Source organism: Carcharhinus amblyrhynchos, chromosome 1 (assembly GCF_965287045.1).
Source record: "Carcharhinus amblyrhynchos chromosome 1, sCarAmb.v2.hapA, whole genome shotgun sequence".
NCBI classification, from domain to species: domain Eukaryota; kingdom Metazoa; phylum Chordata; class Chondrichthyes; order Carcharhiniformes; family Carcharhinidae; genus Carcharhinus; species Carcharhinus amblyrhynchos.
In genome coordinates this window covers 96791851-97045467 of record NC_137324.1, presented here as the reverse complement: position 1 = coordinate 97045467, position 253617 = coordinate 96791851, and the positions used below count along the sequence as shown (strand labels likewise).

At 41.6% G+C, this 253617-nt stretch overlaps 4 protein-coding genes and 1 long non-coding RNA gene across 6 annotated transcripts; 2 read left to right on the top strand and 3 right to left on the bottom strand.

Annotated features, from left to right (window-relative positions):
* The first annotated feature begins 7269 nt into the window (after nucleotides 1-7269).
* Nucleotides 7270-25993, top strand: LOC145343252 (uncharacterized). The gene is made up of 3 exons (XR_013886694.1): nucleotides 7270-7358; nucleotides 8633-8883; nucleotides 24874-25993. It is a non-coding gene; the product is annotated as an uncharacterized LOC145343252 (long non-coding RNA).
* Nucleotides 12439-93361, bottom strand: lgi2a (leucine-rich repeat LGI family, member 2a). 2 transcript variants are annotated; one of them, XM_080189332.1, is made up of 9 exons: nucleotides 93270-93361; nucleotides 62259-62387; nucleotides 61224-61295; nucleotides 32143-32214; nucleotides 31983-32054; nucleotides 31757-31828; nucleotides 26269-26438; nucleotides 15933-16097; nucleotides 12439-13771 (listed from the first exon to the last, which is right to left on the bottom strand). In XM_080189332.1, exons 1-9 carry the CDS (start codon nucleotides 93278-93280, stop codon nucleotides 12954-12956), a joined length of 1581 nt encoding a protein of 526 aa, XP_080045458.1. In that variant the 5' UTR covers nucleotides 93281-93361; the 3' UTR covers nucleotides 12439-12953. The 2 variants fall into 2 exon arrangements, with proteins under 2 accessions (XP_080045458.1, XP_080045448.1); XM_080189322.1 differs by lacking the exon at nucleotides 93270-93361 and having other exon boundaries at nucleotides 62259-62509.
* An 8824-nt stretch (nucleotides 93362-102185) lies between these two features.
* sepsecs (Sep (O-phosphoserine) tRNA:Sec (selenocysteine) tRNA synthase) lies at nucleotides 102186-172266 on the bottom strand. Its single transcript, XM_080189344.1, has 12 exons — nucleotides 172194-172266; nucleotides 170727-170845; nucleotides 162873-163027; nucleotides 158575-158693; nucleotides 139731-139889; nucleotides 133777-133930; nucleotides 132018-132120; nucleotides 123998-124127; nucleotides 120630-120721; nucleotides 109999-110092; nucleotides 103313-103403; nucleotides 102186-102976 (listed from the first exon to the last, which is right to left on the bottom strand). Exons 1-12 carry the CDS (start codon nucleotides 172240-172242, stop codon nucleotides 102688-102690), a joined length of 1554 nt encoding a protein of 517 aa, XP_080045470.1. The 5' UTR covers nucleotides 172243-172266; the 3' UTR covers nucleotides 102186-102687.
* Nucleotides 172267-191087: 18821 nt separating this feature from the next.
* On the top strand, nucleotides 191088-235946 carry pi4k2b (phosphatidylinositol 4-kinase type 2 beta). Its single transcript, XM_080189309.1, has 9 exons — nucleotides 191088-191536; nucleotides 202141-202341; nucleotides 202903-203034; nucleotides 205214-205367; nucleotides 208273-208340; nucleotides 212261-212360; nucleotides 217332-217465; nucleotides 230444-230503; nucleotides 232066-235946. The coding sequence occupies exons 1-9, from the start codon at nucleotides 191093-191095 to the stop codon at nucleotides 232237-232239; spliced, it is 1467 nt and encodes a 488-aa protein (XP_080045435.1). The 5' UTR covers nucleotides 191088-191092; the 3' UTR covers nucleotides 232240-235946.
* Nucleotides 235947-244036: 8090 nt separating this feature from the next.
* On the bottom strand, nucleotides 244037-253452 carry LOC145349892 (transmembrane protease serine 6-like). Its single transcript, XM_080198519.1, has 6 exons — nucleotides 253145-253452; nucleotides 248831-248896; nucleotides 248189-248357; nucleotides 246847-247115; nucleotides 245775-245908; nucleotides 244037-244641 (listed from the first exon to the last, which is right to left on the bottom strand). Exons 1-6 carry the CDS (start codon nucleotides 253284-253286, stop codon nucleotides 244477-244479), a joined length of 945 nt encoding a protein of 314 aa, XP_080054645.1. The 5' UTR covers nucleotides 253287-253452; the 3' UTR covers nucleotides 244037-244476.
* Between the last annotated feature and the right edge of the window lie 165 nt (nucleotides 253453-253617).

Here is a 253617-nt window from a genome sequence, read left to right as displayed (position 1 = left end):
CTCATTCGGCCATGGCAGTCTCAGCTCCATTTGATGCACAGGAAGACAGTGCACAATTTGCTGATCCATCTTGGGCGTTGTCAGCCAGCTGAACTTTTTGCTTCTGTTCATATCACCCAATGAAAGTGTTAAATTAAAAGCGGAGGAATTTAGAGTAGCTAAGAGTAGTGGGCGAGAAGAGGATTGGGAGAGGTTTAAATGTCAACAAAGATTGACAAAGAAGTTGATAAAGAAGGGTAGGAGAAACTATGAAGCTGGGCTAGCGCTTAATATAAAAAAGGATAGCAAGAGTTTTTATAAATATATAAAAAGAAAGAGGCTGGCTAGAGTGAATGTTGGTCCTTTAGAGGATGAGAAAGGGGACCTAGTGGTAGGGGATGAGGATATGGCTAAGGTATTGAATAACTTTTTTGTTTCGGTCTTCACGGAGGAGGACGTGAATAATTTGCCGGGTGTTAGCGATGGAAAGGTGGTAGGACTGGAGGGTCTTAATGACATTACTGTTACTAGAGAGGCGGTGCTCGACAGACTGGAGGGGCTGATTGTAGACAAGTCCCCAGGACCGGATGGAATGCATCCGAGGGTTCTGAAAGAAATGGCGGAGGTGATAGTGGATGCCTTGGTGGTTATTTTCCAGACATTGCTGGATTCCGGGGAAGTGCCAGATGATTGGAAAACGGCTAATGTTACGCCGTTGTTTAAGAAGGGTGCCAGGCAAAAGGCGGGGAATTATAGGCCGGTTAGTTTAACGTCTGTGGTAGGTAAAATGTTAGAATCTGTCATTAAGGAGGAAACTGCGAGGCATCTTGAAGGGAATTGCTTGATAGAGCAGACGCAGCACGGTTTCATTAAAGGGAAGTCGTGTCAGACAAATTTACTGGAGTTCTATGAGGATGTGTCTAGGGCGGTGGATAGAGGAGAGCCGGTGGATGTGGTCTTTCTAGATTTTCAGAAGGCGTTTGACAAAGTACCTCACAAGAGGTTATTGCAGAAGGTCGAGGGACATGGAGTTGGGGGTAGGGTGTTAGCGTGGATAGAGGATTGGTTGTCAAATAGGAGGCAGAGAGTGGGGGTCAACGGGTGCTATTCGGATTGGCGGATGGTGACTAGTGGAGTGCCCCAGGGGTCGGTGCTGGGGCCTCAGCTTTTTACCATTTATATAGATGATCTGGAGGAGGGAACCGAGTGTAGGGTGTCGAAATTTGCTGATGACACCAAGATTGGGGGAACGGCAAATTGTGCGGAGGGTGTGGAGAGTCTGCAGAAGGATCTAGATAGGCTGGGCGAATGGGCCAGGAAATGGCAAATGGAATTTAATGTTGGCAAGTGTGAGGTGGTCCACTTTGGTAGGAAGAATGGTAGGAAGGACTATTACTTACGGGGCGAAAAACTGCAGCAGGCGACGGTGCAGAGGGACCTCGGGGTCCTTGTGCATGAGTCGCGAAAACCCAGCTTGCAGGTGCAGCAGGTGGTCAGGAAGGCGAATGTGATGCTGGCCTTCATAGCGAGGGGGATTGAATATAAAAGTAGGGAGGTCTTGCTGCAGCTGTATAGGGCATTGGTGAGGCCGCAGCTGGAGTACTGTGTGCAGTTTTGGGCGCCGCACCTGCGCAAAGATATTTTGGCCTTGGAGGGAGTGCAGAGGAGGTTTACTAGGCTGATACCGGAGTTGAGGGGGTTGAGCTATGAGGAGAGGCTGAATAAACTAGGCTTGTACTCGTTAGAGTTTAGAAGAATGAGGGGAGATCTCATTGAGACGTATAAGATGATGAATGGGATGGACAGGATAGAGGTGGAGAGACTCTTCCCGCTCAAAAAAGACAGTAGGACTAGGGGGCACAGCCTCAAGATAAAAGGGGGGCGGTTTAGAACGGAGTTGAGGAGGAACTTCTTCACTCAAAGGGTGGTGAATCTCTGGAATTCTCTGCCCGTTGAAGTGGTGGAGGCTGCCTTGCTAAATATTTTTAAGACGCGGGTTGATGGGTTTTTGATAAGAGAGGGGATTAAGGGTTATGGGGAGAAAGCGGGAAAGTGGAACTGAGCAGCGACAGATCAGCCATGATCTTATTGAATGGCGGGGCAGGCTCGAAGGGCTAGATGGCCTACTCCTGCTCCTATTTCTTATGTTCTTATGTTCAATGCACTTCTAAACAATCAGCCTCCAGAGGTCACAGCCATCAGTGACTGTCTCCCAGTTGTTTGTGTCATTATCTTCATTTTCATTTCTCACTTACAAGTGTCCTTGTATTGGAGTCATGGATATCCAGGAAGTTATGACCCAGTGACCAATTCAACATACCGTGGTCTTTGGCTGTCATGCATTTGATGAATTTGTAAAAGCCAGTGCATTACTTGTTTAGCAACGAATGTACGTTGATGGAATTAGTATAGTCCAGGACCTCAGAGATTGGTGACCTTGTCCTGCAAAGAGATGCCAAGGAAATGTCTAAGACAGCAAAGTTCAGCCTTTTCTCCTTTCTAGCATTTGTTGTGTATTAAGAAGTCTCACAACACTAGGTTAAAGTCCAACAGGTTTATTTGGAATCATGAGTTTTCGGAGCATTGCTTTTTCATCAGGTGAGTGGCAGTACTGTACTGACAGTACTCACCTGATGAAGGAGCAATGCTCTGAAAGCTTGTGATTCCAAATAAACTTGTTGGACTTTAACCTGTGTTATGAGACTTCTTACTGTGCCCACCCCAGTCCAACACTGGCATCTCCACATCTTTGTCTCACCAGTAGAAGAGTGTGCTGAGTACGCAGGTTTGATAGACTCACAGTTTGGTGTTCTCAATCAGATTGCTGCTGTTTCACACTCTCATACTCAACATGGACATAATGGCTGCAGCTTTTGTAATGCATGTGTTGATTGCAGCATGAAGTGACAGATTGCTGATGATCATAGTTCTTAGATATGTGAAGCTATCATTTATTGCCAATGCTGATAGATGGTGGTATAGCAATATCTTGGACCATGACATTTGTCTTTCATATTGATGGTCAAAGCAAACTCTTTACTGGCATTAACAATCGAACAAAGAACAACACAGCCCGGGAAACAGGCTCTTTGGCCCAACGAGCCCGCGCCACCATTTTAACATTATGAGTCCCCCCTCCACCCATGACCCTTGTCTATACTTACGGCATCTGTCTATTTTCCGCTTTAACTGTGGAACAGGTTTACAGGCAATATTTTCTGGTATGTAATCTTTATTTCCTATGTACAACAACACAAAATGTCAGAGAATGGATTCAGAATTTTACTGATAGTTTCAGAGAATCAGAGAATCCCTACAGTGCAGAAGGAGGCCATTCAGCCCATTGATTCTGCACCAGCCACAATCCCACCCAGGCCCAATTCCCATATCCCTACACAATTACCCTGCTAATCCCCTGACACCAGGGTCAATTCAGCACGGCCATTCAACCTAACCCACACATCTTTGGGAGGAAACCAGAGCACCCAAAGGAAATCCACACAGACACCGGGAGAATGTGCAAACTTTACGCAGTCACCCGAGTGTGGAATTGAACCCAGATCCCTGGCACTGTGAGGCAGCAGTGCTGCCCGTTTGTTTGGTGTAAAACAAGTGTATAAGTGACCAATGCAACTCAAAAGATTTCTCTAGGATCTAAAAACAGCATGAACTGAGATCTGTTTTCAGACAAGTGTGTCAATTGCACAGTCCAGTTGCAGTGGCAGCAGGACTGCTGCTTCTCAAGCAGCACATCGCTAGTGCGCTCATCTGAGACATGAGCTCAAGTCAGTTACTTAATTAGAAAATGTTCCCTATGCACATTGGCACAGGTGTTAAGGAGCCCAGAATGACACCAGCAGCACTTCTGAGCTTTGAGCTGCCAGGATAATTTAACTGGATGCATTCAATTAAAAGTAAGTGTCTGAATAAAGCTGCGTGTAATTTCCAAGCCTCAGAATGGCAGTGTGAAGCATTAGTCCAAAACCAAAGTAGATCCAAACCTGAAGCGCAAGATAAGATCTGTGGTTAAGTGCCAGAGTAGCAGAGTTTCCAAAACCCTGAAGGCTGTCAAAATGGATGTACTGTAGCAGTGGTGAGTGTAAAGATGATTGCATTTTAATTATAAAAAGCTAAGTATCAAGTCTTCATTTAGCTTTACTTATATGTGTCAGTCAGCAAACAGAATGTTTGAGATATGAAGGAGTTAAGCATCCAAGCTCCCATTAGTGATTTCACCACACAAAAGGTGGACTCTTTCCATTCTGACCTTTAAAATTTTTCACATTAGTTAATTAGTATAATTTTACCCAACTTAGTTTTGAGCCACTGAAGTTACCTTCACTTTTATAACTCACTTGCAGGTTGTAGTGGAGGAAAGGATACCTCAGAAGTTGTGACCCAGTGACCAATTCACAATCCAGAAGGTCTTTGGCCACCATGCAAATTGTCATCCACAAGTGCCAACCATGATTTATATAGGGATCACAAGTAAATATATAAATAAATATTTATATACTTTTACTGTTAAAAGTGTTTCATACTCAATTAGGCAATTTCCTCTGATATGTTAGGAATATGTCATGATTTAGCAAAATGGCTACAATTTAATTCTATTTTTGCTTCCTGTTTCTCACCTGGTAAATTATGAATCTGCTGCTGTTATGAAGTTTGACACAAGTTCATTTTTGTGTAACTAAGCAACCAGTAATTGCCGCCTGTTTTAATTTGGTTAAATGGTGCATAACAGGTGCATGAAAAGTGAAGGTGTCATTTTCAAATATGAAGATCAAAGGGCGGATAGTTTAAGCAAAACCCGGCAGTATATGTCAGCTCCAGTCTTAGCTACGTAGTGACTTTTCGAACACAAAACAGATGGAAGTGGTTCATGTCATGGTTATTTTCAATTTGGCAGCTCAACAATTGATATTTATACAAAGCCGTTAACTTAATGAAAGATCCCAAGGCGCTCTACAAGAACATTATAAAACAGACTATGATGCTGAGCCACACATAGAGATATTAGGTCAGCTGACCAAAAGTATAGGTTTTAAGAAGTGCCTTTAAGGAGAAAAGCAAGGTAGGGAAATTGAGAAGTATATGGAGGGAATTCAAGAGCACCGGGTCCATGTTAAAGAAAGCATTATAACTAGTTGCGCAGCGATTAAATTTGGGAAGGGACAAGAGACCAGAATCACAGGAGTGCAAATATCTCAGATGGGTTGTGGGGCTGGGGCAGTATCACTAACTTAGATATTAATGATAATATGGATTAAAATTTTGTATGTAACCTCAAGGCTCCATTCGAGGCACTTATATGGCCCACAAAGACAAAAGCTTGGACATTCCTAATTTATATTTTTGCTGAGCTTGTACATACATTGTTGAATAGTCCAGATTTTCCCCAATTTCCCTTTCCTGGCCTGTAGACACCAACTCTTACAGAATTATATTTTCTAAAGGAAGCATCAGCCTTTTAGAGCTACACTCTATAAGAAATTATTTCTTGAATGAACAGATATTTTCTGCATGATATAGAAACATTATGGGATTTTCTATCCAGCTTTAGTTCAGGCTACTATGTTGACATTCCTAAGATGCTGGTCTCTGCTCTCTGACACTGTTCTCTGTAGCCGGGATCAAGAATCTTACAGGTTATGTTGCCTGCCCAATACCAGGGTTGAGGATTGAGCTGGAGAGGGAGATGGGAGGCGTTTATCCCAAAAGTGCTGAATTGGCAGGAAAACTGTTCTAGATCGTGACAGTTCTGAGAATTCAGCTTCTCGCCTGAATCTCCGCACTGTGTGCAATGCAGAGGGCCCAATCGTGAATCTCATAAAACGCTCGGCGAGGCGGGATAGAGCAGGAAGCCATGTATGCGCACATTGCTGGGAGATCACAGAAAAGACCTCCCAGCATCCAAATCACTGCCATCAAAACCCCTGACACATCGCTGGCCTCATTGCTGGCCCCCATAACCCCCCTCCCTACACACATCGCTGGCTCCCACAATCCCCCCACAGAGACATCACTGGCCTCACTGCTGCTTCCCACCACCCACCCCATCTCCCCCACACACAGACATGGCTGCCTGCTCACCTCATGCCTCCATGGATCTGGATAATGCAGGTACCCAATCCCTCCACCCCTTGAACGTATTGTCCTCACTGCTGCCCTACAGAGAACTAACGCTGTGCTGACATGCACAACCCCAGCTTGTGATCATTTCCTCTCTTGAATGGGAGCCCTGAGTATTGCCCCCCCCCCGCCGGACACAGAAGCCTATTGAATGGCAGCCAATCAGCACCCTGAGGGATGAATGACACTCAACTGAATGCAGTCTTCAAAATCTCTCACAAGTATTTGTTGCCAACGGGCCCTTGACTGGCCACACTCACTGCACCTGCACTCCCTTAATAAGCCACAGCTGTATATAAGCTGCAGGGATGGACACACAGCCAGTCATGCCACAAAGATGGCTGCACGGAAACCAGCTCCCAGATTTTCGGAGGCAGACCAGGAGCATCTTCTTGATGCCGTGGTGGAGAGGCGTGATTGTCTATTCCCTGGCCAGGGCCCCAAACCAAGGGGTGCATCTGCCACGGCATTGTGGGAGGGGGGTGGCAGAAGGGGTGAATGCCAGGAGCCTGACACCACACTCTGGCAGGCAGTGTCATAAAAAAAAGTACGATCTTCAGCCAGCAGCAAGGGTCATTGAGCATCCCACTGGGATCCCCGCACACGCTTGGCACGGATCTCCAACCCTCCTTAGATACCTGAAGGCCATGCATAAATAACCCTTCTCCCAGGAACAGAATCTAACCCCTTCCCATCACCCCACAATGAGCACCATTCAGTGGTGACCACTTTCCCCGAAACTGTCAGCACAATGCGAGACACAGGCATGCATTGCGCACCATGCACTGCAATGTATTAATGCTTTCAATCCACCTTATGGAAAAGATAAGGTGGATAGGCACCACAGGAAAAGAACATCCACAATGCATGGAGTCGACACAGACTGGTGGGAGTGTGCCTGACCTGCAGCAGCTGACCAGCATGGGGGAGCGTGTCATGGAGCAGGCAGGGGTTGATGGGACATCCCGATTGGTCACTGACAGCCATGTCGGCATTCAGCACGCAAGTGAACAGAAGCACACCCTCAAACTTGGTCCTCCTCTCAGTAAGTGCAATGCTGCATGGAATGTTTTACCTCCCTCCCCCTAATGAGTGTGTTCTTTTCCCAGCTCTGGACCCAGAGGAACTTTGGGTGTTGCCGCTGCCCCCACTGCTCTGGAGCAAACTGCCCAAGACCCCCTGGATACACCTTGGAGGGAGGCATTGAGGAATCCTCTGAGGGCAGCACCACTAAAGTGTCACTGGTATGTACCACACAACTCACCAACACAGAGATGAGCACCACGGTGGGTACCTTTAGTGTTGAAGCTTCTGGGTCATAATCCAGTGAGCCCATCACAGCCGCTGATGCACATCGGGTGGAGGCGGGAACATCCGAGGGCTCGGGCACACAGAGGTTTGCCGGAGGCTGGGATTCAGCTTCCCCAAGCCAGTTGCTGGGCCTCTGGGTTAGTTCCTCCCAAGGCTGGTGAAGATGCACCAGGAAACCCGGGGAGTTGTTGAAGGGTTGTCAGCAATGATGCTGATTAGGGAAGTCAGACAGAGTGCTGTTGCAGGAGGTGGTGCCGATACTGCAAGAGTGGCAACTGCAGTGGAAAGTCTGGCTCAGGGGTCTGTCCTCATGGGCGACAGGGTCCAGGCCACCCTGGATTCACTACAGGCCACAGAGTGTGTTTCCAGCAACCACGAGGCACAGCGTTTGATGGCCATGGGTGTCAGGGACATGTGGGAGACACTGCTGGCCATAGCTTGGATTCTCACTGGTATTCTGAAGACACAGCAGGCCGTGGCTGTGAGTCTCGACAACTTAACCCAGGCTCAGAGGATGACTGTTGAGGGCCTCCAGAGCCTGGCTTGCTCACAGAATGCTTTAGTGGAGGGGCTCCGGAGCTTGGCTGAGTCTCAGAGGGTCAGGGCTGAAGGATCACACATCATGGGGCAGATGCATCTAGCCCTCCAGGACTGGCAGAGCCAAGTGATGCCAGAGCTTCTGGAGCTCAGTCCAGCTACCCTGGAATCCCATGGATTGTTCCCAGATCTCTCGGCATCCCAAGGGAGGAGGAAGGGCCTGAGCCCATGCCGGGGTTTTCCACCCAGGAGATCCCAGACGTCCAAAGACCTACTAATTCCCCCCTTCCTCACACGAGGGCATCTCAGGTCAGCGTGATGAACAGGGTGGCACCGAAACAGTACCATCCGCAGATCAGCTGGGGCCCTTCAGATCCCAGCCACCCAGGGGATATGCGCCAAGGACATCACAGGCAATGGGGCGTGCATCACAGCTGGACATCTCCACATCCAATGTGCATCCTGGGGTAGCACCAAGAAGGAGCAATAGACAACACAAAGTTAGAAAGTTATAGTTCACTAGAGGGCAATGGGTGAAGATCAGCATTAGTCAGGGTTTGGTAATCATTTATGTTAAGAGCACAATAAATCATTAATTGCACATCACGCAGTGATTAATGTGTCTCTGATTCTCTTTCCCCCACCCCCGCCCCCTCCCTCCTACCCACAGATGTCATTCGTCGGTGGGCCAAAACTTGAAGGCAGCAGGAGGAAGGCCACCAGGCATCTCCAGGGCCTGCCTGCAATGTTCCCCACGCTCCACTAGCAGCAACATCCTCTCGCCAGTTCAAGGCTGCCATGCCAGGTTGCGACTTTTAAATACCTATTCTGATTCACGCCAAAATTACATCACGCCAAAGAGGTGGGAGATACAGAGGTGGGCGGAGATTGTCTTGTGGATTCTGATAATGGCATGTAAAGGTATGTAAACTTGTGTTAATTAGCAGCCCGCCCGATTTTCAGCAGGTTCCCGGCGGTGCCATTTTTCTCCTACTGGGCGATGCGCGCAGGTAGAAAAAACTGTCAGGGAACCCACAAAATGGCCGACACATGCATCTCCCGCCAGACCCGCCAGAAGAGGGGTGGGTACAGATGGGAAAATCGTGACTATGCAGTGGGAGGGGTGGACCCTGTGACTGTGGTCCACGTTGGTAGAACAAGGAAGCAGGTTCTGTGTTAGTATTTTGAGGAGTTAGGCACTAAATAAAAGAACAGAGCCTCCAAGGCTAATATCTCCAGATTATTACCTGAGCCACATGCAAATTAGCAAACATGCATGACATTCGAGACATGAATACGTGGTTCCAAGACTGGTGTGGGAGAATGGGGTTTCTGTTCATGGGACATTGGCATCAGTACTGGGGAAAGTGGAGGCTGTACTGCTGGGAAGGCTTATATCTGAACTGTGCTGGGACCAGTATTCTTGTGGACTGCATAACTAGGGAAGTAGCAATGGCTTTCAACTAAATAGTGGGGGTGAGTGTTCAGTTGCATGAAAAATTACAAAATCAAAGTTAAGCAAGGCAGGTTAGTGATGAGTCTGATTGTCAACGGAATGCAAAAAATCGGGATGGATCATATGAAGGTCATATTGCGCCAAGAACCTGTACAAGATTGATTGAAAAAAACTGCAAATCCCATGGATGTTACGCTTGCAATCAGCAACTGATCAGCGTACCATTTTTAAAGGTCACTCTAATACAAAAAAATTAAAATAGAATAATGTGCTCCATGCAACACCTACCCCCTGGCAATGCCTCCTGGTACTACCCTCTGTTTCCTGTTAGCCAGCTAATCCTTTATATGTGCCAATATGTTATCCTGTACATCTGGCACCTCACTGAATGCCTTCTGGAAATCTACATGTAGCACACTCACCAGTTCCCCTTTATTCTATTCAAACTTCTGGCTTACCACCCGTCTCTGCACAGTTATATCCTGTTTCTTTAGATCTGGATGCAATTCCTGCGTTGGGTAAATGTCTGTGGAGTTTGCACATTCTCCCCATGTCTGAGTGGGTTTCCTTCAGGAGCTCTGGTTACTTCCCACAGTCCAAAGATGTGCAGATTAGGTTGATTGACCATGCTAAAATTGCCCAAGATGTGTAGATGAGGAAGCATAAGAGGGGCAAATATGTGGGCTTACAGGGATACGGATCAGGTAGGATGTTCCATTGGAAAGTCCATGCAGGCTTGATTGGCCGAATGGCCTTCTTCTACACTGTAGGGTTTCTATGATTCTGTCTCCTCTCGGGTACCAATCCAGCAAACCTTTGCTGTATCACTTCCAAGGCAGATATATCTTTCCTTAGATGTGGAGACTAAAACTGTGCATAGCTTTCTAGCACTGGTCTTACTAAAACTCTGTATAGCTTTTTCATTCTTGCATCAGAGCAAAATACTGCAGATGATGGACAACTGAAACAAAAACAGAAACTGCCAGAAAAACTCAACAGGTTTGTCAGCATCTGTGGAGGAAGAAACAGAGTCTCGTATGACTCTTCTTCAGAACCCAGAGAATATCTTCTGAAGAAGAGTCATATTGGACAGCTGTCCTCTCAAACAGCTACAGTAAAACTGGCTGGAGACACACAGCAGCTCATGCAGCCACTGTAGAGTGAATCTTTCAGCTCAATGATCCTTCAACAGATTCAGTGAAGTTAGAAGTGTAGTAAGTTTTAGCAAATGAAAGCAGGGACAGAGGAAAACTAAAAAAAAAGCAGGAAGGGCTATGTTAGGATGAAAATCAGCAGAGATTAAATGAATCAAGCATTTGTGGTGCGTAATCAAAGGCAGTGGTAAACATAGGATCACAGAATGGTCACAGCTCAGAATGAAATCATTGGGACTATTGTGTGTGTTCTTTCCAGCCTTAAGAATGAGTTAGATAAATTATTGACTGATAAGGGAGTCCAATGTATAGTGGGTAGAAAGGAAAGTGGAGTTGAGGCTATAATTGAATCAGTGATGATTTATCAAATTGCAGAGCTGGCTCAAAGGGCCGAATGGCCCATTCCTGCTCCAAATTTGTATGTTTATAGATTTAAAGAGCTCCATTAGATCAAACTTTTACTCCAAGAAGCTGGAGGCAGGATTTTCTTGGGCCAGTCAACCCCAGAGGTAGATCGAAAGTGGCCATGGAAAAGGCACGTATTGAGGCAAGCTGGTTAAAAGGCCCACCTCAATTTTGTGATACTTTGTCCCAGTTGTTTTAGAAGTTGTTGGGCCCTCTAGCTCTCACCCCTCTCACCTCCTATCATCCATCCACCCACCTCCCCATACCCTCCATGCCAATTTGCCCCAGCCCAGGTCCCCATGCCCCCTCAGACCTCCATGAGAACTCAACTTCCATGCCCTCTCATACAACTCGCCAACTCATTCCCTTACTACTCATCGTATCTCTTCACTGCCTCCAAGCCACTTCCAACCCACTCACACAGTAACAACAATGGGAAGACCACAGGTCCCATGTGGAAGTGAAAGATCTTTTAATAATCAAATCCAGTTTTCACTCATACACACTTAAAAGTGAAAAATCTTCCATTCATAAAACCAAGTTAAAGCTGTTAAACCTCTTCAAGTGGTTAATCTCTTATAAAAACAAACTTCTATTCTGACTCCACATCAGAGACACTTGTCCTTTAGACTGTCATTCCAAATCTGATCACAGAATATTGTGCTGAGGTAATTGTAGCTTTTGAAATTCTGCCAAGCATAATAGCCTTGGGAAATGTCCACAAAGACTTCTATTAAAACAACATGAAGAGTTAATAACTTCAGTTTTCAAATTACACCAGATTACATGTCAATCAAAGCAGTCCTGCAGAACATTATTTTAAAAACATCCAGCAGAGCATCTTTTTCATGTTTAACAAGAAGGGGATTTTAAAAAATAAGTTCAGATCATGACACTTAAACAACACTTATCTGCTCTTCAATAGCATTAATCACAACTCTCACACCGCTGTTAAGACCCTCATACTAGCCAAAGTACGGTTAGTTTGAGTTTCCTGCTAGTGTGAATGGCACGCCATCCCCTTCTGTCAAAGTTTGGATCTGTGGGAAATGGAACGGAACCTCCGCATTCATGTCCCCCTGGCCATTTTTAGAGGTGTGAGGAGTCTTCTCTGTGAAAACCTGGTCCTGACTCTGCATCTGCACGTTTGTAGCAAGTGCACCCCCTAGTGTTGCAGCACAAATAAACACACTTGTTCTGATGCTGAAAGCTAGCAAATGGACATACCTTCGGAATCACAACTGTCATTCTGCTCCTCAGTAAATTTCACCCTTGTCCAACTTCTTCTACTGAGTTAAATTAGAAGGTAAAATGTATTGCACATATGTTGTGAGTATTTCAACAGTAGAAATTACCCAAATTAAAAAATATAGCCAATGCAACCAGCAAAAGCTGCCTGAGTAAGTTATGCGAATGGTGCTTAATTGTGCTAGGAATATATAATCACAACTAACACAGTGCTAATTCAGGAAGAGTATTTTATTTTGCTGTGTACTATAAGATTACATACAACTTTGACATATTTATTGCTTTACTAACATTACATGTTAGAATCCTAAACATAGAACATGTGTTAATAATGAACAGCTCATTTCATAAATACTGTTGGAACTGCAGGTAATGTACTGACAGTAAAAGAATTGCACATTTTCAAATCATTTTGTTATAGCCAATAAATATCTTTTGGATTCTGAGTTTGGCAATTGAAAGGAAGTTAGTCAATGGAACTGCATTTTTGCCAAAAATCAGGGGAAATAATGACCTATCTTGTGCTTCTGCTTCTCCTAGAAAGAAAATCATCAGACACAAAGAAAAAGACTATCTGATTATTCCGTTTTTATAGTTATGCTTTTCTTCTAATTGTATATCTGCAATTTAATACTTTATATTTACTCCAGATTCCTCTGCTTACAGTTCTGAAGATTCAATAGCATTCTAACTCAGCTTTTCTTTTGATTCAGTACCTTGTCATCAAGTTACAGACTCAAATCAACAATTGCATGCTTAAAAATTTGAGTGCTGCCTTTAAAACTTGCAGCAAATAAAAAGTCCATTCGATCTGTGGACACAGGAGTAAATGACCGAGGAGTCTGCACATACATTTCCTCAAATTTTGCAAAAGCTTTCTTTTGATTATCCCAAATATAAATTTGAGAGAAAGTGTAGTCACTTCCTACAACTAAATAGTGGCGATCCTTGAATGAAAATGGCTGCAGTATCATTGATCCTCGTGAAGGAAGGTCTTGCACTTCGATAAACTGTGTGGTATTCCATTTCATTATTTTAGAATCTCCAATAAATCTTGTTAGGCAGATGAACAGGTCATTTTTAATTCTAAAACTTTTCACAGTGATCACATCCTCCATTTGTTTCATTATACTTTGTTGCACAAACTGCTTTGTTTTCCGATTCCATTCAAAGATGGCTGGATCTTGTGACCGACTTGTTAATATTAAACATGACTTCCCATCAATATTGACATACTCTGCGTCTATATCTCTGAACCATTCATGCAGAGTCTGATAGGAATAGAATCCTTTGCCACTCCATTTATATATTGTTGATAACCCAGCTTTTGAACTGTCCACTATAATAAAGAACCACTCGTTATCAATCTGAAATGCCTCAATATCATTTGGCTTTGAAATTTTTGAAACTTTGATCTCCTGAAATTTCACAAATTTGGTCCAGCTGTCATCGTATTTGTAAATGGAAGAATCACCAAAGAGCTGTGCAACTATAACAAAGATTTGCTCTCCAATTGTTACTGCTTTACATCCAATTATCGACTGACCTGTAAAAGTATAACAATGCTGTTATTCCACATTATATTCATGTGGTAAAGCCTTACACTCACAAATCTAAACACGTGCACGACTGTGCAAGTCATGCATAGATGAACACTTCTAATGAAAAGGACATTTTTAAATAAAGAGGCTGTAAGATCATACAAGAGAGGAAAAGAAAGGGAAAGGAGACTGCTCATTACAATAATAAATTGCATTTATGTATGCTTTCAATGTAGTAAAACATCCCAAGTCCCTTCCAGGAACAAATTTGACACCAAGTCATTTAAAGGGGGAAATTCTGTAGCAGGCAGGGGATTGCCGGGGGTGGGGGGATGGGGTGGGGGGAGGTTGGGGGGGTGTTGGTGCGTGGTGGGCGGTGGGGCCCAAGGTGTTGGGGCAGACCATGCAACTGTCTGTTGACCTCAGGCATGATTTTCCAATTTTGGGATGAGCTCAGCCAGAAGATTCTACCCCGAATCAATAGGACATGTAAACATACGTTCAAAGGGGTAAAATTTAAAGATCAATTTAAAGGAGAAGTAGAGAGACAAAGTGGTTTAGGGAGGGAGTTCCAGAGATTGGTAATTAGAGACCAGTTGAAAGCACAACCACCGGGGCGGGGGGAGAACGAAAATTGGGAATGCTCAAACCCAAATTGGAGGAACATGGTGATCTTTGAGGGTTGCTGAGCTGAAAGAGGAGGAGGTGACAGGGATAGGAAGGGATGGGAATATGTTTACAGCTCAGAGAGTAACAATGAGGTTCATCATATTTAACTTCAATTTTTTAAAGTTAGCTGGATGTTGAAGCAAATAATCTCTAATTACATTACCTGATCAGCTCCTATTGACAATGTGATTACTCTGTGACTCTCAGAGAGTCACATATTCACTCTCAGAGGTACAGAACAGTATGTAATGCAATAATCTCCAAAAGATGAGAAATGTACTAAGAATGGGTGCAAAATGTAAATAAAGCAGCGGAAAGTGAATGTTTGTTGAAATCAATGAGTCTACGTTACTCTATAATTATTTGCCACTAATATATACTTCAAAGACTGGAAGTAGAAAGGTTAAAATTAGTTGGAATTGCTCAGAGTGGAAGTTGTCACAATTTTTAGGAGTCATTGTACTTGTGTTACCAGCTGTTTACATCAGAGGTTAAAGCTTCCAACCTGAAATATCTTCCTGTCACTAATGGTAATAAAGTAAGTTGTTCTACTAATCACAAGCCTTCAGCATTCTTCCCCGCTGATACTACACTTAGCAAAGTCCTTTCATTAGAAACACTGAAATCTCCCTCACCGTGTCAGAGAAATCATTGATTTTCCCTTGTATATTTTCTTGCACATTTAGAGATTTGGAAAGCCCTTCTTTAATAATTAATAGAAGCATTGATTTCTTGTTTGTTTGATGTGACTCCTTTAAGCCTTTATTTAGAAGGCACGATGGCTCTGATATTAACTCTGAGTTGGGAAGAGCGGCCAGTTTAGCAGTCAGGAAACCCGGGAGAACGAGTTTTCCTCAGACCTTGTGGAATTTAGCAGTAGGACTTGATTACCACCTTTGGAATAAATATTCAACAGTCCTAGCAATGTCTACAGAGAAAGAATTCAAGTCAATCAGGCCTGTACCTTTCAGTGGTATTTCCAGCATAGTCTAACATTCCCTCACATTTCCAACACCTTTTGCTTCTATATTACTTTGGAATCTGTTTCCCCATTGCAGCCAACCAGGTGCAATCCTGTCCCCAGTTGACTTTCATGTAAATAGATTTTCTAAGGATAGATAGAGATCAGGACTTGAGACACTGGCTGTCTTTTTTCCCTTTCTGGGGCAACTAGCATCAGTTGTGTGGTTTTCATTGATGTCTCAGCTAAGGTCAATAACTTAGCACACAAAAGGGATCAACTCTGAGCCTACCTATTAAAACTAAAAAGTATTCATTGCACATGAAGTGTTTTGGTATAGTTCCAAGAGATGTGTCACAAGGCAATATATAAATGCACCTTCGTTCCTTTCTTACTTCCTGTTTGTATGGTTGAATGCCAGATAACGTCATGCGGTGCATGTAGGGTGTGACCAAAATAACAGGGATTTATCTTTTTTAAACAATGAGAATACTGCACAAATATATTTAGTAACAATTAGTTAGATTCATACATACCTGTTATATTGTCGTAATTTCGAAAATTCTTCTCAATATAGTTCCATTCCATCACTCTGCAGTTTCCCAGATTAGGTTGGGCAATTGCTACATATACATCATTCTTATAAGAGAATGTGTTCACAGATACCGATTCATATGGTAAAATCTGGTGCAGCACAAATTCTGTAAATAAAACAGTATTGTTTAACTGATCATTAATGTGTACATATCGCCTTAATTAACTTAACATATCTTCTGAATGATCTATAGTGAGCATATTATTCACCATTTCAAAGTTAAGTTCACTCTTCTTACGAATCCTGTGGCAAGGTCATAAAAGAAAAACATAGAAACTAAAAGCAGGAGTAGGCCATTTGGCCCATCGAGCCTGCTCTGCCATTAATTTTGATCATGGCTGATCACCGAATTCAATATCTTATCCCCTTCCCCACATATTCCTTGATCCCTTTCGTCCCTAGAACTATATCTAATTTCTTCTTGAAATCAGACGATGTTTTAGCCTCAATTACATTTTGTGGTAGTGAATTCCACACATTCATCATCTTTTGGGTGAAGAAATTTCTCCTCATCTCAGTTCCAAAAAGTTTACCCCTTATCCTCAAACTATGACCCCTAGTTCTGGACTTCCTCACTATTGGAAACATTCTTCCTGAAACTACCTTGTCTAACCCTGTTAAAATTCTATAAGTTTCTATGCAATCCCCTCTCACTCTTCTAAACTCCAGTGAATATAACATGCGCACTTACTTTCAGCAACTGATGCACAAGGACACCAAGGTCTCCCTGAGTATCCACCTCTCTCGATTTACATCCATTCAAGTAATACTCTGTCTTCCTATTATTGCTACCAAAGTGAATAACTTCATATTTATCCACATTATTTATACTGCATCTGCCATGCATATGCGCACACACTCAGCCTGTCCAAATCACACTGAAACATTTCTGCATCCTCCTCACAGTTCACCTTCCCACCCAACTTTGTATCATCTGCAAATTTGGAGATAATACATTTTGTTCCCACTTCCAAATAGGAAGTTTTGCTTAATGGAAGATCAACTTGTTTAGAAACTGTAGTTATCTCATGTTGGTTGTCTGATTTCAGGTTGCCACCTTTTTGCCTGTCACCTCCTCAGTTATGGCCCAGCAATGTTATTGCCATCATTCTTTGTTATATAAAGAACAAGATTTCCACTTGTATTTTCCCCTTCAGTATTGCGAGTAACAAAGTTTGTTACGTACTCAAATATGAGAATCAAATAATAAGAAAGAATTAAATTAATTTTACAACCTTTGGCTAACTATTCATAATGTAAATAAATTTTACGGGTGGCATGGAGGCACAGTGGTTAGCACTGCTGCCTCACAGCACCAGGAACCCAGGTCCAATTCTGGTCTTGGGTGACTGATGGTGCAGCGTTTATATGTTCTGAGTGGGTTTCCTCTGGCTGTTTTGGTTTCCTCCCACAGTCCAAAGGTGTACCAGTTAAGTGGATTGACCATGATCATTGTGTGGGCTTAGAGGGATGGAGTGGGCCTTGGTAGAGTGCTCTTTCAGAGGATTGGTGCAGACCTGATGGGCCAAATGGTCTCTTTCTGCTCTGGAGGAGTTTTATGAAAAAGAATAAATAAAACGAGAGGACCTTACAATTTAATTCAGAGGTAGAACTGTAAAATTCAATCACTTTTATCTTAAAGATTTGATCAGGACGCTAACTGTTTCTGACATTACAAGCTTTGTTCAGTCAGATAAAAGGAAAAGCAGGCAATAATAAGATGTGGACTTTTATCTCATGCAGAATTAAAATTATGCCTTTAGAATTAAGGTCAAACTTTTCTTAACAATCTTTTTAAATTTGTTTTTGGTAACATAACTTCAAGCATTGATTGTTGAGAACTACATGAAAGAGAATGATCAGAGTACACAAATCGACATTAACAACCACAAAGCACAACAGAAATATTTGTGGAGTGATGATTATGTTTACGGGCATCCAAAGAAATTTGATTTACAATCTCAGTACTTTATGTCAATAGTGTCATTTATTTAATTTCATCATTTATTGGAGAACTGATTGGATCATTGGATCCATGATTGGATCATGGGTGCTATTCTGATTGGCGGTTGTTGACTAGTGGAGTGCCGCAGGGATCGGTGCTGGGGCCTCAGCTATTTACCATTTATATAGATGATCTGGAGGAGGGGGCTGAGTGTAGGGTGACGAAATTTGCTGATGATACAAAGATGAGTGGAAAAGCAAATTGTGCGGAGGGTGTGGAAAGTCTGCAGGGGGATCTGGATAGGCTGAGCGAGTGGGCGAGGACCTGGCAGATGGAGTACAATGTTAGCAAGTGTGAGGTTATCCACTTTGGCAGAAATAATAGTAGGAGGGATTACTATTTAAAGGGCGAAAAGCTGCAGCATGCTACGGTGCAGAGGGACCTGGGGGTCCTTGTGCATGAGTCACTAAAACCCAGTCTGCAGGTGCAGCAGGCGATCAAGAAGGCAAATGGAATGTTGGCCTTCATAGCGAGGGGGATAGAATATAAAAGCAGGGAGATCTTGCTGCAACTGTACAGGGCACTGGTGAGGCCACAGCTGGAGTACTGTGTGCAGTTTTGGTCGCCGCACTTGCGCAAGGATATTTTGGCCTTGGAGGGAGTGCAGAGGAGGTTCACTAGGCTGATACCGGAGATGAGGGGGTTGGACTATGAAGAGACACTAACTAGACTGTGTCTGTACTCGTTGGAGTTTAGAAGGATGAGGAGGGATCTTATAGAGACGTATAAGATAATGAAAGGGATGGATAGGGTAGAGGTAGAGAGATTCTTCCCGCTCAGAAAGGACAGCAGGACTAAAGGGCACAGCCTCAAGATAAGGGGGGGTCAGTTTAGAACGGAGTTGACGAGGAACTTCTTCACTCAAATGGTGGAGAATCTCTGGAATTCTCTGCCCGTTGAAGTGGTGGAGGCTACCTCACTAAATATATTTAAGTCACAGGTAGATAGGTTTTTGACAGACAAGGGAATTAAGGGTTATGGGGAGAAAGTGGGTAAGTGGAACTGATCCACTTCAGATCAACCATGATCTTATTGAATGGCGGGGCAGGCTCGAAGGGCTAGATGGCCTACTCCTGCTCCTATTTCTTATGTTCTTATGTTCATTGCAAAATTAGAATACATTGTCTAGCAGTACACATTATATTATGCAATGTTTTATAGTGCACACATCTTTTATCTTACAATTTTCAAAAAATGCAAGAGTTTTATTTTCACATAATTCTAATAGTTAAGATATAACTTTATAAGACCCTTGTCAGGCCTCATTTGGAGTACTGTACGCAGTTCTGGTCGCCTCACTATAGGAAAGACGTAGAAGCTATTGAAAGGGTACAGAGGAGATTTACAAGGATGTTGCCTGGACTGGGAGGCATGCCTTATGAAGTTAGGTTGAGGGAGCTGGGTCTCTTTTCCCTGGAGAGACGAAGGTTGAGAGGCGACCCGATAGAAGTTTATAAAATGTTGAGAGGAATAGATAGGGTGGATTCTCGGAGGCTATTTCCCCGGGTTGAAATGGTCGCTACGAGAGGACACAGATTTAAGGTGCGGGGAGGAAAGTACAGAAGTGATGTTAGGGGTAAGTTTTTCACTCAGAGGGTGGTGAGTGAATGGAATCGGCTGCCGTCAGTGGTGGTGGAGGCGAACTCGCTGGGGTCTTTTAAAAGACTTCTGGATGAGTATATGGGGTTTAATGGGATTGGGGGTTATAGATAGGTCTATAGATTGGTAGGTGTTGATGTGATCGGCGCAACTTGTGGGCCGAAGGGCCTGTTTGTGCTGTAGTGTTCTATGCTCTATGTTCTATGTTCTATATGTTAAATAAGATTAATATTGAGGATAAAAATAAAGTAAGGAATATAATAGTCTGAGGTCTGTCCTTAGTCCCTTTCTCTTCATTATTATTCCCTTTGATCATATCAGCTTGGAAGCATAGGTTCAGGTTCCTTATATATTTCCTATATTCACAGATCAACTACTCCTATCATTGCAATACAGTCCATTCATCCCCCACCTTTCACTATTGCTGCTTAGATTCTATGCCAAGTCAATATTACCTCATGGCTTGTTTGCTTGCTTGTTTCCCCAGTCCAAAAATCGTGGCCCATTCAGAATTACACTGGCCACACAAAGACACGTGTTCTTCACCTTGGTCCTTGCTAGGCTCCACTGGTTCATTAGCCAGAAAGAACAGGCATTCACATTCGTTGTACTGGCTGGATTCCAAGAATAATTGGATACTATTTAATGCACCATTAGAAAGCAACTCTCAACTCAAGATATCTGTGAGATCCCCACCAATGAAGCACAAGAATGTAACAATAAGAACCATATGATCAGTAGGTCAAGCTATTGAGTTGTTGAAGACGCTCTTCAGGTTGGCTACATAGGCCAAGCGTCCTTCAGTACTCAGAGGCAAAGATTCCCAGAATAATAGTAGTCTGTTGCATCTGCAACATTGCATAACTGAGAGAATCAGAAATCCTTACAGTGCAGAAGAAGGCCGTTTGGCCCATCAAGTCTGCACCAACAACAATCACACCCCTGGCGCTATCCCCACAATCCCACACATTTACCCCACTAATCCCTCTAACCTATACATCAGCAGGACACTAAGAGGCAATTTAACATGGCCAATCAACCTAACCCACACATATTTGGAGTGTGGGAGGAAACCCATGCAGACATGGGGTGAATGTGCAAATTCCACACAGACAGTGATCCAAGCCGAGAATTGAACCCAGCTGTGTGGATATTTGTGAGGCAGCAATGCTAACCACTGTGCCACCATGCTACCCCATGGAGGGTAGTTGAAGGGCAGTAGTTGAAGAAGGACTCACTTGACAGCTACACTTAAAGTTGCATGGAGTAAGCCAGTTTTGCCATGGGAGCATTCCCACAATTCCCTGTGCCACAAATCCACTAGATATCAAGTGGAACTCTTCCATCCTTTCTGCTTTGTGGAGAGAGTACGTGACATGTCTGTCAATAACTAGTTAAGTTGCTGGTGAACCTCCAGAATTCTCCTTCTCAACAATGTACAAGAACCAGTCTCCTATGTCGAGTTAAACTTGGAGAGAAATGCAGCCCTGTGCAGAACCGCCACAGCTAGCCTGCCATCAGTGTCTGCTCTTGTTTGCTTATGAAGTAAGAGTCACTCGATGAAAACTCAAGTCACTATCTAAGTGGATCCACTTAAGTGCAAATATCTGTGGGCACACATTACATTATTTATGACAATGTATCCTCAGAAAGAATGAGTCTGTCTGAAGAATTGTCTTCTTTGATGTCCAACAACACTCATTATCTGCATATAGTCCAGCATACAGGAGGAAGCCCTGGAGGTGAATGATGAATCTTGGTTCTCTCAGCTGGAGATGGAGATGGAGAGACAAGAAATTCACAAATAGCTAGTGACAGAATTACAAATATCTGGCACACATCTTTCATCAATGATTGAACTATGAAAAGACTGGGTATGATGACTGTCACATGATTAAATCATCTTCCTGTATTTTGTCTTATTTGGTCACATGTAGGCTAGGCCTGGAATATCAAAGAAAAGAATATCTGCTGATGGAGCGAAAGTCAATGCTGAAGCAGCTGAAAATGGGTTAGATAATAACCTAAGAAACTTACATAGAAATGTCCTGGAACTGAATTGAGATGATTGGCCTGTGTCAACTACAACCATCTTCCTTTGGGATAAGTAGGTCTCCAATCATTGAAGACATTTCACCTGATTCCCACTGGCTTTAATTTTGCTTGGCCTTCTTGGTGCTGCACTCAGTCACAAGCTGCTTTGATGTCAAAGGCAGTCATTCTTACCTCCCTCTTGATTTCAGCTTTTTTGTCTGTAATGAGATCAGGAGCGGTTTGGCTTTGGTGGAACCCAAATTGATCATCGGTGAGACAGTTTTGCTGAGTAAAGTTGTTTAATAGCTGTCGATGACACTTTCAACCAACCTGCTCAGAGATTGAGAGGATGCTGATGAGGTGATAATTGACTGGATAGGACTTTTCCTATATTTTTGGGCAGGACTTTCCAAAACAATTTGTCAAATGTTTACCGCATGGAAAAAGGGCCTTCGGACTAAATTATCCATGCCGCCCTTTCTTTTTTAAAACCCCTAAGCTTATCCCAATTGTTCGCATTTGGCCCATATCCCTCTATACCCATCATATCCTTGTAACTATCTGAAAGCTTTTTAAAAGACAAAATTGTACCCACCTCTATTGCTACATCTGGAAGATTGTTCCAGACATTCACCGCCCTCTGTGTGAAAAAAATTACCCTTCTGGACACTTTTGTATCTCTCCCGCTCACCTTAAACCTATGCCCTCTAGTTTTAGACTCCTCTACCTTTGGGAAAAGATATTGACTATCTAACTGATCTATGCTCCTCATTATTTTATAGACATCTATAAGTTCACCTCTCAACCTGCTACACTCCAGAGAAAAAAGTACCATTCTTTTCTGCCTCTCCTTATAACTCAATCCATCAAGTCCCAGTAGCATCCTAGTAAATCTTTTCTGCACTCATTCTAATTTAATAATATCCTTTTTATAATAGGGTGACCAGAATTGCACACAGTATTCCAAGTGTGGCCTTACCAATGTCTTGTACAACTTCAACAAGACATTCCAACTCCTGTATTCAATGTTCTAACCAATGAAGCCAAGCATGGTGAATGTCTTCTTCATCACTCACTCCACCTGTGACTCCACTTTCAAGGAGCTATAAACATGTACCCCTAGATCTCTTTGTTCTGTAACTCTCCCCAGTGCCCTACCATTAACTGAGTAGGTCCTGCCCTCAATCTACCAAGTTCATTACCTTGCATTTGTCTAAATTAAAGATGCCAGAGTTTGAGTTGTACAGAAAGTCTGGCTAGTTCTGGAGTATAGAAGTATTGCTGGAATATTGTCAGGTCCAGCAACTTTGCCATATCCAGTGCCTTCAATTGTTTCTTAATATCATTTGGTGTGAATCAAATTGATTGAAGACTGGCATCTGTGATGCTTGGGATCTCTGGAGGAGGCTGAGGTGGATCATCCATTCAGCACTTTTAGCTGAGGTTTGTTGCTAATGCTTTCGCCTTATCTTTTACACCGATGTGCTGGGCTCTCCCATCATTGAGGATGTTGGGGATGTTTGTGGAGCCTGTTCCTTTGGTTAATTGGTTAATTGTCCACCATCATTTATGACTGGATGTGACATAACTGGAGAGCTTAGATCTGATCCATTTAACTTGGCATACAAGTGGTCAAGTGTTTGAGCTTCGTTAGGTTGACACCTCATTTTGTTATGCCTGTAGCTGTTCCTTCTCCTGCACTCCTCATTGAACCAAAGTCGATCCCTGCTTGGTGGTAGTAGCTTGAGGAATATGCCAGACCATGGTGCTGCAGACTATTGTTGAATACTGCAGCTGTTGATGGTCTACAGTGCTTCTTGGATGCTCAGTTTTGAGTTGCTAGATCTGTTAGAAATGTATCCCATTTAGCACTGTGACAGTGTCACACAACACAGTGGAAGAGTGTGAGGACAGGAGATTGTGGCACTCCTACCAATACTATCACAGACAGATGCATCTGCAACAGGTAGATTGGTGAGGATAAGGTCAAGTAGGTTTTTATCTTGTTGCTTCCCTTACCAATTTCTGAAGGCCCACTCTAGCAACCATGGCACAGTGGCTTAGGGAACATGAGGCCTCTGTGGAATGTGATCAGCATTCCACAAGCGTACTTCCTTTGGCAACTATACATAATGTAGATCTTTCAACCAGGGTGTCAAGTCAGAGAACATGGCAGCTTTCAAATGACTCACACACAATTACTTAGCAAGTCAATGCCTACAAGAAAAACAATTGTCAGTGGTTATAGCTAGACCATTTGAACAGGGAGCTACATGTGGACAGCACCATCTCTCCAAGCGCTAGCTCTTATTCATGAATTTTGCATCTTGATAGTGAGACCAAGATGCAATCGGATATCAGGGCACAGTGATCTATTACTCAACAGCGTGCACCCAAAGCTCAGGTTACGTTTACATTGTCCTCACAAAGAGTGGCTCAGCAGGATCCTAGTTTGATTACTTACAAACAGTCATGGCCATGCATTTGTCGGAAGCCTGCCAAATGACGATCCTGCTTTGGCTTGATGTACTGACCCAGTCAATATTGACGCAGCAGTCAATGACAACTTCTTTCCTTCATAAATCCTGCTGAGCACTCAGGAGATTTCCTGAAACATCACTTCCATAGTATTACAGTCTTCAACATTGTCCATCTCACAAAAGCCAATCCTTTCTATCTATCCAACGTCAATGAACACAGACATTCAATGAATTTCATACTGTGTACTGTGCTTTTATAGAAAGATTCCATGTTGTACCACCAGGCAGCTCTTTAGGAGCAAAGAAAAATCCTCACAGATAAATCAATGGCTTCATCAGGAGGAGCACACACCTCTGATATCACATATTCATTCTCCTCCGGCAGACAGTTTAGATGTCACCAAGTGGAACCGATTCCCATTTCTCAGTGTCAAACATAGAGAGAGTGAACTAAGAAAGGAATAATGTTCAGCCTTAAATGCAGAGACAAAAAGACACTACAGGGAGGCACAAAAATCTCTGGTGCTCGAGCTCAATGAAGAATTTTACCCAAAACTCACAGTCATAAAATAGTGCCCTTGGGGGGAAAGACTAGTCCTGACAAATACTTGTTAAATCCACAACAGAGTTCAGTATTACAGCATCAGGACAATCACCAACTTTGGTGACCAATTCTCATGAAGTCAAATTGTGTCTACCTGAGATATAACAGTCACATATGTATCATCCAGCCATTATTTCATATATACTTTACCTTTGTTCAGGTCCCAGATGTGGAAGTAAAATAAAGTCACTGTGATGAGATTGAGTGAGACTGAATGGAACTGAGAAACCAGATGGGAGATAATTGGAGAGTGCTTTTTCTGCCACTGAATGAATGCGGGACCTTGCATCCCATTGAACAGCTATTGAAGACCTGAGACTCGGAGAAGGCTAAATGCAAAATATAGTGAAGACAATACGTAATGAAAGAATACCCACGCTACATTAGGCATTCAAACTTTCTTAATTTGCTAACACTACCATTACATCTAGGTGCTGAGTTGGCTTTGATAGATGTTTTCCAATGGTCTGTGGCTTGGAGGGCCCTGGCCCGATGAGGATCCCCTGACTTGGGGAAGATGCCTGATCAACTGGAGTTGAAGCAGTCATAGACAGAGGGACTTTGGAGTGACAGGACACCCTTGGAGTTTCCTATGTTGATGTCCCCAAGGTGTCTGGCTGGCACTCCTCCTCTCTTTGGGTGCCATAGACTCCCTGATTCCTTGAGGATGGGGCACGTGGACCACGGTCAAAGTGTCCAAACCCTTCTTGCCTAGCCAATGCTGGAACTCACCCATAGCTAGAGCAATGATGTTAAGGTCTCAGCCATGTCTTTTATCTCAACCAATCGTTCTCCGTGTGGTCCCCAATTGATTCAGACAACCGTTATATTGTTGATATGCCTACAGAACTTAGCTTTCTCTTTTAGACACTAACTCACTTCAATTTCCAGTACTCATTGTTTTTCACCTGTCATTACTGAATCATGTATTATTTACTTCAGTTATGTTTACCACCCAGGCGACCTCAGGCTAATCGACCTTCAGGAAAGGCATTAGGTAAGCAGCTCTTTCCCAACATCTATTCACATGCAGATTCTGGCAGGAGTTACTAGATAGTGATCAGGAACGGGAACCTTGGTTCCCTTAAGCATACCCCCCTCCCCTGTTCTTTCACCTGTCGAGGAACATTGAGGCCAATTATAAAACTTGTACTGCCAACCAGCTCAGAACAAACATGTCAGAGTTCAAAGCTAAATGGTGTGTTTTAGCCATTGAACAATTTATTGATGGTCCAAAAGTTATGTTTAACTTGAGACAGGTTTCAGAATCAAGGAACATTCAACAAATCACATTCAGAAAATAATCATTATTCTTTTTTTCTCTATTACTCAGTTTATTTACATATATAGATTTGACTAGTTGGGATAATGAAGGTTTGGATCAGTGGGAAACAATAGATAAAACTGTGAATTTGGTAGGCTAAGTCATGTGCTAATTATTATTTTTGTTACATAGTTTTTATAGATATTTGCATAGTTCATTGTGACAAAAATAACTGAGAATGATACATTTCTGCTTTCAATTTGCTTGTGTATAATATGGAAGACAACATACCTGCTGACATGCAGTCAAAGTCAAAAGTTGCCATTTCTGTTAATTTCTTTCCCTCATGTTCGGGTGGGCCAGCACAGAAAACATCAGACACAGTGGCATTTATGGTCTTCAGCCAAGTGGTCATCCATTTTGTTTTACAGTCACATTGGAACTCATTTCCACGTAAATCTCTAAGCAGTTAAAGAAAATATTGATTGAATATTTGCAACGGGAAGTCACTGCATTTGATTGCCCATAAAGCATGGCTATACCATTCGGGTTGGACTTAAGGAAGCCCTCTATCTCCACAGCATAGAAAGTTCTGTGACTGCTGCCACGTTGGGGGCAGAGAGAGAAGAAAAGGAATATTATTCTCCTACCCCCACATCCTGATTACTCTGCTCCTCATGACCTCCTTTGTGAGAGAGGAAAAATTTTTCTCTTGAACTGTTAGAATTGGAGATTTTTGGCAGGACAGTGCTGCTGTACCTCACCTCACAGGCCATCCAGGCCTAGTGTGCTTTGCCAGGCCTCTACGAGGAGGTATTCACATGGATTTGCAATATAAGGCATATTGGGTCCCAGCTTACATTCCAATCCATTCATCACATTTACGTCTAGTCACAGTGGGTGCTGGCTGAAAAAGCCAAGGATTTTCAGCCCCAACTGGATCATGTCTGGTCGCTAGGTTTTCAAAATAATCACATATTTTGTCATGTGGTACGTCACAAGCTCATTTTATGTAAAGCATTATAACATCAAAAGGCAAAGGAAGCTAAATGACACACAAAATACTTCACAACAGTCAATGAATTAAGGAAATCAAGGGACAATTTTCAATGAATGTTCAGTACAGGTGCAAAGTCAGTTTGTGCTGACATGAGGACAAGGCCAGGCCTCAGCAGGTTAATGCTGGCAAACTGTAGGTGTCCAACTGCAACTCACCTGTTCTGAGACAGTGAGAAATTATCTAGCAGCTGCACCAACTACCAAACCAGGCCAGGTGATGGCTGGGAGGGGCATGAGCAGGCAAGCAGCTGGCTGCACTATTTTCTAGGCACACCAAAGGAAAATTGAAAGTTTTCTGAGTAACCTCTGCTCAACACTTGGCACAACTGGACAGCGAATGTAGAAGGCAGAATTTAATGAGGGCAGTGAGGAGCCTGAATGCCCATCACCAGAACTGGCAATACCCCTGCTGACACCATCTCTAGGAGCCCCAAGGGAAATAAGTCTCTAATTGGCAGCCAATTGGCACCCTGCCACCAAGGCTCCCACCTGTACAGGGAACATGTAATTACACAGCTCCCCCAGTCAGGTGGAAATCCTGCCCCTGGTGAACTTTCAGTCATTGACAGGCCAGTAGCTCTTCTTACTGATGATGCCACTATGTTGGGCCTTCACCATCATTCATCCTGGAGAAAGGTGACACCAGAATGGGCTTGCTGGGAGAGGAACGGGAAAAAGGGTGTGGGGTGGCTGTCAGTGGGTACTGCCCACTGGTCCCTCAATTAGGCACTGATCTGCCTTTGAACAAGAGACTCCCCCACCCTGCTAGACTACAAGCAAACCCAATTGGTAACTCCCTGCCCAGTGCTGGTTTAATACCAATGGCCTTGGCCTGACACCTTGAAGTAACCACTAATTTCACACTTAAGGGCCTCAATTGGCATCCAGGCTCGAAAGCCAATCACAAGCCTTCCCACCCCAGACTTCCACTGCCCCATCAATGGCCACCCTCCACCTTGGAAGTCGCCTTGGAGAAGGGGTTTGGGCAGTAAATTCCATCCACAGCTTGAACTTGAAATATCAATTTTGGTTCAGATATGGCAGCCCCATTAAATAACTCGAGGTTAGACCTCTTCTAACTGAGTACAGAAACATCTCTGAAGGATTTGCTTCAGAGACAATGACATAGGCTTTGTAATCTTGAGTATACTGACAGGAAGTCTTTATTAACAGCTCATAACTATATACATGTACACAGTAGAGGGCACAGGTATAGAGCAGACTCCATTCTCAATCTTTACACATCTCATCCATCTCTAGACTGATCCTGGCTCTGGGCCATGTGCTCTCTCTGTGTGGGCAATAGTGTGTATTGTCTCCAACATCTCACTGATCTGTCCGGAGACAATACACATCTCTTTAACCTATGCTTAATGCTATCTCCACTCACATTGTCTGCAACTTTAAGACTTGAATAGCAGATTAGCTATAAAGACTCACATTCTAATCAGTATTCTGTAAACTGTGTGTGTTTTTATATGCCCTGTTTCTGATCTAAACTCTCCACTCACCTGATGAAGGAACAGCATTCTGAAAGCTTACTATCAAATAAACCTGTTGGACTTTAACCTGGTGTTGTGAGATTTCTTACTGTGTTTACCCCAGTCCAACGCCGGCATCTCCACATCATGGACAATAGTGTACTCAGTCCTATATTAACCTTGGATGTACCAAACCCTACTGCTACAATTTTTGACCGCAACTATCCGAATCCCTCCCCTCTGTGATCTTTCTGCTTTACTCTGACAGTTGAAAATGGTCTAGGTCCAGTTTGTAAACAAGATTGCTCACAAAATTAGTTACAAATAGCAAACTGTTAATGCTGAGTCAGGGGATGTTCTAAACTGTAACATTTGAAGTCTTTTTTTCATTCATTCGTGGGACATGGGCATTGCAGGCTGGCCAGCATTTATTGCCCACCCCTAGTTGCCCTTGAGAAGGTGGTGGTGAGCTGCGTTCTTGAATTGCTGCAGTCCATGTTCTATGGGTTGACCCACAATGCCATTAGGGAAGGAATTCCAGGATTTTGACCCAGCGACTATGAAGGAACGGCGATATATTTCCAAGTCAGGATGGTGAATGGCTTGGAGGGGAACTTGCAGATAGTGGTGTTCCCATTTATCTGCTGCCCTTGTCCTTCTAGATGGAAATGGTCATGGGTTTGGAAGGTGCTACCTAAGGACCTTTGGTGAATTGCTGCAGTGCATCTTGTAGATTGTAAACACTGCTGCTACTGAGTGTCAATGGTGGAGAGATTGAATGTTTGTTGATGTGGTTCTTTGGTGTGCAAGAAGATTCCAGTCCCAGGAACACCAAAAAACGTAGCAAGACTGATGGATTTCTGATCCAAACTGTTGCCCATAACCATCCCCTGCCTTTTTACTCATTCAATATCATCATTGTGCAATAGTGTTTCCTGTGTCACCTCCCACATTCTTAATCCCAAGGTGCTGTATGTGGGAAGTGATAGTGGTGCTGCCGGGTGTACTGATCTGCTCTGAGTTCCAGTGCGCACCATTGGTTCCAGCATATCATCTGTGCGTCTATTAATACACTTTGCTTAAAGCCTCATCTTTGACAGCAATAATGTGGAAAATTTCTCACCATGTGAGAGCAGTAAGCCAAAAACTCAGCAGGAATAATGAAATTGGAACACTTCAGCTGCTTCTCCTTTTATTCTGTCCATGTCAAATGCAGGCCAGCTTCCTTTGTTCAAAGGTTAGTCCAGGCTGTATTTTATTGCTGACATTATTGATATCACTGCAGACTATCTTGTGCACACCATCTCTTCCAGCAAAAATGACATAACCAGACCTTATTGGTAGGGTACATTCGCCAAGACTCTGATACACTGTGTGCAATACCATCGGACTGAAATTTCTACCTGCGTTGCATTGTAAAGGCTATAACATTATGGTGCCTGTAATAACTCAGGAGTCAGCTGTAAAGGAACAGTGCTCTTTTGCCCAAAGAAAAAGTAAAGCAAAACCACAAGCCTGTAGTGAACACAGACAGGTCCCAACCAGGACATTACAATAATGGGCCCACTCAGAGATCTGCTTTATAAAGAGCTCAGGATATGAGTTCTGTCTGGTAAAGTAATTCCGTGAGCTCGTATTCTATGACTGCCACTGGAAGGTCAATCAGGGATTCCTCATGAAAGACCTGGGGCTTATCATAGGCCCGCCCTCTTGTTCTGAAATGGGGATAATTAATCAGCTCTTTAACCACTTCAGTAAAATCAACTTTGGTGGAGATGTCTGCAGTGTGATCAATTTTGCTCTGTGAGATTAATGAATTTGTGAGGCACAAATAGGACCTGAAGAAACCAAGGTATATGTGCCAGTTTGACTGACAGTGGTACTAACAGAAACAAGTAAACTTTAATAGGTTTGGACTTTTCCTGAAATCATAGTCTTCTGATATTCACAGTTCAATTTTTCCTATTAACCTTTAGTCTGCAGCAGAAATCTGAATGCAGAAGCTCAGATTAATCTAACACATTGCTGAATTTCACTGTCGTAGCCAATATAACAGTCTCTTACTTGACTCTATTTCAGGATTAGCATAGTGGTGAAATTTCTTTTTTTTACATTTTTGATGTGGAAATATTACTGGAATCATCAAGAATCAAATCATTGTTGTTTCTATCATGTGTTTTCCAGTAAAGTTCGATGATTTCTTGTCTCTTGTTATCGAGTCATGAAGACCCGATTTCATGTTCCCACTCTAGGTTCCTCAACACTGTACAAATTTGCTGATTTTCCTCAAACATCTTTAACTTTAAATTAGCTCACTTACAAATTCAGATATGTCAGATTCTTTGTAAATATCCCAATGCGTATACTATAAAGAACAGAGGACATAAGGTAAACAGTCATATTAGCAGCACATTAATCTCATCCCACTGCACACTTCCAAGGGGCAGAGTAACAGAATGTTCTGTCTCTGGGTATGTTTGCCTAACATTCTGAAATATATGGTTCTTGTTTGATTATTTGGGAGTTAACTGTGTCACAACAAATTTGTTCTCTGCCAAGACAACACGCTGAGTAAATTTTTCTGGTGCTTTACTAAGTGTACTGATTTACTGTAGCGAAGTAGACATTTTAAGGAAAAGAGAAAACAAAAATAAACATGAACTGCCTACACGTAGCAGGTAATATGAGTGGCACTGCTGACAACACTCTTCTACCTGAAGGAGAGCAACCAAAAAAAAGGAAGAATAAAGGCCTTATTTATTCTTTCATGGGATGTTGACATCACTAGCAAGGCCAGCATTTGTTGCTCATACTTCATTGCCCTTGAACACAGTAGCCTGCTAAGCCATTTCTGAGGGCAGTTAAGAGTTAAAAATATTACCATGGATCTGGAATTACAGGTAAGTCTGACCAGTTAAGGACTACAGATTTTCTTTCTTAAAGGGGATAAGTGAACCTGATGGGAGTTCTGAATGATAGATTCATGGTCACCATTACTGAAGTTAGCTTTCAGTGCCAGACTTTATTAATTCAATTTAATTTAAATTCCACCAGCTATCATGATGGGATTTGATGCCCACATCCCCAGCACATTAGCCTTTGTCTCTGGACTTCGAGCCCAATTACATTACCACTATGCCCTCATTTCCCTACTAGGATAATAATACATCTGAAACGCGTGCTAATGAATAATATTTTAAGTTCAATTAATTTATTACAGAAAAGCGCTGGAATCTTACACTTCAATCAGGGAATCCAAGTCACTGAAGACGCCTCTCGGTAAGGATCTGATGCCGCTGTTAGCCAAAGAACTGAAAATGAAATAATTAACTTTAAGGCACCACCTTATTAGTTTAAGTGTCTTCTGAGAAATTACTTGTTCTTATAGTTGGTTTATTTCTATAGAAATAAGAATTTAAAAAATTACACTGTGTTTTGACAGATGACAATAATACAGAAACTTACAGGTGGATCAAACCTCGGAGCCCTCGAAAAGCATGTTTTGAAATAGACTCAATGTTGTTGCTTTCAATGAATCTGTGAAAATGAGGACAACTGGTTAGTTCAAATCATTAGTGAGTAATATGATGAAGGAATTATAAAATGCAAAACGAAAAGAACTTACAAATATTCTAGATGTGGAAGCCCAGCAAAAGCATCATCGTTTATTGACGTAACTGAATTTGAATTCAGTAGTCTGAAAAAAAAAATCAACCCTTTTGAGGATCTTGGGTTTTCACTTTATATTACCAAAAATTAGCAAACAAGCTAGAATTATTAGTGTAAACTTGATACGAGCTGTAAATCTTAACAAATGCATGAGAGCTTTCTTTCTTTCAAATTTGTATAGTTTTGAGATCAAAGCAGCCTCAGGCCCAGGGTGCGAGGGGGAATGTGAGGGATTTTGTTTGCAGGACAGGAGAACAAGAACAGAAGCAGAGGCAGCTGGACATAGTCTTCATCATGATGATGAAGAAATCCACAAGATCCATGTGGCTGGTCTGAGAGGTAAGAGTGGATTGGACAAGGGGGGAGGTGGGTTAATGAGAGGTTGTTATTAAAGGAAAGGGTATCTTTAAGTAGGCAAGAAGATCACCAATCACCCATACCAAAACCCACACAGAAAGTCATGAGAACTTCAATGTGGTGGATAATTTCAGAGTTATGGGCAGTTTCCATAACTTCAGAAAGTGTCATTAGAACTATCATAATTCAAATAATTTAGACTGATCACCTTCCTTTAGAATAGAGTGAACACGAACAAATACTCAAGCAAAAGACAAGTAGATTGGACGTTGAAGAGATAATGCTACATGGAGTCGTAATTAATGCTTTTGAAAACAGTGGGAGGGCTGCCAACAGGACCGAGTCAGCCAGAAGTCTAGAGTGGAATGTTTACAACATGTCCTGGAACTTGATGTGGGGTTGCATAAAAGAGCAGAATGGAGTGATACAGAGAGTTTCTTTGCCCATACCATTAATTTTAATAATGGAAGAAAAAGATGATCCAAAGGGATCAGCTTTCTTTTAGAAGGGTGGAAGAAAAGATGGAAGAGAAGCGGGAAGGAAATTTTCTAAAAATGCAGAGAATTTTTTTTATTCATTCGTGGGACATAGGTGTCGCTGACTGGCCAGTATTTATTGCCCATCCCTAGATGCCCTTGAGAAGGTGGTGGTGAACTGCCTTCTTGAATCGCTGCAGTCCATGTTCTGTGGGTTGAATCTGTTAAGGAGGGAATTCCAGGATTTTGACCCAGCGACTGTGAAGGAAAGGCGATATATTTCTGAGTCTGGATGGTGAGTGGCTTGGAGGGGAACTTATCTGCTGCCCTTATCCCTCTAGATGGAAGTGCTTGTGGGTTTGGAAGGTACTGTCTAAGGATCTTTGGCGAATTGCTGCAATGCATCTTGTAGATAGTACACACTGCTGCTACTGAGTGTCGGTGGTGGAGGGAGTAGATGTTTGTGGATGTGGTACCAATCAAGCAGGCTGCTTTGTCCTGGACGGTGTCAAGCTTCTTGAGTGTTGTTGGAACTGCATCATCCACACAAGAAGGGAGTATTCCATCACACTCCTGACTTGTGTCTTGTAGATGGTGGATAGGCTTTGAGGAGTCACGAGGTGCAGTATTTCTAGCTTCTGACCTGCTCTTGTAGCCACATTTCGCATGGAATAAGTGGGAAAGTTGAAGAAGGCCAAGAGTTGGCAATTCCTCCAAGAACAATTGTGTGCTTAGCAAATTTTTAAAAAAGCTATAAAAAGAATCAGTGCCTAGTGTAAACTGTTTAATATTAGTATAAAACACATATGCTGGAGTTTTACCACCCTACCTGCCCAAGGCTCTTAGAAACCCTCCTGAGGCCAATAGAAAATACCATTCCACGAGCCTCGGGGCAGGCAAGGTGGTAAAATTACGGCAATAGGGTGTAATTTTCTGACCTCTTTGTGCCTGGCATGAATCACACTAATCTGGGTAAACGGTGTGAGCATCCAAAGTCAGGATTTGTGCCAGCACCAAATAGTTTGCTAGCTTCCCAGTCCCTTTTTGCTGGCACAAATTAAATCTCACCCAGAAAAGGTGCGAGGCTGATTAGCATGAGATTGACTTGATTTCAATCTTTGGCATGCGATCATTCCTCCTCCCAGAATGTTTCCACCTGCCCAGCAGGAAGTCACTGCTGGTCCCTTGAAGTGTAGTCCAGGCACCATGGATTACGAGAGCAAGCGAGGAGGCAAGTGCCACTTAACACTAACCTCCAGGGTACAAAAGGGCAATTCAGCCGCTACCATGGGGTGAGATGGGGGCCTTCAAGAGTGCAGATGCTTGGGGGCGTTGGGAGCTTGGTGGGGCTGGAGATCTGCAAGTCGGGGCCCACTGCTGGGTTGGGGCTCTTGTAGTGAGTAGTCTCACTGGCTGCTGAGAGGTCTGTGAGGGACTGTTTATGATGACAATTGCAAAGTCCACTAATGTTGTTGGTTACTGTTTGAAGGGCTCTGTGGTTTATTTTCGTCATTCCATCCCAGACGCCACTGACAGTTACAAACACCAGGTCTGGTAACTGTTGCCACAATCAAGGAATTTGTCAGCACAGCTCTTCACACTTTGTAAACTCTGAAGTGCTTCCTACAATGAACATAGTAAGGTCTGATTACATGGAAGCTAGGAGGGTGCTTTCTTCTGTCTGAACTGCACGCCATTCCTGAAGGCTAATTTGCACCAGACATCCAGGTGACTATACCCTGAAATCATACTGAAAGCATTGCTCAATGACAGTCTTCTCACAATCACCCTGATTGTCTACATGAGCAGCACAGAGCTCAGCCCAAACATCTACATGCTGCTACCAAGAGCCGGGGTGCCAGGATTCTGTATCTGGGTGGCAGCGACTCCCTTCACTGAAACCTGCCAGCACAAGCGGCTGGCAGTATGTCACTGAGAGAGAGAAGTCAGGACAGGCAGCTTGAGGATGAGGGAGGGGATTTAACGTCTGACTCTCCATCAGGCTACAAGTCATAGCTCATGCACCGACTGTCCAGGTGCATTGAGTATGGTAGCAGGAAAGCTACAGCTTCATCCTGGGTCACTTTCAGGGTCTCTGAGGACCATCCCAGATTGTCAGAATGGCTCGTGAAGAACAAGAGATCCCCATTGAGGTCTTGGCTGATGATGCCAGTGCAGAGGCCTGAGATTGGAGTGGAGGCCTGCTGCAAAGAAACTCACACTGCCACCCAGTCTGTCATTGAGTGGAGCATTGGTATAGCAAGTAGTTCCACTCACTGCCTGGACTCAGCGACTAGCTGTGCCTCGGACTGCCCCCCATGGCTACAAATACTTGCCCCAGACTTTCCACTGCGGTCACCAACCTTGCAGTGTTGGCCTGGGTGCCACGCAATGCTGGCACCATCTCTTGTCCCTGAAGGCAGTGGGACTCCTTCAAATAGCCTTGCAGTTGCAGGAGTATTGCTGGTACATCCTTCTGCTGTTCTCAGCACTGCCTCTGCATTTCCAGCAACTTTGGGAGAACCAACAACTCATCATCTGGCTGGGGCCAGCTGTTTCCCCTTGGGATCCTGCAGAGCCCCCTCCTCCTGTCCAATCCCTTGGATGTTTGCACTCTTCCACCTGATGTGCATCAGCAGCTGTGGAGTGTTCACCAGATAGTGACCCTGAAGCCTGTTTGCGAATTCGAAGTGTATGTCTCTGCGCTGGTGGATGGTGTGGCTGATGCCTGTGACCCTGGCCAGTGCTTTCCTCAGAGTTTTCCACCAAGGTGCTAATGAGGGTCACGGGGAGGTGCCAATTCCAATTGGCACTGACTGTCACAGCCACCACATCCCAGGCCATACTTGCTTGCCTGCTTTGGGTCATCTATCCACTTGGGGGTACAGGCAAGCCTGCCCCTTCTCCACTGCATCCAGAAGCCTAACAAGATCTGTCTCCATGAAGTGTGGAGCTGATCTCCACCCTGCCATCCTCCTGGCATGACTGGCAGTGAGTGCACAGGGTTCATTTAAATGCAGCTCCCCAATGTTAACAGTACATAGTTGTGAGCCAGTTCGGGTGACTCACATACCTGGGGAATCCATACTGACATGTTTCACGTGGGGGTTCTTTCAATGCACTAAGTGTGGGACAACTGCAATCAGATTCATACCAATAATCACGTTGGTTTCCTTGCCCAAAATCCTTTGGAAAAATTCCACCCGTAATCATTTCTGAGGGGGATATTTCACAGGATTGCACTTCTTAAAAACTGAAATGTCTAGCAAAGTTCAGAAAGTAATCCCACAGTCTTATTCTCAACATGTGTTGCTGGTAACAAAGTAATGAAGTGAGAGTAAAATGTAGTCCATTACTCCCAGACTAATAATGTTTTCAGGCTTTTTCAACTTGCAAGTATAGAGGTCATTTTATAATGTTTAATGGAGCACTGACCCCTTTCAAGCTGAGTCTGTTCACAGTAGTATTCTAGTAAATAAGGCGGTTTATTGTCAGGAATGGATTTACGGAAATTACAAGAAATAAAGCTACTCATGATTTGTCATCAGTCAAGAGACTTGCCCCAAACTGTCCTTTGCTCCCAGTGTGAATGCTCAGAATTGCCCATTTAGAATGTCTACCTCTGACTGTTTTGCAGCACTTGGAGCCAGCAGCAGACAAAATGATTTGATAGATTTGATTTTACTTGATTAGAATCTGAAAAGTTCTAGAGATATATATTTTGGGCAACATGGAGTTGTGTCAGATGTTTTAAGAAAAGGCAATTGAGCTGCAAGATGCCAGAATTAACATAATCACACTTATCTTCTTTATCTGGAATCTGGAGCGGAAAATAAAACAGAGATTGGAAAGAAAACTGAATTGTTGAGTTACAACTGAAAATGATAGTTGAGCACAGCATGATTAGAGCTGAAAATGGAGAGAAATAGACGCGCGTTTATTGCCAGAGACAGGGCTCTCATAAGATAAACGTAAGCATAAGAAATATGGAGAGTCTGCAGAAGGATCTAGATAGGCTGGGCGAATGGGCCAGGAAATGGCAAATGGAATTTAATGTTGGCAAGTGTGAGGTGGTCCACTTTGGTAGGAAGAATGGTAGGAAGGACTATTACTTACGTGGCGAAAAACTGCAGCAGGCGACGGTGCAGAGGGACCTCGGGGTCCTTGTGCATGAGTCGCAAAAACCCAGCTTGCAGGTGCAGCAGGTGGTCAGGAAGGCGAATGGGATGCTGGCCTTCATAGCGAGGGGGATTGAATATAAAAGTAGGGAGGTCTTGCTGCAGCTGTATAGGGCATTGGTGAGGCCGCAGCTGGAGTACTGTGTGCAGTTTTGGGCGCCGCACCTGCGCAAGGATATTTTGGCCCTGGAGGGAGTGCAGAGGAGGTTTACTAGGCTGATACCGGAGTTGAGGGGATTGAGCTATGAGGAGAGGCTGAATAAACTAGGCTTGTACTCGTTAGAGTTTAGAAGAATGAGGGGAGATCTCATTGAGACGTATAAGATGATGAATGGGATGGATAGGATAGAGGTGGAGAGACTCTTCCCGCTCAAAAAAGACAGTAGGACTAGAGGGCACAGCCTCAAGATAAAGGGGGGGCGGTTTAGAACGGAGTTGAGGAGGAACTTCTTCACTCAAAGGGTGGTGAATCTCTGGAATTCTCTGCCCGTTGAAGTGGTGGAGGTTACCTCGCTAAATATTTTTAAGAAGCGGGTTGATGGGTTCTTGATAAGAGAGGGGATTAAGGGTTATGGGGAGAGGGCGGGAAAGTGGAACTGAGCCACGACAGATCAGCCATGATCTTATTGAATGGCGGGGCAGGCTCGAAGGGCTAGATGGCCTACTCCTGCTCCTATTTCTTATGTTCTTATGTTAAATAGGAGCAGGAGTAGGCCATCTGGCCCCTCGAGCCTGCCCCACCATTCAATAAGATCATGGCTGATCTGATAGTGGTTCAGTTCCACTTACCCGCCTGCTCCCCATAACCCTTAATTCCCTTATTGATCAAAAATCTATCTATCTGTGACTTAAACACATTTAACGAGGTAGCCTCCACTGCTTCAATGGGCAGAGAATTCCAGAGATTCATTACCCTCTGGGAGAAGAAGTTCCTCCTCAACTCTGTTCTAAATTGACTCCCCCTTATTTTGAGGCTGTGCCCTCTAGTTCTTGTTTCCATTCTAAGTGGAAATAATCTCTCTGCTTCTACCCTGTCCAGCTCCTTCATTATCTTGTATGTCCCTATAAGATCGCCCCTCAGCCTTCTAAACTTCAGTGAGTACAGACCCAGTCAACTCAATCTCTCTCCTCAGAAGCTAACCCCCTCATCTCCGGAATCAACCCAGTGAACCTTCTTTGCACTCCCTCCAAAGCTAATATATCCTTTCTTAAATAAGGGGACCAAAATTGCACACAATACTCTAGGTGCAGCCTCACCAGTATCTTGTACAATTGCAGCAAGACCTCCCTGCTTTTATACGCCATCCCTCTCACGATAAAGGCCAACATTCCATTTGCCTTCTTGATCACCTGCTGCACCTGCACAAGGACCCCCAGGTCCCTCTGCACAGTAGCATGTTATAATTTTTCACCATTTAAATAATAGTCCATTTTACTATTATTCCTTCCAAAGTGGATAACCTCACACCTGCCAATGTTATACTCCATCTGCCAGATCCTTGCCCACTCACTTAGCCTATCCAAATCTCTCTGCAGACTTTCTGTGTCCTCCACGCAATTTGCTTTTCCACTCATCTTTGTGTCATCTGCAAACTTTGTTACCCTGCACTCAGCCCCCTCTTCCAGATCGTCTGTGTAAATGACAAACAGTTGAGGCCCCAGCACTGATCCCTGCAGCATGCCACTAGTCACCAACTGCCAACCAGAAAAGCACCCATTTATTCCAACTCTCTGCTTTCTGTTAGCCAATCCTCAATCCACATTAACACTTCACCCCCAACTCCATGTATCTTTATCTTGTCTTTATCTAAATCTCTCACCACCAGTTGGAGGGTTGGCTAGAGTCCTGTATCACCTCCTTTCAGGAAGCCCCATAGAATTAATTGCCAACCAAGGATTTAACTAGGTAAGATTGGGTCTTCCCCACAATCACGTACCCCAGGGAAGAAATCTGCCTGCTGAGTGTTGCTGAGCAATCACAGCAGGATTAGCAATCGGGGCAGAGGGGTGGCCCTGCCATCAGAATGGGTCCCCCACCTTTTCCCATGTCAGGTCCTTCACTGAATGTCTTGGAACAAGGGATCGCACCGCTGAAAGCCCACAAGCAATCCCAACAGGGTTTTGGAATTCGTGCTTGGGTAGTCTCCCAAAATGAGGTCCTTCAGTGGGTACTAATTGCTTCAATTAGTTCTCCATGAGCCTTCCCACTGTGGACTTAAGTGGAGCAGAGATCGGAAGGAGGTGGGGTCCTTCCCTTATTCTCCTGCCCAATTAATGACTTCCCTGCTTCCAAAGTCATCACGGGTGAGGGCATTTAATTCTGCCCAGTGTTTGAGGAGAAGTTAAAGTATCCCAAAAATTTAAACTAAAACAAGAAGAGGAAATAGTATCTATGTGAGTGGGGTATGGGATGACACAGAGATTGTAATGTGCTATGAATCTTCAGATATAATAACTTATAATGTTACCAGCGAGAACAAAAACATAAACTATGGTGGCTGTGGCAACATGAAAAGGTTCTGAAAGATTCCAGATGGGATGGTATTGAAATCTTTTGGCAGCTTTGGTGTGTCAGGGAGTGTCAGGCCTTGGAACATATCACATCAAGCTATACTCTGTTGTTGGAGGCACTTTGTTTCTCTACTTGGCATCTCAGATGGACATTGAAAGAATATTCCAACCAGATGTCACAGCATAAGCTTCTTCCATCTCATGAAAGTAGCTGTATTAGTGTATTTTCTGGACATAGTTGTGGAGTCATCAATAAATGCAGTTATGCTGGGAATTGAATCCACTGATGAAGGCAGTTTGCCAAAGCACTATCCATTAGTTCAAGTAGCTAACAACCAAAAGGGTGAGCTGTAATGTCTGTCCATGATACCCAGGCACAGAAGTTGATTTCTCAACATCTTCAGTTAAGAAGGAAGACGATTAAAGAAAATTAAATGGAGAGATACTAAACAATTTATTATATTTCATTTACTTAGTGTTCTTTTCCTTGGGTATGAGCATGTTTAGATATAACTGTAATAACTACAGCACTTTTACTGCATTGGATGTTTTAATTAATTAATATCAAAGAGGTAAGGGAAAACATTTAACATTTGTATGGGATTACTCAATGTTAAATCAAATACTGAGTGAGATAACTATGCTTCAGGGCTATGAAATTATGCCAGGAATTATTCTGGATGTTTAAGATAATCACATGAAGTTATTATCTGCTATTTTAACATTTTTAATCCATTAATGTTAAAGAAAATGAATGATGCTATTTAATTAGCAGGAAATTCATATGAAATTCATATGAATGTATTAAGTATCCTTATGTTAATATTGGACAATATTATCTTAATGCTGTTGTATCTATGACTGCAGATCTTTCACAGGAAAGAATGGATATGAGCATTAATTATATAAACTTATTGTTATGGTGCAGAAGGATACCATTTGGCCCACTGTAACTGCACTAGCTCTCCCAATGAGCATTCTGACTTAAAGTCATTCCCCTGCCTTTACCCTGCACATCATTTTGATTCAAGGAATCATCTAATCTCCTTTTACATTACTTGATTGAATCTGCCTCCATCACACTTCCAGGCAGTGCATTCCAGACCTGAACCACTCACTGTGTAAAACAAATCTCACATCACATTTATTTCTTTTGCAAATCCCTTTAAATCTGTGCCCTCTCATCTTGATCCTTTTAGGACTGGGGACAGTTTCACCCTATCTGTCCATTCCCCTCATGATTTTGAACATCTCTATCAAATCTCCTCTTGGACTTCTGTCTAAAGAGACCAATCCCAACTTCTCCAATCTAACCTCATAATTAAAATATCTCATTCCTGGAATCATTCTTGTAAACCTCTTTACCACTTTCTCAAATGTTTCATATCCTCTCTATAGTGCGGCACCCAGAACTGTACACAACACCCCAACTGAGGTCTAACCAGTGTCTATTATAGGTTCAGCATAACCTCCTTGTTCTTACACTTTATGCAAAAATGAATAAAGCCCAGGATGCTGTATACTTTATTAAATATTCTCTCCACCTATCCTGCCACCTTTGATGATCTATGCAAATACACACCCAGGATCCTCTCCTCCTGCACCCCTTTAAGAATTTTGCCCCTTATTTTCTAATTTTCTCTCCATGTTCTTCCTATGAAAATACATTGCCTCATACTTCATTAACAAAATATTAATTATTCACCAGTGGTTCTCAAGCCCCCTTCCCATTTTGTCATATTGATTTAAGATTTTGAATGCAAATCAAACCTAAAATAATTATTGTGACTTAAAAATATGGCGAAGTTTGGAAACATTTAAACATTTTCTGCGCAATTACATTTTCTCTGTGGCAATATTTTACAATTCACAAGTATTTATAAATTCAGTTATTATAAGAGTTACTTGTCTTGCTGATTTCTTCATTTCACTAATTTGTACATTATTTATAAATGACACTATGCTCATTTTGCTCAATTTGATTTACTGCTTTCAATAGCGAATAAAGTTTAAATTAAAAATTCACAGCACTCCAGTCGGGTATTCAATGCAGATCATCAACATACTAGACTTTGCCAACAGTACATCGCAATTAATGAGAAAATGTAAAGCTTTTCAGTCAATTATCCTTGAGAAAGATTGAGTCACTGGCATGCATACATCAAGGCTTCTACTAAGGACCCCTCTCTAAGTTTTTACTCGTATTGATTGCATTAATGATCTATAGTCATAAACTTGCTCCAATGTGTGTTTTGATGTCCCAAATTACTTGTATAAACTGCATGGGAATAAAGTGCCATTTGTTGAGGTGGCAATAAACATTTACTGTGCATCTATGAGCAAAATGTGTTTACTTTCAAATTACAGCTTGTGTTGCTGATTTGAATAGTTAGATGATTCATTGCATATCATTCAGTAAAATCATTGTTGCTACAATATCCATCAGTAAGTAATGATGAAAACTAGTTGCCCCATGTAACAGTTCTTCCTCTTTAGTACTTTGGTATAAGGACTATGTCTTTTAGACTCCTAAGACTTGACTCTCTGCAAATAAATATAACCTATTCAAAATAATAAGTAGCACTTTTTTTCTCCAAAGTATCAGTCACAATAATGAAATAAAAACTGAACAGGAAATAAGACCTGGTTACTAAATAAAATAAATCTTATGATTAAAGTGTTGGTTTTGATGTGGAATATTTAACAATGAAGAACAATAAAGCAAAATGCAAAAACAATGAAAAAAATAACAATTTGCTGTTTCAGAAAGTTTAACTGTCAAATGATGCCCAGTTAGATTATACTGTCACTTCTGAAAGATGAAACTATAAAATTTCTATGAAATAAACTTACCTGGATGGGTGCAGCTCCAACAATACTCAAGAAGCTTGACATCACCTAGGACAATGCAGATAACTAGACTGGCACCTTAAATATCCACTCCCTCTACTACCTGGCATGTCAGGAACAGCACCAAGCATACCTATAAATGAGGTGTTAATCCAGTGAAGCTACAGAAAAAAAGGACAACTTGCGTGCCAAACAGCATAAACAACAAGTAATCGACAGAGATCAGTGATCCCACAACCAATGGATCAGATCTAAGCTCTGCAGTCCTGGCACATCCAGCCCTGAATAGCTCTGGTTCATAAAACAATGCACTGGAGAAGGAGGCTCCACAAATATCCCCATCCTAAGCCTAGCACATCATTGCAAAGATAAGGCTGAAGCATTTGCAATAATCTTCGGCCAGAATGCCAAGTGGATGATCCATCTCAGTCTCCTCTGAAGGTCCCTAGCATCACAGATGTCAGTTTTCAGCCAATTCAATTCACTCCACGTGATATCAAGAAATGGCTGAAGACACTGAATGTTACAAAGGACAGTGACAATATTCTGGCAGTAATACTGAAGACTTATAGTTCAGAACTTGCCATGACCCTAGCCAAGCTGTTCCAAAATAGCTACAACACTAGCATCTGCCTTGTAATGTTCAAAATTATGCAGGTATGTACTATACACAAGAAACAGAACAATATCAATTCAACCAATTACCACCCCATCAGTCTATTCTTGATCATTAGTAAAGTGATGGAAAATGTCATCAATAGTGCTATCAAGCAGGACTTACTCAGCAATAACATGCTCAAGAATTCTCAATTTGGCTTCCATCAGGGGCACTCATCTCCTGACCTCATTATAGCCTTGGTTCAAACATGGACTAAAGAGCTGAATGCCAGAGATAACGTTGATATCAAGGCAGCATTTGACTGAATATAGCACCAAGGGGCCCTAGCAAAACTGTAATCAATGGGAATTAGGAGAAAAACCGCATTCAGAAGAAAACCCACCACTGATTGGAGTCATGACATGGTACAAAGGGAGATGTCTGCGGTGATTGGAGGTCAATCAGCTCAGCTCCAGGACGTTACTGCAAGAGTTCCTCCGGGTTGTTTCTTAGCACCAACCATCTTCAACTGCTTCAGCAATGACCTTTCTTCCATCATAAGGTCAGAAGTGGGGATGTTCACTGATGATTGCACAACATTCAGCACCATTTGTGACTCCTCAGATACTGAAGCAGTCCTTGTCCAAATGCAGCAAGACCTGGACAATATCTAGGCTTGAGCTGACAAATGACAGGAAACAAGTGCCAGATAATGATAATCTCCAACAAACAAGGATCTAACCATCACCCCTTGACATTCAATATCATTACCATCGCTGAATCCCCCATTATCAACATCTTGGGAGTTATCATTAACCAGAAACTGAACCATATAAATACTTTGGCTACCAGAGCGAGTCAAAGATTAGGAATTCTGCAGTGAGTAACTCATCTCTTAACTCACCAAAGTCTATCCACCATCTACAAGGCACAGTCAGGACTGTAATGGATTATCTCCACTTGCCTGGATATGTGCAGGCTATGTTAGTATGTTGATAGGCCAACTAGAGGTGAGGCTATATTGGATTTGGTGCTGGGAAATGAGCCAGACCAGGTGCTAGACTTGGAAGTTGGGGTGCATTTTGGTGATAGTGACCACAATTCGGTTACGTTCACCTTAGTGATGGAAAGCGATAGGCATGAACCTCAGGTCAGTAGTTTTAGCTGGGGGAAGGGTAACTATGAGGCTATTAGGAGAGAATTGGGAAGCATAGGTTGGACTAGGAGACTACAGGGTCTTGGAACGTCCGAAATGTGGAGTTTTTTTCAAGGAGCAGCTACTGCGAGTCCTTGATGTGTATGTCCCTGTCAGGCAGGGAGGAATTGGTCGAGCTAGGGAACCGTGGTGCACTAGGAAAGTTGATTCGCTGGTTAAAAAGGAAAAAGGAGGCTTATGTCCGGATGAGACTTGAGGGCTCGGGTAGTGCACTAGAAAGCTTTAGATTGGCTAGGAGGGAGTTAAAGAGAGAGTCAAGAAGGGCTAAAAGAGGACATGAGAAGACCTTGGCTGATAGGATTAAGGAGAATCCTAAGGCATTCTATAGATATGTTAAGAACAAAAGGTTGGTTAGGGCAAGATTAGGGCCAGTTAGAGACAGCAGTGGGAATTTATGTGTGGAACCGGAAGAGATTGGAGAGGCATTGAACCAATATTTCTCTTTGGTGTTCACGCAGGGGGACATAAATGTAGCTGTGGAGAACACTGGGTTACAGGGTTGTAAACTGGACAGTATTGCAGTTGATAAGGAGGATGTGCTAGATATTCTTGAGGGTTTGAAAATAGATAAGTCCCCTGGGCCGGACGGGATTTACCCTAGGATTCTCTGGGAGGCAAGGGAGGCGATTGCAGAGCCTCTAGCTCTGATCTTCAGGTCGTCGTTGGTCACCGGTATAGTGCCAGAAGATTGGAGGTTAGCGAATGTTGTCCCATTGTTTAAGAAGGGGAACAGAGACTTCCCCGGGAATTATAGACCGGTGAGTCTTACTTCTGTTGTGGGCAAGGTTTTAGAAAAAATTATTAGGGATAGGATTTATAGTTATTTGGAGAGTAATGAAATGATTAGAGATAGTCAGCATGGTTTTGTGGAGGGTAGGTCGTGCCTTACTAACCTTATTGAGTTTTTTGAGAAAGTGACCAAAGAGGTGGATGGGGGTAAGGCAGTTGACGTGGTATATATGGACTTTAGTAAGGCGTTTGATAAGGTTCACCATGGAAGCCTTCTGCAGAAATTGCAGATGTATGGGATTGAGGGTGATTTAGGAAATTGGATTAGGAATTGGCTGGCGGATAGGAGACAGAGGGTGGTGGTTGATGGTAAGTATTCGACATGGAGTTCAGTTACGAGTGGTGTGCCTCAGGGGTCTGTTTTGGGGCCACTGCTGTTTGTAATTTTTATAAATGATCTGGATGAGGGTATAGTTGGGTGGATTAGTAAATTTGCTGATGACACCAAAGTTGGAGGTGTGGTAGATAGTGTCTTGGCATTTATTGGTAGGGGGATTGAATTTAGGAGCCACAGCGTCATGTTGCAACTGTACAAAACTCTGGTGCGGCCGCACTTGGAGTATTGTGTGCAGTTCTGGTCCCCACATTATAGGAAGGATGTGGAGGCTTTGGAGAGGGTGCAGAGGAGGTTTACCAGGATGTTGCCTGGTATGGAGGGGAGGTCCTATGAGGAGAGACTGAGGGATTTGAGGTTGTTTTCGTTAGAAAGAAGGCGGCTACGAGGGGACCTTATTGAAACATATAAGATGATTAGAGGTTTAGATAGGGTGGACAGTGATAGCCTTTTTCCTCGGATGGAGAAAGCTAGCACGAGGGGGCATAGCTTTAAATTAAGGGGTGGCAGTTATAGGACGGATGTCAGGGGTAGGTTCTTTACCCAGAGGGTGGTGAGGGATTGGAATGCCCTGCCTGCTGCAGTTGTAAATGCGCCTAGTTTGGGGGCGTTTAAGAGATCCGTGGATAGGTTTATGGATGGAAAGGGTTTGGTTTAGGTTAGAGGATCTTTTTTTTAACTGGTCGGCACAACATCGTGGGCCGAAGGGTCTGTTCTGCGCTGTAGTGTTCTATGTTCTATGTGCAGCTCCAACACTCAAGAAGCTTGACACCATTCAGGACAAGGCAGCCCACTTGATTGTTATCCCTTCCACAAACATTCAATCTCTCCACTACCATGTGTACTATCTACAAGACGCACTGCAGTAAAACTATCTCCAATTGCAACAGGATCTTCATCAATTGGGCCAGTGGGCTGACAAATGGTAGACGGAGTTTAATTTAGACAAATGTGAGGTGATGCACTTTGGTAGATTGAACCAGGGCAGGATCTACTCAGTTAATGTTAGGGCACTGGGGAGAGTTACAGAACAAAGAGATCTTGGGGTACATGTTTATAGCTCCTTGAAAGTGGAGTCACAGATGGACAGAGTAGTGAAAAGGTATTCGGCATGCTTGGTTTCATCAGTCAGAAGACTGAATACAGGAGTTGGGACGTCTTGACAAAGTTGTACAAGACATTGGTACAGCCACACTTGGAATACTGTTTATAGTTATGATCACCCTATTACAGAAAGAATATTATTAAAGTAGAAAGAGTGAAGAAAAGATTTATTAGGATGCTACCGGACTTGATGGTTTGAGTTATAAGGGGAGGCTGGATAGACTGGAATTTTTTTCTCTGGAGTGTAGGAGGCTGAGGGATGATCTTATAGAGGTCTACAAAATAATGAGGGGCAGAGATCAGCTAGATAGTCAATATCTTTCCCCAAAGGTAGGGGAGTCTAAAACTAGACAGCATAGATTTAAGGTGAGAGGGAAGAAATACAGAAGTGTCCAGAGGGACAATTTTTTCACACAGAGGGTGCTGAGTATCTAGAACAAGCTGTCAGAGATAGTCGTAGAAGCGGGTACAATTTTGTCTTTTAAAAAGCATTTAGAAAGTTACATGGGTTTAGAGGGATCTGGGCCAAATGCGGGTAATTGGGATTAGTTTAGGGGTTTTAAAAAAAGGGCAGCATGGACAAGTTGGGCCAAAGGGCCTGTTTCCCTGCTGTGAACCTCAATGACTCTATAACCCACCAAAGTACCTTAGGCAGCACCTTCCAAAACCTTGACCACTGCTATCTAAAAGGACAAGAGCAGCAAGTACCTGGGAACATCACAAACTGAGGATGGGGTCCCCCCAGGTCACATATCATCCTGACTTGGATATAGATCGCTGTCCCTTCATTGTCACTGGATCAAAATGCTGGAAATCCCTCCCTAACAGCACTGTGGGTGTGTCTACACCTCAGGGACTGCAGCAGTTCAAGGAGGCACTTCCTGAAGGGCAACGAGGGATGGACAATAAATGCTGGTCCAGCCATCTCTTCAATGAACTTTTAAAAAGCACAATGGTAGCAGTGTGTTCCATTGCAAGATGCACAGCACCAACTCTTCAAGGCTCCTTCAACAACACCTTCTAAACCAGCAATCTCTACCAACTTGAACAACAAAGAAATACTGACACCTGCAAGTTCCTCTAGAAGCCATACACCATCCTGACTTGGAACGCAGTTGTCATTCCTTCATTATTGTTGAGTCATAATCCTGGCACTCCCTCCCTAACTGCACAGTAGGTGTACATACTCTAAATGGATTGCAGAAGTTCAGAAGGCACCTATTAGAAATGGACAATAAATGCTGACCTAGCCAGTGACAACCATACCCCGTGAAAGAGTTTTTTAAAAATTAAAATTCAAATTCCCTTACCCAATCTTTATCAAAGAATACCCTGGGTGGAACACAGGTGCAATCTTTTCATTATCGGGTCAAGTTTTAAATCCAACTTGACGGATGGAATGTTGTAATAATCAAGAGCAACTTGATAAGAGTTCAGAACAGGAAGGGTTTATTGCCAACACGCTGATTAACTATATATACAAATAGGGTCAGTCAGAATAACTATGCGACTGTACACTACTCTTCCCTGGCTCCAACTGGTGATCCTTACCAACCTGGGATACACGCCCTTGCACTTGATTGGCTAAGCTTCCAACCTCAACACTCCATAGGGTCCAGCCCGACCACGTGGCCCTCAGGAAATGTCCCCTTAATGGAGCCATTCCACTACACTCCTTCCCCCCTGACTCCTGAAGTCACCTAAGGAGAAAGCAAAAAAAATCATTAACATAATCAGCAATTTGCAGAAAAATATTAGGGAAAACCCCATGACAACTTGTCATTAAGTTTAGTCGGTTTGGTGACTTCTCAACTCTTGTAGATTGCCTCAACACCAAGCTATGTTTCTCTGGATATGAAAAATCAGGTCAGGCTGAGGCGAATGGCAAACTTAGAAACTCAGGTTAGCCGTGGCGTACATCAGCTCCGGCCTCCCAGGTTGCCTGGTTCCACTACAGTTCACCTATCACCACAATAGGTCCACAGCAGATGCCATCTCCCTGGTCCTGCACTCAACCCTGGAACACCTGGATAACAAGGACACTTATGTCAGATTCCTATTTATTGACTACAGCTCAGCTTTCAACACCATTATCCCAACAAAACTCATCTCCAAACTCCGTGGTTGAAAGCTTGGCTCCTCCCTCTGCAAATGGATCCTATACTTCCTAACCCACAGACTGCAATCAGTAAGGATATGGAAGGATGTCATGTGGCAACCTTATAAAACTTAGGTTAGGCCGCACTTAGAGTATTGCACTCAATTCTGGTCGCCACATTACAAGCAGGATGGGGAGGCTTTGGAGAGATGCAGAAGATGTTTACCAGGATGTTGCCTGGATTGGACAGTATGAACTATAAGGAGGGGCCGGACAAACTAGGGTTGTTTTCTCTGGAGCACCAGAAGTTGAGGGGAGATCTGATAAAAGTCTTTAAAATTGTGAGAGGCATGAATAGAGTTGACAGTCAGAATCTTTTCCAGAGTTGAAATGTCTAATACTAGGGGGCATACACTTAAGGTGAGAGAGACAAAGTTCAAAGGAGATGTGAGGGGCAAGTTCTTTTACACAGAGTGGAAGGTGTCTGGAATGCAAGGAATAGAGAAATATGGACCAGGAGCAGGCAGAAGGCATTGATTTAATTTAGCATCATGTTTCGCATAACATCATAGGCTGACGGATCTTTTCCTGTGCTGTTCTGTGTCATGACACCTACTCCACGATTATCCTCAACATCAGTGTCCCGCAAGGCTGTGACCTCAGCCTCTTACCATACTCATAATGCACATGTGATTATGTGGCCAAATTCCGCTCCAACTCCATTTTCAAGTTTGCTGATGACGCCACTGCAATGAATCAGACCTCAAACAATATTGTGACAGAATACAGGAAACAGATAGAGAACCTGATGAAATGGTGCAATGACAATAATCTCTCCCTCAATGTCAATAAAACGAAGGAGATAGTCATCGATTTCAGGAAGTATAGATGAAAGCATGCCCCTGTCTGCATCAACAGTGAAGTGGAAATGATCGAAAACGTCACGTTCATAGAATCATGGAATCATTCAGCGCAGAAGAGTCCTTTAGCCCATCAAGTCCACACCCACACATTAGAAGCATCTGAAATCCCATCTAATCCTGTCTGACAGCACTTGGCCCATAGCCTTGAATGTTATGATGTGCCAAGTGATCATCCAGATATTTTTTAAAGGATGTGAGGCAACCCATCTCTACCACCCTCCCAGGCAGTGCATTCTAGACTGTCACCACTCTCTGCATAAAAAGATTTTTCCTCACATCCCCCCTAAACCTCCTGCCCCTCATCTTGAACCTATCTCCTCTTGTGACTAGCCCTTCAACTAAGGGGAACAGCTGCTCCTTATCCACTCTGTCCATGTCTCTCATAATCTTGTACACCTCAATCAGGTCACCCTCCTCAGTCTTTTCTGCTCCAATGAAAACAACCTAAGCCTATATAACCTCTCTTTATAACTTAAATGTTCCATCCCAGGCAGCATCCTGGTGAATCTCCTCTGCACCCCCTCCAGTGCAATCACATTCTTCCAATAATGTGGCGACCAGAACTGCACACAGTAATCTAGCTGTAGCTTCACTACAATGTGATATGATTCCAACATGACTTCTTTGATTTTGTAATCTATGCCTCAACTGATAAAGGCAAGTGTCCCATTTGGCTTTTTCATCATCCTACTAACATGCCCTTCCGCTTTCAGAGATCTGTGGACAAACATGCCAAAGTCTCTTTGTCCCACAGAACTTCCTTGTGTCCTACTATTCATTGAGTACTTTCCTGTCAAATTACTGTTTCCAAAGTGTATCACCTCACCCTTTTCAGGATTAAATTCCATCTGCTACTTATCTGCCCATCTGACCATTCCGTCTACTTGAAGCCCAGAGACATTCTGCTTTACTGTTAACCACCCAGCCAATCTTTGTGCCATCTGCAAACTCACTAATCCTACCCCTCACATTGTCATCAAAGTCATTTATATAAATGCAAATAATAGGGGACCCAACACAGATCCCTGTGGTACACCACTGGACTCTGGTTTCCAGTCACTAAAGCAGCCTTCTGTCATCATCCTCTGCCTCCTACAACTGAGCCAGTTTTCAATCCACTTTATCAAATTACCCTGTATCCCATGTGAATTTACTTTCTTTCTAAATCCCCCACATGGAAACTTGTCAAAGACTTAGCTGAAATCCATATGAAAAGCATCAACTACACTGCCCTTGTCTGCACACTTCATCACCTCTTCAAAGGTTTTTAGATGTTCAGATCACCAACAACTTGCTCTGGTCAAAGGGTGCAAACCTTTTGTGTCCACCCTAAAATCTAAACAGGTAAATTCATCTGCTTGAAAAGTATATTTCTCCCATTTAAGCCTAACCACTGCTTCTTTAAATCACTTCAAAACTTTCTTCAAGTTTGATCTGTGTTCTTCAGGTAAGGCTCCTGTAATTAGAATGCCGTTGAGATAAATCACAACATTCAGGGTGCCTTCCATCATATGTTGAAATTTGGCACAAGCTAATGAGACTCCAAAAGGTAGGTGTTTATATTGTGAGTGCTGACGATACCAATCTCTGTGAGTCTTTGTCCAATTCCAACTGCTGGCAGACATGACTGAGATCTAACTTGGTGTACATTATACCTCCTGCTAGTTTGGCATAGGGGTCCTCAATTTTACGAATAGCATATCTGTCTGTTTGAGCTCCTCTAATGATCGTCAATTTATAGTCCCCACAAATTCTTACAGTTCGATCTGGTTTTAGGACAGGGTCTATGGGTGCTGCTCATTCTGAAAATTGGACAGGCTTCATGTACATCCTTCAGAACTGATTGGTTAAATTCAAAAGCCTGTTCTAGTTCAAATTGATTGGCTTAATTCAAAAAAAGTCAAAAAACCTAAAAGCCTATTACCAAGGCAACCCTTCTGCTTGGCCTTCTGAAACAGATATTTCATTTTGGGCTCTTGTGTCCATGCATTTTTTTTTAACTTTCTAAGCACAGAAAAAACACCACCTTTTTAAAAGAACCATGCAATAAACAAACAAAGAACAACCCAGCACGGGAAACAGGCCCTTCGGCCCAACGAGCCCACGCCGCCGCATCACCCTACACCTATTCTACCCTGCGTATCTACGAATGGAACCCCTAACTTAGCCAGATTCAGGGGAGAATAGTGTCAATTTGGTACACCAATCAGCCTAAGAGCACTACTTTGGGGTGTGGGAGGAAACCGGAGCGCCCGGAGGAAACCCACGCAACCACAGGGAGAATGCACAAACTCCCACAGACACAGGCCCAAATCCATGTATCTGCACAGCCAGTAGTGCTAGTCACCGAGCTGTTGCGGCGCCCGTCTACCGGTCCACGATCAAGCACACACACTGACACGAAGTACTAGGCCACTCCCGGAACCTCCAAGAGCAGCCCACGCACGACCCACCGTGTGCATGCCCCTCGTTTGACACAAGGTGGACCTCCACCTGCGGAATAAAAAGACAAAAACGTTAACTTACAAGTCTGCATTTCCGGTGCCTCCCGAGGTTCTGACCTTATTTAATAGCCCCTACCATAACCCTCCATCCTCGTTTCACTCATGTGTCTAACTGAACCTTAAACGAGTCCAACGTTCCTGCCTCCACCACCCTCCTCGGTAGCGCGTTCCATACCCCCACAACTCTCTGCGTAAAGAACCTTCCTCTCACATCCAAATTATACCTCTCCCCCCTCACCCTTAAATCATGACCTCTCGTATTTGTACCCAGTCTAGGGAGCAGTCTCTCACTATTAACTCTATCTATTCCCTTCAGTATCTTATATACCTCTATCATGTCCCCCCTCAACCTCCGTCTTTCCAAGGAGAAAAGTCCCAGTTTCTCCAACCTTTCCTCGTAACCCAGCCCCTCCATACCAGGCAACATCCTGGTAAACCTCCTCTGCACCCTCTCCAGAGCCTCCACGTCCTTCCGGTAGTAAGGTGACCAGAACTGGACGCAGTACTCCAAATGCAGTCTAACCAACGTTCTATACAACTGAAGCATTAGACGGCAGCTTTTATACTGTATACCCCTACCTATAAAGGCTAGCATTCCATAAGCCTTCCTAACAACCTTCTCCACTTGTGTTGCAACCTTCATGGATTTGTGAACCTGCACTCCCAGGTCCCTCTGTATGTCTATACTCCTAATCGGTCTACCTTTTATCACATAGCTCCTCTCTGCATTATTCCTTCCAAAATGCATCACCTCGCATTTGTCAGGATTAAATTCCATCTGCCACCTATCTGCCCAATGTACCAACCTATCTATATCCTGTTGTATCACCTGACATTCCACTTCAGTACCCGCCAACCCTGCCATCTTGGTGTCATCTGCAAACTTGCTGATCACACCACCTACGCTCTCTTCCAAGTCATTTATGTATACATAATGCTTCCACATCTTAGCATTTCACAATTTTTAAATAATTTTATAAACAACAAATTCTAACATCCTTCTCAACTTTGCAGTGGTAGGCAATATAGCGCAATTTTGAGCTCTCAATCACCATCTGGAGGAATGGCGGTATGTGCTCAAAATCCAGAGAGGGTGATTCATGCTGGCAAGATTTCAAGTTCCGATCTTATCGGCCCCTCACCGGAGGAGTGGTGTAAAACATGTCACGGACCGGAGAAAGGCATTACCATCACTGAATCTCCCACTATCAACATCCTGGTGGATACCATTGACTAGAAACTGAACTAGATTCACTATATAAATACTGTGGCTACCAGAGCAGGTCAAAGGCTCAGAATACTGTGGTGAGTAACTAATCTCCTGACTCCCAAAGCATGTCCAACATCTACAATGCTCAAGTCAAGACTGTACTGGAATACTCCCCACTTGTCCGGATGAGTGCAGCTCCAACAACACTCAAGAAGCTCAGCACCATCCAGGACAAAGCAGTCCGCTTAATAGAGACCCCATCCACAAACTTCACTTGCTCAACTACTAACGCACAGTGGCAGAAGTGTGTATCATCTACAAGATGCACTGCAGTAATCCACTAAGGCTCATGAAGCAGCATCTCCCAATGGCCACTTCTATCTGGAAGGACAAGGGCAGCTGACACATGAGAACAACACCACCTGTAAGTTCCTCTTAAAGCCACTCACCATCCTGACCTGGAAATATATTGCTCTTCCTTCACTGTCAGTGGGTCATAATCCTGGGCCTCCCTCCCTAACAATACTTGGACTACAATTGCTTTAAGAAGAAGCTTGCAATCACCTTCTTAACGGCAATTAGGGATGCACAATAAATGCTGACCTAGCCAGTGACAGCCACAACAACCCTTGAATGGATAGAGAAAGACAGGTGAAACATTCATAAGGAACACTGGAATAGAAGTAGGTCATTCAACCCTTTGAGCCTATCCCATTATTAAATTAATCATGGCTGGTCCATGCTTCAATTCCGTTTACCTGTCTTTACTCCATTTCCCTTAATAGCTAACACAAGCCTTAAAAATTCAAATAGACATATGCCTATCCTACCACCCTGCCCACCATAGAATTGGAGCAGGGAATGGGTGGACAACAGCAATGCCTGTTGACCTCGGGCAGAAATTTCCAGTCTCACCTGAGCGAAGTCATAAAATTTCACCCATACAGTCCACAGCACTTTAGGCAAGAGTTCTATATTTCTGCAATAGTGTGTGTGACAAATTTCTCCTAATTTCATTACTATGTGACCAAGCTCTGTAAAATTATGCCCTTTTATTCTGGATTCCTCCACTAACGGAGTTGATTCTCTATATCTACTCTTTCAAATCCCTTTAGGATTTTAAATAATTCAATTAGACCGCCCCTTGACTTCCTAAACTCTTAAGAATGTAAAAAAAGTAATACAATCTGTTCTCATAACTTAATTTTTTAAGTCCTGGTAACATTCTGGTGAATCTACACTACATCCTTCCTCCCACCACCATTATACTGCATCCCTTGATTTTTTAAGGTCTAATACCCAAAACTGAACACAATAGTCCAGATAGTATTCGCTGAAGCACATGTTATCTCTGTTGTAGTGGTCGTGGCGTATCATAGTTCACCCAGTAAGTCTAAGTTGCTGTGGCAACATGCACTTTTTACATACATATTCTAGTCTGGAGTTATGGGTTATAATGGTAGAGCATCCATAGGCATCATTAGTGACTGCCCCAAAAATTCAACTACATCAGTGAGATATGATTTACCTTTTACAAATCCATGCTGAGGCAACTGTGATCTTAGAATCAGCAAAAATTTATAGTCCTTGAATGTAGCACTCAGTTTGGAAGCAAATTACTAGGGCATAGTAAATTGGGAATTGAAAATTAAGCAATCTACATTTCTGTGTTGGGATTAGCAACTGAATAAACAAAAAAAATTGATAAATTAACTTCCCTTCCTCATGAATAAATTACCTACATAGTTAATTCCATTCTGTAGGATATTCTGTAATATTTAATGACAATTTTATATGAAAACTTTGTTAGAGATAATCTGTAATTAAAAATATGCTTACATCAAAGTAATTTCAGTATACAAGCAATGCATATTTTTAATGACTGATGTCTTTCTTATTTAAAGAATGTGCTGACTAAAATAAATGAATGTTAGTACTGGGCAATGAAACACTCCCATCCCAGCAACCTAGTGTAAGATTCAATCACTCCCAGATCAGATAGTTTGCCACAGAGTAAAACTCTCTGTAGTTAGTGACAGTAACTTCTGCCTCAGTAAAGGAACCGCCCCCCCTGCAACCCCCATCCCCTCCCCCCACACCCCCACACCCCCACCACCACCACCACCACCACCACCACCACCACCATTCCCATCCCTTCTGCACCAGAATTACATCTTCCCCTTTTCCACATCATTTATCCTGAGATATCTTTTAGGGACATAGGTTTGTGACATAGGTCCATGCCCATTAGGGCTGAAGTCCAATGGTCCAAACTTATTTCACAAGGAGGCCTTGAAGTCAGAGTCGACTTTTGTGGTAGCGTAGACCCTTTAAGGAGGCATTGCCTGAGGGCCACATTGTTGGGCCAGACTCTCTGGAGTGTTGAAGCGGAAAGTTTATCAATTGACTGCAAGGATGTGTACCTTGGGTCAGGAAGAATCAGCAGTTGGAAGAAGTAGTGTACGATTACATTGTTATTCCGTCTGACCACATTAGTGTCTATAGTTAACCAGTGTGTTGGCAATAAAGTCTTTTTCTGATGTTTCATTGAGTCACCTTTGTTATACCGGTGACGAGGGAAATCTTTCCAAGTTTCTTGGGGATTGCAGTGCACAAATAGAGGAAAAGAGATTGGAGTGTTGAAGATAAGAAAAAGTAAAATACAAGGGCAGTGTTAAAATGCCTTTGATCAGGAAATTAGAATATTTCACCCTCGAAGTAGAAAAGTGGGGCCTGTATACTGACGTACTACATTACTTTTTTGTAGCTAATGAGATAACAACTGAAGAAAAGTGGAAGCTTATTTTGCTCCCAGTTTATGGCCCACAGACTTACAGTTTGATCAGAAGTCTAACACTGCCTGATGCTCCTGACACCCAATCTTTTGACCAAATAGTTGAGTTGGTTAAGAATAATTTTAACCCCCAACCCTCAATCATTATATTGAAATGCAAATTTCGCTCAGCAGTCCAAGAACCAGGGGAAACAATCTCAGGTTTCATGGCCAGGTTGGGAGGATTAGCAGAGCATTCCAAGTATGGCCCACCTTTCAGAGAAATGTTGGGGGACCATTTGATCTGTGGTATAAACAGCCTAATTATACAAAAAAGTTATTGGCTGAGACCAAAATTTCTCTGGAGAAAGCAGCTGACCCCAGCAACTGAATATGCAGAACAATGTGGAAGCAAATTGCAAGATGTGCCAAACAAAGAAAAGCACTTATGGCATGAAACAGCTGTGGTGAGTGCAGGTACTGAAGAGTCCAATAAAAGGGATACAGCATCAAGGGCAGAAGCTTGTTATCGGTGTGGGGGAGCGCTCTCCCAAGAAGCCTGCTGGTGTAGAAATTACGTGTGTTTCAGGTGCAACAAAAAGAATTATTTACAAATGTGGTGCAGAGCAAAACTGTCAGGACAAAATGTACAAAAAACTCCACAATGATCAGTTTAACTCTTGTGAAGAAGCTGGCTTAGGAGCCTGACAAGGGCCCGAATCATTTACCCTAATCCAGATCCAAGTGCCCCGTATAGACATAGCCTCAATGGTAAATGGCAGTCCTCTTAAAATAGAAGTAGAAAAGGGGCAGCAGCTACAGTCATTGGGGAGCAGACATTTTGTTGCCTTCATAAATGCCTCACACCATTGAGATTAAACGAGTCATATAATTGTCCATCACTAGACTGGATATGGCAGAACTGCAGAGCTTAGATCTGATCATCACTGAATGGTGAGACAGACTTTTGGGCCAAATGGCCTACTTCTGCTCCGACATCATAAGTCTTATGGTTACTGGTAGTGGAATTGCTTAGTTCCGTCAATCACTTGCTGTTTAGCATGCAAGTAGTCCAATGCTGTTGCTTCACCAGGTTGACACTCATTTTTAGGTATGCCAGCTGCTGTTCCTGTCATGCCTTCCTCCACCCTTCATTGAACACCAGGATTGATCCCTGGCTTAGTGGTAATGGTGATGTGGAGTTGCTGGCGTTGGACAGGGGTAAACACAGTAAGAAGTCTCATAACACCAGGTTTGAGTCCAACCAGTTTATTTGATAGTAATTTGATAGTTAATTTGATAGTAATTATTAGATATTTACTATCAAATAAACTGGTTGCACTCAAACCTGCTGTTGTGAGACTTCTTACTTGGTGGTAATGGCACAGTGGAGGATATGCTGCACCATGAGATTACACATTGTGGATGTGTACAGCTCTACTACTGTTGATGGTCCACAATGCCTCGTGGTTGCCCAGACTTGATTTGCTGGAGCTATTTGACATCTATCCCATTTAGGCACAGTGGTCGTGCCAACATGATGATGTATACCCTCAGTGCCAAGATGGACCTTTGTCTCCACAAGATTATGTGATTGTTGCTCCTACCAATACTGTAAATGACAGATGCATCTGCAGCAGGCGGGTTAGTGAGAATTGTCTACAATGTAGACTAAGGGTAAGGAACACTTAAGAAATTAAAAATATTGGGCTTTCTATGACAAAACTTCCTTTGATATTTCTGTTTTTAGTTTCTGTCTTCTTCTTTTAGAAAAGAGAAGATAGACCATTTCCATCTGTTACTGATGGGGCTACTCAGCCAAATTCTTGCTTTCCATTTATCACAATATACTTGCCTTCAGCAAGATAGCCTTTATTGGTTAATCAATTCTTGCTCCATTCTGAACATGAAAACTATTTCCTGCAATAGTTTAAAACTTGAACAGTGCTCTCCACTGTTTGTCATAAAAACAATTCATACTTTGGTGAACTTCATTCCTTATTCATAGAGTGTTGCTTTTACATTCTGTTCTTGTCTTTTTCTTTAAAATTATTTTACTTTATTCTGATGAAGGTTTCAAAATTTTCTGTTCTCAATTTTTTAAAATGACTTTACCTTTCAAAGATTACCATTGTGGATAAATTAGTTGCAAATATTGCCGAGAAGAAAGCTCTTTCTCATCCTGCTCAAGAGCAATTCGGAATGGGCAATAAATGCTGGTCTCACCAGAGATATTCACATGCCAAGGACAAATAAAATCAAAGATTGGTTGAACACCTACTCAAGATTTTAAAAAGCATATGATTATATCCTAAAGTACTTAAGTCTCGTGTGTGGTTTTAACCTGTTAATTCAGTGTGTTCTACATTTGTAAGTTTATTTTCTTTACCTGCCTTTTCTCTCTGTTTTCTAGTTTTCCTTCCTGTGTCAACTATTTACCCTTGGCTCTAGATTTTTCCTTTTAAATGTAATTTATTTCTCTACAAATTACTTAGACAAGGCACATGGTCACATTCATTGTTCTAACAAAGAGTCATCCAAACTTGAAAAGTTAGCTCTGTTTTCTCTCCACAGATGCTGTCAGACTTGCTGAGATTTTCCAGCATTTTCTATTTTCGTTAATTCTGTTGCGTTCTGTTTGGCTTTCTTGGTATCACCTTCACTTTATCTTCTTTTATTGAAAGATTCTGACCTTTAAGTAAAAGATTCCTCCATTTGTACAACTCATAATCTACTAATGATTATTTGAGATTTTCAGTTGTAGCCTGTACTCTGTCACTCAATCTTTTTCTTCTACAGTTGTTTGCCACCCTGCATCCATTGAAGCTTGTCAGTTCCTCATGTGACTACATGTCTACCATCATCACAAGGCTTTAACTGCATCTTTAACATAAGAACATAAGAAATAGGAGCAGGAGTAGGCCATCTAGCCCTTCAACCCTGCCCCACCATTCAATAAGATCGTGGCTGATCAGATAGTGGTTCAGTTCCACTTACTCACCTGCTCCCAATAACCCTTAATTCCCTTATCGATCAGAAATCTATCTACCTGTGACTTAAACATATTCAGCGAGGTTGCCTCCACCACTTCAATGGGCAGAGAATTCCAGAGATTCACCACCCTCTGAGAGAAGAAGTTCCTCCTCAACTCTGTTCTAAACTGCGCACCCCCCTCTTATTTTGAGGCTGTGCCCTCTAGTTCTGGTTTCCTTTCTAAGTGGAAAGAATCTCTCTACCTCTACCCTATCTAGCCTCTTCATTATCTTATATGTCTCTATAAGATCCCCCCTCAGCCTTCTAAATTCCAATGAGTACAGGCCCAATCTACTCAATCTCTCCTCATAAGCTAACCCCCTCATCTCCGGTATCAGCCTGGTGAACCTTCTCTGTACTCCCTCCAAGGCCAATATATCCTTCCGCAAATAAGGGGACCAAAACAGCACACAGTACTCCAGTTGTGGCCTCACCAGTGCCCTGTACAGTTGCAGCAAGACCACCCTGCTTTTATACTCCATCCCCCTCGCAATAAAGGCCAACATTCCATTCGCCTTCTTGGTCACCTGCTGCACCTGCAGACTGAGTTTTTGCGATTTGTGCACAAGGACCCCCAGGTCCCTCTGCACCGTCGCATGCTGCAGCTTTTCACCCTTTAAATAATATTCCATCCTACTATTATTTCTTCCAAAGTGGATATCCTCATATTTGCCAACGTTATACTCCATCTGCCAGGTCCTCACCCACTCACTCAGCCTTTCCAAATCTCTCTGCAGACTTTCCGTGTCCTCCATGCAATTCGTTTTTCCACTCATCTTCGTGTCATCAGCAAACTTTGTTACTCTACACTCAGCCCCCTCCTCCAGATCGTCTTTACTGTATATTGTATACTGTATATTGATCATCCTTACTGTATATTGGGCTTGTACTTATAATAAATTTCACCCTATTTACAATCCCTAATGACAGATATGGGGAGTCTCAACCAGATTGTCTTTATTTTTGACAGAGAAGTGCTATATTATTTCCCCAAAGTTCTAGAGTAAGAATTCAGTTTTGTTTGGTTCATTGTTTTCTGCATGAATCTTGTATGTATATTCAATGTGGCACAATCCAGAGCTTCCTGCAATGACTAATTCTCTCCCATTTTGTCTTTACTTATTTTCTGAATTATAGTAACTCATGCAGAATTCTGTGGGAAGTGAACTTTATTCAATTGTTCATTTTTTTTAATTTTTAAATTGTGGGACATGGGCAGCGCTGGCTGGCCAACATTTATTGCTCATCCCTAGTTGCCCGAGGGCAGTTGAGAGTCAACCGCATTGCTATAACTCTGGAGTCACATGTAGGCCAGACCAGGTAAGGACGGCAGATTTCCTTTCCTGAAGGACATTAGTGAACTAGATGGGTTCTCCTGACAATCGACAATGGTTTCACGGTCATCAGCAGATTCTTAATTCCAAGTTTTTTTTATTGAATTCAAATTCTACCATCTGCCGTGGTGGGATTGGAACCCTGTTCTTCATTTGTGAATGTGGGCAACCATTTGGCAGCTGTTATCTGCAGATTAACATAATAGTAATATTGCAAAGCATCACTATCAATGACGCTTCCAGAACTAGCGAGGACAACTGCCCATTCACTTGAGATTGGTTAATTCAACACGGATACCTTGGGATTTTTCTGTGTGAACTAGCAGTAACCAGTGAGACATTTGAGGAAGAGAGGGTGCTCCGTTGTTTTATATTTGAAATACACTTATCCTCTGGTTCTCCTTATCCTTTATTAAACTCCATTAGCCACACATAACCTGGAGTCACGCTTACAGGAGCGGGTAATAGTGAAAATATCCACGGCTTATTAAAATTGACTTCACACCTATTCACCCCAATGTCGCAAGTATTTTATGGATAAAATCAATGGTAAGGTTCTCAGTTTGAACTCTACATGTATCTATCACTGGAAAATGAATACTTTATATTCACAACATCTATGAAGTCAGCAGGTTTGATAACTTGGCAAAACTTTTGCTTTTTTCTAATATAATTTTGCAGCAGAATCTAACTGGCCTCTCCAGACACAGTGAATCCGCCCATCCCAACACAAGCAAAGCCATACTCACAGAAGTTGCAAAAATGGCAAATTTGAAAACATCTCTTCCGTTATTTCGTGGTAACTTCCGTTTACCAAACTCCTGGGGACGGAATGCAAACAACAACATTAAGAGGATGCAATTGTTTGTAATGACCTTGATATGACTGAAATGATGGGAAAGTCTAACAGTGAGGTCTTTATTTTTCAAACACTTCAATACAGAACTCCTGACTTTTCATATATGTAATTTATAACGTGACTTCCTTCCTTTAAAAAAGGGATTGATTTGACGTGGTGGACTTATTTATTCATTGGTTGCAATGGTGTACTTTATCCAGTTTTGATCAAAAGTCTCTTTCGAAATTATTTTCTTTACACTTTTTCATTGGACATAGATCCCTTGCAACACAAATTACTCTGTAAATGTGTAGTATGGCTACAGGGAATGAAAAAAACTGTTGGAAGCGAATGCAATATTCTATTCTCTTACACATGGCCAAATCTATTTTAAAAAGACGTGTGAGTGAAAATAGAAAACTACCGGCTAAAGATTGAATTGAAATGAAATAGTGAGAAGACTAGATATACAGCAGTTCCCAGAGGAGCCAGAGCATCTGCTGAACACTCCCTGTTTTATGATGTTACTGAAGGAGTAAAAATTAAAGTAAAATTAAAGTTGAAAACAAAAGTCTCCTAAGTCGTATCCCGCTACCGCCTTACAAAACCACTGTTAAATGTCAAATTGGCAAAATGTTCAATATTCTGCATTGCCAACGCTGCAAAGTCCTGCCTGGAGCTGACAATCAGAATGGGTATACCGCTTCCATTTATTTGTTAGCATTGTTCTTATGTTGCACAATGCAGTAAGATAGAGTTACAGAATAAGATAAACAATCTCACATCTCCTACAACCTAAACTTCATTTCCCTGCGTGCGTTTTGGTTGTATTTTAAAGCGGTGCCGACTGTCCACTGATGTAAATAAGAATTGTCACTTTGTTAGGGAACAGATGAAGAAAAAAAAATAGACAAGAGATATATCGCAGTCGGTTCTGGTTACTTACAGGGAAATTATATCATTGGGGGGGATCCTTGGGACAGATGAAGTTCCAACACACATGACCGCGTCCCTTGTACAACTGCAGCGACGTGGGCATTTCGTTGGTTTTCTGATTTCAGCGCCGGATAACAAGCTGATTCCAATTGCAAGAGAAAGAAAGGCAAAACTCTTATTCAAACTGCACATTTTTGCTCCTTGACATGCCCGTACAAACGGCCATTAAAAAAGAACCCACCCCCTTTGCACAGTCCTGCGGCTCCCACTTTCTGCACCGTGCGCCGTTTCCACAAAGTGCTGACATCAGCGAGGAACCGCAGCCCTGGCTCCCATGAATTATTTATTGGATATTCCGACTCCAGAGAGTTTAAAAATATCCACTTCTCCCACAACACGCTTCGGCGTGCCCTTGCCCGCTGTCTTACCTCTTCTCCCCGTGTGAGAGAGGCCGCGGAGGGTAGGACACAAGCGCTGAAACATCGGATGGTAGAAGCATTTAAAAATGAACGCTGATTGATTATTGTAATTTAGGAAGGCAAATATGAATGGCCTCCCCCAGGGATTTAGAACTAAAACCACAGGAAACACTTCCTGTCCCCTTCACCTGAGTACTTTGCAAATATCCCCACAATTTTCAAATCGATAAGCATAAAACTTCATCAACTTCAATTTCTGCTTTTCCTCGTATTTACATTTATATGTACACAACTTCCCCCACCCACCTCTCTTCTTAATATTCCTTTGGAGAAAAGACAGTAATTAGAAGTAGTCCCAAAGTGGATCACAAATCTTTAATTCATTGATAATTGACATGTGTATTCCATTTAAGGAGGGGTTGGTGAACTTCTAACGTGGAGAATTTAAAAGGCGATATATTGTCTAGCAAGTTGGGTGCTAGTGAAAAGGCACCGATTTCAATCAGCACCTTGGACAAGGACACTGAACAACAGTCAGCATCTTTGGAAGGAGGCCTGTAGCCGTGTAAAAAAAACACGCAAAGAGACAGTAGTCCAGGGACAGAAAATCAGGAGATAATAATCAGACCTGTTCATACTGGGTGGCTACTGACACTTTCAGGATCTGTGTTTGTTCTAAAAATAGCTTGCGTGTCACCTCGGTAGCCCTGGAGGGCTGGACAGGCATTGCAAGCCTACGCAGACGATTGAAATAGGCACTCAGAGGGATAGAAAAATAGTAACATACTGGCAAGACGTCTCACGACAAAATCCCACCACAAACATGACAATCATTTAATACAGTAGCAGTACATGAAATATTCAATAAACTAGATAACAGCGTCTAGATGTGTGAGTTTTACACGAGGGTGATTTTCTTTCTGTATGTACTGTAAGCTTTGTCTGTATAACGCGCAAGAAACACTATACTAATACAATAATAAATCAGATCAAATGTTGTCCACTGTAACTAAGACGGACCACGATTTGAGAGAAAGTGAATAATAATTGCAATCAGAAGCACAAGCAAACTGATGTAACTTAATATACCTGTAGTATAGATTTTAAAGTGGTCATTAATGGGACACAGTGGGGAGGAAAAGCTGGAATCTTTGTTGCCTGTCCATTTATGACATTAGCTGGTGATCATTTTCTCTATAGTGCTGCACCCAGAGACATGTGAGTAAGTCTGAGGGGATGCGAATGTGGCTATATTCAAAACTGATAGGATTCTCATCCAGACTCGAAACGTTAACTCTATGCTCTCTCCACAGATGCTGTAAGACTTGCTGAGATTTTCCAGCATTTTCTGCCGAAATTAACAGTCAGAATTACAGTATTTCTGTTCCTGAGTTTTGGAGGTGGTGGAGGGCAATTTTAAGCTTTAATGGCCTAAATGCTTGCATGGAACTAAACCGTTGGAACCTAATCTGGGTAATCATTTAATTTAAAATGAACAATAATTCACTTGTTAGTTAGCTGATAAACTGATGTGGAAAATTCAATAGCAATATGTGGTGAAGGGAGAAAGTGATATTTTCACTGTTGAAGTGGAATATCAAGCACTCCAGAGTTGTGTTCACAAGTCTACAATGTTGCTCTTCATATTTAAGTTTTGTAAACTTGTTTTGAGCAGCACAACCAAAATATAAGGGGCATTGATAATGGATTGCCCTATCAGAGTGAGGATTTTGCATTCAACTTTCTGTATTGGATTAGCCCCTTCTTTCATATTATAAAATGGCAGTGACAGACTATATGTGAAGGACAAAGTTGGATGGAACTGGTTAATGTTATGGGTTGTTCTCTTTTCATGGATTCAAGTCCTGGCAGAATGATAGGATAAGAAGCCTTGCTCCTTTATCAATGGCTGGGCTATTCAGATCTTAATTCAGCTCCTGCAGTCCCCTCTTGACACCTTCAGCTTCACGATTCATGGCTTCTGTGGTTATCTAGGATCCATGATTGGGATTATCAGGCTTTAATTGACAAAAGTAATCACTGAAGATACAAATCTTATTTCATTTTCTTCCTAGTTGCCATTTTGATTAGCTCGATCAGGAACATTGCCTTTGGTGATTCTAGTTTATTTTGAAGCTCTTGATCAAAGGCTACTTAACTTTTATAAGCTTCTGAGGAAATTACTGTCTTTTCAAAAGGAATAATGATTGCTGTCGTTAGGAGCTTGATGCCTGTGAGTGCTGGATAATTGATAAAGCAACCCACTTCAATGGATTTACTTTCACAATTACTATAATGCTGTTACTGCTGTATTTCTGAATTCTTCTGGAGGAAAGGCACCAAGGCAGGTTAGACCATCAAGGCACAAATCAATTGCAGTTTATTTGCCAAAATGAATTTGATTTCAAGATCTGATTTTGATTTCTGTTTATTCTTCTTTAACAAATCTGAACAATCATTTAATGATGCACAATGTTAAAAACATTGCTGAAAATAACTAAATGATAACAGGAAATGTGGATCATACCTTGCTTACTGATTGAATAAAATGCACTGTGATGTATTTATTGTCATTGCAGATATAGCAACATGCATCAATGCTTTGACTCCAAATGTAGTGGTTGAGAATGAACACAAACATTAATTAACTAAATAAAAGTTCTTAAAAAGGTGGCATTGACTGCAAAATGCTTCCAGTTTATTCCATTTATGGTTTATGACTGCAATGGACACTGTCACATCTTAAACAAGATAATAAAGTGAACTCTGAAATGCTGAGTATCAGCTAAATACAAGCAAGCTAACAGTTGGGGGTGGCAGTGGCTTACTGATATTGTCCCTGGGTTCATGGTCTAGAGATTCAGGATAATGCTCTCGGAGTCTTAGCACACCATGGCAGGTGGTGACGTTTGATTTGTTTTGGAAATCTGGAATTAAAAGTCTAATGATCACCATGGAATCATTGTTAATTGTCATTACAACTCACCTGATTCACTAATACCTTTTAGGGAAGGAAATCTGCCATCCTTACTTGATCTAGCCTATATGTGACTCCGGATCCATAGCAATATAGCAAGCCACATTTTTGTGTCATACCACTAAAAATTTGAAAAGGAGTTAATTCAGACGGATCACCCAGCATTGACTTAGGCCCTGTCAACTCTGCAAAATCCTCTTTAGTAACATCTTGGCTAGTGCCAAAAGTGGGAGAGCAGTCTCACTGACTAGTCAAGCAACAGCCTGACATAATAATACTCACAGAATCATTCCCTACAGGTAGTGTCCCACCAGCACTATTCCTGAGCATGCCGTACCCAACAGAGGTGGTGGCACAATGATATACAGTTGGTGGGGAGAGTGGGGGATGAGTTTCCCTGGGAGTCCTCAACATGGTCCCTGAATCCCATGAAGCCTCATGGTATCAGGTCAAACATGATCAAGGAAACATCACACTGATTACCTTGAACATCCTCTCCCCTAACCCCTTTGCTCTCTTCCATCCCCCCACCCCTCCACCGCCATTATCGACTGAATTAGAAATCCTCCATGTTGAGCATGTTGGAAGAAGAACTGAGCATGGCAAGGTATTCTGGGTAGGGGATCACCAAGAGTGGCTCAGTAGCACTATTAAAGACTAAGCTGGCTGGATCCTAAAGGACATAACTGCTAGACTGGGTCTGTAGGCGGTGTTGAGAGAACCAGCAAGAGGTTAAAAAACATACTTGGCCTCATCCTCATAAACCTGTCTGTCACAGATGCATCTGTTCATGACAGTATCGTAAGGAATGGTATAGGAGTAAATACAGTGTCCAAACTGAAAAAAGTACAAGTAAATTGCCACTTCATTGGGAGGGTGAATTGTGTCATTCAGTCATTAGGTCTGTTTCTTTCAGCAGGCTATGAGCATTTTGCAGGATTGTGGTTTGTGTCCAAGTTACTTAATGTATGAGTCACTTAAAGGAGGTGAGTAAGCTGACAGTACTTGAGAGTGAAAATGCAAGATATCAATCAGTCCTGATTGTTCCTGAGATGAGTTTTTCTTGGACTCAATAAAATTGGACCTATCGTGTTCTCTAAAGTATTGAATCATCTTAACCTATACCTATTCTTCCAAACTTCAATCTTTTTCATCCGTTCCCTGCTAAAAGCAATTAACTAATTATATCAATGATATCATGGCATGTTGAAAAGTGATTAATATGATTATGAGTTAGGTTTTGAATTACTGGGTCAAAAAAGCACACCTTAACAGGAAAGTTTCAATTAAAGACATATGCCCTACAGTGCAAGCTTCACATGAAGGAAAAATGACTAAAGCAACATCAATGCATTGTCTCCAGTCTTAAACAAAGGATGGCCAAATGGCACTATTCCAAACAGAACACAATGTCCTCCAGTGTTTAGACCAACATTCCTGCCTCAACCCACACCAATAAAAATAAATTGCTGCATCTGTCATGCAGCTCATTTGGTGTCTATGGGATCTTCTTGTGTGCAAATTGTTGCTCTTTTTGATGAAGTGACAGCAATAATTCACTGGCTGTGGATGACATGATGAGGGGTTTAATATAAATTTTTTTTTCTATTATCTATTCAGCAAATAATAGTTTTCCACCATTCAGTCAGCCCGAAACATGAATTCTGTTATCAAACAAATTCATTCTTTCACGATATAAAACTGTTTTGCATTAAAATTACATTTGTAACAGATTTCCTATCAGTCTGGATAACATTTGGAATGAAACTATGCAGAAATCATTTTGTAGTGAGGGAACATGGAGGACAATAAGGGACAACATGCTTATTGAAGAAATCTTAATATAATTAATACTACAGATCTTAATTATTTAAGCAGTAAACGTTTCCTCAAAGAATTTAAGCTACATGGTAGATTAAATCAGATGAATAATAACATCTTGGCATTTCAAAATGCCACAGCATTTCATTTATAAACTAATGGGCCCAATGATTGATAATTAAATCCAATTATCCATTAAGCAACAGGGAAGATTTGCTAGCACTGTCGTGCTTTATTTCACAAGATCAGACTCATCACAAAAATGAAAAAAATTAGGTTTGTTAGGTTTATACTTTATGCACCAAACAAGTAACTGATAGTCAATATTTAAAATATTGCCCAGGAATAGGAACAATAATCCAGTTAGCATTCAATATATTTGAAAAGCTCACTTACTTAAGAAACCATATGCATGCACCATCAATAATAGAACACATTAGGAGATTACACAGTTACCGAGATGTGGGAGGAGGGGAAGTGGTGAGTTGTAGGGAATGCAGGGGGTTACATAAGAACATGTTCAATCATGATACTCTAACGTACATGGCGGGGGGCAGCTATGAAGGTCCGGCTGCTCTTTTTCTGAGCGTCAATTTTGTGCATTCACACCTCTTTTTGTCATGCAGACTCAGGAATTAGGCATACAAACTATTTTATGATGTTGCTGTGCTGGCTCAGATGAATAACTCTGCATAGGGACAACTCGTCCATTAATAATCCATAGTTCTATGTGCAGAAGCATGTGGACTTTGCTTATGATTTCTCCAGAATGATGCAGCTGAGATTTGGGATTTCAGATTGGCCACTTGCATTAATATTTAAACATGCTAGGCCACAACACTGCCCACAATAAGATGGCAGCTAGATACTGACAAATGAAATGTTTTTGTTATTACCTCACTGGGATAGTTTAACAATTATGACATTCAGGGTTGGAAATAACACTGCTCTACCTAGCATTTCTATATAGTCACCAATCTTGAGTTCAGGCAGCTTATTTTAAAGCTTCAGAACTGGCATTTTTCTGATCTATATGACTGAAATCACACAGTGCATCTGTTAATTGAGCTCTCGTGGCAGTGCATATGGAGGGTTTAAAAATAATTCTAACTTTCTGATTTGAGTAGGTAATCAATAGATTAATACTGAGGATAATGAGATCATAATTACTCACAAAAACAACAACAACCTGCATTTATATAGCATGTTTAACGAAGTAAAATGGTCCAAGGGGACAAATAAGATGCTTGAGGAGTATAAAAAGTGCAAGAAACTACTTAAGGAAGAAATCAGGAGGGTTGAAAGAGGACATGAGGTTGCTTTGGCAGTCAAGGTGAAGGATAATCCTAAGAGCTTCTACAGGTATATTAAGAGCAAAAGGATAGGAAGGGATAAAATTGGTCCTCTTGAAGATCAGAGTGGTCGGCTATGTATGGAACCAAAAGAAATGGGGGAGATATTAAATGGGTTTTTGCATCCATATTTACTAAGGAAACTGGCATGGAGTCTATGGAAATAAGGCAAACAAGTAGGGAGATCATGGAACTGTACAGATTAAAGGAGAGGAGGTGCTTGCTATCTTGAGGCAAATCAGAGTAGATAAATCCCCAGGACCAGACAGGGAATTCCCTTGGACCTTGAAGGAGACTTGTGTTGAAATTGCAGGGGCCCTGGCAGATATATTTAAAATGTCGGTATCCGTGGGTGAGGTGCCGGATGATTGGAGGATAGCTCATGTTGTTCTGTTGTTTAAAAAAGGCTCAAAAAGTAATCCGGGAAGTTACAGGCTGGTAAGTTTGATGTCAGTAGTAGGTAAATTATTGGAAGGAGTACTAAGACATAGGATCTACAAATATTTGGATGAACAGGGACTTATTAGGGAGAGACAACATGGCTTTGTGCATGGTAGATCATGTTTAACCAATCTATTAGAGTTTTTCGAGGAGGTTACTAGAAAAGAGGATGAAGGGAAGGAGGTGCATGTTGTCTACATGGACTTCAGTAAGGCCTTTGACAAGGTCCCACATGGGTGGTTAGTTAGGAAGGTTCAGTTGCTAGGTATACGTGGAGAGATAGTAAATTGGATTAGACATTGGCTCAATGGAAGAAGCCAGAGAGTGGTAGTGGAGGATTACTTCTCTGAGTGGAGGCCTGTGACTAGCGGTGTGACACAGGGATCAGTGTTGGGTCTGTTGTTTGTCATCTATATCAATGATCTGGATGATAATGTAGTTAATTGGATCAGCAAATTTGCTGATGAAACAAAAATTGGAGGCTAGTGGACAGTGAGGAAGGTTTTCAAAGCTTGCAGAGGGATTTGGACCAGCTAGAAAAATAGGCTGAAAAATGGCAGATGGCGTTTAATACAGACAAGTGTGAGGTATTGCACTTTGGAAGGACAAACCAAGCTAGAACATATAAGGTAAATAGTAGGACACTGAAGAATGCAGTAGAACAGAGGGATCTGGGAATACAGATACATAATTCCCTAAAAGTGGGTGTCACAAGTAGATAGGGTTGTAAAGACTGCTTTTGGAATATTGGCCTTTATAAATCAAAGTATTGAGTATAAGAGTTGGAATGTTATGAAGAGGTTGTATAAGACATTGGTGAGGCTGAATTTAGGGTATTGTGTGCAGTTTTGGTCACCTAATTACAGGAAGGATATTAATAACATTGAAAGATTGCAGACAAGGTTTACAAGGATGTTGCCGGGATTTGAGAAACTGAGTTACAGAGAAAGATTGAATAGGTTAGGACTTTATTCCCTGGAGCCTAGAAGAATGAGGGGAGATTTGATAGACATGTATAAAATAATGATAGATGTAGATAGAATGAACGCGAGCAGGCTTTTTCCACTGAGGCTAGGGGAAAAAAAAAGTAGAGGACATGGGTTAAGGGTGACGGGGAAAAAGTTTAAAGGGAATATTGGGGGGTTCTTCACACACAGAGTGATGGGAGTGTGGAATGAGCTACCAGATGAAGTGGTAAAGCTGGGCTCACTTATAACACTTGGACAGGTACATGGATGAAGGGGGTGTGGAGGGATGTAGTCCAGGTGCAGGTCAGTGGGACTAGGCAGAAAAATGGTTCGGCACAGCCACAAAGGGACAAAAGGCTGTAATGTTTAATGGTTTTATGGTTCTAAGGATCTTAATAGGAACAATATGAAACAAAACTAGATACTCAGCCACTTAAGAAGATATTAGGTTGGATGACCAAAGCTTTGTTTAAATTGGTAGGTTTGAATGAGTATCTTAGAAGAGAATAGAGAAGAAGAGAGATTGAGAGCTTTATAGTAGGAATTCCAAAACTTAGGGCTTTGAAAATTGAAGGGATGGCTGCCATTGGTGGAGTGATTAAGAGGTCAAAATTGGAGGAGAGCAGATATCCATAAGGATCGGAGGAGGTTATAGAGATTTCAAGATTGAGAAAATGGAGGAGTGTAAAAATAAGGATAAAAAACTTAAAATGGTGTTCCTGCTGTATTAGGAGCTGATGTAAGTGAGTGAGGACAATGGGTGAAAGGGGCTTGATGCAAGTTAGGACATGTGCAGCAGAGTTTTGCACAACATCAAATTTACAATGGGTAGAATGTGGGTGGTCAAAGGCATGAATGAGGATTTCAGCAGCAGAGAAGCTGAGACAGGGATGGAATTGGGCAGTGTTAACAGAGGTAGGTGGTCTTAATGATATTGCAGATATGTGGTTGGAAGCTCATTTCAGGGTCAAATTTGACATTGCAGTGGTCTATAATCTGCTTCCACATTAAACAGTAATGGCAGGAGTTGGGGGGTGTCAGGTTGGGAGGGGGAGTTAGTAGCCAGGATAAAAGAAGAAGCATATTTACTAATTTCATGCTCGATCTCCATTATACTGCACTCATACTCCTCATAATTTTTTAAAATTTCCTTCAATTGCCCCTGAGGTTGCCATGAAATCACATAGATCCACCATTCAGCAGCCTGTTTCTCTGAAATACAGGAATCCTTTGAGAATTGCAGTAAAAATATCAAATATTTCAAAAATGTACTCTATAAATAATACAAATTAATGAATGTTTTGAAAGCAGGAGTCTGGAACAAGGAAAGGTTGTTTAATTGTTCACTTCTATTATTCTGCTGACTAAGGAGAGAGATTAATAGACATCTCTTACACGAGGGGTTCCTGGAGCACAGAATGTTTTGCCATAGGGAGAGGCTGGAGTAGGCACATGTTTTAAGGGAAGACTGGTTAAATGATGAAGCAAAGCAAGATACTGAGCCATGGGGAGGGGGAAAAAAACTGCAGGTTTAGTTTTGCATTGTTCTAACAAAGACTAGCAGGCATGATAGGACAAATAATCTTTCTATGTGCTATTAACTGACAAATGAATCAGAAGTTTCAGTGATAGCACCTCCCAGAGAGAAGATTCAATCTGGATTTGAACACAAAATCCTGGGCTGGCACTGCAATGCAGTACCAAGGGAGAGCTGCATCTGTGGAGATCATAGTGAAGAAAATCGATGTTCCTTCTATTATGCTTCTGTGCAGTAAGAGTGCTGCAACATAGGGGCTGTGGAGCATAGAATAATTGCAGAACTTCATGCTTCATTAACAGAGTGTTCAATTTGGTTATTTACTGCAAGTGAGGATTTGGTGCAGAGAAAGAAGGAGTTTTCTTTTACCTTTAGTAGCTGGTGAGTGTTGTTCTTTCATTTCCAAACTAGGAAATTAACTCACTCTTACTTTACTTTCTCAAATTAGTAACCAACAAACTATTAAATAAATAAATACAGTTAGATAGACATGGTTGGGTAGCTGGTGTGCTACTACAGCATGTGAAACTTGGTGTAAAGCGTCTGAATCCCAAATAACCATACCTGAGGTAAGTTTCTGCAGCTGGAGAAACTGCCGCTCAGAGTTGTTGAGATGGAGTCGGAGTTGCAGATGCTGTGGGAGGGGAGTTAACTGGAGAGTTTGCCCCAGGAGGCAGTTACATCCCTCAGGTTAAGCAGAACTTTGATTAATGGTCAGGGATAGGTCAGTGTGACTGTGAGTCAGACAGTGAGATCTGAGATGTAGTGATGGAGGAGCATCAGCCCTTGCCTTTGGCCAACAGGTACAAGATACTTGCTAACTGTATAGAAGAAAACAAGGATAACTGGGTGGATAGCAAAACTGTCCATATTACTATGGTGTAGTGTCTATATTCTCTGGTGTTTAAAGAATGAGAAGTGATCTGACTGAAACATACAAGTCTCTGAAAGGGCTTGATAGGATGGACACTGAGTGGTTGCTTCCCTTGACTAGGGAATTTGGAACATGTGGCACCGTATCTGGGATACATGGGATAAAGAACCGATTATTTAGGACTTAGATAAGGAGAAATGCCTTCACTCAAAGTAAGCAGTCTCACAACACCAGGTTTAAGTCCAACAGATTTATTTGGTATTACAAGCTTTTGGAGCATTGCTCTTTCATGAGGTGAGTATGTGAGTATGACTCATCTGATGAAGGAGCAGCGCCCAAAAGCTCATGATACCAAATAAACCTGTTGGACTTCAACTGGTGTTGTGAGATTTCTTACTGTGCCTCCTGCAGTCCAATGCTGGCATCTCCACTCAAAGGTTGTGAGTTTTTGGAATTTTCTACCCCAGAGGGGTAGAAAGCTGATTTAAACATATATTTGAATCAAGGGATATGGGCAGAGGAGTTGGCACACAAGATCAGCTTTGATTGTATAGGATTGCAGAGCAGGCCAGATGAGCTGTATTGTCTACTTCAGCTCCTATTTCTTTTTTTATCTTCTTGGGAGGCCATTCAAGTGGAGTGAGTGAAGGGGATGTGATAGTGGTCAGGGACAGCATAGTGAGGAGAATAGATACTGTTCTCTCCAGCCATAGCAGGAGTTCTGAAGTTTAACGACATAGGTAGAACTAGCATTGATGTTCCACTGAGGGTGTTTGAAGAACTACTATTTAAATTGAAAAGTAGAACCTCAGAAGTTATAATTTCTGGATTGTTGTTTGGCCATACAGAACCTGAGCATTGTTAAAAAATAGATGTATTGTCAATGTTTTTTGCCCTGTATTCAGCAGGATAATATTGAGAAGAATATTGAATGTAAAGAGGACAACAATTTATGTTGCATGAGAAGGGAGTGCTGATTGGTTGGCAAGTGGATTCTGATTTGTAAAGGTATTGCCACGGGGAATGCACTAGGAAACAGTTAACTGCCAAACTTTTGTTTAAATTCATACCAGAGAGGTTGACTTTGATTGGTCAAAATATTGCCATGGGAAATGAACCAGGGAATGGCTGTCGCCCTAGCTTTTGTTTAGTTGAAAAAGGCACAATGTTTGGACATGCTCAATCTGTCAGCAAAGGACAGGGCCCCGTGTCTGAATATATGTAGCTTCTAGAATATCTAAGTGAGCCACACGGCGACCCCAACTGATAATCTTAAATTGTTTGTCAGTATAATTCTTAGCACAATCAGGATGTTTAACAAGTATTGTCCAATCACAGAATCACATCTAATTTTGGATATTATGTTTTGAGTTTTCAACCGCAAACTGTTTGAGTCTGTACTTTGCCTGTTTCAGACAAGTAAAGAGGTATATTGTTTGATACTATCCACCAATGTTTTTACCAGTGCTTGCAGGACAGTCCAGAGTAAACTGCGTAAAATGCAGGATGCCTAGCTGTGCGCCAAGGCAGATGAAATACAGAGATATGCTGACAGAAATGATTTGAAACGGTTCTATGAAGCCCTCAACACTCTCTACGGACCTCAATCTCTTGGGAGTCCCCCCCCCCCGGTATACATGGTACAACTCTCATTACAGAGAAGGGTCAGATCCTGCAGAGATGGGCTGAACACTTTGAAGCCATCCTCAACCGACCGTCATCTATTAATGATGAGGCAATAAACAGGATTCCCCAGGTTGATATCAACAGCGCCATGGATGACCCACCGGTAGTAGCAGAAGTCACGAAAGTTGTCAGCCAGCTATCCAGTGGCAAAGCCCCAGGGGCAGATGCCATACCCACAGAGATCTATAAAGCTGCTGGTCCTGCACTTATCGAGAAGCTCACTGAGTTGTTCCAGTCCTTTTGGAAGCAAGGATCCATTCCTCAGGATCCTGAAGATGCTTCCATCGTACACCTCTACAAGAGGAAGGGCCATCGGCAAGTATGTGACAACCACCAAGGAATCTCACTGCTCTCCATCACAGGAAAGACCCCTGCAAGAGTCCTGCTAAATCATCTGGTCACTCATCTGGAGCTGGGCTTGCTTCCAGAGTCACAGTGTGGCTTCCGCAAAGATCGTGGGACTACTGACATGATTTTTGCTGCATGCCAACTTCAGGAGAAGTGTCAGGAGCAGAATCGCGAGCTCCACACAACCTTTGTTGACCTCACGAAAGCCTTCGACACTATAAGCCGACAAGTCCTGTGAAGGATCATGTCAAAGTTCGGCTGTCCTCTCAAATTCATTCAGATGGTACACCATTTCCATGATGGCATGATGGTCAGAGTACTGGATGGCAGAGAATCCTCTGAGGCATTCCCAGTCACCAACAGTGTCAAACAGGGCTGTGTGCTCGCACCCACACTCTTCAGCATGATGTTTACTGCCATGCCAGTGTTGCTGGAATCAGCCTCAAGTACAGAGTGGATGGGAAGCTCTTCAACCTGAGGAGACTTCACGCTATTACCAAAGTGAAAGAGACTGTTCTGAGAGATTTCCTCTTTGCTGATGACTGCACCCTGTATGCTGGCTCAGAGCCAGAGATGCAAGTCAGTATGGACAAATTTTCCACTGCTTGTGACAACTTTGGACTCACCACCAACATTAAAAAGACTGAAGTCGTGTGCCAGGTTGCTCCTCATGCACTGTACACAAAATCCATAATCACAATCAAGGGGCAGAAACTACAGGCTGTGGATGAATTCACTTATCTTGGCAGCACCCTCTCCCAAGCAGTGACTATTGATATAGAAGTTAACTGCAGAATAGCAAAGGCAAGTTCTGCTTTTGGTAGACTGCACTCCAGCGTATGGGATCATCAAGGAATCAGCCCAGCAACAAAACTGAAGGTCTACAGCGCCGTGGTACTCACTACCCTCCCATATGCCTGTGAAATGTGGACTGTGTATCCAAGGCACGCAAGACAGCTCAATCATTTCCACATGAGTTGTCTTTGCAGAATATTACGCATCCGTTGGCAAGACAAAGTACCAGGCATTGAAGTTCTCTCTACAGCAAGTCTACCATCAGTCTACACACTGCTGATGAGAGCGCAGACTCGGTGGGCAGGTCATGTCATCCATATGTCAAACGAGCACATACTCAAGCAGCTCCTTTTTGGGGAACTCTCTGCTGGAAGACGCTCGCATGGAGGGCAGAAGAAATGTTTCAAGGACACATTCAACACCTCCCTGAAGTTGCTTGACATTGATATGACCACCTGGGAGGCACTGGCACAAAACCGTCCTACCTGGCGCTGCCTCATCCATAAAGGCTGTCAAGCTCACAAAGCATGGTGTATTCCTGAAGCACAACTTAAGCGTGAGCTGCGCAAGTCCAGAGCCACCAGTGCAACAACTACAGTGTCTACGCAAGTCTGTCCAATATGTGCCATGACATTCCGTGCCCGAATTGGCCTGATCAGTCATCTTCGGACACACTGCAACCAGCCTCAAAATAATGTCAAGGTCCTCATTGATGACGATGGATGAATAACATCCACCAATTATTGGGATGTACAGCCACATACTTGGCATCACACTGCCACTGAAATTCATATACCGCATTATTCATTTGTGTGATCAGCAGACGTCTTTCTGGCTTGATGGTAGCATCCTGTTAGTGCAAATACCACTTGCGTTGCTATTGTATAATAGCACCATGAAAGAGCAAGCTTTACCCGTTGCTCAAATTTCTGAGACACTCTCAGGGTAATCTGAGGTAGGCTGAGCAGTTTTCAAGATTGAAAGTTGTGGCCTTCAGCCCATTCATGAGTTGTACGATGTATAGAGATCAATGATCTGTTCAGGGTTACTGTTATCCTATAGGATATCTTTGAGGTGGCTTGTTTCAGCATCAAGTTTATACCATGAACAAGTAGCTTAGGCCCTATATATGACGTTGACGATAAGGCCAATCTGAAAGTGCATGGAATTATAGAAATCCCAATGCGTACATTGACCGGTGAAGGTAGACTTGTGGTAGTAAAGATTAGTAGATGATCCACTAGCGGGTTTCTCAAATAGCACATTGAGGAAAAGGAGCTCAGTTGACTGCCCCATTTCAAAGGCGAATTTGAAGTCCATGAAGGTGTGTAAGGAAATTCTTACATGCAACTGCGTTTTTAAATATAGCAAGTACCTATTAAAAATATGAAAAGAAGGTTAGGTGTCATTCCATCAAAGATATGTTTCTCTTGGAAACTGGTGACGATGTTTGTGAGAGCTGGGCCTAGGACTTCAGTACTCATATGATTGATGCTAGGTATGCAGACCATATGTCCCAACTGCTGGAATTGTATCAAACAGCAGGTCCCTTCAGCAATTTGCAACAGGTAAAGTACTGGTCATACCCAAGCAACCTGTGCTTGCAAAACTCAAAACATAATGTCCAACATAAGATGAGATTCCATGTTTGGACAACACTTCCTAAACCATCTTGATTGTGCGAAGAACTAGATTATGTGCGCTGGAAGATAGATATATTCACACACAGGGCCCTGTCCTTTACAGAGAGATGAAAAATATCCATAATTTGTCTTTTCCTTCAGGGACAGTGATTTCCTGGTTTGTTCCCATGGCAACACCTTGACCAATCAGATTCAACCTGCCTAGTCTGAATTGAAACTAAAGCTTGACAGTTAACTGCTCCCTAATTCATTCTTCATGGCAATATTTCTACCAATCAGAATCCGCTTGCCAACTAATCAACATTCTCTTCTATGTCAGTATAAATTGTTATTTTCTTTAAAATTGGTATTTTTGTTAATTCTGTCCTGATAAGTACAAATGAAATGCTTCAACTGCACCTCTTTTTTAATCTCTGGATTATTATGACATGCGAACCAGGATATGTATACACAGATTGGAACATTAAATTAATGACCGAAAGATAAGTGTGGGAGGCAGGAATTTGGCATCCTGGGTCACTGATATGAATACTAAGGAAAGGGGGAAAATGAGATGGAATCTACTTGGAATCGTTGTCCTGGTGAACTGAATAATTCAGGCAATAGGCAGATCTTTAAACTAATAAAAAAGGGGAGGGGAGGTTACAGGAAAGGGTAAATTCAAAAGCAGTGAGGGAAATGTCAAGCCCTAGAGCAGAGTAGCATTTTAGGTAAAAATAAGCAGAGTGGGTCAGGCACAAACAACAAGGGTAGTGGGGCTTTAGTGACTGAGGTGACATCAGGAAAAATCAAAAAACGTTAAGTCTAAATGCATTATATCTGTGTGTGTGAAGCACTCAACACAAAGTAGATGAATTAATAGCACAAATAGAAATGAATAGGTTTCATCTGATTAAGAACATAAGAACATAAGAAATAGGAGCAGGAGTAGGCCATCTAGCCCTTCGAGCCTGCCCCGCCATTCAATAAGATCATGGCTGATCTGTCGTGGCTCAGTTCCACTTTCCCGCCCTCTCCCCATAACCCTTAATCCCTTCTCTTATCAAAAACCCATCAACCCGCTTCTTAAAAATATTTAGCGAGGCAGCCTCCACCACTTCAACGGGCAGAGAATTCCAGAGATTCACCACCCTTTGAGTGAAGAAGTTCCTCCTCAACTCCGTTCTAAACCGCCTCCCCTTTATCTTGAGGCTGTGCCCCCTAGTCCTACTGTCTTTTTTGAGCGGGAAGAGTCTCTCCACCTCTATCCTATCCATCCCATTCATCATCTTATACGTCTCAATGAGATCTCCCCTCATTCTTCTAAACTCTAACGAGTACAAGCCTAGTTTATTCAGCCTCTCCTCATAGCTCAATCCCCTCAACTCCGGTATCAGCCTAGTAAACCTCCTCTGCACTCCCTCCAGGGCCAAAATATCCTTGCGCAGGTGCGGCGCCCAAAACTGCACACAGTACTCCAGCTGCGGCCTCACCAATGCCCTATACAGCTGCAGCAAGACCTCCCTACTTTTATATTCAATCCCCCTCGCTATGAAGGCCAGCATCCCATTCGCCTTCCTGACCACCTGCTGCACCTGCAAGCTGGGTTTTTGCGACTCATGCACAAGGACCCCGAGGTCCCTCTGCACCGTCGCCTGCTGCAGTTTTTCGCCACGTAAGTAATAGTCCTTCCTACCATTCTTCCTACCAAAGTGGACCACCTCACACTTGCCAACATTAAATTCCATTTGCCATTTCCTGGCCCATTCGCCCAGCCTATCTAGATCCTTCTGCAGACTCTCCACACCCTCTGCACAATTTGCCGTTCCCCCAATCTTGGTGTCATCAGCAAATTTCGACACCCTGCACTCGGTTCCCTCCTCCAGATCATCTATATAAATGGTAAATAGCTGAGGCCCCAGCACCGACCCCTGGGGCACCCCACTAGTCACCATCCGCCAATCCGAATAGCACCCATTGACCCCCACTCTCTGCCTCCTATTTGACAACCAATCCTCTATCCACGCTAACACCCTACCCCCAACTCCATGTCCCCTGACCTTTTGCAATAACCTCTTGTGAGGTACCTTGTCAAACGCCTTCTGAAAATCCAGAAAGACCACATCCACCGGCTCTCCTCTATCCACTGCCCTAGACACATCCTCATAGAACTCCAGTAAATTTGTCAGACACGACTTCCCTTTAATGAAACCGTGTTGCGTCCGCCCTATCAAGCAATTCCCTTCAAGATGCCTCGCAATTTCCTGCTTAATGATGGATTCTAACATTTTACCTACCACAGACGTTAAACTAACCGGCCTATAATTCCCCGCCTTTTGCCTGGCACCCTTCTTAAACAACGGCGTAACATTAGCCGTTTTCCAATCTTCCGGCACTTCCCCAGAATCCAGCGACGTCTGGAAAATAACCACCAAGGCATCCACTATCACCTCCGCCATTTCTTTCAGAACCCTCGGATGCATTCCATCCGGTCCTGGGGACTTGTCCACAATCAGCCCCTCCAGTCTGTCGAGCACCACCTCTCTAGTAACAGTAATGTCATTAAGACCCTCCATTCCTACCACCTTTCCATCGCTAACACCCGGCAAATTATTCACGTCCTCCTCCGTGAAGACAGAAACAAAAAAGTTATTCAAGACCTTCGCCATATCCCCATCCCCTACCACTAGCTCCCCTTTCTCATCCTCTAAAGGACCAACGTTCACCCTAGCCAGCCTCTTCCTTTTTATATATTTATAAAAACTCTTGCTATCCTTTTTTATATTAAGTGCTAGCCCAGCCTCATAGCTTCTCCTACCCTCCTTTATCAACTTCTTTGTCAATCTTTGTTGACATTTAAACCTTTCCCAATCCTCTTCTCGCCCACTGCTCTTAGCTACTCTAAATTCCTCCGCTTTTAATTTAACACTTTCCTTCACCTCCTTCGTTATCCACGGCTTATTACCTCTCTTCCTACTGTCCTTTTTAACCATCGGAATAAATTTCTGCTGAGCACCAAGAAAGATCTCCTTAAAGATCCTCCACTGCTCCTCAGCAGACCTACCTTCCAACACATTCCCCCAGTCCACATTCGCCAATTCTTCTCTCATCCTACCATACTCCCCTCTATTCAAACAAAGGACGCGCGTCCGGGAACCCACTTTCTCCTCCTCCATCTGCACCAGAAACTCCACCATACAATGATCACTCTCTCCAAGAGGATCCTTCACCGCAAGGTCCCTAATTCTACCCGCCTCATTACATAGCACCAGATCCAAGATAGCTTGCTCCCTCGTCGGCTCCAACACACACTGTTCAAGGAAATTATCCCGGCAGCATTCCAAGAACTCCTCCTCGAGCCCACTGCGTCCAACATGGGTCGACCAATCAATATGCAGATTGAAATCTCCCATAACTACTGCCGTCCCATTCCTGCACGCCGCACTTATTTGCGTGTTAACAGCCCGCCCCACCTCCAGATCATTATTCGGGGGCCTATAGACGACACCCATCAGCGTCTTCCTCCCTTTGCTGTTCCTAATCTCCACCCACAACGATTCCACGTTCTGCTCTTTGGCTCCGATATCATCCCTTGCTACCACCTTGATACTATCCTTAATCAGCAGAGCTACGCCACCCCCTCTTTCCTCCTGCCTATCCTTCCTAAACACTTGATAGCCCTGTACATTCATCTCCCAGTCCCTGTCACCTTGCAGCCACGTCTCTGTAATGGCCACCAGATCGTATCCATTTGTGTCGATCTGCGCCACCAGCTCATCCACTTTATTCCGAATGCTTCGTGCATTCAGATAAAGCGCTTTCATCCCAGCCTTCACCTGTACCCTATTTGCCGTTACCATGATGGAAATCTGGTTGAAAAACGATTGAGGTTGGGAATAAAATACTCCAGGATGGTTAACTTTTAAAAGAGATTGGCAAAATACAAAAGGAGGGGTATCCCTGATAATAATGGAATTGGCTGAAGACAGTAGGAAAAAAGTTCGTAGGTCAGAAAACAAAAAGTAGAATGAATTTGGATGGAACTAAGAAACAGAACGAGACCAAAAAATTGGTAAGTTGCTTACAGGTTGTCAAACAGTTGTTATAATGTAGGACCGATTTTAAATCAGTGGTGTAACAAAGCTGAATATAACCTTCTCCCCTTGACATTTAATAGCATTATCATTGCTGAATCCTCCACTATCAAAATGCTGCGGGTTGCCACTGACCAAAAACTGAACTGGATCAGTCATATAAATACTGTGGCTACAAGAGCAGTTCAGAGGCTGGGAATTCTACAGAAACTCACTCAGCTCCAGATACCCCAAAAGCTATCCATCATTTACAAGGCACACGTCAGGACTGTGAGTGCCTGCCTTCCCACCGGTTTCCAGTGTAGTCTGACCAGCGACTGTTCGCCGGCTCTGGGAGATTCGCATGTGTTTCCGGTGCATGCACAAATCCTGGAACAAGGTTGGCGACACGCATCTCCCACCATGACTTGCCAGAAAAGTTGCGGGTTGCGATGGGAGAATCGCAGCCAGAGTTACCAACTATAGCTAATAAGTGTCAAAAATAATATTAGGGGTTTATAGTGCTACCAAAATGGGGATCAAACCAGGGGATTGAGTCAAATTTAGAATTCAAGTGAGGATCAAAAAAAAGTAAGAGAAAATAAGAGTAATTTATTGTAATTTTTTATAAATATGTAAATAGGAAGAGATTAGTGGAAGTAAACATAGGCCCATTCGATCGGAGACACATGAAATTCTGATAAGGAATAAGCAAATGAAAGGTATTAACAAGTACCCTGGGTGGGATCTTCCCAAATATTTGGAGTTCGAGAACTGCATGGAAAGGAGAGATTTTCTGGAGATGGGCTCTCTGCAGCAGTGCTTCTGTCTAAGGTACACAAAAGGACAATATGCTTTCAATTGCGCACAGCAATGCAATCTTACAGGAAGCGTGCTGACCCCACGCTGTGTCAGGAGTTTGGCAGACTCTGGATGTGGTCTCACAGCAGGATACTACAAAGATCAGCTACACACAATCTTTATTAATGATTTCAATGAGCAGACTCAGTGTGATATATCCACATTTGCTGACAATACAGAATTAGGTAGAAAATTAAGCAGTGAGGTGGGTGCAAAGAAACTTCAGAAGGATTTAGACAAGTTGTGTAAGTGGGCAAGAACATGGCAGATAGAATACAAGGTAGCAAATTGTGAAATTATCCACTTGGTTAGGAAAATACAAAAAAAGCAAAATTTTTTTGAATGATGATGTTTGCTTTCAGAGGGAACCTGGGTGTCTTGTACAGGTATCACAGTAAGTTAACATGAAAGATGGACAAATGGAAAGCAAATAGTACACAAGCTTTTGCTACAAAGGGTTTAGAGTACAAGAGTAAAGAAGTCTTACTGCAATTACATAAGACATTGATGAGCCACAGCTGGAACATTACATAGAACCCCTACAGTGTGGAAAAAGGCCATTCAGCCCATCGAGTCTGCAATGACCACAATCCCACCCAGGCCCTATTCCCATAACTCCACATATTTACCCTGCTAATCCTTGACACTAGGGTCAATTTAGCATGGTTAATCAACTTAATCCGCACATTATTTGACTGTGGGACGAAACCGGAGGAATCCCATGCAAACACATGGAGAATGTGAAAACTTCACACAGATAGTGACCCAAGGCCAGAATTGAACCCAGGTCCCTGGTGCTGCGAGGCAACAATGCTAACCACTGTGCCACCATGCCACCCTCACCTTACCTTAAATAGGATATAGTAAGATTGGAGGCAATGCAAGACTCACCAGGATAATTCCTAGGATGAGAAGGTTGCCCTATCAAGAGAGACTAAATAGTCTGGGTCTATATTCTTTGGAGTTTAGAAGAATGAGGGGTGATCTCATTCAAACAAATAAGATCCTGAGGGGGCTTGACAGAGTAGATGGTGAGATGGCTTCACTAGTGAGAGAGTCTCAAGCAAGAGGACATAGCTACAAGATAAAGTGCCAATCATTTAAAACTTAGGTGTGTAGAAATTTCTTCTTGTAAAGGGTGGTGAATCTCTGAAATTCTCTACCTAGAAGGTAGCGAAGACTGGATCATTAGAAGTATGTAAAGTGGAGGTGGATAAATATTTGAAAGATCAAGGAATAGGAGGTGATGGGGAAACGGCACAGAAAAGAAGCTGAGATTGGCTTAGATCATCCATGGTCATATTGAATGGCAGGGCAGGCTTGAAAGGCCTGGTGGCTGACTCGTCCATTTCTCAAAAAGCAAACTACTGCGGATGCTGGAGTCTGAAACCAAAAGTGAAATGCTGGAAAATCTCAGCAGATCTGGCAGCATCTGTAAGGAGAGAAAAGAGCTGACATTTCAAGACCAGAAAGTCCTTTGTCAAAGCTTTGTCAAAGGGTCATCTGGACTTGAAACATCAGCTCTTTTCTCTCCTTACAGATGTTGCCAGACCTGCTGAGATTTTCAAGCATTTTCTCCTCCATTTCTTCTGTTCTTCTGTTTCCTTAAATAAGAAAGGATATATTTTCCCTCAAGGGCAAAAGTTCAGTAGGCTGGTTCCTGAGATGAATGAATTGTTCTGTAAGGGGAAATTGAATTGATGAAGTCCAAATTTCCTGGAGTTTAGAAGAATGAGAGGGATTTAATTGAAACATAAAATATTTAAAGGCCTTGACAAATGACATGCTGCGAAAATGTTTCCCCTTGTTTGGAAATCTAGAACACAGGGACTGGAATTAAATTCCCTCTTGGAAGGGAGACATTTAGTTGGTTGGGAGGATGCAATTGCGGATCCTATCATTTTCCTGTCTCTGTCCAGAGTAAGTCCAGGCAGGAAGTCCCATGGATGGTTTCCAGTCCCACCATGAATTCAGCCACTTCAGTAGATATTTACCTAGAAGTGGGCACAAGACTTGAGATGCTAAGGGGAAGATTGACATAAGTGAAGTTTCACATTAGAGTGCTGTCAGCCCATCAGATGACTGGTAACTTGGTAGTCCCAGCAGCGTCAGATTCTACTAGTGGCCACTGCTGGGACTACAGTTAGTAAAAAGAAAATGATCTACTGGAAGGCCTTTGGGGCATGTTCAAGAGGCTGTGAGATAAGGGGCATATGCATTTGGGGATGTGACTCTGATTGGCATAGGGATCCCCCAAAAGAGTTTTCTTCCTCCCTACTCCCACCCCTTCTTACCCAACTCCAGCCCATCTAGCTAGAACTGCTGGGCTGCCCACGTGGCATAAACCTCCCCCTGCAGTCAAAATGGCGACTGTGGCAAGATGAGGCACTTAAGTGACCATTCATTGGTTACAATGGCCTCAATAGGCCCAAGGATAGGTGGACCACCTAACACTCACTGCACCCCTTAAAATGGGAGACTGGTTGAGGTGTGTGGGCCACACGTTGCATTTTACACATCCTGTGCTGTCAAACATGCCAGCAGGGGCTTCATAAAATTCTACCCATTAACACGCCCACCACCTCACCCACCAACCACCTCACTCATTTACCCATTTGCCACCTCACCTGCCATCTATTTGCTCACTTACCTCACCTACATACCATTTAACCCACCTGCCATCCACCCACCTACCACCTCACTTATCCTACTCATCCACCCACTTATCACATCCAAATTACCACCTATCTATTTATTAATTCATCCATCCACTCAGATTCACCCATCCATTAACATCCATTTACTGACACTAAAACTGGACCTGTAAATTTATCATAAGTTACCTAGTGCCACAAGAAGGGTATGTGTCCTGTCGACACCAGCAACCCTACTCCACTGCATGATAGAATTCTCTGAGGTTCACTGCATTCCACATCTGTGATAAAGTTGGACTTGCAAGGTCCAGCAAGAAATGCAGAGCAGCACTGAATGGGAGGAAAGTTCAAGGGGAGCAGCAAACCAGCGACAATAAACACTCCTCCGAAGACTCAAGCTAATTACACTAAACGGTTTACAGATGTTTCATGTGCCAATGTTTCAAAAATGTACATTTCTTTGGAATTTGTGTGGCTTATTTAAATCACAAAGGGACATGTCTGCTTTGTGATTTGAGGAAGGCCAATTTTGTTTTTAGGCGATGGCCTTGTGGTATTATCGCTAGACTATTAAGACAGAAATTAGCTAATGTTCTGGGGACCCAGTTTCAAATCCCACCATGGCAGATGGTGGAATTTGAATTCAATAGAAAATATCTGGAATTAAGAATCTACTGATGACCATGAAACTGTTGTTATCAGAAAAACTCATCTGGTTCACTAATGTCCTTTAGGGAGGGAAATCTGCTGTCCTTATTTGGTCTGGCCTACATGTGACTCCAGAGCCACAGCAATGTGGTTGACTCTCAACGGCCCTCAGGCAACTAGGAATGGACAATAAATACTTTGAGAAGTCTCACAACACCAGGTTAAAGTCCAACAGGTTTATTTGGCAGCACAAGTTTTCGGAGTCTCAAGCTCCTTCTTCAGGTGAGTGAGGACTTGTGTTGACAAACAGGGCATATAAAGACACAAACGCAATTTACAAGATAATGGTTGGAACGTGAGTCTTCACAGGTAATCAAGTCTTAAAGGTACAGATAATGTGAGTGGAGAGAGGGTTGAGCACATTTTCTCCAGCCAGGACAGTTAGTGAGATTTTGCAAACCCAAGCAAGTCATGGCGGTTACAGATAGTGCGACATGAACCCAAGATCCCGGTGGAGGCCATCCTCATGTGTGCGGAACTTGGCTACCTGTTTCTGCTCAGTGATTCTGCGTTGTCGTGCATTGAGAGGGCCGCCTTGGAGAACACTTACCCGAAGATCAGAGGCTGAATGCCCGTGCATGCTGAAGTGTTCCCCAACTGGAAGGGAATACTTCTGCCTGATGATTGTTGCGCGGTGTTCATTCATTCATTATCGTAGCTTCTGCATGGCCTCCCCAATGTACCATACCTCAGGACGTCCTTTCCTGCAGCGTATCAGGTAGACAATGTTGACCAGGTTGCAAGAGTATGTGCCGTGTATCTGGTGGATGGTGTTCTCACGTGAAATGATGGCATCTGTGTTGATGATCCGGCATGTCTTGCAGAGGTTGCTATGGCAGGGTTGTGTGGTGTTGTGATCACTATCCTCCTGAAGACTGGGTAGTTTGCTGCGGACAATGGTCTGTTTGAGGTTGTGTGGTTGTTTGAAGGCAAGAAGTGGAGGCGTGGAGATGGCCTTGGCGAGATGTTTGTCTTCATTGATGACATGTGGAAGGCTCCAGGGAAGATGTCGTAGCTGTTCTGTTCCAGAGAAGTACTGGATGACGAAGACTACTCTGTCTGCCGTGTCCCGTGTTTGTCTTCTGAGGAGGTCAGTGCGGTTTTTCACTGTGGCATGTCAGAACTGTCCATAGGGGATGACTTCTTTAGGGTGGAAGCTGGAGAAGTAGAGCATTGTGAGGTTATCCATGGGCTTGCGGTAAAGTTAAGCACTGAGGTGACCATCCTTGATGGAGGTGCGTGTGTCCAAGAATGCAACTGATTCCGGAGAGTAGTCCATGGGGAGTCGGATGGTGGGATGGAACTTGTTGATGTCATCATATAGTTGTTTCAGTCATTGTTCACCATGTGTCCAAAGGAAGAAAATGTCATCAATCTATCTAGCATATAGCATCGGTTGAAGGTCCTGTGCAGTGGAGAGGTCTTGTTTGAACCTGTGCATGAAGATGTTGGCATATTGAGGTGCGAATTTGGTCCCCATGGCTGTTATGTCACACTGTCTGTAACACCCACGACTTGCCTGGGCTTGCAAAATCTCACGAACTGTCCTGGCTGGAGACAATACACATCTCTTTAACCTGTGCTTAATCCTTTCTCCACTCACATTGTCTGTACCTTTAAGACTTGATTACCTGTAAAGACTCGCATTCCAACCATTATCTTGTAAATTGAGTTTGTGTCCTATTTGTGAACATGACTCCCACTCACCTGAAGAAGGCACTTGAGGCTCCAAAAGCTAGTGCTGCCAAGTAAACCTGTTGGACTTTAACCTGGTGTTGTAAGACTTCTTACTGTGCTTACCCCAGTCCAATGCCAGCATCTCCACATCAATAAATACTGACCAGCCAATGACAACTATGTCCCACAAATGAATTTAAAAAAAGATGCATTGCAATGAAATACTCCATTAAAGAGACTCGAAATCCAGCTGAACAAAAACTGTTGAGTTGTTATAATTTGACAGTGTGAGAAAGGATGTTTAGTAGTAATGGAATATAGTGTGTTTCTGCCTTAAAGAGTCCTCAAATATAAAGCTGGAGAAAATGTTAAGCCAATTTCTCTTAAGTCTTTGCATTCTAACAGCAACATTAGCTTGACTATGATGAAAGTTGTCCAAATGGCCTCCTGCAATACTGAAAGTAAGATTTTGAGATTGTATATAACAATTCCATCCACCAGAATCATGATATTCTGCCACCACTTCAGAATATGGAAATATGTCCATTTTGAACAGTCAGTAAGTCAATATCATCCTTAACACACACACCTTTACATTCATGTTAGCCCTGAAGCTGTTTGGAAAGTACAGGATGCCAATTCGCAAAGGAATAAACAAAAAAAGAAGCATCTCCTACTTCAATCACATGTGGATAGAGCTCATAAAGATGCATACTAAAATAAAAATACTTCTGCAAATGTCAAACTGATCGTTAAGCTGAGAATCCAGTTTTAATAATCCCTGTATAATTTGCTGCACTGTAAAACTGCACGCTTAACAATTTATTAACACAGTAGCTTTACAGCTGATTCATTAAAAGTTGACACCGCCATATGTCAGACAATAACATTGCTGTATCAGCTGGCACAGATGATCTTAGCTCTTTTATGTGTCCAGCTGCAACTTTGTAATAAATTGTTAGATGTTCAGTTGAATGTGGTAACTTGCATTTCCTTCTTTCATTAAAATATAGTTCCTGATTCATGCAGGACTACAGGGGTAGCATGGTGGCACAGTGGTTTAGTACTGCTGCCTCACAATGCCAGGAACTCAGGTTCAATACATGGCTTGGGTCACCGTCTGTGTGGATTTTCTCCAGCTGCTCCAGTTTCCTCCCATTGTCCAAAAGATGTGCTGGTCAGATGCACTGGTCAGTGTACCTGAACAGGTGCCAGAGAGTGGTGATGAGGGGATTTTCACAGTAACTTCATTGTAGTGTTAATGTAAGCCTAACTGTGATATTAATAAATAAGGAAGGTTTTATCTCAAGAGTCTGAATGAAGGCACTTGACTTACTGCCCCTCTGGCTGCCTCCAAACTTTTTCCAGGGGCAACTAGTCCGACTCCTGTTAACACCAACACCTTCCCCCCACAGAATGGAAATGTAACCATCTGGGTCACTCTCTCCTGAGTCAGATTTGCAGTGTAGGGAATTTTCTCACCTTGGGAGCAAAACTTCAGGCTAATATATCTGATAAAGATAAAGGATGATTCATATAGTCACATTACAAGAGGCTGCTGAATATAAAAATAATCACAATCCTTAATGGGAGGAGAAAAAAATTAACACCATACATTTCCAAAGATGAAATGAGCCCAAATTTGTCCTGAAAAATATTGGCATCTTCTGTCTAACATGTAATTTTTGAAAGTACAGTTGCAGAATAAATACAATAATTAAAAACTTGAGTAAGCAGAGAATTTGCTTCAACAAATCTATAAGCTATTATTGTAAAATAATCATGATAGTCAAAAGCACAGCAATTGAATAACAGAAACAGATCTCTGCGTATCTTTCAAAATGGACATTGCATTGGGGGACACAGTCAAACATGACAATGGGATATCAATAGTAGCACTATTGACACTACTATGCTACTGAGTTGCTGATTCAATCTATATCATTACAAGTGAGGAGTTAGATGTGAACCAAGGGCCTCTGTCATGATCCTTGGCCAGACTCCCAAGTTGTTGATAAGATTGGTTAAGGACCAATAACATTTTGTTTAAAGTAGACAAAGTTTGAAATTTAGGACACTTGCTCAGTGAAGAAAGCTACAGATTCCATGGGCTTTGAACAATCAAAAATAAACTTCGCTATACACGCAAATGTGACACCACTGTTTAAAAAAGGCAGTAGACAAAAGGCAGGTGACTATTGGCCAGTTAGCTTAACTTCTATAATAGGGAAAATGCTTGAATCTACCTTCAAGGATGAAATAGTGAGACTCTGGATATAATTGGTACGACACAGCACGAGTTCATGAAGGGAAAGTCATGTTTGACTAATTCGGTGGAATTCTTTGAGAGCATTACATGTGCAGTGGACAATGGGGAACCTGTAAGTGTGGTGTATCTGGATTTCCAGAAGGCATTTCACAAGGTGCTGCACTAAAGACTGCTACATAAGATAAAGGTGCATGATGTTACGGGTAATGTATTAGCATGGATTGAGGATTGGTTAACTAACAGAAAGCAGAGAGTGGGAGTAAATGGGTGTTTTTCTGGTTGGTGATCAGTGACTAGTGGTATACATCAGGGATCAGTGTTGGGACCGCAATTGTTTACGATTTACAAAGATGATTTGGAGTTGGGGACCAAGTGTAGTGTGCCGAAATTCACAAACGATACTAAGATGGGTGGCAGAGCAAAGTGTATAGACGACGCTGAAAGTCTGCAAAGGGATATAGATAGTTAACGTGAGTGGGCAAGGGTCTGGCAGATGGAATATAATGTTAGTAAATCAGAGGTCATCCATTTTGGTAGGTATAACAGCAAAATGGACTATTATTTAAATGGTAAAAAATTGCAGCATGCTGCTATGCAGAGGGACTTGGGTGACTTTGTGCAGGAATCTCAAGGAGTTGGTTTGCAGGTGCAGCAGGTAATTAAGAAGGCAAATGGAATTTTGTCCTTCATTGCTAAAGGAGTGGAGTTTAAAGACAGCGAGGTTATGTTGCAGCTGTATAAGTGCTGGTGAGGCCACACCTGGAGTACTGTGTACAGTTTTGATCTCCTTACTTGAGAAAGGATATATTGGCATTGGAGGTGGTGTAGAGGAAATTCACTAGGTTGATTCCAGAGTTGGCTTATGAGGAGAGACTGTGTAGACTGGGGCTATACTCATTGGAATTCAGAAGAGGGGAAATCTTATAGAAATGTATAAGATAATGAAGGGATTAGATAAGATAGGAGCAGAGAAGTTGTGTCCACTGGTGGGTGAAATGAGAACTATGGAGCATAGCCTCAAAATAAGGAAAAGTGGATGTAGGATTGAGTTGAGGAGGAACTTTTCACACAAAGGGTTGTGAATCTGTGGAATTCCCTGCCCGGTGAAGCAGTTGAGGCTACCTCATCGAATGTTTTTAGGGCAAGGCACGGATAGGTAAATTTTTGAACAGTAAAAGAATTAAGGGTTATGGTGAGTGGGTGGCTAATTGGAGCTGAGTCCACAAAAAGACCAGCCATGATCTTATTGAATGGCGGAGCAGTCTCAAGGGGCTAGCTGGCCTATTCCTGCTCCTAGTCCTTACGTTCTTACAATTAGAAAGATAAAGCAATTTACAATATCTATCCTATACTCTAACATTCAGTGTTAATATGAGGTATGGGTGAATCAGCAGACAAACACACCACACCGCACAATAATGCAACCAAAGCAGATTTCACAGACAACCCACCTGCATGACCAAAATGCTGTGAGTCAACAAGTCTGACTGAACTTTTTCTCTCTCATGGGGATTTCCAATCTTCACCTTTGAAGATCTTGCTTTGGAATTCTCAGCGAAAGACACTCCAGTGATGGACGACATCACTGATGAGCCACCTCACAGAGTTTCAGTCCATTCCCCTGGATTCCACACTTAAGTACCAATTCACAAGCACAGTTTCTTCTCTTTGGCTGTGCCAACCTGAACGGACCTGCTCCAAAGGGCACGCGTGCACCAACAGCCCACAGCACCAGCTTCTTTTACATTCTTGGATCTGCAGGGCTTCTCTTGAGCCATTTTCAATTGGCAGACTCGAGTAGCATCAACAATGGCCCACCTCTCAGGGTTTCAATCTCATCTCCTGAGATTCCTTTCTCCTGAATCCCCAAGTATACAAGCAAACACAAACATTAGGCACGAGTTATATCTTTGATGGTGCTGAGCTGATCCCAAAGAAGTACCTTTGTTCCAGTGGCCTGAAACAGAGTCACCCACTCTTGGCTGCATTATTTACTTGAGTCTGCTCCCTGCAGCCTTTTTCTTGTTAGGAATCTATTTCTCTGCTCTTCTCTTAACTGGGATCTGTCTCTGGACTCTATCTCTGTCCCTTACTTGGGAGTTTCTTTTGGGACGTCCTTCTATCACCTAGCCCCTTTTCGGGATCTCTTCCTGTCCTCTCTCCCTTTTTTGGGATCTTTCCCTATCTGCTGTTCTCATAGAAATCATAGAAACCCTACAGTTCAGAAAGAGGCCATTCAGCCCATCACGTCTGCACCGACCACAATCCCACCCAGGCCCTACCCCCATATCTCTACATATTTTACCCACTAATCCCTCTAACCTACCCATCTCAGGGCACTCAGGGCCAATCAACCTAACCCGCACATCTTTGGACTGTGGGAGGAAACTGGAGCACCCAGAGGAAACCCACGCAGACACGAGGAGAATGTGCAAACTCCACACAGACAGTGACCCAAGCTGGGAATCGAACCCAGGTTCCTGGAGCTGTGAAGCAGCAATGCTAACCATGGCGCTACTGTGCCGCCCACTCTCTGCCAGGTTAGTTATGGTACTCTGCACCCAATTGCCTGACCTGATGTATCTGTACCTTTTCTTTTCTGTCTCTAAGCACAGGGCTATACTGTCCTGAAGAACTTAAAGATGCAGCTGTGCTGAATCCCTGGTCTGCCCTTGCATGAAAAATCTGAGGTTTGTTAGTACATGGAGTTCCCAACCTCTGCACTCAACATTCAGAGATGTTTACGTTTCATAACACTCAAGGAAAGACAGAGTTGCATCCATGAGCCTTCCCAGCATGGACTTAATTGGGGCAGCGGTGGGAATATGATGGATCCCCACCACCACCCTCCCGCCCAGCTGTATGTTCACCTGCCACAGAGGAGGGCACAAGATTGATTTGCTTGGCCCTGCAAGAAGATCATATTTGATCATGGATCACAGAACATGTACAACCAGGAAGAAAACAAGGATTTCCAGCCTCTCCAAAACAAATCCAACTGGTCTTGAGCACTTAAGGATTTCTTGTCATGTGAATAATTATCACATCAGTCTCTAAACATTAAGTGACTTAATTCTCACTGTACGAAGAGGTTTATGGCTGCAAACTGAGAAAGGTAATAATAATGCTGTTTGCCTGCATTAAGAAATGATGAGTGAAACAATATAATTTGGGTCTGTCTCAGCAAAAGCAACACAACATTCTCTCCATCTGATGTCATTTGTCTAGTTCATAAAGATGAGACTAGCTCAATTTCAATCAGGCAAGCTGCAAACTTTAAACTTGACAGAATCAAACTGCTGCAGATGCAAATCATCCGTGCTTCAAAACCTCAGAGCAATTTCTTTTGCTTTCTTAAATATGATTTCTATGTGAGTGGTGCTCATTGAACAGGACAAGTTCCATCACTGCAAAGTCAAACACATTTCCAATTTAAGAGTCCTTTTACCATCAAGCAGCCCAGAATTAGGAATAGCAGTCGTCGAGCAACATAATACTTGGCAAAAAAATTTTTGTATCATTTTAACATTTACTTCAACTATTTTAAGATCTTTTTGAGTGGAATTGGCAGTACAATTTTAAGTGGAATTGTCAATTAATTTTGTGCTGTTGCCCGAAGCCCACTACGAATCAGGCTGAGACTTTCCAAACTAATTTCATATAGGTTTCTAATGATTCCATCAATTTTGCCTGAATTGGAATCTATTTCCCAGAGATTAAGGCAGAACAGCAACCTGATATAACAGCCTGGATCCTAACTCCAATCCAACCACTCCAGGATCCATTCCAGCTGACTGTTCTTTCCATTCAGAATTCCATATATTCTTTTAGCCTTTTATATGAAGAAATTTTTGACAAAGGTAATTAAGTCACATCACCATGGTTACCATGAAGATTGAAATCTCCTAAACCAACACTTTACAACATAATCGTAAATACCTGTCATCCATCAATGAAAATTTTACACCGTGTCAGATATTCCATCTCCTGCTTGGGTGCTTCACTAGTCACCTATGCATCATCAAAGTTATACTGCCGCTGTATTTTTACTTCTTTGACTCTGCAACTAAGAGAAGTATTTCTCATTTACAAATAAAATTATTTTAAGGGGTATATAAGAAATAATTTTGGCCCAGAATTTTCTGGAAAATGAAATGAGTTAAAGACACATGCTATCATTCGTGTGTAAATATTAAAGCAATTTGTGGGTAAGGAAGGCTGTTTCATGAATTATGATTCACCGTGAATTGGTCAACAATTTGCCATTAACCTCCTGAAAATGGGACCTGGCTGTCAACCTCTCTGTGTTTGAAGAAATTGCTGCATTTGTACATTAATCATCAATTGAATGCAGAAAGTTAGTGTTAGTTCTTAACAGATTAAGGATCCTTTTGTTGATAGGATATAGATTCCTGAAATGTTGCTCAATCACTCCAGTCCTAAAGCAAACAACTGAACCTGCAGAGTCTCATTATTTCAGCAGTAAATTGTTCATAGAGGTCTTTAAATGGCAAAACCAAATTTTAAAACAACTTTTTTTAAAGACTTACTTTTTCTTTCTGCCTTTTATCCCTTCCCTTCCCGATTTTGACAGTAATTCATTCCCCATCATTCCTTTGCTTGCCTATCCTTAAATCTGATTAATTAAGGATTTCGACTATTGGTTCTGTCATTTATCTAGACACCCCATTAACCTCCCATTATCAGCTGACATTTCCAGCAATTCCAGCAAAAAATAGTTTGAGCTGAAGGGCAAGGGAAAGAAAGTTGCCCTACTCCAAATTTCATCATAAAACCAACCAATATGTGCAAAACACATCCTTTCATGATTCATACAAAACACAGCAAAAGTATAATTTTAGTGCAATATAATGAACTCAGAGCATCAATTTATAAATTACAAACTTTTTCCTAAGCATTCACTTAAAAAAGGGGCTCCTGGGGCCAGAAATCCAGAGTCGGGAAGATTCTGCAGATCTTTAAAAATGAAGACCAGTGCATGGATGCTGAAGTCCTGCCTCCATTTCAGATCCCATTTGTGCCAGTAGGAGAAAGGGGGCACATGATTCACACATGAGGGAAACCAGAACTCAGCAGAGCATCTGAACACAGTGCTAAGTTCAAACAGAGCTTATCTGGCAGTTGCAAGGATCTTAACCAGCAGTGTGGGCGTCACAATTGTCAGAGTAGACAGAAAAATCTTAGGGGGTGGGTAAGGTCTATTTATCTGCTATAGTCTGAAGATTTTTAAAATTTCCCTCTCCTTAGACTGTAGAAAAAACTGAGTGCTGCTGTCAGTGATTGTTTAAAAAAAAACCTCTGTTGGATTTTTTTAATTGACAGTTCAGCTGGTGTGCATCTTTTGATGAAGTATTTGTTGACATTTCCCTAAACACTTATTACTAATATATTATTATGCAAGTTTGACTGAGTTTTAAAACCTAAAATTATCTCAGCAGGGGGCTCTGTATTCAGTTTGATTGACAGTTTAAAGAGTATTATTGGATTAGCTGCTTTTGAAGTGGGATATGTTTGTTTTTATAAGAAATTAACCATTTGAGATTTAAAAGGTTTGAATTGATTTAATGAGAGGAAGCTTTATCCCTATCAAGTGTGTGGATGAAGTTCTCAGATTTTAAAAATGTTATCTTATTTCATCTCCACATGGCTCCTAAGGGGTTCTTCATGATAGATACTGGGTGTACATGCATTGAGGACATGAGAGGCCATGGGAGTGGGTGAAGAGCACGAATTGGCATTGGAGGCCATAGAGAAGGCAAAGGGAATGATTCAGGAGAGTATGGACACGAGATCACTGAGGTCTGCAGGAATGAACAACTGTTATTACTTGGACAAAATCCTAGTGAACCAAGGTAGGCTTTCTAACTAGCCCGTCTCAACACTCACCAGCATCCATCATCACTGAGAATCTGCTTCTGGAGAGTCTCCACACAACCAAAGGGAAAATTGTGTGTGACCAGTTACTTTAAACTGAAGTGGACCTGCCAAGATGGAAAGTTCCCAACTCAAGCTACTCACCTTGGTAGCCAAGATCTTGTCCTCATTTTCTGTTGGTCTAATATTGAGTAAAAAGCTGTTGCATTTATGCTGTAGCACTATCATTGGCAACAATTCCAAATTTGAGACAAATTAGTTTTAGGCTAAACAAACTGGTTTTACTCCCTCCAGAGTAACGAACAACCACTTCAAGCTGCAAAGCTGGAACAGATGCTTAATTCCCAGCTGCTAGCAGCTTGCTGTGGTAATTTATAAGGTTGCAGATGAATATTCAACCTAATCATACAGGTTAGAAATATATCTTTACACTTGGTGGTCGTGTGGCCTGCAAGAAACCTTCCCAAGCCACTGGGGACAATCCATGGCCAGAATGAAAATTGCAGTAGTTTTGTTACTGATGTTGTGAAATGGAGTCCGAAAAAGAAAACAGGGCTAGCTCTGGGCAGCAATGCACTGTAAAATAAACTCAATAATTGATGTTAGCAGAACGCTGCTTTAAAAGGAGAACATAAGAACGTAAGAAATAGGAGCAGGAGTAGGCCATCTAGCCCTTCGAGCCTGCCCCGCCATTCAATAAGATCATGGCTGATCTGTCGTGGCTCAGTTCCACATTCCCGCCCTCTCCCCATAACCCTTAATCCCCTCTCTTATCAAGAACCCATCAACCCGCTTCTTAAAAATATTTAGCGAGGCAGCCTCCACCACTTCAACGGGCAGAGAATTCCAGAGATTCACCACCCTTTGAGTGAAGAAGTTCCTCCTCAACTCCGTTCTAAACCGCCCCCCCTTTATCTTGAGGCTGTGCCCCCTAGTCCTACTATCCTTTCTGAGCGGGAAGAGTCTCTCCACCTCTATCCTATCCATCCCATTCATCATCTTATACGTCTCAATGAGATCTCCCCTCATTCTTCTAAACTCTAACGAGTACAAGCCTAATTTATTCAGCCTCTCCTCATAGCTCAACCCCCTCAACTCCAGCATCAGCCTAGTAAACCTCCTCTGCACTCCCTCCAAGGCCAAAATATCCTTGCGTAAGTACGGTGTCCAAAACTGCACACAGTACTCCAGCTGCAGCCTCACCAATGCCCTATACAGCTGCAGCAAGACCTCCCTATTTTTATATTCAAATTGAACATTCATATGCTGGTATCCATGGAGTAATTTTAAAGCTAATTCTGTTTAGTGAGTAAATTGGGTTAACTGTGGAACTTTTTGATACTATAATCATATAGATCTCCACATTATTGTCCTCATTATTCCTGGAATGTTGAGGATCACCAACTAAGCACAACACCTAAAGCTTCACTTAAGTGTAAATGTTGCTGTGCTTTGATACAAGGGGGAGAATAGAGCAACAAGCAAAAAAAGTAACAAAGTTATCAGGGATCAGAACATATTAATTCTTTCATCTAAATGAATAGCAGGAGAGAGCCAAACTAATAAATAACTGCATTGGCAACAATGATCTTATATTATATTTCTATGGCTATGTTGGGGGAAAATATATAGTTCTAGCTTCTCTAAAGCCCAGGATTATCCCTGCTGTCTCCGACTCTTTATATGCGATTGCTTTCTTGACTTATTAACAGCCTGCAACAACATAAGCAGAAATATCATTATGCTTGCTATTGCTTTTGTGATAACAGTATATAGAAAAATGTTCCAAGGTGCTTTGCAGGAACATAATCAGACAAAAATTGACACTGAGCTAAAGAACATATTCTGACAAACTGCCAAACACTTAGTTGAAGAGACAGGTTTGAAGAAGAGCTTTACAGAAGCAGAGAGAGAAATAGTAAGGTGAAAAGATTTGGGAGAGATCTTTGAGAATGCAAGGCCTAGACAACTGAAAGCACAGCCAGTAACGGTGGGGTGAAGGAATTGAAGAATGCGCAAGATACTGGAGATGGAAGAATGCAAAGTTCTCAAAGATAATAGGGCTGGGTGATGTTACAGAGATCATAGAGTCATAGAAACCTTACAGTGCAGATCGAGTCTGCAGCAACCACAATCCCACCCAGGCCCTATCCCCCTATCCCTACATATTTACCCACTAATCCCTCTAACCTCGCATCTCATGACACTAAGGGCAATTTTAGCATGGCCAATCAACCTAACCTGCACATCTTTGTCTGTGGGAGGAAACCCACGCAGACACAAGGAGAACATGCAAACGCCACACAGATAGGGAGAAGTGAGACTGTGCAGGTATCTATGAGAATGAGAAGGCACAATGTAGGTCACCAAGCACAAGGGTGATGGGTGAATAACGTTCAGTGAGAGTTAGGATGTGGGCAGCACAGTTTCAGATGAGCTCAAATGTATGGCAGATGGAAAGTGGAATGCTGGTCAGAACAGCACTGGAATAATGGAGCGCTGGCAAAGTTGCAAACGCAGTGCAACCACAAGGGGAAGATTTTCAGCCACTAATATTAAGGGCAAGAAAAATTAGTGAACTATTTATGCCACAAACAAGCAATAAAGCAGAATAACAAACATCACCTTTTAGGGGAAGTCTGCTTGCCCAGATTCTTCCATGGTAACACATCAATCCAACATCACCACTAATATCATGGGCAGAAATGGATTGTGACATTGATACCAATTAACAACAATACCAATTAAAACATTTTATTTCATAATGGTGTGCATTTGAAAGAATGAGACATCTCAGTCACACATGCGTAGTCGGTTGGTCCACTATGTCACGCAACTTTATTGTGCTAAGCACAAGGATGTGAGGAATGTTTACCAAAGATTCGAGGGAATCATTGCTCTTTTGTCAATTTCTTTTCAGGCATTCCATTTTGAGGTAAGGTAATGGAAGAAACACAAAGAGCAGAGCCTGAGGGTTTTAATGATGTTTTTATAAGTCAAGAGTCAGAGCAAGGCTGATCCCAAGGGAGCACCAGCTCCCAAAGGATAAGACCACAGCAGCCAGCTCCAATGCATCAGGTGGAACTAATATCAAAGCAACTGGATGCAAGAAGTCCATGAGACAGAAAGGTACTATTGACTCTCACACGGAATGTTTGGAAGCGATGTTCCTGGAGTCCATAAGATCAAGGTATAGGAGCCGAATTAGGTGATTTGACCCATCAAGTGTGCTATGCCATTCAATCATGGCTGACATGATCTTCATCCCCATTCTCCTGCCTTCTCCCCATAACCCTTGATCCCCTTATTGATCAAGAATCTATCTGTCTCTCTCTAAACGACACTCAATGACCTGGCCTCCACAGTCCTCTGTGGCAATGAGTTCACAGATTCACCATGCTCTGGCTAAAGAAATTTCTCTCATCTCAGTTTTATCAAGAAGCAAAAGGAAGCAGCTGAAAACCACGCTTGAAGCTCTGTGCACAAAGAACACTGCCAGAAATGGCAGCTGTGGCAGTGCCAGTAGGCTAATTGGTCACATCAGAACAAATCACCATACTTGAGCAGATCAACATAAAGATTTGAATGATTATGTGCAATACTCAATCTCCTGTGATGTCCGTGCTGAACAGGAACATGGGTGTGCATTATGAATATAATGAGTATGATTATATCATAGTGGAAAGGTTACTGGAGCAGTAGCTCCAGATACAATTCTGATGAACTACTTATACTGATGAGTCTATATCTAATGCTCCTCTGGTCAAAGATGGACCAGCCTTGAGTAAGCAATGTTAGTGACAAAACAACAGAACAGCATGAAAAATAACCAATTGATTTTGCATCCAGATTTGCATCTCCTCAGAGGAGAGACACTTGCTGAGTGATAAACATGTGGGGAGTCTGATTCTTATCCAACAAGTTTCATTAGGAAGAGTACATTGTCAGAAATATGCTGGAATTTCTTCAAGCCAGGCAATGGCAATCTCATTTTCCCAAAAGTGAATCCCTTGATTTGGGAAATTTTGAATCAGTGTGTCCACAATTTGGACATTGTGATGATAATGTGATATTTCTACAGATATATATTTTAATAGGTGGCACAGTGGTTAGTACTGCTGCCTCAGAGCGTAAGGTACCCAGGTTCAAGTGATTGTGTGGAGTTTGCTCGTTCTCCTTGTGGCTGCATAGGTTTTCTCCAGGTGCTCTGATTTCTTCCTACACTCCAAAGATATGCAAGTTAGGTGGATTGGCAATGCTATATAGACCTTTAGTGTCAGGACTACCAGGGTATGTAGGGTTACAGGGGATAGGTCTGGGTGGGGTTGTCGTCAGTGCAGATTCAATGGGCCAAATGGCCTCCTTCTGCACTGTAAGGATTCTATGATGATATTTTAATGTATAAGGGGATTGTTCACAGATTAAGCTCTATTCTGCAGGCAGCTGGTGTGTCTGAAAAACCTTTAGTTCAGATGCTGGGAGAGCAAGATATTTGCTTATTTTAGTCATGTGGGGTTAACTAGGGATAGAGCTAATGGATTTTTGTTTATAGATGGAGATTTCCCAGGAATTTTGATTAAAGGAATGGAAGACAACAAATTAATCTACTGCAAACTTCTGTGTGAGATAACTTCCATTATTTTACAGTGCCGTGACAAAGTCAGCTTTTCTTCATTTGTTGTATAACAATAGGAGCACACTTTGGGCTCACATCCACTGGTCTCTCATTTTATGACAGTTGTGTATAAGCTTAAATCACTAATGTCAAGATATAATGCCATGTGAAGCCTATGCCAGGTTACCTCCAAGAGCTTTCACCTGTTCATCACTTACTCTTCAAGAATTATCAATGAAAACATGTATGTTAATTGTGTTGTTGTTTGCACAGTGTCAACCTTGGTCTATACATTTACTCAGCATAAACAATATCCTAACTGTCTTTTATTTTCATGCGAAGATCTTTTGAATCAAGTCCAGGAAAATTTGTTGCAAACCTCTGCTGGGAGCATATGCAGCAGATCCATGTTTATGCATCTACGAACATTTGCAAGAGTATTTGTTTTGTACCACACACCTTTGAAATTGTGAGAACTACCTATTTTTATGTGGTCCTCAGAAAAGTGACCACAGGCACTATAACCAGATTGTTATGTCAGATTATGAGCAAAACTAGAATCGATAGCAATGTGTTCACATCCATTCTATAAGAGCTGCAGCCACATTTGAAGCCAATTTAGCCATGATTCTGGTAGTGGACATTATGTAACACATAGGCTACATAATATCTACTAAAGAATAAAAATATCAAAACATTCGACAACACAATCAAAGACAATGCGAAACATTTGAAATGGTACTTTTACAGGAGAAGAAAGTGTTCTAGTGCCCAGTTCAATTAAGGGACATGCATGTGAGAATAGTGTTGTTTCAGAATTAAAGACTTGAACAGTTCTTTTAGTTTTGAATTGGAAATAACTTGATCTCTAGGAAGGGGACAATGCTCAAAGGTATGTTTTTCTTTTCTACATTTACTTGATTTACAACACATAAACCGGTGAAACACTACCTCTGGCATTATTTCCTGTTTTTCTTAAACATACAACTGTCTATGGTTTGCATTAAAAGTGTTGCGGAAACTGTGAATTTGGCTCGATCTGTTATTCATCAAACTGGCAATTCAAGGTGAGAGTTTTGTTTTGAAAACTTCTCATTATTTTGAGTGAACACCATCCCAAAATAAAATGCAAGGATGTTCTCTGTTTGATCCTCATAATGAGCCCTCCATCCCTCCAATGACTTTTTCATACAGTCTTTAAAATTTGCTAGAAATTGTATTGAACTACGTAACAGGTCTCCAGCCCCCTAGCCATGTGTTTCCTGCCAGTGGGAGCTGGTGCATTGTTTGCTAGCAGCAGGGTTCTCGGGTCCCATCACTGTCGACAGGAATTCCCACTGATGTCACCCCACATCGGTGGGAAATGTGCAGCCGGCGGGACCAGAGAACTCTGCTGGCGTGAACGGCTAGAGAATTCTGGCCTATATGTTTTCACATATGTCATGTTACTGATTATACGTGCCACTCTTAACTGCCAAGTATAAATAGGAATTTCAATAGTTGTTGCTGATGGATGTTCAGGGACTCTGCTCTCATTTTTAAAGCATGCAGAAACAGGATCCCACATTATCAAGATCAAACTTTGAACAGAAGTTCTTATTTCACCTTTTAAGTTTACTCTGGATTTCTTTGCTATCTCTTTTCAGATTACAATTCTTCATACATACACAGGTTTCAAATGGTCGAGTGAAATGAAGTGATGGGCTTTGGCACAGCTTTAGTTGTGACAGAGGTATTTCTCCTACAATCTCATACAAGTGCTTTATAAGTTTTTTTTTAGTTTAGGGTTTTGAACATCTATACAATATAACAGTCACCACTTGCTTTGCTGGTTCCATCAGTTTTGTCCCATCAGTTTTTTTTAACTTGTCCTAGTAGTAAAGAGCTTTTCAGACTAAGTAGATTTCTGCAATGCAATTTAAAAATATATATTAAGTCTTTATTTTTTAAACTATAAAAGACATCTGTAGGCTAAAAATTGGCAAACTTAGCCTGTGTGCATTTCAGCCCCAAATAGATTCAAGTCTTTGGTTTATAATCCAGCTGGGGAATGATAATTTACTCTGAGGATGTTAACTGTGCCAGTATTGCCTGTTAAGGGTCTCAAGTAATACGGTATCTGTTTTCCAAGTACTCTGTACTGGATTTGATTTGACAAACATCCGAAGGGCAGTGGCCTCTGCTGCCAAGTGTGAAGAAGAGAAGTCATTTGTTAAGTTAATGTTGGGCTACTGAGTAAATCCTCAGATATAAGGCAATGCATGACATCCAACCCTCAGCATAAAAAATGCAAAAAATGGGTAATTCCCACTCACGAAGGTACAAATGTCATTCATACTTACAAGTTTTATTTTGACATACATTTATTGTAACAGCTTATAATTACAAAGAAAACAGTGCAATGTCAACTAGAATACACACCATCAAAAATATTTAAGACAGGTCAGAACAGTTAGAAGACAATTTTGCAATGCAAGAGCAAATTTAAAATAATGTCCGAAGTCACATTCTAATTCTTATTTCCAATAAGTCCAATCTAAACTTCATCTGCATACAAAGTAAATATTTATAGACTAACATATCCCATTTGCAACTGATTCTGAATTGTAGATGATGGTGAAATTATTGCTTTCATCATTCTCTGATAATCACCTGAGCATCAGCTCCTCAGAGTCAGAACATCATTTCCTGTTAAGAGTTTCCGGATGATCATCAATCATCCTTACCAAAGAAAATTAAAACTAAGAGATTGAGAATAATTGAAGTTTTTAAAACATTTTCCTGTTGTGCATTTCTGCAAGTTTACCTCTGAATTGAGCAAGTCGGGTTTGCATAATTTAAGGAGTGTCAAATAGCGTGATTAACTGCATCTGCCCCAACATTTGGTTTATTTTGGACATCTGACAATTCTGCTGTCTCAACATCTTCAGATTTTGCTTCAATATCAGCTCCTTTCTCTTTCAGTAAGGTCTTGAGACACTTGTCCAGTTTTTTGATAAAAAGATCCACATCTTGCTTTTTTATTCCAATAGCGGATGCAGCATTCAGATAAGGACACGGATAGTGATTCGTGTGCGACATAAATCCTTGGAAAATATATCCATTTATAATTTGTTGTGAGTGGACAGGGACAACTCTGAGACAAGAGAAAGGAACAATGTGGATCAAGCAATATTTACATACATTTCCTGTTCGGCTGAAAAAAAACTGCACTGCAGACTGACTCCAAAAGCATAAGTAATCCAATTCAAAATTTAAATGATATAGCAAAGTACAAAAGAAACACCGTGGAATAAACTTTCAAAAAGCCTTTTGCGTATAGGCAAGGAGTGGAGGGTTTTTAAAATGACAAGTCTCAATGTATGCAGCTCACATATACACAACTGATATTCATCATTCTCATATGAAAAGGAAAACAAAGCACAAGTCAATCAATAAGTGCATTAAGGGTGCCAATTACTTAGCAACTCACCTGGCTCCAGATACCAGTCTGGTGAAAAGCATAGATCCAAGCTGAGTGACAGTCTTATCATCGTGCTCATGAAATCCTTTCAAGGACATTGCTGAAATAAGAAGAAAAGCAGGGCACAATATGAGGTGGTTGCATTGTATGAGGTTCACATAAAGTAGACAATTTGCCTTTCAATACAAAACATAAAATTGCTACAATGAGGGAGACGGCAACAAAAGAACAGAGAGTGAAACTACATCCTGCACACATCAAACATTCAATCACAGACTCTGGGAGGAACGGAATGAATGTAACGCAACTTTCTCCAAAAAATTTGCAAAATCAAATACTAAATAAGGGAGAGCATAATTCCCATGGACCTGCTGGCTACCTTGCCACAAGAAACAATAGCTTGATTGCCAAGGAATTAAAATTTAAAGTTTATCAGTGTCACAACTAGGCTTACATTAACACTGCAATGAAGTTACTGTGAAAATTCCCTAGTTGCCACACTCTGACGCCTGTTTGGTTACACTGAGGGAGAATTTAGCATGGCCAATGCACCTAACCAGCACGTCTTTCAAACTGTGGGAGGAAACCGGAGCACCTGGAAGAAACCCATGCAAGGATGGGAACAACATACAGGCTCCATAGTTATCCAAGCTAGGAATCAAACCCGGGTCCGTAGCGCTGTGAAACAGCAGTGCTAACCACTGTGCCGCCATGCCTGAACAAAGGAAATTACAGCACAGGAGCTGGCCCTTTGGCTCTCCAAGCCTGTACTGACCATGCTGCCCAACTGAACTAAAAGCCTGTACCCTTCCAGGGACCATATCGCTCCATTACCATCCTATTCATGTATTTGTCAAGACACCCCTTAAAAGTTACTATCGTATCTGCTTCCACTACCTCCCCTGGCCACGAGTTCCAGGAACCCACCTCCCTCTATGTAAAAAACTTGCCTTGTACATTTCCTTTAAACCTTGCCCCTTGCACCTTAAACCTATGCCCCCTAGTAACTGACTCTGACTAGTAATGCTTCTGACTATCCATGCCCCTGATATTCTTGTAGGCATCTATCACATAACCTCTCAACCTCCGTCGTTCCAGTGAGGGCAAACCAAGTTTCTCCAACCTCTCCTCATAGCTAATGCCCTCCATGCCAGGCAACATCCTAACAAATCTTTTCTGTACCCTCTCCAAAATCTCTACATCCTTCTGGGAGTGTGGCGACCAGAAGTGAAAACTATATTCCAAGTGCAGCCTAACTAAGGTTTCCTGATCTGTGGTAAAGAGATCAAGAAATCTTCTGAATAAGTTAAAGCAATGAAAATCAGTGACCCAACAATGGTATGTGCACCAATGCTTTTGAACTATTCGTTGCCTATTCCCCTGAAAAATAAGTAAATGAAGATAGGTGTGGAAGAGGCACTTTGGCAGGCTCAATATTGCCGAAGGGCCTGATGCAATTTTCAATGGACCGACACATTGGTGAGTCGCTTTTAAATCTGAATTAGATGGGAAGCTGCTTAAATATGCAAACTACTTCCACAAAGATCCATGACACCCCAGCTGCAATTTTCAGATCCAAATGAGTGGAGTATGTGCCACCTCTGCATATCTTAGAAAACCAAAACAGTCCATAAAAAGTACCCTGGATTCTGCGCACACAACAAGCCAGGAACTCTCATTTGGTGTTGTGTCAATAGCCAAAGGCAGAAAATGTTGAAAATAAACAACAGATCTGGCAGCATCTATGGAAACAAGTACAGAGTTAACTTTCAGGTTCTGATCTTTCATCAACCCTGAAACTTTGAAAAGGTAGCTCACACCATCAACCCATAATTACAAGCAATATGAAGTCTGTTTATTTTGAAACTCCTTTCCAGTAATATCTTTGTTTATATAGTGGTTCTTCTCATTGAAAGTGCTTTGAACAATGATTCAAGTAGTAAAATTTAGGGAATGTTGTTTTGTAGGCAAATGTCTTTGGAGTCACCTTTGAAGTAACATTAAATTAGTCTGTCATGTGTGTGCAGAGTTCTACCTTCTCCATATCTGCGTGTAGTTGGCAGATAGCTTACAGCAATATTTAATATGGATGATGGCAGTCTCTTAGGCTGGCTTAAGAACCATCCCAAAGGGTGTGCCGATCAGGCACTTAATTGAGCAGTGTAGCGCCTTCACTAATCAAGGACCCTGGGTGCAAAATCCTGCCTAAGAGCTGTCAGCTGTCAGAGGCTGGGAGCAGCACATTCTTGGCAGCCATGCCAGGGAGGTAGTGGCTATTGCCAATAATGGACCCACCCTAGTCCAGGGTTGCCAATAGACCCAGACTGCAGGTGAGTGATGGCAGGATGAGGCTCACGGGGTCTAATCCACAGGAAGGGGAGTCATTTTGAAAGAGTGAGTGGGGCGGGGGGAGCTGGTGAGGGCAGTGGCTTTTAGCAGCATCCACCTTCCCAATGTCGGGACCTTCTTTAGGCAACAAGGGACGTCCCCGTCAAAAGAAACCTGCAAGCAACCCTGACAGGGTTTGCTTTTCAGGCTTCCTGCCTAACAAGTGTCCAGTCTGTAAGTGACTGAGTATCAATGACATCTGGATGAGGTCCTTAAGTAGGCATTAATCCCCCACCTAAGGACCTCATTTGGCGACAGTGAGTTAAAGCTGTCCACAAGCTATCCCATCGCAATTTAATCTGAGCAAAGGTGGGAAGATGACAGGTCTCGACTCTGCCACACGATTAAGCGCTCCCTTGCCAAATGTGCCATGGGGGACTGTGTTTAATTCCAGTCTTAGTGCTGTCAGCACGTACTTCTCATAACCTTCCCACTCTAAAGCTGGTAGGCATATTGCTAGCACACCAGTTAAGAATAACAAATGCCATTCAGTATTCCAAGAGGCTTAATCAAATTAGTCATTAAATTAAATTGAGAAAACTAATCATGGTTAAGTTATAAATACCAAAGCTATGTACTGTAATATCATGCTACAATGAATGTTTATATGGCAATTAAACCGGTATCTTGATGTCATAAAATTATAATTACTTTGGGATAATGTTTACACAATCCAAAGTGAAAACAGCATAGATGGAGCTTTTGCTTTATTACTGCTGTGTTTGGAAAAAAAATAAATTAAATCACTTTCTAGATATGAATACTTGAAATAATAAAAATCAATGAAGGACAAGCAGCTGCAAAGCATCTCAAGTGTCTTCATAAAAAGCACTATTAGACCAGCATTGCCCACTTCACGGGCAATACTCCTGGTAACAGATTGAAATGCAAGGCTATATGGCAAGATGTGATAGGATACCAATTACATACTAAAACTGAAGAAAAAAGTTTTAGCCAGCATCTTGAGTGGGGAACAATGCAATAGACTTTGTTCATTATGTTAATTCCAATCATACCACATCTTAGATAATGTTCTAAATTGAGAATGTTTTCTATTGCAGACAACATCTTCATCAAATATGGGCATGTTTCATTTGGTTGGTGGCATCACAACTCTTCAAAATGTTGCAGCAAGTTTTGTGATCAATTTTTAGAACAAGGAAATCTATGGCTGAAAGTCTTCCTTAAACAAAAGGCAAGAGCGAATGAAAAAAACCTGCTCTCTGTGGTGGTGCTCTCACTCTCTTAGTAAAATGACCAAGGAGGAAATGGGTTCAAAAAACACATTTTCATGCAACATACTGTTAAAAATAACCTGCAGACACAGTCACATGATGCAATATATCTTTAGCTCAGTAATAGCGTTTTCCTGCTTTAGGTTAGCACCACTTCACCTTCAGAAGCAGGAATTTGTGTCTTTATTTTGAATAACTGGGTTACATGCATCATAACACCAAGAACACGCAGGTTCAAAACAAGTTCACTAATTTTATATTTATCACAGACAATGCTTCGTTCGTTCAAGGTGTAAATGTAGTCTTGGGGTTCCAGCAACATTCACAACTATTACTCAAATCCTTCAACTGGATTGCAATTATCTTGTAAAAATCACAATGAATAAATGAATGAAGGTCAATGACAGAATGAAGAATGTCCTCAACCAGACTCCTGGGACTAGAATTTTAGCCAGCCTGATTCGAGAAAAGCGCTATGTAAAAAGAAGTCTTCCTTTTTATAATCAAAGCTGCAAGTAAACTGTGGGAAAATACTAACTGTTGTGTTATAGTGACCTCTAGTGCTAAAAGAAAAACAGGAAATGCTGAAAAACACCCAGCAGATCAGACTTAGAATCATAGAATCATGAAATCCCTGCAGTGTAGAAGGCAGCCATTTGGTTCATCGTATCTGCACCGACAACAATCCCACCCAATCCCTATCCCTGTAACCGCACATATTTACAGTACTAATCCCCCCTAACACTAAGGGCCAATTTAGCATGGTCAATTAATCTGAGCCACACACCTTTGGAGTGTGGGAGGAAACTGGAGAACTCAGAGGAAACCCATGTACATGAGACAATATGCAAACCCCACACAGACAGTGACCCAAGGCTGTGAGGCAGCAGTGCTAATGCTCTGCTTAGGTCTCAAACATTAGAGTAAGGTCACAGTTTACCAGGCTGCAGTGATCCCTGTGCTTCTATTTGCTTTGGCGATTTGAACAACTTCCAGTAGGCACCTGAAAGCCCTGGAGAAATACTGGTGCCTTCATAAGATCCTTCAAATCTGGTGACAAGCAAGGCAGTCTAACAGCAATGTCCTCTCCCAAACCAATTTGCCTAGTGTCAAGGTGCCAATCACTCAAAACCAGCTCTGAAGGGACATGTCGTTGTATGCCTGACACCAGACTCCCAATAAATTGCTCTACTCTGAAGTCAGTCATGGCAGGAGGCTTCCAGATGGACAGCAGAAATGCTGGGATGTCCTCAAAGCATCCTTGAAGAAGTCAAACATACCCAACAATTTATGAGAGACCCTGGCTTGTGACTAAATAAAATGGAGAAAGCTCATTCAGGAAGGCACTGAACACATCACGAGACTCTGTTGGGAACATGCAGTGGCAAATTCAAAACATCGGAAGGTGTGCATAAATCTCCGAACAGCCCTTCTATCCAAGCCTTCCAGTACCACCTGCGCAACATGTGGCAGCGTCTGAAGATCGGAATCAGCCATTTCAGAGTCCATCGAATGGAAAGAAAGCAAGTCATCCTTGATCCCGAGGCACTGTCTGAGGGGGAAGATTCTGCTGAAAAATTATTGACCTGAAATGTTAGCTCTCTTCATCTCTCCTAAGATGCTGCCCGATCTGCTCAATACCCACCAGCATTTTCTGAGTTATTTTAGATTAAGAAGTCTCACAACACCAGGTTAAAGTCCAACAGTTGAACATGTCGTCAAGGCCATCCCCACACCCCCACTTCTTGTCTTCAAACAACTGCACAATCTCAAAGAGACCATTGTCCACAGCCAACTACCCAGCCTTCAGGAGAACAGTGATCACAACACCACACAATCCTGCCACAGCAACCTCTGCAAGACATGGCGGATCATTGACATAGATGCCATCATCTCACGTGAGAACACCATCCACCGGGTATACGGTACGTACTCTTGCAACTCGGCCAACATTGTCTACCTGATATGCTGTAGGAAAGGATGTCTCAAGGCATGGTACACTGGGGAGACCACGCAGACGCTACGACGATGGATGAATTAACACTGCTCGACAATCACCAGGCAAGACTGTTCCCTTCCTGTTGGCAAACACTTCAGCAGTCACGGGCATTCGGCTCCTGATCTTCGGGTAAACGTTCTCCAAGGCAGCCTTCACGACATACAACAGCGCAGAGTCGCTGAGCAGAGACTGATAGCCAAGTTCCAAACACGAGGACGGCCTCAACCGAGATCTTGGGTTCATGTCACACTAGCTGTAACCCCCGTGACTCACCTGAACTTGCAACATCTCACTTACTGTCCTGTCTGGAGACAATACACATCTCTTTAACCTATGCTTAATGCTATCTCCACTCACATTGTCTGCACCTTTAAGGCTTGATTAGCTGTAAAGACTCGCATTCTAATCAGTATTCTGTAAATTGTGTGTGCCTTTATATGCTCTGTTTGTGATCAGAACTCCCCACTCACCTGATGAAGGAACAGTGTCCTGAAAGCTAGTGGTGTTTACTACCAAATAAACTTGTTGGACTTTAACCTGGTATTGTGAGACTTCTTACTGCGTTTATCCCAGTCCAACGCCGGCATCTCCGCATCATTATTTCAGATTCCCAGCATCCAATATTTTTTTTGTTCTGGCACTAAAAGCTTTTCTTAAAATTCTGCTAATCACTGCCTCAATAATAATAAGAATAATAAAATAATAATAATAATAGTTCATTGCTTAACACTGACTCAATAAAATAACGCTTTGTATATTTTTACACTATAATTAGCATAATAATTTAAAAACGTAACTTTCTCAAATTTCTGCCAAGTGATTTGTCTATATGACTAGCTTGGCTTCCCAAAGATTAATTCCTCTTAAATCAAAGCTTCTTAGTTTAAATTATCTGTTAATTTGAATTAAAGTCATGCAGAATTTAGCTTCCTGGGCTGTTATGTTAAATTTGCTTAACCTAAAATTACACAATTTTTTTTAATGTTAAAAATAAATTTTTTAATTGACAGAGTTGGATGAAATACGCACAAATGATTGCCTTTTTTTAAAAAAAGAAACAAAATTAGATATACCTAAAGATACAGGGTTATGTGAGGTCTCCAGAAGCCTTTCACCATACGCTTCAGACAACTTCTTTACTTCTGTAGAAAGGTAAGCAAACATCTCCTGCAATAAAGTACACCAATGATTAACACAAATGATTAACAGGATTGACTATGGAACATTTTTCTTCTACAATATTTTCCATTCAATCACTCACGTGGTGCACAACATTCTTTTCAGTTAGCATTCTTTTAAATTTTCCAGCTTGATAATACAGACTGCTCAGTGTGACCTCCAAAACGAATGTAAACAAAATGCCACAGCATTATTTCGAAGAACAGGGGTGTTTCTCCAGGTGCGCTGGTCAACATTTGCCCTTCAACCAGCACCAAAAACAAATAATTTAGTCATTTATTCCATCGCCGATTATGGGAACTTGCTCTGTGTAAGTTGAGGGCTGCATTTCCCTGCATTATAACAACTCAAATATAATTATTTGGTTGCAATGCAATTTGAGGCAATGCAACACACTGTCTAGATCCAAGTTCTTTTTCTCCAAATGTTCTTTGGAGTGGTTTTATTTTTCATTGGTCAAGGCACCTATTCCCAGAACCTACTGATAATAAATTATATCATCACAAAGACAATGTCCCCAGTGAGAAAACTCATTAAATTGGACAGCAAACAGAGAGCTGGGTTACAATTATTGAGAATTACTCATAACATCATTTCATCAAAGCTGGATCAGTATGTGGCACAACCCAAATATTATAAAGGCTGCAACAATGTTGAAACTTTAGTTCTATCTTGATTAAAAAAACAGCATTAGCCATTTTGCTAACTGCTTACATACTGGATTATGTATGTAGCAACTATATTAGTAAGAATGACACGCAGTAGAAGAAACTGAACAAAATTGTGCTGTAAAATATGTATCCTTGCTGAAACATATTGTACCATTGCAATACAATGAAAACTTGAAAGAGTTGCCTGTCTCACCTCACACATCAATACACACATCTAAAAACATCAGCAGAAAAATGACTGAAACTAGAGCTTAGATGCTCTGTATATACAAAGCTTATTGAATTATTTAATTTCTAGACAAAAGTAGTACACCTCATTTATAAATCTGAATATGTTGCTTATAACAATGCCATATTAATACATGCAAATTATAAGAAAACATTCCACCTGGTCCAGCCTGCCCCCATTAACAGTTACCCCTCTCCCAGATAATTTCAGCTTCTTTTCTTTCATCCACCATTATATTTGATGGGCCAAATGTCCTGTTCCTTTGCTGTAATGTCCCATGTTTTTATTACAGGATAGCATTTATGCATCATTAACTTGTTGAAAGATGCACATCATCTTAATATGCCTTTTCACTTGCCAATTCCTATTACCCATATAAGTTCATTTTATATCTATGGAACTTGGCAACCAAACAATTTCAAGAACTCATTCTCCTTATGCCAGGCTTCCCAGATACTCTATACTACAGTGTATCAAAGAAAATCTCACTATCCAAAATCAACACTTCTATGCAAATATAGCCAAAGCATAGGATGTTTATTAGCCAGCTATGAAAATGAAAACACTTCCAGTTCTGGAAAAATTGCTAATTGTTGCACTTGGTCATTCTTTTTTGTAGAATTTTGCCAAACGTTAACTTCATTCAATTGCAACAAATGTTCTAACGATTCTTGCACACATTTTTCAAAGTGCAATTTTCAGTGGTATTACAATTATTATTAGTAGCAATTCTACTTGCTTGAGCTTCTCTACCATAATGCAGGCACACCAGGAAACACACTTAGCTGCCACTTCCAAGACTAAGTGTGCAAATTTACAAATTTACAAATATAGTGTAGAGGGTATTTTTAAAATTTTGCCCAAAGTGGGGGCATATTGCATTAGCTTGGGCTAACTGGTTCAGTAACTTACACGAGTTGACCAAAAAACATATATATTGCTTTAGCTATTTTTATATCAATATTAGTCATGGCACTGAAAATGTCTCATTCTCAAATTCACAGAACATTAATAACCTCAACTAAGGTGCCTTCCACACACCGAATGTTCTTTTCCCCTAGCTGGAATCATTTCTAGGAATAGATTTATTCCCAAGCCCATAAAAACGTATCTTAATCAATCATCTTTTAGATTAATAAATCTTCTGCAGTATATTTCCAGTCATGCATGTTCTTCACTGTTACTCTGTAACCAGTAATTTTTTTTAATAAATATGCATTTCATTGCAACAGTTTATTGTTTCCACACTATTAAATCTCCATGAATTCTAAATAAAGAATGGTGACTGTCTGACTACAAGACATCTGTGTAAATGACGTTGTTAATGAACATTTAATGAGACTTAGAAAATTAATCTAATTGTGCCATTTTATCTTAATAGGATCCCTCCACAAGCCAAACTGAATTGATCTAGTTTAAATAGGAGAAAGAAGATTGTTTATTGTGGACACAGTCTTTCCTGAATACAAATTAATCTAAAATGCAAGGCCAACAAAAAAAAAACTCCCACTGTTCAATAAAATGCAGAAAGCAAGCAAAACAGGATTAGAGAAATAATACATAGATGGGCAAATATGACTGGATTCCTATCTTACAAAAATATATCTGCTGTGGTGCACTGTTTTGCTGTATTTTAGAACCTGTGTTCTGTGCTACAAGTTAATTGCCATTTAGAATTGCCAATTCCAGCATCTCAGGCAAAAAAGGTTTCCAGAGTTAACTTTCTGTAATAATGAAGACTTCAGATGATCACCAGTTAATAATCGACTATGAGCCATTTATTTACAAACAAGAACGATATAGAGTGTGAACTATATACAGAGTGTTGCGATACCAGCCTTACTTTCTCAACTTCCAAGTGCAAAAAATGAGGACAAAAACCTGCATTCTCTTTTAGACCATGCGTGCTCCAGTCCTATTGGATGAATAGGTCACATGATCCAACCAGAGCTCACCCCTTAAGAGGATCCATCTCCAACACTTTCTAAAGGAATTAGGGGGAATGATTTCTATGTTCTCTATGGAGAAATTGTAAACGCTTATGTAAAGAACATACAATGGAACTATATAATGATATAACTGCCAGTTTCAGATGCAAAAGGATCACTTTGTACAAGTTTGATTAAAACCTTAATGATGTCTTCAGTTCACTGAAGTCATAAGCTTATCAAAATGTAAATTCTAACTCATCTGATGCTGAAAAGTCCTTTATAATGTTTCATATTTTCAGGCAGCAATAATTCTAGTTCCTTATGTTTTGAGAGTTTGCCAAAGTGCAACCAAAGTACTTGCATGCTCAGTCTTTGGAAAAGAACTTTTAAGCACTGGTGGTAAATCACTAGCAGTCATGTGGAAATGCCAGCGTTGGACTGGGGTGGGCACTGTAAGAAGTCTCACAACACTAGGTTAAAGTCCAACAGGTTTATTTGGAATCACAAGCTTTCAGAGCACTGCTCCTTCATCCTTATGTTGTGAGACTTCTTATTGAAATCAGAGAAAATGAAAAATAAATATTTTTAGCACCTGCATAAGAAATGATATGGTACTTGCTTCTACCATATTAATAGATGTTTCATTCCCATACATTTAGTGAGACAGATATAATGCAATGATGACACAGGAAAATGGATTTGTTTGCAGTGCATCTGCCCCATAGCACTGGTCACAATGGCAACTGCATTTTCATCCGATCACCCAACGAATACACTGAGCTAAGCTTGGTACAGTTCCAAAGGTACAATGTTCAGGTTTATTTTCCAACTAGCATTAATTTGTTAATTGTTGCTTTGGGTCCTTGTAGATGTTAGAGTAAATGTCAAGTGCTGTGTAGTGTTTGACACAGTCCTGTTTCATTATTGATTCAGGAGAGAATTCTTTTAAATGATCACAAAAACTTAAGAATAGTTTAAAACTAATGTTTGTACATTTGGTGCCAGCTGCAGTGTCTGTATCCCATTCCTGTAGGACTACTTAAAGAGACAGCCAGAAAGCTAGCAACAGGACAAGTGAGAAGTAGTGAATTATGGGAATATTCTTCTTTCACTTAAATGAAATGTCATGACATCAAAGCTGGAAGTATTCCACACAGAAATTGCTTGCAATGGCTGCTTTTGAAGCATAAAATTGCAACAGGACCCAGGTAGACTTATGGATCAAAGCAGCAAGCATGCATTTGACTCTCCTATTAAAACATTCTGTTAGCCCACATTTGCCACTATTAATGTTCTTTAGTCTCTAACGGCACCATTAACAGTCCATTTGTCTTAATGTCCATGATATCCTTGTCAATCTCTCCTTGGCTCCAATCTATCACTGACTTTCCATTCAGCCCCACCCCCTCTCCAACTATATAATTCATTACCTTTCTATCCCTCTTCCATTCTGTGGAAGGGTCATATAGACTCAAAATGTTATCTCTCTTTCTCTCCTCAGATGCTGCCTATCCTGATAAGTTTATCCAGAATTTTCTGTTTTTATTGCTTTTTAATCTGTTAAGCTTTGAAAATATGACATGGTATATGAAACAAAGCCACAAAACTCAACAGCAACTAAATGAAATATATAAATGTCATTCAATTAGAACTCATAGGTAAAAACTAGGACAGAATCTTGCTTTGTGGTGAGTTGGAAGGTAGAGAATTTAATTAATCAGGGTGGTGGGTGAAGACCCCATTGCCTTCCCGTCTCCACATCAATTAAGTCTGCGGTGGGTTCTCTTGTTCAAAGGCTCTCCATGCCTGAACAAAGAGTCCTGTTGAGAGCCACCACCCTGCCCTTGCTGTTGGCTTGTAAAGTGTCTGACTGACGCATGATGTGGCAGGCCTTCCCTAGCAAAGGCAATGAAAGGCTGTTGCTGGCTGTCCAGCCAATGGCTGAGAGTCCATCACGCCACAAGATTCTGCCCAATGAAAACTAACTCTCCACATTTAACACTGGTAAGTAAATTCATTGTTTCGATGAGTTCAGGATGTATGTTCACACAGATGCATGTAATTTTCCAACATGGAAAGATGTGGAGTTAATCAGCTGGCATCTTGCCTTGCACAGTCACAAGTTGGTTGGATGTTATTCTAAGCTTTCCTGTATCTCTGACAGACCAAACTGGTCTGACTTGCACCTGTGTGGTGTTTGTTTTGTGCTGTTTTCAGCAATTCAACCTGCAACTAGTCAGGCATCAGTACACAGCTAGGAATGCTGTGAATGCAGTAAAGTGCTGTGACAGCTGCCATAAATCAGCAAAATTTGCAGTGCATTAATCTTTTCATTTGTGACAGTCATTTTTTATCGTGCGGAATTGAAGCTTATTCGCATCACACATACCATTATGCATTTTCTTTTTAAAAAGGATCATTTAGGCAGGTTACCAGAAATAAAGATTATTCAAATCTCTTTATGCTGCTCCTGGCAGTTCTTCTCTTAAGGCTTAAAACGTTCACTCATTTTTCTTCTCATTTTCCTTTGAATTGGCTCCCGAACACAGTAGATCACACTGCAAACAGCACGCGAGATCCTGGATAGTCCATGTCAACAAGATAAACAACAGCATGACTTATAGAGGCGTTAAAACTAAGCCTGACTCTATCCTTGTCCCAACATCTCTACATGCCAGCAGAGATTAGCAAAGAGCCTCTCACAAACAAAAACAGAAAATCTCAGCAGATCTGACAGTGTCTGTGGAAAGATAATAGAGTCAACATTTTAAGTCTGGATGACCCATCATCAGAGTGTTTAACTTAGTGAACAGTCATTTTGGTTTCCTCCTTAACCTAGAAGCAGTGATACCAGTTCTAGATTGTCTGCTGAAGGTCAGCCAGAACTGGGGACCTTCCTTTCCTGCGTTGCTTAGCCGAGCCATGAGAGGAAGTAACCATTTAGTTCTTTATAGAACAGCACGCAATTGCTTATCGGTTGAGCATTTTGTTCCGTCTATTAATCTGAAACAGCTGCCAAGGACAATTTCTTTTCCCCAGTAAAGAACACAGATATGACAGAGGCATAGTGTTCCTGTAGAAACCTGTCTGGATTAATATATCAAAATAATTTCTGAATACAATTGAATATTCTTGCTCATACTTCTCCTGCAACAGTTCACAAATACAACCACAAAATTTAAAAGGATTTATGAGATGACTAATCTGACTCGGCATTTCAATGCAGTAAGACTTCTGCATTTGATATAAGTTGGCCTGTTGGAACTGAAGCCTGGTTTAATGCGCACTACTGTTCTAGAAACAAATATAATCGAGGTGTAAAGTACAACAAGATGTAAGTATAACAGGGTAGAGAAGTAAACCTGATGAATTAATTTCTACAAGATTTTTCATACAAGGCAGTCAAACATAACTGAAAAGTCACCAATTAGTAAAATTCGGATTAATGAGGTTTCCTTCTCTATAACACCTTGTCTTATAGTTTAATTGTTTTGCTGACAGTGTTATACTGAAACAGATGACAAGACATTTACAGTCAATTTTTTTTAGCGTGCAATACAACAGCAATCTTTTGATTCTCTGAATAAACAGGAAAACAGACAATAACGTCGTTGTGGTTTTGTCTGATGCACCGACTTTCCAGAATAAATGTCCAAGAATCACAGCTGTTCATATTGGAAAATGTTCCATTTTCTCATAATTCTTACTTAACACCAATATGTGAACCCACTGGAAGATTTTAGTAGTGGTGTATTGGTGTCTAGGTGTCATGGCACCTTTCATAACCATTTCATGCGGGTCTAAATCAGATTAGATTAGAAGGCAACACTCTAAAAATTAAGACTATAATCAGTTATGAATGATCATAAAGTGATTGGGTCAGACTCACTGGTCCTAAATGGACAAAAGTAACACAACGCCATTTATAAATTGGTATTAACTGCGCACATTGAGAAATTGATTCAAATACTGAAATACCAAACCATATATGTTACTGGGACTTGACTAGAATGATGCAGCACAGAAGTAGGCCACTCAGCCCAATGTGCCTGTGCTTTTCTTAGCTGACCTATCCAATTAATCTCTGCTTTTTCCCCTTAGCCATGTATTTTTTTCCTTCTTCATGTATTTATTCAATTATCTTTTGAATGGTACTGTTGAATCTGCTCCACTACCTTTTCAGGCAGTGCATTCCGAATCACAACAGCTTGCTTTGTAAAACAATATTTCGTCATGTCCCCTCTGGCTTTTTGTCAATCGTCTGAAATCTGTGTTCTCTAGTTACTGATTGTTCTGCCACTAGAAACACTTTTTCCTATTTACTTTCTATTAACAATGCCTATATCAAATCTCCACTAAATTTTCTGTCTTAAGGAGAATAACTTCAATTATATGGATAGGCCAGAGAAACTGAAATCCTTCATCCAAAGTACAGTTGTAGTAAATCGCTTCTGCCCACTAAGGCCTTGACATCCTTCCTAAAGAGTAGTGCCCAGAATTGAATAGAATATTGTATTGAAGTCTAACTAGTGCTGAATAAATGTTGAGCATAACTTGAAATAAAACCAAAATACTGCAGATGCTGGAGATCAGAAATGAAAACCAAGTGCAGGAAAAACCCAGCTGATTTGGCAGTATCTGTGGAGAGAGAAACAGAGTTAATGCTTCAAGTCCAATATGATTCTTCTTCACAGAGAAGGCCTTAGCAGTCACCTTCATATCCACCAGAACCCTACCAAGCACTCCAGCAGACAAATACGGTCATTTTAGAACACAGAACATAGAACATTACAGCGCAGAACAGGCCCTTCAGCCCACGATGTTGCGCCGACCAATTAAAAAGCAATGACCCTCTAACCTAAACCAATCCCTTTCCATCCATAAACCTATCCACAGATCTCTTAAACGCCCCCAAACTAGGCGCATTTACAACTGCAGCAGGCAAGGCATTCCAATCCCTCACCACCCTCTGGGTAAAGAACCTACCTCTGACATCCGTCCTATAACTACCACCCCTTAATTTAAAGCTATGCCCCCTCGTGCTAGCTTTCTCCATCCGAGGAAAAAGGCTATCACTGTCCACCCTATCTAAACCTCTAATCATTTTATATGTTTCAATAAGGCCCCCTCTTAGCCGCCTTCTTTCTAACGAAAACAACCTCAAATCCCTCAGTCTCTCCTCATAGGACCTCCCCTCCATACCAGGCAACATCCTGGTAAACCTCCTCTGCACCCTCTCCAATGCCTCCACATCCTTCCTATAATGTGGGGACCAGAACTGCACACAATACTCCAAGTGCGGCCGCACCAGAGTTTTGTACAGTTGCAACATGACGCTGCGGCTCCTAAATTCAATCCCCCTACCAATAAACGCCAAGACACCATATGCCTTCCTAACAACCTTATCTACTTGATTCCCAACTTTCAGGGATCTATATACACATACACCTAGATCCCTCTGTTCATCAACACTATTCAGAGTCCTACCGTTAGCCCTATACTCTACACATCTGTTATTCCTGCCAAAGTGAATTACCTCACACTTTTCCGCATTAAACTCCATCCGCCATCTCTCGGCCCAGCTCTGCAACTTGTTCAAGTCTCTCTGTAAACTATGACACCCCTCCTCACTATCTACCACACCTCCGACTTTGGTGTCATCAGCAAATTTACTAATCCACCCAACTATACCCTCATCCAGATCATTAATAAAAATTACAAACAGCAGTGGCCCCAAAACAGATCCCTGAGGCACACCACTTGTAACCGAACTCCATGACGAATACTTTCCATCAACCACCACCCTCTGTCTCCTATCTGCTAGCCAATTCCTGATCCAATTAACTAAATCACCCTCAATCCCATACATCTGCATTTTCTGCAGAAGCCTTCCATGGTGAACCTTATCAAACGCCTTACTAAATTCCATATATACCACATCAACTGCCTTACCCCCATCCACCTCTTTGGTCACTTTCTCAAAAAACTCAATAAGGTTAGTAAGGCACGACCTACCCTCCACAAAACCATGCTGACTATCTCCAATCAATTCATTACTCTCTAAATAGCTATAAATCCTATCCCTAATAATTTTTTCTAAAACCTTACCCACAACAGAAGTAAGACTCACCGGTCTATAATTCCCGGTGAAGTCTCTGTTCCCCCTCTTAAACAATGGGACAACATTCACTATCCTCCAATCTTCTGGCACTATACCTGTGACCAACAACGACCTGAAGATCAGAGCCAGAGGCTCTGCAATCGCCTATCTTGCCTCCCAGAGAATCCTAGGGTAAATCCCGTCCGGCCCAGGGGACTTATCTATTTTCAAACTCTCAAGAATATCTAGCACATCCTCCTTATCAACTGCAATACTATCCAGTTTACAACCCTGTAACCCAGTGTTCTCCACAGCTACATTTATGTCTCCCTGCGAGAATACCGAAGAGAAATATTGGTTCAATGCCTCTCCAATCTCTTCCGGTTCCACACATAACTTCCCACTGCTGTCTCTAACTGGCCCTAATCTTGCCCTAACCAATCTTCTGTTCTTAACATATCTATAGAACGCCTTAGGATTCTCCTTAATCCTATCAGCCAAAGTCTTCTCATGTCCTCTTTTAGCCCTTCTTAACTCACTCTTTAACTCCCTCCTAGCCAATCTAAAGCTTTCCAGCGCACTACCTGAGCCCTCAAGTCTCATCCTGACATAAGCCTCCTTTTTCCTTTTAACCAGCGAATCAACTTTTTTAGTGCACCACGGTTCCCAAAAGTCTCAGAAGACGAACAAGACAAAAGCTGCTGATCTATTCTCATAGTTTCTCTTTGTCCCTCTTTTCTCTTTCATATTTCCTTTGTATTTTATATGTTATGCTTAGTCCTCTATTGTAGTATGAACCTTACAATCGCCATAAGCTTTGTTTTCCTTTCTCATTTTAAACTTCATTGGAGTTCAGAAGTAAGAATGTCTTATTGCATTATATAGGACCTTGGTGAGACCACACCTGGAGTACTGAGTGCAGTTTTGGTCTGCCTACCCAATAAAGGATATACTTGCCATAGAGGGAGTGCAGAAGTTCACGAAGCTGATACCGGGATCGTCGTGACTGTCTTATCAGGGGAAATTGGTCTGTATTCACTGGGATTTAGAGGGATGAGAGGAGATCTGATTCAGGAATCAGCCTGGTAAATCTTAGCTGCACTCCTTCTATAGCAAGGACATTTTTTTCTCAGATAAGGGCACCAAAACCGTACACAATAATCCAGGTATGGCCTCATCAACGTCCTGTACAATTGCAGTAAAACATCCCTATTTCTGCACTCAAATCCTCTCGCTATGAAGGCCAACATACCATTTGTACCATTGTGGTATTTTCTGTTTTAAAAGCAGCGTGGTGTAAAAGAAATACGTTTACACTCAGTTATTATACACTGTTAAAATCAGAAGGAAGGAAATGTATGAAAACTAATGGATTTCTCTCTGCATCAATTCTTTATACAAAAGATCAAAAGAAAAGTACAAATTATAACAGAAAAGCAGATGCAAGAATACTTGGAGGAACGGCATTTTAAAAACTCAATTAGTAACGCAATATACCTGAAATCCACAACATGACAGCCATTTGAAGAGTACTAAAATGAAAATAGAAAAATATTGAGCAGTAATGTTTAGATGTGGAACACCACAAACTCACCTTCCTTTCTTTTAAGAGACGTTTATAACCATTCACGCCAAGTGACAGCAATGTAATAAGAACATCAGTTGAGGGCGATGCTGAAGCTCGACCTAGAAATATCAACGGGAAATATTTTTCATTCTTAATTATTTCTAAATTATACGAATGTAAATAGAGGTTCGCCAACATTGCGACTCTAACGCTGAACCACACAGAGTTACTTACCGATGACTAACCTAAGTCAGAGAAGCAAATGGTGATGCTAAAAGTGGCTACAATATCCCAGAGCTGATGATTAAGAATGGGGATCCCAGTTATGACCACTATGCAAAAGTCATTGATAAATGGTGACAGGAATGAACTCAGCTGCTATGACCTCGCTGCAAACCAATTCACTCGTACATGGGTTTTCTCCAGATGCTCTGGTTTCCTCCTACAGTCTAAAGATGTGCGGGTTAGGTGAATTGGCTGTGCTAAATTGCCCCTTGGTGTCAGGAAGACTAGTTAGGGTAAATGCATGGGGTTACAGGGATAGGGCTTGGGTGGGATTATGATAGGTGCAGGCTTCATGGGTTGAGTGGCCTCCTTCTGCACTGTAGGATTCTACGATTTTATGAAAAATTGACACGGGGAATTTTTAGGGAGAGGAGATGGGAGTGGAGTGGTTGGTTGTAGCAACAGGGTTATCAGGGTGATGGGCCACCAGACTCAATAAACATTGCTATTTCATAACTTACTACCTTCAGAATAGGAGATAGGAGGAAGAATTAAAACAGTCTGTTTCCAGGCACTTCACAAAGTTGTATTCAGCAGAAGAATAATGAGGGTGAAAACAAACTAATTATTTTAAAAAGCTTCTGACTTATAGCTGAAAAAAAAGAAACCTTGTGGGTTGAGGATGCTCAGCATTAAGGTTCTATTTTAACATAGGAAGCTCCAAGTGTGATCAAATATACTCTGACTTTAAACAAAATGCTGCAGAAATGTACAGAATTTTAGCAGAGACAGGTATTCGTTTTGTGGGCAGCTAAATATTTGGTGTAGCAGGACATTGTATAATCATAGAGCAAAGAACAGTGTTGAGAATACACTGCAGGAAAAAAAAACATTTTCTTAATGCTGATTAGCTGTGGGTTTTAAAAAACAATGCCTGAGATATTGCTGTACAAATATTGGCAAGGCTGTCAACATTTGCAGTTATTATCCGCAATGATTTTGGGCATCCGCACATGTGCAGTAAGGGATGCAATGGGCTACTGGCATTATCACTAGGCTATTAATCCAGCAATTCAGCTAATGTTCTGGAGACCCGGGTTTGAATTCCACCTCAGCAGTTGGTGGAATTTGAATTCAATTTAAAAAAATTATGGAATTAAGAATCTAGTGATGACCATGAAATCATTGTCGATTGTCGGAGAAATCCATTTGGTTCACTAATGTTCTTCAGGAAAGGAAATCTGCAGTCCTTACCTGGTCTTGGTCTACATGTGACTCTAGAGCCTTAGCAATGTGGCTGATTCTCAACTGCCCTCTGAGCAAGGGCAAGTAGGCATAGGCAATAAATGCTGGCCAGCCAGTGATGTCCACATCCCACAAATGAAAAAAAAACACAAATTGAAAGTTGTTGTCATGATTTCCTGTTCCTCCGAAGACTGTGCCATTTCAGTCTCTGCTGATGGAATCAATTAGAGATTAATGATCCAGTATCCTGGCTCTAAAAACAGCTGCAAAAGTTGGGTCTTGTTCAATTGGCTATAGTTAAGAGTGTTCAAACAGCATAAAATGTGATAATGATGCTGATCAACCCCTCTAGCCCTGAAAAATTACTCTGGTATCTTATTCCTTAAGAAAATTAACAGTGTAGATTTTTTCAAAAAACTCCTTTTTTAATATATAATTTTCCTACTTTGTTGTTTTATGTATTTTCTTCAATCCCCTGTGAATACTCCAATCTTTATTTCACTTCCCCTACAAGGATTTGCCTTCTGGTGCAGTAGGTAATATCCCTGCTTCTGAGTCAAAAGCTCTGTGTTTGAGTCCCACCAAATCCTTCCCAACATGCACCAATGGGAAGTGACAAGAACAGCATTGACAGATCACTATCCATAGCTCCAAACGACAACATACATGCAAAAGTGCATATTGCCACAGGAACTTGGACTCTTTGAGTGAACTGTAATACATCAGCAGCCCAATGATTCATTTCTAATGCCTATTTTTTCACTTCCTGGTTTTCAGTCTGCATGGCATATTGAGAGTTCTTCAAACCAATTGGTTGAAAAGCCTCTCTACTACTTAACCTGCTCATAGATCACATGTAGAAGGCACCAACCTCAAACAGACAGAAAATTACATGAAACCTCTTGATTAGCTTGAGAATATTCTTTAGGCAACTGTACTCAAGGAGAGCAGCAAAGGCCATTCCTCTGACGCTCAGTGTAAAGTATTGTTACCATTGGGCTTCTTTACAGTGAAGTTTAGAGCATTCAGCTGCAGAACACGTTATTGAGGATGTTGCATTAATATTCTACACAAGTGAATGTCAGGTGGCTACCTGACCAAAAATGCCACACACAAAGTGGAGTGAATGATTTTTGAACACAGGCAATTACAGCCTAAAAAGAAATACTGGTACCGAATATTACACTAATTGTTTTTATGTGAGATAATTAATATTCTGCATGTCAGCCGCAGCAGGGAGTAAAATTTCAGGGGGTTGGTACCTCAATGGAAACCGTAGAGAATCTGCATAAATGGCCGTTTATTCACCAAAGTTACAGCAAAAGATCAGTGGTAAATTGTGGAAATTTCACCCCATGGTGTCTATTACAGCACTTTCTAAAAATGTCCTTGTGTTGATCAATTTCCAACGTGGCAACCGAAAGGTTTTTTTTAAAAGGCAGTTTAGAGAAACAGGATAGAAAAAAGGATTTGTTATTTGAGGCTGGTTGATATTTTACAGCTCATCACTATATTTTTAAAAAATCAAGTGTGACATAACAGATAAATAAAGCTGGGAAAGCACTGAAATAAAATGAAAGTTTTGCATTTCTATTTATGGATTGATATCAAATTTTAAAAAATATCATTTGAACGATTTTAAGTTAATTTTTGTTCACTTTATAGATATTGAACTTAGTGAAATGAATGTTCCATCAAAGCTTAAGAACATAATCTCGTTCTGAATGTAAATTACATTCTGTCATTCTTAGCCTATGTTCAGAGGAGCACTCAATCTAATGTAGGCTCAGAAACCTGAACCGGAATTTTGCACCAAGATTTTCTCACAGCCAATCTCTATATAAATGAAAGCTAAACTTGCAGCAAATCTTATTATAATAACTGAGATTTACTTTATTAACACAAAGTGTCTGATAATGAAATACCTGGGTACATTTTGCTGATTTCATTTATGAAGACATCATCAAAACCAGCTACTATGGCACCACCTACTGGAACCATGAAGTTCTTGTCCAAGCTTTGCACAAATGCATCTATCCGGCCAACACGTGCTCCCTGATTAAAATGTGAAAATAGTTAAGTCAATACAATAACTTTATTTAATAAACATACAGCATCAAAGATAGTGTATCGTGAGCATTGCTGAAAACAGATATTGTGTCATCTTGCACTCATTCTGTTTGTCTTTTGTCAGGACAATCCTCAGAGTACCAAAGTCAGGAGAAACAATAATTTTACACTCTATGAAAAGAGGATGCTGATTGGTTGCAGCGTGGCCATGGCAAATACACCAGTTGATGGTGATTGATAATTGACTGCCAAGCATAGTTTGGAATTTAAACCAGACAGCTCGACACTGATTGGTTAAGGCATTGTCCTATGGAAGGAACCAGCGAATAGCTATCACTGCACTTGTATCAGCGAAACAAATGTATGTACCTGTTCTTTTTGCCTGCAAAGAACAGGGACCTTGCATTAATAAATGTAACTTCAAGTACATGCAAATCTCCACACTAAGACTTAAATTGATTGTCAGCATAATTTTTAGCATACTGAAGGCTATTGGCATCTAAAGTTGGACATGTGTTTTGCATTTTGCAAGCATTGTCTAGTTTGGCAAGGTCTGTATTATGCCCGTTACTAACAGTGGAAGGGGCATGCTGTAATCCAGGGACCAGGGATTCTGAATTACTCTGGAGACCTGGGTTCAAATCCCAATAGGTGGTGAAATTTGAATTCAATAACAATCTGGAATTAAGTCTAATGACAACTGTGAAACCATTGTTGACTGTTGTAAAAACCCATTTGTTTCACTAGTGTCTTTAGGAAAGGAAATCTGCCATCTTTACCTGGTCTGGCCTACATGCGATTCCAGATTCACAGCAAGTGGTTGACTCTTAAATGCCCTCAGGGGTGGGTAATAAATGCTGGCACAGCCAGCAATGCCCACATCCCATTAATGAATTTTTTAAAAAGTGAAGAGCATACCATCACACTCCCAACATGAGTCTTGTGGACAGGCTCTGGGGAATCAGGAGGTGAATTATGCTTCACAGAATTCCCAGCTCTGACCTGCTCTTGTAGTCACAGTATTATTTTTTAGCTGACCAAAGGTAACCATCCCAAGATGTTGACAGTGGAGATTCAGCAATGGTAATGCTATTGGGTGTCAAGGAGATGTAGTTAGATTCTCTCTTTTTGGAGATTATCATTGCCTGGCATTTGTGTGGTGTGAATGGTACTTGCCACTGATCAACCTAAGCTTGAATGTTGTCCAGGTTTTGCTGCATATGGCCTCGGACTGCTTCAATGTCTGTAGAGTTGCAAATGATGCTGAATATTGTGCAAACATCAGTGATCATCCCCATTTTTGACCTTATGATGAAGAGATGGTTGTTAATGAAGTAGCTGAAAGTAGTTGGCCCTAGGACACCACACTGAGGAACTCCTGCAGTGATATCCTGAGACTGAGATGATTGACTCTAACAACCACAATCATCTTCCTTTGTGTTGGGTATGACTCTAACCAGCAGAGAGTTTTCTACCTGATTCCCATTGACTCCAGTTTTTCTTGGGCTCCTTGACCACACTTGGTTAAATGCTGCCTTGGTGTCAAGGGCAGTCACTTTCAGCACATCTCTGGCATTCAGGTCTTTCGTCCGTGTTTGAACCAAGTAAAGTTTATTTATTAGTTACTAGTAAGGCTTATATTACTGCAATGAAGTTACTGTAAAATTCCTCTAGTCACCAGACTCCGGCACCTGTTTGGGTCAATGCACCTAACCAGAACATTTTTCAGATGTAATGAGGTCAGGGGCTGAGTGATCCTGGCGAAACCCAACTAAGCACTGGAGATCAGGTTATTGCTCAACAACCCTTTCTATCATTATGCTAATGATCGAGAGTACACTGATGGGCCGGTTGGATTTGTCCTGCTTTTCTAGCCAGCACATACTTGTGCAACTTTCTGCATTGATGGATAGACACCAGTACTGTGGCTATTCTGGAACAGCCTGGCTAGAAATGTGGCTAGCTCTGGAGCATGAGTCCTCAGTACAGTTGCCAGAATATTGTCAGAGCCCAAAGCCTTCCCCATGTCCTGTGTCATCATTGTTTCTTGATATCAAGGGGAGTGAATTGAATTGGCTGAAAACTGGCATCTGTGATGCTGGGAACCTCAGGAGAAGGCAAAAATGGATCATCCACTTAGCACTTCTGACTGAAGATGGTCGTAAATGCTTCGGACTTGTTTTTTGCACTAATGTGCTGGGCTCCCCCATTATTGAAGATGGGGTTATTTGTGGAGCCAGTTAGTTATTCAATTGTCCAACTGTCCTGGCAGGACTGCAGAACTTAGATATGATCCACTGGTTGTGGCATCACTTAGCCCTGTCTACAACTTGCTGCTTTTGCTGTTTGGCATGCAATTAATCTTGTGTTTTGGCTTTACCAGGTTGACACCTAATTTTTAGGTATATGTGGTGTTGTGCCTGGCCTGTCCTCCTGTGCTCTTCATTGAACCAGAATCCATCCCCTGGTTTTATGGCAATGGTAGAGTGGGGCTTTAAGGTTACAGATTGTGGTTGAATCAAATACTGCTGCTGTTAATGCTCCACTGCGCTTGTAGATGCCCAGTTTTGAAGTGCTAGGTATGTTCAGAATTTGTCCTATTTAGCACAGTAGTCATGTCTAGGGTGTCCTCAACGTGAAAACTTAATTCCAGATCTATTGAGTACATTTAAATTCCAGCACCTTCCATGGTGGAAATTGAATCTTTGTCCCCAGAGGATTAGTCTGGGCCTCTGAACCAGTCAGTATTACCAATACCATGACACCACCACCCTTGGCACAAATAAAACATTGAAAGGAAGGAGTAACAGCCAGTTCCACAACAATCATAAAAGTGTCTATGACCCTCCACACTTCTTTATATTCCAGTTCCTATTGAACTGCACACCTTGTTGTCTGGTTCCTAAACAGCACATTTAAAAGGGGAATCTTATGCATATAATCTTTCACAACTTATGTGTTTATCTATAAACTGACATGACAGATGGGCTTGGTCAACAATACTTTGCATGCTTGATAATGAAATTGCAACAGGGATAACTACTTCGATTACAAATTTATGACATCAGATTTGTGCTTATCGCAAATCTCACCGTCATTTGAGACAGGTGGCTGATTTTTCTTTTAAAACGCATCCCTGAAGATCAGAAACAAAACCTGTGTGAGGTAATTTAAAAAAAACTTGCATCCAGAAGGTTCCTTAATTAGCTGACATTTTTTGGCTACCTATATTTTTGATTTCTACATTGGTATTCCAAAAATAATTAGATCAATGTTCCAAGTTCTTTTTATATGACTTTAGATCTCAAAGAGTTTCATTAATAATACTGCACATTCAAATTATTGATTAGGAGAACTTGGGGGTGGCACGGTAATTTAGCACATTCTTCTGGGAGTCGTACTGAAATGTTTGCCAGTTATAACTACTTATTTGAAAAAGATAGAATATCAAAGCAAAGTGAACATACTAAAAAATGTGGTGGGGTAGCTGTAAACTGAAGCAATCTCAATCCATTTCCTCAGCAATAAATCTGCCCATAATTTGCCAGAAATTAGCAAACACACTGACCACGCACGAGGATGGTTTGTATGGGGAAAAAATAGAAGAATTTTGGGGCGCTTATCTGATGTTGGATCTCTCCTAAATGCATATAGTTAACTTAGATCAGTGGCATTAACCTCCCGGGATGTGATCAGATGGGGGCAATGACAATAGATTCTATTAAAACATGCAGTTCCCATACCATACAACAAAAATTCTGCATCATAGCTCAGACTTTCTAATTATACATAATCATAATTTGGCTCATTGATCCATTCTCCAAGTATATTTAAAATGAGCTAGTTTGTTAAGCACCAGTAAAATTTCATACTGTGTCTAATTAAGAAAAAGATCAATGCTCATCAAGATGATCTTCACCACAGAAAGAATTTGTTAAAAACTTCCTGATCTCATATTTATAGGTCATTCAAAACACTCCACAGCAAGTTTATTATTACAATGACAGTGTAGTCACTATTGTTATATGAACAAAAGTGGGAGCTAATTTACACACAACAAGATCTCTCAGACAATAACCAAGTTGAATGATTAGCTTGAATCTGATTTTGCACTGTAGGCTGAGGCAGATTTCTTTACCCTGAAATCAAGGGAACCTCCTTCCTCTTTTCACAAAGTATCAGGAAATCTTTTGCATCCACTTCAATAGGCAGACCGGACCTCAATTTAACTCGCATTCAAAGGTACCACCTACAAATGTACAGGGCTCCCATCACACAGCTAATTGTAGTGTAAACCCAGATTATATGCTTAAAGAAAGTCGTGCATTTACAGGGAACTTTATCCACTCACCACATCTCAAAGCACTTCATACCAAATGAATCATACAATCCCAACACTACAAAAGGTGACCATTCATCCCATCGAGCCTGCAGCGGCAATAATCCTACACAGGCCATATCCCCGTAACACCACATATTTACCCTCCTAATCCCTTTGACACTAATTTAGCATGGCCAATCAACCTAACCCACACATCTTTGGAGTATGGGAGGAAACTGGAGCACTTGGAGAAAACCCATGCAGACACGGGGAGAACATGCAAACTTCATCCAAGGCTGGAACTGAACCTGGGTCCCTGGCACTGAGAGGCAGCAGAGTTAACCATTGCTGCAACATGGGAAATCTCCACTCATCAAACTCATACAAACACCAAGATGATAATGACCAGCCAGCTCATCTGTTATAAATATTGGCCATGGCACTAGGGAAAACTCCCAGCTATTTGAAATAATGCCAGGGGATCTTACATCCTAGAGTGAGGCCTGAACAAACATTTCTGGACTTTCAGCAAGTGTGCAGGCAGGTCAATAGCCTTTCATCAGAACTGGGAAAAGCTAAAAATGTAATAGGTTTTAAGCAAGTCCAGCACTTTGTTCCTGCCTTCACTAAGGAAAGGGATGACGCAGCCAGTCGGGTTAATGAAAAGCAGTGTGAAATATTAGATACAATAAACATAAAGTCAGAGGAAGTATTGGAAAGACTGACATTCTTGAGGGTGGATAAATCACCAGGACTGGATGGATCGTTTATCAGGTTGTGGAGGAAATAGCAAAAGCTCTGAGGATTAATTTTCAATCCTCACTACAGGTGGGGTACCAAAGGCTTTGAGGTCTGTGAACATGGTACCATTGTTTAAAAAAATGATGCGAGGGATAAACCCAATAATTATAGGACAGTCAGTCTGACTTTGGTAGTGCGTAAATTATTAAAATCAATTGAGAGGCAGGATAGAGTGTCACTTAGATTAATCAGGAATAGTCAGCATGGTTTTGTTCAAGGAAAGGCATTCTTATTAAATAATTGAATTTTTGAGGAAATAACGAGGAGGATTGATGAAAATAGTGCAGTGGATGTGGTTTACATGAATTTTAATAAGACATTTGACAAGGGCCCAAATGGCAGATAGGTCAGAAAAGTAAAAGCTCATGGGATGCAGGGGAATGTGGCAAGTTGGATCCATGGCTCAGTGGCAGAAAAAAAAATGATAGTGATCGATGGATGTGTTATCAAATGGAAAGGGGTTTCCCATGACATCTCTCAGGGCTCAGTGTTGAGTCCTTTACTATTTGTGGTATATATTAATGATTTGGACTTGAATGTGAGTTGCATGATTGATAAATTTGTCATGTAGTTGATAGTGAAGGGGAAAGTTGTAGAATCCAGAATGATATCAGTGGTTTGGTTGAGTGGATGGAAAAATGGCAAATGGAATTCAAACTGGACAAGTGTGAGGTTTTACATTTTGGAAGGGCAAGCTAATAAACAAGAGGATATTGAGAGGATGTGAGTGACCTTAGAATGCATGACCATAGGTCCCTGGAGGTGGCACAACAGGTAAGTAAGGTGGTAGAGAAGTAAATGGAATGCTACCTTCATTGTGCAAGGTATAGAATACAAAAGCAGAGATGTAATGCTGGAACTGCATAAAACACTGGTTAGGCCACAGCTGGAGATTTGCGTACAGTTCTGGTTACCACATTATAGGAAGGACATAATTGCTTGGGAGAGAGTACACAGGAGATTTACAAGAATGTTCCCAGACCTAGAAAATTGCAGTGTAAGGAAAAACTGAGAGGCTGAGGGGTGATGTGATTGAGGTGTACAAAATTATAAGGGACCTAGATAAAACATGTTTCATTTAGCAGAAAGGTCAGCACAGATTTGATGCGATTGGGAGAAGGATTTGAGGGGATATTAGAAAAAACCTTCGCATCCAGAGGGTGGCAAGTGTCTAGAACTGCTGTCTGAAATGGTTGCTGAGCAGAAATAAAATGTCTCTAGAGGAGGTTTGAATGGTAGAATGAATAACTGCCATCCAAAAGCAAAAGCAAGAGAAAAAAACAAGAGTAAGAGTGAAACATGCAAAGAAAAGGAATCAAAATGGGGGCAGAGATTGCAGTGTGAAATTGCTGAACTCAATACTGAGCCAATAAGGTCACAAATTGCTAATCAAAAGATGAGGTGTTGTTCCTTGAGCTTATAGTAAGCTGCATTAGAACACTGCAGTAGGCTGAGGACAAAGACAGGTCACTTTCAGATTTTCACCATTCACATCAGCTTTTGTGCTAATTAAAGCAGTATCTTAATTTTGAATTTGTTTCATACTAGGAAGTGTTTGAAATGACTAAGGGTGATCACGATTAAGACTTTTACAGCCATGGCTTAGTCAGTAACATCCTGAATCAGAAGATCGAGGATTCAAGTCCCACTTCAGGGCTAGAGCACAGAAATCTAGGCTGATGCCACACACACACACACACACACACACACACACACACACACACACACACACACAGTGCCAAACGAGAATGATCTGTGCCAGGTGTCATCTTTCAAATTAAACATTAAAAGTGAGGCTCTGTCGGTCCTTTCAGGTGGATGCAAAAGATTGCGTGACACTATTTCAAAGAGGAGTAGGAGCAATGTCCTGGCCAATATCTACCCCTCAATCAACATCACAAAATAGATTATCTGGTCATTATCATCTTGCTGTTTGTGGGAGTTTTCTTGTGTGAAAAGTGACCGTTGTATTCCCCACATTACAACAGTGACAACACTTCAAAAGTATTTCACTGACTATAAAGTGCTGTGGGACCTCGGTAATCATGAAATGAACTATATCATTGCAAGTTTTTTTTCCCTACCTATGCCCAGTAGAGAAGCCCAGAGTTTCTGCTGGCTATTTTCGATGACACGACTGAAATGTAGAGCTTATTGTAGGTCACAAACTCCTGTCCAACAATTTGATTATTTCATAGTTTCATGCGCTTACTTTTCAGAATTAAATGGCACACAGCAAATAAAGGGTACGCAGTGGTCATGCTAAAATAAGAAATGCAGACTGTGCAAAACGTTGGCCTGCTACTGATGTAACATTTGCTAGGTTCAGTTATCCTGATGGAAAACACTGTGGGCTTTCAATTGAGATTTCAAAGTGTACTATTCCTGCCCGTTCTACAAACTGACTCTGCAATTTACCCTGAAAGTGGCAGTCATTTTAATGCAATCGAAGAATGAGAAAACACAGAGAGGTATAGTAAGATTAGAATGGTACTCATGGAAAGAATGTTCTTTAATGTATAATTAGAAATGAAGAGAATGTTTTCTCTACTCCTCAATTTTAGTAGCAAGGTAGCTACAAGTATAAAATAGAGAAACTTAGGTTATACTTCGGTCGATGTTTACTTTAACAGCAGCAAACAGAAAATACAGCCCAAAGTATTTAAAATACTTAGACCAAGTTAATAGTAACGTATTTCCACTGAATATTTCTGAGTTCCTAATAGTTTTACAGCAATGGTCTTGCTTCATACCTGTTGAATGAGGTGCATACACTTGGACAACTGCACTCCATAAGCATTATTGACTATGTGAGGGACATCATATTTTTCACAAATTTGAGCCAGTTCTTCAATTCTGCAAAAAAATACAAGCACGTCGTAGGAATAAAGCCAACAAAGATCAACATAATACTTTTGTAAAATATTATCTGGAATGTACAGCACAGAAACAGGTTATTCAACCCAAATGGTTCATGCATCGTTCAAATCTACTTCCATTCTTCCTCATTTAACTCTATATACATAATTCTCATTTCCCTTCTTCTTCATATGCTTCTCTAGTTTTCCATTAAATACATCTATAGTATGTCTCATCTTTCCCTGTGGTAACACGTTTCATCCTTCTATCACTCTTTGGATGCGTAAGTTTTCCTGAATTCCCTATTTAATTTCTTGATGACCATCATACCTTGATGGCCTCTAGTTCTGGTCTTATACACTAAATCTCTGCTTCTATTCTATCAATTTTCATAATTTTAAGGCCCCAATTAGGTCACCCAGGGCCTTTGCTTTTTTAGAGAAAAGAGATCCAGTCTGTTCATCTTTTCCTGATAATAAAACTCGGACACATTGAAGAGTCTTCAGTAGGTGGGGCTCAGTGATGATGCACTTATTGGGTGACCAATGGCAAGAGGGTGAGGTTGGGGGTTTGGGGGGAAATTGCTCTTTAGAAAGCCAACTAGAAGACCATGTGATCACAACCCAGAATATGTGCAGCCACAGTTGGTAACCCTGTTAAGATACTGGTTGATTTTACTGGTTACCTAGCTATCTGTCATTGTGCCGTGCTCCACCTGCACCCGTTGATTGACAGTGGTAAAGGCCAATCATCTTCAAACTCACCTCCTGAGGCAGGCCAAGTAAACACAAATAATTAAAGCACTGAAAAGGGCATTTATCTTGAGAACAAACCTCTGCATGAGTACAGAGTCCTTTTCAACAAGGGTAAGGATCACAGAATGACACACACACATACACACGGCCAATTTGAGGCAATCTCAGTTTTCTATTTAGGATTGGCAGCATCAAGGCAATCACACTGCCTTACTTAATGACCATCTGGATATGAAAGAGTTTGGTCTCCAATCCAATATGAAGGGCAATTGCTGTCATACCATTATGCAGGAGCCAAGGGATAGTAACAAATATTGTTGGACATCCCAAGTCTCTGGAGATCTTTCCAAAGGGTTTGGTGGATGGTGGACTCAAAAGGCCATGCTGAAGTATTTGCATTGTACCAGGCACTTTTCTTTTCAGTATTCAGTACGTCCAACTGCAAAACTATATGTGAAGGTAGAACCTGTCTCAACTACTCTTCCTTGCATTAAATAGTCAACCAATATACTGCAACCAGTAAGATCAACCAGTATCTTAGCAGGCTTACCATTTGTAGATTGACAACTAGGAGTTGCCACTGCTAGATTATTGCCCCACAGAATGAAGAGAGGGGAGAAAACAAAGAAAAATAAAGGCATGTCACTCACTGTCCATTTTCCACACCATAAACATAAGTGCATCTACCTACAGCAATTTAATTTTTTTAAAGTACGAACAGCTTCCTCGAGTTTTTCGTTTAGCTTGTGCAATAATCACCAAGCCAGATAACAGCTTCTGCAGCTGACCAGAAGTCATAAACAGATTAACTCCTTCCATTTAGCAACATGGGTTAAATTGGTTGAATAGTATGGGGTAGTTACCAAATCAGAAGCAAGCAGAGAGAGGGAGAATTTACCTGTCAGGAGCCCTTGGGGCAAAGCAGGAGGTAGTGGAATGAACACAAAGGACATTTTCTGCCCCAAGCTGTTGGATCTTGCTCTCAATCGTCTGCAAATCTGTGCGCAATTCATCCCCCTCAAGCAGATTCTCAATCACTACAGGTTCAAAACCTGATCCAAAAATAAATGCAAGTGCGGAAATGAATCAGTTCAATTATAAAACAGTAAGGAACATTTTACATCCCACACTGACACCTGATCTTGCAATAAATCAGGTTTTCAGTCAGCAACATATTAAAAATGAACAAGTGTCTGTGAGTTGATAAAAAAAATGTGAAAATCATTTTGTCACAATGTCACATAATAAAAAGCGCACAGGCATACAAATTGCATTATAAACTGAAATGTTAGCCTAGGGGAGATTATCAATCATATCTCCCTATTTTAATGCCATATCACAGTATAGGTTTATTATTTTGGAGTGGTTCAATTTGTTACTATATATTTTATGCAGTTGTTGAGGATTTGGGTGTCCTGTACCTTATACAAATCTGCAATTGTTTTTGGACCATAAAATGACATATTTAATCCCTGTGGTTACATTAATGGAATATTTGGGCTTTAATAACATCATTTGAAAAGTGATAGTATTTTAATTGTCAAAGTTTTGATGTTAATGAGTATATTATTGAAATCTCTGTGCTAACGCAGAGTCTTTTTGATAAGAGGAAGGGTGGCAGAACAGAACACAGACATCAGCACAGCCAATTTGCAGCTGTCTCGGTTCTCTATTTAAGATTAGAAGCATCAAGAATTCAGCCTGCTGCCCTCTGTGCCTGATTCTCTGATCCATCCTTCAGGCTCTGTTCTGGCAGCAGAGTCAATGAAATGTATCCGATGAAGTTAATAGCTGGTTGCTCCCTCGACCTCTTGGTTGGTGAATGCATCACACAGTGAGATACTAATTTGTACACAGCAAAAAGTCCATCTTTGATTTTTGGTCTGTACTGATTTAGATACTCCCAAGCACAGCAGCAAAAGCTGCAATAATCTCAGCATGTGTGGAGTGCAGACAAGGAATGAGATTTAATTCCCACCCCTGTGGCGAGTTTTGTGGTGGTAGGGAGGGGGGCATTTAATCAGGCATGAGGTTGGTCAGTGGGATCCTGTTGCCTTTCTTCCTCTGTCCTGATTAAGGCTTGTGGACAGCCTTCCCGCCCTACTGTGAATTGAGGCCCTTAACTAATGCTCACTAGATTGATTCCAGAAAATCCAGCCTGAGGTTAACAGACCATTGCATGGTCCATGTCCCGCCTGCTACAATTCCCGTGGCGGGCGGGATGGAAAGATTCCACACCAGGGGTTTGTCTTATGAAGAGAGATTAGGTAGTTTAGGCCGATGCTCCCAAGACTTCAGAAGAATAAGGGGAGATCTAATTGAGGTGTACAAGACAATAAGGGGGATTGACAAAGTAGGTATGGAGAGGACGTTTCCTCTCATAGGGCAATCTAGAACAAGAGACCATTGCTTTACAGTAAGGGATGGCAGATTTAAAACAGAAATGAAGAGAAATGGTTTCTCTCAAACAGTCATGGGTCTGTGGAATTCACTACTCCACAGCACGATGGATGCCAGGACATTGAGTAAATTTAAGGAAGAAGCGGACAGATGTTTAATTAATAATGGGTTTGAAGGGTTATGGAGAAGGGGCAGGAAAATGGAGTTGAGGCTAAGATGAGATTAGCCATGATCGTACCAAAAGGGTGGAGCAGGCTCAAGGGGCTAAATTGCCTACTCCTACTCCTAATTTGTAAGGTTCTGAAGGTCCTGATTCTGCCACCACTAATATTAATCTGGCCAAAGGGTGGGGAAATGCTGTGTGCAGAGCAGGGAAAGCAACCTGCTGGTATGTTTCCAGGGGAGGGGATCCCCATCATTAAAATACAGCTGCAGGTTTCTAAATATGGTGCTCAAAAATACGAGTGTCTGGATGTTGGGTAAAATATGTACACGGTGATGTGGCAGCTAGAGTGCTGCACTGGCAACCCATAGAGGATAAGTTGAAATAAATATGCCCTACAGAAACCCACAAGCGTTTTAAAACCAAGGCATTGCCAGACCAGGAGGTGATGCATATCGGCAAGCACTGAATGGATGGAGTGAATGGAGATTAGTGTGAGTTAAGACAAGAGCAGCAGGGTTTAGCTGAACTTAAGGGTGGGATTCTCAGCCTTCCCATGGTGAGGGACAGCAGGATCTTCTGGTCCTGCTGCTCTCAATGGGATTTCCCACTGACTTCATCTCATGCCACTGGGAAGCCTGCAGCGGGGCGTACATTGTCAGTGGGACCAGAAGATCCTGCCGGCATGAACAGCTGGAAAATTCTGGCTTAAATTTATGTAAATTTTAAGATGCCAAGAGGGCATTGGAATCATTACATTGAGAAGTAAAAAAGAGATGGATGAGTGTTTCAGCAGATGAGCTGAGGCAGAAGTGGAGTTGGGAAATGTCAGAGAGGAGGCAGGCAGGCTTGATAATGGAGCAGATATTGGTTCATGGGATATCAGCATTCTAGTAAGGCCAGGACTTATTGCCCATTCCTAATTGTCCTTGGGAGAGTCTGATGAGCTGCATCTTGAACCACTGGAGTCCATGTAAGTGGCTTTGTGACATAGGATCAACAATATATTTCCAGTCAGGGTGGCCTGTGACTTGGAAAGGAAGTTGTATGTTACATTGTTCTGATGCATTGCTAGTCCTTTGCCTTCGAGGTGATGCAGCTCCTGCCTTTGGAAGGCGCTATCAAAGAAGACTCAACAGGTTATTTGCAATGCATCTTATGGATGGTACCTGGCAAATCAATTGGCCCTGAAAATAGATAGCACTGTTTGCTGAGCCCATACCCAGTCATCATCAACAGTGAAGCATTTGGTATTTCACAGAATCCCTACAATGCAGGAGTTTGCCGCTCGGCCCATCAAACCTGCACCGACAACAATCCCACACAGGCCCTATTCCCAAAACCCCACATATTTACCCTGCTGATCCCCCGACACTAAGGCAATTTGACAACCTAACTTGCACATCTTTGGACAGTGGGAGGAAACCAGAGCACCCAGAGGGAATGCATGCAGACCCAGGGAGAACTTGCAAACTCCACACAGTCATGCAAGGCCAAAATTGAACCCAGGTCTCTGACACTGTGAGGCAGCAGTGCTAACCACTGCACCACTGTGCCACCCGAAGCTCAATTCTGGGTCAAAGATGACATCAAGTTTGCTAACTGTTTGGTTCAGCTTCACAACACAGAAGAAAAATACTACAGGTGTGGGAAATCTGAAATAAAAACAGAAAATGCTGGAAATACTCAGCAGGTCAGACAGCTTTGGTGAAGAGAAACAGAGTTAACATTTCAGGTTGATGAACATGGAAAGATAGTAATGTAACAGGTTTGGAGCAAGTGAAAAGGGGACGGATAAGGAACAACAAATGGGATGATAGAGAGCAGGGGAGAAGGTTTCACCGTACAAAAGGCAAGGGGAATGGTAACGTTGCTGCTCTTTGTAGTTAGTCCTACCAGGAGATGTGCTGTCCTGGTATGTTATGCTCCTCTGTCTTGCACTATCCTCACATATTCACTGCAGCTCATCTGCAACCACTCAATGATGTCCATCATCCAACTACACCTTAGTCAATCCCTCTTTCTGCTGTCCTTCATATCTCCCTCTGATAAAGAGCCCAGCAGCTTTTCAGATCAAATGGCCACAATACTGACCTTTTATTTTTCTGCGTGTCACCTTGTAAGAGTTTGTTTTGCTCTTGTAATTTCAAGTACCCATTCATGTCTTAGCGTGCAAAGGCCTCTCTTTCTTTCCGGGACTTTGAAGTATACAGTAAAGTGGATAGAGTGTAGCACCTTATGAGTTTTTTTCCTTGTTATTAGCTTTGAGTTTTCTTGTTGTTAACATGTTCTTCACCTTCAAAGAATTACTCAGTGCTATCTCTATCCTTTTTCTGATTTGAGCATTATATCTACCACCTTCTGTTATTGTTGTCTTAAACAGACAAACTTATCCATTTGTTTCAGTCCAACATGATCCACTTCAGTCATGTTTCTTCTAATATATTCCTTCTAACTACCTTTTTTTGTATTTTTGGTATTCATTCTAAATCCATATTCCAAACCTAAATTTCACTTGATCTACCTCTTCTGATTCTGCAAGTGGTACAGTATCATCAGTTTTTCTACATTCTTGCCTACAATTTTTATCCTTGGAAGTATACCTAATCCATGAATGAGGGAATACAAAATGCTGCACAGTATATATTACCAAAACCGAAAAGCAAGAGAGACAGGCATGGATAACAGATGAGATACTAGCAATGACGACAGAGGAGAGAAAATAAACACCTGAGTATGATGGAATTAAAAGGAAAATAAAGAAAGCATGTAAGGAACCTAAAGGAAAATGGGATAAGAGGACGCCTGGAGCCGGAAGGAAAACACAAAATCAGAGTGAAATCAGGGTAAAATCTTTGATGGATAGGTAGAAAGACATAACAAAACATATTGGGTGGATAAAAGACAAATATCGAAAAATATTGTTTGAAATGAATGCAAAAGCACAAAGATGGACAAAGTATAAAAGTGAGTTGTACAACAGTACAACTGGAGGGAATCCTCAACCTAATGGAGGTCCAAACATTCTGTTTCCAGAAGTAAAGAATGCTTTAAAACTACTGAATACAGGAACAGCTCCAGACATAGATGAAGTAACAACATAACATCTAAGAACAAGAGGGGGAATATTTAACCTAACCCAATCTTCGAATAATAAATAGGAGTGAACAAGAGTGTTATTTGTTTCACAGATTATGAAAAAGCACTAATAGACGTGCTGCTGAAATGTGACACTGACAATAAGGATGTGAGATTGATCCAGAGCTTTTACTGGTATCAAATAGCAAGCATCAGGCTACAAAACGGATAATCAGACATGTCTCAAGCAAAGTGAGGAGTACATCAAGCTGTACAGTGTTGCCAAAATGAATGGTAATGGGACAGCTGAAAAAAACAAAAGATACCCCCAGGTGAAGTGAGAATTGCTGGATAGTAACTGCCCAAATATAAAGTGAAGGAATAAAGAAACAAAGAAAAAACTGAATCATCCAGAAATGGAGGCAAAAGTTATGATCTAAAATTGCTGAGCTCAATGTTGTGTTCAGAAGGCTGTTGAGTGCCAAGAAAAAAGGTGAGGTGCTGTTCCTTTCGCTCAGCCTCACACTATTGCCAGGGAGAGGGATGGAGCTAGTGATTGAGGAATGGAGTTTGTGATGGAGTCCACAGAGTATGGCTTTCGTCGTCCCAATATTTAGTTGGAGGAAATTCCATTCATCCAGTACTGGAGATTGGCAAAGCAGTGTGATAAATGAGGAAGGTGTGAGAAATCTGAGGATGAGGTGAAGACATGGGAGATGCATAGATTGTCATCAATGTACACGTGGAACTTGGCATTGTGTTTTTAAATGATTTCACTATACTGCAGCATGAACAGCATGCCATAAATTCAGCTTTCATCCCCTCCCCCCTCCCCTCCATGCCCTCCAGTACTATGCGATGAGGGAGAGCCAGATCCCTTAAACAGTGAATATAAAAAAAGAGTTGAAGAATCTATACTGGGCCACACCAATACAGACCAACAGAAAACTTACAGATATAATGATTACATCCTGGGTGTGTTTATCCAGGTGAGGAGAGGGAGAGGAAAAATATCAAGAAGGGTACAAAATATGATGTATGCCCCAATGGGAGGGTACACAGCCTCAAAAAAATTAATGAAGTGAAGTGCGATGGGAAAATAGATATACTTTATAGGAGAACAAAAAAAGTTAAAAACAGGAGAACAATGGCAGTAGGAGTAGGACTCCATGTTCTGTTACCATCTGATAGCACAAATTATAATCTTGTACCTGCGGTGATCATTGACTTGAAGCATGATTTCTGATCAATCCTTGGCCATATGATAAACTTTGCTTTAGGTCTCCTATGTCGCAGTGCAAGGAAGCAAAGAGTCAAACTCATTCCTGTTGCCATTGGAACCACAAAGCAACTAGACACTGTTCGGACACCTGGTAATAAAAGAGGCTCACTGTCATCATCTTCTAGAGTGTAGATTATCAACAAAGTCAAATAATACCCACATATTTGATGGTCATGAAGGATAGCATTTAATAATCCAATGACTTGCATTTCTATTTTGTCAGTTATAATTACGTCAACACCAAAGGTGTATAAAAGATGAATCAATTAAGAGTCCAAACTGCAGAATTGCTTCACAAGAAGCTGCACCAGCAAAGATCACTTCGTAGAGTATTATTCAGAGCAGTTAATGTACAAGCCAATTAATTAAAAAAGATATGGATAAAGCAAATAAGTAACAGTTCAGTGAAATATTTTTATGAAATATTTTTATGAAATATTTCTATTTTTTATGAAAAGAATCTAAAAGTGGAGCAGTAAAGGAATACCTAGACTTTTGAATTAACCGATTCATTATACTTGTAGAATGTATTTTTGGATTACCACACCTGGCCTCTCACATAACCATCTAAACTTATTTGGTTGCATATTACACACTAGTGTGGATTGTGAAATTCACCATCTCAGCATCAGGGCACAAAGTTCCTCTGTAACAAGTTATAAAACATAAGTTCATGTAGAATATCACTTCACTGCAAAACATGCAATTGTATTTAATTACAATCGTCCATGAGATCTGTTATCGGCATAGCAAAAAAAAGATAATTAACCAGATAGTTCTTCTCCAGCTCCACATCTTATAAAGAAAAGGTTGTAGCACATTTTAAGGATGAAAAATTTTGGAATTGAGAAAATGGGTATGCTGTAGATGCTGTCTGGTATTCCTCTTATTTAGAATACTGTGGTTGTGAAAAACAACTCCTTATCTCTCACTTTCCTGGCTCTATAAATACTATTTGTTCCAATATGGCAGATACAATGTGCACATAATTCTTGTGAGAACATTCGTGTACATGGAGGGTGCAAATATAGGAAGTATGCAGAGTTTTCAGCAGCTGAGTGGTCACCCACAAGTGCTATTTAAATGAATCATCAGCTACTTAACATGTGAGTTGCTAATTGTATTTGGTGATTTCTAGTTGTTTAAAGTCGCTAATGGTTACAGGGAGTGGAGTGGCTGAAAGACTTATGTTCTGACTTCACGGCTTCTGCACAAACTTCTTGCTCCCAGACATCGTTGCAGTTATAGGCATTCCTTCTGGAATATACTATTGTCGATATCTCGTGTGTGGTTCAAGCCAGAACTTTCTGGCCGTTCACACCGGCAGCATCTTCTGGTCACACCGATGGCGCACCCCTGCTGCAGGTTTCCCAGTGGCATGGGGTGCATTCAATGGGAAAGATCCCACTGCTGGCCAGTGGCAGGCCACCTCCTGTCATGTGCCAAAACATATGGCAGGTTGTGATGTAAATCCCACCAAAGATTTTTTAGTTTTAGGAACTAAGGTTTTAACTGTAGAAAATACAGCACTGAGGTGGATGTAATTAAAATGAGTTTGAAATCTATTTCATATAAAAAGTTACATTAAAGGTTCGAGCCATGTTGACTTAAAAGGTTAACAATTGGAAACAAATACAGCAGGTAGAGAAATTTAAACAACGCACAACCTATCTATAGGCCTTTGAAGACATGACATCTATAATCTTTGCAGGAAGTGTAGTCCAGGCAGAGGTTTTGTTTTGGAATTGGGGCTGAATTAGTCTAAAAGCATTCAGTAAACCCTGAAGGATTGTAAAATCCATTTCAGATCAAATAAGTTATTTAAATCTGTGATACTGTATCTAAAAGTCTATCAAGGACATTCCAAAGCATGCTACGTCATCATGGAGATGAGAGGAGCTTAGGGAGATCTGTTGGTTCCTAATTATCTGGGCCTTTATTGAGGGTATTAGTTTCAGCTTGGAATTGGTGTATGCAGCTCACTGACAGATCCAGATGATGTTAATACTGGACAGTCAGATCCCAGACTGAAACAGTCCTCAGCAGCCTTGCAGTATTTCTTATAAGGGAACTTAGAACTCTCATTTTCATTCTCTGACATTCACAGCCTGCACTTCTTTTCTGTCCTCCCCTCTATGTGTCTCTATGGGCCCTATTTTACCATTTAGATTCTAAGTGTTGGGCGGACTTAAAACAGGGAGTATTTCAAATCTGACTTTTAGACCCATTCTCAGGTGCCCCCATACGCAGTCTGCCTGCAAAAATATCAGCGATTCCAAATTGCGCTGCACAAGCCTGTGGGCAGGTCTTAATGCACCTGAAATCTTGTAGCTCTAATTAACGCCTCCAACTGTGCTTGCACAGAAAAAAACATGATAGAATGCTGCTCCCTTGTCACGTCCCTCCAGGCTGGATAATGCCTCCTCAAAGCCCCCACAGATACTGCCCCACCCCCAGAACATTACTGATCCCCTTATCCCCCCACCCTTCATACGCCAGGCAGAGGTTTTGTTTTGAAATTGGGGCTAAATTAGTTTAAAGGCATTCAGTAAACCCTGAAGGATTGTAAAATTAGTTATTTAAATCTGTTAGTCTGTATCAAAAAGGCCCCTCCCCCTGATCTCAGGCAGAGTGATCCCCCCTCCCCGCCACTGATATCAGGCAGAATGGCAGTGGACCCAGCCCCCCCAATCTCAAGCAGAGAGCCATCCGTCCCACCCCCCCATCACCCCCAACCCCTCCCCCACCCTCCCCCCACCCCCCCATCACCCCCACCCCCTCCCCCCATCACCCCCACCCCCCATTCCCCCTCACCCCCACCCCACCCCCCATTCCCCCTCGCCCCCACCCCACCCCCCATCCCCACTCACCCCCCTCACCCCCACCCCACCCCCCATCCCCACTCACCCCCCTCACCCCCACCCCACCCTCACCCCACCCCCCCATACCCCCCCACCCCCACCCCACCCCCCATCCCCACTCACCCCCTCACCCCCACCCCCCCATACCCCCCCACCCCCACCCCCCCATACCCCCCCACCCCCACCCCCCCATACCCCCCATCCCCACCCCACCCTCACCACCCCCACCCCACCCCCCCCACCCCCACCCCACCATTCCACACCCCCATCTCCATCCCCACCCACCGCCCCAACCATCCCCCCACCCCCACCCACCATCCCCCCACCCAACCATCCCCAACCCCCCACCGAACCATCCCCACCCACCCACCCAACCATCCCCCATCCCAACCCCCTCCAACCCTCCCCCATCCCACCCCCCTCCAACCCTCCCCCATCCCACCCCCCCAACCCCCACCACCCCAACCCTCCATCCCCCCCCCAACCCTCCACCACCCCCCAACCCTCCATCCCCCCCCCAACCCTCCACCACCCCCCAACCCTCCATCCCCCCCAACCCTCCACCACCCCCCAACCCTCCACCACTCCCCACATCCCCACCACCCCCCAACCCTCCACCACTCCCCACATCCCCACCACCCCCCAACCCTCCACCACTCCCCACATCCCCACCACCCCCCACCGCACCCATCCCCACCCCCCCAGCACCCATCCCCACCCCCCCAGCACCCATCCCCACCCCCCCACCCCCCATCCCCAGCACCCCATCCCCACCCCCCAGCACCCCATCCCCACCCCCCCAGTACCCATCCCCACCCCCCCAGCACCCCAACACCCATCCCCACTCCCTGCCCCCCAACACCCATCCCCACTCCCTGCCCCCCAACACCCATCCCCACCCCCTGCCCCCCCAACACCCATCCCCACCCCCTGCCCCCCCAACACCCATCCCCACCCCCTGCCCCCCCAACACCCATCCCCACCCCCTGCCCCCCCAACACCCATCCCCACCCCCTGCCCCCCCAACACCCATCCCCACCCCCTGCCCCCCCAACACCCATCCCCACCCCCTGCCCCCCCAACACCCATCCCCACCCCCTGCCCCCCCAACACCCATCCCCACCCCCAACCATTCCCCCCACCCCCACCCCCACCCACCTGATCTCAGGCAGAGTGACAGCAGACCTCCCTTTTCCCTCTCTCATCTCAGGCAGGATGGCAGTGAACTCCCCTCCCCTCCTTACCCTCAGGCAGAGTGGCAGCGGACACTCCCCCTCAATCAATTTCAAGCAGAGAGCCACCAGATGTTTGGCACCTACTGCCTCACTAACTGGGGCGTCCGAATTGGACTTTTATGGAACATGTCTCTTTTGCACTGACTCTGGATGTGCAAACGCATTGGTAAAGGGGGAAGTGCCGGTAAAGTTGGGCATGCAGCCCATTAAGTCAACTTAAACGTGTGCAAATGCATTTAAATGGCGTTGCACCTGTTTCAGGCACAGTCCCAATCGTGGCCAATTTCGGGCCTTGGTAAAGGGGGAAACGGCGTGGATGCAGGTGCAGATCACGCTACTCACCTCACGCTCATCTTTACCAAGTTTTCACGCCCGAAAACGGGCGCAATGCAATGGTAAAATCGGGCCCTATGTGTCATTGAATCCCTCTCACTAGGCAACTGCACAATTTTCCTACTTTGCAATGTTTCCCAAAATCAGTGAACTACTTTCTCTTTTGTAACCCATCTCTTCACTACAGAGGCTGTGAAACCTCATTAAAAATGCAAGTTATGCGTACAATTCCAGAAAACTGTACCTCTTTGCTTGGGAACACTTCAGACATCCCAGCACCAAGCTCACAAAAACAACGAAATGAAACTGAAACCAGGTTCCACCTTTCTCAATACACAAATATAAATTCAACCTAAAGTTATACATTCTTCCTAACACAAAAATAAGTGAATCCCAGGACGTTGTGGGAGGCTAGGGAGGAAATTGCGGGTACCCTAGCAGAGATATTTGAATCATCAATAGTCACAGGTGAGGTGCCTGAAGATTGGAGAGTGGCAAACATTTTGCCTTTGTTTCAAAAAGGGCTGCAGGGAAAAGCCTGGGAACTACAGGCCAGTGAGCCTCACATCAGTGGTGGGTAAGTTGTTGGGAGATATTTTGAGAGACCGCAGCTGGAGTACTGTGTGCAGTTTTGGTTGCCGCACTTATGCAAGGATATTTTGGCCTTGGAGGGAGTGCAGAGGAGGTTTACTAGGCTGATTCCAGAGTTGAGGGGGTTGAACTATGAGGAGAGGCTGAATAAACTAGGCTTGTACTCGTTAGAGTTTAGAAGAATGAAGGGAGATCTCATTGAGACGTATAAGATGATGAATGGGATGGATAGGTTAGAGGTGGAGAGGCTCTTCCCGCTCAGAAAGGACAGTAGGACTAGAGGGCACAGCCTCAAGATAAAGGGGGGCGCGGTTTAGAACGGAGTTGAGGAGGAACTTCTTCACTCAAAGGGTGGTGAATCTCTGGAATTCTCTGCCTGTTGAAGTGATGGAGGCTGCCTCGCTCAATATTTTTAAGACGCGGGTTGATAGGTTTTTGATAGGCAAGGGGATTAAGGGTTATGGGGAGAGGGCGGGAATGTGGAACTGAGCCACGACAGATCAGCCATGATCTTATTGAATGGCGGGGCAGGCTCGAGGGGCTAGATGGCCTACTCCTGCTCCTATTTCTTATGTTCTTATGAGACAGGATCTACAGGTATTTAGAGATGAAAGGACTGATTAGGAACAGTTGGCATGGCTTTTAGAGTGGAAAATCATGTCTCACAAATTTGATTGAGTTTTTTTGAAGGGTGAATCAAGAAGGTTAAAAGAGGGCAGTGCAGTTGATGTTGTCTACATGGACTTTAGCAAGGTCTTTGACAAGATACCGCATGGTAGGTTGTTGTATAAGGTTAAATCTTGCAGGATCCAGGATGAGGTAGCTAAATGGACACAAAACTGGCTTCATGACAGAAGCTAGAGGGTGGTTGTAGAGGGTTGTTTTCAAACTGGAGACCGGCAGTGTGCCTCAGGGATCAGTGCTGGGTTCACTGTAATTTGTCATTTATATTAATGATTTGGATGAGAATATAGGAGGCATAGTTAGTAACTTTGCAGATGACACCAAGACTGGTGGCATAGTTAACAGTGAAGAAGGTTATCCTGGATTGCAATGGGATCTTAATCAATTGGGCCAGTGGGCTGACGAACGGCAGATGGAGTTTAACTTAGATAAATGCAAAGTGATGCATTTTAGTAGATTGAGCCAGGTCAGGACTTACTCAGTTGATGGTAGGGCGTTGGGGAGAGTTACAGAACAAAGAGATCTAGGGGTACATGTTCATAGCTCCTTGAAAGTGGAGTCACAGGTGGACAGAGTGGTGAAGAAGGCTTGGTTTCATTGAATAAAGGAGTTGGAACTTCTTGTTGGAGTTGTACAAGACATTGGTAAGGCCACACTTGGAATACTGTGTACAGTTCTGGTCACCCTATTATAGAAAGGATATCATTAAACTAGAAAGAGTGCAGAAGAGATTTATTAGGATGCTACCAGGACTTGATGGTTTGAGTTATAAGGAGAGGCTTGATAGACCAGAACTTTTTTCTGTGGAGCATTGAAGGCTGAGGGGTGATCTTATCGAGGTCTATAAAATAATGAGAAGCACAGATCAGCTAGATAGTCAATATCTTTTCCCAAAGGTAGGGGAGTCTAAAACTAGAGGTCATATGTTTAAGATGAGAGGGGCGAGATACAAAAGTGTCCAGAGAATCAATTTTTTCACAGAGGATGGTGAGTGTCTGGAACAGGCTGCCAGAGGTAGCAGTAGAGGCGGGTACAATATTGTCTTTTAAAAAGCATTTAGATAGTTACATGGGTACCATGGGTATAGAGGGATATGGGACAAATGCAGGCAATTGGGACTAGCTGAGGAGTTTAAAAAAAGAGTGGCATGGATAAGTTGGGCTGAAGGGCCTGTTTCCATGCTGTAAATCTCTATGACTCTGTGAATGGCAGTTAACCCAGCTAACTTCATCATTCTCGGTGTGGAATGCAGGTGAGGCTTGAATCTGAGATTGAATTTTGTAACGCAAAAGGAAGATTGCCTAGTTTGAAGCAAGTAGAAGAATTTACAGTGATCCTCAAAGAGCGTCGTGGCATACAATCAGCAGAATTAGCTGGGAAGTATTGAAATGGCAATCTAAACAAGGGACTGAGGTATCCTCAGTCCAAGGTAAATGAAACTAGCTAGACTTGCTGGAACAATGGGGAAAATTGAAGTGTGAAGTTCCAAAGGACTGTGGCGTACTTGTGGATAGTCCCTACATAAGTAAATAATTCTATGGTATCATAAAGTGTAACAGAATTTTTGGGAGAAATAAGGAGTTAAACTGAGTGTATAACATATATAGTTCTAATCTATAGTGTTAATATAATCATATTTGCACTGTTTAATTTATTTCATAAAGTTTGTACTTTTGTTTAAAAATGTGAAATCCTGATGCCTTCATTCTGCAAAAGTCCACTGTGTTAATCAGCATTTGGAGGACCACGACAGACCCTTGATGTGGCTCATGACTTTGTTCTGCAATCCACGTATGTTTGGACAGCATGCATACAACAAAAGCTGAGTGATTGAGCAGATCCTGGGTGTGTTGAATGAACATTCTGCAGCCTGGACAGCTCTAAAGGAGCCCTACAGTACTCAGCAGAGTAAAAATCAAAATCCATGGGGTCTGCTACATGCTGCACAACCTTGCTGTCATCCTGAGGATATGGCCCTTGCCAGTAGATGTGTGATGACCAGCAGAGGAGAAGGAAAAGAGTAGATCCATTTGTAATCAGGATGTCACTGAATAACTTATCCGACTGCAGTTCCAGTAAGTGCAATCCCAAATTCCCATTCACCAACAGTCCCACACTGCACCTTTCTCTTTAATGACCATCATGACACCCTCTTTCCACAATGCAAAAATAAAACTCGAGAAAATAAACAGTCAAAGCCTAATTTATAAAACATAAAGATGTTATAATTCATAGATAAACTAACTAATGACCCTGGTGCATTCCCTTAATGCCTGTCTTTCGTGCACTTTTGTCTGTCCTAATACTCTTAAACAGTGCTACCCCAGCATTGTAGGTGGAAGGGTGCTAATAGCTGGTTGCTGATATTCCTGGGGAGGCTGCAGATGGCCTTGCAGGACAACCTTGAATAGCTCTAGGCCAGAAGACCAGGTTTCAGACTGCACCATCTCACCATGGGCAGAAGTGCTTTGAGCTTTCTGTCTGACAGGCAACAGCAAGTGGGAACAGTGATGCTATTACCCCAAGACAGAACAGCAAGTTCATACCCCTCAGAACTCCCACTACCATCGAGGTTCCTCAAAAATCCTCTGCTGGAGGGCAGACTGCTGAACATCTGTGAGACTCTGCAAGACCTTTAGAACATTACTATTCACAAAAATGTTAGCAGAAATCTGGCAGCAGCCAGACATTGAGTATCTGCTGCTCGTGCTGCAATGGAAGGGAAGTCATTGGCCAACATATGTTGCATCATGGGAAAGTCCACAAGCATACTAATGAAGTTGGCCACCACTTCCATGCTAGTAAAAATGACCACAAACTCAGCACACAGTCCTGTGCCAGATTAGTATCAGGCTCCTCCCTGCTTCCTGACATTGACCACAGGCTATCTAGCAGGTTTTCCAATGCACCAAACATTCTGCTGTGCAAACCTGTTACCTCCTGCGATAAGACATTGGTATGGCACACTGTGTGCAATTATGGTCACCCTCTTGTAGAAAGGATGTTATTAAACAAGTGCAGAAAAGACTTACTAGGATGCTACGGGACTTAATGGATTGAGTTATAAGGAGAAGCTGAATAGACTGGGACTTTTTTCTCTGAAGTGTAAGAGGCTTAGGGGTGATTTTATAGAGGTCTATAAAATAATGAAGGGCATAGACAAGATAGATAGTCAATATCTTTTCCCAAAGATAGGGGAGTCTAAAACTAGAGGGCGTAGATTTAAGGTGAGAGGGGAGAGACACAAAAGTGTCCAGAGGGGCAATTTTTTCACACAGAGGGTGCTGAGTGTCTGGAATATGCTGCCAGAGGTAGTAGTAGAGGCAGGTACAATTTTCTCTTTTAAAAAGCATTTAGATAGCTACACAAGTACGATGGGTATAGAAGGATATGGGCCAAATGCGGGCAATTGGGATTAGTTTAGGGGATTAAAAAAAAGGGCAGCATGGACAAGTTGGGCCAAAGGGCCTGTTTCCATGTTATAAACTTCTATGACTTCATAACTCTAACCCACTCTGAAGTCCTCACCTGAGTCCTCTGCAGCATAACTCATATGTAACCTTACCTATCTGCAAGCTGATACCTCCATTACCTTTGTCCTCTGATCTCAGTGAAGTTTACTTGTGATCAGTTTCCCACAATGTACAGGTCCTATCACTAATCTACCCTTTAAGTATGCATATCTAAACTGGTGGCCGCAAGTGCCTGTTCTTTATTCATCCCTTTCTTCCTGCTTGTCCACCCCTTGCTCTTCCACCACAGACCAGATTGCAGTTCTTAAGTATCTGGAAGGATAAAAGACAAAAGAAAGGTTAAATGAGGGAGCCCGGGGGCAGGAGCAGTAGCATCATAGGGGATGGAAACATAATTAAACCATTTGGAGCTTGTGAATCAGACACGATTGTTGGATGAGGGGGAAGTGAAGTGTGAAAAGGAGGATAAGGTATGAAGATAGAGTTGTCTTCAATGATTGCAGTCCTTCAATGGCTAAGAATGTGTAGTCAAACCTGTCCCCAGCCAGTTAGCTTTTAGCTGCATCTTGTTACGTATCGCTTTGTCCTGCACGAGACAGGGAAGTGAGGCAGTAAGTGTGGAGCAAGCTGTGTGGATCGTGTAGCTGTCATAGTCAAAAAGCCAGCAGGCATGAGATGCAAGTGTTGGACTTGCAGCTGTACTAAGTGGGTGAGAATGAGGTGAAGTTATGAATATTAAGTACGAATCATGACTGATAGAGATTGTTACTAGGTAAGTGTTGTGGTTATGATGCATTGAGCAAGTGTCTGAGGCTCCTGGTTCAGTTGGTAGGATAAGGCATTTGAATATGCATTTACTGACCTTGACCACTCACTTAAGGTCACCGAACTTTTTGCGCCACTGCATCCAGATCTTTGGAGCTTGATTCCTGGCATTGATTGTCATTTCAATGCTTGCTCAATGCATCATAACCCCCAACACTCAATGCATCATAACCCCCAACACTCAACTAGTAACAATCTCTATCAGTCTCAATTCGTTCCTAACATTCATAACTTCACCTCATTCTCAAATACTTAGTTCGACAGCAAGCCCCACACTTGCCTTTCACGCTTCGTCACTCTGTCTTTTGTAAAGTTTGTCTTGCCTCCTCTCATATCCTCCTCCAAGGCGTCCAATGTAGCAGAGAAACTTGGAGCATGCTCATTGCCCTGATGTACCAGCATTTCCTTTCAGAGGTACAGGTTGGCTTTAAATAGCACAAGATAGCTTTAAGCGGTGCTCGTTTCACAAACATGGGCTAAGGCATTCAACCCCTTAGACTTGTGGTATTTTGTGCAGTCAGAAATAACATTTGAAACTTGGGTAAGGTGAGTTATCTTGGGAAGAAAAATGTGTGGGATTTGTCACTGAACAATAAAACTTTTAAAAGGTTTAGATGAGCAGACTGGCTTGGGGGCTCAATTAAATATATCTTGAAAGTTGGGCTGGCAAATTTCTTTGACAGCACTTTCCAAACCCATGACCTCTACCACCTAGAAGGACAAGGGTAGCTAATGCATGAGAACACCACCATCTGCAAGTTCCCCTCCAAGCTACATACCATCTTGACTTTGAACTATATTGCCATTTCTTCACTGCAATTGGGTCAAATTCCGGAAACCCTTTTTGTAACAGCACTGTTGGTGTACCTACATTGTGCAGTGGTTCAAGAAGGCAGCTCAACACCACCTTTTCAAGGGCAATTAGGGATGGGCACTGAGTGCTGACCTATCCAGTGACACCTACATTCCATGAATTAATTTAAAAAACGCTGCAAAGATAAAAACATAGTGAACCTCAATAAATAGTAGCAGCAAGTACAAAAACAAAGAGATAATGTTAAATCTATATAAATCACTAGGTAGATCACTTTGGTCACCTTGCTTTAATGAGGATATCAAAGCCATGGACAAAGTGTAGAAGAGATTCACTGAAAAGCTACCAGGGTTTACAGCTTATGGCAACTACAGAAGTTGAGACTCCAGACATTAAAACAGAAAAAATCTAATCAAGGTCTTCAGAAACTTGAGACATTTTGATAAACTGAATGAGGGAAAATTATTTCCATTGCTCTGTGAGTGATGTGTTCAATTTAACGTCATAATCAAAAGAACAAAGCAAAAGCTTTGCAGATTTTTAAATTTGCTTTAACATTAGGTGGAACATGAAATGTCCTATCAGATCACTGGTGGAAGCGGAATCTATAAATGTGAGGTAGATAAATATCTGAAAACAAGAATGGAAAAGGATATGGGCAAAGGACAGGGAAATGGAACAAAATATACAGCTCTTCCAAAGTGCTTGTATAAACCCAATGGCTCAAATGGCCTTATTTATCATATTAAAGTCTATAACATGGAGTTTTAAAATCACCATATCCTCTAATTTTTGTTGTTATGCATGGGATCTATAATTTTTTAGTGTGACCACACACTTGCAATAACTTAAAGAGCTGAACTAGTTCATAGCATGAGTGGGAACGTTCAGGTTGCTATGCTGCCACGCAGAACATTGATTCTAAAATTAGAACCAAAGAATAATACAGGACAGAAGGAGGCTAGTTTGCCCACTGTGCCAATGCAGAACAAACTCCCTTTGGGAATAAAGGAGAAACTTAGAATGACTTACCTTTCGAAGATTAATTAAGTGTGATGAGTCCATAAAGCAACAGCATATGGTTTATGGAAGGTATAAAATTTATGGATCAAATTGCCATTTCTCATTCCAAGTCTTATGTTATATTCTGAAACCGCGCTGCATAAGCGAACATAGATGATTGCAGTAACTGCATTTTGACAGATCTTGGTTTCAGGTCCATGCTAATTAGATGTTGAGAGATAGCCCAACAGGGCTGAGTACAGATATTGATAAAGGCCCAATTGCTTCAAACGAACTTACACTTGAAAACATCACACTTAGATGTTTTTAGCTCACATGCATGGTTTGTGAACTGTGACAAGTCTGTCAGGTAAATATTATTGCTCAGGGTTTCTCTAAGAAACTGAAGCATGACTCACGATAGTTCCATAGAGATGAAAACAAAAACAGATTCCAAATTTCCACAAGATTATTGTTGCAACAGCAATTTCTGTCTGGCACAAGGAGAGTAGTATGAATGGTTAAAGCCAATTATTTGATAAACTGTGGAAACTAGGTCCTGAAGGGATACGATGCTCAATAGCTGGAGTACCATCTCCTCCATTGATAGTTACAAGAATACACTGACTGGGGTACTGCATTCTGAATCCTTCATAAGATTAAGATAAACTGGTAACCTTATGCAGAATTACACACATCTTGGCATTTAAAAAGGAGTAGGGAACAATGGAGGAGTAGGAATAAATGGAGGGTCTGAGTGGCACATTGTCTTCTCACTTCAAGGACCTGGGGACACGTTCAGCTCAGATAGTTTGGATATCTCCTTAGTGTTCTGTCTGCAAAGAACTGCAGCAGAAAAATACTTGAACAAAACAAGCTATGAGTGTACATGGACTCATACTATGAAAATATCACAATTCAGCACAAACTGGTCTCATATCTTAACGTCGGAAGAAATGATTGGTCCAGTGAGTGGAATGGTACAGCAGGGAAATACTTCTCTGTTCTCTGACACTGCAGTTTAAGAGCATCATTGGGACTGATTAACAGAAACTTTCTTTTGCAACTGGCCACAGTTGAGGAGATGACATTATTCAACCAGAATTGTTTTGGGCAGATATTCCAATAATAACACCTTCCTTTCATAAAGCACCATTAACATACTAAAATGTCTCAAAGCATTACACGAGTGCAATTGGTTAAAAAAAGACAAAAGTACAGAACAGGAACAGACCCTTCGGCCCTCCAAGCCTGTGAGACAATTCTGATGTTTGGAATGGGAAAGATGGATGCATTAATACCAAAGAGGAATAGAGAGAACAAATGACCTCTTTCTCCCCTCTTGTCCTTGTAGATGTGGATGTGTGGCAACAATTTGTAAATAAATAATGCATGACTGCTAATTATTTTACATTAACAGCTAGATTTATAACATTCTTAAACTTTGTGTACCTGTGATATTTTAATAATGTTTCAGACTTGTTAACTCACAAATTGTTAATAAAACTTGCTGATTTCTTAAAAGCAAGAATCTAAAAAAAAAGGTTGTTGCAGGTTCCGGGGTTCAAATGCTTCAGTCGGAGTAGAGAAGGAGGTAGAGGGGGGGAGGAGTGGCATTATTAGTCAAAGACTGTATCACAGTGACAGAAAAGAAGTTTGATGAGGACTTGTCTGTTGAGGTAGTATGGGCTGAGATTAGAAATAGGAGAGGAGAGGTCACCCTTTTGGGAGTCTTTTATAGACCTCCTAAAAGTTCTAGAGAGGTAGAGGAAAGGATTGCAGAGACGATCCTGGACAGGAGTGAAAGTAATAGGGTAATTGTTATGGGAGACTTTAACTTTACTAATATTGATTGGAATAGCTATAGCTCTAGCTCATTAGAGGGGTCAGTTTTTAACACAAAGTGTGCAGGAAGGTTTTTTGACTCAGTATGTAGATAGGCCAACTAGAGGTGAGGCTATATTGGATTTGGTGCTGGGAAATGAGCCAGACCAGGTGTTAGACTTGGAAGTTGGTGAGCATTTTGGTGATAGTGACCACAATTCGGTTACGTTCACCTTAGTGATGGAAAGGGATAGGCATGAATCTAGGGGCAGTAGTTATAGCTGGGGGAAGGGTAATTATGAGGCCATCAGGAGAGAATTAGGGAGCATAGCTTAGACTAGGAAACTACAGGGGCTGGGAACATCCGAAATGTGGAGTTTATTCAAGGAACAGCTACTGCAAGTCCTTGATAAGTATGTCCCTGTCAGGCAAGGAGGAAATGGTCGAGTAAGGGAACCATGGTGCACTAAAAAAGTTGATTCGCTGGTTAAAAGGAAAAAGGAGGCTTATGTCAGGATGAGGCTTGAAGGCTCAGGTAGTGCACTGGAAAGCTATAGATTAGCCAGGAGGGAGCTAAAGAGTGAGTTAAGAAGAGCTAAAAGAGGACACGAGAAGACTTTGGCTGATAGGACTAAGGAGAATCCTAAAGCTTTCTTTAGATATGTTAAGAATAGAAGATTGGTTAGGGCAAGATTAGGGCCAGTCAGAGACAGCAGTGGGAAGTTATGTGTGGAGCCGGAAGAGATTGGAGAGGCACTGAACAAATATTTCTCTTCGGTATTCACACAGGGAGATGTAAATGTAGTTGTGGAGAACACTGGGTTACAGGGTTGTAAACTGGATAGTATTGAAGTAGATAAGGAGGATGTGCTAGATATTCTTGAGGGTTTGAAAATAGATAAGTCCCCTGGGCCGGACGGGATTTACCCTAGGATTCTCTGGGAGGCAAGGGAGGCAATTGCAGAGCCTCTGGCTCTGATCTTCCGGTCATCATTGGTCACAGGTATAGTGCCAGAAGACTGGAGGATAGCGAATGTTGTCCCATTGTTTAAGAAGGGGAATAGAGACTTTCCCGGGAATTATAGACCGGTGAGTCTTACTTTTGTTGTGGGCAAAGTATTAGAAAAAATTATCAGGGATAGGATTTATAGTTATTTAGAGAGTAATGAATTGATTGGAGATAGTCAGCATGGTTTTGTGGAGGGTAGGTCATGCCTTACTAACCTTATTGAGTTTTTTGAAAAAGTGACCAAAGAGGTGGATGGGGGTAAGGCAGTTGACATGGTACATAAGGACTTTAGTAAGGCGTTTGATAAGGTTCCCCATGGAAGGCTTCTGCAGAAAATGCAGATGTATGGGATTGGGGGTGATTTAGTTAATTGGATCAGGAATTGGCTAGCAGATAGGAGACAGAGGGCGGTGGTTGATGGAAAGTATTCGTCATGGAGTTCGGTTACAAGTGGTGTGCCTCAGGGATCTGTTTTGGGGCCACTGCTGTTTGTAATTTTTATAAATGATCTGGATGAGGGTATAGAAGGATGGATTAGTAAATTTGCTGATGACACCAAAGTCGGAGAAGTGGTAGATAGTGAAGAGGGGTGTCATAGTTTACAGGGAGACTTGGACAAGTTGCAGAGCTGGGCCGAGAGGTGGCAAATGGAGTTTAATGCGGAAAAGTGTGAGGTAATTCACTTTGGCAGGAATAACAAATGTGTAGAGTATAGGGCTAACGGTAGGACTCTGAATAGTGTTGACGAACAGAGGGATCTAGGTGTATATGTGCATAGATCCCTGAAAGTTGGAAATCAAGTCGATAAGGTTGTTAGGAAGGCATATGGTGCCTTGGCGTTTATTGGTAGGGGGATTGAATTTCGGAGCCGCAACGTCATGTTGCAACTGTACAAAACTCTGGTGCGGCCGCACTTGGAGTATTGTGTACAGTTCTGGTCCCCACATTATAAGAAAGATGTGGAGGCATTGGAGAGGGTGCAGAGGAGGTTTCCCAGGATGTTGCCTGGTATGAAGGGAAGGTCCTATGAGGAGAGGCTGATGGATTTGAGGTTGTTTTCGTTAGAAAGAAGGCGGCTAAGAGGGGACCTTATTGAAACATATAAGATGATTAGAGGTTCAGATAGGGTGGACAGTGATAGCCTTTTTCCTCGGATGGAGAAAGCTAGCACGAGGGGACATAGCTTCAAATTAAGGGGTGGTAGTTATAGGACGGATGTCAGAGGTAGGCTCTTTACCCAGAGGGTGGTAAGGGTATGGAATGCCCTGCCTGCTGCAGTTGTAGATGCGCCAAGTTTGGGGGCGTTTAAGAGGTCCATGGATAGGTTTATGGATGGAAAGGGAATGGTTTAGGTTAGAGGATCATTGCTTTTTTCTTAATTGGTTGGCGCAACATCGAGGGCCGAAGGGCCTGTTCTGCGCTGTAACGTTCTATGTTCTATTACAGGTCCATTAATTTGAGAAAATAGTAACGTGTCTCACTGATTCATATTAATGTATTTCTGGAAACAACTTGTTTCCCTGCCACCAACTCCCACAATTTGATTGGAAATAGACCTTGCTTATTTCAGTGCGTGTTCTGAACTCAAATTAATTGTCCAATAGTGTAGTAGTAAATATATCGAAGACTCTGTTGCTTAACAACTAAAATATAGTTTTAAAAAATAAGTAGAATAATTTCGGTGAAATGTTCTGCTCATCAAGGTTAAGGGATGTTCGTAACGGAAAGAGCAAGTAAGTATTCTTGACATCGAAGGACTTTTTTTATGAAGGTTTACTAGACTAATACTTGGGGCCCAGGTTCAAGGCGAGAGAGGAAAAGTTTAAGGGAGATGTGCGGGGGAAGTTTTTCATGCAGAGAGTGTGGGTGCCTGGAACACACTGCTAGAGGAGAAGTGGAAGCAGCACATTAGAAACATTTAAGAGGCATCTGGATGGGTATATGAATAGGGAGGGAATAGAGGGATATGGACCAAGTAAGGGCAGAAGGCTTTTTCAGTTTAGTTAGGGCATTATAATAAGTACAGGCTTGGATGACCAAGGAGGCTGTTCCTGTGCTATACTTTTCTTTCTTCTTTAATAATCAAAGTACAAGCAGTTGCAGCAGGAAATGTACATTAAAGATCAAAGCTCTATTTCCAAAATTGCAAGGGAGGCTTTGTACTTTGGTAATTATTCTGTTCGGTTGTTATAAATCTGAGCCATCCTTTGGCTCGCAGGTGGAAGTTAAGGACATGTGGCATGTCTGCTATGACTCTGACTAACTTTTGAAGATGCACCATAGAAAGCGTCCTTTCTGGATGGTATGGCTGCTGCTCTGTCCAAGGCCACAAGAGACCTACAAAGGACTGTGAATGAAGCCCAGTCCATCACGCAAACCAGCCTCCCATCCATTGACTATGTCTGGATATCCCACTGCATCGGAAAAACAGCCAACATAATCAAGGATCCCAGGCATCTGGGCATACTGTCTTCCACCTTCTTCCGTCAGGTCCGAGCGCCCCGGATCTTGCGTCGGGTCCGACTGCCCCAGATCTTGCGTCGTGTCCGACTGCCCCGGATCTTGTGTGTCTTACCCTCCCTACCCCTGTAACCCCGCACATTTACCATGACTAACCTATCTACTGTTCTTCCGAGGCAGTGGGATATCTAGACACAGTCAATGGATGGGAGGCTGGTTTGCGTGATGCTCTGGGCTTCATTCACAATCCTTTGTATGTCTCTTGCAGCCTTGGACAGAGCAGCAGCCATACCATCCAGGACACTAAGGAGAATTTAATATGGTCAATCCACCTAACCTACACATTTTTGGACTATGGAAGGAAACTGAGCACCCAGAGTAAACCCACACAGACACGGCGAGTACATGCAAACTCCACCAGACGGTCACCCGAGGCTGAAAATGAAACCAGATCCCTAGAGTTGTGAGGCAGCAATGCTAACCATTGTGCCACTGTGCCACCCTTGTCAGAGGGAACATTGTCCGGGCAACCTCGTGATTTTGAATACATCTATCAAATCTCTTCCCAAACTTCTCAGAACAACTCCAGTTTCTCCAAACTATTTACATAATTGAAGTCTGTCATCTCTGGAACCATTATTCTAAATATTGTCTGCATTCTTTCTAAGCCCTCCTCATATTTTCACTGGTTAAGACAATTACATCAGTATATGTTAGTTTATGAAAAGCTTCCTTCATTGCTGCAATCATGATATTTGTGTCCACCTTACTTTGGGAAGGATATCAAGGATACGGTGAAAATTAAGATTTATTAGAATTGTATGTGGGATGAAAGGTTTCAGTTATGAGGAGAGAATAAGAAACATTAAACCAAAGAAGGTTCAGAGATCTCCAAAGATGAGCGGGTTCAGTTGACTGGCCATGTAAAATTGCCTCTTGGGGTCAGGGGAACTAGCAGAGTAAATACATGGGGTTACAGGAATAGGGCCTGGGTAGGATTGTTATTGGTGCAGGCTTGATGGGCTGAATGGCCTCCTTTTGCACTTGGAGGGATTTTACCTAATAGAGGTGTTCAAAATTATGAGATCTTGATGATGTAAATTTGAAAACTTATTTCCACTGGTTAGTGGGTCAGTAAGTAGGGAGTATAAATTTAGGATTATCACCAATGAATGCAGGTCCTGTCTGAAATATGAATATGCAAATAAAGGCCTGAGTACCTGCATTAGGACCATCAACCTTCAGTTCACCTAAACCATCCCAAGACTTACATCAACATCGTAGCCATCTCATTTCCCTGTACCCTGACTGGCAAGCTGTGCTGGGAAATCAAATGGCCAGCTATAGCTTTTATGAGGAGGAGGCCCGAGGCCCAATTCTCATAAGCCATGGGCCTTCTTCAAGACTGCATACCCATGGTGACACTCATTTCTGGCAATGTTTACCTGGCTTATATATAGAAGTCAGGATCAAAGGCCAATTTCTAAAAGCCAGATAAACAAGAGATGGAGAGCCATTTTAAATTTAAAATTTATAAAGAACACAATTTATTCATTTGTATTTACTCATATACAAATGATAAGATCACAAAGCAAACTATTGATACATCTTGTCTCTACTGAGTAAAACAAAGCCTGCAATACAGTATAAATTTTGTCAAACCTGCAACTCGAAGAATGTCCAGAACTACAGAGTTTGTAATTTTGTTCAGTAGACTGGATCCTGCTGCTTTGGGCTGTATTGCTGCAATGTCACCTGATCTTCCAATTCCATGCATAAACCTGAATACATAAAGGAAAAGCAGTTCCAAAACTTAAAATAAATGTCAGACATTGCTAAAGGTTATAATAATGATCTAATCACACTACTTACAGTGCACACTCAGAAACAAAATCCATTTCAAAAATGTCAGCAAAGTCAATTTGGCTCTCTATCTTTCCTCCTTGAAGATGCTCCTTTGACCAAGCTTCTCTGTCCCAAAGTCTCTTTATTGGCTTGGTGTCAAATTGTGCTTGATAGCACTATTGAGCTGCTTTATCACAATGAAGGCACTATATGAATGAAGGTTGTTGTCGCTGTTGTTGATAACATTCTAGCCTCTTGACTAGGATTTCAGGATTGAAACACTTACTTTGCGATCTTTTCTAGCTTTCGTGAATTATGCCTGAATATACACACTGAAACATACCGAATGTAAACTAACAAGGTTGCGCAATCTGTAACATCCATACTTTCATCCATCACAATATGGCGATGCCACTGTTAGACTGGGGTGGGCACTGTAAGAAGTCTCACAATACCAGGTTAAAGTCCAACAGGATTATTTAGAATCACAAGCTTTCAGAGCGCTGCTCCCTCCTCACCTAATGAAGAGGCAGTGCTCCGAAAGCTCGTGATTCCAAATAAACCTGTTGGATTTTAACCTGGTGGGGTAAGGCTTCTTACTTCATCCAGTTATATTGAGAAATCCCCCGCTAAATTCAACAAGACATTGTGCTATCACTAGACATGATGCATTTCAGTTTTTCAGCTGACTTCTCATCGAAGACCATGTCTAATGCTGAAGGGAGAATTCATTTCTCTGCAACAGTGTTGGGTATTTTCTTTTTGGCCACAAGGTAAGCTACCATGTCTGATACTAACTGTGCTTTGTCATTCAATGTTAAGTTATTCATAAGGACTTGAGCTGATGATTTCTGTTCTTGCTGCATCCTTTGAAAAAGTCTAAAGGTTTGTTCTCCATATTGCCATGCTTAGCCTTCAGATGTCTTTGCAGATTTGAAGGTTTTAAACTCTCATTTGCCAGTATTTCCACTCTCTGAGTGAAGAAAATTCTCCTCAGCTCAGTCATAAAAGATCTCTCTATATCCTTAGACTGTGACCCCTGGTTCTGGACTCCCCCACCATCGGTGACATCGTTTCAGCATCTGTCTAGTTCTGTTAGGAATTTATAGATTTCTATGAGGTCCCTCTCCCACCATTGTTCTAAACTCCAGCGCATCTAACACAATTGAATCCTTTATAACTATTATAAGCACAGCCCACCATGGTGCAACAGATTTGGCTGTTGCACCCTTCCCCTGAGAGGCCATTCTCCTCAACAAAGCAGTATATCTTTTTTGTACAGGAATGACCACAGGAGATTCCTGCACTGCTTGCATAGTCCTCTTGCTCTGCCTGATGGTCACCACTCTTTTCCTGCCTGTGGAGTCTCAGCCTGTGACGTGACCACCTCTCTATACGTACTATCTATGATTTGCTCCACAGTGACCCCAGACACTGCTCCTGCTCCGAAATCCAGGCTTCCAGCAGCTAGAGCTAGAGACACTTCCTGCACGTGGCTGGTCCCAGATCCTGGAAATGTTCCTGACTTCCCACATGGAACACAAGGAGCACATCACAGCTTTGAGCCCCCCCACTATGACTTACCCTTTTAAATTAAACCTTTTGGAAGATGCTTAATATCAAACAATATTATTACTATAGAACATAGCCCTTACAAAATACAAACCACAAAAGACCTTACAAACTTTAAGCAATAAAAGAAATAAATATTTCCTTGACCTTACCCATGCTTACCAATCAGCTCTGTCCCTTGCAGCCTTTATTCCTGCAACAGGGCAAGACCACTCTCTGAAGATTAAAAAGTTAGAAAGCCAAAGAAAATCTTTTTCCCCTCTGCATCCAATTCTCACTGTACTCCAAATTCCCAAAAAACACACTCACTCTGGCTGTCTCACTCAGGATGTACTTTCTGTCACTACTCAGACGCAAAGCTCACTGATTGTCAAGTGCATGTACAGGGCGTGCTGACTGATTTATTCTTGCCTCATGTGGTCTGACACCATAGTGCAGCAATAATTTACCCAGAAAGAAAATGGAATAGAAGGACAGGGGATCACTTTTGGTGACCCAGTTTTCAACATCCAGTGACCCACACTTTGAAAAACACTCTTTTTATTCACTCTTGTGAGCAAGTAGCAATTTCCCTATACTTCAAAGCATCTGTTCAGAAGAAAAACATTTTGGACTCTCCGTGGATGCTGCTGAACCTTCTGAGGTTTTCCAGCTTATTCTATTTTCATAAATCTTTGGGTTTACTGTATTTAACTTAATCTTTCATAAAATCTGCCACTTAGAGAACACAATAGTTTCCCCTTAACTGAAAATATCTTTGTTCATCTCTTATATAGTAAATTCACAAGCATATTAAAAAGTCTCAAAACATAGTTACATCTTTATATTAGACTATCTTCTATTTAACTCCTTGAATAGACAACAAACATTGTAAACCTGCAACACAAGCCAATCGTTTGTGAAGATGTTTAATGTTACATTTTATTGGCAGAATAAGGGTAAATAGGATAAAGAAACAAAGGGAGCTTGGAGTGCAGAAATTTATATTTCTAAAAGTTGTTAAAAGGCTAAAGCAAATCAAAAAAGCACATCAGTTCCTTTTTAGTTCCTTTTTAGAGAGTTCCTTTTTAGAGAGACAGAATGTAAAGGCAGAGAGACTATTAAACACACAGCAAATCTTGATTAAAACACACTTGGAGTGCTAGTCTTTATATTATAAAACATTTATAAAGGCACTGGAGGTGCAAAATGATTCACGAGAATAATACCAGAATTGAGAGAAACTGCAAGACATGAAAGAGGACAACAAAAGTGGATATCTTTTACTCATGCTGCTTATGTAAGAAGCTAGGAATTGCATGAAGAGGCAAGTGCTACAGAGGAGAAATAGTCAGAAACATCTGTGAGACATGGTAATGAAGAGACAAATGAGGCTGGCAGGATATGTATTTTGTCTCCTGGACATATGCCCTGCCAGAGTGACAATAGAATGGACAGATGGAAGATGACAGTGTCACCCAAAGAAATCTGGCACAATACACTAAAGGCGGTGTTTCAATAGTGGGACACTATTCAGGCTAAGTCCCACTATGGTCGGAATTCTCCAGCCATTCACGCCCTGGCATCTGAGTTGCAGGCGAGGTTGGAGAATCGAGCCCACGTTTCTGGAACTGAGTTTAGTGTCAGAGACATTTGCGGAGCATCCAGGCAGCTGAAACCAGCTCATCGGAAGTTGAAACTTCCCAGGCAATTTCAAAGTGTGTGTATGTGTGTGTCAGGACTTGTTGGAGCACTGATGCGCATCTTACAACTTATATTCAGATTTCAACAAAATGAATACGAGAAGATTTTGGCCACGGCATATCAAGGGATAGCACATTGGCTGGAAGTTAAACTGTCTCCTCTCATGGGATTTTTAACTGATCCTATCTTAAAGAAAACAGATTTCTTTCATACCTCAGAAAAGAGTTGCAGGATTTCATGAAATTAATACTTGATCTCTCAAGTTCAAAAAAATTACATGAATTTGCTTAAATTTGAATTATTTCCTCGCATCAATCTCTCAATTATAACCAATGACATTGCAAATTATATTTGATTGGCTTTGGTGCAAGATATCTGACACACAAGTTATGGAGGCCATCTGCAAAAAGATTATCCAATAACTGGCTGCTTGAATAAGCACTGTCAATGAGCTTCAAACTTCAGCTAGAATCTTGTCAACTCTTTTGAAAACAGTTGACAGTTCTACTGAGCAGAGTAAGCAGCTGGGATGCTGGAAGATGCTAAACTAGGTGTCAAAACATGAATTCAGATACCATGCAAATTGTGTGTCCAATTAAGAGGCCAAGTTGCCTCAATGGGAAAAGGAGTGGCAAAGGGTTCAGTGGTCAGAAAGACACTGTCTGGATTCAAAATACTCAGTGGGAGGAACAGTGTTGTGGTGGGGCACAGACAATGATAAAGTTGACTGATTATTTTGTTCGACAAACATTATTTGTGTAGATATAGCCTCATCTTCTCACAGTGACCTTTATTTCACAAAGCAGAGCTGGTGAAATAATGCATTCAACAACTTAACAAGTATACACACAAATCTATACCTATAATGTCTTCTGGCAACTAGGTTTGAGGCCACTCTTCCTTCTCGCTCGCCAACTCCGCAATTGCCAAGGAAGTTGTTACTATCCATTAATGCCAGTTCATGAAGAAAAAGCTCAATTGTACTCTCATCCCATCCATCTTCTGGGCATTTACCCTAAGGAAATAATAGAACATTGAGAAGGATAAAAGCAAATTACTGCATATGCTGAAATCTGAAACCAAAACAGAAAATGCTGGAAAATCTCAGCAAGTCTGGCAGCATCTGCAAGGAGAGAAAAGAGCTGATGCTTCGAGTCCAGATGACCCTTTGTCAAAGCAGGTCTTCTGGACTCGAAGTGTCAGTTATTTTCTCTCCTTACAGATGCTGCCAGGCCTGCTGAAGTTTCCAGTATTTTCTCTTTTGAGAACAATGAGAAGTCTGTGTAGATCTTAATCTCTCACACTGACTGTGAACAATTTCAATAACTGTTTCTCACAACAGATTCAGGATTTAAACTTCACTTCTAAGATGTAATATTTTGGCTTACTGTCTGTAAATAATTTTTGTATTCTTTACCTGGTACCAATTTTGAGATTATTCCTTATTGTTCTAGTTTTGCACCGGAGGAAACAGTTTCAATATCCCATCAAATTATTATTTTAAAGGCCTTATTTAGATCGAAATTCAAAGGAATTTGAATCAACTTATCCCCAGGATTTAACAGTATTATTCTGGTTTTCTTCCAGTATTATTCTGGTGAATATGCACTATATCAAGGCGAATACATTTTTTTCTAAAATCTGGTTCCCAAAACTGAACAAAGTATACCAGTTGGGGTTTGACTAGGGCTCTGAAAAACCAAAGCTTTCCTTCCTCACTTCTGTATTCTAACCTCCATGAGATTAGGGCCAGCTTTCTGTTATCCTTTTGTTACTTTTTGTTCTTTTACACTAGTTTTTAATAATTTGTGTGCATGACTAACCAAATCCTTTTATTCCTCCACAGTTCATATTCTTATGTCCTTTAGAAAATATTCCAATTTGTTTTTGAAGATCCAATTTCATGACCTCACACTTCCCAAAATTGAATTTCATCTGCCATAATTTTGCCCATTCACTTAGTCTGTCCATGGTCCTTTGTAAGTTCCTGCTTCCACCTATACAACATGATCTTATCAGAAACCTGGCATATACATAGCAGTTCTGGAATGGAGTGGCACCTGAACAGAGTTGCTTAATTGGGAATTGGAGACAGAAGCAAGTTCTGGTAAGTGAAATCTGTAAAAACTGAAGCCTGATTTAGCAGCTCGACTTAAACTTGGATTTTCAGAAATTCTGAGAACACAACTTGCCTGCCAGTGGCAGTTAACTGTCAATCAGTTGCAAGTATTTGCTTTTGAATAGGTGCTCATCGCCAGGTATAGGGCAGTTGAATCATCACTAGGAATTCAAAATAGTATAAAGAGCAAGAGGGCCTCAGCAGAGCAATTCTGGAACAGGGTGGCTCCTGAACAGAGTGGTTTAAGTAAGAATTTGGAGAAAAGGGGGAGATATTTAGCATATATAATCTATATACAGCACTGGAGATAAATTTAAAGTAAGGGTCTTTATGGCAGGGGAGCTCAGTCTGTGTGTTGCATAACCTGCAGCATATGGGAATTGTGGACACTTCTTGCAGTATAGATGACCACGTGTGCAGGAAGTGCCACAGATTTAACCAACTCGAGCTCCAGGTTTCAGAGCTTGAGCATCGGCTCGAGACACTGAGGTACATCCACGAGACTGAGAGTTACATAGAGAGCACGTCTTTAGGCATAGTCACCCCACAGCTTAAGGAAGTGCAGTCAGAGAGGTAATGGGTGACCACCAGTCAGAAGAAAGGAAGGAGGCAGGTAGTTAGGAAGGCCCCAGAGAGCATCTCACTCAAGAACAATTTTTGTACATTGGAAAACAGTGAGAATGATGGTTCCACGGGGGAATGCAGCTAGAGCCAAATTCACAGCACTGTGGGTGGCTCAGCTGCACAAGGGACAAGTAAGACAGCAACAGCAATAGTGATAGGAGACTGCACACCAGTGAGGGGTGCAGTTTGGTGTTTCTGCGGCTGCAGACATGACTCCAGGGTGGTGTGTTGCCTCCTTGATGCCAGGGTCAAGGATGCAACTGAATGGCTGCAGGGCATTCTGAAGGGAAAGGACGAACGGACAGTGGTCCTGACTCACACTGGTACCAACAATATAGGTAGAAACAGGGATGTGGTCCTGCAACAGGAATTTAGGAATCAGACTAAAAAGCAGGACCTCAAAGGCTGTAATCTCTGTCAGTGAGTATAAGAATAGGAGGATAGAGCACATTAATGTGTCACTGAAGAGATGGGGTAAGAGGGAGGACTTTCTGTCCCTGGATCACTGGGTCCATTTCTGGGGAAGGTGGAACCTGTACAAGTTGGATGAGACTAACGTCCTTGAAGGAAATTTTGCTACAGCTGCTGGAGGGGTGGGGGGCAGGTTTAATCTAATTTGATGTGAGATATGGTGATGAGGTGGAGTAGAGTCTGATGCACAGCCAAATATAGAAGAAAAATTGGTCAGTCTGGAAGGCAGAGTAATTATAGGCACGTTAGGCACAAGGGAGTAGTATGACAAGGCTGAATGGCATTTATTTTAATGCAAGGATTCTTGCAAGTAAGGCAGATGAATTCAGGGTGTTGATTAACACATGGGAATATATTATTGCTATCAGAGAAACATGATTGAGGGAGGAGCAGAACTCTCAGCTCAATATTCCAGGGTATATAATCTGCAGATGGGACGAGGTGGAGGGGTATAAAAGAGGAAGTGTGTTGCAGTATTTATCAAGGAGTCAATTAGTGCAGTAAGGAGGGATGATATCTCACAATGTTCCTCAAATGACGCAATATGGGTGGAACTTAGAAACAAAAATGGGGCAATTATTGGGAGTGTACTTTCGGCTCCCAAACAGTCAGGGAGAGATAGAAGGACAGATATGTCGGCAAATCTGTGAGAATTGTAAGAATAACAGTTGGAGATTTCAAATTTCCCAACATTAATTGGGATAGTCAAAGTGTGAAAGACTTGGAGGGGGTGGAATTCTAAGAAAGCATCCAGAAGGACCTTTTAGACCAATATGTGTTGTAAAACTCCATGACAACTTCCTATTCTTTCATCCAAGTCATTAGGATATAGGACAAAATGCTGAGACAGCATTCACACATCTCTGTAAAACATCACTTGTCACATTCTGTCAATCAGAGCACATTCCTTTATTGCTTCTCTTGTATCCTAACTCCCAACAATTACGAACCAACGTCTCAAAGTTACCTGAAAATCTGGGTGCTCTCAGTGTTGCTTCAACTGTTTAAAAGCTTATGAAATACTTCCTGTAAGTCCAAACAGGCAACATTAATTGTCATGCTCTAACGTATCATGCTAACGATCACCTCAACAATTCATAGATACATGGAATTGCTACAGTGCAGAAAGAAACCATTTAGCCCATCGGGCCTGCACCAACAACAATCCTATCCTGGGCCTATCCTCGTAACCCCATGTATTTATCCTGCTAATCTCCCTAATACTAAGAGCATGGCCAATCAGCCTAACCCGCACATCTTTAGACTGTGGGAGGAAACCAGAGCACCCGGAGGAAACCCATGCAACCATGAGGAGAATGTGCAAACTCCACATAGACAGCCACCCAAGGCCGGAATTAAACCCGGGTCCCTGGCACTGTGAGGCAGCTGTGCTAACCACTGTGCCGTAATTGTGTAAGGACACAATTACACTTAGCAGTGGTACCAACTGAGGTTGAAGAGTCTGCCAACAGTCATGTTAGCTCACACCTACAGAATGATTACTTGGGCAACATACCACAGGGCTTTACTCTGCTATTGTTCAAGGTGACCTTGTATTCATTTTAGAATATGATATATTGATTTCACTTCATAATGCAGGCTTTGGCTTCTGAATACTCATGGAAATTTATTCTTCTCCATATACAGTTGACTGCCTTTGAGCTAGGATCTGTGGACTGTGATAGGTGGCTAAAAGAAATACAGTAGGAAATACAGTAGGTTACTGCAGAAGGTCAGAGGACATGGAGTTGGGGGTAGGGTGTTAGCGTGGATAGAGGATTGGTTGTCAAATAGGAGGCAGAGAGTGGGGGTCAATGGGTGCTATTCGGATTGGCGGTTGGTGACTAGTGGGCTGCCCCAGGGGTCGGTGCTGGGGCCTCAGCTATTTACCATTTATATAGATGATCTGGAGGAGGGAACCGAGTGTAGGGTGTCGAAATTTGCTGATGACACCAAGATTGGGGGAAAGGCAAATTGTGCAGAGGGTGTGGAGAGTCTGCAGAAGGATCTAGATAGGCTGGGCGAATGGGCCAGGAAATGGCAAATGGAATTTAATGTTGGCAAGTGTGAGGTGGTCCACTTTGGTAGGAAGAATGGTAGGAAGGACTATTACTTACGTGGCGAAAAACTGCAGCAGGCGACGGTGCAGAGGGACCTCGGGGTCCTTGTGCATGAGTCGCAAAAACCCAGCCTGCAGGTGCAGCAGGTGGTCAGGAAGGCGAATGGGATGCTGGCCTTCATAGCGAGGGGGATTGAATATAAAAGTAGGGAGGTCTTGCTGCAGCTGTATAGGGCATTGGTGAGGCCGCAGCTGGAGTACTGTGTGCAGTTTTGGGCGCCGCACCTGCGCAAGGATATTTTGGCCTTGGAGGGAGTGCAGAGGAGGTTTACTAGGCTGATACCGGAGTTGAGGGGGTTGAGCTATGAGGAGAGGCTGAATAAACTGGGTTGTACTCGTTAGAGTTTAGAAGAATGAGGGGAGATCTCATTGAGACGTATAAGATGATGAATGGGATGGATAGGATAGAGGTGGAGAGACTCTTCCCGCTCAAAAAAGACAGTAGGACTAGGGGGCACAGCCTCAAGATAAAGGGGGGGCGGTTTATAACGGAGTTGAGGAGGAACTTCTTCACTCAAAGGGTGGTGAATCTCTGGAATTCTCTGCCCGTTGAAGTGGTGGAGGCTGCCTCGCTAAATATTTTTAAGAAGCGGGTTGATGGGTTTTTGATAAGAGAGGGGATTAAGGGTTATGGGGAGAGGGCGGGAAAGTGGAACTGAGCCACGACAGATCAGCCATGATCTTATTGAATGGCGGGGCAGGCTCGAAGGGCCAGATGGCCTACTCCTGCTCCTATTTCTTATGTTCTTATGTTCTTATGAAATAATTAAATATCATATTTCTTAACCTTTTCTTGTTCACTGCCAATCATAATATATTTTCAGGAATTGTCATGCCCTGTAACAGCATGTCATGAAATTCTTTCTATTAGCCATGGTATAAAATATAAAAGAATAGGGAGTTATGCTGGAACTATACAAAACATTAGTTGGACCATCGTTTAAAAGTACTGTGCTGTTCTGATCACCTCATCACAGAAAGTATGTAATTGCATTAGAGAGGGTACAGAGCAGATTTATGAGGATGTTGTCAGGACTGAAAAATTGCAGATATGGGAAAGATTGGATAAATTGGGATTGTTCCCCTTGCAGCAAAGGAGGCCAAGGGAAGATTTGACTTAGGTGTAGAAAATTGTGAGGGACCCAGATAGAGTTGATGGGAAGAACCTATTTAACTTAGCAGCGAGATTGGTGACAAATGTGCATAAATTTAAAGAGATTAATAGAAGGATTAGAATGGAAATGAGGAAACATTTTTTTTAACCAGAAGGGATTGGAGTTTGGAACTTACTGCCTAAAAGAGCAATAGAGGCAGAAACATTCAACTCATTTAAAAGATGCCAGGATGTTCACCTGAAGTGCCATAACGTGGATGATTATGGACCAAATGTTGGAAAACGGCGTTAGGTTGGGTAGTTTTATTTTTCAGCTGGCGTAGTCACAATGGACCAAATGGTCTCCTTCTGTGCCATGAATTTTCTATTCTATAAATCCATATTTCTGACTTTTAAGATATGAGTCTTATTCAATTTGGACTCTCTGTTCATTTTTAAAGAAAATGTCAATATCAATGTGGTGCAAAGATGTCAACTGAGGGTCAGCTGACCTGTCTTGTTTATTCAAAGTCAAGGAAAGTACAGTTGAAGAGAATTGTGCATGTTTATAAATTATAAGCAGAAAGAAGGGTAATTCATGTGATTGTCTTGTTGTAGACCTGATGAAGAAGGTGTCTTCACACTCCTGAAGGTGAATTCAGGTGAATTCTGATGGATCCGAAAGGGAACAGATTTGGAGACCCACTGATGACCTCTGTTTCTTTTTAGGCATAGGTGTTACTTCTGCTGTTGTGTCTTTCTAAAGAAGATATTCATGGTCTAATCAGCAGCAAAGTCAAAGATTACAAAGGGACGTGGCTGCCTTACCATGCGACTCAATTTCAATCCTACAGTATAGGAGGAGACCACCGACCACAACCCTACCCAAGCCTATCCCCATAGATTTACCCTAGCTAGGTCCCTGACACCAAGGGACAACTTAGCATGGCCAATCCACCTAACCTGCACATCTTTGGACTGTGGGAGGAAACCGGAGCACCCGGAGGAAACCCACGCAGACACAGGGAGAATGTGCAAACTCCACACAGACAGTCATCCAAGCTGGGAATTGAATCCAGGTCCCTGGTGCTGTAAGGCAGCAATGCTAACCACTGTGCCACCGTGTTGCCCCTTAGAGCTGAGATCAGAAAGTTGAGTTGTTGTTCCGGATAGGGCAGCCATAACACTACTACACTTAGCATAAATGTCCTTAATTAGGAAGGGGAATGGACTTAGAAACCAGCTAATCTCCAACAAGAGATCTATGCTGAATATATAGTTATATCAATCTTGGGGGGAGGGTAGGATTAGGTATGGTTGCCATCTGACCTCCCCACTTTTGCTTAGTTTGATTACATACCTTAGCGAGGTTGAGACTCGAGTAATGATTTGTTGTGTGAAGTACTGTGAACAAACATTTCCACCAAGGAATAACATTTTCAAAAAGGAGGTGAAGGGACAAATTTGGTGGAGAAAAGGAAATCTGACCATGTGAGTACAGAAGCATTTGATTTCAGGGTGAATGCATAAATAAATAATCCTCTAATAAACCCATGAAAAATCAAGGCTGACATTCTAGTGTAGTCATATTGGAGGTGCCACCTTTCAAATGAGACTTTAAACCGAGGTTCTGTCCGGCCGCTTGGGTTTATTTAAAGGATTCCATGGTACTATTTCAACGAACAGCAGGAAAGCTATCCCCTGGCCAATATTTATCCCTCAATCAACATTAGAAAAACAATTATCTGGTCTGTATCATATTACTGTTAATGGCAGTTTGTTGTACACAAATTAGCTGCCACATTGCAATAGTGACTGCTCTTTAAAAGTACTTCATTGGCTATAAAAGACTGCTAAACATCCCGTGATTGTTAAAGGTTCTATGTAATGCAAGTCTTCTTCACGACCAATCTTGGCATAGCCTTGGTGGTATTCAGCCAAGAAATACTCTACGAAGAGGAATTTGAAATTAAATGTTGCAACTAGTTGCTGTCAATACATAAGGAAATTTTTTTACACATTTTTGAGCATTTTCTTAAATAAGTCTTTAAGGGGAGACTGAATAGTTATCAACAAGAATCTAAGTAACTAAGACAAAGGTAAGAGACATAGAATGAGAGAACAGAGAGGGGAGTAGAGAGATTGATAGGTTCTGAGAATAACTTTTAAAAACAAAATTTTGGTTCCAACTTATACATAAATAAAAACAAAATAAGATTAGTGTTTCTACAAAACAAATTACACAATGGACACCTTTCCTCATTGTTGCCCTAATTTATTTTCATTACCTTTTCGATGAGCAACCGGATTAAGTGCTCATGTGTGCGACGGGCCTGTGAACCCTGCCGAATGTATGAAGGGGAGACAATCTGTTCACTTAAGGAGAAGTTTTCAGTATTCATTCCAACTGTCGAGACAAAAATGAAAGTTAATTTAATGCAACAGTGCCACTATTGAAACTGGCAAATTTCATATTGTAAATCATCCAGTAGTTGCATATAAAGAAGAATTAATCATCAAAACATTAGATACTGTACTCAATCAGTGACTCACAGACACTATTCATGTGGCACTTCAGTCATTCAGTTCTCTCAAACATGCTTAATTTTCTTTTAATATTCATCTTCACAAGGCTATTGTGATCGCAATTTAATACTGAGAGTTGCCTCTCTCTCCTGATACACATGCTATTAAAATTTGTCCTATAACATGCTATTTAATGAATGAAAAGCAGCAGATTTCTTTTTCGCCACCAATTTCTTCCCTTCACCTCCCATCTGAAAATGTTGATTCCTTGGTGGCAACATTTGCCTACAGCACTTAATACAAACAGCCATGACTCAAGTTTTAACCTTGATAAGGTATGTAATCAAACTGGAGAAGCAGAGAGGTCAGATGGCAACCATACCTCCTACTACTCTGACCCAACCATACATCCAGCACAGATCTCTTGTTGAAGATTAGCTAGTTGTCAAATCCATTCTCATTCTTAACTCAGAACGTAGTAGTGTTACGGCTGCCCTATCCAAAGCAATGACTGAACTTTCTGGTCTATGTTGTTCAGTTATCCATGCAAGCCACCAGCAGAGCAAGGAGCAGATTTGATTTACTTTTTTATAAATGCTTTCTCTTTCCACTCCCAGAGGTGGACAAAATCACACCTGCATTTTTCATTAACAACTGTGATCAAATTGGCTATCTGTCTGAAGGACATCTCATCATTTCCCTGTTAGCATAAATTTAAGCTTTGTGATCATGGTTGCTGAGTATGGAACATGTGTTGCAGCTGAGTCACAACTGAATAAATTTTCAATTATTTCACTATTTTCCTCCATCTCATAGGACCACAGCCCCATGCACAATTCTTCATATGTGATTGTACTGTGTAACGTAATGCACCAGCATTTCTTCTGGTTCTCCTTCTGTAACTAGCAAAGGATTCAGACTTGTCACATCTCCAATGTGATACTCCAGGAATAATTAAGCTTTTTAAATTGTGATCGAATGGATTCATGAAGCTTATGTAAACATCTGGAATGTAAACCCATGTTCCAGGACTGCCACACCTCCAAACCCAGGAAATTCAAACAGGAGATCAGGAAATAAGCACAAACATAAATAGGATTGAATTATTTTGGCTTTTAGGTCCACATTTCAAAGTCTCAGGCCCTGCACTTTGTCCTTGAGTCGTAGTTTAGACAGCTTTGTCATTGGGGATATTTTTTGTACCTGCGCCAAAGAGGACTATAACATACCATTGCTAAGCTGATAACTTTGACCAACAGGGAAATTGTTGACGGCCATGTTTTTTTCTGTGAGTTTTTACCGATACTTTTGGCACTTGTTTCCAATGGTAAAATATAGAGCTGAGTATGAGAAATGATGAGAATCAGTTTCATTTTGTCAAAATTATGGTTACAGTCTCAGTTGCAGGATAGTCATTGCTTAAGAAGTTAAGGTGCCATATGTCTACCAAAGGTCCAATTCCTTCTGTATAGCTGCTTGATCTTCTTCCAAAAAAGACGTCCAGAATTTGTTATCAAAATAGCCATGAGGTTAACAGTGTTGTCCATTGTTTATGCATAAATGCCACTGCAACGTCAGAGAAGGGTCAGGTCATGGTTAAATGCAAAAATCCAAAGATTGCAACACCAATACAACATTAGGTTTTTGATAACGACGTCTCGCTGTCTGGCCAGAAGTTGTATTTGTATGGTGGATACAAACTAAACTCACCATATAAAGTTAAGTGACAATTTCAGTCTAAGTTCACTTTTAACAATGCAATAAGTTACTTACTGCCAGGTTAAACTATCCAGGATTAAAAATTAACCATAAGTGTGGAGTCCTATAAAACTTAAAACTTTGACTTAAAAAATTTCCAACATCTCTTTTATTCTCTGTCAGTCCAGTCTTCCTTTCCCTGTCTATTCCTCTTTCTGTATCATAGAACATAGAACATTACAGCGCAGAACAGGCCCTTCGGCCCACGATGTTGCGCCGACCAGTTAAAAAAACAATGACCCTCTAACCTAAACCAAACTCTTTCCATCCATAAACCTATCCACGGATCTCTTAAACGCCCCCAAACTAGGCGCACCTACAACTGCAGCAGGCAGGGCATTCCAATCCCTCACCACCCTCTGGGTAAAGAACCTACCTCTGACATCCGTCCTATAACTACCACCCCTTAATTTAAAGCTATGCCCCCTCGCGCTAGCTTTCTCCATCCGAGGAAAAAGGCTATCACTGTCCACCCTATCTAAACCTCTAATCATCTTATATGTTTCAATAAGGTCCCCTCGTAGCCGCCTTCTTTCTAACGAAAACAACCTCAAATCCCTCAGTCTCTCCTCATAGGACCTCCCCTCCATACCAGGCAACATCCTGGTAAACTTCCTCTGCACCCTCTCCAAAGCCTCCACACCCTTCCTATAACGTGGGGACCAGAACTGCACACAATACTCCAAGTGCGGCCGCACCAGAGTTTTGTACAGTTGCAACATGACGCTGCGGCTCCTAAATTCAATCCCCCTACCAATAATCTGTATCTGATACGATAATTCAACATTTTTATTTTCACTTGCCTCTCAGTCATTTGTGCAGTTAATTTCTCAATCCTTCAGCCTGATTGCTTGCCCTGTTTACTTAGGTCCCAAATATCCTGATTCCCTCACTGCAATACCGTCTGCATGCACTTTCAGCCACATCATAGAATCCTACTGCACGGAAGGAGGCCATTCAGCCCATTGAGTCTGCACTGACTACAATCCCACTCAGGCCCTATCCCTGTAAGAACATAAGGCGAATGGGATGCTGGCCTTTATAGCGAGGGAAATAGAATATAAAAGTAGGGAGGTCTTGCTGCAACTGTACAGGGCACTGGTGAGGCCGCAGCTGGAGTACTGTGTGCAGTTTTGGTCGCCGCACTTGCGCAAGGATATTTTGGCCTTGGAGGAAGTGCAGAGGAGGTTCACTAGGCTGATACCGGAGATGAGGGGGTTGGACTATGAAGAGAGACTAAATAGACTGGGTCTGTACTCGTTGGAGTTTAGAAGGATGAGGGAGGATCTTATAGAGACGTATAACATAATGAAAGGGATGGATAGGGTAGAGGTAGAGAGATTCTTCCCACTCAAAAAGGACAGCAGGACTAGAGGGCACAGCCACAAGATAAGGGGAGGGCAGTTTAGAACAGAGTTGAGGAGGAACTTCTTCACTCAAAGGGTAGCGAATCTCTGGAATTCTCTGCCCGTTGAAGTGGTGGAGGCTACCTCACTAAATATATTTAAGTCACGGGTAGATAGGTTTTTGGTAGGCAGGGGAATTAAGGGTTATAGGGAGAAAACGGGAAAGTGGAACTGAGCCACTTCAGATCAGCCATGATCTTATTGAATGGCGGGGCAGGCTCGAAGGGCTAGATGGCCTAATCCTGCTTCTATTTCTTATGTTCACACAGACAGTGCCCAAGCTGGGTCATTGAAAAGTTTTTAAAATTGGAACTAATACAAAACATCTATAAAGGCCCTGCCATAGCAAATTATGGACTGGAGACTTTAAGAACACACTTGCCTTTCAGATACTCAGCACATCGCAGAGAGATTCACAGATACCAAATTAGTCTAAACGTATAGTCACAGTAGTTTTGGATGCAAAACACAACAGCCGATCTACATGTAGAAGGATTCCATAAACACAATAAGTGAGCAGTATCTGTTTTTTGTTCATTGTCTAGTATAAGGACGTGGAAGAACTACCCTGCTGTTCTTCTAAGAGTACTGTAAGACATTTACATCACACAAGAGGGATGACAGGACTTCTGTTTTAATGCTTTATTACTTCCAACATGCAGCACATTCTCAGTGTCAGTCTAGATTATATCCTCAAGTTCGGGACAGGGAATTGATTTTTCAACCTTCTAACATCGTTGTGAAAGTGCTACCACTGAATTAAGACTGATAGTTAAGTATTCTCAGGAGGCGAGAACATCAACCGACATGGATCAAAGAGCTATTTCGAATCAGACTTTAAAAGTTTCTCTGACTGCTATATTGATATAAGACAAGTCAGGAAAATGCATAAAAACCTATCTCACAAGGAACAACATAATGTTTTCAACATAAACAGCAAACACATTGTGTTTTCTTGATAAAGAGAATTGAGATGGACCTACATGGATCAGATTTCCATTTCCCAAATCAGGTCACAAAAAGTTGAACTTTGTTTTGCTGATAAAAACAATTTTCCTCAGTCTCTTGACCACACATCATGCTCATGTGACCTTTTGGTATATCAGGAATGTCTCAGTTACAAAACACACACTCTCCCATCCATTGACTCCATCTACACTTCCCGCTGCTTTGGGAAAGCAACCAGCATAATCAAGGGCCCCACACAACCCGGACATACTCTCTTCTATTTTCTTCCACCAGAAAAAAGAAACAAAAGTCTGAAAACACATTCCAAATGACTCAAGAATAGCTTCTTCCCTGCTGCCATCTGACTTTTGAATGGTCCTATCACAGATTAAGCTGATCTGTCTCCTCACCCTATCGATAACTTTAACACCAGATTCTGCACCCTATCCTTTCCTCCTTACCTACGTACACTAAATGGCATGTTTTATCTGTATAGCTTGCAGCAACAATACTTCTTACTGTATCCCAAAACATGTGAAAATAATAATTCAATTCTTCCAAGGTTGGGATCGCCATTCTAAGGACCACAAGATCAATATTTACTTTCACACGTTATTTTCGTGTGATGGTGTTACCCCTAAAAATATGCATCTCCTTGGAGAGATTGTGCCCAACTGGGCAAGGCAGCTGAGGAATCGAGTACATTCTGAAAGTTGTGTAATATGTTTTGACACCTTCAAACATCACTATTAGGTGTTGTGTTATATTGTAGACGTGCCTTAATGCAGTGATTTATCATAGGGATCTATCTTGCAAAAGTAAGTTAACCCTTACGTTGACCACCATTCTCAAAAAGCATTGCAATGCACATAACACTTTTCCAAATGTCTGTCAGCCTCTGCTGTCATGTTGTGTGCTGTGATTAAATGACTGACAAAAAAAAACACTGGAAGGAATTCTCCCATACTTTTTCAGAGTGTCATGCTCTGACTGAAAGCCGGCGTTTATCTCTCCAGATACACTGCTGACATTTTCATCCAGATTTTGAGCTTCTCCGACAAAGAAAATTCAGGGAGAACGTTTTATGCTGTCACTATGGCAGATCAGGGCCTGATAATCATTATTGTATAATCTGCAGTAAGTTTCAAATGGAAATGGAACAGTTTCAGGCATTGTAGCTCGAAACTTTTGTTATGGCAACAGTGCCCATTATGAATGTATGGTGGGTTTTCAAAAGCTTAAAATGGCTTCAATTTAGCAGGTAGTCAAAGAACCATTGGAACTTTTAAGAGACTGTAAGACAGAATATTGTATCGATTTTCTTTACAAACCTAACAGGCCCTAAAAGGATTACATTTTTTGCAGCGGAGTAATATTTTTCCCCACTGACAATAATAATGTGTTTGAATTCAGAGTTTTATCAGATTGTTAGATATAATTTCTTTCCAATAATTTAAAAATATTTTCCATTCTTATTATGTGACTCCTGAGTACTGTACATAGTTCACACTGGGTGAGTGGCAATGGAGGATACATGGTAGTGCGGGGAAAAGGAATGGAAATGGCATAGCAGTTTGGAAAGGGCATGAATCATCTCTGGCATGGGATCTGAGGGGAAATGGGGTAGCATAAAGTGTGGCTAGGGTTTGAGGGGGCGTAGGATGACATGTATGAATTAATGGGATGGCATAGAGGTGGCACGATGAACTGAGGGGGCATGGGGTAGTATGAGGTGTGGGATGAGGGGACATGGGTAATTTAAGAGGGCAAACTGAGGGAACATGGAGTGGGTGGGGGGGCGGTGTGGGCAGAGACTTTGGAGGCATTCAAATAACATTGGAAGCTGTGCTGCTATGTTGGAGAACTGAGGCAGGCCTTCTAGCTAGTCTGCCTCTAAACCTGCCTCAGGTACTCCATCACAGTTCACAAAATACACTGCAATTTTGATCACTGCGTGAAAAGACAAAAAATCGGGGAAAAGTCACAGGTGGGTAAGATGTCCATTTCGAAAGATATAAAAGTGGCAGGTCATGTTTCGTGAGCCCACAGGATTCAAAATCTTATGACTCATAATGTTCCTCTATGATTTAATTTTGCTTCTCTTACTCCCAAAGTTGTTTTCACAACCTATCAAATCTGGTGTCTTTACTAACATATCTTAAAAAATAATTAGCTTCCTGCATTTATTAAGTTTAAAAGGTTTTAAAAATAACTTTAAAAAGATCCTACTGTAGCAAAATATCCATCAAATCATGACTCACAAGACCAGCTCATTCATCAAGCCTCAACATACTTGTTCGCTATCATCTAACTGTCTTGTTGATACTGATAACTTATGGCCTCATTTCACATCCTGTTGTCAAATATTAAGGTTTATATTTTGGCTACTGGGACGAGCAGCTCAAGTCAGGAAATATTCCCACTCACTGAAAACACCTTGGCAGAAATTTCTCCAAATGACAAGACCTTCTCTAAAAGTGAGCACCAGCAGGATGAAGTCAAGCCTGCCAAACTTAGAAGCAGATGGTTAGGAGGACACAGGAGCAAGCCTGTGAATGCCAAGATGGGTTAGTGAGAAGGCCCATGTTTGTTCTGTGAGACTTGGTCCCAGCTGTTTTAGAAGATTTTAGATCTGCTCGCCCTCACCCCATACCCAGTTCTCATGGACCCACATATCCTCCATGTCAGTTCATGTCTCCCCAGCCCCCATGGTCTCTTATTCTCTCAATGCCAATTAAATGCAAACTTATGCCCCTCACCAACCTCCACGGTTCCCCATAGCAACATTCCAACTCAATGATAACTCACCCAGCGTCCACCTAATGCAAACCTCCAGAACTATGTGGAGATGAAATAAAGATAAACTTCTAAAAATCTAAAACAGCTCTCATGACACAGACATCATAGTGCAAAAAAATCACATTAATGAAAGCATTAAAGCTTTTGAATTTCCTTAAGGACTTAATCCTTATAAAAACAAATTTCTGTTCATATCCCTAATTCTTTAATGCGCTATTTAAGCTGTCAATCAAACGTGTGAACTCTGAACATCTGCTGAAGCAACTGTAGCTTTTGAAATTCAGCCAAAAATTCATAAGGAATAGTCTTTCTGGGAACTTCAACAAATAGTTCCATTGAAATTGCTTACACTGATGTCGCAGCAGCAGGCCTGTCAGTCAAAGCAATCCCCCAGCAGAAGTTTTTTTCAAACAAACACTGAAAGTTGCAGCCAGTTTCATTGCAGTTCAATGAACTTGAGATCATGGCACATAAATGGATCTAATCTCTTCAAGTACATTTACATCTATTCCATTTATTCATGACTCCCACACTTTGGATAATGACCCATGCAACAGCTAAATTAGGCTGTGTGAGCCCAACACTAAGTTCAAATGACCCTGCTGAATTTGGGTTTCGTCCTTCATGACTCAGAGGAAACGGATTCCTGTCCCTTTTCCAGATGGTAAAAATGGGATCTGTTGGAAGTAGGGACAGAAATTCTACATCTGGATCCCACCTGCAATTTTTTAAGATCTGTGGAGTTTTCCCAGCTCCACGAAAATCTGTCCCTAAATTGTTTTCTTAAACCTCTCCAATATAGAGATTAAATCAATGCTTCCACCAGCCATAAAATCCACATCAGATCTGACATATCATCAATTCAACATAACTATACAATTAAAGTTTCTAATGCTGTCACATAAAATGATTAACCTTGGCTGATTCTTCAGCTGAGCCTCTAAATTCAGTTATTATCTCTCAGCTACGACATCTTCAACACTACTTACCTTATATTAGCTATTACTCTAGCTATTTCTGGTCTAAGTAACTCCTTTATTCAAAAAGGGTGGGAGATGGAAAGTGGAAAACTACAGGCCAGTTAACTTAACATCTGTTAAAGGGAAAATGTTAGAAGCTAGTAGTAAAAGCACTTGGAAAAATTCAAGATAATCACAGACACAATCAATATGGCTTTGTGAAAGGGAATCATATTTAACCCATTTATTGGAGTTCTTTGAAAAAGCAATGTGTGGATAAAGTGGAACCGGTGGATGCAATGTACTTAGAATGCCAGAAGGCATTTGGTAAGGCGCTACATCAAAGATATTGAGAAAAATAGAAGTTCATAATGTAGGGGGTAACATATTGGCATGGACAGAAGGTTGGCTAGATATCAAGAAACAGCATAAATACATTATATACTAGCTATCAAGATGTAAGGAATGGTGTGCTGCAGGGATCAGTGCAAGGGTAAGTGGGGATGTGGAGTTGTGGTTACAATCAGTTCAGTCTTGACCTTATTAAAAGGCGGAGTAGGCGCGGGGTGCCTTACTCCTCCCAATTCATATGTTTGAATGCTTATGCTATTAAGAATTTTCAGGTAACTTTGGCTGGTGAAATACTAGAAAATTCACCATCAATCGTGTACAACATTCCATTATGAAATGTAAATTCAAATTAATCAACAACTTTAAAAATAAGATTTTTAATTCTATCTGGCAGACTAATAAAAGTTGTTTCTGTTCATCTTCCTGTTTGAGGTTACAGGGAAGGGTGTTCCTATCAGAATAACCTTGATGAGTTGCGGCAATGCACCTTGTAGAACGTGACCAGTGCAATCACGTTGCATCAGTGGTGAATAATTTCTTCAGTCCAGGGACAGAGACACCAAGTAAGGGTGCTCTTATGACCTGGATTCTGCTGTTGAATTCTGAGTGTTCTATTTGCATCCAGAAAGGTGGCAAGTGTTCCATTATACTCCAGGCATCTCCCTCCTCTTCCCCATCCCTGTAACCCCACGTATTTACCATGGCTAACCATCTAACCTACACAATTTGATACAAAGGGGCAATTTAGCATGGCCAATCCACCTAACCTGCACATCTCTGGATTGAGGGAGGAAACCAGAGCTCTTGGAAGAAACTCACACAGACATGGAGAGAATGTGCAAACTCCGTACAGCCACCCAAACTTAGAATCAAACCCGGGTCCCTGACACTTTGAGGCAGCAGTGCTAACCACTGTGCCACCCCAAAACTGAAACTTTAGCAGCAGTGGGACTACTCTTGAGAAATTGGTGGTAAGCCTCCTTCTTAAACACTCCAGTCCATGTGGTGTAGGTACAAACAAATAGTAAAGCTGAACGGCTTGTTAAACCTTTTCAGAAAGTAGTTACAGCACAACCATATTGCTATGAATCTGGAGTTGTGTGTAGCCAGATAGGTTAAGTACGGCAGATTTCCACCCTGAAGGTCATTAACGAACTAGGTGGATTTTACAACAGTCTGATAGATTCTTGATCATTATTAATAATGCTAGCATTTTATTCCAAATTTATTATTTAATTGAACTTAAATTCCCTCAGCTGCTTGGTGGGATTTGAATTCATATGCCCAGAGAAATAAATAGACAAATGAGAGCCCAGATCACTAGTCCAGTAACATTACCACCCATGTTACTATCCCCAGTTAAGAAGTGCAAGCAGGGATAATGGTCTGAATTTTGAGGTCAGTGCTGAAGCAATGACACACATTGCTAATCTCAAAGAAAGATATCCAGAAAGTTCTGTGTATTGATATTCCTTTTTCTATACAGCAGTTTAAATCTGGTGGCAAGTCAAGGGAAACTCTAGTTGTGTAGCAACCAGGATATCAGGAAGCAGACACACAACCAATCACATTAAGAATTCTCACAGACAGCAAACCAGCATGTTAAAAGAATTTTATCCCTTACTTCTAATTTAAATATTCAGATAGCAAAATAAACTAGTGTTGGATTAAGATTGAAACCAAAATAAAAGACAAACTTGGAAAAAGTATTGTTACTTTAAAAGTACATGGAATTTATCATAACCTGCCATTCCGCAACTGTAAAATTAGCTTTTCTGGGCTAGCGACAGTGCTTAGCAACAATTCTGAAGTCAGTACACCATTAAAAATCCATCTACGTGACTGTGGCAAAGGTAAACTATTCTTCCTCATCCTTTGCAACCTGTCCATATCTTTTGACATGGTTGACTAATGATCTTCCTCCAATACCTTTTCATGATCATCCTGCTTTGTGGTACTGAACTCACCTGGCTCCATTTTTATCTACGTAATTGGAACCAAGATGTCATTTGCAATAGCTTCCCTTCCTGTTCCACCGCTCCATTATTGTTGGCTCTGGTATTCCCCCCCAACCCCCTCAAGAATCTATCCTTGCCCCCTATCCTTTATCTCATCAACAACCTGCTGCCCCTCAGTGACACCATCTGAAGACACAGCATTAGTGACAACACTCAATTTTACCTTACCAGTGTCTCTCCTGACTCCTCCATCTAAATTATGAGATTGCTTAATCAACATCAGTACCAAAAGAGCAGGAACAGCAGAAACATCAAACTGATAAAACTGAAGCCAGTATCTTTGGACCACCCCAAATACACCATTTCTTACCTACTGACTCCATCCCTCTGGTAAAAGTCTGGGGGTGAATCAGAATGCAACCTTGATGTGATATTTGAACCCCAAACGAGCTTCAAACCACATATCTACACCATCACCAAATGCACCTATTTCCATCTCTATAACACCACCCAACTTCCAAAACTTCCACATGCATCTGTTTTTTCAAGACTTTATTCTTCCAACACATCTCTAATCAGCCACACACATTCTACCACTTTAACTTGTAATCATCAAAAACTCTGCCGTGCTTGTCCCAACTCTCACCAAGTCCCATCACACTCTTTTTCTCGCTGACCTATACTGATTCCAAGTAAAGGAATGTTTCAATTTAAAAATGCTCATTCTTGATTTCAAATCCCTCCTGTGTCTATAAATTCTTCCAGGCCTACAATCTTCCAGGGTATCTGCGCTCCTCTAGTTCTGGCCTCTTAGAATCATTAATTTTACTTGCTGCATCAACAAGTCTATACCTTGAGCTGCCTCAGTCTTAAGTTCTGGAACTACTGTGTTGCCTGCCGACACAAGATAGCTGCACAAAGTGGTCACCAACAACCATCTGCACATATGCAATTTACTCCACATGAGCAGACAGCATGGACATCATCAGCTGGACATGTGGGCAACAAATAGCTCCTTGTTTAGTGGGATTGCTGCTTTCTCTAAACCAGTCCTGTGTAGGTCTAAAGCATTTGGGTTATTAACAAGCCAGAGCAAATGCCCGTCTGAAGTTAAAAATTAAATGGTGCAGCAATGACTGTCAGGAATATCAGTGACATGACGCTGATACAGCGTGTGGGCTTGCCATTGTCAATAACATTAATTTGAGAAAACCTGAGCAGAAATTCACAGTGGTTTTGTACAAGTTACATTTTGAATGATTTCTGCTGTACCAGTCAATACACAAGTCCTACCAAACCAATATGTCCACAGCACATTGAGGCAAAAAGGAGTGTGAGGTTTATCTGTATGCTATAAAGAGAAATGAATGGATTATTGTGCATCTAAGGTGATTTATACTGCAATTTAGACCAAAATGAGGCTTGATGGAATATATACTATAACAAATGAGTGAATTTCTTTTGTGTAGAGAAATTAAGTTGTTTTGATTAATTGGTCCGGTAAGAAGTCTCACAGTACCAGGTTAAAGTCCAACAGGTTTGTTGAGAATCACAGGCTTCCGGAATGCTGCTCCAACCCAGCCTGCAGGTGCAGCAGGTGGTCAGGAAGGCTAATGGGATGCTGGCCTTCATAGCGAGGGGGATTGAATATAAAAGTAGGGAGGTCTTGCTGCAGCTGTGTAGGGCATTGGTGAGGCTGCAGCTGGAGTACTGTGTACAGTTTTGGTTGCTGCACTTACACAAGGATATTTTGGCCTTGGAGGGAGTGCAGAGGCGGTTTACTAGGCTGATACTGGAGTTGAGGGGGTTGAGCTATGAGGAGAGGCTGAATAAACTAGGCTTGTACTCATTAGAGTTTAGAAGAATGAGGGGAGATCTCATTGAGACATATAAAATGATGAATGGGATGGATAGGATAGAGGTGGAGAGGCTCTTCCCGCTCAGAAAGGACAGTAGGACTAGGGGGCACAGCCTCAAGATAAAGGGGGGGGCGGTTTAGAACGGAGTTGAGGAAGAACTTCTTCACTCAAAGGGTGGTGAATCTCTGGAATTCTCTGCCTGTTGAAGTGGTGGAGGCTACCTCGCCAAATATTTTTAAGAAGCGGGTTGATGAGTTTTTGATAAGAGAGGGAATTAAGGGTTATGGGGAGAGGGCGGGAATGTGGAACTGAGACACGACACATCAGCCACGATCTTATTGAATGGCGGGGCAGGCTCGAAGGGTTGGATGGCCTACTCCTGCTCCTATTTTTTATGTTCTTATGTGAGTGGAGAGCTAGGTTTCACAAACATGGCTTATAAAGACAAAGATACAATTGCAAGATAATGGTTGGAACGTGAGTCTTTTCAGGTAACCAGTTCTTCATCCAGACATACGGCACAGCCATGAGAACCAAATTTGCACCTAAGTAAGCCAACACCTTCATGCACAAGTTTGAACAAGACCTCTTCACTGCACAGGATCTTCAACTGATACGTTACACCAGATATATTAATAATATTCTCTTCTTTTGGACTCACGGCAAAGGATCACTGAAATGACTACGCAATGACATCAACAAGTTCAATCCCATCAGACTCACCATGGACTACTCTCCAGAATTTGTTGCATTCTTGGACACATGGATCTCCATCAAGGATGGTCACGTCAGCACTTCACTCTACCCCAAGCCCACGGATAACCTCACGATGCTCCACTTCCCCAGCTTCCAACCTAAACACGTTGAATAAGTCACCCCTTCAGACAAGCCCTCCATATACACAGGATCTGCTCAGACAAGGAGAAGTGCAACAGACATCTACAGACACTGAAAGACACCCTCTTAAGAACAGGATACGATGCTCAACTCATCGATCAACAGTTCCAATCTGCCACAGCAAAAAACCGCACCAACCTCCTCAGAAGACAAACATGGGACATGACCAGCACAGTACCGTTCGTCACCCAGTACTTCCATGGAGCAGAGAATCTACGACATCTTCGGAGCCTTCAACATGTCATTGATGAAGATGAACATCTAGCTGAGGCCATCCCCATACTCCCACTACTTGCTTCAAACAACTGCGCAACCTCAACCTCAAATTATTCGCAGCAAACTATCCAGCCTTCAGGAGAACAACGACCACAACATCACACAACCCTGCCACAGCAATTTCTGCAAGACATGCCGGATCATCGGCATGGATACCACCACCACACAAGAATACCACCCACCAGGTACACGGTACATACTGATGCAACTCGGCCAATGCTATTCACCTCAAACACTGCAGGAAAGGATGACTTGAAGTGTGGTACATTGGCTAGGCTATGCAGACACTATGACATTAGATGAATGGACACCACACGACAATCGCCGGGCAGGTGTATTCCCTTCCAGTCAGGGAACGCTTCAGCAGTCAAGGGCATTCAGCCTCTGATTTTGGGTAAGCATTCTCCAAGGCATCCTTCAAGCACATGACAACTCAGAATCTCCAAGGAGAAACTGAGAGTCAAGTTCTGCATGCATGAGAATAGCCTCAAATGGAATTTTGGGTTCATGCCACACTGTATGTAACCCCCACCGTTTGGCCTGGGGTTGCAAATTCCTACTAACTTTCCTGGCTTGAGAGAATTCACACCTTTTAACGTGTGATTATTCCTCTCTCACTCACACTGTCTGTACCTGTAAAGATTTGATTACCTGAAAAGACTCACATTCCAACCATTGTCTTGCAACTGTGTCTCTGTCTATATATACCACATTTCTGAAAACTACTCTCCATTCACTTGATGAAAGAGCAGTGCTACAAAAGCTTGTGATTCCAAATAAACCAGTTGGACTTTATAACGTGTTGTGAGGCTTCTTAGTGTGTTCAATGCCAGCATCTCCACATCATAATTGGTGTTTTAAATCAGTTATGTCAAGAGGTGTAGCCAAAATCTCTGTCACCCACAATCACATTATAATATGAAGCAGTACAACTACACAAATGTAGCTTTTTTTGGAATACTCTCCATGAGCTTCTCTATCCCTTTTTCCTCCTTTAAGACACTCCCAAAACATTGACAAAACTTTTGTCATTTGCCCTAACATTGGCTTATATTGCTCGGTATCTAATTTTGCTCTTCTGGGATATAAATGCAAACTGATTTTAGGGTCACTTCGGCACCAGGAGTGGAAACTTGATGCATTTATTTCTTTGTGGAAGCAAGTTTAAAGAGTCGAAAAAATATGTGTAATGCTGGAAATACCAAAGTGGGTAAGTATATTTCATTCACGGTCACCTTTAGTCATGATAAAACTGGATTTTAATGGGAGGGATAATTAAATTTTAAGGGATTATTACTCATATATTCACAACAAATGAAACGTATTCCTGGGACTTGAAGCACGTGCAGTCAACGTAATAGTTTGCCTATAACTGCAGTAATGGACATGCAGTCCACATTGACCTAGACATCCCAGGCTGCACAGAACCCCTCACCCTCACCATAAACACTGACCCAGAGTCAACACGCAATAAACCACACAGACACACACAAGGCGGTGACCCTCCCCCTTCCAGTTCACTAGGCCATAACTGAGACCTGGGAGGTAGAGTAATCCCTCAGCCCGTCGCACAACACACTCACTCACTCACTCACAAGCTACGTCGGGACAATGAACCTCACGGCCTTTCTCTGCTGAGGGATATTTACAGCGAATAACAAATGAGTTTCTGCTACAGGCTGAGAGAAAGAGAGCACGTTAACACTTCTGCCTGCACATTGCCTGAATTGTGTCAAGCTCAGCCGCAGTCACTGAGGCTTTCCGGAGCACTGTGCCCCCCTTCCCCTGTTACAGATTCTGCTGCCTGCTCACCGGTTTATTGGGTGGGGATTTCAGTGCAGCTCTCTGCTCGGCTCTTCCGGAAAGCACTAACTGCAGCAGATGAAACGTCTCCGCAACTCCAGCAATCAGCATCGAGCCCAATATCCACAATGCTCTGACAATCGCCAAATGAGCCGGGGCCAACAACGGGACACAATGTTGTTTGCTGCACGATTTCCCACCCCAATCTGATATCAGTAACAGCTACTTGGTATCTTTTTTGATACTTCCAAGATTTTACTGTACAGCACTGCGTGATCCTGACAGACGATAGGAACTGTCTCCTGTCCCCACCAGGATCACACTCGGGAAATCACCACTACACACATACTGAATGAAGTGTCAGCAGAAGATAAATCGATTTTCTTAGCCCTATATGGATATTGTCTGAATAAAGCTGGATCTATTGGTACTGAGTGTTAAAAGGCAGATGGGCTGGTGTGGGGTGGGGGTGGTGTGGCGGAGGGTAGATTTCAGATTATCGGTTGACATTTTTGTTCGGATGTTTCCATCACAATTTTTAAAAATTGTATACATCAGCGAGTAGGGTCCAAAGTCATGTTTCGCTGTGCAGAACACCAGCTCAACAAGGCTGAAAAGTAAACAAAAGTAAACCAGGAAATGGTAAACGCACGAGTTGGACTATATTTTTAACAGAAAAACAAACATTGATGAAGGTAATGGTGCTGATGTTCACAATCGTGTTCTGAGACAAAGAACACAGTCTTTCAACCTATAGCCAAGAGTAAGTTGATATTTGGAGCTCAAAGGAATAAACTTGACAATGGACGAGGACGGTTGCAATAAGTTTCAAGAGCAGAATTGAAAAGACTTGCTATTTTTTTTCTTGTATACAGGGAACGGGAATAAGCATTGGTGAAGGCCTTGCTGTATATGAAGATGAACGTATGTTTTATAGAGTTAAAGAGCAAGGAAAATTATTGTTGTCCACAACTGAGAAAAATGAGCTTTTTAGACAAAATGCTAACAATTGAAGAGATGTAAAGTTAAATCTGAGATAAAAGGACCATATGAACAGGAGTAGGCCATTCATCCCTCAAGTCCATTACATTATTCAATTAGATCTGTATCTTTACCTTATCCGCCTTGATTTCATAACTTTTGCCTAACAAATGTCTATCAATTTAAGTTTTAAAATTTACAGTTGACTAAGCCTGAACATCTTTTTTGGAGAGAGAGTTGCAGATTTCCATCACTATCTAAATGAAAAACACACCACTGCTGATCAGCCAAGCTCTAACTTTAAGGAAAATAAATAAAAACAGAAAGTGCTATAGAAGGTAACAAAAGCTTTGACGTTGATATTAATGGGAAACGCTAATTCATTTAATGTTGTTTCATTTAAGATTGCATTTTTTTCAAAAACAACAATAAGATTAAATGTAGAATTGCTGTAGACTAAAAACACTTCCCTTCAAAGGTACACCATCTTTCTGAATAAAATTTTTGCCAAACTTCTCCATTAATTGAAACTTCATTAATCCAACAAAAACTAACAAGTTTTTTTTAGGGTGCACAAGTAATAAAATCCAATCAAATCCTGCAGTTTAAAACATAAATGAACATTCCCTACACAGATTATTCTTCTTCGCTCTTCCTCTCCCTCTTGAAGTGGCATCAGCATCCACCACCACCACATCACCTCCCCCCCACCACACTTGCACTAATGACTATTCATCAAGATTGAATCTGGGACAGTAAACTTGGAAGACTTGGCATTGTTTCAAGGTTTGATCTGATTTATTATTGTCACGTGTATTAACATACAGTGAAAATTATTGTTTCTTGCATGCTGAACAGACAAAACATACCATTCATAGAGAAGGAAATGAGAGATCGCAGAACGTAGTATTACAGTTATAGCTAGGGTGTAGAGAAAGATCAACTTAATGCAAGGTAAGTCCATTCGAAAATCTGACAGCAACAGGGAAGAAGCTGTTCTTGAGTCGGTTGGTATGTGACCTCAAGCTTTTGTATCTTTTTCTCAACGGAAGAAGGTGGAAAAGAAAATGTCCAGGGTGCGTGGGATTCTTAATTATGCTGGCTGCTTTGCCGAGGCAGCGGGAAGTGTAGACAGAATTAATGGCTGGGAGGCTGGTTTACATGATGGATTGGGCTATTATTCACTCATGGAGGGAGGGACAATCAGAACTGGACATGTGTCAATGATGGATTCTCCCACCGCATTTGGATCTGTCAGTTCAATGGGGTCTAATATACAGGCTCTAAAATTGACTTTCAGAACACATGTATTCAGCTGGTATTTACATGATTGCAAATTCTGCACAGCAGTCAGCAGCCTAATTGTCGCCAAAAATCGTTTTTTTTTGCTCCGGGTCACAGCACATTAAGATTGACCAAAGCTTTTGAAAAGTTTAATAAAGTTTAAGGATGAACAATATTTGTAATGTAACTGTGAAAAAGCAGCAGCAAGACCATCCTGATGTCTCTGACAGGGTTGCACTTTGAGCAGCGCCAACAAGCAATGGGTGTTTGAGCATTATGTGGAGATGCCGACATTGGACTGGGGTAAGCACAGTAAGAAGTCTCACAACACCACGTTAAAATCCAACAGGTTTCTTTGATAGTAAACACCACAAGCTTTCGGAACATTATTCCTTCGTCAGGTGAGTGGAAAGTTCTGATCAGAAACAGGGCATATAAAAGGCGCACACAGTTTACAGAATACTGATTAGAATGCGAGTCTTTACAGCTAATCCGCTATTCAAGTCTTAAAGGTGCGGACAATGTGGGTAGAGATAACATTAAGCATAGGTTAAAGAGATGGTATTGTCTCCAGACAGGAGAGTAAGTGAGATATTGCAAGTTAAGGCAAGTCATAGGCATTACAAATAGTGTGACATGAACCCAAGATCCCAGTTGAGGCTGTCCTCGTGTGTGAAACTTGGCTATCAGTCTCTGCTCAGCGACTCTGCGCTGTCCTATGTCATGAAGGCCACCTTGGAGAACGTTTACCCGAAGATCAGAGGCCAAATGCCTGTGACTGTTGAAGTGTTCACCAACAGGAAGGAAACAGTCTTGCCTGGTGGTTGTCAAGCAGTGTTCATTCATCTGTTGTCATAGCGTCTGCATGGTCTCCCCAATGTACCATGCTTTGGGGCATCCTTTCCTGCAGCGTAGATAACGTTGGCCAAGTTGCAAGACTGTATGCTGTGTACCTGGTGGATGGTGTTCTCATGTGAGATGATGGCATCCATGTTGATGATCCGGCAATGTCTTGCAGAGATTGCTGTGACAGGGTTGTGTGGTGTTGTCGTCACTTCTCCTGAAGGCTGGGTAGCTTGCTGTGGACAGTGGTCTGAGGTTGTGCAGTTGTTTGAAGGCAAGAAGTGTGGGTGTGGGGATGCCCTTGGTGAGATGTTCATCTTCATCAATGACACGTTGAAGACTCCAGAGAAGATGTCGTAGCTTCTCCGCTCTGGGGAAGTACTGGACGACGAAGGGTACTCTGTCCACCGTGTCCCGTGTTTGTCTTCTGAGGAGGTCGATGCGGTTTTTCGCTGTAGCACGTTGGAACTGTCGAACGATGAGTCGAGCGCCATATCCTGCTCTTATGAGGCTCGAACAAGACTTCTTCACCGTATAGGACCTTCAACCGATGCTATACACTAGATACATTGATGACATTTTCTTCCTTTGGACTCATGGTGAACAATCACTGAAACGACTATATGATGACATCAACAAGTTCCATCCCACCATCAGACTCCCCATGGACTATTCTCCAGAATCGGTTGCATTCTTGGACACACGCATCTCCATCAAGGACGGTCGCCTCAGTACCTCACTGTACCGCAAGCCCATAGATAACTTCATGATGCTCCACTTCTCCAGCTTCCACCCTAAACATGTTAAAGAAGCCATCCCCTACGGAAAGCCCTCCATATAGACAGGATCTGCTCAAATGAGAAGGATCGCAACAGACATCTCCAGATGCTAAAAGATGCCCTTATAAGAACAGGATATGGCACTCGACTCATCGATCAACAGTTCCAACGCACCACAGCGAAAAACCACATCAACCTCCTCAGAAGACAAACACAGGATATGGTCAATAGAATAGAATACTCTTCATTGTCCAGCACGGCCCCGGAGAGGAGAAGCTACGACATCTTCTCCAGAGTCTTCAACATGTCATTGATGAAGACAAACATCTCGCCAGGGCCATCCCCACACCCCCACTTCTTGCCTTCAAACAACTGCACAACAGACCACTGTCTGCAGCAAACTACCCAGCCTTCAGGAGCACAGTGACCACAACAGCACACAACCCTGCCACAGCAACCTCTGCAAGACATGCTGGATCATCGTCATGGATGCCATCATCTCACGTGAGAACACCATCTACCAGGTATATGGCACATACTCTTGCAACTCGGCCAATGTTGTCTACCTAATATGCTGCAGGAAAGGATGTCCCGAAGTATGGTACATTGGGGAGACCATGCAGACGCTATGACAATGGATGAATGAACACTGCTTGACAATCACCAGGCAAGACTGTTCCCTTGCTGTTAGCAAACACTTCAGCAGTTATGGGCATTCAGCTTCTGACCTACAGGGAAACATTCCCCAAGGCGGCCTTCACGATAGCCCAGAGTCACTGAGCAGAAACTGACAGCCAAGTTCCCCCGCCACACACACACACACACGAGGATCTTGGGTTCATGTAACACTATTTGTAACCCCCATGACTTGCCTAAACTTGCAACATCTCACTTACTGTCTTTAACCTATGCTTAATGCTATCTCCATTCACATTGTCTGCACGTTTAAGACTTGATTAGCCATAAAGACTCGCATTCTAATTAGTATTCTGTAAACTGTGTGTGCCTTTATATGCCCTGTTCTGATCAGAACTCTCCACTCGCCTGACGAAGGAAAAGCATTCCGAAAGCTTACGGTGTTTACTATCAAATAAACCTGTCGCCTTTTAACCCGGTCTCGAGACGTCTTCCTACGTTTGCGCATGCTCAGGGGCCGGCAGCGGTGAGAGAGCAGGCGCGGGCCTCGCGAACTGGTCCCACCCCCCCCCCTTGTTGCGTCACAGTCGAATGGATGAGCTCGCGCTGAGGGGCGAGCAGCCGGCGCTCGAGCGCTTGTCGGTGGGCGGAGGGGACGCGGCCTGTGGGTCCAGCGCCGCCGCCACCGACGCCGTCTCCTTCAGCCGGCGTGCCGGGAAGCCGGGCGGAGCCGTCCGCTTCCTGCCCCGGGACGAGGCAGAGGGCGATGGCGGGTCGGAGCTGGGCTCATCCTTTTCGCCGCTGCTCTTGTATCCGGAGAAGGAGCCGCTGCTGCGCTGCGCGAGCCCGCTGGACAGCTCCTGTGAGCATCCGCAGAGCCCCGGCAGCCAAGGGCCCGACCTCAACCACTTCCCCGAGGATCCCGACTTCACTGACATCGTCCTGCGGGCTGAGCAGGCGATCGAGAGCGGCGTCTACCCCCAGCGGATCTCGCAGGGTTCGAGTGGCAGCTACTTCGTCAAAGATCCCAAAGGGGTGAGTCTGGCTCTGGGCTGGGGGTGTCGCCCCAGCTCCGGGCCGGGGATTGGAGATGTGTCTGCTTCCTGGTCTGGCAAGAGTGAATTTCCTTAACAGGAATTTGTGGGGTTAGTTTAAATCAGCTGTTAATTAACGGTCAGAAGGTTTTTGATACTCGCGAGTCGGCAGCAGATTGAATTTAGTTTATTATTGAAGTTTTTTCTGTATTCATAGTCACTGGCAACGCCTCTGTAATGCTGAGTACTGTCAGCTTAATTAACTGCCCCTAACTTAGACTTTCCCACATTACACTACTGATTCCACTTCAGAACTATTTAACTGGATATAAGGTAGTTGTAGAAGGTGTTACATTAAGGCAAGTCTCCTCCTTTGTTTTTTCGCTTGGATCCCTTATTACGTTTATTTACTACCTATTTTGTAAATCTATGGAGCAGGTAAGTAAGATAGTTTAGCCTTCAGATTCAGAATCGTAATCCTAATAGCACAGGAGGCCATTGGACCCATCATGTCAGCACCAATTCTTGAAAAGAACAATTCACTTTTCCTTATAACGTTGCACTTTTTTAGTTAATTGTCGAGTTCTCCTTTGAATGCTTTGATTGAATGGGTGGCACAGTGGTGAGCATTGCTGCCTCAGTGCCCAGGGATCTGGGTGTGATTCCAGCCTTGGGTGACTCTGTGTGGAGTTTGCATGTTCTGTGTCTGTGTGGGTTTCTTTCAGATGCTTTGATTTGATTTGTTGTCACATGTATTGGTGTACAGTGAAAAGTATTCATTCTTGTGTACTATACAGACAAAACATACTGGTCATATAGTACATAATTTTCTCCTACAGTCCAATGATGTGCAGGTTAGGTGGATTGCTAAATTGCTCCTTAATGTTCTAAGATGTATAAGATAGGAGGATTAGTGGGTTGTCGGGATTAGGTGGCAGGAGGACCTGGGTAAGATGCTGTGTTGATGCAGTCTCACTAGGCTGAATGGCCACCTACACTATAGGGATTCTATGAATCTGCTATCTCTATATTCTGAGACAGTTGCACTTTAGTCCATTCCATCGTCCCCAACCCTTCAACCCCTTCTCATGCAATCAGTGCCCCTTTACTTCCTCACCATCCAAAGCCCTAAGCATTCCTTTCAGACGAACGAACATTTTACTTGCATTCTTAATTTGGTCATCTGCATTTGTTGCTCCCAATGTGATGGTTTCTGCATGGTGGAGACTTATGCAGACTGATTGACCTGCTTTGCAGAACACCTTCACTCAGTCCACAAGCATGACCACCACCTTCCTGTTGCTTGTCATTTCAACTCACTGTACTGCTGTCATGGCCTCATCTTCATCTTTGGTCTAACGCAATGCTCCAGTGAAGCCAATCGTAAACTTGGCGGAATAACTCATCTTCCAATTAGGTACATTTGTCTTCTGAACTCAACCTTGAATTCAATAATATTAGAATGAAAAGACAAAAACATAAAAGGGATCAGATGGAGGAAAAAGTTCAATGTGTCCCAACACACACCTTTTCCCCACAGGGCCATCTGTCACTTGTTCTTGAATTTTGCTTTCACCTTGCACTGATGTTTGTTGTCTTAATATATTCTGCTATTTTGCCTTTGTCACACCTGGTACCACCTTTACAAATACCTTGTGTCCAGGACATGTTGACAAAGTTCAGTACCATTGCTTAGTGGTACCAAAAGGCAGAAACACTTTCCTTGCAGGTAACCTCACTTTCTACTGTACTTGCATTAGATATTGTAAATGCTGGTGAAGCCTAAATATGAACAATGTTTAGGTGAACCAATACATACATAACTCATTTGGTTCCAACAAAGCAGTAAAAAACCCAGAATACCATTTGATTAAAAAAAGATGGAGTTGTTCAGCCTGAATCACTGAACAGCCATTATTCTGTACATGTAAACACTTCTTGTTGTCAAAGTGGTGGATCTTGATGCCCAGTAATGCTACGTAGGTTCTAATAGTCTATTTGAAAAATTTAGAACATTGTGTCTTCAGTTTGAAATTGCAAACTGCTAATTCGAGATGCTGTTAGAATATTAGCATCTTATACATGAGGACTTTGTTTAGATTGACAAAGCTTTGAGTAGTATTGTGTATACATAGAACCATGTGTTGACTGACTTGAACCTCCATTTAAAACAGTTTGACATGCCAGTTTCTTCTGCAATCTAGCTACTGTTGGACCAACCATAAAATAAGCGGCCACTTGATACAATGATATAAACAAACATTTTTTTAAAGTTTTATTATTTGGTGTCACAAGTAGGCTTACATTAACACTGCAATGAAGTTACTTTGAAATCCCCTAGCTGCTACTCTCTGGTGCCTGTTTGGGTATACTGAGGATGAATTTAGCATGGCCAATGTATTTAACCAGTGCGTCTTTTGGACTGTGGGAGGAAACCAGACCACCCACAGGATTCCCACACGGGAGAACATGAAGACTTCGCACAGATGGTGACCCAAGCCAGGAATCGAACCGGCTGTGAGACAGCAGTGCTAATCCACATCTGTGTAAATTGTTGTAATCCCTATAGAAACTGATCTCTTTTAATAAGAGATGAATTTTCTAGTGTCCTAATTTGCGCAAGATTTCATATCCCAAGATATTTACAGTAACAAACTCAATTAACATGGGCAAAACTTTACTTGGCAATTAATAGGCTAAACTGCAGAAATATGCCCTAGTAACATCTTGACCCAATATCCAAGTTACTTGTATGTATTACAGCACATTGGCAGTGGATACATTGCCTTATATTTCAAGTCCCAAGTGTCCATTGACGATTCAACAAATTGTCCTCTCCCTGCCCCACCAGATTGAATTTTCCAGTGTTCTTTTAAACAAAGTCCCCTTTCGTTTGATCTTTTCAGAGTACTTGAATGGACTTATAACAGCAAGACAGTTCTTGGGTTTGTTTGGGTCTTCCGCTCTCCACAATATATTTTGTCCCTTTGACCAAGGATTTTGTACTCACTGGCTCTCTCGCTGATCAACCTGAAAGCAGTACTTTTTCTTTTGGTCTGAGTCTGCAAGCAGCAAGAACAGCTGCCTTATTTGTGCTGTTCGTAAGTTAAAATTTGCATCAAACTCAGGACTTGACATGGACCCGCCTGTCCCCATGACAATCAGATCTCGCATGGGTCCAGTACAACTTCACACCACCTACTGCATTCTATTGAACCTTAATCTAAAAGAATATAAAATGCAATCATACTATGAAGTTGAGTAGTCATAAAATAAATTTTAATATGTTAGTGGGCTCAATTAGTCACAACTTTTCCTTTGGTTCAGAGTTGAAGGGATAAAGCTGCATGTCCAGACTTCATGGGCTGGACTGAGATCCCATTGCAATATAGAATATTGAAGAAACCACCTTTGGATGGGTAAAGTCTATTTGAGCCTCTATTTTAAAGCACTTTTGAAACCTAATGCTGTTCAGCAAGTGTTCCCATGTTGCCTATGTCAACACTTCTCACTTGAATAAAAGAAAACCAAGGTATATAAAGGCTTCAGTGTTTGAAATACTTTTGCAATGTTGCTATGTGGATGTTACTTTGGAATGTTTTTGAAAGCCACAGTATAAATCAATTTTTCTTTTTTGCATGCACAACCCTTTTCAATTGTCTTTAAATAGCTGGTTATATTACATTTTCTGTTTTGGAAAAAAATATCAAAGACGGTGCTGAATGTTATTCTGAGCAAAATGCTATTTTATGTAAATGAATTTGAATCACCCCCTCCATCTCATGCAAAAACTGTTATCCGTCAAGGTGTTTGAACGTGAAACCGCTCTTAACCAAACTTAAGCTTTTAATACTCCTATAGAGATTGTAGGCCAGTATTTAATAAGAGGCAGTGAATCTGGATTATTTGGCCATGCTTGGTGAGTGGTTGACAAATGGATTTAAAAGCAATTCAGGAGCCAGGAATAAAATAACTTTATTTAAATATGTAGCCTGTGTTCTCAACGTAAATGTCAGCTATATAACAAGAATTGGACCTAGAAGTTGTGCTACTTTAGGCTTCTGACTTTTGGGAATTAGGAAAGTATGTATTTAACATTTTTTTCTAAAAATGATTCATTGTTTCAAACAATCGCCTTTTCAGTTCAGACCATTACTGTGAAACATAGGATACTGTCTAAATTTTTGATACTCTTTCCACCTCTCTCTCTCTCTCTCTCTTTCCCCCCCCCCCCCCCCCCCCCCCCCCCCCGATGTGACTACTTTTTCTAACTCCATTCAATCAGACTTCTAAGTAGTGAGAAGTGGGACAGTATTTGTTCTTGTACTCAAAACTGCTTCATTGTCTTGGGTACACTTCAGTTTTGTAACGAAGTTGCTGGTACAAAGGTTGCTATTGTTGACTGGTTGGAGCTTATTGCTCATCTTGCTTGGGTTAAAGTTTATTTATTAGTCACAAGTGGGCTTACATTAACACTGCAATGGAGTTGCTGTGAAAATCCCCAATTCGCCACACTATGGCACTTGTTCAGATATGGTAAGGGAGAATTTAGCATGACCAGTGCACCCAACCAGCGCATCTTTTGGACTGGGAGAAAATGGGGGCACCTGGAGGAAACCCATGCAGTTGCAGGAAGAATCTGCAGACTCCACATTCTCCATTAACAATGACCCAGCCGGAATTGAACCTGGAGTCCTGTCGCTGTAATGTAGCAGTACTAGCCACTGTGAGCGGGTGGTGGTGGGCAGTGTGTGTGTGTGAGGGGGGTGGTATGCAGGGTGTGTGTGTGAGGAAAAATTTTTTTCATCCAGAGTGGTGAATCTGTGGAATTCACTACCACAAAGTAGCTGAGGGCAAAACGTTATATGATTTCAAGAAGAAATTAGATATTAGCTCTTGAGGCTAAAAAAAAATGGGGGCATGGGAGACAGGATCAGGATACTGAATTTGATTATCCACTGTGATCAGAATGAATGACGGAGTAGGTTCTATTTTCTGTTTCTTTGTACTCTTTCCTTGTTAATAAAGCCAAGAATGCCGTATCCTTTATTAATAGCTCCCTCCATTTGTCCTGCCACCTTTTGATGATTAATGCACATATACACCCAAATCCCTCTGCATTTGTATCCCTTTTAGAATTGTACTCTTTATATTATCTCTCCATCCTCTTCCTACTAAAATGAATCACCTTGCACTTCTCTGCATTGAACTTCACCTGCCAGCTATCTGCCCATTCCTCCAACTTGCCTATGTCCTTTTGAATTTAGAAACTTGAGGATCCCACGCAACCTGGACATACTCTCTTACACCACCTGTTGGGAAAAAGATACAAAGGTTTGATGCCATGTACAGACTCAAGAATAGCTTCTTCACTGCTGCCATCAGACTTTGAATGATACTACTTCATTAAGTCGATCTTTCTCAAAAAATCCTAGCTGTGACTGTAACACTAGAGCCTGCACCCTCTCCTTTCTTTCTCTGTATACAGTATGCTTTGTATAGCACGCAAGCAACAATACTTTTCACATTCTAATACTTATGACTATAATAAATAAAATCAATTAGTCAAATTCTCTTTCAATCCTAAATTGGAGTGTTGGGGGAAGGGAAGGTGGAAATAACAGCAATCAAGTTGGAAGAAACTATGAGATCCCCCCAAAAAAAAATCTGCAAATAAATCAGTGGCATATGAAGTTCAATGATGGTGGCACAGTGGTTAGCACTGCTGACCCTCAGCACCACGGACCCAGGTTCAATTCTGGCCTCGGTCACTATCTTTGAGTTTGCAATTCTCCCTGTGTCTGCGTGGGTTTCCTCTGGGTCCTCTAGTTTCTTCCCACAGTCCAAAGGTATGTGGGTTAGTTTAGCCATGCTAAATTGCCCCGTAGTGTCCCAAGATCTGTAGTTCAAAGGGAGGGCAAATACCTGGGGACAGGAACATAATAAGAACATAAGAAATAGGAGCAGGAGTAGGCCATCTAGCCCTTCGAGCCTGCCCCGCCATTCCATAAGATCCACTTTCTCCCCATAATCCTTAATTCCCTTGTCTGTCAAAAACCTATCTACCCATGACTTAAATATATTTAGCAAGGTAGCCTCCACCACTTCAACGGGCAAAGAATTCCAGAGATTCACCACCCTTTGAGTGAAGAAGTTCCTCCTCGACTCCAATCTAAACTGCACCCCTGCCTTATCTTGAGGCTGCGCCCTCTAGTCCTGCCGTCCTTTCTGAGCGGGAAGGATCTCTCTACCTCTACCCTATCCATCCCTTTCATTATCTTATACGTCTCTATAAGATCCCCCCTCATCCTTCTAAACTCCAATGAGTACAGACCCAGTCTATTCAGTCTCTCTTCATCGGCTAACCCTTTCATCTCCGGTATCAGCCTAGTGAACCTCCTCTGCACTTCCTCCAAGGCCAAAATATCCCTGCGCAAGTGCGGCGACCAAAACTGCACACAGTACTCCAGCTGCGGCCTCACCAGTGCCCTGTATGGTTGCAGCAAGACCTCCCTGCTTTTATATTCTATCCCCCTCGCTATAAAGGCCAGCGTCCCATTCGCCTTCTTGATCACCTGCTGCACCTGGAGGCTGGGTTTTTGCGACTCATGCACAAGGACCCCCGGGTCCCTCTGCACCGTAGCATGCTGCAGCTTTTCACCCTTTAAATAGTAACCCCTCCTACTATTATTTCTGCCAAAGTGGATAACCTCACACTTGCTAACATTGTACTCCATCTGCCAGGTCCTCGCCCACTCGCTCAGCCTATCCAGATCCCTCTGCAGACTTTTCACACCCTCCGCACAATTTGCTTTTCCACTCATCTTTGTGTCATCAGCAAATTTCGTCACCCTACACTCAGCTCCTCCTCCAGATCATCTATATAAATGGTAAATAGCTGAGGCCCCAGCACCGATCCCTGCGGCATTCCACTAGTCACCAACTGCCAATCGGAATAGCACCCATTGATACCAACTCTCTGCCTCCTATTAGGCAACCAATCCTCTATCCATGCTAACACCTTACCCCCAACTCCATGCCCCCTAACCTTCTGTAGCAACCTTTTGTGCGGCACCTTATCAAACGCCTTTTGAAAATCGAGAAACACCACGTCCACCGGTTCCCCTCTGTCTACCGCACTAGTCACATCCTCAGCTGGTGGGATTGTTGTTAGTGCTGGCTCAATGGGCCGAATGGCCTCCTTCTACCCTGTCGGGATTCTATGAATAAGGCCAAATGTTACACGGAAGAAAAATTGGTTGCCTTGTATTGGTTGGAAATAGCCAACTGAAGTGGAACAGGATGATTGATTACAAATTTCAACGTCATTATTGTGAAGAAGCATTAAACAAAGCAATTTAATTATATTACTAGGTCAGTTGAGTACAACCTGGATGATGCGAAGTTCAGCTGGAACGCCATTGAATATTGTACTGAGTTTCAGTTGCAAGATGCACAAAAAATTTCAGTTGTAAAATTTGAGTTTGAATGACAAACGGGAAAAACTTGAACTCTTAAGGCTTAAAAGGAGGTCACTAACATCCTAAGTTGCCAGGATGGCTGAGTAGTCTAAGGCACCAGACTCGAGTGTGAGAGGAGGTGGTGAAGAAGTTTATATGATAACCTTATTAAATAGTTATACACACACATGCTAATTTAGAACACAGTTATGTATTAGAACAAGGAGACATTGGTTAAAAATGGTGAAAAGAAAATTTAGGACAAACATCAGGAACAATTCTTCAATGCTCTATTTTTGGAATCATCTAGATAGCCTAGTGGTTGCAAAGACTTTGGAATCATTCAAGCAATTTAGTTTGAATAACTGACGATCCAGGGAAGAAGTGTTTCTGCATCCTATATAGGAGTTAGATTGGGCAAAATGATCCATTCATCTATATTTATTCTGCAGCCTTCTGTTTGGACAGTTGAGGCATTCTTTCATGTTCTATCCTTTGCTGTTTTAATCCAGTGACTTGATGGATGTAGCAGCCCATATTCTGTAGAATAATTCGTGAAACACCTATTGTCCTATTTTGTTGCTGTTGAATCGCGTGTGTTAAATTTGATACCTCAACTGACCAAACGTCATTATTGATGAAACCTCCTTTTAAATAACCCTTCTATCTTCGCAACTTCCACTGTTATAATGCTTTTCACTTACAGCAGTAACCTGCATTTATATAACAGGATGAAGTGATGAGGGCACAGTTTCAGCAGCAGGTTAAGTTGTACATTGTTAATGAAGGCAGAAATCATCTGTGATGGAGTGAATTATGGGATTAGAACATAAGCTCCTGGTCAAACCTGATGCATCACAAATAGCATCAACAATATTGGATTTGACCAAGTACCAGAAAAGCAAATTTATTTCTTTCTGGTCTGCACATATCTTTGGTCCATTTCTTGCAACCACCTTTATCCATCCAATTTTCTCTTCCAACTATAGATGATGCTACCTCATATGATTTCTCTGTGGGGATTGTTGTGTGCTTGAATATTGCCATTGGTGTTAATTTGTGCTACCTACCATTCAAAATGGGACCACTGTGAATCATGCCTTCTTTCCACTGTTTTTGGTTGGTGTTTGCTGGCGTGCCCAAGTTCTTAAATGTTTCAACCATATTTCCAGTGCAGGGCAATCAGTGGGCATTCTTCTCTTGCTGTTGCATAGCAACACTGAATTTGATTTTGTGATTGAATCAGGTGACAAATGCTGTGAAGTTGTTTTTAGAGTTTTAAATCAGGCCTTTTCAGAATTCTTGAATATCATCTTTCTTTTCTCAGGGAGGGGAGTTTAATAACTCTGCCGCTGATGATATTGAGTATTGGAGTTGGGACAACTATCCAAGACATTGGTACGGCTGCATTGGAGTACTGCGTACAATTCTGGTCACCCTCTTATAGGAAGGATGTTATTAAAGTGGAAAAGACTTAAGAAGATGTTACTGGGATTGGAAGGCTTGAATTGTGAGAGGCTGGATGGTCTGGAACTTTTTTTTGCTGGAGCATGGGAGGATGCGGGGGTGACCTTTTTATAGAGGTTTATAAAATTATGAGAGGCATAGATCAGGTGAACAGCCACAGTCTTTTTCCCTGGGAGTCCAAAACTAGAGGACATGGGTTTAAGGTGAGAGGGGAAAGATTTAAAAAGAAGGGGCAGCTTCACACACAGGGTGGTGCATATACAGAATGAGTTACCAGTGGAGATGATAGAGGCAGATACAATTACGATATTTAGAAGACATTTGGACAGTACATCATGGAGACAAAGAAGAAATAGTCAACAGCTTCAAGTTTTTAGGTGGACAGAAAAGCTTCAGTCTTGTGACTTTTAACATGTTTAAAATAAACATGATCCCTTATTTGTATGAAAATATATTTTTGTGGCATGATGCAGTTTGCTTATTTTCTAATTAAAAATGCATGAATTAATTGCATTTAATACTGAACAAGTGGTGAAGTTTTAAGTCTCCTCGTGATGATAAAAAGCAAGTAGGGTAGGTGGCCTGTGGGGTCTTTTGCTCCACTTCAGTAATCTACAGACAAAATGTTTTGTGAATCACTGGTTTAATGCATATCTAATTGATAAATACCCTAACTTTATTGCAATTCTGTCAACAAGTCTCTGGGCAAGGTATAGGACAGTTTGGACAGCAATTTCCTCATTCCACTTTTATGTGCAGACGCTTGAATATTTGATAATCATTATTATCAATGCAACACTCAGGTCATATCTCCCAAGATGTTGGAGTGTACAGCAAAAGCTGTCTATTTTACAACAAATGAATGTTACATTTTGCAGCACTGACCCCTTGCCCCAGTCCTTTCAGTGAGAAAATTCTGGATCAGAACTTTTATAATCTGAAAAGTCTGGAATAAAATTTCTGATCCTGTAATTATAAGTCTCTTGTCTTTGAGATTGCCACGATCTTGTGCCATTTTAGTTTTTAATATTTGCGTATTTGTAGCCCAGTGTTTCCCCATTCCCACAATCACACCCTTGCCCTGCTCTACAGTTGTCTGTTATTAATGCTGTCTCTCAGATCATTGCATACTTGCTCTGCTTCTTTTCAGCCATGGGAGTAATCCAAGTCATGGCAATGCATTTTTGGATTTCAGTTTCATATCTTTGCCGATAGTAGTTGATGCCTGCAACCATTGAAATTTGTCATCATGCACAGTGATTTTATTGTAAATGCATAATAATAATTCTATATAAGTACCTAGCCTTTTTCATCTCGGCAATTTTGAACAGATGTGGTGGCACAAGAAATTCCTCTCAAATTGGGGTGAGGGCATTGTGGAGACTATTCACACAGACATGGCATAGCAAAGCAACATATCTAGTATAGAATGAGCAGCATATATGAAGTTTTTTTAAATCATGTCCTGTTTTCAAAATGATCAAGAACGGTGCACGTTTCGCTAATCCATTCTCAAGGCAAGAACTTTGATTTTAGCCAGTTTTAATGTCCCATGCACTTTTCCTTTTATATATTTTGTAATTATTGCTCATGCACTAATTTTAAATGTTGGATGCAACATTTAAACTTGGTATGTTTGAAATAAAGATTTATGAACTGGTCACTTATTCTCTTCCAGAAAATAATCGGAGTGTTCAAACCAAAAACAGAAGAGCCTTATGGGCAGTTAAATCCAAAATGGACCAAATTTTTCCACAAGATCTGCTGTCCTTGCTGTTTTGGCCGTGGTTGTCTCATACCTAATCAAGGTTATCTATCAGAAGCTGGTGCTTGCCTTGTAGATGAAAAACTGGGCCTGGGAGTTGTACCAAAAACCAAGGTATGTTACTAAGTTTTATGGAAATCGCTGAAGTAAATTGCAGAATTTTATCTTCTGCTGCTGCTTCCCTTAGAATCATTCCTGCTTTTCAACCCAGTTTCAGTAAGGCCATATGCCAAGAGAGGTGCCCTATGCACTGCACAAACCATTTCAGACTCAGTTTTAATGCAAATTCATGCCATATCGTGTTAATCCATATAAATTAGCCCCACTTTCTAAAAGCCTGTTCTTTATTTCCGATTTAATTTTAGTAAGTCCTCTCAAAATCTATATTTCAATTAAGACTTTGATTATCATATTCCTCTTTAGTTCCAAGCTATACAAATCTACCAGTAGATGGCTCTCATGTTGAGTCATATAAATTCAAGCATTTTGTTGTCAAACTACTATTTAGTGCAAGTTTTCTTTACTGCCTGTGTTATATAGCAATGTGCATAATCCTGCTTTTGAAGTGATTTTTCAATATATCTGTTCCAAGAGGTGAATTCAGAATGCTATTCACAGCTGATCCAATCTCAGAATCTGCCCCACTAATAATTCCATATGTTTTTTAAAACATAGGTAGTTTGGCTTGCAAGTGAAACATTCAACTATAATGCAATAGATCGTGCAAAATCTAGAGGGAAAAAATATGCTCTCGAAAAAGTGCCAAAGGTTGGTCGCAGGTTCCATAGGATTGGGCTACCACCAAAGGTATTAAACTTCAAAATCTTTTGTAAGTAATGACAGCCTGAGTTCTTGTAGTCATTTTAGTATCTTTTAGTTTGTGTGTGGTGTTTGCTTGAGTGTAGCAATAAGTTATTTAGGTATTGTATTCTGAATTTAGGCAATGTTGTTTTCAATGTGTGAAATGCTTTTTCCAACATTATGCTCATCACTGTTTGTTTAATTTCATTTTAAGAAGTCTCACAGCACTAGATTAAAGTCCAACAAGTTTATTGGGAGCACAAGCTTTCAGAGTGTTGCTCCTTCTTCAGGTGAGCGAAGAGTTGAGTTCACAAACAGGGTATATATGTATAGACGCAACTCAATTTACAAGATAATGGTTGGAATGCGAGTCTTTACAGGTAATCAAGCCTTAAAGGTACAGACAATGTGAGTGAAGAAAGGGTTAAGCACAAGTTAAAGTGGTGTGTATTGTCTCCAGCCAGAACAGTTAATGAGATTTTTGCAAGCCCAGGCCAGTCTTGGGGATACAGATAGTGTGACAGGAACCCAAGATCCCGGTTGAGGTCATCCTCATGTCATAGAATCAGAGGTTTACAGCATGGAAACAGGCCTTTCGGCCCAAATTGATAATGCCATCCTTTCTTTTATAAAACTCCTAAGCTAATCCCAATTGCCCATATTTGGCCCGTATCCCATTCCCATTCATTCCCATCATTCCCATGTAACTATTTAAATGCTTTATAAAAGACAAAATTGTACCTGCCTCTACTACTACCTCTGGCAGCATGTTCCAGACAGTCACCACCCTCTGTGAAAAAATTGCCCCTCTGGACACTTTCATATCTCTCACCTTAAACTATGCCCTCTAGTTTTAGACTCGCCTACCTTTAGGAAAAGATATTCCTCACAGACTGTGTGTGGAATTTGGCAATCAGTTTTTGCTCAGCGATTCTGCGTTGTCATGTGTTGTGAAGGCTGCCTTGGAGAACGTTTATCCAAAGATCAAAAGGTTGAACGCTCGTAACTGCTGAAGTGTTCCCTGACAGGAAGACAACACTCCTGCCTGATTTTGGAGGATTTTGAACACTTTAGTTATGGACATTCAGCTTCTGTCTTTCGGGTAAGCGTTCGCCACAGCGGCCTTCACAACAAACAACAACGCAGAGTTCCTGAGCAGAAACTGATAGCCAAGTTCCGCACACAAGGACAGTTTCAACTGAGATCTTGGGTTCCTGTCACACTATCTGTGACCCCATGACTTGCCTGGGCTTGCAAAATCTCAGTAACTGTCCTGGCTGGAGACAATACACATCTCTTTAACCTGTGCTTGGCCCTCTCTCCACTCACCTTGTCTGTACCTTTAAGACGTGATTACCTGTGAAAACTCACATTCTGACCATTAACTTGTAAATTGAGTTTGTGTCTATATATGCTCTGTTTGTGAACACAACTCGTTCACCTGAAGAAGGAGCGATGCTCTGAAAGCTTGTGCTACCAAATAATCCTGTTGGACTTTAACCTGGTGTTGTGAGACTTCTTACTGTGCTTACCCCAGTCCAATGCTGACATCTCCACATCATAGTTTCATTTTGACACTTCCTGATCATTTTATTGTTAGATACATGTAAGGATAAAATATGGCAATGCACAATTTAGAGGGAACAATATACTTTTGGCCAAGCCTTGTGAGATGCTATTGTTATATCATTAACTTAAGTTTTGTAATCCCATGACTAATTTCAGCAGGTTAATGTGACAGCAGTGTGTTCCCATATGATTTTAAAATACAGAACATTAATCTGCCCCATAGGTCTCCAAAACTGCCTTGTGTAGAGAGCAAATGGAGCCCACAGGTCATAAGTAGACTGCATTAATCTATTAAATTGACTTAAATTGCTGCCTTAAACTATGGATGAAGAATTTAGTTAACTTGATCCAAAACATTTTTGGTATGAGTAGGTATTATGTTTAATGTGGCTTTAAATGTTTGGAAAAGTTACTGCTGATAATGCATAGAGCCCATTAACTTAAGACTGAACCACTGCAGAAATCTGTTGCTGAATAATTCTTTATTATTCTATCTGCAACAACAACACAAGGACTCTTTGCTATAGCTGTTTCTATTGAGAGTCCAGACTGGTCCTTCTCGGGAATGTAAACGCAAAATAGCCCTAAGACTTCAGTCTGTATCTTGTTTCTATAGGTTGGTTCCTTTCAACTGTTCGTAGAAAATTACAAGGAAGCAGACTATTGGCTTCGAAAATTTGAAACTGACCCATTACCAGAAAACACTCGCAAGCAGTTTCAGTCTCAATTTGAGAGATTGGTGATCTTGGATTATGTCATTAGAAATACAGGTAAGTATAAATATGAATCGTGGACTTTGTCCAGAGAAATCTCTTGGCTTTGAAAAATATTTTTGCCATTGAGGTTAAGTTGACGCTTGAATGTTTTCTTGCATGCTAATTTTGAATGTGCTTTTAAGAAGTAGAAGGTTAGAATTAAAAATCTTTTCCTCCCAATTTACCCCCCTCCCAATTAAGCTTGTTTAGCAGCAACTGCCAATGCATCAAGTGCACTAAACCTACTTTACATATCTAGGGAGCTGGAAATGGTACCAATTAATCCATTGGCATGGAAAATATTGGTTGGAAGACCAAGTGACAACCTGGAGGTTTGAATGCAAATAATGGTGAATGCACAGTGGAACTTAGTGTTATTGCAAGCTCATAATTTTCAAAATATTAATTATGGGTTTCCTGCCATGATAAGTGGCAATATTTATTTTCAGCCATGTTTCATGAGATTGAGGTGATGTATAAATCAGATTACATAGGTTGACCAAACACTTCCCTGAAGGCTTTCAGTGAACCATTTGGGATTTCTGACGTTTGTTTTTCTGGTGGCCTGTAAATAACACATTTACTGAATTCAGTCCTTCAGTGTATTTGAAATATTACCCTTTGGGTTGCTAGCTCTGTTTGATAAGTACCACCATAACCCTGTGTATCCCTAGCAGATGTTTTGTTTTGTAGATGATGCTTAGGAGGTAAACTTAATAGGCAGCCACACGGTAAAGTAAAGCAATATAGTGCAAACCACTCTTCTGCCCTTTTGTCTTCCCCCAAAAGTGGCTAAGAAGAGCCATAAAATATCTTGGGCTATTGGTTCGTAAATGTTAACCATATCTAGTGAAATTAGATATTTCCAAATGGAAACATTAAAATATAGAATGAGTGTAAATTGGATATAAAAGATTAAGGAATGATCTGGTTGTGATTTTAAGATGGTTAAGTGTTTTGATGGGTTAGATGGAAGTGAACTTCTGTTTCCGATTAAGGATCCCAAAACTAGGGGCATTACACTAAAACGGTTTGGGAATGATATCAGGAAACCTTTTTACTCAGTAATGAAAATTTAAAACTCCTTCAGTTGTTGAGATTTTTAGTTGACAGTTTAAAAATTGAATGATGTTGAGGAAGGGCAAAGGAATCAAAATCAGGAAATAGATACTGGCTGACCACTTCACAACTAACTTGAACAAGGCTGAGGGGATGAATAGCCTACTCCTATTTCTGTGTTCTTAAGGAGTTGCATATGATTATGCTTTACAATTAAGTGTGTTAGATGGTCAATTTCTGATTAGCTATCTAAAATTGCCAATCCATTTTTAAAAAACCCTGCTGTATCCTCTGGTCCTCATCATAATCTGCAAATCCACCAACCTTTGTGTCATCCGCAAACTTACTAATCAAATCATTTACATTTTCCATATATGTTACAAACAGCAAAAGTCCCAGCGCTGATCCCTGAAGAATCCCACTTGTCACAGACTTCCATTCAGAAACGCACCCTTCCACTGCTACCCATCTGTCTTCTATGACCGAGCCAGTTCTGTATCCACCTTGCCGGCTCACCTCTGATCCCATACAACTTCATCTTGTGCACTAGTTTGCCATGATGGACCTTGTCAAAGGCTTTGCTGAAGTCCATGTAAACAATATCCACTGCACTACCCTCATCAATCACCCTTGTCACTTCCTCGAAAAACTTGGTCAGGTTAGTAAGACATGACCTCCCCTTCACAAAACCATGTTGCCTCTCGCTAATATACCCACTTATTTCAAGTGGGAGTAAATCCTGTCTCGAAGAATCCTCTTCGATAATTTCCCTAGCACTCATCGACTGTAATTACCTGGATTATTCTTGCTACCCTTAAGTGAACAACATTGGCTGTTCTCCAATCCTCAGGGATCTCCCCTGTAGCCAGTGAGGATACAAAGGTTTCTCTCAGGCCCCAGAGGATACAGCAGGATATATTAGTCGGAGACTTGGGCAGAGAGATGGCAGAAGGAGTTCAGTCTGGCCAAATGTCAAATAATGTATTTTAGAAGGTCTAATATAGAGAGGAAATATACAGTAAATGGCAGAACCCTTTCAAGTTTTGATAGGCAGAGGGATCATGGTGTACAGGTACACAGGTCACTGAAAGTGGCAACTCGTGGAGAAGGTAGTCAGGAAGGCATATGGTATGCTTGCCTTCATTGGCTGGGGCATTGAGTTTAAAAATTGGCAAGTTATATTACAGCTTTATAGAACCTTAGGCCACACTTGGAATATAGTCTTCTAATAATGTGGGGACCAGAATTGAAGGATATGGAGGCTTTGTGGAGGGTACGGAAAAGATTTACCAGGATGTTGCCTGGTATAAGGAAAGGTTGGAGAAACTTGGTTTGTTCTCACTGGAACGACGGAGTTTAAGGGGTGACCTGATAGAAGTCTACAAAATTGAGGGATGTGGACAGAGTGGATAGTCAGAAGCTTTTTCCCAGGGTGAAAGAGTCAATAAGTGGGGGATATAAGTTTAAGGGGCTGAGGGATGTAGTGGAAGCAGATACAGTAGTGACTTAAGGGGCGTCAGGACAAGTACACGAATAGGATGAAAATGAAGTGATATGGTCCCGGGAAAGGTAGGGGGTTTTAGTTCAGTTAGCCAGTATGGTCGGTGCAGGTTTAGGCCAAAGGGCCTGTTGCTTTGCTGTAATTTTCTTTGCATAACAAATTAAAACAGAAGAACAAAGAACAATGAGCTGAGAGGAAAGTTAAAATGTTAGCATTAAAATTCAAGCAAATAACTACAAGACACTTTAGTCAGATGGAATACCCAGTAATCCATAGGTGGCTAGCATTTTTAAGAAATTCATAAATATAAGAATTAGGTTCCAAAGTATTTGATGACTTTTTCCTTCCCTTGTTCCACAGATAGAGGAAATGATAACTGGCTAATGAAATATGAGAAACCAGAAGCCAGAAAAGAGTTTTCTGATGAGGTTAGTGCTAGAAATTCTCATTAAATGCAGAGGTCTTGCTGGAAAGTGTAGCAAAATATGAAGGAGTTGCAATGGTGTACCCTGCTCTATCTATTACAACTTAATGCTAATATTTGTCAATGAAACAGATTTTTAACACATGATGTTATGAAAAAATGGTCGATTAATCCTGAGGTCTATTTTACAAAATCATGAGGGACTAAGCTTGTTAAATTTTTTTTGGTCATAATATGACCACAGTGACAGGATTTTTCAGATGGCAAGATTAAATCTTTCCTCACCATTTTAAAGTAATTACTCCTGGTGAGTAAATCCTCTAAAGTGTGCTACCATAAAGCATAGTTGGTTGGTTCTCGATGGATCATCACTTATTTCACCTCTATGAAAGTTTGTCTGCAGAATGAAACCATATCTGTTCCATTATATAATTAAACTCTTGACTTTTGTGCACATCTGTCCAATGGGAGCACTTCCCATGAACTTCAGTGTTGCAAGTAAAAAAAATCAGTTGCACAGCTTAAAAAAAATGATTATCTGCTAAGCTTGTCAGTGACACACACCAGAGAACAGCACAGTGGTTAGCACTGCTGCCTCAGCACTAAGGACCCAGATTTAATTCTGCCCTCAGGTGACTCTGGAGTTTCCTCCAGATGCTCCAGTTTCCTCCCAAAGTCCAAGGATGTGCTGTGCTAAATTAACCCAAGTGTCAAGGGGATTAACAGGGTAAATATGAGGGGTTATGGGAAAAGGCCTTAGTGGGATTGTGTTTGATGTGGATTTGATAAGCCGAGTGGCCTCCTTCTGAACTGTAGGGATTTTGAGTATGACAGCAATGTCTTTTACAGGAACAGTACCTCGCACCTTAAAACTGGCAATCTCAGGACCTAGTCCCCATGCTGGATTTTGGATCTTGTTGGTTCTCAGGTTTGTCAGTTCAAGGGTCAGTTGGAACATGGGAAAAGACATGCATGCAAAACTGATAACTAATCAGAGCACCATTGTGTCAATGCAGCATCTACCGTAACAAACCGGCAAGTAATTCACTGCTCCAATAAGTGTTGCGTTGCAAGGCATTTCTTGTCTTCAGCTGGATTTGAGACACTACCTATATTTAGAAAGTGCCTTTGACATAGTCAAATGCCTCACTTGCATTATCACACAACATTTAAGATGAACCAGATGGCACTCTAGGACAGATGTGAAATAGTTTGGTCAAAGAGCAGGTTTTAAAGGCAGCTTAAATGAGGGACAGGTTTAGGATGAGAGGTTCAGTGCTTTAAGGTCTTGGCAGCTGAAAGTACAACCACTGATGGAACTGCTAAATCGATAATGTCGGAACTGGAGGAGTGTGGATACCTTTAAGGTTGGAGGAGATTACAGATGGAGGCAAGCAAGTGGAGGGATTTGTAAATTAGGATGGGAATTTTAAAATCAAGGCACTTGCAACAGTTGATGTGGGTTGGCGAGCTTGTTAGCTGAACAAAAAACTCTGGGAGATTGAGGACCCAGACAGCTAAGCTTTGGATGACCTCAAGTTTATGGAAATTAAAATGTGGAGGGCTAGCCAGGAGTGCAATGGAATAGTGAAGTCTAGAAGTAGCAGGTAAGAATGAGACTTTCAGCAGCAGATGACCTGAGGCAGACTCAGCAATGTTGTGGAGTGGAATGGCAGTCACATTTGTGCAGATGTGTGACTCGAATACCATCTTGTGGCTGCAGTTTAATTCAGTCTCAGACAGTTTTTCTATCTGCTTTCTCTCTCCTTTTCCATCCTGGCCTCCCCCACGTAAAATATAAACTGATATAAATGAGAGATCCCTTAAATGCCAAAACAATTACCTGGCTTTGATTCTGTTCTTAGTAGAGAAAATGATTTGCTACTTGATCTTTACTGCACCAAGCTCTCCTGGGTTTGAATATTATGGTTAGATCTCATGATTTAAAGTTGGCAAAATTAAAAATGAGCAGTGGCATTCTCTTGGTTAAGATGAATACTTAAATATGTAAGATGCATATTTTGGAAATCAATAAGCCTTGAATTACAAAATATTCTGGCAACTAATTTGGTAGATTTCTTATTCTTGTTATAAATCCCTCCATGTCCTTACCCTTGTTTGTCTTGATATTTAACAATCTGTAAATCTCAAGTTCTAACACATCATTTATTTAGCAGTTCCATCAGCTCATTCTTTGCCAGAAGTTTGCATTTTTCCAGTACCTTTAATGAACTCAAATCAAAAACTTGATTTTAGTTTAAATCAATCCAGCAATTTATAGTTATGTACTTTTTCCTCATACTTACTTTCTTTTCCTCCAATCCACGGAAAGCTCACAAAGCATCAGTAAAATGATGGAAGGTCATCAACAGTGCTATCAAGCAGCACCTGCTTAGCAAAAATCTGCTCAGTTTGGGTTTCGAAAGGGTCACTCAGCTCCTGACCTCGTTACAGCCTTGGTTCAAACATGGACAAAAGAGCTGAATTCTAGAGGTGAGGTGAGAGTGACAGCCCTTAATATCAAGGCCACATTCAATCAAGTGTAGCATCAAGGAGCCCCAGCGAAACTGGAATCAATGGGTATCAGGGGACAAACTCTCTGCTGGTTGGAGTCATACCTGGTATGTAGAAAGGAAGGTGGTTGTGGTTGTGGAGGGTCAGTCATCTCAGCTGCAGGACATCTCTGCAGGAGTCCCTCAGGATAGTGTCCTAGGCCCAACAATCTTCAGTTGCTTCATCAATGACCTTCCCTCTCATTGGGGATGTTCGCTGATGATTGTGCAATGTTCAGCACCATTCCTGCCTCAGATGCTGAAGCAGTGCATGCTCAAATGCAACATGATCTGGATGGTATCCAGGCTTGGGTGGACGTGGCAAGTAACATTCATGCCAGGCAATGACTATCACCAATAAGAGACACTCTAACCACTGACCCCTGACATTCAATGGTATAACCATCACTGAATCCCCCACTGTCAACATCCTTGGGATTACCATTGACCAGAAACTCAACTGACTCCCCACATAAACACAGTGGCTACAAGAGTAGGTCAGAGGCTAGGAATACTGCGGCGAGTAACTCACCTCTTGACTCCCTAAAGCCTATCCACCATCTACAAGGCACAAGTCAGGAGTGTAATGGAATACTCCCCACTTGCCTGGATGGGTGCAGCTTCAACAACGCTCTAAGCTTGACACCATCCAGGACAAAGCAGCCCGCTTGATTGGCACCACATTGATAAACATCCACTCCGTCCACCACCGATGCTCAGCAGCAGTGTGTACTATGTACAAGATGCATTGCAGCATTTCACCAAAGATCCTTAGACAGCAACTTCTAAACCCACGACCACTTCCATCCAGAAGGACAAGGGCAGCAGAAAATTGGGATCACCACCATCTGCAATTTCTCCTCCAAGCCACTCACTATCCTGACTTAGAAATATATTGCCATTCGTTTGCCGTCGCTGGGTCAAAATCATGGAATTGCCTCCTTAATGGCATTGTGGGTCAACCCACAGAACATCAATTGCAGTGATTCAAGAAGGCAGCTCACCAGCACCTTCTCAAGGGCACCGAGGAATGGGCAATAAATGCTGGCCAGCAAGCGACACCCGTGTCCCACAAATGAATTTTTAAAAATTGTTCATAGTTCCACCATGCAAACCTCTCTGATAATAGCTTTCCAAATTTAATAGACATTCATTCCCTGCAATGTGAGGACCATGAAGATCTATGGTCTGGTGAGTTAGCTGAGCACTTTTGGGGTGGAGTGCAATTGGTCTTGATGGCATAGATCAACCTGGTTTCCTTTAATGGGTACTTCTTTGAGTGGAATTAACATAATTGCCCATCAAGGGGATTTCTTCATGTCACTGTGAAAAGTTTGTTTCTAAGAAGTTTAAAAGCTATTCTGCTTAATAGGACTCTGAATGGACAAATTGCAAAGAACCCGTCATTAAAATTGCAGCTATCGACAACGGATTAGCTTTTCCATTTAAACATCCCGATGAGTGGAGAGCCTGTAAGTACATTTAGTTGTAAGATTTATATTGTTTATTTGAATGATTTAGTTTAAATTAAAACATTTTCTGAAATCTCATATCTTAGTTTGTATCCTACTTGGTATCCTAATCCTACCCCATTGGAATTTGCACATTTTGTATCATGTATATTTTTCCATTTGTGAAATGTATTTGCTGAAATTACCATTGTACTAAGTCAGCAATGAAAATATTGCAAAATCTAAGCAGCATTCACAGTACTGCATAATCTAAGTAACATCCCCTGTAATATTACATTCTGCAGTCTCTCTTCTCGGTAGACAGAGGGGAACCGGTGGATGTGGTGTTTGTAGATTTCCAAAAGGCGTTTGATAAGGTGCCTCGCAAAAGGTTAGAGTGCATGGAGTTGAGGGTAAGGTGTTAGCGTGGATAGAGGTTTGGCTGCCTAATAGGAAGCAGAGAGTTGGAATCAATGGGTGCTATTCCGGTTGGCAGTTGGTGACCAGTGGAGTGCCGCAGGGATCGGTGCTGGGGCCTCAACTGTTTACCATTTACATAGATGATCTGGAGGAGGGGGCTGAATGTAGGGTGATGAAATTTGCTGATGACACGAAGATGAGTGGAAAAGCATATTGCATGGAGAGTGTGGGAAGTCTACAGAGAGATCTGGATAGGCTGAGTGAGTGGGCGAGGACCTGGCAGATGGAGTATAATGTTAGCAAGTGCGAGGTTATCCACTTTGGCGGAAATAATAGTAGGAGGGATTATTATTTAAAAGGCGAAAAGCTGCAACATGCTACAGTGCAGAGGGAACTGGGGGTCCTTGCGCACGAATCGCTAAAACCCAGTCTGCAGGTGCAGCAGGTGATCAAGAAGGCGAGTGGAATGTTGGCCTTTATAGCAAGGGGGATAGAATATAAAAGCAGGGAGGTCTTGCTGCAACTGTACAGGGTACGGGTGAGGCCGCAGCTGGAGTACTGTGTGCAGTTTTGGTCGCCGCACTTGCGAAAGGATATGTTGGCCTTGGAGGGAGTGCAGCGAAGGTTCACTAGGCTGATACTGGAGATGAGGGGGTTAGCCTATGAAGAGAGACCGAATAGACTGGGTCTGTACTCGTTGGAGTTTAGAAGGCTGAGGGGGGATCTTATAAGAGACGTATAACATAATGAAGGGGATAGACAGGGTAGAGGTAGAGAGATTCTTCCCACTTAAAAAGGATAGCAGGACTAGAGGGCACAGCCTCAAGATGGTAGGGGGGGTGGTGGCGGCGGCGGCAGATTAGATCAGAGTTGAGGAGGAACTTCCTCACTCAGAGGGTGGTGAACCTCTGGAATTCTCTGCCCGTTGAAGTGGTGGAGGTTACCTCGCTGAATATATTTAAGTCACGGATAGATAGGTTTCTGATAGATGGGAATTAAGGGCTATGGGGAGAAAGCAGGAAAGTGGAACTGATCCACTGCAGATCAGCCAGGATCTTGTTGAATTGTGGGGCAGGCTCGAAGGGCTAGATGGCCTACTCCTGCTCCTATTTCTTATGTTCTTATTTTCCTTCTCCCTGTAACTCTCTATTCTGTATCCTTTTCCCCTGTGCACTCTATAAATGGTATGCTTTGTATTGCGTGCAAGAAACAATACTTTTCACTGTATACCCAAGATATGTGACAAAATCAAAAGTTTACCGTATGTGAACTGCTGAAAGGTTCACCTAATGTGGAATGCAAATGAAATAGCAGAAAACTGTAAAACACTAAGCTAATGACAAAATGTAAGACCTACCAAAACAATCAATCCAGTATTTCTGAAAAGACTTAACTCAAATAATCTGGGTTCAAAATAACCTGCAAATCTTGTTGGTCTTTGTGGTGCAAGTATCTAACGTTTTTATTACGAGTTCTTGATTTCACTCGGATTGATTGCCTTACTTTAAACTACTGGGATTTGGTAATCAAAGCCACTGATTTTGATGATTAAGTGTTTTCATTGAAGTATACGGAGTCATTTACAGCATTGAATGAGGCCATTTGGCACATTGGGTCAATGCTGATTCCTCATGGAGCAGTTCTGAACGCTTCATTGTAATCTTGCAAGTTTATTCCTTTCAAGTGCCCGTCCAATTTCCTTTTGAGATCATTCTTTATGCTTCTTCTCTTAGCAATAAGTTAACTGCAACCTTTCACTTTAGACCTCGTTTGTATGTTAACTATTTAATAGTATTCACCAAGATATATAAAGGGGTTACAGGTGGCACTGGGTATTGGGTGTATTATGTGGAGTTGTAAATAAAAAAAATAGTGAGTTTGTGAAGAAGCTGGGCTTGCATCATCTTTTATTACCACTCTGCAACTGAGACTTAACATCCATCACTTTTGTGGGCCATGAGTCTCAGCTGATTACCATGCTGCTTTTTTTTTTAAAAAAAGTCCTTACTCGCAGTTCCCCTACATCTCACCCATATTCTTCAATCTGTGTTGTCAGTTCCTGTACACTCATTTCTTGGGAAGAGCTTTTCCTTATTGGCCTTTTTGAAGCCTGCCAGTTGTCTTGTACACCTTTTATCTCACTAACCAGCCACTTTGGAGAAAATCCTTCTGTAAAAAGTTTTTAAACATATTTTTTCCTTCCTAAGTTGACAAAACAAAAACTTTCCATATTAATGTGGAAAGCCATTTATTGAATTTCTGTTGATTTAGAAGTCTCATTTTCTGACTTTTTTAAAGCAGCAGGCGAAAACGTTTTCAGTGGGAATACAGCTTTAATTGGACAGTTGTAAAAATAGCCTAGCAAAGTCTTAAGTTAGAGCAGGATTGGGGAAATGGTGATACCAGCAGTAAAGTGGGATGAGGCAAACTGCTCAATTTCAATGGATTGCAGGTCTATGTCAGATAGGTGAATAAAGTTGGCAGGATTCCAACTAAATGTGTATGTCAGTTGTATACTGACATAGTTTATACATAATCTTTCAGACTACGTGACATCTATTGACAAATGTGTGGGCATGTCTTGAAAGTACCTGAATGATAGAATCTGTACAATGCAGAAGGAGGCCATTCGGCTCATCATGTCTGCACCGACCACAATTAGACCCAAGACTCCATCCCCCCAATTCCATGCATTTACCCGGCTAATCCCCCTGACACTATGGGGCAATTTACCACGGCCAGTCAACCTAACCTGCACATCTTGGGACTGAGGGAGGAAACCGGAGCACTCTGGAGGAAACCCCCGTGGGCACAGGGAGAATGTGTGTGGAGTTTACACAATCAGCCTAGTTCGAACTGAACGTTGGCCCCTGGTGCTGAGGAACAGCAGTGCTGACCACCATGCTATCAAGCTGCCCATCTGCATGTCAGTCAAGATTGCATTTTTTTAAAATTCTTGCTGAAGTTAACTAAGACTTAATTTGGTGAGGAAGATTTTCAGGTTGATTCAGATGTAAATTTATAGTGATGTGCAAACTTCCTTGAGGAAGAATTCTAAACTAATTAGCATGAAACTTATTTACAGTAGTATAGCTTTGTAGGTTGAGATGTAGCTAAATCACTGCTTCAATTTAAAGAATGCATGGTATAAATCTACTTTTATAAAGAATCTCAATGCCCAGGAGCATTCCTTGGAGCAGCATGCTGGTGCTTCACAACGTATGAGCAACTACTTTTCACTTCTTGCACGTTATCAAGACAATTTTCAGATTTTAACCCAATGCTCTGTACATAGCAAATACTGATGCACATCTTTTATATAAAATAAAGGACATTATTTTTGTGAAGGTAGCACTGCTGAATTACTTGTGCTTTTAAAACTGCTAGCTAATCGTTGTTAACTTCTTATTTTTTTTAAAACAATCCATCTTTGTAATACTGTAATCACAAAGTTATGCAAAGAGGCAATGGGGCAAGAGCAGCTTCTGGGGAGGGAAAGCCTGAAAGGAGGGAGCAGAGACAAGTTGCGAATAAGATCCTGGGAGGAAAAGCCTGAGAGGAGAGTGCAAGCAAGAACAGAAATAGGAAGACCTGATCCATTTACCATAGGTTGGGATAACTTGGAAAGTAATTTATATTTTTATTATAGTTTTCAGGTCAGACATCCCCTGATCTGCCTCTATTTTGTTAATTCTAAATATATAAACATCCACATTTCTTGTATTAATTTATCTGGTTTACAACTCAGCCTTTAGTCTGTCAGCAATCACTTCGTGTTAGGCTGGCATATTGGAACATGGGGCCACAACAGTTACCAATATAACCGGTATGGCAGGCAGAAACAAGAACAGTAAAACGGGCACATGAGCAATGGCAGCTGTAACAGCAGTATCAATCAAACGTAACTAAAACCAAGATTAACATCTTTAACCACAAGATTACATGAGATCAAGTTTTTAAAGCTTGCACGCTTGCATTGTGTGCACTCCTCATGTGTTTTGTGCTTTTAAGTATTTGCTACAATTAACAGCATATTCCAGTTCTGTGTTACTAGAATAAAACATTTGAAGTAGTGGAGGTTTTGCAGTGCTGTGATATCCAAACTGCAACCTCCAAATTCTGGCAATTTGGCTTATGGGATGTGGCGATACTGTTCTATTTGATTTTCTGTTTCTTATTTGGTGCTTTGTACTTTTTGAACTTTCCATATTTACAGCTTTAAAGTTTTATCCTCCTATTTTCTTTTTTTTAAACCAAGGTGTGCTGCATTCTGGCTTTCATCCAATGCCCTGGTTCCACAATTACTTTTTAAACCTATGTTTGGGTTATATTTCAGTGCATCAAATAAATACTCTAGTTTTGCTTGCCTGCAGCTTATTCCTTGTTATAATAAATGGAAATTTGTATATTTCACTATTTTTTGGTCCCTTGCTTTTGCAAAAAGGTTTTGATACAATGGCATTCTCACGACACTTGGGCGAGCCTGTCATACAGTAACTAGCTTTAAACATGCACATTATTATGTGCAATTATATCTAAAATGAGCTTTTTTTTTGCTTTGTCTTTCAATAGATCCATTTCACTGGGCTTGGCTTCATCAAGCAAAAATTCCCTTTTCACAAGAGACAAGAGACTCTGTTCTTCCTCGAATTTCAGATATGAATTTTGTTCAGGATCTTTGTGAGGATTTATATGAACTCTTTAAGGTTTGTTTTCCAATGGACTTTCGAATCATTGTACGTAGTAAATTAGGCTTTTGTGAAAAGTGCAAAAATGATTCTGCATGGATTATGAACTTGCATAATTGAAAATTAACTTCAATTTCTATGTAATGTGATATATGCAGGGTGAAGCTTTAGCTATGTGTGTATGTTTAACGAATGAAAGAAGAATGTTATTTCTTTGTAAACTTGAATTTGGCCACCTGTGGATTAGATGGTTAAATTTACCACTGTGGAAAGATTTAAAGTTTACAATATAGATGCCAAATGAGCATGCAGAATTGGCAGATAGGAAAAGACCAGCTGGACATTGAGCCTGTCCCAAACTCCTGGCTGAAATATTGTCTGCATACTCTGCTGCTTGGTTTGTACAGAGCTTTGTCTTCAAATGAACTTCAAGTCCCGCTGGATTGATGTAATGACATTTTATTTAAATAATTCACAGAATTCTTAAAGTTTGAGCAATGTGAACCTACTTAGCATGCCAAAATGCTACTTCTCTTAAATGGGTTTGGGAATTTTACACAAGGTAATGTTGTATGTAACTTGTATGTGCATATTTCTTGAATCTACATTTGAATTACTTTCTGTAAACAAGTTAGAATTCAATGTCAAGTAAAATCAATCTGCACTGAATCCAACTCTTAATTGGGAACAGACTTGACAAAATTCAGTATTATTTGCAATCTTCCAGATTAATACAAGACCTATCAAAATTCCAGTATTGCAACAGATTAATTATTTCAAACTTTGATTTTGGACAAATCAGAGGTTTGTCCATAAGGTAACCCATGTTGTATTCAACCTGAGTTATGCACTATAGAACGAAAATGCAGTTCATTTTTTGATTATTTAGTTAGGAACAAAGGAAGTAAGAGCAGGAGTAGGCCATTTGGCCTGTCAAGCCTGCTCTGCCATTGAAAAAGATCATGGCTCCTTATTTACTGCGACATAATTTTTTCCCCACTTTCCCATATCCTTTGATGCCATTGCTATCCAGAAATCTATTCATTGCTGGCTTCAGCATGTTCAATGATTGAAGTTCCACAGCACAATTGTAGAGAATCCCTAAGATTCACCATCCTCTGAGTGAAGATGAAATTCCTCCTCCTCTGCAGTCTTAACTGGCTTGCCTCTTATTCTGAGATATGGCCAGAATTCTCCCAAATTTTAAGTGTCAAATTTGTGTGAAAACTGGAGTAATTCACACTGGCTTTTTGAGTGGGAGTTCAAAGAAGAATCTCCCACACACTCTACTGCAGAGGCCACCAGTGTGAATATCATAAGAACTAGGGGGCAGGGCCTATCCCTGCTGGAGAAGCTGAAACCAGCGTGCTGAGTGGACAACAGAGAGATGACATCTGTTGTGGACCTGTTGCAGCAGCAGGCAAACTGTAGTGGATCCAAGCAGACTGGGAGGCTGAAATTGACTGTACCATGACTAACTTTTCAAAATACTTGATAATGGATGTCATAGTCATTAAGGCATGCTGTTTGGCTTTTCTTTGGTACCGGGATGATGGTTGTCTTTTTAAATCAAGTATGGATCTCAGATTGTTGTAAGGAGAGGTTGAAGATGTCTGCAAATACCCCCACCAGCTGACCCATGCAGCATCCGAGTGCTTGTCCAGGTATCCCATCCAGGACCCGGATGGTGGTATTTGAATTAAACTTTGGAGTCATCGAATTGAAATGGATCAACACTCCTATTGTTGAAGAAATGCATAAACCTAAATAACCTTAGTATTTTTTTCCAACATGTCATTAGGGGAAATCAGAGTTATCACAGAATTGTTGCAGTGCAGAACATAGAACATAGAACATAGAACATTACAGCGCAGAACAGGCCCTTCGGCCCACGATGTTGCGCCGACCAGTTACAAAAACAATGACCCACTAGCCTATACCAATCCCTTTTCGTCCATAAACCTATCCAGAGATCTCTTAAACGCCCCCAAACTAGACGCATCTACAACTGCAGCAGGCAGGGCATTCCAATCCCTCACCACCCGCTGGGTAAAGAACCTACCCCTGACATCCGTCCTGTAGCTACCCCCCCTTAATTTAAAGTCATGCCCCCTCGTGCTAGCTTTCTCCATCCGAGGAAAAAGGCTATCACTATCCACCCTATCTAAACCCCTAATCATCTTATATGTTTCAATAAGATCCCCTCTTAGCCGCCTTCTTCCCAACGAAAACAACCCTAGATCCCTCAGTCTCTCCTCATAGGACCTCCCCACCATACCAGGCAACATCCTAGTAAACCTCCTCTGCACCCTCTCCAACGCCTCCACATCCTTCTTGTAATGCGGGGACCAGAACTGCACACAGTACTCCAAGTGCGGCCGCACTAGAGTAGTGTACAGTTGCAACATTACACTGCGACTCCTAAATTCAATCCCCCTACCAATAAACGCCAAGACACCGTACGCCTTCTTGACAACCTTATCTACTTGATTCCCAACTTTCAGGGATCTATGTACACACACACCTAGATCCCTCTGTTCATCCACACTATTCAAAGTCCTCCCGTTAGCCCTATACTCGACACATCTGTTGCTCCTACCAAAGTGAATTACCTCACACTTCTCCGCATTAAATTCCATCCGCCACCTCTCCGCCCAGCTCTGCAACCTATCTAAGTCTCCCTGCAGACTATGACACCCTTCCTCACAATCTACCACACCTCCAACTTTGGTGTCATCAGCAAATTTACTAATCCACCCAACTATACCCTCATCCAGATCATTAATAAAAATTACAAACAACAGTGGCCCCAAAACAGATCCCTGAGGCACACCACTCGTAACTGCACTCCATGATGAATATTTACCATCCACCACCACCCTCTGTCTCCTATCTGATAGCCAATTTCTGATCCAACTTCCTAGATTACCCACAATCCCATACATCTGCATTTTCTGCAGAAGCCTACCATGGTGAACCTTATCAAACGCCTTACTAAAATCCATGTATACCACGTCAACTGCCTTACCCCCATCCACCTCTTTGGTCACCTTCTCAAAAAACTCAATAAGGTTAGTAAGGCACGACCTACCTGCTACAAAACCATGCTGACTATTTCTAATCAATTCATTACACTCCAAATAACTATAAATCCTATCCCTAATAATTTTTTCTAAAACCTTGCCCACAACAGAAGTAAGACTCACCGGTCTATAATTCCCGGCAAAGTCTCTGTTCCCCTTCTTAAACAATGGGACAACATTCGCTATCCTCCAATCCTCCGGGACTACACCAGAGACCAATGACGACCTGAAGATCTGAGCCAGAGGCTCTGCAATCACCTCTCTAGCCTCCCAGAGAATCCTAGGGTAGATCCCATCCGGACCAGGGGACTTATCTATTTTCAGCCCCTCAAGAATTTCCAGCACATCCTCTTTATCAACCGTAATACTTTCTATTTTAGGATGCCATTGGCCTATCATATCTGTACCAGCTCTCTGAGCAACTCACCCTATAACTCTGGACATTTTACCTTTCAAATAAGTCTAGCCTGTGTGCAGATGAATAGATTGTCATTAAAATTAAAATTTCAGGAACTGTTTTTGTTCTAAAGCTTCCTTCTCTGATAGTGTGCCAGAGTGATATGGTCAATTCTAAGAATGTTAAGTTCTTGCTTTTGGTAGTATTTCACTAGTGCAACAAACTAGTTAAATATTTACTACACTTTGTGATTCATTGCTGTTTGTTTTGAAAGTCCTTTGAGCCCTTATTCTTAATAGTGATTTGCTGACTTATGCAATTGTTTTTGTCCTTTGGTTGAGATTTAATGTAGCCATCAAGTGGAAGCAATGCACCAAGTTATGGTTGTCTGCATTTTTTTAGCTATTTCAGACAGTCTTGTTTATTGTGAAACCCGTTGCTTACCAACAAAGATAAGACTGGTAATGAAACATGCATTTTGTCACATCTTGTCATTAGGCAAAGATGAAAATTGATTCATTCTGGCTAATCTCTTTCTAGACTTTATTTACAGTAGAACTACATGGAGCAATTTACATTCTTTCATTTTTAGGTCAAGTTGACCAGTAATCCTTAGCCTCAGACTGGCTTGAAACTTTAGTAATTTAGCTGTACTAACATGCTATTTTCTATAATTTATTACTATGAAGTGCGAGTAAAAATATTCTACCCACAATGTTCCTCCTACAAATCTTATCACTGTCGCAAACAAATGGAGCTGTGATTTCAGAACAAAACTTAACCTAGTCCTGTTCTTTTTATATCTATTTGGCTCTTTGTACCTACTCCACCATTCAACAAGATTGTGGTTTATCTAACTCTGTGCACCTACCATAATGGCACACATGTTAATTTTATAATTTGAGTACATGGATACAATCCCCCCCGAATGACAACATTTTCCAGTTTGTTGACAAAGTATTTTTAGTTTTTCTACCAAAATGAAAAGCTTCTCCAATTTGTATTCTATCTGCCATGTTGGTGTCCATTCACCAAACCTGTCTGCATCCTACTGCAACCTTTGCGTCTTCCTCACTGCTTTTCCACCACACTTTGTACTGTCAGCAAGCCTGCTGACATTACACTGTCCTCGCATCTAAATCATTAACATACATCGTAAGTAGCTGAAGCCCAAATACAGATTCTGCTAGTTCTAGCTTGCCAACTCTAAAATGTCCCCACTAATGTTTCTACTAATCTATTTTCTGTCCATGAACTGATGCCAATAGCCCAATTTCTCGAGTCCTTATTGAATGCTTTTTGCAAATCCAAGAACACAATATCCACTCCTTCCCTCTTTCCGTTTTGCCAGATGTACCCTCAAAAACTAACATTTGTAGAATGTTATTTCCCTTTCCTAAATCCCTGCTAAATCGATGAATTTCTAGTGCCCTGTTACCATATCCCTAATAATAGATTCTAGCATTTTGCAGATGATAGGCTAAGTGGCCTATAATTCCGTGTTTTCTCTCCCTCCTATCTCAAATAGTGGGGTGTTGCTTGCCACTTTTAGGTTCTAGAACAGTTCCCAAGTACTAAGGAATTCTGGAAGATCCAGACCATATGTAGAACATAGAACATTACAGCGCAGAACAGGCCCTTCGGCCCACGATGTTGCGCCGACCAGTTTAAAAAAAAACAACAACAATGACCCACTAACCTAAACCAATCCCTTTTCGTCCATAAACCTGTCCACAGACCTCTTAAACGCCCCCAAACTAGGCGCATTTACAACTGCAGCAGGCAGGGCATTCCAATCCCTCACCACCCTGACTTCTGGAGCTTTTGAAACTGTAAAATTTTCCTGTCTTCACGGAGGAGGATGTGAATAATTTGCCGGGTGTTAGCGATGGAAAGGTGGTAGGACTGGAGGGTCTTAATGACATTACTGTTACTAGAGAGGCGGTGCTCGACAGACTGGAGGGGCTGATTATGGACAAGTCCCCAGGACCGGATGGAATGCATCCGAGGGTTCTGAAAGAAATGGCGGAGGTGATAGTGGATGCCTTGGTGGTTATTTTCCAGACGTCGCTGGATTCCGGGGAAGTGCCGGAAGATTGGAAAACGGCTAATGTTACGCCGTTGTTTAAGAAGGGTGCCAGGCAAAAGGCGGGGAATTATAGGCCGGTTAGTTTAACGTCTGTGGTAGGTAAAATGTTAGAATCCGTCATTAAGGAGGAAATTGCGAGGCATCTTGAAGGGAATTGCTTGATAGAGCAGACACAGCACGGTTTCATTAAAGGGAAGTCGTGTCTGACAAATTTACTGGAGTTCTATGAGGATGTGTCTAGGGCAGTAGATAGAGGAGAGCCGGTGGATGTGGTCTTTCTGGATTTTCAGAAGGTGTTTGACAAAGTACCTCAAGAGGTTATTGCAGAAGGTAAGGGGACATGGAGTTGGGGGTAGGGTGTTAGCGTGGATAGAGGATTGGTTGTCAAATAGGAGGCAGAGAGTGGGGGTCAACGGGTGCTATTCGGATTGGCGGATGGTGACTAGTGGAGTGCTCCAGGGGTCGGTGCTGGGGCCTCAGCTTTTTACCATTTATATAGATGATCTGGAGGAGGGAACCGAGTGTAGGGTGTCAAAATTTGCTGATGACACCAAGATTGGGGGAACGGCAAATTGTGCGGAGGGTGTGGAGAGTCTGCAGAAGGATCTAGAAAGGCTGGGCGAATGGGCCAGGAAATGGCAAATGGAATTTAATGTTGGCAAGTGTGAGGTGGTCCACTTTGGTAGGAAGAATGGTAGGAAGGACTATTACTTACGTGGCGAAAAACTGCAGCAGGCGACGGTGCAGAGGGACCTCGGGGTTCTTGTGCATGAGTCGCAAAAACCCAGCTTGCAGGTGCAGCAGGTGGTCAGGAAGGCGACTGGGATGCTGGCCTTCATAGCGAGGGAGATTGAATATAAAAGTAGGGAGGTCTTGCTGCAGCTGTATAGGGCATTGGTGAGGCCGCAGCTGGAGTACTGTGTGCAGTTTTGGGCGCCGCACCTGCGCAAAGATATTTTGGCCTTGGAGGGAGTGCAGAGGAAGTTTACTCGGCTGATACCGGAGTTGAGGGGGTTGAGCTATGAGGAGAGGCTGAATAAACTAGGCTTGTACTCGTTAGAGTTTAGAAGAATGAGGGGAGATCTCATTGAGACGTATAAGATGATGAATGGGATGGATAGGACAGAGGTGGAGAGACTCTTCCCGCTCAAAAAAGACAGTAGGACTAGGGGGCACAGCCTCAAGATAAAGGGGGGGTGGTTTAGAACGGAGTAGAGGAGGAACTTCTTCACTCAAAGGGTGGTGAATCTCTGGAATTCTCTGCCCGTTGAAGTGGTGGAGGCTGCCTCGCTAAATATTTTTAAGAAGCGGGTTGATGGGTTTTTGATAAGAGAGGGGATTAAGGGTTATGGGGAGAGGGCGGGAAAGTGGAACTGAGCCACGACAGATCAGCCATGATCTTATTGAATGGCGGGGCAGGCTCGAAGGGCCAGATGGCCTACTCCTGCTCCTATTTCTTATGTTCTTAGCACCATTAATTTCTGGTACTTGGGGCCCAAGAGGTCAACAGCGAACACAGTGAGACAGCCAATGAACCAGAACAGCTGACAGAGGAGAGAGTCGAATTAGACTCCTCCCGAAGGACACTGCCCTCGACTTGACGTGTGCCCAAGCTGTTAAGTGCTGTGTCAATGCCAGCTTCACCTGCTGCACTCTCACAAGACAGCCTCGAACCTCTGCCAAGCACAAAGCAACACTATGCACATGCTCAAGACCAACTGCAACATTGACATCAAACCAGCAGACAGGAGGGCCACTGTCATACTGAACACAACGGGTTACTGCAAAGAAGTGTACTGACAACTGAACAACGAGGAACACTACAGACAGTTACCTGCAGATCTGACCAAAGAACACACCCGTCAACAGTCTGATCAAGACTGTTGATCCGGACCTTCAGAGCACCCTCCATGCTCTCATTCCATGTACTCCCTATGTTGGAGATTTCTACTGCCTCCTGAAGATGCACAAGGCCTACACACCCGGCCGTCCCATTGTATTAGGCAATAGGACCCTGTACAAGAACCTTGCAGCTACATTAAGGGCATCCTGAAACCCATTGTACAAAGAACTCCCAGCTTTTGTCATGACACTATGGGACTTCCTACAGAAACTCAGCACACATGGAGCAGTTGAATCAGGAGCGCTCCTCATCACAATGATGTCTCGGCACTCTACAGTAACATCCCCCACAACGATGGCATTGCTGCAACTGCCTCAGTACTTAACGCTGACAACTGCCAATCTCCAGATGCAATTTTACACTTATCCACTTCATCCTGGACCACAATGTCTTCACCTTCAACAACCAGTTCCTCATCCAGACACACAGACCAGCCATGGGGACCAAACTTGCATCTCAATATGCCAACATCCCCTTACACAGGTTCAGACACAATCTTTTCACCACACAGGGCCTTCAACCGATACCATATACGAGATACATCAATGACATTTTCTTCCTTTTGGATTCATGGTGAACAATCACGGAAATAACTATGTGATGACATCAAGTTCCATCCCAGCATTACACTCACCATGGACCACTCTCCAGAATTGGTTGCATTCTTGGACACACGCATCTCCACCAAGGACGGTCACCTTAGCACTTCACTGTACCGCAAGCCCACGGAGAACCTCAAGATGCTCCGCTTCTCCAGCTTCCACCCTAAACATGTTAAAGAAGCCATCACCTACAGACAAGCCCTCCATATACACAGGATCTGCTCCGATGAGGAGGATTGCAACAGACACTTCCAGACGCTGAAAGATGCACTCATAAGAACAGGATATGGCGCTTGACTCATCAGTCGACAGTTCCAATGCGTCACAGTGAAAAACCGCACCCAACTTCCTTGAACAACAAACATGGGACAAGGCGGACCAGTACTTTCCCGGAGCAGAGAAGCTACGACATCTTCTCTGGAGTCTTCAACATGCCATTGATGAACATCTCGCCAAGGCCATCCCCACACCCCACTTCTTACCTTCAATTGTCTGCAGCAAACTACCCAGTCTTCAGGAGAATAGTGACCATAACAGCACACAACCCTGCCACAGCAACCAGTGTAAGACATGCCGGATCATCGACAGAGTTGCCATAATCTCACCTGAGAACACCATCCACCAGGTAGATGGTTCGTATTCGTGCAACTCAGCCAATGTTATCTACCTAATACGCTGCAAGAAAGGATGTCCCAAGGCATGGTACATTGGAGACACCGTGCAGACACTATGACAATGGGTGAATAAACACCACTCGACAGTCACCATGCAGGAGTGTTCTCTTCCTGTTGGGGAACAGTTCAGCAGTCATGGGCATTCAGCCTCTGATCTTCGGGTAAGCATTCTCCAAAGGCGGCCTTCACAACACATGACAACGCAGAATCGCTGAGCAGAGACTGATAGCCAAGTTCCGCGCACATGAGGACGGCCTCAACTGGGATCTTGGGTTCATGTCACACTATCTCTAATCCCCACGACTTGCCTGGGCTTGCAAAATCTCATGTCCTGGCTGGAGACAATACACACCTTTAATCTGTGCTTGGCTCTCTCTCCACTCACATTGTCTGTACCTTTAAGACTTGGTTACCTGTAAAAACTCGCATTCCAACCATTATTTTGTAAATTGTTTGTCTTTGTATGCCCTGTTTGTGAACAGAACTCCCACTCACTTGATGAAGGAGCAGCGCTCTGAAAGTTTGCGGCTTGTGCTACCAAATAAATCTGAACTTTAACCTGGTGTTGTGAGTCTTACTGTGCTTACGCCAGTCCAATGTCAGCATCTCCACATCACATTTTAAAAGTGCCAGAGGTATCCACAAGTCTGGCAGCATTTGTGGGAGAGAAACAATTACTATTTTAGGTTAATGACCTATCACCAAAGTCTTACCACTAATAAACTGACAGGTTTAAGAATTTCCTTGCAAGCCTCCTGGATGTCCTTGTATACCAAACACTGAAAATATGCATGCAGGTGCAGCAAGCAGTTAACAAGGCACATAGTTATCTTTGCATTCAAAGAACAAAGAGTTACAGCAGAGGAACAGTCCTGTACTCGAATTCTCATTCATTGCAAGAGAACTAGAATACAGCGGCAAGGATGTCTTGTTGCAGCTGCAGCGGTCTTGGTGAAACCATAGCTGGAGTGTCATGTGCAGTTTTGGTCTCCTTTTCGAAGAAAGGATATACTCACCATAGACGGAGTGGAGTGAATGTTCACCAGACTAGGAAAAATTGTGTCAACTAGATCTGTTTTTATTAGCGTTTAGAAGAATAAGAGGGAATCCCATTGAACCAATATTCTGACAGGCTGGACAAACGGATGATGTTTCCTCTAGCTGAACGGCCCTAGAACAAAGGGTCACTGTCCCAGGATAACGGGTAAGCTGAAAGACCGGCTGGTTAGGTGTATTGGCCATGCTAAATTCTCCCTCCGTGTACCTGAACAAGTGCCAGTGTGTGGCAACGAGGGGAATTTCACAATAACTTCATTAGTGTTAATGTAAGCCTACTTAAAAATAAACATTTTTTAAAAATCTTTACATCAGGCAATTTGAGATGAGGAGAAACGTCAACACTTAAAAGGTGGTGAACCTGTGGAATTCTCTATCACAGAAGGCTGTGGAGGCCAAGTCATAGAAATCTATTTACTTAAATATATTCAAAGACGTCAAGGGAAATGAGAGCGTGGGAGTCTGGCTTTGAGATAGAAGATCAACCATCTTATTGAATGGCAGACAAGGCTTAGTGTTGAGTGACTTACTCCTTTTTCTGTCTCTTTGAAAAAGGAGTGTAATATTTCTCAGTCTCCAAATCTTTGGCAACTTCCTAATATCTCAGTAAGTTAGTGCAGTTATGGAAAGCCTTCCTTGAACAATGTAGCATGCAAAACCATTGGGACAGGTCTTTATTCACTTTTATATGGTCTAAAATGGTGTTTCTTCTTTCTCTAGGACTGTCTTGCATTCCTTTTATGTACCTAATTCCTCCCTCCTATCTGGTCCTCCAACTCTGCCCAACCACAATGGTGAACCTCCCCACAAGAATATTGGTCCTAGTCTTATAGTGATATAACAAGTCCTTTTTTGCATTGGTACCTCCTACCCCAGAGCTGATCCCAATGTCTGGACAATCTGTAGCATTCCCTCCTTCAATATGCTTCAGACTTGCCAGCACATCATGCCTCTTAATTTTCACCCCATTTCTGTACTTTTATTTTGGTTAGAGGCAATAGACAGTGTCTCAAGACAGGCACCGAGTCCTTATTGAGTTTTGGATCTTGCCGGTGTTTGGGTCAGACAGCTAGTCAAAATTACACTTATTTTCTCATCATAAGACGTGTACCCACCCTATCTTTGGCAGCCAGCATGAATATAATGAGTGCAATATCTTGAATAGATCAAAAATCGCATCTGGAAAGGTCATTCTAGGGGTGGAAGGGTGACTATTTCAAGATGCTGTACTCTTATCACCCTTCTTGTCCCTAATAGTATCCACACCACTTCTAATTAGTCAGTTTACTATTTACATGCCAGTAGAAGCTTTTTGGATTCCCTTTGTTTATTGTCTATTCTCTTACTTACCTTTGTCAGTCTTGTTCTTCGTGTCACCTTCCCCTTAATTCACTGTGTTTGACTGATTCATTGATGAATTCACCTGAGATGCATCATGTCTCCATTTTTGTTTTGTTTCATCATGTTCTGAATGTTCCTTATCATCTAAGGAGTGTTGGCTTTATTCCTTATCTTTTGCCCTTGTACTGTCACCCCATCTCCCACTTTTTTTGAATACCTTGTACACTGTATTCTTGAATATTAAGCAACCAGTGCTCACCATTTTTAAATTGTTTGTTACTGATGTATTCCCACATGACTTTTTTGCACTTGTATAAATAATGTAGTGAATAAAGTTGGTAAATTATATGTACGTTCTAAATCTGTCTTTATATATTGCTTGTAGTCCTTGTTCTGATCCTGTCTAATGTTATTTATTCCTTCTCTAATACTTTCCTATGCTCCTTGGTGCATCTAATTCCCCTCTTCCATTATCCTCTTTACCCAACTACACTAGTGCAATGGTCCCAGTCCTGTAGAGATGTAATGAGTCACTTTTTGCGTAAGTACGTCCTGTCCTAGAGCTGATCCCAATGTGCTGAAAGTCTGTAGCCCTCCCTCATGCAACATTCCTCAAACCATGCATTGAACCCCTCTATCTTCCCATTTCAACTCTTACTACTGCACCACAGAGTTTATGCCTTTTAGAGGTCCTACTTTTTACTTTCTAGCTCCTGTGGACCTATGGACAGCTTCCTGCCCTCTGTTGTGATACTGACATGTACCACAACTGGCACACAGCTTTTACCCTGCAGAATATTTTGCATACACTCACGTCACTCTGCTCTGTCTTCAGAGGCAGAACACCATGTGGAGCTCAAAATGATGATTCCAGCAATACCTGCCCATCCCCTTAAAAATGTAATCTTCTGTAACAGCTGCATGTCTATGCTTAGCCATTCCGTCCTGTACAGTCCCATGCCCGTTGGTGCCATTGTCTGGGATGCACTCCTTCAGGGTATCATCACTCCCAACGGTTTCTAATAGTGAGTATCCGAGAATGGCACACACTCTAAAGGCTCCTGGTCTTACTGTGTCCTACTGCCTTTAGAGTAACCATGTCCTGACACATACAATTCCAAAACTTACTTCTCTGAACATTCCACAGTGACTCTAGTTGCCCTTCAAACTCAGAAGTTTGAACTCTAGTTTGAGGAGCTGGAGGCACTTGTTTCATATCTGATATCCTTTGACTACATTCTTCTCACCTCCAACCCCTCTGAACATCTGTTGCTCCTTGATTTGTTCTCATTGCCCTCTCTAGCTGCTTCAAGCTTAATTTCTGCAATTTGCTAACACTTTGCCTACACTTGTTATCTATTGGTCTCAGGCACAATTTTTCCTCTGGCTCATTTTCTTTGTCCTGCTACATCTATTTAACCATTAATTATTTGCATTAATTAGCTAATTTACAGATTCCTAAGCAAGAAAACACTAACTGAAGTAAATACCAAAAAAAAACTTGCTTGCCCATCTGCACTGGGTTCCCACTATGACTTCTAGTGCAACTGAGAAGTGATTGCAGGACTTTGTTGACTTTAGGGATCCAAAGTATCCAAATATTTAAGTTTTGTTCTGGTGTCTTTTCTTGTGCCCCTCACTACTTTGTAAGCTTTCTCATCTGAAGTAGTTGCAATTCAAAGAGTAAGTAGTTGTACTTAGCAGTGAGTTTTGTTAGTGACAAATTACATTGATATTAAACACTTCAGTATTGATAGTTTAGCTATTTTAAAAACAATGGCTAGTTTTCTATGGCTACCTGTAGAAGCTTGATTTTTATTTTTTATGATTTGTATCTATTTTGCTTTTCAGACTGACCGAGGATTTGACAAACCCACTTTTGAATTGCAGATGTCAGTGATGAGAGGACAGGTAATTTGTATGTTGTTTGCTTTACGCAGTGAGATTTTATGAAATGGGAATGGACAAAAAATTCCTGTGCAAACCCTGTACAGTAAAGTTTGTTTAATCTAAGTGACCTTTTATGAATCTAGAATAGGAGTGAACTGAATCAAAATGGTTACCAGCATAAAGGCCATACACCTCATTATGTCTGTGACAGTTCTCTGCTAGAGCAACACACCTAGTCCCAGCTGTCTTTCCCTACAGTACTACAAAATGTTTCATTGCAGCTAATTATCAGATTTGTTTCTTTTGAAACTTCTATTGAACCGGTCTCCAACATTCTCAGGCATTACATTCCAAATCCTAATCATTCACCACTTTTTCAACAGCAAAGAGGCTATGTTACTGGGTGGCGATTACAATCAGATTAACCATAATCTTACTGAATAGCAGCAGATCAGGTTTGCAAGGCCAAATGGCCTTTCCTCCTCCTCCTCGTATTCTTGCAGCTCTAACTTTGCTGAACCTGTTATGTGGCATGTTTTCAAGTGTGTTTTGAAAGTCCAGCTACACTTGGATCAACTGCATTATCCTCGATGAGCACCTCCTTACTTCATCATAAATCTGTCAAATTAGTTAAATTTTTTTTACCCTTAACCATTTCATGCTGGCTTTCTTTAATTGATCTGCATTTGTCATTATCTATGATAACATCTCATGTGGTCTGGTGTCTAAATTTTGCAGCCAGATTAATCATTACTTCCTCTTTATCAGATTTTAGTGCATTCAGTGTCTTGATTTCCTCTCACTATGACTTGGGCCGAATCTTCCTTTGGAAAGGCAAATGCCAAGTGTTCATTTTTAATATATCTTACCTCTGCAGATTAAAACTTTTTTTGTTCCTGAGCTTCATTCCTACTTTCATAAGCCTTTTACTATTTATATGCATAAATTAAGTATTTCAGATTTGGTTTTCTGTTAGCTGCCACTCTTCACATTTTGTTTTGTTTCTCATAGATTTTCACCCACCTCCATCTTGTTTAATTTGTCTCATGTTGCACCTAACTTTCTACATTGAGCCAAGTCCTCAGGTCATATTATCCACTTGACATCTGTCATATGTACCCTTCTACTGCTTCATCTTGCTTTCCATCATTTTATTCAACCAGGGAGTTCTGACGAGCAAATCCAAATCTTGACGTCCTTGCAGCAATGTATCCTGACTGTACCCAAATTATCGCCTCTTTGAAGGCAGTCCGTTGTTGGGTTACAATTTTGATTTCCAATCGTGGGTTCCAATTTCAGACAGATCTGGTCTTCTCCACTTAACTGTTTATAAAAGCTAATTTATCACACTTGTATTCACATGCTGTTCAGAAGTTTGTGAACTATAATATGCAGTTCACCACCTTTTTTGTGCAGAACTATAATGGTGTTCCTGATGAGCAGAATTTTTTTTGGAGTAGAACATAGTTTATTATACTGCTGAAAAATCAATGCATTATAGTAATTCATAGAACAAATCAGTTTTTATAATCTGTGAAAGGAACTGATGTTAAAATGAAACTATGCCTTTTCTTTGTGTTCAGATTTTGAATCTTACTCAGGCTCTTAAAGATGGAAAAAGCCCCATTCAACTCGTCCAGATGCCTCGTGTGGTTGTAGAAAGAAGTAGTTCTGGAAGCCAAGGCAGGATAGTGCACCTGAGCAATGCCTTCACCCAAACATTTCATTGCAGAAAACCCTTCTTTTCATCTTGGTAGTGAATGTACAAAGAAACTAATCTGCCATTTGGATGATTTTGAGCCACCTGTTTGATACCACTGTAAATATGCAATAAGGTGATGGTGAAAGGAGATAGCTTCAATTGCACAGGATGTCTCCTTTGTGACAGTATGAATGAAATGAAACTTATCCACTGTATCTTACTGCCAAAAATAGTTGATTTTGGTGTAATTCATCAAATGTTAGATGCTGAAAGTAAAGTTTACATTTTTACTATGTGAAAATTTTGAACAAATTTGTCAGGGAACATATAAACTACTGTCTTAATGTATTTTTATACAATATGTACATCAGAATTTTTCCAATAGTTAAATGTATAAAATATCTGGACAAGACTGTCCTAAAGGGAATTTCTTGAATAAAGATGTTTGTGTTTATAGGTTCAGACCAAAAGCTTTTAATTTTGTAGTGTATTTTTTGTAAACAACACTGATAACTATTTCTTTCACTAAAATACCATTAAAGTTCATTTTAAAATGTTCAATTTAATTGCAGTACACTATACTATACTAAAATGTTATTAATTTGCTTTTTAAGGTCAATGAAGTATATTTGCAACAGACAGCTGTTATACTCTAAACATATAGAATTCACCTTGCTCTTTATTGGAGGTCATAAGACTATTTGATTTATTTCCTGAATCTCTCTCTAACTAAAACTTTTAGTACTGCTTCAAATTGAGATACAGGAGTTTGTGGTAGAAAAAAGATGAATTAGTTGAATTACATTCTGAAACAACTTGAATAATAGATACAGCATGTACTTGTTGTAGTTGGTCATGGATTTGCTTTGTTCGTGCCATTTTTTAAAATTTAAAAATACTGAAACTTAATTCAAATGATGCTTTCTATTGTATATAAACCCACCAACAACTACTGAAATATTTTCAAATTGGGTGAAATGACAGAGTAATTTAAATATCCTTGAATTTGCTGAAAAAGCTATTCAACATACACCATTATTCTAGTGCAAAAGTTCCAAAATGTTGTCGTGAGTAACAATACAATTATTCATGGCACTTGGTAAGTTCCTGACACTTTTGCACTGCTCCACTGTTACCTCACTCTGAAAGCAAAAAATAATAACTTTTGCTATTGATTTTCGTGAGCCATTGCAACTTGGCTGCATGGAAGCTAGTGTTGATACTACTTCCAATTAGTTTGGAAAATAACAGCACTGGTGACCTGGCTGCAGCAAGATTTATGTTTTATATTTCACATTCCGTTTGCTTTTGATACCCCACTATCTACATTTCGTATACACAAATCCACCTGATGAGAATTCCCACACTCATTAACATAAATCAGTTGTCAATTCTGTCTGTAAAAGTATTGACTTCAATTTAGCAGCTAAGTTAAATTGTAACATTCACTCCATTTATTTTGTAGTAAAATGTTTAAAGTACTCCATTCTGTTACATTGACTTTTTATTCAATCTTGATGATCATTCAGTTTTTTTCATGTTAGATTATCAGGAATGGAGTGAGTATTTAAAATGAGCCTGAAGATTACACTGTGGTTCAGCAAAAATGCTAGAAGCTTTAGGGAGGAGGTTTTGTACTTAGAAATTAGGAATGATATTTTAGATATAACTGGCATCACTTAACATTTAAACAGCGACCAGAAATGCAGTTGAAGAATTACAAATTGAAATACAGATTATCACATTGTTTAGAGATACTACTATGCTCAAAGTTTGGGAATACTGTAACATGCAGTTTTTTGACAGTGACTCAAACAGTAAATGGAGAAAGTAAAGTGGCTATTTTGTTAGAATTTTAGACAGTTCCATTTGGAACAATTAGGGAATACATTTCTTCATGTCACTTAGATGGAAATTGATTTACTTGTTACCAGGAAGGATGCAAGTCGAAGTCCTGGCCAGAATTTGTTCCACCAATCCAGACACCCCCTCCTGGATTGGTGGGAGGGGGTGTCTGGCAAGCCATTTTTAGACCTTGGACTTGTTAATGAAATTCCAAACTAACATCATACTCAAGTTATTTGATGTTTTGGCACGTTGTTCCATTTTGGTTCAGATGTTCAGTCTTTGGTATTGAGAGTAGTACCTAAAAATTTAGCAGGGATATGTTTGAAGTTTTTATAGTTATGGGAATTGAGTGAATTTGGGATGATATTTAAAATGATTGTCAAGTTTGCTTAAATATGTAAACCTAGAGTCAAACTAGGTGCCAGGAAAAGGTTATATTATTCGGTTTAAATCTTTCAGGGAATGTTAATTATGTAGTGCTGCAGTACAAAGGATAGACATTCCAGAGGGTGAATAATGTTAGATCATATCTAAGTTAAAGAAGATAAATATATTTTGGTTATTCACCATACCAGTCTCAAGTATTTTTTTCCTTGTACATGTGGGAGGTATTTTGCAATGTTTTTTATGATGGGTATATTTGGAATTAGCATTATTAATGAATACTGAGTACAAATTTGTATAGTACCCTCTGGATGGAAAGAACAATCTAGTTGAATAGTTCAAAAATATTTCTATACTAAATGTTTTCATTATTTAAGTTTTTCCTTTATCAAAGCAGTAACTGCTCATAGATAAATCGCTTCTCGGCCTTTTGGCTAAAATCAAGTGTAGTATCGACATGCTGTGCTTGGTTGAAGTCATTAGGTTACATTTCAGCTTCATTTGAAGCAATTTTTAAAAGCGATGTCTCCATCTTTTGGCTAAGATGCAAATGAGGTCAAGCCTTGGAGAGGAGCTATGCCTACTCCAATCAGCTTGGATCATGTAGATCAAGCCCAAGACAGGACATGAGAACCCTGTCATGTCAGCTTGGATCAGGAATGTCTCAACTTGTTGAGACTCTGAATTGAATTTGATTTGATTGAATTGGAATAAAAACAAGAAAAAATTGTTGCTTTTTGTGATCATTTCTGTTAATGATATTGATGGAGCTGGGAGGAAGAGGTGATGTATAATGGAAGTAAATCTTTCACAACATGATGGGATATTCTGTTGTACAGGGAGTGACATTTGTTGTCTTGAACCTAACTACAGCAATTTGCATCTTTGTAGCGTTGTCAACATAATGTCCCCATGGTGCTTCACATTAGTATTATCAAATAAAATGTGAAACATAGCCACGTAGGACATATAGGGACTGGTGCCAAAAAATTTGGTTAAAGATTGATTTTAATGGAAAGGTGGTGGAGTTTTGGAAGGGAATTTGAGTTTAGGGCTGAGGCAACTGAAAGCTCAGCTACCAATGATTGCAAACCACAGGCTATCTGATGGTTTTAGGAAGCAGGTTAGCCTTGTGCAAATTTACTTTGAACATGTGAACAATTACCAAATGCTTTATTGCACAATTACAAACTGTGAAATGGTTGCACCACTCTGAACTGCTGTATACACATGTAAAAGTGGGCTCCTGATTTTCGACTTAAAAGCACATCATTTCTTTTATACCTCATGTAAAAGTCAACCTTGGGCTTTTTGGAGATCAAAGCCAAAAATTTTGGAAGCAAAGTATAATAGTGGAGTTGATTAGGTGATAAAAATCGCAATTATCCAAGTACTTCTCATCACTTTTATGGGATGGTGAGATTCTTCAGACTTCCTGGTTAGATGGCAGCACCTCCATGTCTTATTTGATTTCTTTGTAAATGTATATGTACCAATTAAAATGAGTAAATAAATGCTTAAAACATTTAAGTTTTTTTGTTCTACTAAAATCAAATTATGAATGATGAGATGATACCATTTCTTAAAGGCATGTTGTTTGAATCTAGTTGATTTTCACAAACATGGGTTCTATGCTATACAATCTGAATCTTAAACTTTTGAAGCCAAATACCAGTACCAAGGAATAAATGGATATGACTTTTCAATTTTATAAGTTGTCATCTTCATTTCTGCAGGAATTCAAGTTTTACTTCATTGCATTGGTTAATTAAACAATAAAAACTGTTAGCTGGTGGAATCTTTTAAAACAGATGAGGAAAATAACTGCTGATAATTGGAAGTAACTCTACTGCTTTATATTGTTGATGGAGCGGCAACCTTTTGAAATTCACTCGTTTGATCCATGCTTTATGCCAAGTGGGTCAAGATCGAGTGCATGGTGCTATTTGTGTAGAGGCTGTTACATTTTGTCTCAATTTTGCTTTCAAAAATTGGCTTTGTGCACAAGCACAAAAATCATTTTGCGTACATTGTGCTGGACGGTCAGAGTTTAGTTGAGGTAATATTCCCGCAGCTTCCACTTTGTGTAAAATGGGTGTTGTTTTTAAACTGCCATATTTTTATTGTTGGCTGAGATCCCATCAGCTTTGTTATTCAGGTAACTCAATTTTTTTGTAGCAAGGTTTCTTAGCCAGTACAGGAATGCCAGGATATTCTGTAGGTGCTTCCCGTGAGCCAGATGACCATATTTGTAGGAAGTGTCATTAGTTTTAACAGTTCGCCTCTAGGATGTGGAACTTCAACAAAAGCTGGCATCACTGTGGTGCATCTATGAAGTTGAGGGCTCAGTAGCTATCATAATGTGAGTAACCCTTTAGCTTACGAGTGCAAGGGGAGAGGGAGTGTTTGGCCATCAGATAGTCAGGAAAGAAGCAGATGGTACAGGGACTCGGTACTTATTCTCCAGCCAGTATTCAGTTCTGATTACTGATGAAAGTAATGGTGACCTGGGAAGTGCAGAAAAAGCTATTTTAAGCTCTGCTGTTCTTGGATATGGGGGTGCCAACAAGACTGGAAGAGCAATACTGATGAGATTCCATAGGTAAGACAGCAGATGGGTGTGTTTGTGACCTCACCTGAGCCTATGGTGGTCCATTACTGGCTGAATTCCTGAGGAGGACAGGGATAAGCAGCCAATAGTTTGATTGATGACATAGTACAATGACATAAAGGTTGCAAATTAACATGCAAGTCATAATAAGCTTTGGATATGTGTTCAAGAACATTGTGATTCTGCTAACTTCTAGCAGGTACATTTACCAATATTGAGCTCAGTAATGTAAAAGGTTTGTGATTGTAGCTTTGACAGTAGGTGTGGTTCAGACACACTTTTGAAATGTCAGATGCATTGTCCATAACACAACAAATGTTTGTCTACAGAGGCATTATTCAAAAAGATGCGTCAGCAATGCTCTTCATGAAATTATAATAGAATAAAGAGTCCATTTAAAATTCAGCATTCCTAATTTGTAACTATTGCTTGGTAAGTCAAACCAAGATTAATTCAGCCTAGATTAATTCCTTAAATCATATGAGTGTATCTCTCTTGTATTAGATCTTTTTCAGTGAGAGTTTGTGTACTTTTTGAAATGTTCCCTCTGGTCCAGAGCATTAAAAAAAATTAAATAACATCCTTATCTTTTTGAAACATTTTAGTAACCGCTCCCTACTGATGTAATAGGACCAAGCTGCACAAATAAAGGTCATAGATTCCATTCCATTCCATTCTGCAGTCGATTGATTGTAAATAGAAGTTAGTTAATGTCACATTATGGGTTAGGCAGGCTGTGAAAATGAACTGAGATTCCTGCTATCAAATGACCTGTAATGGAAACTCACTATTGGGTGAACCCAGTATCTTTGACAGTAATATTTCCACGATTACCTGAAACCCTGCTCACACTGGACATAGCCAGAAACTTCAGACTGCCTGTTCGTAATTTTAATTTGGAATGCTGAATTTGTGGTTCACAATGCAGTATCCACTACCTGAGGAAACTTTTTTAATGAAAAATTCCTCCCAAAGTCACTTTAATTTCCCATTATTCCAGCTGTTCTCAGCATGAAATTTCATGGGCATCTTTCTGTTAACTTTTGCCTAAGTGATCCTCCCTATGCTTAAGGATTTAAATGTCAAAAATGCCTCATAGGCCCTAATTGCTTTCTATGCTCCCAAAGCTTCCATACAGCTACAGGTCTCATAGCTGATTTCCTAATTCCTGGTAAATGTCATTCTCTCTGCCTGACTGCTCATAGTTACAACAAAAGATAAAATTCCATTGGAGGTGCAGGAGCAAAGGAATCTGAGCTATATGTACACAAACGTTTGAAAATAGCGGTAGGTTGAGACAGCAGGCATACAGGATCTTAAATTTATAAATAAATCTTTATTTATAAATCCTTAGGATTTATGAGTAAGGAGGTTATGGTGAATCTTTTATAAAACTTGTTTTCAACTGGAATAATATCCCTTCTGGGCACAGCACTTTAGGAAGGATACAAATGCTTCAGCAAAAATAAAGCAAAGATTAGAAGAATGGTTCTGATGTAAGGTCTCCAGCTATTTTGGATTGGTTAGAAACACTGGGGATTTTCTCCTTGGTGAAAAGTTGGTGGGATCAAGGTGTTCAAAAGGCTGGGGAGTTTGAACATAAGAACATAAGAACATAAGAAATAGGAGCAGGAGTAGGCCATCTAGCCCTTCGAGCCTGCCCCGCCATTCAATAAGATCATGGCTGATCTGTTGTGGCTCAGTTCCACTTTCCCGCCCTCTCCCCATAACCCTTAATCCCCTCTCTTATCAAGAACCCATCAACCCGCTTCTTAAAAATATTTAGCGAGGCAGCCTCCACCACTTCAACGGGCAGAGAATTCCAGAGATTCACCACCCTTTGAGTGAAGAAGTTCCTCCTCAACTCCGTTCTAAACCGCCTCCCCTTTATCTTGAGGCTGTGCCCCCCTAGTCCTACTGTCTTTTTTGAGCGGGAAGAGTCTCTCCACCTCTATCCTATCCATCCCATTCATCATCTTATACGTCTCAATGAGATCTCCCCTCATTCTTCTAAACTCTAACGAGTACAAGCCTAGTTTATTCAGCCTCTCCTCATAGCTCAATCCCCTCAACTCCGGTATCAGCCTAGTAAACCTCCTCTGCACTCCCTCCAGGGCCAAAATATCCTTGCGCAGGTGCGGCGCCCAAAACTGCACACAGTACTCTAGCTGCTGCCTCACCAATGCCCTATACAGCTGCAGCAAGACCTCCCTACTTTTATATTCAATCCCCCTCGCTATGAAGGCCAGCATCCCATTCGCCTTCCTGACCACCTGCTGCACCTGCAAGCTGGGTTTTTGCGACTCATGCACAAGGACCCCGAGGTCCCTCTGCACCGTCGCCTGCTGCAGTTTTTCGCCACGTAAGTAATAGTCCTTCCTACCATTCTTCCTACCAAAGTGGACCACCTCACACTTGCCAACATTAAATTAAATAGGAATGCACTGTTCCTATTCGTGAAATGATGGAAAACTAGGTGACATCAATTCCAGATGAGTGGCATAAAAATGAAGCAACATGGGAAATACCTTTCTATACCAAGTGTTGTAAAGTCACAGCACAGAAACAGGCCCTTTACCCAAACTCATCCACACCAACAATGTTTCCTACTAGTCCTATTTGCCATTGGCCCATACCCTTCTAAACATTTCCCAACCACTTACTTGCCCGTGTATTTTAAATGTTGTAATTGTACCTGACTCTATTGCTTCCTCTTGCAGCTCATTCCATATACACATCACCCCTGTGTGATAAAGTTGTACCTCAGGATCATTTAAAATACTTATCTTTAACCTATGCCCTCTACTTTTGGATTCCCCTACTTTGGGGGGTAAGACCTTGGCCATTGACCTTATCTATGATTTTATAAACTGCTGCAAGATTGCCCTCATCCTCTTACGCTCTAGGGAAAAAAAATCCCAGCCTATCCAGCCTCCACTTATAATTCAAACCATCAAGTCCTGGTAGCATCAATTTAGCAATATCCTTCCTATGGCAGAGTGACTAGAATTACATGCAATACTCCATATATGGCCTTACTAATGTTTTCTACAGTTGTAACATAATGTCCTACTTCCTTTAATGTTCTGACTGATGAAGACTCCCTCTGGCCCAATTGATCAAGATCCTGTTGTAGTCTTAGACAACCTTCTTTACTGTCCACTACTCCACCAATGTTGGTGTCATCTGCAAATTAATAACCATGCCTCATTGTTTATATGAATGTCAAACAACAGTAGACCCAGAACTGATCCCTATGGCCCACCTCTGGTCACAGACCTGCAGTCTGAAAAACAACCCTCTATCATCACCTATCAAATTAGAATGTGGTACTGGAGCGTGTGGAGACAGGGCTTTCAAAAGGAACTCAGATAATTAAACTTGATTATGCAGGCACAAGGATTGGATGAGATGTATCCAAGGATACTGAAAGATGTGAATGGAAATTGCAGAGGTGGTACTTGTCATGTTTGTCTCCCTCAGATTCTGGGAATGGAGAATTGTGAATGTTGCACCGCTGTTCAAAAGAGGATGTAAAAGTAAGCCCAGCAAATAACAAGCCAAACAGATTGACTTCAGTGGTGGGGAAGCTGAACCCATGTCCTTGCTTCTGTATTCTGTCCCTATTAATGAAGCTGAGAATACTGTAGGGTTTGCTATGTTGAAACTTATATAACCAATGTCTCAGGTCCTTTGAAAGTCCATGATATATCTTGTTTATTGCATTAGCCTTAGGTACACTGTTAGTTCTTCACAGAAGCCAACACTATTAGAAAAGTGAATTATCCAGCATCAGTTCAGCCTATTGATTAGTGTGGGAATAGAAAAATTGGACTTTGTTTCATATATGTACAGAATCAATTTTCTCTTATATACTGGGACAACTGCATGAAATGATCAGAATTTCCAAATAACTCAGAAAAGTAATGTGTGCCAATAGTCTGCTGTTTATTCTTTTATGTCAAACCGTCAACTAGATGAAATATTGCAGAAGAATAAACTAATTTGATAACAATAACCTAATGCAGTAGCTGAAATTCAACTACTATTGTAGTAGTTCATAGCACCAATTAATTTCAACTATGAAATGAATGTTGTTAAAATTATACTGTGTTCAAATTTTAAACTTTATGACTTAAGATCAGAAAACTCTCATTCAACTAGTCCAGTTGACTAGTAGACTTGTACGCTTGTGGAAAACAGTTTTGGAAGCCAAGGTGGGATAGTGGCACCATCACCCAGACATTTCACGACAGAAAAATGCTTGGTAGTGAACTCTGAATATTCACAGTAATACTAAACAAAGGTAAAAATAAATGGGGACAGCTTGAATTGCTCTGGATGTCTCCTTTTATGGGAGCATGAATGAGGTGCAAGTTAACTACTATACTGAGATTTAGTTACATGGGCAATTTGATAATAAGTGACTTTATTTACAATACTAAGAACCAAGGTAATTCACAGGGACATTTTCAAACAAATTTGACATGAGCTACATCTTAGACCAGATGTGTAAAAAGATCATTTAAAAGCAATGCCTTAAAGGAGGAAAGAAACAAAGATTTATTCTAGAGCTGAAGTCACAGCCATGGGTTGAATGATTAAAATCAGGTATGCTATAGAGGCTAGAATTGGAGGGACACATGTAGGACTGAATGCATTCAATGTGTTGAGACCAGGGTAGGATTGGAATACAAGGATTAAAATTCTGAAGTTGAGGCATTTGTCAATGTACCTTTAAGAGCCTTTTTTAGTCATGTTCTCTGCAGTTTTAAGCAGACCTTTTCAATTTTTTTTTCCTCCTCATTGTTGCTGTGCTGTCTGAAGGAGTCCTTTTATTGCTACTTCAATAGTTTAAATAAGGTTTTCTTTATTTTATTCTGGGCCTCATGTGCTTTCCAGACTTGTTTTATGACCCTGCATTGTTAGGAAGACTGGTTGGCAGGTCATGTGTTTTTAGGCTGTTTTTTCCCCTTCCTAGTGAGTTTAATGTTTCATTTTCTGCTTGGCTGCTGTTTTAGTTTAGATACCACACAAAGCAGTGTTTGTCTCTCCCTACTATTGGAAATTCTGCTGGTTAGCTGAAAGCAAGGCTTCTCACCTTCCTAGAGTGGGAAATATGCTATTGGTGCTTAGTTTCCCTAGTGTTTCTCCCACTTGTTCTGGATCTATCCAGAGGACAGCTGGTTAGGATTGTTTTATTCATGCATGGAATATGGGCATCACTGCCTGGCCAACATTTATTGGCCAGCCCTAGTTGCCCTTGGCCAGTTGAGAGTCAACCACACAACTGTGGCTTTTCAGGCACATGGGCCAGACCAGGTAAGGATGACATTTCTTTTCCTAAAGGCCATTAATGAACCAAATGGGTTTTCTCCCCCCCCCCCCACCCTCCACTGACAATGGTTTCAATGTCAATTTAAAAAATCTGGAATTAATCTACTGAATTTAAAATTCCACCACCTACTTTGGTGGGATTTCAACCTTTAATCCAGAAACTCTAGGGGCAAAGAAGTCTAGTAACCAATATGCCATTGCATCCCTTGAGTTAGGGTTGCAAATCTCTGACCTGAGGATTAAAGCTGTTCCAATCCCAAGCTTGTGTGTTTGGATACAGAATTGCATCAAAAGTGCAAAATTTCAGTATCACATGAGCATTAGTCTTTGCTGCATTAAATCTATGGCAATGATTTATTGGAATAGAGTTTAGCTGTTAATATTAATCTGTTTGTAACTGAAAAGTTATTGCTAATTTTCTTCCCACATTCTTAAACTTATGATAAAAGCTCCCTTGTTGGTCATCTGAATCATTCCTGAAGTGAACACTCACCCTAGCCAAATTCAAACTGCAAAAATTATTACTGATGTGGACTTCAAAACAAGTTTCTGACCCAAATCAAACTCACCATATAGAGCAGTGGCAATTTAACTGTCAGATCCTGATGCAATTCTAGAATTAGTAATTATGTTCCCTTGAGCTTGACATCCTATGGGCTATAACTCAATGCAAGGTGCAAATCCAGTCACATGTGCAAAGGACCAGATACCTATAGTAGATTCTCAACCATGTTTAGACAGAGTAAAATCTTAAAATGGTGTTGGTTCTAGTAAGTAGCATGTTCAGGCTGATTATTTCTCCAGATTGTACCCCACTATCACAGATGGGGATGTTTCTTGTTGCCATGTACATAACTAGGAGCAGGAGTAGGCCATCTGGCCCCTTGAGCCTGCTCCACCATTCAAGATCATAGCTCCATTTACTGCCTAGTCACCATAACCCTCAATTCCTTTACTGTTCAAAAATGTATCTATCCTTGTCTTAAACAACAGAGGTAGCCTCAACTGCTTCACTGGACAGCGAATTCCACAGATTCACAACTTTGTGAAAAGAAACACCTTGTGTAGAAGGGTGGAGCTCCAAATACACCAATAAAACCCAGCTGCATGGAGATCAGTGCCATGTTTAAAATGCACCTTGATCAGACCAAAAAAAGTAACCTACTCATCCTCAACCCAAAAAAAAACAATTCCAATCCACTCCCTACATCCCAATTCCCTGAATGACTGAAAAATCTTAGTCCATTACAACTATCTACAATTCTCTAGGGTAAGGATTTCAAAGACTGGTCCTTGCAACAGTCTGCTAACTGGGTATCCATTAGACTTTGCTTGTCCATTAGAGTATGCTCAGGCATTATGTATTGGTATATTTGCTCACCAACTAAGTATTTTTGACTCCTGTTCCTCTGCCATCATCAGGAATCTTATCAAAAAAGACTTTTCCTCCCTAAATTTGTTTTTGATAGCTTGGTGTAAGTACTGCATTTAGTTATAAAAATCCCTTACTGATTGGTGAACTGCAAATGAATTATAAAACTACCTACAGTTCTGTCAAAAACATTTTAAAACAGTACAGATCTCTTTTCAGAAGTGTCTTAAATAGATTGTTACAAAGTTAAACTTAAACAGGAATTAAAACTTCAATTTTTATTGTAAATTGCCATCTCCATTATAATACATTGCCATTACAATAAGTATACACTTTTGTCTTTCACACTGAAATATTCAGTCACACACAATTCCACCAATTTTTGATGGGTTAACTGACACCACATGAAGCAATTAGTGCTAAATATTCAGGCTCAACTTGCCCGATTTTCATAAACCCAAATTTCAGGCACTTCAATTAAGTTAAACTTACAAGATAGTGTATAATTTATACAAAGAACATCTGCAATGAGGTATTTGCACTCGTGTTAATTACATTAAAAACAAGTTTATGGAATACCATAAAGTTTAACTTGAGGTCCAGAGTCACAGCAAGAGCTGAAAACTTTCAAGGTTTAAAATGTTCAGTCACTAGTGTTATGCAAGTATGGATGGTCAACTTGTAAGCCATTCTGTTATAACAAGTTCCATATCACCATGACTCAGACTGGCAGCATCACTTCACCAGTTTGTTATTTCTCCTATCCATTCCCAGAAGGCTGTTGTCCTTGCATAGACCCCTAGGTGATTCGGTCTTCCACAACCTGCCCCAAAGGAAACAATTGCAGCAACCATCCATGCCCGAGAATTCTCATCTTGACATAGCAAGGGTCCTCCAGAATCTCCCTAGAAATCAACACATCAATATTCAGTAATAAATCAAATGGAATTAAGTACCCCTTCAGTACTTAAACCAAGAGGTCAAGTAGTTAAAGTTGTACATAGCAAGTTGTGCAATTGGTTTGTAAATTTGTTACATGGCAGAGAAACAACAAAAACATAAAGGTTCTGAATTTGTTTTAAATAAAATGCAACTGGTTTAATAGTCAAATTGGTAAATTGTCATACTACCCAACATTATGATTCCACTCATGATTACAGAATTATTGAATAGCAAAAAAAACCCATTTTCTTCCCTTGGGAAGATACAACTGTCACATTAGTAGCCCTGTTTAAAAGAAAACAAGTGCCTTTATTATCCTTTGAAGGAAAGGGGTAACAGATTGCCTTTGAACTGAGTGGCTTGTTGGGTATTGCAGAGGAGATAGTCATTGTTGTGGGATTGGAGTCACATGTAGGCCAGACCCTCTTCCTTAAAGAGTAAACTAGATGGGGTTTGTTTCATAGTAATGGTTAGAGACTAATTTTCAATTCAAATAATACAGAAAGAACCAAATGCATCTCAGTCCTCACAGAGCACATCATCCAGGATTCAAAATTTATAGTGACCACCAATCTTCAAGGTGGCGAATTTTCAAACAATTGCAACAATTTATATAGCAGGAAAAGAGGGTTCCTGGACTTAGTCAACTTGCTGACCAAACAGCACCCAGCATCTTCTGTTATACAAATTGTCACAATTGTATTCTTGCATTAGTACTGATGAGATGATGACAAAAAGCTTCAGTAACTTTTTTTTTAAGCAAAAACATCAGGTGACAGTGTATTAATGAGGGAAAGGGCAGTTACATGTTTTGCAATTTTAAGATCAGCAGTCCAATAGGGTGTGCCCTTCTGGGCTTTGATCAAATTTGGGCAGTCATCTATCCCGCAAAGCCATCAGCAGCCAAGCCTTCAGCCACCTAGGTCTGGAAAGTTGGAGGGCTCTGTGCATTTATATAGCTCCTTTTGTGTGTAAAGCAATTCTGTCCATCTCTTCAGTTGACACATGTGGTGTGAAAGTCTATATGTGCAGGGTGCCTGATGGAAAGTGCCACATTTAAAAAGACAATTCAGAGTAAAAGGAAAAAAATCTGTACCTGACATGCATCTCTGCCACCTTCCAAGAGCCCTGCACAAAGCATCTGTTTAGTTATTCGTATTTTGCCAATTTGACACTGCCTATTGTTGAAAACTTTCACTTCAGTCTGCAACAGCTCATTACTAGGTGATCCTGGCAAGTAAAGTTTTAATATTTAAAAATTATTTCAAAACAAGATCAAAGCACTGAACAATAAAGACAACAGGCTTATGTCAATACTGTAACTGGCCAGTTATTTGTTGTATGGGTTTATGTTTGGCCCTCAAGAAAAAGATGATCTCTTAAAAAGCAATGACTATGCAAGTACGGTCAAGATGGACAAGGCCACCCTTTTGTGGCACCAGAGGTATTCTGAATCCTGCAAGGAAAGCTTAGGTTTATCACACCCAGCCATACTGAATACCTTTTTGTAGAATAAAACCTCTGCAGCCCATCATCTAAGTGTGTAGATGCTAGATCTGAAATCAACACTGTCTGCTTAAAAAGTCTTAAGTGTGGCAGTATCAGCAGGGAGAAAAACACTTCAAATCCAATATAACTTTGGAATTATTACCCAACAATATAACAATGACTGATCATGAGCCCCCTTGTTGGGCAGGAGAAACATCCTGCCCACTCTGCACAGCACAATGACTGGTGTGGCTCTTGAATCAAGAAGCTTAAACCCAATTTCTGCAGCAGTTGGAGAAAGTTTAACTCTCACCTTCCATCTGCCCAGGGTTGGAAAGCAGGCCTCATCTTACAATAATTTCTTACACTGAGCAGTAATCACAAGTACAGCAAATGAATCAGATTTATGTAGACAGTTTTAAAAATGTGCAAATGTTAGTAAATGCCAGAATGCATGCCTTCAATGTTACTAATTGCTAGATTCTAAAAATAACCCTTGTGAATCAAGTTTCCAACTTGCTCTTCCTCTCCATGAAGCACATAGCAATTCTGTGCTATGCGCTTGGGAAGCATTGGCAATTTATTTTGATTACCTTTTTAAAGAGAAGTATGAAATATTTGGAACTGCAGTTCAAATTTTATATTTTAACTCATACAAAACTAAAGACCAAGATATATACCATTTTCCTCTGTTGTCCCCCATCCAATAATCATACACCTCCTTCCAGGGAAGGATGCTGTGGCTGCAGGGAGACAAGCCGGTTGGACAAAATCTGTATATTGGACTGGCTGTGTCAACTCCAAAAGGGCAACATCATAATCATAGGAAGTTGATATTTTCTGAGGATGAATGATTATCTTCTTAATTTTGCGATGTTGGACTTCATAGTTGTTTGGCTGATCTAGAAAGTGCAAGCCAAAAACAGCAGTCCAGTCCTCTGACCTATTTCTGGAATTCAAAACAGGACAGTGTGTCACAATTTCTTAGACCAGTTCTAGTCACTACAGACTCAGTGGGCTGGATAGCCCTTTCAGCACTGTAGGGATACTATGGTTCTAGATACATTAATATAACAAGCAAGTTCATATTATAGTATTTTGACAATTGTAATCATGGTGGTGTTCTTTACTGCCATTTGAAATATTCCAGTGGATGTGGAAATTTCAGAAGCAATTGGCTCATGCAATGGGAGTTCCACAGTCTTTCTGGTAGAATGAAAAATGCAAGCCAAACAGTCACCTTCATCACCATTTGTGAAGTAGTGAAACACCAGAAAAGATAGTGCCTGCAGTGCAAGATCAGCAGGTGTCATTGAAACATTATTAAACTGACCCTTTTAGTGTTATGTCAAGTAATTTGTGACTTATTCTCACTAACGTGCAATGTTTCTTTAAAAATTGAACAATGGTTTATTTTAAAATAAATATCCAGTTGGGCAAAATGGTAGTTATCACTAAGACTTCAGGTGTTTAATAGATCTATGATGTCATAAAAGTAACAAAATCCTTTGTTCAAGGCTAAAGTAACAAAAATTCTCATCCATTGTGTTCATGCAATCATACACAGGAAGTAGGAAGGACCTATGCCAGCTCCTTCAAGGAGTTTAGGTTTGTTGTACTCCATTCTTCACTATGCTGCAAATGTTACTTTTTGTTTCAAAATTATGATTGAAAGCACTTCCCCCAACCACAGCTCAAAACAAATTTCCTGTACAGGTCACAAATAGATTGACAATTTTATAAAGAATGTTCTAGGGTAGTCAGGCAAGAAATGCCAAGATTCAAATGCAGGACAATGATAATGAAGCAAGCTGTACCACTTGAATTCACAGTCCAATCAAATCTTCTAATTCAATGGGTTTTATTTTACTACAAAAAAAGAGCAGTTCTTGATTTGCAAAATGGACTTCTCACCAGATGTTCATTTGGTTTGTTATTTAATGAATTTACTGTTCGTCACCTGAGTGACAAGAACCAAAATTAAATTTGACAGCTGAATGTTAGTGAATAATTGACATCTACCTGTGCTCAAAGCAATGTGCAGCAGACAGAATCCATCGACAGGCCACAAGGGTTGCTCCACAAACATGATATCCATTAACCTGCAAACTCACTTGAAAGGGCCACTCGCCACTCTTTGTGCCTGTTCCACCTATAATCCTGCCAGTTACTCCTTTTTGACGTCCACAACCTTCCACAAGAAAAAAAAATGAATTTGTTGGTACTTAAAATGACAGCAGAAAACAGACTCTTTTTCCATACTCCTAGAAGCAGCCCAGACTTGTGCAAACTCTTAAGCCAATAGTGTTGTGGGTACCAACTCAAAATCACTGGTAAAGCACAAATCTTCATGAAAAATATTTCCCTTGCCCCTCCAATTACTTACCTGGAGGTCTGGAGTTTGCACTCTGGTTACCAATTAACAAAATAGTGGTTTGTCACCCTTTGAGTTTAGAGAACTTTTAATTCCCAAGTTTGGGGCTTACTTTTAACTGTAACTTCCCATTTCATGTTCTGTTTAATCTCCATTGTACATATTGCATAAATTTATCATTCTGATGTAGGTGCCCAGAGTGACAGCCCAACCAAAAGCTTGTACAAACTGAATTTCACAAGTGCTTTTTCAATATTTTAAACTAAATAGAAATTAGTTGCCACACGTACCACATGCTGCATGATCAGATCTTTTACAAGCTTCATTGTCAGTACATTTGACTGGGAAGTAAAGAACTGCAAAATAAAAAACATTTTTAAAGGAGACAGATACATAAACCAATTAGTATTAAACAATACTTCATGCTAAAGTTCCCTGACCTAGTCAGAACTCAGTTTGGATTAGGACAAAGCTGTTTTATTTTAAAAAGATTTAGGAACATTCTATTAAATTGCTCCAATCTAATTGTGTTCCCCAATTGGAAAAATCTTGTTGTTTTCTTCTCCCCGCAAAACAAAGCTATTGCAGCAAGAATATCCCCCACACAAACGCCCTATAAAACATGTAACTTCTGCAATGTTCTGTGTTTTAGCCCTCTTAAAATATTAAGCACAGCTTTGACAAGTGTACATTCAAAACAACAAAATCAGTCCATTTTCTCCATAGGTATCAGTTGACTTATTGTTTCTCTAGCATGTTGCAGTCATGCAGCTGGTGCTGGATTTTTTTTGAAAGAACATTGAAAGCTAGTTTTATTGGTTCAACTTATACCCGAATTCAAATTTGAACATATTCAGAGTCAAACTACTACAGTTGTCTACAATTAGTTTGTCATCTACACTTTGCAGCACAGTACAACCCCTGACCTAGTCAGTGCAAATCTAAATACAGCATATTTGAATGGCTGAACATAGAAAAGTACTCAAATTTTACACATTTTTATTTGAAGAACTTGTTACTCTCTCATTTTCCCCAACTTCATCAACTCCTCCAATGTACAGGACATTGTTACATCTTATTAGAACTTCGTCAACATGACCCACTAAGGCACCATCAATATATTCTTGTGATCGCCAGCTGCACGTTCATATATCAACTGATACCAACTAGCCCTTGTATTCCATTCCCCATTTTAACTTCACCATCACCAGGTTGCCAGTTAAACCATTGAGGAAAGGTTTTGGATTTAAATGGTAAACTCATGCTGCTGCACTCCACATCGCTAAAATGGTGGCTCCACTCGCTATCTTGCGCCAACTGGCCAGAAGCAGAGTTGACAGGCCTGCAATTTCCTGACACCAGCCTATCTTGCTGGTATGTTCCTACCTCAGGGACAGCCAGCTACAAACTGCAGGCAAACAATTCTACTCGTTAAAGAGCTCAAAGCCATTGCGTACGTGTGTATGGAGGGCCTAATATTAACAGTCTAGCAGCTATGGCTTCAAAATAAAATCTTCAAGCAGATGCCACCTCCAATTGGCCCCCCCCAGAGTCAGGGACAGACTGTCACCATCTTGACCAGAATGTTTACACCTGCTGGCAACTAACTGACAGCTTGTCAAAAATCTGTCAGGCACCAACAGGATGCAGGGTTAGGACCCAGAAATATACCCCAAATATTTAAACACGTGGTGTTCAACAACTCACCAATTACATCAAAAGAAAACCTTTATTTAATGATGCAAAAACAAAATGGTGACCACCACCCCCCCACTATTGAAAAAAAAAAATCTGTCACTGACCCTACCAGTTGATTTATGGTAACTACAGGCCAATCAGTTTAACCTTGGTGTGAAAGAGTAATTTGGGACTTGAATAAATATTGGAACCAAAACATAGCATGGACAAATTGGGTTTTCTGACAAGGTAACAGAGGATTTGGAGTTTGATAAAATGCTAAATAGGCTCAAAGTGAGAGCCCATGGAAGACAAAGAATAGCAGCAATATTAATAAAATTGGCTGAACCACAGAAAATAATAATGACTTTTTCCACTCAGGCACAGAGGTATGTTGGGTCTATATGAGGGCCACTGCTTTTCTATATATTAATGACCTGCACTTGGGTGCACAAGACAATTCCAAAATTGGGGGCTAGCAATCAACTGGTGAAATGGACAGACAACAGCAAATGCAATTTCAGGCAGAAGTGAGAAGAGTACAATTCTCAGTGGTTGCAGAAACAGAAGAGATCTGTGCACAGATAGCCACAGATCACTGAAGGTTGAAGGATAGATTGAGGATACAGGTAAGCATCCAAGATCCTGGGTTTAATTAGGGGCTGAGAAAGGAAGTTATGATAAATTTGTATAAAACATTGGTTCAGCCTGAACTGGAGCATTACATCCAGGTGTAGGCACCAGATGTTAGGTGTGTTGTAGGAGGTTCACTACCACTCTTGGATGTGTTGTTTTCCTGTGGATGTAGGAGATAGCAGATGTCTCACACTGGGGAGCAGTCTAGCGTTCTGGTGGATCAGAGTTAGATGAGTGAGTGACACAAAAGGCCAAAATTTTATTTGGGAAAAAATGTAATTGACCAGACATATCAACATGCACACAACCAGTTACTATACTATGGAAGGTGTTAATATTTTCAGGTTCATACAATTCCCAGCCCCCCTTCAACACTTGGCTAATTTGGATTTCAAGGGACTAAGGGCTGTCTTGCCATCAAGAGACACACCTTTGTCACATGGTCAGGTAGGTATAAAAATCTTTGTGGTGCAACCCAAGCCTTCATCGTAGGATTGTATCGTAAAATGCAGCGTCCCGGAAAGTATTTGTTTCTTTCTTCAATGGTTGAAGAGTGATGAGTCTTTTCAGTTGTTGGGGCCAAGGAACAAATGTTGCGGCTCAGTCAGAAGTTGCTTGGTTCTGAGAGAAAAAAGTATCCCTGGCTGTAGTGGTGGAGCTGTGAACCCAGTAAACAGAGCTGTGAACCACCAGTATGCTTTGGCTAAAAGAATCCCATGTCCTTTGTCTTTATCCAATTTTTAAAAAGACTTAGCCTTTTGAAATTAACAGGCTTCTCCCAGTTGAATTTGATGAGTGCTTGGAGCTGATGAGGTGCAAAATGGTTTTTTTTCCATATTGTCTTCAGGAAGTGATGATCACTTTCCCATCAAAATGAATTTGCAAGACAGCCTGGACCCAAGCCTGTTGGGTTTTGCAGACAACCTGGAGTCTAAAACATGTGCTGTCAATAGCTGTTGTAATGGGTAGCACTGTTAGCCAGGTCTCGCAGGATCCATTTTGCATAACTAGCAGGCTAATTTTGCCATGACTCATTGTCTTTTGTCAGCTTAGTTAACTCCCAGACACATTTGATAAGACTGTACCTTTTTGGCGAGTGATATCTTATTTGCAACCATTTCAAGTTTGTCTCTTTCAGCCATTTTTATCTATATTCCACATGTTGTATTAAATGACCACAAAAAAGGTGGCTTTACCTCATCTCAGAGTCAATGAGCAAACATTTGTGACATTACCTGCAGGGATAAGGGACTTGTTCTACTTAGAACAAAGATTCAGTAGAAGGGCTCAAAAATCATAGCAGCTTTGGACAGGGTACCTGGCTGTTTGTTGGGGGTGGGGGGTAGGGGCAGAGCAACCAACTGTTTCTACAGCCAAAGGGAGGGGAGACTGATTTAAGGCAGTTGGAAAGCTAAAGTAGCAACAGGTGGTGAATATTTATTTTACAAAAACAAAGGCAGCAAGTGGTTAGAATCTGAAACAATCTCAAATAGGTCAAAGACTAGGATTCATGCAGTGATTAATTTACTGTCTGACTTACCAAAGCCTGCCCTTCGACAAGGCACAAGTCCAGTGTGGGATAGAATATTCCGTTTGTTCTAACAAGCCTGACATTATCCTGGATAAAGCAGCCACTTAACTGGCACCCCACTCAATCTTTCACTCCCTCCACTAGTGAGTGTGTCCAAGTGATACTGCAGGCACCGTCAAGGCTTGAGAGACAGCACCTGCCAAACCCACAACAGCTACAGTCTACAAATACAGGGTCAGTTGATAGACGGGAACAACACAACTAGCAAGTTTCCCTCCTGGCCACACAAAACTCTGATTTGGTACTGTATCATTGTTCCTGTGTCAAAACCCTGACATACCCTCCCTAACAACACTGTGGGTGCATTTGCACCATATGCACTGCAGCAGTCAACCGGAGCCAAGCAGTTTGCAAATATTGAACGCAAAAGTTGGGACGAGTTCTGAATCTCTAGGGCAGGCAAATGAAGTTTCATTTTTAGACCCTTCCTCAGGACACAGACTCAAAACATTAATGTAGGTTTCCCACGTTGCAGAGATGGTCTGAACTGCTGTATATCGCCAACATTCTGCAGTGTCCACTTTCTAATCAGCTTTTTTAAAAATATATATAGTCTTGAGTGGATTAGTTACATACAACACAATTGCATTTTCCCATTTACTATTCCAGAAAAGTGCAATATGCAAATTAAAAGTCAAGAAATTTTGATGTGACAATAATAAATAGAAGCCCGCATGCAAAGAATAAAAATCATACTCACCCAACACAACAGCAATCAGCGCAGTCACTATAACAATAAGCAGCAAGATTGAAGTTATTGCAAGAATTTTTAAAGTTCGAGTACTCGGTATCAGTGTCTTGACTTCCTGAGGTCGCGGAGCTTCGATATTCGTAATAATCATTTTAACTACGAGAGGACAAATGCTCACCAGACACCCAAATAACCTTTTGAACGGCCCTATCTGATCTTATCCCCCTGGCGATCACAGTAACGTCTGCTTTCAATCTAACATAATCCACTCTAAAGTACCCGGTGTTTATTAGGCGTGTGATTGCCTCCAGTTATAATTTACTTTGTAAATTCCCGAAGTGCTGAATGTAATTTCCGGATTGGACTTTTTATTATTGCATTACGTTTCTTCCCGAGCCCTGTAGCATTTAACAGGTTTTACTGTGAGTGCAAGCAGGTCGAACGAGTTGGAGGATTTTTTAAAAAATAACTATCTGCACGAA

Excerpts from the sequence above, each read along its gene's own strand:
- lgi2a (XM_080189322.1), bottom strand. The coding sequence starts at position 62,440 with ATGTGCAGTTTGAATAAGAGTTTTGCCTTTCTTTCTCTTGCAATTGGA. Across the intron at positions 61,296-62,258 it reads CCCAATGATATAATTTCCCT|GAGTTTGGTAAACGGAAGTT; the intron begins GTAAGTAACCAG and ends TTCCGTCCCCAG. Across the intron at positions 16,098-26,268 it reads CTTTGACTGCATGTCAGCAG|AATTTGTGCTGCACCAGATT; the intron begins GTATGTTGTCTT and ends TTTTATTTACAG.
- sepsecs (XM_080189344.1), bottom strand. The coding sequence starts at position 172,242 with ATGGCCGTCAACAATTTCCCTGTTGGTCAAAGTTATCAGCTTAGCAAT. Across the intron at positions 170,846-172,193 it reads AAGTTATCAGCTTAGCAATG|TTGGAATGAATACTGAAAAC; the intron begins GTATGTTATAGT and ends TTGTCTCGACAG. Across the intron at positions 163,028-170,726 it reads TCCGGTTGCTCATCGAAAAG|GGTAAATGCCCAGAAGATGG; the intron begins GTAATGAAAATA and ends TTATTTCCTTAG.
- pi4k2b (XM_080189309.1), top strand. The coding sequence starts at position 191,093 with ATGGATGAGCTCGCGCTGAGGGGCGAGCAGCCGGCGCTCGAGCGCTTG. Across the intron at positions 191,537-202,140 it reads TCGTCAAAGATCCCAAAGGG|AAAATAATCGGAGTGTTCAA; the intron begins GTGAGTCTGGCT and ends ATTCTCTTCCAG. Across the intron at positions 202,342-202,902 it reads GAGTTGTACCAAAAACCAAG|GTAGTTTGGCTTGCAAGTGA; the intron begins GTATGTTACTAA and ends TTTAAAACATAG.
- LOC145349892 (XM_080198519.1), bottom strand. The coding sequence starts at position 253,286 with ATGATTATTACGAATATCGAAGCTCCGCGACCTCAGGAAGTCAAGACA. Across the intron at positions 245,909-246,846 it reads GGGGACAACAGAGGAAAATG|GATCACCTAGTAATGAGCTG; the intron begins GTATATATCTTG and ends TTTACTTGCCAG. Across the intron at positions 244,642-245,774 it reads GTGGCAGAGATGCATGTCAG|GGAGATTCTGGAGGACCCTT; the intron begins GTACAGATTTTT and ends GTTGATTTCTAG.